Source organism: Corvus cornix, chromosome 5, assembly GCF_000738735.6.
Source record: "Corvus cornix cornix isolate S_Up_H32 chromosome 5, ASM73873v5, whole genome shotgun sequence".
NCBI classification, from domain to species: Eukaryota; Metazoa; Chordata; class Aves; order Passeriformes; family Corvidae; genus Corvus; species Corvus cornix.
In genome coordinates, this window is record NC_046335.1 from 12,113,432 (window position 1) to 12,401,789 (window position 288,358).

The 288,358-nt window shown below is 42.7% G+C and overlaps 3 protein-coding genes across 10 annotated transcripts; 2 read left to right on the top strand and 1 right to left on the bottom strand.

Annotated features, from left to right (window-relative positions):
- Positions 1-23,414: 23,414 nt before the first annotated feature.
- CCDC85C (coiled-coil domain containing 85C) lies at positions 23,415-133,681 on the top strand. Its single transcript, XM_039552630.1, has 6 exons — positions 23,415-24,545; positions 90,662-90,738; positions 106,900-107,004; positions 121,469-121,564; positions 128,207-128,305; positions 129,906-133,681. The coding sequence occupies exons 1-6, from the start codon at positions 23,834-23,836 to the stop codon at positions 129,993-129,995; spliced, it is 1,179 nt and encodes a 392-aa protein (XP_039408564.1). The 5' UTR covers positions 23,415-23,833; the 3' UTR covers positions 129,996-133,681.
- Positions 133,682-133,775: 94 nt separating this feature from the next.
- On the bottom strand, positions 133,776-149,571 carry CCNK (cyclin K). 7 transcript variants are annotated; one of them, XM_039552627.1, is made up of 12 exons: positions 149,454-149,571; positions 148,712-148,816; positions 147,416-147,682; positions 146,356-146,437; positions 145,633-145,764; positions 144,735-144,840; positions 144,532-144,589; positions 142,545-142,714; positions 141,344-141,627; positions 138,345-138,378; positions 137,204-137,278; positions 133,776-135,100 (listed from the first exon to the last, which is right to left on the bottom strand). In XM_039552627.1, the coding sequence occupies exons 3-12, from the start codon at positions 147,610-147,612 to the stop codon at positions 134,478-134,480; spliced, it is 1,761 nt and encodes a 586-aa protein (XP_039408561.1). In that variant the 5' UTR covers positions 147,613-147,682; positions 148,712-148,816; positions 149,454-149,571; the 3' UTR covers positions 133,776-134,477. The 7 variants fall into 7 exon arrangements, with proteins under 7 accessions (XP_039408561.1, XP_039408563.1, XP_039408562.1 ...); XM_039552629.1 differs by lacking the exon at positions 149,454-149,571 and adding an exon at positions 149,237-149,436; XM_039552628.1 differs by lacking the exon at positions 149,454-149,571 and adding an exon at positions 149,183-149,197.
- A 377-nt stretch (positions 149,572-149,948) lies between these two features.
- Positions 149,949-212,335, top strand: SETD3 (SET domain containing 3, actin histidine methyltransferase). Of its 2 annotated transcripts, XM_039552624.1 has the most exons (14): positions 149,961-150,048; positions 157,646-157,751; positions 174,172-174,281; positions 175,878-175,970; positions 178,794-178,942; positions 180,043-180,115; positions 180,622-180,878; positions 197,233-197,291; positions 199,144-199,258; positions 203,474-203,548; positions 206,231-206,397; positions 207,015-207,100; positions 208,843-209,003; positions 209,551-212,335. In XM_039552624.1, the coding sequence occupies exons 2-14, from the start codon at positions 157,711-157,713 to the stop codon at positions 209,992-209,994; spliced, it is 1,830 nt and encodes a 609-aa protein (XP_039408558.1). In that variant the 5' UTR covers positions 149,961-150,048; positions 157,646-157,710; the 3' UTR covers positions 209,995-212,335. The 2 variants fall into 2 exon arrangements, with proteins under 2 accessions (XP_039408559.1, XP_039408558.1); XM_039552625.1 differs by lacking the exon at positions 157,646-157,751 and having other exon boundaries at positions 149,949-150,048; positions 209,551-210,039.
- The last annotated feature ends 76,023 nt before the right edge of the window (positions 212,336-288,358 follow it).

The window sequence follows — 288,358 nt, forward strand, 5'->3', positions numbered from 1 at the left end:
CTGAGCCATCTCTAGAGACTAAACTCAGGAGGGGAACTGTTACCCTTGACCTGACATGCTAAATTTGATGTTGCCCTCCTTGCCACCCGAGGGCAGTACCATGCATCTGTGCAGCAGTTACAGAATGGGGATGAAGCTGGATTTAAGCAGTATTCTCCAAGATCACATGGCATATGGTAGTTTGAGAATTTGGCATTCAGAAATTTTTGTATTAAAATGACTCATTTTTAATTTGGATAATTTGAACAATCGTTCTTGTGCCCAATGCCCTGAATCAATCAATTGAATATTTTGTGCTGTATATCAGCTATTGGAAACACGTCCTTTTTGGTCTTTTTTAGTTTATTTTGGTGGCTTTTTAATTGATTTTGTTTTGTTAATATATTGGATTTCTCCTTTTCCCACCGAAACCCATAGAAGTTCTTGACTTCAATTAAATCTCAAAATCAGCATTTTTATTGATGGATGAATTGAAGAAACCCGGTGTGAAAATGCAGTATTTGCTTGCAAACCACCCAACATCAAGGCACAAACCCACTAAATTTGAAAAATGTTGATCATTTTGAGGTATGAAACCTGAAATCTTTACTGACCATTGAAGCAACTGAGAGTTGTAGATACCCTGCAGCTCAAAAAGACTTCCTTACGTCCCTCAAATGAGCTCCTTGAATGTACAACATCCAGATTTTTTCACTCTTTCTGCATACATCAGAATTTGTTAGTGTTCATGGGACAGAGTGAATGTGGGCACATTGATTAAAAATGCAAACAAATTGCATTTGATCAAAAGACCAGCATTAGACCCTGTGTCTGGAAGTCCATCCTTAAGGGGAATTTGAGGCTCTGAGCTTTAATAGCCAAAGGACACACTGCTCATACCCAAGTCAGCTGAGAACACCGTCCCTAAAAACTTAACAGTCAGGAATTAAATAGAGGGTTACAGCTCTTCACAAAGGAAATGAGGCTTTGCTTTGTCAACACTCTTCTGATCACAAAACCCTTCTGCTCCTCATTTGTCTTCTCGGTGTTTTATTTTCCTTACTGGTAGAGATACTGAGGACAGATTATTATTATTATTATTATGAGAATAAAGTAAAGGAAAATGTGTGTGTGCCTGTACACACAAACCCACAATGCGAATGAGGTAATGCTTGAACAGAACAGGACCCGTGCTAGGCAGTCTGTGATCCACTGGCATGGAGACTGCTCACTCACACAGCTCTTACTATTCTACACAAACAATTGAAAAAATATATTAAGCCTTTGGAAAGATGAACAGTTTTACAGCACAGTCAAAAGCAAATGGGCATCTTCTATTCAAGGTCATTTTCCAGGGAACACAAGTAGCTGAAGTCACACTGGCTGTGACAGGCCTACCAACACATTTTGATATGGAGGAAGTGTTTAACGCGAGGAACCTGGGGAGCCAGCCCAGTGCAGGCAGCATCGTGTGCTATATTGGGAATACTGTCAGAGGATTCGATAAGCGGAAATCCCGCTGCGTCTTGACATGCTGGGATGACTCAGATGTGGAATGAAACAAACTGCTGGAGCATCAAAGTCCTAATTTCTCCTTCTAATGGATCCACGCGAGTCCATCACATCCTTTAATCGTGCTGTGATGAAGCACCTTCAGCAGCAGCCTCTGGTGCACATTTCTGGGCTCTCTGTCATGGCAGATTTTTGTACAAAGCACTGGGGCAACCCTGCAGAGGATGTAAATCAGCAGAGCTCAACCACAGTGTATAATATCCAGGATTCCCATACAGGTGACACATTGCTAAATGCTTTTCCTGTCCTTCTTATGCTCATTTTATACACAGGCAGGATGAAAATGTCACCGTTTTACAGCACTCACATAATTGCTTTCTTGCTTCTCAACTTGCTACCATAGAAATTCTAATGTCAGAGCCCTCAAGAAACCATATGGGCAGTAAACATTCCTTATGTGTTGCATGTGCAGAAAGAACATATTTTCTTATCAGTTCACACAAAAGCAGATCATGCAGAAATGATTTTTTAAAACTACTACTATTTTCCCTGCAGTAACAGCAATAGAACAGTAAGTAACAACCCTTGAATGGGTTCTCTCTCTTTTACAGTACATGGATCTTTTTCCCTTTTTGGTCACAAGAGAAATAAAGACATTAAAATGTATGTTTCTTTTCAGAAAGCATTGTATTGATTTTATGTAACATCTGAATACTTTGTGTTGTAACTTAACATATAACCATATAATTTGTCTGTAACAAGAAATAGACCAAAAGGCTTGCTCAGTGAATTGTACAAATGAGCCTTTCCTCATCAGTGATCCAAGGCATAATGAAATACCCCGCTTTTTCATTTCCCTCTGTGAGGTGAAAAAGCTCACTTACAGAAGCAAGTATATTCCACTGAAAGAAAAGGTGATTAATCATAGCTTGAGCTCATACTCAAAAGGAAAAATCCCATTTGGATCCAGGCCTTTGTCCCAGGATCATTCAGTTCCATCTCTAGTTTGGAGAGAATAAGGTTTTTTTGATTAAGAACCACAAAAATGTTACTTTGTTGGAAGAAAGCTAGCAGCAGCCTGTGCTGCTATTACACTACCCCTGTTGAAGGACAAAAAGCTAATAAACAGGTTGTTCAGATATTTTCTAATAGTTGAAAATACAAGTCATAGCCAATAAAAGCCAGCTGTAACTTGAAAAATTCTTCCCCAAAGTAATCAGGTCATGCAGCAAATAATGGATGCTGGTCTAAAACCAGAGATATTACAAATTCAGTATTTCTGAAATCTTTCTGAGAAATTAGGTGTGTAGCATTGACAGCTCAACCAAGCCCTCAGACATGTATTTCATAAAAAACATACCTAGAGGCCAAACAAATTTCAGAAAGGACAAAATAGGAAGGAAAAAAAAGAAGTTGCAAAAGTCTATGAAGATAATGCAGTGGGCTCTTTTCTGGGGGAACAGGGACTGTGGCTGTGCAGAGCATGCATAGTGCAGGATACCTGGAGAATCCTGAACCAATCTGGCAACCCTGTGGTAGTTACACCCCTTGCATATCTGCCCCAGTACCAGCAGGCATCTGGTAACCACACCACCACTGGTTTCCAATCAAATCCAGACTCTTCATGAAATACACAAGGAACAACTTCCTCTGATAAGGGAATATGCAAATTTTCAGTTTGTTTAGAGTAGTATTGCATTTAAGGGCCAAGGCAACCATGCTCCTCCATCATTGATTTGGTGCCTTTTCTTTCATGTTCTCTGGGCAAGGTCCAGAAGAAACACATGTGATCATTTCCCTCCCCAAAGCTGAGGAGGCTTTGACCCCAGAACTTCTGTGGGGTATCTGCCACTGTGGGGTCTCTTCAAGCACCTTTCTTGGTAACAGCAAACGGTTCCCAACCCAGTGGTCTGGGAACATTGCAACTAAAACCTGCTCTAGGTGCAGTACCTGGAAACTTGGGGGAAATTCTGAGCAGGTTCTGATTGCTTCCCTTTCTGTTGCTGTTCTACCCCACAGAAAAGGCTGTGATGGAGCAACAGTACTGCGAACTATGAAATTCTCTCACAGCCTAATTCTGGTGGAAGTTCATAATGGCCTTTTACAAGTCCAAGTGGGTTAGGTGCCTGCCTGCCACTGGTGTCCACACAGGCTCAGTATCTGACATGCTTCAACATCTTTGGCATTTCCACAGTCTGTATGTGCCTCTAGACTTTGCAAATCCAACTCTAAACTCTTATTGACCTAAATCACGGAATTAGATCCTAAGTTTTGAAAGTATGGCATTTTCAGACACTTAGAGTTATTTTGCCATAAGCAAAATGTCTCATAGTCTGTACATCAGTTATGATTTATGAGTCAACCTGACATAGTTCAAAATGCTCAAAAGCAGATGTGGCACTTAAAAAGCATTGCAGAAACATAGCTGTGAAAGCCAAAAATGCACAACCGCATCAACAGGCACAAACATTAGGTATTGTGCAGAATTCTTATTTTTGCAGAGTTTTCTAAGATCTGCTAGAAATAACTGCAAATTGAGAGCTATATTTATTTCATGTTTAATTTATGAGCAATAGTATCTGTTGCTGTAAGAGTACATGGGTTGAAAGGAGTTTCTACTCTCAGCTCTTCCCTGGCCTCAGCATTGGCTGCAGCATTTTCAGTGGGGACCCGATGGGTGTCAGGAGTTGTCAGATTTGGCTGTTGCAGGCAGGAAGGAGCAAAGCTCAGGAGCAAAGGGGATTTCCCTGGCAGTGACCTGCCACAAGCACTGAACAGGTCATATCTGGGAAATGATGGTCTGATCACCTCCCACAGCCCCAACAGTCGAGCAAGGGGAAGGTCAGGTAAGGAGGTCTTGAACTAACTACATCCAATATATGTCAAAATTAACGGCCTGATTTTCACACAGAGATAACTGGGAGGTCACTGGAGATCACACAGCATTGCTATTTCTGGATGCCCTTGGGGCATGCTGCAGTAATCCAAGCTACACTGAGCAGAGTCCTGCTCACTGTACCAACATCTGGGTCAGGAGCAGAAGGAAATCCCCTGTGAGCAAGCATCAGCAGTGAGAAATGCACCTCTGCTCCTGGTGCTTTGGCTATTCATCAGCTAAGGAGGACCCAGTGCTATTTCTAAACACTGACTCTGTTTTATGCAACCCAGGCAGTGCTCCATGAAATAACCACCATTTATCCCTTGACTGAGAGTAGCTTCTCAGGGCCTCTCTGTTCTTTACTGCTCCTAAATGCTGTGGATTGAGGAGCAGAGATGGTAGCCTTTCAGGATCACTCCAAGCTCAAGGAAGGCATTGAGGTGCCCCAGGATGGATTGCCTCTGGACTCCACCGGAGAAGCTATTGGGATACTGCAAATCTTGTAGCTGCTCTGAGCTTTCATGCATGAAGTTCTGCCAGGGTACAACCTCTTCTGTCAGCAGATTCTCAGTTAAATTGTGGTGTCCAATGCGTAGCCTGCTACCATATGGATATTTCCTGTATCTGACATGGCAGAGATAATAGACGGATTTGGGGAAAGTATTAGTGCTTTTTTCTATTCCTTATGCAACATGTGTCTGGTGGTTTGGTCTCTGCTGAATCTAAACCCAGGTTTTCACCTCAGAGTCTTTGTTTCAGATCTAGTTCAGTAACACTTACAAATACATACAAATAGATGCCATGTGACCTGTATCCAATGGCATCTTTATTAGCCTCTATGAGCTTGCTGCAGGTGGGAAACTGGCTTGTTCACAGCACTGTCCTCACAAGGGAACGCCCACAGTTAGCCTTCTTCCCCCCATGCCTTTTTATCCAAGCATTCAGCATTCCCAGCTTTCCTATCTGTAAGCTCCAAGAGAAGATTTCCTGAATATCTCAACTAAAGGTCCTCTCTGAGGCACAGCTTTGCCTGCACTGATGCTTCATGTGGCACGACTCCATCTCCTGGTAACCAGGGGGAAATAAAGCCATCTGCTGTTTGGGAGTTCCAGGATCATTCTTGGCTCTTTGCTGTTACATGGAGTGTGTGTGTCCCCTGGCTGTGCCAGAGACATCCTGGAGGTGTAAACGGAAGCTCACCACAGGGTCTGGATTCCTCCAGTGTGAGACCCTCCATGGTCAGGTGAACGTGATGTGGCCATTCTCTTTGTTGCAACTGCTGTACATGAATCAGGAGTATTTAGCCTGTAACCGTGCAGATCTCACGTTTGATGCTTTAGGGAGGGTTGACCCCACTCAGCAGTAAGCAGGTGGCCTGGATGCTGTAGATTGGGATTCAATTCCCTTATGATGAGGCCACCATGACCTAAAGGTGTTCATGATACCCGAAGCAGGAGGTTAGAGTACATAGCCTAATTCCACTGCTTAGTCTCTTCTTGCTCCTGTTTCCATCAATAAAAAGGGGAGACAGTTCTTTTCTGCTTCACAGTACTCTAATATTGTACCAGTGCAAGACATAAAAACACACAGAAGTTCTCTTTCCATCTTCTCAAATAAAGATTTTATTCATTTTGGACAAGAGCATCTTATAAGACTTTTAAAAAATATGTAATAGAAACAAATATTGATAATCATAAAAATAGAAGTACTGTAGAGAAGTGGTAACTTATGCGGCAGTTCACTACAACGATGTGAAAGGTTCCTAGAAATGGAAAAATTCCTCCTTCGCAGTGATGACTCTTGCCCTTTAAAAAACAGCCAGATGAGACTCTTTCTACCCACAGGGCTCTCCTGCAGTGACAGCTACATTAACCTTTGCTGACAAGCACTTCTCTTTGCTTGTAAAATCAGCTTAGTGAGTGCAAAATTCTTCCAGACTTTAAAACAGTTACTATCAAATGGAGATACGCTCCATGCAAAACAAAACGTGCTCGTGCCTTACAATTACTCCTATGTTTTTGTTGCTTTGAGATCACTGCGTGGGCTGACACAGGATGATGTCTGGGCATCTGTCTGCTTTGGCTAATATTGCAGAAGAGATGTGAATGTAGGAAAGAGCACTGAGGTTTTTGCTGCATTTCTCTCCCTGGGCATTTTTCCATGCTTATCACCACATTGTCTGGGCAATGAGCACCAAAGCAGAGGAGCAGTAATATATGCTTGGGCTGTTTGTCTGTTGCTATTAGAGAAATGCTTCAAAATTGCAGAAGAAGCCAGCGCGCTCCCTCCTGCGCGCGGGCACTCGCACATGAACGCATGCTCCGTCCCTGACATCCTATTTCCCCCTGCTGATTTCACATCCTTCTGGATTATACATCTGAGCTGTCCTTTATATGTGAGAAACTCCTCCCATGCAACGGGAATTCTTCTTGGCTTGGGCAAAAGGAGGGTCTGCCAGTCTCCTCCCACCCTGTGGCAGCACCAAGCCTTTGAAACTGGGTCACACGAGCTCTGCCACCTCACCAGGGTTAAGCTTTCATATCACCTGGGGCCATTTCAAAGACTTCATAGCCCCATGAATTGAATCTAAACCATGCAACATATACAGTTTTGATGCACTCAGCAGTTCTGGGATATTTCTATGCCATTTTTAATTGCTGACCAGAAATCTCCAGAACCAGGACTTTGGCATAAAACACAAGTCAGGCTCCAAATCTAGCGCCACCTTGTCACAAATATGTCATGTCCTGGACATCAGCAAGGCATGGGAACCCAGTACATCATTGATTAAAAAAGCTTGGAATGGAATAGAATAGAATAGAATAGAATAGAATAGAATAGAATAGAATGAAAATTAAATATATTAGAATAGAAATAGAAATAAAATATAAAGATACTAGAATGGATTAAAAATATATAAAAATGCTTGAAATAATGATTTTTATATGTAGCTAATATTGCAGTGTAAACACAATATATTCTTACACTATCTTTCCTTTAAGTACCAACTTAAAGGAACACTGCCAACCCATGACATTTATTGCAAAACTCCTACTGAGCTGTAAGATGCAAACCTGGATTTCAAGCCCACCTTTTTGCTGTATTTGGTGGGACTGGAATTGCCCAGGCCAAGTAACTGACTGTTAAAACCTTAAAGAAAAATATTACATTAAGTGTCAGAAGGATCAACCTTCTACTGCAAAAGCAGTTGGAAAGTACTTTGCTGCAAACCCAGATGAATATCAATTGAAGCTACTTTCATAAAACTCCCAAATTAAACCATTCGTATTATTTGCATTATTCTAGGATGTTGGACTCGAGATATCTTTGTAAAGATGCAAAATTAACTGGCAGATCAGACCAAGAATGCTGAATTTCTAAGAAGCTCATTGCATGTACTTGGTATTATCAAGTTAAATTTTGGAACTGACCTCATCTGCTACGTGATAAGATTTAATTGCATCATATGGCTCATTACGGAAGAGGTCCACGAACTCTTGCTGAAACTAAACTGAGTGCCTTTGTGGAGTATGTTTATGAAAATTTGTTTCCTGGCTTTTAGAGGGAAAATTATTTTCTGTCTCCTGTATACTCACTTGAAGGACTGCCAACATCTTGTTTAACACAGGTATAATTCCATTATTTTGACACTGAACAAGGAACAAAAGTCCAAAATAAATACAGCTGTGAGAAATCAGACCTGTTTTCTGCAGATCACAATCTTCAGCCATGTAAGTCAATAGCAGCACAGGCTCTGAGTTCACTTTCTTCAGGGTTTTAGCCGGGATGCTTTGTCATCCAAGCTTGCATGTGAGAAGTTTTAAAATAACCCACTAAGAAAAGAAAAGATCATGGATAATGCAGCCAGGGTGCATCACTCAAATGGAGTTTACAGACAGCTCATAAGCCGGAGCTCTAAAACACAGCACAGTTGTTTGGACGGTGTGCTCCTTGGGACTGAAAGCAATTTTTGGCTTCCTTTTTCGGAGCACTGAGATGCTTCTATCATTGATGGACTACTTACAGATGGGAACCCAAATTACTCCAGTGAATGGAATTAGTGAGACATTAAACTTGTGCAAGTTTTTTTCCCACCATCTCTGCCCATTTAGCCACTAGCATTATGGCTGGTGGAGGTCAGCTACAGGCTCTAAGACTTATTCCGAGGCAGTGTATCCCTTTGCTAAGGAAAAGAGATAGTTTAAAAGGCATGTACCACCCGTGTGCCTCCTGGGTACCTGTCCACTTCCCTCAGTCTCAAGTGTTCTGCTGCCACAGGGTCCCAAACCTCCTGGCTGCTCTGTATCCATCTTTTTCAGACTTCTACACCTTCTTTATTTGCACCTAAATTATATAGTTATATATATATTATAATATATACTATATATATATTATTATATTATATATTATTATAATTATTTAAATAATAAAAGAGCAGTTAAATTTCTCAGCTTTAACAGATACATCTGACTTCTGCTTTTGCTTCAGAGTTTTACCTATGAATAAAACTAATCAAGGCACGTGAAGAAGCCACGGGGTCAGAACAGCTCAGAGCAGGGTCACTAATAATCTAAAACTGTGGTCAGAGTGTCTGGATTTTAAAGTCTGAAAGAGCCATGGGAGGGGAAGGCAACTTTTTTCTGCTCTTAAATTCACATGTAGAAATGTTTCCAGTTTAATTTCTACATCTCTTTTCACTTAAACTATCCACAGTTTCTGGAAATAGACTAACAAATCCTGAAATTGGTATTGGGGAAGTGGTGTGATTATTATTCCAGTCTGATCCAAGACCTAAAAGAATTTCTAATTTATCATACCAAGGTTTCCTGATGAGTTGCCATGAGGGAGATTTCAAAGGTCAGGAGAAATGAAATGCAGATTTAAATTCGAATTAATCAGAGGCAGATTCCAGACTGGCTTACACTTACATGGGTAAACATTCACCATGGTCTATATATCATTCCAAAACATGGAAATGTAATCTAGAATTGAATTTCAGAGCACTGAACAAAATGTAAGCCATAGGAAAAAAGCTGTGGCTGAAGGTGAAAATCACACAGCAGAGACTGGGGAGCAACAGAGCAGGGAACTGGGGGCACATGACCCCTGAGTCTGCCTATCACACACTGGGGCAGGGGGAAAGCTGCTCTGATTGATAGTATTGCTAGCCTCAGGATGGTTTCCCATGGTCGGATCCCTGACTTGCTACTTTTTTGGGATTTGTCATTTTTTCAGAGTGGGAAGACATCTTTAAGGACCTATTGCCACAGCTTTAGGAATGGCTGTGCTGTGGCACAGAGACCATAACGCTGACCAGGTCTGAGGTTTAGAGATTTTATATGACAGATGTAGAAAGTCCGAAAGATTTGGTCAAAAGTTTGTCAGGCATATAGAAGCTGTGGTAGATGTGTTTGCTTTATTTAATCCATATATTTGCCCTTTAAATAATTCAGAAGATGTTATATTAAACAGACTTCAGAGAAAAGTGATGGAAGTGCATTTGCTGAAGCAAGAGCTTGTATAATGAGATATTCCATAAAAGAAGCTGGACTTTTAAAGTCAGAATGGATTAAGGGCATGAATTCATGTGTCCCATGAGAACTTATTATAAACTCGAAGGACATTCAGAGACCTTCATCAAGAAGCAGATCTCACACTTGAGTTTAATTTTAGTACCATTGCAGTTGTAAATAAATTGTTTCTGTAATTGTTTCAGTGTGAGTAAGAATTTTATCTGATCACCCAATTAGCAGTATGGGGGTTTTGTAAAGAATGAGAAATGTATTAGGGATTATTTTGTGCACTTCTAAACACAAAAATATTGTATCTATAAAAATCATCCCCTTCTTTTAAGGCTACAAAAAAAAGAGAATTTAAATTATACCAAATGAACCACTTTGAAAAAAGCCAAGTAAGTTTTCCCTATCTGTGCCATTGTTGTAACACAATCAGCTTGGACACTGATAACGACCTCATCATATTCATGGCTGATTTCATATTCTCATACAGCAATAGTAGTATTATGACCACTGCGTTGCCAAGGCTGCAGGGAAACGATAACCTGCCTGAAAGTAGTACCTTCAGAAGAAGTAAAATAAAGAAACCCAAACTGGAAACTTTCCCATTAGTCCCCAGTTGCAGGTGAGGGTCTTTTTCCCCAAACCTGGCTGCAGACACAGCCAGAGCAGTGAGGATGAGGGAGATGGGATCTCCTTCTGCCAGCACCTCAGGCTCACCTATCCTTTAAAATTTCTTTTTCAGATCCTATTTTGCAAAGCAAGCTTCAGTGTAACTCTCACCCTGACACCTCAGGTAACACAGACTCTCTTCTCATCCTGCTCTATTTCCCTTTTCTCCCTCATTTTCACAGATACTTCAGCTTTCTTTTGCGCATCCCAGTTACAGGGAAACCACCCTTCTTATTGGTGATTAAGCATAGTCAGTGACTTAAAAACAAGAGAACAAGAGTCCTGCATTTAACTTTCACTAAGAATTAAAAAAAGAAAAAGGGCTGTATAAATGGTCACTGTTTTCATTCCTCTTTCATTTTTCTGTACCAGATAAATAAGTTGTCTCCCCTATTTATTTTAAAAGTCCTTTTGAGCTGCTCAACGTTATTCCTGCTTTGGACATGAACTACCACTGTTGCAGGTGTGTGCATATTGCGATAGAATAGAATACTTCAGTTTGAAGGGACCTACAGTGATCACTTAGTCCACCTAGGCTGCTGCTATATGATGGACTGCTTTTGCTCAGCTCAGGGGCAGGAGATCTTAAGTCTCACTCATCAGCTGTGCCAGCTGCCAGGGAGACACTTTCCTGTGATTCTTCAGCAAGGTTTGACCTCTGGTATGTGACAGGTGAAAGACAATGACTGATCTGAGGCCCGGATCTCATTTAGTGATTCTGCTAATGAAGTCGCATGTGGACAGGCAACAGCTTTCATTAGCTGTCCATTTTTTTCCTGCAGCAACTGCTGTGTTTTAGGATCACAGCCATAGTTATGCAGGATTGTAGGACAGAGTCTGAAAAGAGGAAATATTAAGCTCTCTCAGGCACCAGGTCACCCTCTCATCACAAGTTTAGTATTAAATAATGATGTAATTAGTTAACATAATGATTTTTATTTTAAAAATATCTGATATAATTTATCAACTGCAAACTAATTTCACCTTTTCTGTCCTATGAATTTAAGATTCATGTAAGACTGATCATGATGTAAATGAAAGCAAGTCCTATTTTTACTTAGCCAGAGGAGTATTTGCAGTGTGCTGAAGCTATAGTTGCATTTCTTATGTTCCAAGCCTTTTGCATTTCAGTTGTCAAATGCAAATACAAATGTTGCACTTCTGAGATTTTTAAACTTCTGGTGTTGCATTGTGTTTCTTTTTTTTTTTTTAATGAAACTATTAGCCTAACATTTAAAGCACTTTAATGATATGATCAAAAAATTTCTCCTTAGTTTGTATTCTCTTTGTTTGTCTGCTGTAGATACAGATCTGCCACCTCTTGCCTTGTACAGGTCTCTGGAAGGGCAGGGACAATTTCCCTAAGATTTAGGAGACTTGAGTATTTTAGCACAATCACAGTAAAGAGCAGGAGTGTGTGAAGTTGTTGAAACAACAAGGCCCGGTATCCCCAAAAGCTTAACCCTTCTGTTTATCCCAGGGGCAGTGAAGGGGCAGTATAGCACAAGACATTTTTCCTCCATCAGCACCCCCCACTCCTGGCTGGGACCATATTTCCAGGCTCATACTGGTGACTTGGTAATTCGTGTCTCCCTGTATCTAGGGAGGGATGAGGCCAATAATTGGTCTCTCTTTGGGGTGCTGAGATGGGGACACCTGTTAATGAGAAAGTTGACCGAGGGCACCAGCCCCGTTGACACCAACTATTTAGCAGTTGTCAGGCAGTAATGACTCCCAGTCTCTCCTACCTCGCCTGGGTTTGAACCAGTAACTCAGAGACAAAGGCCTCGTATCTCATTACTGCCCTCCCTTGGGCCAGCCCACTCCCTCGCAGCAGATGTCTATTGCATTAGTGTCAAAATCATGTGTTATGTGTTTAAGGGAAGAAGTTTGCAAAGGTACATCTGTCCAGCACCTAAAAGCACCCTTCTGCACCCAGAAAGTTCTGTCTCAGGCTGCCAGCTGACAGGGAGGCACTGCAGGGTCTATCCCGTCGTGGGCTCCTGCACTGCCATATCCCTTTGCCTCCCAGTGCCCAGTGTACTTCCAAACTAAAAGTCTCTACTACATTATCATTAAAAGCACTATGTGTGGCCTTTTAAAATAGCTGGGGGACAAAGGAAGGGGCACCAAATTACAGACAGGTATAAAATCCATTCAAGTTAGCTGAGCTGCTCCCACTTACCCTAAGAGAGGATTCAGCTCATCCAGTGAAACTAAAATGAGTAGGCTTACCTGTCTAACATACCTGATAAGTACAAGGGCTGCAAAATAATCTTCCTTTAAGGACATACATGAAAATATCAGCAGCCAAACACATTTTGGCTTTACTTTATCAGGAGTCTGATCCAGATAGTATTCAGTAGTGAGCACTAGCCAAGCTGTGTTTACAAGCTCCAAAACAATATGTTTCTGGGATAGAAATGGCAATAAAATGTTACCTGAAGACACTACATGCAAAAATAGTTCTTACATCTTCCTCTTTCTCTTCCCCCTGCCTTCAACCTGGCAATGCTGAGCTCTGCCTACGGAAATGAACAGCTCCTGCTCTGGTAGGGATGCTGCTTCCAGCAGGGCTGGTGCTCGATAGTGGGCAGGGTCCCCTCCCAAGCCCCACGGCAGCTTTTCCAGTCTGTCAGGTCAGGTAAGTGAAGTGAAGAACAAAAGCGTGGCTGGGTGCAGGAAGGGGAAGGGATGGCAGAAGTGACTTGTGGCTCCCACACCCACCTGGCCCTGCCCCAGCCCCCAGCAGTGAGAAGAGACCTTTGCTCAAGGGTTAAAGCATAGGAAGCACCGCTGATGTTGGTGGTGAGGTGTAAGTAAGAAGAGAGTTGACATGTCTCTCAAATCCTCTGCATACTCTTACTACAATAATAATTATTATTATTGTTATTGTTATTACTATTATTATTATACAGTTCATACAACAGTCACTTCTGTGGTCCCCAGTTGCAGACTCCAGGCCATGCAGGGTAATAGTGACTGCAGAAAGGCTTCCTCTCTGATCAGAAAATCTCTCAAGGACACCAGACTTGCATCTAGGAACTATTTGCTTTGGATAATCTGTGCAAGAGCAGCAATAGCAATCCTTCTGTACAGTAAACCGTGCAAGATGGTGACATGTTCAGTGATCAAGGGGGTAGGAAAGGGAGATGCAGTTCTTTTGCCATCACAGATCTCACACAGATGTGGTTCTGGGAGCAGTGACGGCAGCAGACAGGCTTGAGGGGCTGAACAGATACGAGGTGGCCAAAGGGCCTGTCCCACGTGCAAGAGGATCAGGAGAGACTCTGACCCCGGCTCCCCAGGGAGCAGGCACTGTGATGGCTCCTGGGGGATATTTTTATTGCTCCCCGAGGAGTTAGGTCTAACCTAGACACATGTCCTGGTTAACCTGCCAAAGAAGTTTCCAGCTCTTTTTTTTTTCTTTCTTTTCTTTTTCCCCAGTCCTCTCTCTCTTTTCATTACTTGCACAGGGTTTGCATGGAAATATGCCTCACAGTTCAGGTAGCATGAAAACTTCCTTTCTCCAGCCTCTCTCTTTCACTATTCTCTGCAGATGCCTCAGCTGCAAATGAAACAGAAGTACCATGTATAGCAGTAGCTACTCTTTTTCTTGGCACAGAGAAAGTCACTGCATGGGACCATTTCTAGTCCAAAGACAGACTTATTGAAACAAGCAGAGTTAAGGTAAAGCTTTGGAAGCTTTATTGGCAGACTGGGCACAGCCTTCTGCTGGCGGCAATGTGTGATGCTCCCTTTTTGCACTACACCATTTGCCACCACCCTGCCATATTTTCTACTCTTGAGCCTCCAGCTGAAGGCCAGCCCAGGATCAGAGAGACAGTCCACAGGGCCCAGCTGGAAGCTCCAGGAGGGTTGTTCAGTCCACTGCACATTCTAACAGGCAGGCAACCAGACAAGAGTATCCTCATCAATAGGACTGGTCCTCGTGGGTGATGCTGTTGGTGATCCCAGCAATATGCCTGACCTAAAGGACAGGGGTTAAGCTGCAGGGAACACATGGGCACAATAAATGTGCTTTGATTTGCTCTGTTCAGCAGGAACTTTGGTTTCCAGAGCTGTCAATGCTGGAAACTTTCCTGAGCGTTACATTCACTTCTAAAGAAGGCAAAACAGGGAGTACAACAAATAAACTCAAATGTGCAAGCAGAACTGATCAATTAAGCCTGGTACATCCTGCATGCTAGCAAAATCAATGTACATCATGGCTGAAAAGTATTATCTGCAAAACAAAGCTCGAGTGGTACCCAAAATGTAAACCCTCGAGTTTGTCTGCTCTGGAAATGAATGGACGAATACAAGATTATAAATATGGGGAACCTTGCTGCTCTGGCTGCTCGGTGCTAGAATGGCTCCTGCGTCTGACAGATTATCTCCGCGCCAGTAAAAATGTTCAGCGCCCTAAGGCAATTAATTCCTCACTTTCAGAGTTTTACTTCTGCGGCAACAACGTTTGCCATGGACAATAATGTGGGCCGCAGAAAGGGGCAGGTTTGGAGTGCAGGTAAACAACCCCTGGCAGATAATGAGCAGTGAGTACAAAGGTACGGCAACCTGCTTGCTGGAGGGAAAAGCCCGAGCCAGACCAGCGTTTCTGTGACCCACTGAGCCGAGGGAAAGGCTTCATCACGCTGGTGAGGGGGTGCAGGAAATATAACAACAGCCAGTGCCATGCTGGGAAAAGTACCTCACCTCACATTGGCAATCTGATCACCCCACACCACATGGACATCCCCCGGGCTCCCGTGGGTGGACAGTGGTGTCCTGCCTCCTCTTGATGTTCAGACGGCATCCCCGCTGGTAATGGTGACTCTGTCTGGCAGTGGCGGCAGATGTGGGCAGAATGCAGAGAGGCAACAGAGTCACCTGCCAGCAGGACCTGCTGCAGTCACCCAGGCCAGAAAGAGGATTTCAGCCACCCCAAAAGGTGTGTTGACTGAGATCACCTGTTAGGAGGTCTAAAATGACTCCACCTTCCTGCTTGGTTCACATTTGCAGAGCCCATCACATGGTCCCCAGTCCCCCACCACGGAGCTGGCAAGGTGTCAGTGTTCTCAGGGCATCCCCTGCCCAGCACCCAGCCTGAAATATCAGACCCAGCAAGGGTCACCAGTCCAAACTAAAGGCTGAAAAAAACAGAGTAGAAAACAGATCTGCAAACTCCAGAGGATTTTTTACTTTCACACACACAAGAAGAGACAAGCTGGAAGTGCTACTGTTATAGCAGAAGCGCAAGTGTGATTTCCTGGAGGGCTTTCCCTCACTCAACTCAGTGTGATGGTAAGGGCCCTTTGTAAAACATGAGTCTGGCTTCAATCCAAAACATCCTCAGTATTTCCAGATCCCTGATGAACCAGCAGCATAAACACCTAATCTCCAGCCTTTGCTTTGGACTTAATTGTTTTGAAAGGCAGTCACTATCACAAATAGAAAGTGATCCATAGCCCGGAGACCTGCGACAGCAACCTGGGTTCTGCAACATCTCTGCACTAGAATGAGCACAAGAGGGAAGGGTACTTTTTGTTGCCCCTTTTTCCAATCTGAGCCAAATTCAATTTCATTCCATTTCAAATACACACAAGGCAAAGGTAACGAGTAAAGTGTTGAAGCACAAGGAAATACCCATGTTTTTTGTACCATGATGGATTTTGTGGAAGAAAGAAATATGTGGAGTATTAATTTTTGTGCAGAATGTACTAAAACTGGGTGTTGTCACTTAAGCCACTGCTCCTTTAAGTTGTGCTGCTTGACACTATGAATTATTCAGATATCTCTATGATATATGGAAGTGGTATCAGCATTTTAGGGCATGACTCTCCTATCTTCTATAAAATCCCAGTGGCTTCATTGAGCTATAAAAGGCAAAATAAGGTCCTCAGGAGCACTGCTGTCTTGCAAGCAGAAAATACACTTTACCACTGAGTGAAGGGCACCAACAGGCCTTGCTTATAGTATAAAACCAGATATTTTCTAAGTCCCTGGTGCATCAATACATCTAAAAGGTCATTTATTCATCTGGGAATGAGAAATCAGAGTGCAATGAAGATGGGGGATAGTGTAACATTGCCTACTTTCTCTATTGCAGAATTACTCAGGTTGCACCGACCTCATGCTGCTAATACCAATGGGCTCATCTGCTTGAATAGTGAGGTGTCTGTCCTGCAGCCAGCAGTGCTGAGCCTGAGCACAGAGCTGTGCCAGGGAAAAGGAGGGTGTATGTGGAGTGAAGGAGCCCAGAATAGCCCAGGGGCTGCTGCATCCCCCAGGACACAGACTGTTCAGGGGCAATCTGTCAAGCTCAGAGGCTGACTGGGCTACAACCACGTGCCATGAAACTGAACAGTCCCTGGGAATAGTGCTGATAACTTTTCTATCCTTGCATTGATTTTTTTCTCCTGTTTTTAAACCAATGATGTTAAAGATAATTCAGTTGAAACTGTTATAAATTCATTGTGGAGCATGGAAGAGCACTCAGTCTGCCTCCCCAAAACTGAGGGTTTGTTAGAGCTGTAAGAGAAACAAGGATAGAGGTGTCAAAAGAAAAAAAAAGCACGTGATGTGAATATACTCTTGGCAAAGCCACATTTTAAATCACCAGTGGCTTAAATGATAGAGGTCTAAATCCCTGGAGTTTCCTGTGCTTTGTGGGTGGGTGGGTGCTGCACATTCAAGAAAGATGCAACTGTAAACCAGGGAGTGTTTTGTCTGGCAAAATAACCTCCTGCAAGTCCTTCAGCCTTCAGGAACCAAGTTCTGCCCCCACGTATGCAGAGCCCCATCCCGCTATGAGCTCTGTGTGTAACTCAGGGCAGAATTTGTCCTCAGTGATGCACTCTGAAGTCAGGATAACTGAGGGCTGCAGTTTACTGATCCTAAGGCAGATGTAAACTCTTACCTTCCATTTTTCCCATCTATGTGTTGCAACACTTGTGTAGGTATTTACAAAAGGGGTATTTACAAAAGGCAAAGACATATCAAGCTATCTCTGGCCTTCTTCCCATGTTAGATAGGATAGTAAATATTTTTGGAAGGGATGTAAACCTTAATGCTTCTGGGAAGAAGCCAAGCAGTACCAGATGGCAGAGGAGGAAACTCACCCTATGAGCAGGTTTTTCACAGTATTCTCATCAGCATCTGGTATTTGCCTTTGGCGGAGACAATACAGGGGCTAGCACTCTGATCCTGTCTGTGTGTCTCTCTATTCCTGCTATTGACTTCTTACCTATTCAGAATAACTTTTGTAAAATTTTTTCTTGGCACACACTTGATTCCAAAGTCTCAGTATCTCTCCTCTTTGGGTGGATGATGGTGGAGCATGTGACAGCTCCCCAGGACATGGCCTCAGCTCACAGGCATGTGGCAATCCTGATGATTCAAATCTTGTAAGTGGAGTTCGGACATTTTTCTTAATACTTAAAAAAAAATTGCTCTGATATTGTGTATAGCCTTCTGAGTGCACAATGAAGTTGGATCCCCACTACACACTAAATTAGCAGTGAAATTTTTGCTCCAGTTATTATGTATGTGTTTGAGACATGCCAGTCATCTGCAGCTCCCAGGTAGGAGCAGCATTGCCTACTCCTTCTTAGAGTTTAGCTCCCAGTCCTTTACCAACATACAGATTAGGGATGAGGGAAAAAACCTCCACATCTGGAGTTGCACAAAATGGTTATAAACTTCCATGAAAATGAAGTGGTAGTTAACACTGTGGGTGAGGGGATTTTTATGGGCTTTTTCTTTTTGGCTCAAACATACTGTGTATGCCTACTCTGTAGCTGCCACTGCGACAAGAGATCTGACTTGGTATTGCTCCATCAGCCCTGTGCTGCACCGAGCAGATCTACACCCAACACGTGAATGTGCACCTCTTGGATGAATGCAGGACACTTCAAAACAGGACTGGAAAACAGCATTTGAGGCACATCTTGAGAACACACACCTCCCATGCCTTCCTTCAAGGAACAGCTCTTCATCTCCACTGGCCTCCAGTTTGGATGCTGCTCTTTGTAGCAATGTTTAGAGGCTACTACTTATGCCTTTTGGAGGACCTGTTTTTCTGGCAAGGCAAAGAGTTTGCTGGTTACAATCATAATAATTTTATGAATATCCTGAAATTCTTAAAACAAGTTGGTGCATTGTAGAATTTTACTAGCAGTTTCAGGGCACAAAATAAAAAGGCTTTGTGGACACAAGATGAAATCCTCCACTAAAACATACCATTTTCATAAGGAGAGAGAATGAACTGGATGGCCCAGTTATATTGCCAGAAGCCAGCATTAAGGAGTGCTGCATAATCTTCCAAGAGACTGCGTTTTCCTCATTGCTCAGCCAGATGGGCAAATGGAGGTATGAAATCTTTTCACAGGATGGTTCAGCTGATCTGGGAAAAGAAGGAAGAATGACACAAGATGGTTCTTCAGGTCGTTGCTACCTGGAAAAGTGTTCTGGCTGAAAATACTGCTTAATCAGGCTGGAAGTGAGGTGCCTATCTTGATAGCAGAGTTTGGAGCACTGCACATATTTTGTTATCGCACAGCTTTGTCTCACAAAAGAGAGCTCCCATTGTTGCAATCTGGATGCTCCATTTCAAAACATTAATCAAGTATTAGGCCTTGGTGCTGATTTATGGGAAAACACCAGTGCCACAGATGATTTATACCCCATGTAAATGATTCACAGAGTATGTGTTCTATGAAATGGGTCCCTAGCACACATAAACTGGATCACAGTCTTGATGCACAGGCAGCGGTGTGTATTTCTTAGGCTGCCTCAGAACACCAGGGTCCGGGGGAGTCTCCCTGGGATTAATCCTGCTCCTCTGCCCACTCCCACACCTCTGAGTGGGCTTTGGAAGAGCCACCCCTCTCCGGGGTAGGGAGGAAAGCGGCAGCACAGCTCTGAGCTGCGGTGTCTTCTGTAATACTGACATATCCCTGTAGAGGGAATGCTTTGGTAAGACTTCAATGAAGCGGTGTATCGCTGTGTTCTATCAGGGACCAAATTCATTTTTTGCATCACCTGCTGAGTTCAGGAGTTAACATCAAGAGCATTTTTACCCAGTATGCTGCTGGTAGTTGTTTTGTTGTTTTTTTTTTCTAAAATTCTTATTTTGCTGCACTTCGCTTTAAAATTTCATCCTTGACTGAAGAGGGTGGAAGTGCCCATCTGATTCAATGCAAGGGATAGGCTTTGATGCTGTCTTACATGAGCATCAAAAGCTTAAGATAACATGCATATTAAAAGTTTTTCACTGGCAGCTTGCAGAAGGCCCCATGGCCAGATGTAACAAGAGGGAATCCATAGCGTGTTGTTTACCAACTGCTCCTACACTTCATCTAAATTGGCAGGAGGAAATCACAATGCCTCCTGAACAACACTGGGAAACAGGGTTTTTTCACTAAAACTGAAACTACAAACCCATCAAAAATACCCCAACATTATGTATTATTTGTGTTGATTAAAAATGTGCTTTGCAGCATTGGATTTGTTATTGATCATAAAACTGTGCACTGACCTATTCCTTTCCCTCCAAGCTATCAAAGCATTTAAAATCTTATCCCAACCCAGCCCTTGGTTCCACTGTGCCCATAGATCACCTGGGCCACAGACAGTTTTTGATACCCCTGCTCTAGCACTGCTGCCTTGCCTTTCAAAAATGAAGGGATTTTCCTCTACACTGCACTGCAAGGTCCACCTTGAAGAGAAGATTAAGGAGCAGTACAGGTCATGATGCATAGTGTCCACTTGATTCAGGTCACAGTCACTCACACCAGCTGCCATCTGCACACCTGGCAGCTTCAATGCCACCTCCTGGGCATACAGGCCTCTGGAAGCCCAAGCACAGCAGGTCACCATGCCTCAACAGCCCCCTGGGCACTAGAATGGCAGCACTGACAGCAAACCCCTTGTGGACAGCATCAGGGTGGATCTGTGGTGTTAACATTTCCAAAAGCACAGACATACTCACTGAGTACTGAAAGCAAGTCTTAATCATCACAGGGACATCCTCTGTGGATATTAATAATCTCCTCACTTCCTCTGAGGAGCCCCTGACTGCTGAGCTCAGTTTCTGCATCAATAATGCTCAAACTTTGACAGGTTTCACCTAGGAAAGACAGCTTTTCTTGGGAGAGTGGGGAAGCAAACATCACGCAAGCCCAGCAATAAACTGCCCAGGCCAGGCACTGCCACAGGGTAGCTTCACCTGTGTTTGTGACGCAGCCGCCAGAGGTTTCTCTCTCTTTTCGACTTTGGCCAGTGGCGAACGATTGCTCTGCAATATCCCCCAGCTCTGCTCCTCCTTCCCCCGGCCACTGGCCAGGGACCTGCTAGTCAGATCAGCGCTTGGGAGGGTCTGGGAGAAGCACTTTCCTCTTCCTGTGGGGAAGGATATGATTAAAACCTTGTAAATAAAAGGCTTGGCTCAAAAAACGCCTGGGTGCCTTCTAGATACAATGCAGCCATGAGCTGTGGCTCAGGGTGGTGAGAAGCAGCAGATGGGACACAGCCTGATGCCATGCTATGCTGGCCATGGCCTGTCTGTCCCAGACCCCAGGATCAGTGACCTCTTGGCATGGACACCTACCTGCTGGTTTCCATGTCCTAAGGGCTGACTCTGCTGCTGAGGTGGCAACCTCAGGAAAGCCTGACCTGCCACAGCCAGGACTGCACCTTCTGGAGAGCTGTCACCAAGGTGGAACCCAGGTCAGAGCACAGCTCTTGTCCTGCGTGGCCCCTGGCTCCTTGAAAGGAGCAAACAGGACTCACCACTGGGTGTACAATGGGATTCCCTCCTCTCTAGGGAACTACCCTGGTGTGGGTTTGTGCTAGGGGAGAGCTGTCCTCTTCACATCTTCACGTCTGTGCGGTGTGCTACCAAGAATCCACCTGCAAATCCCACATGAAGTGAACCAGTGCCTGTGCTCTGTCCTAAGCTCCTCTTACCCTTTTGATAATAACGGGATAAACAGCTTCCTCAGGAGAAAAGGGACAACAGCGCCAACGGAGGGGATGAACTCCTCCAGGAGCAGGGAGGGTCTGCTGTTTTGCTGTGGTAGGGAATAGGCAGTTGTCTAGTTTGCTGAGGGTATATCTGGGCTCAGAAACCCAGGATGATAGACTTGTGCAGAAAACCATGAAGAAACTGCAGCTTTACCGAGACTGAGAAAGATAACATCAAAAGGCAGAAGTTGCAATCCTCCATCCCTCTCTGTTCCGATGTTCCCTCCATGCACAGGCCATATGCTCTGCATCCCATGCTCTGGCATCAGATTTGATGTCTTTTATAGCTAGAGGGTGTCTTGACCAGCTTTCCAATGTGGTCAGAAACCTGACGTTGCACTGGATTAACCCTGGAGTCAAACCATTTACTCAGGTTCCTAAGGAACACAAAGCTGGCAATTCCCCACGGCTTTTTAAGGATGTTAGGTGTCCTAGTACACCTTTCATTTTTACAGTGTGATACTGGCCAAAAAGCATTGCACAGACAAATATCATAACACAAGGAAAAGTGCATTAGACTGAAACACAGGGAATGAGATGCAAAGATACAAGAAATCTGCCCACATGTTGCCTAGGAAATTCACTTTATGAACTTTCCATACTCTTTGCTAGGTTCTGTCCGATGTACACAGAAGTTGAGGCTGGCACGCCAGCCTCCTGGCAGTAAGGATGACCAGAACCTGGGAAGATTCTACCGAGGAATAAGCGTTATCTGAGACTTCGGGGCCGTTTCCTCCCGCGCCACTGAGGTCTAAAGGAATATACCGTTCCCAGGAGCGGAGAGGTGGCAGGGATGCTGGAGGCAGCTCTTTCAACCTGCCGAGGCAGGAGGGACCGGGGACAAAGGCGGCCACCCCAGGGGGAGGGTGGGCAGCGGGGCAGGGAGGCGCGGGGCCGGGGCCAGGGCCGGTGACAAAGCCCTTGGCCACGGCGGCAACAGCGGAGATGCTCCGGGAGATCCCGCTCCGCTCCCGGCCCACGGCGGCCACCCGTGGCTCCGGGTCCCTCCCCGCGTCTGGACAGAGCGGGACCGGGGGCCGTTTCGGCGCCGCTTCCCCGGGCCGCCCGGCAGGCGCGTTTTCCTGCCTGTCCAACCCCACCCTTTCCCGGGATGGTGCTCTCTCCGGTAGCTTTTCTTTAGAAAAAGACGGGAAAACCTATTAAAAAAAAAAAAAAACAAAAGAAGAGAAAAAAAAAATAGGCAAAAAGCGGGGTGGAAGCCCCGGGGGGGCAGCGGCGAGCCGGCACGGCCGCGGCGGGCAGGGCACGGCAGGGCACGGCGGGGCGGGCGGAGGGCGGGGGGAGGGAGGGAGCGGCCCCGTCCCTTTGTACCTGCCGTTCGAAGGCGCCAGGCGGCCCCGCATTGGCTGCGGCGGCCGCGGCTCCCGTAACCCGAGCCGGCGGCGGGCGCGGCGCACCGGGCCCGGCCAGCGCCCAGCCCGGCAGGCCAAGGGGCGGCGCGGCGCGGCGCGGCGCGGCTCGGCTCGGCTCGGCGCGGCTCTCTCCACTCCGCCGCCAGCAGCCGGCTCTCCTTCCCCGCCGCTCGGCTCGGCTGGGGCAGGGCCGCGCCGCCCTGCCCGGCAGGAGGTGGGACCAAGCCGCGGCGCTGCCGCCCCCCTCCTCCCTCGCTCTCTCTCTCCCTCCCTCCCGAGGGCTGAGCCATTCCGGGAAGGCGCCGGCTCCCCCACCGCTCCTCGGCAGCGCCGCACCGGCATCGGCCGCCACCGCGCCGGGCTCGGCCCCACGTCTCCCCGGGGCTGCGGGCGAGCAGCGGCGGAGCGGGGCAGCGGCGGCGGTGCGCGGTCCCCGCGGCGGGCAGCGGCGGGCGGCGGGCGGGCGGGAGGACAAGTGGCCGGAGCGACCGGGAACGGTGGGGCGGCCGCCGCGTAGTTGTTTTGCCCGGGGTAAGTTGGCCGATCCCTGCAGAGGCTTCGCCTGGAGAGTGCAGCGCTTGGCTCCCGGCTCCCTGTCGCCCCCAGCCCCCGGGGCAGGGGGGGCGCCTTTTTTTAATTTCATTTCCCCCTCCTCCTTTGGTTTATGTTTTCTTTTTATTATTATGGGGTCTATGGGGGAGCAGAATTTCCAATCCGGCGTTGCTCTTCTTCCTTGTCCAACGCTTAACGGAGAACTATAGTATTTCTTCCCCGAGATGCTGCAGTGAATTTTAGTTCTAGGAAATCAGGCGAACAAAATCATCCGAACAACCCGAACCATTTGTTACCCTGTGAGAGCAAACGCAGCCTAGGCACAGATGATGGCAAAAAATTCCTTGGAAGGGTCTAAAGAAGACCTGAGCAAAATTTCGGAAGAGGAGATGCTGAGATGGAGCAAGGAAGAGCTGGTGAAGAGACTGAGGAAAGTGGAGAATGAAAAGATGAACTTAATGGTGGAACACGGCAACTTGATGAAAGACGTGAACCGGCGGCTGCAGCTCCACCTGCACGAGATCCGCGGGCTGAAGGAGGTGAACCAGAAGTTGCAGGACGACAACCAGGAGCTGCGGGAGCTCTGCTGCTTCTTGGACGACGACCGGCAAAAAGGCAAGAAGCTGTCAAGGGAATGGCAGCGCTTCGGGAGGCACACGGCCAGCGTGATGTGGAAGGAGGTGGGCATGTACCAGCAGAAGCTGAAGGACCTGGAGGCGAGGCAGGAGACCCTCCTGCGGGAGAATGTGGAGCTGAAGGAGATGGTGCTGATGCTGGACGAGGAGCGGAGCGGGCCCGGCTCGCGGAGCTCCATCGACAGTCAGGCCAGCCTGACCAACCTCAACGGCGGCTCGGCCACCAGGGACGTGGGGGACGGGAGCAGCACCTCCAGCACGGGCAGCGCGGGCAGCCCCGACCACCATCACCACCACCTCCACCACCACAAGGCCGGCGACAGCAAGGCCGGGGCCATGCGGAGGTCTATGGATGATCTGTCCGCGCCCCTCCACCACCGGAGCATCCCCAACGGCCTCAATGGTGAGCCCCTGCCCCCTCCCCTGCCCCCCGTCGCTGGCCCCCGCCACCTCCCCCGGCATGTCCGGTCCCTCTTGGCGCTGGGGTGAGGGACTCCGGGGGAGGGGGCTCCTGACCATTCCCAACCCTGTCCATCCTTGGTGACCTCTTTGGCAGTGCAGCCCCGGGGAGCCGGGGAGGGGCACCTGTGTGCGGGCTGTGTGTTATCTGTGTGTTGACTGTGTTATCAACGTCCTGGGCTGCGGGTTGGAGCCTCTTTTATTTCCAGCAGCGTTGGTGTTAGGTTTTGTTTGTTTGTTTGGGTTTCTTTTTTGACAAAAACCAGCCTGAGTTTTCAGGGTTAAATAAACACTGGTTGTGTTCCCACTCTTCCTCTTCTTTCTCTCCCCCTTTAAATATTTTGGTTTATGTTTGGCTTGTTTGTGTGCTAGTTTGATAAGATGGATAAGGATGGGATGAAATCTTGGAAGCATCTGATGAAAGTGCAGGTTTGTCCCACAGAGCATCACCTGTTAGCTCCACAGGACAGGCTGGCTGTGAAGTGCTCAGCAGTTTTTGAGAGGTGCAACTCGGCTTTTCCCTGTCTCTGCTTCAGAAAGAGGAGTTTTGTTTGTAGAGAAGAGATTGCTCTCGAAGGGACGCTGTACTCACAATTTTGTTCAGGCTAGTCATTGAAGTTAGAAACAAGCTCCACAATGAAATTGTGCCAAGCCTCCTCTGGCAGTTCATATTCAAGCAAAGTTTCTCCTGTTGTCTAATAGTGATCAGGCATTAAAATAATATTGGAATGTCTTTAAAATGGAGATTTTTCTTAATCTTTCAAAACCAACAGGACCAAATACGTTACTTCTAGAAGGAGTAGTGTGGTCAAGAGGGTTCAGTAGGAATCAAACCAGGCAGCAATCTAAAAAATTCTTGTATGTAAGACTACTTCTAGTGTTCTTAGTCCTCTTTTCCAACCAGAGAGGACTATTTTCTGATTGGGGTGCCCTTTTCCCTCTTCTAAGCACACAGAGGGGGATGGAGCCCCAGAGATTGGCTCTGATTGATGTCAGCAGTGAATGTCTGTACCTGATAACCATGCTTTCAGCTCCCAGAGCTTTTGGCAGTCCTTTTCTTTTTGGTGATTTGTGGCTAGTCTTTATGTCCCAAGAGACCTGAGGGCATGGAGGGTTGATCAACTCATTTCACAGGTGGTCATCCATGAATGTGCTGTTTGCAGTCCTGTTGCCTCAGATGTGTGTCTCAACTCAGAGCTGGAGAAGTTCTGGCCACCTTGCCCAGTAGTCAGGGATTGCTGGTTTCAAGGGTGATCCAGTCACCAGACAGTGCAGGGTACAGCAAACATCTTTACATATTTGGTGTGGAATTTTTTAGTCTCTCTCTTGTAGAGCTGTGTAAATCAGAAGTATCTGGTTTGTAAATCTGCAGATAGCTTCTTGATGTGACTTGACCTTATTTTCATAAAGCATTGCTCTCCACAGAGGCTTGGAGAGCACATGACAGATACTGAGCGTGCTGTTGTTGTTTTGGGACAGAAGGGCTTCACCGTTCTGGTTTGTGAACCTTAGACCATGTCTCTTTTAGGTATTGGTAACTGAATAGGACAAAAGCAGTTGAATTAATCTGTTAACTCAGGGCTCTTGAGTATACAAAACATCACCAATACCTTAGAGCTGTCCTTTAAATCCGGGGTGAAGGCACACTGGGATACTTCACCTGGGATTCAAAATCGTCCCTGTCAGCAGGAAGAGGAAAGTCTCTGCTTGCAGAGCTCGGTCCTCATTGCCCTCCTCAAGCGCTGTGTGTGGGACTGTGCCCAGCAGCGTCTTTTGGAGGGGACTGAGATCCAAGTCTCATGTCCTACCCTATGTAGGGTAAGAGCAGGGAAGGGTGGCAGAGCCGCTGCACACACGTGTTTCCATGTGTGCCTTTGCACCCCTTCTCATTTGCCGTATCGGAAGGAGGAGTATGGGCTCGAGCATTTCAGACGTGACCTTTAGATTTTAGTGACTTCTGGTTCTGGGGTGCCTGTGGAAGGTGCTCTCTGTGGGAAGTATTGAAGCTCTTTCCTGTGAACCTGAGCGACTTCAATTCTGAGGGTGCAACGGATATAATTAGCACTTTTAAAGCTAATAATCCTGTAAAGATGTAGACAAGCCTGATCTCTCCACTTAGGTAGTGAAGCTGTAAAATGACTTGAATAGTTGTCATTCTCAGATAGCATCGGTATTCAGCAAGGCCATTTCCCTGACTGTGCCTTTGGAAATGCCTCTCAATACATATGCAAATGCAGGGCTTATCAGGCCCCTTATTTGACTGACAGCAAGAAGTCTGGGAGGGGTGTTTGCCTGGGACCAAGCAACAATTCTGTTAAGCCTGTGACGGTGTAGAGGAGCAGGGCAGGAGCAGGTGAACATGAAAAACCACTTCAGTGAGTCAGGTGGATGGTGGAGCTGTCACGGAGCAGCCCCGCAGTGATCATCCTGCCGTGTCTCCTGCCCCTGTCCCTGCCTTCCGTGCGTGCAGCCGAGATCTCAGCCGCTTTGTACTCTTTTCTTGGTGAGTTGTTTTCCTCAGGGATAAAACAGAAGGAAGGCAGAGGAAAGAGAGTGCATGGCCCTTCATTGTTTGGTTGTAAGCTTGGGTCTGCTTTGCTGTTTGTCTCATGTCTTTAAAGCACTGGAGAACTAACCAGTGGGTGAAACAGATACTGCCTGGCCAGCTGAGCTAATACTGAAATGAACAGCCCAGTGTGCTTTCATAGGGAGAGGAAGTGGCTGAAAGGGATGCAGTGCAGAATTTAGCATCTGTAGTAAGAACACAGCAGAAACCTTGGGCAGCTGGTGGGAGCAAGGTTGCTACTTGTGAGCTGCTTGCTAGAGCATTTTTTGCTTACGGAAAAGCTGGAAAGTCCTGAAATTGGGAGCTGGAAAATGCAAAACTATACCGCCCCTGCTAGTGGTATCTATTGAGCTTCACTTGTTAAGTGCTTTTCTAAAGGAGTCAGGAGTATGGTGGCTGTTAAAACACTCATCGGAAGGTAGATTCTTAATAGAATCTTAGCGGGCAAAAGTGGGTGAAATGTTTCTCATTTTCTCTTCAGCAATCCATGGAAGTGAGTTGTTGAACCAGGGCTTGATTTATTTGACCAGTGGCCCACCCCAGTGTGAGGTGATGAACTCTAGATTTGTAAGGTGAATTCAGAATAAATGGTGTAAGTATAAAAAACAACCTCAACCCAACTGGTGGTCCACCTTTGCTTCACTTTTCTGAAGTCTATTTACTTATGCAAGTTGTCTTTTGGAAGCTGATGATTGTTCACTCATGGAAGATAAGATAATAAGTATAACATAGCGTGAAAATGGCTAATATTAGCTGACATGTAATCCTGCTTGTTCTGAAAGTAAGAGGTATGGCCATTCTCTGTGTGCACTGGGACTTGGGCTGTGGGACAGGGGCACCTCCAAGCTGTGTGATGGGAACTGGCCAGTTGCCTCTGTATTGATATGCCACAGTTCTAAGCCTACCCAGATCTAGGACAGAAATTGAGACTCAGCCACTGTGTGTGCTTGGGAGTGCTCTGGCTTTCCTTTTTGTGCATGGTGTGGATCTCTGTGTGCACACAGTCTTTCTGCCCATCCAGATTTAGACAGCCCTGTCGAAGTGGCTGCTTGGCTCCTGACAGAATTAGGTTTAAAAAAAGAGAATAACAAAAAAAAAAAAAAAAAAAAGGCAGGTGCATTTGGTGATGTTGATATTAACATGGCCTGGGGGAAGAAAAAACCCTCAGGTACCACAGGATATGTCCCTGGACTGTGAAGTATGTGGGAACATTGGGAGGAGTGACTCAAAGCTCCCTGAGGCCAGGGCAAGGGCTTCCACTGGTTTTAGCCTTATCTAGATCTGACTGGGACAACTGTTCATCCATCTGCAAGCCTGGAGGCATACAGACTCAGCTAGTGATGTGCCCGGGACAAAATCCTGTGCATACAGGCAAAGCTTTCAGGCTTTAGTTTTATTTCATGCCCATCAACTGAAGTTGTCATTAGAACTTCACCTTCCAGGTGAACCTTCTAGGTTCCCAAAATGGACTGAGTGGTTTCCAGTGTCTCTGACTTTGTTCCAGTTGGGTGAAGTGTTAATTATCTTTTTTTACCTTTTTTAAAAAATGTTTTGTTTTAATAAATTATTGAGAACATCAACAATTAAAAAGTGGTCAGAGAGGCCCAGGAAAAAGCTGTGGGTACAACAGAGAGCCTGTAGTAGCAGAGATGTTAATCTGTGGTGTCTTGTTGCTGTCTTCTCCAGTGAAAGAAGAATGGTCTCTCTGGGTGAGGGGGTGGGAAGATCTCTAGTTCTATTGATTCCCGCTTGTAGATGTCCACATATTTACCTAGAGGGTACAATATATTGCAGTTAAAATGGTGGCAGAGAGAAATGGCTGTTCCCTGTGGGTTGGTATTGATTGGTAATGCAGCTACTCTCTACTTACTTCTCTTCTTTGCACACCCTTTATGCCAAAATACTTTCTTTTATTAGTGTATTAATAATCAATATACTTATTATTTACTATGGCATATTAATGAGGCCTTTGAGATGAGAATATGCAGGGGCAGAAGCAAAAGATGAGGGTGATCCCATTTAATTTATCTCCGATATAGGCTGTAACAGCTGCATTCCCTTGGGCTTCCTTTATCCGTGTGGAGAAAGGCACTTTGGTGTCATGATTTACGTGAACTATGTCTGCTTCGAAGAGAGCAGAATTGTATGCTGGTTGTGCTCCTTCTCTCTGCTGGTGAGGAAGAAGCCTGGTCAGCTCGTTCATATGTAGCCATCTAAAGCCAGATGAGATCAGCCCTGTTCCAGGTGTTGTGATGACCACTGTCCACTTTTCCTGTGCACCTGTCCTAGATCTGGTGAAAGAGAGGAAACCAACTTTCTCAGCAGCACTCAGATGTCACCTCTTTATAGTCCCCATATGGCATGGGCAGCCCAGGTCAGAAAAAGTCCTGTTCTCTGTGCTGGAGGCCTCTCAGAGCTCAGTGGCTCTTGACAAGCTTAAGCACAGGTTTGGTTACTTGACCAATTATTTTCTTTCTTATATCAAGAGCACTTTTCATCCTCTGAAAATGGCTTTAATGTTCTTTTTTTAATACTGCTGTTTTTAATGTGTTGGTATTTTTGGTGCTGTAGGCTGTTACATACAGACTCCTTGTGATTAAGACAGGAAATCAGCTCTGGGGTGGTACACTAGATAGATGTAAGACCTCTGGAGAAACACCGGTTTCCACCTCTGCTCTAAGTTCAATGAGTTCTGCTAATTGGCTTGTCAATGCTGAGGTAAGGTACAGCTTGAGTTTCTTGTAGCCAGTAGTCATTGGCCACTCATTTGAAGGACTGCCATGGAGTGTTTCATTTGAGGCATCTTTGTCATTGCCTACTCCTGCCTTCTTGCTGGGGCACTGTCTGTGTGCCAGCCTGCTTGGCTGCCAAACTTCAGGGTAGCTGGTGTCCCTGAAAACAAGCTTCAGGATGCTTAAATTAAAATTGGGCCATATCGGGAAATATATTCTCCATGGCAATGTGTTCTAATTTTGTTTTCCTCTCTCAATATTCTATAGACATATCTTATTCTCAGCTGTCCTGTTGAAGGAAAAAAAACTTGTATTGATTAAAAGACAATTTTCTATGGGCCGTTGATGGAATTATCCACTTAGTCTTGTTGAAAGCAATCAGAATAAGGGAAGTAAACTGTGTTGGTTACATGTAAATGATTTGGTCCTCTGGAGACATTTCATCAAATAAAGCTGAGGATCGAATCAAATGGTGATCTAATGAAGTGGCAGGCATGAAAACCCAAAATGCAGCCCTGGTAGGTGTTACACTCTGTGTGTGTGGAGATGAGGGGTGTGAATACCAACACTGACAGAAGCATTGCATCTGAAAGATGAAGGGTTAATACTTTGTGGGGACAAGGATGACTGCATCCATGTGACCTTGGGGATACTAGAGGCGTACCCTGGGAGGCATTGGGCTTTTTATCTGTCCCACGGCATGGCTGTGGCCTTGCTTGCATCTCACACAGACATATCCATGGCAGGGTCTGCTGATATTGTCCCAGCAGGCTGCCCTTGCTGCATCCTTCTGTACTGGGGCTGCCCTTCAGAGATGCTCTGGGAGCAGAATGATGGACAATGGCTGATGGTAGGTGAGCTGGAGGTGAGGTGCTTAAACTGGCAAAAATGTCTAGTATACATCAGTGAGGCAAATGGAAAACATCTAAGCCCATTTAAAATACAGCTAAAACGCTTGAACCTGGAAGGCTGATGTTCTTTCCACACTCACACGCTGGCTTTAATGCATCCCACTGCAAAACACACAACATGGCTCGCCTGGAACAGGGAAGGTCTGGGGGCTGCACATCCAGTTTTCCTGCGAATTAGCTGCAGCTGGCTGGGTTTGCTTCTGCATTCTGTATTTTTAACCTGACTTTTTGTCTGCCAGCCAGAATTCATCCTGCCCTGTCGCCAAATGTCATCATCCCCTTGTGGTTAACTTGCTGCAATTCATGAAACACTTGGCTGCCATAAATAGTTATGTGCAGAGGTTCCTCTGCTCGCGGAGTGGGCAGAAATGCACAGGCAGTGCTGCTAGGCACTCACACACGAACATGTCCACCAAGAGAAAGTTGACCCACTTCTGCAAATAGATAACTCCTGGCAGAAAAAGTAACACTGTCTCAGAGAATCTATCTTCCCCTTGCTTGCTGAATTGTGAAGCAAAAAGCAAGCCAGCTTCATCTTCTGAATTAGCAGTGATGTGAGCACAGTACTCCTCATTGAAACCAGGGTGTGTAAATCAGCCCTTGATCTGAGGAGGGCTTAAAATGGCCACAATTTGGTCATGATTTTTTTTTTCCAGCATAATGAAAGCTTTTGTTCGTGAATGAGGTGCATGGAGTTCAGGACTCAGCTGCTCTTAGGCATTAGGAAACATTTATCACCATGGCAATTGAAGGCTGCTGTGCAGGTTATTTCGAACACTTTTCTAGTGATTCATGTCTGGGTCAGGACCGTTTATTCCAGGTTACTTCAGCCCCTGAATATACAGGTATATATATTCTTCCTTCCCTTAAATTGTTTCTTGCCTTGCTATTTTGCCCCTCTCAGGGAACTCATTGCTTGTTCTGACTTATGTCTCCAAGGTGGTGGGTGGTGCCACGTGTTCACCTTGCTCGGAGACTCTTCTGTAAAGGGTCTTTGTGACCTCAAGTCCTTGTGAAGTAGGTTACAGGTTAGTTTTGACTGGGTTTGAGACTTCATGGATCTTGCAGTGAGATTGAAGCAGTCCTAAATCTGATGTGAGTTATCTCATTGTCTTCCTGGGCTCTCCTATGGGCTTGTAGGATGGGATGTCTCCTGTTTGCCTGGGGTGCCTGTGGTGGGAGGGCTGTCTGCAGTAGAGGGAGCACCGTCAGTGAGTGTCGGGCTTATGGCATCAGGGCTTTGGCCAGCTGCACACTGCAGTCACAGGGTGACACGCTAGCTGTCTTCTGTGGTTGTGTCAACGCTGGCTTGCTGGCAGAATTAGTTCAATCAAAGCTGGAGTGCTCTGAAAAGCCCTTCAGACTTTGCTGCATCCCCCGGCTCTGTGCAGTGACACTCAGGACTGCATGCTGCTGCCTTTTCCCCCATTTGATCCCAAACTCCTCTGCTGCTGGGGCTTCATTCATGTATAAGAAGGTCAGTGGCATCTGAATGTCTGTGGGAGATGAATGATGCAGTGTGAGGAACAAATGGGTGGAGTAGGGCTCAGAGTAGGAAGCAAGAGGAGATACTTAGCTGCTCTTTCAAACCATTTCCAGGACAGTAAGATCAAACCATCAAACCGTCTGTGTCTGGGAGTTTGACACCTGTCCCTGCATTCCCAGGACAATGAGAGCCCCCAGGTGTGATGGGGAAGGCTGCAGAGCAGCTGCTTCTCTGTCCTTATGCTGTAGAAGAGCCATGAAGAGGAAAGGAGCGGGCAAAAGGAATACTCAAAGCAGAGCAGCAAAACCAAACCATTGTTTTAAAAAGAAGAAAAAAGATTTACAGCATTTCCAGTCCCCAAAGCGTAATATTTCTATGGAAATAGCAGGAGGAGGCTTGCTGTCAGTCTCTGATCTAGTGGGACTGACTAGATTTTGTTTGTTCTTCTCCACATCTTCCATCCTGGATCATCTGAAGACAGGTTGCTGTGCATCACAAATGCAAGTTTCCTGGTTTCTGACTTTTGATTAAGTGCTAAGCAGTCTCTGGAGGGCTGGCATCTATCTTTCATCTGCAGTTTTTTACTTGCTAAGGTACATTTCTCTCACTCTGTGACACTTACTGATATTGCCTTGTCCTTTCAATGCCACTTCTGTGACACTGTGCTCCCATCATCAGGCTGTGCACTGTTCAGTGGTGTGGTCCATCTCAGTGACCAGTGAAGTTACTGTGGAACACTGTTGGACTTGAATGAAATTGAGACTTGGACTCTTTACACTTGCTTTGGTATTTTTTTCAAAGGAAATCCAGAGTGTCTTTAATCTCCAAGGGAAGTAATCTGTCCTGTTTAGGCAATGTTCTGCTTGATTTTTGTGTTGTCAGAGGACTACTGCTGGTTATATACATGCAGGAATTTACCATTTTCATGTTGATGTTTTCACTGTTCCACCCCCCCAGAATTCTTCTTTTTAGTAGGATCTAATAGAATAGGCTCCAGGACAATCTACTTAAAAGTCTACTGTTTTCTGCCAGAGTAACATCATCAGATGCTAACAGAGTATCAGTAATTAAAAATAACTAATTTTGGTTGATGCTGAATCTTTTCCAGCTCCTAACAAAGGTGTTAAGAAAATCTTATTTTTATGTACAGCCATAAAGGGCTATTGTGATGCACAGTATTCTTTTGTCTTCTTGGTTTCCTTGTCTTATCTCCCTTACTGGGATTTGCAGACTCATATTTATCTATTTCCCAGCAGCTGAATATAACTTTGATCTATGCTTTGGATCTATGGAGCTTTTAATCCCTTTCCACTGAGTTAAAAGCTTGTTTGCTGTTGAATGTGATACATAGTTATAGGTTATATGATCTTCACCAGCGGCTCATGCATTGCACAGTGATGGCACATTGTGAAAAACTCTGATAAAATGTTCCCTTGTTCATTTTCCTAATTGTAGCTGAAACCCAGCATGGGCGTGAGTCAGTCATTCACTCCTGGTCAAACTGCTGATACACCTGTCCTTTGCTGTTACAAATACCTCTGCATTTGCTTGCTTTATTTCAATTATTCATTCATTTCTCCGTGATGTTTATTTTTGAGGCTACAAACCAGTTGAGTATTTCAGTCAGTGCAGCAGCCTTTCCATATTTTGATTCTGATAACATTTAGAGTGTTTTCCTTTTTTGTCATTTAGCACCTTTTAAAAATAGGTATCCATTTTTTAAGCCTATGTGTTTATTCCTCTTTGATGTCCTGAAGCATGATATTATATGCCTTGTTTGTGGAGATCTTCTCTTCTGGAGTGGCTGCAGTTTCCACCTCAGGAGCAATCATGATTTTTGCAGCTCTGTTTTCCAGGCCATGTGGATGCAGCTGTATGTGTGTGACTGTATTCAACCATCTTCTGAAAGTTGTTCTTCTCGAGGTTTTGGTGCAGCTGTTTGCTTCCTGGATTCTGAGCAGTTTATTTGGAAGTCTCCCATGCTTGTCTCCTGACCTCTTGTAACAAAATGCAGTCCTCTTTTTATGATGTCAGTTAAGGCTATATTGTTTTAGATGTAAGCTTTAAAATAACAAAAAGATGGATGGCTCTGCAAGTTAGAGCACTGAACTGGGACTCAGATTTGGAGTGCTGTCACATTGTTACATAGCTTTCTGATGTAGTCTTAGCTAAATTATGTGATTTGTGATTGTCCTTTTATGCAACCAGGATAATATATTTCCTTTGTCTTCTCCAAGTTTTTTGTGGTTTGTTGGGTCATTGATAACATGCTCATAGAGTGCTCAACAGAATTAGACCCTTACCTCAAATGGGGCCTCTGACCATTGCTATGATACCAGTGATAACAAACAGGTTTTGAGTTATACTGAACTAGCAAGGAAGGAGAAGTCTTTATAGTAACTCCACACATTGCTAATTCCCAGTTTTGGAGTTGCTTCAAATCCTGTTTCAGCTTTACTGGGATAAAAGCACTTTACATGTTGGGTCGCTTCCCTCTGTATTGTATATACTTCTTGGAACCACAGGATGATGAAGTGTGGTCAGTCTCCAGCCAACTGTAATAAACCAGAAACTTGTCAAATAATAATTCTCCAAAATGAGAAGATGAGCAAAATTAGATAAAAAGCAGTGTTTGCCTCTCTACAGACACAGACAAGTGCAGAAAGAAGATGCTGCTGCTGTGACAGCAACATGTTACCTTGATATCTTTCAGAGAGTGGGCAGAGCATTTGTTATTTCAGCTCATCCCATCTGTGTTGCCCAGTTGAGTATCATGTTATATATGTGTATTTAAAATGAAGTTTATTGTCAGCCTAGTGCAGTTTTGGCTGAGGTGAAGAATCACAGCTGTGAGGCAGAATGGTCCTTCTTGTCATGTTGCTCCCCATGTCACTGCAAAGCAGTGGTGTCTCTGCTGTAATTGCTGAAGGCACCCTTCCTCTTTCCAGTTAAATTCTTACCTGATCCCTTGGTTGCTTTATTTCTGGTGCTGGTAATTCGGTAACTCCTAAGGAGTCCTGACTGAAAAGTCATCAAAGTCACTCTTGGGTGTGAACTCAGAGTTTCTTAACCACATGGGCTTTTATTTCCATTTGCGTGGTGGAATTGGGAGGGAGGATCTATTTGTTGGCGTATCACTGACACGTTAGGAGGGTGACAAGACCGCAGTAACTCTTCCTAGGCAATTATGTATGAAAGGTTGTCAGTGTCAGTACTATGGGAAGTTAAAAGCCTTAATTTTCATTTGGAATTGAAGCCCTAATGACTTTCCACTCCCACAGCTCATAAAGACCATGTTCCAGCCTCAAGTTGACCAAGAAAAGAAGGGGAGGGGACCTCTTTTATTTCGGACTTTTTTGTGCGAATTTTTTATGAAAAAACAGATTTATGAGTCACTGTTCTTTGTATAAAGATAATTACTGGAGTATGAATCTCAAAAAAGTGACATTTTATGACTTTGCCACTAGCCATGCATCGTGAGCTTCTGCTTTCTCTCTTTTCAATTACTTAAGTTAAACAACGTCTCAGTTTGAAAGGACTAATTTTATTCCTGTTTGTTGTTTGCCTTATACACTAAATATTTTCTCAATGTAAAGCTAAACAGCAGAGAGGGGAAGAGAAAGGATCATCCCGAATGAATGCTCTCTAATCATTCAAAATGGTGGGTGCAGATCCTATGGGGTTAAGTGAAGTGTTGTATTCAGTCACACTCCTCACTTGCAGCGCAGTAAGGGAGAGAAACTGGATCACACAAATCCTTCTGTTAACCCTAGGAACATAATTAAGTTCCTCTGGAAATTTGTTCTTTTAAAATACAGCCCTCTGAACACCTATGTTGTTTAATCTGTGCTTAAAAGTAAAGCTATGTTTTTGTTCACTTTGGTGTGTTTTGTTGTTGTGAGTTTTTTTTTTTCCCAAGAAATAAGGGAGCATTTTGTAACTCAGTAGCATCTGCTGCTTAACACAAGTGAGAGCTGAGGGCAGGAGTGTTGGTAGAGGTGGCATGTGCAGGTCAGAGTCCTGCTTTGGCTCTGTAGCAGCAGGTCAAGAGCTTGCACAGTGGCAAGTGATCCAGAGCATCTGTGTCTTTGTGGGTCCACCAGGGATACTGAAGGGCATCTTCTGTTCAAAGCACAGGTGCTCAGCATTTTCAGAGTATTAAATGTTCTGAGAGTGATGCAGGCTTCACTCTTGGAAATGGCTGAGGGGACTAGCTAATTTTCTTGGCCATGGGGCTGTGTTCTTGAGAAAGCATTGCTCCAGACTGTAAATGCCCTCTATCCATAACAGCATAGGTCCAACAAGTTTTCTGATCCCACATCTGTGGAGACAAGTCTGCTCAGAGACCTGCAAAAAGAGGAATGGATCATGTAAACAGCAGCTGATGCAGTTGTTGGAAAGGCTTCTATTTTTTCTTTCTTCTTGTTACAGCATTTTGGCAAGGTTGGACAGAGAAGGTTTCCAACGGAAGATCTGCTGTCCTGTGCTCCAATCTGTGTTATTTGGATAAAAATTACAGGACTGTCCTTTAAAATTTTTTTTTATTTGGCAGTTCAAAGTGAAGGAAACACAGTATTTTTGGGAAAGCCTTGGAATTGCCCCTGTAGAAGGAATGTTGTCTAAAACGTAAAACTCTCTGACTCTGTTATGTTCAAGGTTGGCGATATTTGAATTTGATCTTCTTTTTTTTTAAAGGAGAGGTTCCATATCTGGATTTAAACCAAAACTGTGTTATGCACAAAGGGACAGGTTTCTTCTGTTGAAAACAACATCTGTAGAGCTGGAGGGAAGGGCTGGGCAGCATGGAGTATGTGTCCTAGCGTGGGGAGCCATGGAGGTGCTGACTTCCTGGAGCTGCTTCAGGAAGGTAGGGAGCAAGGGGGCAGCTGGGGGGAGAACTTCTGTCGAGCTCAGATGAACCTCTAATGCAGCCCTTGGGCTGAGCTGGGGAGAGATAAAAGCACTTTACATGTTGGGTCATGTAACTGGTCTCAGTGTGTGAGGAGTGGGCAGCAAGAGCTGCCTGCCTAGCTCAAGATGGGGTTGAAGACCACTACAAAGGGATGTGGCAGCAGCCGAAGGAGGGAATGGAGTCAATCACTGCAAAGAGGTGGTTTGGGAGCTAGCTGTTATTTTTAACAGCTTATTTCGTTGAACTGGGTTGAACTCCCTCCAGCTCAGCATTGATGATGGTGCCTGGAGCTATAAAGATTGTATTTTGATCAGCAAGTCAAAAGCAAGTGTACCACTAGTTATGAATACATTTTCAGAATTACAAGCAAAGGAGATCTCAGAATAATAATGGGCACAAAAAGTTGCCTGAAGGAACTGGTTTCCTTGATAAATGCTGGAAGAGGTGTAGACCCTAACTGTTGCACTCCTTCCCATATCAGCTTTTTAAAAATGTGCCAACAGATCTAGAATCTGAGTTTTGAACCTGTTAAAATCCTGACTAGACATGATGCAATATGGCAGGAAAACCAATAATGCTGAGGTTTTGAAAATGCAAATGGTTCAGTTGTAGATGTGTGATATGAGGAAAAAAGGGCATGTGTGTCCTGTGCTGTATATTGTTGACCCAGTTGGTTATTCAATGATGAATTCTGATCTGTATGTTTTGAATGACAGATCTGGGTTCTGAAATGCTGATGATTAGATTAAGACAGTGTAGTAAACCCTAATGGTGCATGAAGAGCTACTGCTGGATTTGCAGTAATACGTACTTTTCTGCCTTAGAACAGCATGAATAATACTTTATGGTTGTATAACTCCTTCCAGACAAGGAGTCTAGGAGTGCTTTGTAAACGCTAATGAGTTTGGCCTCATAGCATATTTATAAGCCTGAGAAGTAGCATTATTCCCCTTTTTTTATAGTTTGGATGTTGACTAGCCTAAGCATGCAAAGAGCAGGCAGCAGAGCTTTCATCTTCTGACCCTCAGTCCTGGGCCTTCTCTGCAGGACTCTGTAGGCTTCCTAAGTGTGTCTGAGGCATGCTCAGAAATTTACTGCAGATTCATTCCAGAAAAGGGGTTGGGTTATTTTGCAAACCTCTGGGTGTCCTTTGTAAAGCATAAAGCATTGTAATTATTTGGTGATAATTTCTTGCTTGCCTTTTTGTTCTACAGCAGCAGAGGTTGAAACTAATCCTGTACTGGAATGAAATCAGATTGGGCATTATGATTCCTTGCCCAGAACAAAGAGACTTAGTTAATGTGAATTCAAAATTCTGTTATCTTTACATGGAAGTTGCAGGTGGGTAAGGAATGTGAGGTCAGAAGGATTGGGAGCAGATAATTGCCCGTGTCAAAGGGCAGTGAGAGTGATGCCTGTGAAAAATGCCTTGCAAAGTAGGTGGGATCAAACACTGCAATGGGCACACACAGATTTTTCCTTAGCAGCTTCTTCAGATGTTCATCCCAGAATGTCTGCATTATTTCTACATATTTATGTAGTAGGATGTTCTGCAACATGAGCACCATGTGGATTGTAGATAAATGTTATAAATTTTTTGTGTGTGAGTTCAGTGTTCGGTGACACATGCTTTAAAGACAGCTCTAGAGGGATAAGTCCCTCTTTAGCTGTGGGATAAGTATATGCAAGCACACATTTCACATAATGCTTTCACACCCCTAACCTGAAAAAACTGCTCCCAAATCTCGCTGCTTTTTCATGGACTGGAGACCAGTGAGGATCCCAGCAAAGAGTCTGTAAAGTTCTAGATGTGGAGGTGGTGATCTTCATGATGTGTTTGTTAGAATTAGCAGCATTTCTGGTCTCATAGAATCATAGAATAGTCTGGGTTGGAAGGGACCTTTAGAGGTCATCTAATCCATCCCCTGCAATAAGCAGGGACAACTTCAATCACATCAGGTTGCTCAAAGCTCCATCCAAGCTGACATTTCTAGGGATGGGGCATCCACCACCTCTCTGGGCAACCCGTGGCAGTGTTTTACCACCCTCATTGTAAAAAATGTCTTCCTTAGATCTAACCTAAATCTACCCTCTTTTAATTTAAAACCATTACCATTATCCCTTGTTGTATCCAAAAAGGCCCTAATAAAAATTTTGTCCCGTCTGTCTTATAATCCCCCTTTAAATACTAAAGGCCACAATGAGGTCTCCCAGGAGCCTTTTCTTCTCCAGGCTAAACAACCTCAAGTCTCAGCTTTTCCTCTTGGAGAGATGTTTCAGCCCTCTGATCATTTCTGTGTCTCTCGTCTGCACCTGCTCCAACAGGTCCATGTCTTTCTTTTGTGAAATTGTGTTCAGTGTGTTGCTGCACTTCAGAGCTGAAGTCAGTGTCACTGAATCAAGTGCCATTAAAGCAGTTGCCTGTTCCTTATGACCGGACTGTTTTCATCTGATTCTGGTGTATTAAATGCTATATTGGCATGTGACTTCTTCCTTATCTGGCTACTTCTGGAGCGCAGCTTAGCCTTAGCTCTTCAGCACAACAAAGGCTTTCCTGAAACACTGTTTGCACATGGCTACAGATAGAAACCGCAGGTGATTAGCAAGAGGTTTTGGCAAGTCATGCAGATACACGGGGTATTTCAGCATGTGACGTGGCATCCTTGCAGAGCTGGGGGCAGGAGCATCCTGTAGAGAGGCTCTTAGTTGACTGTACAGTGCTTAATCTTTCTAATACACCCCGTAATGTGTAGTGGAAGATCTAGATAATGCAAGAAAACAGTTATTTATCTGGGATTAACCTACATAAAACATTTCCATTGAGGAGTAACTAGGCCAGAATACCATTCAGTCTGATGAGGAGTAGCTGAGGGACCTGGGGAAGAGGAGGCTCAGGGGAGACCTTATTGCTCTCTACAGCTACCTGAAAGGAGGTTGGAACAAGGTGGAGGCTGGTCACTTCTCCTAGACAACAAGGAATAGGACACGAGGAAATGGACTCAAGTTATACCAGAAGAGGTTGAGTTTGGATATTAGGAAAGATTTCTTCGACAAAAGGGTTGTCAGGCGCTGGAACAGGCTGCCCAAGGAAGTGGTAAAGGTGGCATCCCTGGAGATACTTAAAAGACGTGTAGATGTGGCAGCTGGGAATAAGGTTTAGCGGTGGACTTGGCAGTGCTGGGTTAATGCTTGAACTCAATGATATTTGAGGATCTTTTCCAACTTAAATTATTTAATAATTCTATGATCCTATGAATTGCAGTGTGGTACATCATGTAAAATCAAAGGAGCCTTTGTAGTTCCTTCAGTGAGTGGACATTGGCTCTGAATTTTGTCTTAGTACGGTTTTTTTTTTGGTTTGTACCCCTTGACTTCAGCTTAGTACTACGGTCTATGTGTATTGATGTTCTTGCATTTAAAAAAAAAATGAAGAAAAAAAATCAACTTTATCCTCCCAAGCACCCAAACAAACACACCAAATAAGGAGAGCACAATTAATATCTTTTTGACAAACTCTCAGGTTGGCTGGTTACCAGTACTCCTTATGAAGAATAGCCTGCCTGCTTTTCCAAATTCTTGCTCTGTTAGTGGTGCATAAGGCATTTTCCTGAAGATTTATTATGGTAGGAGCTACAGAGTAATCCTTGGTAAATAGATTTATATATGTGACACTCTACTGAATGGGAGATTTATACTTGGCTATTCCATTGCTGCTCATTACCATATGATGTTTCATTGAATGCAATTATATGTCTGCCTCTACTCTTTGTAGTCCAGAAAGGTTTCACAATATTACTATCTTCCTCTGCTCAGCAGAGCCTCACAAAGAGGCGCTTTGCCATCTGATGGATGGGGTTTGCGGGTGGCTTTGTCCCTGGCAGGCCTGGATGTGTGAGGGAAGGTGGCTTTTGGCTGCTAGCAAGACTCATGGAGCTGTTGTGCTGAAGGTGTTTCAGAAGTTTTGCTTAACTTTGCCTGAACTCTGAGAGATTTGCATTGCAGAACTGACCTGGTCTTGTATGTTGTTAGTTGTGAAGACCCTTGTAACTCCTACACCTCTTAAAGAGGTGTAGGTCTTTCCTCTTGATGAATTTAGTGTAGCATATTCATTACACCAGCTCAAGATCAGAATAGAGTATTTTCTCTGACACTAGAAGGATGATTTAGATTTTTATTAGCTGATATTTTCCACCTAGTTTCTTTGGCCCATATTTTACTGTTTACTGCCATTACCTGCTACATTTTTAATCAGAAAGCATTAAGTCAAAATAATTTTTTTCCTGCTTTGGAAATCAACACAATGTAAAATCTTTTCAAAACTGTGCCCTAAAGCAATGGAATCTGCTAGGTATTTTATTAGTATAGATATTTTGGGAGACACCTTGACTACACTGAGGTCTGTGGCAAAACTTTCCTTGGCTTTGAAAGGACTGGGATTTTACTTCTTATTTTCTGTTTGCCCGTAACTTTTTGTCCCTGGCTATTGCATATTACATCTTTAATGATTTCTCTTCAACGTGGCTTTTATAAACCATGACCTTTTTTGTCCACGGTCAAGCCCTGTGTTGCTGCACCCCTGTGCTCGGAGACCTCATTCATAAACATCCCTCCAAACGCGGCTCTTTATCCCGTGTCCAGGGATGCGAGAGAATCCCAAACAATAGCGAGGCTGAGACAAAAGCCGGCATTGTGGAGAGGGCGCCGGGGCGGGAGGGCTGAGGGGCCCGGGAGCCTTGCTGGGCTGGGACCATTGTGCCCGTAATTGGATTTCTGCTGGTGGTGGCCGGTCGGAGGGAGCGGGACCCACCGGGACCCACCGGGACCCGCTGCAGTAACCCTGGCAGGGATTGGAGGAGGCAGATGACCTTTAAAGTCCGTGTTGTTGAGCGAGACCTAATACAGTACAAATGCACCAGGTTGCAACTTTATTAGTGATTAGACACAGAGATAAGCCTCAGCACATTGCCTAATCTGCAGAGTCTAATTCCAGGCATTGAAGCCAGGGATGCTGATGCAGACCGAGTGCCTGTTCGGGCCGAGTGAGCTGGAGTGACTGCAGAGACAATGAGAGGGAGTTTCTGAGTGACCTGGATCTGGGGCAGGTTCTGATCAGCCCCTGCTGTGGGGGATGCTGGGGCAGGGAGGCAGGCACTGAAAGTATGGAACTGGGGACAGAGTCATGCAACTGGTGACTTCAAACCCAGCTGAACATTTGGAATGGCTGGTCAAGAGTATTCATATTGAGTAAGGATTGCTCCTTTCTGACAAAAATAAAGGTGCAAGCTACAGCTCAAAGTGACTTGTGGAGTATTTAAGAGGGAAACAAGCTCTTCCACGTTTCATTTTTTCCATCTGAGGCTGTTCCTGGCGCTATTCTGAATTTTTGTAGTCTTCTTTTAGATGTGGCCTCCCTTTCCTTTGATCCAGGATAGTGTCTTAGGTGGGTTTGGCCTGTGGTGATTGATCCATGGTGGGTGTATTAGTCTGTGAATCCTAGTAATGTGTCTGCATGAATGGTGGTGGAAAATGTCAGAGGTTGAAGACAAAGACGAGTCACCATAGGCCAAGGGCTAAGACAGCACAGCAAGTATGATGCTGTGGTATGCTCTGTTTTTGGATTTCCTCCAAGGACTGCTCTTTGAGGAGCTTTGGCCTCATGGCATGCTGCAGAGACCTGCTGCTTGGTGCCATCCTGTAAGCACAATGTGGGAACCTCCAGTTGGATCGTACGCAGATCTTGGGCTGTGCTACAAATATATGCATTGAAGTGTTTGGCAGATTCACTCTGCAAATCCAGACAAGCCCATGCAACCTTAACTTTTAAATCCATGGCTTGGAAATCTGCCTCTCAGAGCCACTGCAAACTCCCTTGTCCTGGACTCTCTTGGTTGGCATCTGTCTTGTCTTCAGACCCACCTAGACAAGTACGCAAATAGGATCTGAGAAACCAGCTTGCTAATAGCCAAACCCTCAAAACTTTGTTGTTCAGAGGAGCTGGTTTTGACCTTTATTTGGGCAAACTGGTATTAAACTAATCCCACCCAATCTCTGTAGTGACAGGGTGACCTATTTCTTTTTAATCTTGTAAAATTATGTTGTTAAAGTTACTGCATCTCACTGCTTTTGCCCCTTGCCTCCAGGCAAAACCCATTTGGGATTCCTGCTTCTCTAGTTTTTCCCTTAGCCTTTCCTAACTGTGTTTTGACTTGTATTTTGGAACACCTGGCTCTGCATTTGGGACTGAAAAGGGGTGAGAATCTTCATTTGCTGTAAGGGAAGTATTACTGGGCTAACATTTACCCCCAGGCAGTGGCAGGCCACAGAAATTACCTAGGAGAAACCAAAACCTCATCTTTGCGATGTTAAATTTTTCAGTTTGTTATGGGGGAAGTCAGAGATGTTAAATTCTCTGATTCTCAGAATTGGGAAGTGACCTGGCCAAGGCCTAGCTGTAGGCGAGACCTTGGCAGGTCCCAGGTCAGTGCCCCTGTCCCTGGGAGAGCACTTTGCTGGGCTTCTGTGTCAACTTCCCTGCGGCTTTGCATTGTTTTCCCTTTTATCACCCAGCCAGGGCTTGTTGTCGGACTTTTGGCTCCGGAGTTTTGGAGAGGAGCCACTGACTTCCCCTTCTGTCCAAGGCAGCTCTGCATTAAGTAGTCCTCTCCTCTGGCTAAAAAGGTGTAAATCAGGAGAAGTTTCTGTTGCTTTAAGTAAATGTTGGACTCAACCTCATTTTGTGAAGTCAAAATCTGTGAAGAGCAAACAATACAAACTGCATGTCTGGTGGCAGGTGGCCTGTCCAGGCCATTTGGGCATCTTCCCCTCAGGTGTAAAGTGGATATTGTTCCACCAACCTTGTGTTTCATGCATCACCTTCCCTCAGGACAGGATTACACTTTGTTCTGGAGGTGCTTGGAGAAGGTGAAGCAGGAGCTGAAGTGGAGAGAAGTTGTACAGCCCACAATTCATGGCTTGTCTGTGGTGGTTGATACGTGTGAAGGTTTCCTGGACTGATGCAAATTTTGGCTTTGTATATCTGTTTTTGTTTTCTGCTTGCACGCTTTGCTCCAGAGCAGTGTTACTGCTGCTGTAGACACCTCTATGCCATAGCTTCTGCTGGAGCTGATTAGAGCGGGATTGCACCTAAAGCCTTAAGAGAAGCCTAAAGCCTGCTGCCTCAGAAAAGGGGAACTTCTTGTTTGCTCTGTTGTCTTAGAAGGTGGTGGTGTGACTTCTTCCCACCCACTTCCTTGGTGGTAAGGACAGCAGAAGCGAAAGACACTTGAGATAACAACTTGTATTTTCCCTATGAGCAAGCATTCATGTCCTGGGAGGAGGTTCAGTGAGCAGCAGGCTCCTCACTGCCTGCTGGCAGCTCCTTTCTGGGATCCAGGGGTGCTGCATCCTCTGCTGTCAGCCCTCTGCCACCCGCGGCAGTGGGGGTTCCCCAGCACCGTGGGGTTGGGGGAATACTTTGTTCACTAATCTCCAGACAGTGTGGCCTTAGTTAGATAAATCCATGCTTATAGGCAGCTTTCTGGGGCTCATTATAATACTAATTCAGTTGAATTCCTAATCAGAGACCAGTGATTTCGTGTGGGTATTGGAAGTCGGTGTAACTTTCTTAGGGTGGAGGAATCATCCACTGAAAGCTGCTTTGGGGGCAGAGGCTGAAATGAGATTGGAATCTAAAAAAGGATGTCTATAAAATAAAGCATCCATTTTAAGTGTGTTGTATAGCTGGTGTATTACTTCAGATCAGCCAAGGTTTGGCATGATTATTTTAGTAGACTTTTTTGTGTGGAAAAATGTCCATAGGTGAGGAGATATGTCTACTTTGAAATACTAGGAAGGACAGTTTTCAAGCCCAAATCCAGCCTTTCTCCTTTGGTGTAGGTGAGAGGGCTGCTTCAGATAATTGAATTATGATTAAATAAAAGCAGGTTTCAAGAGACAGAGAGAATCCAAAGCAAGCCTTGCCTGACCTCTCGATAACTGTGGAGAAATCCAAGCAATATCCCTCTTTGACCATTCACAGTTAGATATGTCCAGAACAAGCAGAACAATAATTAATTATAGCCCATGTATTTTAATTTTGTAAATGGGAAGAAGTGATCTGTCCACACTGTACCATGTCCTGGTTAGGTTTATAATCTCTTCTATTTATATTGCCTCTTATGTTTGAAAGGGCTGCGTTGGAAGGGCTTAGTTCAGGGAGTGTTTGTGCATGTGTTTTTATGTTGGTGTTGCACTCTATCATTGCTCTAATGGATCTCTGGGGAATGTGATACAATAGTTAATGCCAGGTATGCTGTTAAATAATAGCTCTTTCAGGAAGGAAGTGAAGAATAATTTATGTACAGGAAAACAGAGCAGGTATACAGAGAACAATAAAAACAGATAAGCTGTGATTTCATTACAACACTTGAGCCAAAAGTTGCTTGGGCTCTATGATGCCTGCTGGTACCCTCCTGCATGCTTCCAGCAGTGACAGCTCCATGAGGATGCTCCATGGATGGCCATTGGCCAGGGCTCCAGGGGCTTGAACACTCAGGATGACGCAGTGGGGAGTGGGCCAAAGCCTGGAGTTGTTCAGCCAGTGCTGAACACCAGCAAAGACATGCATTCAGCAGCCCAAATGCAGTGTCCTTGCCCATGCACTTCCAAAATCCTGCACCAGTAAGGGTTTCAGGAGGGAGAGGGTTTTACCCCTAAGTGCAGTCCTGGTGTGGGGGGCACTGGTGGAGCTTGTTTATACAGAGAATGGATTATGGACTGTGACCTGCCTTTTGATTGTACCAATATGCTCGCTCTTATCTAAATAGATTTGTGCATTAGCCTACTTAATTATCTGCTGGACACTCTCAACTTTTGTTTGGATAGCCTTCCTTTTGTATTTAAAGGTAAATAAATACTGATAGAGTAGATTGAGCTCCATGTGGGCTATGGGGCTGAACAGGAGTCTGTGCTGTGGCTGTGCTCCTGTGAGCTCCTCAAATAAACAGAGACCTTCTCAAGGGCTACTGGGAGAACTCCCCCACCACTAATTTAAAAAGTAACCTATAAATCAAAGCATATCTCTCTCCTCTAGAATTTCATTTTTGAGGGAGGTTTACTTTTGCAGTGCACAGCTGAAATGGCAGCTTTTGATTAGTCCTTGCCTTTAGTCGCAGAGATGTATTATTTAAGTGTAAATACATTCACATGAGAAGTGGTATCCTGTGTCTAAGCTGTTAGGAAGTGATCACTGTTTATCTCGTCATAGACACTTCTTACCCTTTCTGCAGGCTTCACCTGACCACCCCCACCTCCCCTTCCCTGAGCCCCAGCCCCTCTCTCCCCATTTCATGTGTGTGGTGGCCTCTCAAGCAGAGAAGACATGAAAGCAAAGAAATCCCATTTGCATTCTTGTAAGGGAACAGACCACCTATGTGTTGGGGCACCTGGGCACATAGGTGAGCAGTATATTTTGAGAATGTGGATTACCTGTGGTGGGGCTGCAGTTCACATTCCCATATGACAGGGGATGGGATAGTGCTATCTGGTACCTCTGGCTATAGCACCACTATCGCTTTTCTACTAAAGTTAAGATGGTAATTTTAAACCATGGGAAAATATTTTTTCTCTTTGAAGAGTATTGTTAGTCGCTTGAAGTCTCCTCCCTTGTTCCTTTGCTGAGTGCATCAGCCCTCGATCAGATTGTGTGGAGCCCAGGATTCCCCGGGTGGTGTGGGAGGGGACTGCCCACTGCTGGGGTGAATGCAGGGGGCACAGGGGACTGGCATCGCTTTTCTTCTGGGCTTGACTCATGTGAGTGTGCTGGTCTGTGTTTGTGAGGGCAGGAATGCGACAGACACTTTTGGAGTTATTCTTGGATCAAATTAACCAACATTTCAGAAAAGGACTTTTACAAATTCACAAATTACAGTTCGGTCAAGAAAATACTAATTGCCTGCAATTTTCCTTCTACCCTTTCTCACCTCCAAGCATATCTGTGTTCCCTCACTGAATAAAATTCCACCTCTCTGGAAACGTAGTCAAATGCCTGCATGAATTTCAATGGAAGTGTCATTACAGTAAAAATGCTTAGTGTGTTGTGTACTGCCAGGTGTTATTGGCACAGGGGGGAAATCTGCACTTTAACAGATCCTTGGCTTAATAAAGAAGTGAAAATGATGCCTGGTATCTTAGGGTTGGTTGGTTTTTTTTAAATGGAAAAGCTATCCCTGATCTCTTATGAACAATGCACAGTCACTATAAAGTACTGGCATTTCAATAGTACTGTTTTTTTTCTCTCAGTGCTGGGTTGAGGGAGATCTGATAGTGCAATCCAGGGTGGAAAACCTTGAAAACCTGAGCTGTGAAAATAAAACACAACGTACTGTGTTGTATTAAAAGATAAGGCTACAAAGGTGTGGTGCTTATTTTTGTGGGTTCTAGAGGCAAGAGGTGGGTTTGACAAAGTCAGAGCAGGGAGTGGGGTGGAAGCAAATTTGTTGCTGGTGGAATTGTGCTCATGATGAATGCGTGCTACCAGGCCGTAGATCCATTTTTAGATGTTAGAAATATTAGGTCTCTCCTAGAAGATAATGAATGACGGTAGGAAGCAACTTGTGAGATTAATACCTTTTTGAAGCTTTCTGCCTTTATTTCCTGAGCTGTTTCCACCGAATGCCTCTGCAGTCCCAGGGAGGGTGAGGAAATACCCGCCTGCAGCTGGGTGTGTGCCGGGCGTGATGTTGCCCTTACAGTAAAAACAAACCTCCAAAACCCCAACAAAACTAGAGCTTGTGCAGCTTCAAAGGAAAGGCAGGGCTGCAGGCAAGGGTATGCTGAGAATCTGACCCTGGGAGCGCAAAGCCAAAAGGGCAGCGGCGGGAGCGGGTTACGGCCATCCCGGCACAGTGGCTTTCAAGCTGTTTGTTCAGTTGCAGTTTAATTAAAAGCTGGGGTGGTTGCAGCCACATTGTTGTTTATTTATTTGTGCTGGTAGAAGCTCTTCCCTTTAGGAGAGTTTATGTTTCTGGAAGGCAAGTGGCTTGAGTGTTGAAGAAGTCTTTCTAAAGAATTACTTGTGGCATTGCCTGCTCTCCAAGGACCTCAGTCCCGTCTTCTTTGGTGGGCTTGGTCCAGTGATAATCTTGCAGCTACAAAACTGACACTAATGTTGTTTAGCTAGAATTAATTAGCATAGTATCATAGAATCATTTAGGTTGGAAAAGACCCTTAAGATGATTGAGACCAATCCTTAACCTAGCGCTGCCAAGTCCACCACTAACCCATGTCCCTAAGTGCCTCATCTACACCTCTGTTAAATACCTCCAGGGATGGTGACTCAATCACTTCCCTGGGCAGCCTGTTCCAATGCTTGACAGCCCTTTTGGTGAAGAAAGTTTTCCTAATAGCCAGACTAAACCTCCCTTGGAGCAACGTGAGGCCATTTCTTCTTGTTCTTATTAGGAGCATCTCCTTCTACTGGAAAATAGAGACCCAGCAAATGCCCTTTCTTGGTGAGGGATTATTGGTTGATTCAGTTTTCTTTCCCTGGTGCAGATGCCAGGTCAAAGCTCACCCTCTGCCATTTATGCCCCAGCCTTATTACTGCTGTTTCTGCTCCAGAAAGGTGATAGCACCAATCCAGATATCTGTGTGACCCAGTTAGATCTGGGCATGCACAAACATTCCCAAAGATGTGATAAACTGATAGAATTTTTTCAAAGGTATAGAGTGCTGTCAATCCATTCATACCAGAGGATTTTTAGATATATTTTGTTTCCGTGCGCCAAGGCCTGTGATCTTGATGACATTCACGACTTTTTTGTGAGGTTTTCAATTAGAATATTGCATTAAAATTCAATGGCATTCTGCTGTCTTTAATGATACTTATGTGGAAAGTACAGGTAGGTAATTAAACATAATTTTCATGAGGTTTTTTCTGAAATAGACAACAATCTTCACATATACTAAGATGAATGACACAGAACAATCTTTTATCGAGTGTGCCTTAATTAATACAAATGTTAACTACTCTTACAAATAAGTCTCATTTAAATGTCAAACATTTGTTATTCATTGCCTGTGAGTAATTTTTCTTGCTTGCATATGTGTGAATGAAGCATATGTTTTGAAATCATTAAGTATCCGAGGTCACAACTAAAAATAGTGAGTGTACATTGTTTGCCATCAAGGGTAAAAGAAATTCTTGATTGCAGACACTTTCTTGCTGCGTGGTATTCAAGAGAGAGAGAGAAGAAGTGCTCTGAAGCATTTGTGTGGTGCTATGGGACCTTCCTGAATGCCGGAATTCGTAGGTTAGGGAAGAATTTTTTACTTTCCATTACAAATTTCCTTGTTTGTACAGTCTGCACCAGAACCATCACTGTATGGGTGTCATTCCCAGTGGCAGAGCTGTGAATCCAGATATACCACTTTAAAAAGGATGAGTGACAAGGCAGAGTCCTTCTGTTTGCTTTCCCTCTGTATTCACCAATGTATTCATCCTATTGCAAAATGGTCAGCAAAGAGGTAGTTACAAGCCTTTGGTTTAAATAGTCTTTATGTGGAAATGAGTGGCAGCAGCTTGAACCCTGCAAGCCTCTGATGGCTTGAACTCTTTGTTTCCTGGTGGTGGTGCTCCTGTGGGCAGCTCCAGTGTCACAGTGACCAGAGGAGCCTGCTCTGCTGCAGGCTGATACAGGGGGGCCCTTCTGCTGCTGGGGTGTTCAGTCTTAGGTAGGGCAGGCTCCTTGGTGGCCTGCTTCAGCCTGTCACTGCTGGTGGGAGCATTTGGAAGGGTCTCTGTTGGGGATACTTGGAAAAGTCCTTGTTGGGGATTGTCAGAGAAGTCCCCAGTAAGGACGCTTGGAAAAGTCCTGTCGTAACCAATCCTTGAAGCTATTTATCTGGAATGGATGTTGGTTTTATTTCCTTCAGGAATCTCTCACGTGCAGCTTTTGCTGTTCTATGAGGTAGAAAGTGAGATTTTAGTGTGGTGAAGGAGGTGAAAAGGGAAGCCTTTGTAGGAAGCCAAAAGTCAAGTGCCAAGATGCTGCTTTCCAGTAGTGCTTTAAGGCTTTGTGCAGCTGCTGCTGAGATGACTGCTTCATGAAAATGCTGCTGGAGCTGTAATTCTTTCAGAGCAGCCATCTCATAAGCTTGGCCATGGGACTGTAAAAGCACCTGAAGGAAAACCAAGCTTGTTTTGCTAGAAAGTCCATCCAACACAGAAAGTTGATTTGCAGAGCAAGCCAGGGAGTCGGATCTGCAGCATTTGGACCTACAAACCCCCTCATTGCTTCAAGCTCAGCAGAGCTGGCTCTTTCCTGAGCTGGCTTTCCAGGTCCTTTGTGGCCTGGCCATTGAAACTGCTGGATGAGACGGAGGTGCAGGAACCGAGTAAGTGTCACAGTTGGAAACTGGAAGTGATGCTCTGCATCTAGGAATGCTACAGGGAAAAGGTATCCAAATGTTGGCCTCTTCTGCAAAACTTCTCATATCCATTTATACTTCTTACCCATAGCATTTTCTGATTTTGTTCTCTTTGTGGAAGAAACTGAGACAGAATGAGGGAGAGGCTGCAAGGAACAGTGGTCTGTGGAGGAGTGCAGGGGTTTAAAGTATGAAGCAAGGCTGCCAGGAACAAGAGGACTGGGGTAGTTGTTTTGGACCAGAACTGCTCCCCAGACAGCCTGGTCTGGGGGGAGACTGACCTGGCTAACCTCCTCCCCAGTGCCTGACCCTCTGCTTCCTCTGATGCTTGGTGGTGGGACCTGGGAAGAGGCCTCTGATTATTTTATTGCTGAGTTTAGGGCTACTTCTGTAGCTGTCTTGAGCACGATGCCTTTGAGGAGGGTTAGCGTGTGCTTTGATTAGGCAATCTCTATATAATCTGAGCAATAAAGAGCCTTAATTCTTCACTGAGAGTCTTGAAAAGGAGACATGAGGGCTGGAAAAACAGATATTTTAGTCAAGGGGTCCGCCTTGGACTGCTCAGCTCCTTGGCACTGGGTAGGAAAGAAGAATTTCAGTGGTTCTAATCCCTTGCAATATCATGGCCTTAGGTGACAACAGAAAAAAAAAAGATTTTTCTCCCCTGTAATGAAGGAAATGAGGAGTGACCCCTCAGACTGTCCATAACCTCCCAGCTTGTCAGTGATGCTCTTGCAGATTCCCCTGCCAGCCTGGGTTCCTGCCTTGAAACACATCTGATTTATCTAATCTCTGCTAAAGCATCCGAAGAGATAAGGGATGTTTTTATTTCTCCATTCCTCCTTGTGTTCTCTGGGAGGCTGCAGTATTTCATAAAAGCACAAAGCTGCTGTTTTAGGCAGCAGCAGGCTTGTAAGTTACTTGAGTCAGGTGCCCTGTCTTTCTCCATGTTTTGTGCAGGACTGATCCCACTGGCAGCAATATATAGCAGCAGTTCCCTGTTGTGCAGATGGAGGTATTAAATGGTCCTTGCTTGGGGGTAGTGAGACAGCCCTGGGGGTTACCCACGGTTGGGTTTCCAATGGCTGCATTGAAATTTTTGGTGACATGGCCCTGTTTGTATCCCTCAGAGCTTGGTGTATATCAAGGGTGGCTGTCAAACTCTGAATTGCCATCCCTTGAGCTGGGATTGCAAACTGATCACTCTGTGGAGCTGCCAGAATGTGCCCGTGGCCTGCTCTGGGATGGACTTTAGCACCTGCCGGGCTCTGAAGTTGTACTTGTGGGGCCAAACTGGAGCTGCTCCCTCAGCCTGAGCCTTCCCTGGAGCCAAGCCAGCAAAACGGATTCAAACAGGCTGCAGCTGCTAATCTGCTTAATGTCTCGACACGAAATAGCACACGAAGTAGCACATCGTCTGCTGCTGCTGGTGGGAAGCAGGGCTCTTATCAGTGCTGGTTTCAAGTGCCCGGTCATGCTGTTGAAACACATACAATTCAAGTCACAGAGCTGATCCAATCAAATTAAAATTAAAAATTGGGTGCATTTATTTATTTATTTATTTATTTTCTACTTAAAACAAGTCATAATTCCCTCAAAAGAGTTGAAATCCCCCCAAAAAGTCTCCAGCCAATCCTCACCCTTTAGCTGTGTCTCGTTTGATGCTTTTCGGTCTCTTCTTGTGGTGTGTCCCTCTGGTTCCTCTCTGAAAGGAGAGCTGGGAGTGAGTGCAATGCTGGGAAGGAGGAAGAGCACATGGTGCTAGTCCTGCTCTGTTCTCACATGCTTCCAGGACTGGGAGGTGGAGGAGTGGGAGCCTCCCAAGGTGTGTCATCGCTGCAGTACATGCCCTGGTCTGTGGGTTTGGGGCCTGGTTCTGGTGTTTGTTTGCTCTCTCCTGTGTAGTTCCTTCTGTCTGAGGCGTAACTTCGCTGCAGGAACGTGCTGTGCATCACTGTTCTCGGTGGAAGGAGTGTGGTGGAGGTGGTGAACATGAGTATATGCCAGCGTGATGGCATCAGAGCAAAGATGGAAGGGGCTGTTTCTTCCTTGACTGCACTGGCATTGTTGTGGTGATGTGACTTATGTGTGTTCAGAAAAGGCTTTGGGCAGAGAAGTGGCATTTTTGGAGATGGTTGGCCTGGTGGAAGAAGTTGCTGTTCCCCATGGAGTGGGACCAGCTCATTAGTGTCTCCACTGATCTGCCAGTGGAGCACAGGTTGCCTGGATAAACTCTTCACCTTCCTTGGCCAGAGCCAGCAATCAACCTGCTGGGGCAGGAGTCTGTACTTTGTTATAAAGGGAGGAATAGGCATTTGTGATTTTGTTTGTTTAAGTATGTATTCTTGAAGTGAAAGTAAAGCATAAAACAGCAGCAAAAGAAGGCAGAGAAGCACCAAGAAATGAAGATGTGAAGGAGGAAGGACATCAGGAAATTATTCTGGAAGAGAGGAAAATGTAGACAGGATCTAAGAAATAGATGCAAGGCAAAGACATGGTCAGACATGGCTTTTTTTGAGCACAGGGTGTGCAGACCCTCTCTCACAGGTAGCTGTCGCAGCCGTGCCTGCAGGTGCACTGCAGGATCCGTCTGCCTTGCGGGTAGCAGGTGATCTCCCAGGTCAGGGTCCAGCCTCCTAACTCCCCTTGCGTCAGCAGGGATGTAGTCTGAGAAAGGACCACTTGCTGAGTACTAGAAAAGAGACCAGCAATACAACTGTGATCTCTTCAGTGAAAGAGTAAAGACTTCAGTAGATCTTTTTTTATGCTTGCATTTGAAAAAAAAATGGTGATGAGAAGCCTTTTCTGAAGCATCTTGGTCTTTTCAAAGCCTACGTAAGATTTATTTTTGCATGTTCCACCTATTTGAAAAGATGTGGGAAGATAGGTAGTGCTCTGCAGCACTCATCAATGTGTACTTGAGCTCCTGGTACAATAGCTAATGAGATTGCTATCAAAACCTAGTCAGTGATTTTTACGAGGGTGGCTGCTAGCATCAGGCCTATGGGAGTGCTCTGGGATTTGAATAAAAGTTTAAATTTTTATAGGAAATGACTCTCCAAGCCTTAATAAACAGCATTTCATTGTCAGAACTTAAGAATATCCAATTCCTTCATCTGAGGGCAGCATTTGAGCATATCACATCCTTATTTGTCTCTGATGTTCGCATTCACTGCCACTGTCCCACCGCGGGGTGAAAAACTTCAGTACAAAAGCCCAAGGGCCTTAAAAAAGAAATCTCTTGTCATAAAACTATATTGTTTCACACAAATGTGGAACACAAAGCAAACTCTTCCTTAACAGCCACTTAGAACAAGTTTTTAATTGATCAGGGAATCACTTTATTTTCTTTTTATTTTTCTTTTCTTTGAGCAGAAACCATCCTCTCTTATTCAGCTGTGTGGGACGAGTTGTCATCTGCTGCTCTCAGGCTGAGTTAAAGGTTTTCTGGGAGCCACCTGAGGCTTTGGAGACCACTGTGGTTAATGTGTTTAATCTCACCTGTCTCTGTGTTTGGGAGCTGACCTTGGACTCCCTGCTTTTATGGTGCCTGGGGTAATGGGGCTGTAAGCGCTTTAGGAGTCTTTAAGCACTTCCACAGGAGAAATAACAATTAAGTGTTATGCAGGAGAACATAGGCAGATCCCTGGTATGTACATGGAGAAGGTGGGATGGATTATCACAGCCCCAGGTGGGGCTGCTCAACCACAGTGGGCACTGCTGCAGGATCTCATGTGCTTGGTGCAGTTATTCTCTGGGCAGAAACAGGGAGGCAGCCCTTGCATGGCTCCCACAGTCCACTTGTGTGTCCCTGCTTTAGCTGTGATATCTCCAGTCACTTCGAGATGAAAAACTTGACTTTTTTTTTTTTTTTTTGTCTGAACAGCAGCTCAGACAAGACTTGTTGTCTGTCTGTGACTAGGCTTATAATGCAAATAACAACTACATAATAATAATAATATTTAAGAACAAGATTGCTAGCAGGATTAGGATTGCAATCTGTGTTTTTTTCCCAGTTTTTCCTGGGGTTTTGTTGTTAAGTTAAATGCTCATCGGCTCTGTCTGGCTGCTTGTCACGCAGCATTTACAGAGATGGAGTCTTATGCATTAGTAACATCTTTTTATAGAGGTTCGTGAGATGAAACTGTGTAGCTGTTTCACTTTAGAAATGCTCTTTTCAGTACTTCTGGGGTTTTGTTTCCTGCCATTTTTCCCTCCCTGTAGGATTGCCATTTAATATGAATTGGAGCTTCAAAACAAGCCCAAAGATGTCCCTTTCTTACAACCATGCAAGTGATTTTCAGTACTTTGGGATGGAAAGAGGGAGTTTGAACCTTTTAAACTCAACAGATCTATTAATTTATTTTGCTGAAGTCAGACTACCTGCCTCCTTCCAGAAGCAAGGTGCCAGATCTGGAACTGGATTTGAGGAGGGGGATAGGAGGGAGCCTAAGGACCATGGCATTCCCAGTCCCTAGCCATGTCCTTCAGCTGTGGAACAAGGCTTTCTTCTCTCACACACTTCTTTTGCTGAAGAGGTGGCCAAGGGGAGTTGGTGCTAAAGCTGCTCCAGGCCAGGCAAAGGTGAGGTTCTCCCGCTTGGGGAGCACAGTGGAGAGGCTGGTGGCTTATGTTGATGTGGTTTTAGTCCCTTTTGAGAGAATGGGAAAAGCAGAAGTTGCTGGATTCTGGTTGTGCTTCTGCCTTAGCTGAAATGGCCCTTTGTCCTGCTGCTTTCTGATGTTTTCTTACCCCTCTTGTGCAAGTGTGGAAGTACCACGATTTCAGGAGAGTAGGTCTGTAGCCCAAATTCTCAGCAATGCCAAAGTGCCTCATACCTAAATGCTCATTGGTAATGATGTTGATGGCTTTGGTGTTTTGGTGAAGTGTTTGCTCTGTCAGTTGACTGATGTCCAGTTTTAGACATAAAGGAGGGACTGACCCTTGTGGCAGCAAAAATATTGTGACTGCTCCAGAGTGTTTTTATTTAGAGACTGGAGGCAACCAGGACCCATGGTCACTGCGTGTTGTATCACCCAGCCCTTAGCAGCGCTTCTGTAATACGCCTTGGGGGGTGCAACCAGCAATTCTGCACTTGCATTGGGGTTTTATGTTCAGATTTTCCCTAGCAGTTCTCTAAAGTAAGGGATGCAGGAAATTTCAGATCTGGCAATCCCAAGCTTGGGTCCTCTTGACCCTTTCAAAAATGGAACAAACATTGTCTGACGCTTTAAACCTTTCCCCCCGCTGGGCAGTGTAGATGGGAAGCTGAACGTGTTTAGTTCTTGCAGAGCTAAGCTTTTAAATTGATAGTGCCTGTAGTTGCTTGCTACTCTTGTGAAGGAAGAGAAACATCTTAAATCTTTAAACCTCTCAAGCCCATCCTTTGGTGCCATGCTGTGAGAATGTGTAACTGTATGAGAAGAAATCCTACCGGAATGTAGCCATGCCAAGATGTGCTTGCAGATGGCAGCCTTCTCCTACAGGGCATGAACCAGTGCCTGCCACGGTCACTCGTGGGGGTCTTTTGAGGCTGCTGAGGGCTGTTGTTAGTACACCTGGCTTTTACAAGCATTGCACGTTTCAGAAAGCTATGGAGTGATGTTGTAGTTGCTCCATTCACACTATGGAGATCTCAAGGATTATTAGTTTCTGTGCTGAAATATTTTTTTCTAAAGTAACAGTGGATGGCATATATGTCTGACCAGATCTTTTTTGAGCTCTGAGATGAGTGTGCTTTGTGCTTTCATTTTATTCGGATTTGGTTTAACTAATGAGAAGCACAAGTAAATGTTCTTTGTCGCCTAGAGGGAGATCTTGAATGTGGATCATTAAGAAATGGGGTCAGATAAAGAAGAGAAAATACCACTGTCCCCAAACTGGAACTTGCAAATCCATGCATTGTGCAACACCCCACGGAGCTGGAAATCTTCTGTCAATGCTCATATGACTGTGATGGTCTGCAGTGATGATAGCAGTGCCTGGCTCCAGGGTCTGTGCTATCCCTACTTGTCACAATCACTGTGTTTCAGAAGCCTGGATTGCATTTCCTCCCGGAGAGTTTGTCTGATTGATTGCCCACAGCACATAACAATTTGAAAATGAGTTTGTTTTTAGTAATAAACCTTTACGGCTCTTGCAAAGTGGGTCTTTGCAGACTGTTTGGGGAAGAACAGCTCCACCTGACCTCTGGTTTGGGAAGACTGCCAGCCTACAGGGAGGTAAGACAAGGTTATCAGGAAAAGGGGAAGTGCAAGGTTTTTCTTATACTTAACACTTACTGTGAGCTGAAAACTCACAGCTTGGCAAAGTATATGTTTCTCCAAAATTCTGAAAAAAATATTGAATTAATGTAGCTGTAAGTTATGTGAAATGAAATCCAAAGGAATTAATTAGAATTCTGAACCATATGGTCATGTGAATCTAGAGACCCACACAACTGCGTTTTCATATCCGATGTTGACACATTAAAATTCATCAGTTTGCAGGCAGAGTTGTCTTAGTTAATTTAACTAATACCATAACATTCCTGAGATGCATCATTACACCTCATAATGTAAACATAAACCAGGATGATTAGTGGAGAACCACTCGCTTCAAAGAATTAATATAGCTGAAAAACTGCTTACGATTTAGAAGGATTAAAATAAGATGCTAAATATGTCTCCTTATGCCCCTTGTTAAAGCCAGACCTTTATCAGTTGACACAGTACCTGATTTCTGGTGGTGCATGTAAACCAATGTCTTGTTTGCACTTGTTTCTGTGCCATCAAGGTGCTCGTGTGTTTGGGGCTGCTGTGCACATTCTGAAATGAGCTTTAAGGAAGAAGTTGTTCAGTTTGTTGAACTGGATTGGCCTTTTGGCTCCAAAAATGTGTATTCCCCAATGCAAGCTGCCCCTTGCCATGCCTTGGAAGGAAGAAATGATGCTCTCAAGGAGGGGTACCTGGAAGGGAAGCCAGCATTTCAGCTGAAATGCTGACCAGTGGCTTGGCTGCACTGTGGTGGGGAGCAATGCCTGGCCCACCTCTGTTGTCTTTAACCAGGATCCAGGTCAGACCTTCTTGTTAGTATCTGGTTTTTGGCATAGGGAGGTGGAAGAGACTTGAGTCTCTTCTCATGCACAGGTTTAACTGGAGACTTTCTGCTCAGAGTTGAAACTAAGGCAGATGTGTGTCACAGGAGAGCTGGGTTCAGAAGGTTAATACATTCCTGATGTCTGCTTAGACACTGGATTTTTTTCCCCTGGTGGTTACTTGTCATGTTGTGTGTCTTATGTATCTGTGGTGTATGCATGTACCAAGGGACAGAACACACTCCTTGTGATAACAGAAGTCAGCTTGCAGACTTCGGTTGCCGGCAGCAAAAATGTTCATGGGGATTTGAAAATTGTTTTCAAAACCTCTTCATTTGTGTGCACTGGTTGGGGCTGCATTGGTCACAGGCTGACCAAGGGCCACCAGTTCAGGAGAGCAGTGGCTGTGCTTCAGAGTTTTGTGTGATCCTCTGTCAGCTCCACCATCATTTGGAAATCTTGTCTTGTGAGCAAGACCAGCTACTCTGGACCTCCTCCACTGTGTGGAAAACACTGTGCAAAGCAGATATGCTCTTGTGGTTGCCTGCTTTGTTGGTAGGAGTCTGGGACCAGCCTTGTACAGAGCAGTGGTCCTGGGAGGACTGGGCTTAGCACAAAATAGGCAGACATCAATAACAGGCCTCAAATGAACCAATTGATTTGAAAATTGTGATATTGACTTGTGAAGCACTGTTACTAATTGATTAAGCAGCAACAGGATGTGAGTCTTCCAGGGGTCATTTAGCCCATCTCTCTGCCCTAAGGCAAGGCCACCTCATATCTAAATAGGTGTTTTTACAGCCTGGTCTTTAAAACCTCCACAAATGGCAATTCCATAACCTAAGTGGGCAATGGCTTCCAGTGTGGCACTGTCATTCCCAACTGGAAGGCTTTTTCTAACCTCTAACCTAAATCTTTATCACTGCAGTTTAGGTCTGGTTTTGCCATGTCCAGTCTGCTGTGGGAAAGAAGAACAGGTTATTCTTTCCACCTATTTGTCATGTATTTTAGATACAGTTATCATGTCTATCCTCAGTCTTCGCTAGACTAAACAACCTAGTTCCTTCAGTCATCCTTTGTAGGTCATGTTTTCTAGGCTGCAGAGAAGTCTTGTTCCCCAGTGGACTGTCAAATCAATGTGCTTCCTTTTTTGAAGCGTTATGCCCCAAACCAGCTGGCTGTGTGAGGGTGATGCTAAGCAGAAAGGGAGGAGCTGCTACAGGCCGTCTGCTGGTCACCAGGAGCTCAGTGTGTCCATCTCTGTGGGGAATAATAAACTCCTTGAGAAAGGTATCATACCAGCCTGCCTTCAGAGAGGGAGAAACTGCCTTGGCACAGGGGCTGCTGCCTTTGAGGTTCCACATGCCCAAGAGGGTTGTTGGAGCTCCAGCAGAGTTTGCAGCCTGGGCTGAGTTTCTTGGCAGGGCTACTGGGTCCCTGAAGTATCCATCAGCAGGTCCTTGCTTTTGTAGTCCTGACTTCTATTTAGATAGTTGCTATCTTCTGTATCAAGCAGAAATAAATGAAAAAGAGGAGGCTGAGGGAAGGGAGTGGAGTATTTTGTTTCTCCCCTTGGCTCATGCAGTGAGTTACCCAAATTTCCAGAGAGCCACTCAAGATTTGCCTCTTTAAAAACTTGGCAGGTTGCCATTGCTTTAGGAATTATTTTTTTCTTTGCTCCTAGTGCTTCAGCTGATTTCATAAGAAACTGTTGGAGTGGGGGCAGGGGGAATACCTTGTGCAATGAAACCAAACCAAGGGACCATCCTTATTTTCTTAGTGTGACACCAGTTGAGGGACCTCCTCTGCCTTGGAATTGCAGTTTATGCTTGGGCTCAAAATAGACCTCACAGCGTGCCATGGAAGGGTCCAGCTACCCAGCACGTTTCCTTTGGTGGCAAAACTGGTTGCTTACCAGCCTCTCCTTCCTTGCCATCATTCTGCTTGTCCTCGTCCAGGAATTCCAGCATCAAAGTCAAGCCAACTCCTACATTCACACTTAGAATAAAGGATAAAACAAAGCAAGCTTCCAAAACATGGCCAACAGGTACCTTGCAGCCAAGCTGCTTGCCCAAAGCCGGCATCAAGCCCGTGTCCCAACTGGCATTACCTGTGGCAAAGGAATGACTACAGGAGCCCTCCAGCCTTTTTCCCAGAGCTTAGGATCACACCCCTGTGCATTTTTCTCTCTGCTTGTTGATGGATGCCGCTTCCGTGCTTTCCCCTCCCTGAACCAGTGGGCCGGGTGCCAGCCCTGGAGTTGTGCAAGCGCTCAGCCTCGCGAGGCTGCCAGGCACGGCAATGGTGCAAGAGGACACAGGGCTCTTCTTGCAGCATTTGGAGGCGATAATCCTGATTTCCCATTTTTTTCCCCAGTTCTGGCAACAGTTGTAAAAGATGGAAGATAATTACTCTGTGAAACAGATTTGATTTCCTACCAGGTCTTTTGTCTCTGCCAGACACTCTTAAAATTTGAGGGTTTTGAAGGGAGAATTTCATAACACATGACTGATCATTCAGCAGTCCACGTGTGGATTCGACCTTGGAGTGTTTATACAGACTTGGTGGAGCTGCTGAATACAAATATTTTTCTTTTTCCTCTGTATTTGCAAAACATTTGGGTCTCGATCATCTGCTGTGCTGCCATTTGGAGCTGCACACGCTGACATGCAGAAGGCCGTTTGTGGCACTGCCACTCTGCAGGTTAAACAGTAACTCGGTTGGGACACTCATTACTTGCTGAAGCATCTCTTGGAGCTCGAAACCAAGGCTCTGCTGCTATACACTGCAAGATTTATGGCCTGGTAGATAAATTGGATTTAGCAGAGCTACAACAGTAATAAAATGATTGTATCAGATTGCAGTGTGTGAATGTGGGGGTGAGGGTCATATGTGACTCAAATACTTCCTGAAAATACTCACTTTTCTTGTATGTCCTCCCTCTCCTGTAAAACCTTGCTAAAGCACTAAGAAAAAACAAAGCAGATGGGTTTGGAAAGAATCACTTCTGACTGGCTGACTTCAGAAGAATGGGTAATTTTAAAACAACAGCATTTTTTCTTTGAGGTTGAACTGGCTCACAGCATTTCTTCTCCCCCTTCTCCCACCCCGAGGGAGAGATTTTATTTTTTTGCAAGTACAGGTCCAATCTGAGAAAAAAAAAAAGGGTTTTTTTTCTTATTAAAGGTTTTGAGGGGAATTTTCATGGAGAATTCAACCTGTGTGCTAAAATCTTTGAGAAATGGTCTGTACTTTAGTGCATGTTTCTTTCTCTGCTCCTTCACTGTCCCTGCTTGAAACACCTGTTACCTGGAAGAGGGAGAAAGCAGTAAGAAAATTCTGGCAGTAGAAGGAAAGGAGGATGGAAGATCAACACAGTCTTCCTACTCTCTCCAGCATCCCACTGAGATGAATGTTTTGGCCTGTGATTGTTTGTTGGTTTTGGACAGAAGATGAGATGTTACGGATGAAGTGCTGGGTGAAGGCCGACCAAAGCTGTGGGGCAAGCTGGGCCAACAGTGTAGGCACAACTGTTGATGCATTTGGAAAGGACAGGCCTGTACCCGGCTTCAGAACTCGCTCTCAGGTTGTTGCTGTGCCTACCTGAGTATGCCTCTCACTGTCTAAGATGGCTTTTGATCTGTATTTTGGGTTTAACCACCCATTATTAGTGTGCTCTCCCTGGCTGAGCAGGGAAGACCAACACCATATCCATATGGGAAGCTGGTCCTATTTATTTCTGGATCTTCTCAACTCACAATTGATACAGAAAGCTTCTTCGACATGGTTGTGTTTTCCAGAGCTCCCTGGGAAGAGGATGAGAAACAGCCAACCACGCACTATAAAATCATTGGGATTAAGTGATCTCTTCCCCAGAAAAGAGGAAGGAGGAAGAGTAATGTGTTGAGGACATCATGATGAGGAGAGTTGTCTCTTCCCTTTTGGAGCAAAGCAGCTGCCCTTCCATGTACTTCAGAGCCCCACATGGCTTCCACGAGCCTCCAGCCACGCAGGCTAATATGGATTACATTTATATAGTCAATCCAAAGATTAATTTTGTAAAGGCTGCAAAGCGAACTAGATTGGGGGGGGCGGGTTAGCTTTCTGCCTTCAACTAGTTTTCATTAAAATGATTTGGAGGGTGTGCCTGTACCTTGTCATGGAGAGCAACCCAGGGATGGATGGATGCCTGTGGGAATGAAGGCTATAGCAGAGGATCTGGGTGTAATGTAACCTCCTCCAGGGATAGTGGTGTGTCAGGACTTGTTCACTTGGCTGCAGCACTATCCTGCTCTACTCGCTTGAGATCTGCCCAGCACTGCTCTTGGTTCTCCCTGCCACACCTTCTGCAGGCAGCAGATAAGCACTTTTTGGGGATGATGTAAGATTTTCCATGTATGAATGCTACAAAGTTGATTTTGGGGCAACACAGCTAAATTACATGCTACGTAATAATAAGGGGTGCTGCTAGCATAGATTTGACTGAGTTTCAGATTTTGTATAATCTAGAGAAACAGTTGCTGTTCCTGGGAAACAGGCGTTCCCAATACAAATGCAATGCTGAGTGTGTTGACAGCTAGGGTGCACAGGAGATTTTTTTACATTATATACATATACATGTATATATAAATATTTACAGAGATAGTAATAGCAAATCAAGTAATAGCAATAGTGGTTGCAGCCTGAGAGAAGTGTGTCTGGACATTTTGTGGACAGACATTTTCTGGCATTGACGACTGTAGTTGGTAGAAGCCCTGCTCATTCCATTAAAAATAATGTTCGTAATTGGTCGGTTCAAAATTCACCAGTACAGATCATTGCTTTCCAGAAGCAGCATTTTATGATTTTCATTGGACATTGCTTACAGCATCAGTGGACAGTGCAAGGAGAAAATGGGCTCATTAGATATGAACTTAATTGAGAGTGACATGACTGGGTATTAATATTAGTCTTGCCGCAGGCTTTTCCTTTTTTTTTTTTTTTTTTTTTTTTTTATGTTTATAGTCATGCTAGTAGATACTGAGCGTGTTATCCATTTACCAAATAACACAACAGTACCTTCAATAAAAGGCATATTTTCCTTTTTTGTTTCTAAATGGAGATGCAGCATCTGATGTCCATCTCCTCCAGATGCAGGAGCAGCAAAGCAGAAGGGCAGGGCTCTGCCTGGCTCCAAGCACAGGTCACACTTGCTACTGATGTGACCTTTTTGATGGTATTTCTGTTTGCAGGAATCCGCATTTGTGGTGGTTACAGTGGCTTATGGAATTTAACTTGGCATTTATTTTTCTCAGGAATGGTCTGGTGACAAGAAGCTTACACAGATTTCTTTGGGGTCCTGTCCTGGCGCACTCCTACCTGTTTCCTCTCCCCCCTTAAATATGCCTGGGAGAAGAAACAAATTATTAGATGAAATGGAGGGGTCCATTTTCATTGGCAACAGGAGAAAGCACGCAGGGAAGGCGGGTGAACGCGGGGCTCCGATTGGCGCGGAGGGAGGCGCTGGTTTTTATAAATAGCGGGATGCGCTCCTTTGTGCTGGAGAGGTTTCCCGTGTAAGGCAGAGCACAGATGCCGGGTGTGTTGCTGTCACGGCCAATCAACTCTTTTTGGTGCCTAAGCTGTTCTTTTAGGGCCCGGCTCTTTCCCCCAGCTTTCCGTGGCCCTGCGCAGACCGGCGCGGAAGGCAAGGCGCGGGTGCCCCTCGCAGGGTGCTTTGTGGCCGCTCGGTGCTGGCTCCGTGCGCTCTCCTCCCGGCCAGGATGAACAATTACCGGTCTCACAAGTCAGTGCCACCTGTGCAGGGCGCCTTGTTTGCCGAACAAAAGGATTTGGGGGGGCTGAGGGGCTATGGCTTTAAAAAAATTCCCAGTTGAATGGAAGAAAGGATGCTGTCACCTGCTTCTAACTGCACGCGGGAGCATTGTTCCCTCCCGAAACGTTCAGCATCTCTTTTATTACCTGCAGCCATGCCAGTGCCTGGCAGTGCGGTTCTTTATTGGGGGATAGGGTAATCGATTCAGTCATTCTTCCTGCTACTGATATGTTTTGTTTTGTTTTGTTTATAGATATTTTACAGGGTTTGGTCTGACGGTTTTGTCTCCTGGGTAATTAAGCTGAATTATTGAAGGCCCTGAAATTAACACTATTGTTTTTAATAATTAAAATAAAATAAATCTCAGCCTGTTTCTCAAGCTGGGTTATTTCCTCTTTCAGATTTTGAAGGGGTTTGTGAACTTGTTTGGAGAATGTAACCACTCAGGTAGCTTGGTTTTAAAATTTTGTTTAACAAAAATATGGGGAAAAACCCTGGGTCTAGGTAAGGTCTCTTAAAACAGCCAAGCCTTAAAAGAAGAGAGAGCACTAGGTGGGGAAAGTTTGGAGTATGGTAAGCACTACTGGTCAGAGTTTTTCCTGCCCAAATATTAGAGAATAAGATTTGAGAATAAGGTCTCTTGTAGATTATTCTGGAGTAGGGAAGGAGCTTTAGAAATATATTTTCATTTTTTTCATTTAGATTGTAACACTGGCAACAAATTTTTTTCTGGCCTGATTATATGTGTGTATGGTTTAAAATTTTTTTCTTCAAACATTCAAATTTCTTTTGTCATTACATCATTTTTTAGTATTTCTTTATTCAATATTGGAATTTCCTATTTGCTGTGGGTTTCGGAATCCTCCTCCTTTGCTGTCTGGGAAATCCTCAGTGTTGGATTTCCAGGAGCCTGATTTGGTTAACTCCAGTGTTAACACCAAGGTTCTGGCTTTTGTTCCCTAGGTCTGGGTCAGCTGTATCCAGCTTCATGTCTATAAATCACTCAGGCTTCTTTCTCTTGGCAAGGATTTACAAAGTCTGGCTCTTACATTTCTATACCAAGTTCTATCATTTCTTGAGGGACCAAGAGCTGTAAGCGTGGATAGTGACATCCACATGTTTGTGGAGCTGCAGCAAAGAAAGGGGCTGCTCCCCATGGGGGTGGTCAAATGGGGACTGAGACACTCAGATCCCATGAGTGCAGCTGCCGGTTGGGAGTGAGCATTTTGTGCCAGTGAAGGAGCAATTGGAGTCAGAACAATGACCATCAACAGTCAGAGGGTAGTTCAGGCTGGAAAGGGCCTCAGGAAATCTTTTCTCCAAAATGCTGCTCGTAGCAGGGTTGTCCATGAGATCAGAGGAGGTTCTCTTGAGTCTGGAGACCATGCAGCCTCTCAGGTCAGCCTGCTGCAGTCCTGGACTGAAGGAATGAGGAAGCTCCTCAGGCCAGTAAGTCTTTCTGTGTCTCTGCTTGTGCGTGTGCTAATGTCTAAAGCCACAGAGGAGGTCACAGGTGGGTTAGGACAGCTGGAGAACAGGAGGAGTGGCTCCAGGCCCAGCGAATTGAACTGGTTTGTCTGTGCACACCCAGCACCTTTTACTGATAAGCAAATTGTTGTATTTCGTTGGCAACAGTGTTATGGCAACAGCTGACTTCCAGTTTGCAGACTGAAGGTAAAGGAGAGGAGGCGGTGGAGAGCCTGGCATTGGCCAGGGCAAGGGCTGGGGCCTAGGGGCTGTTTTTTCTAAGGGGAGAAATATGAGCCACAATCTCCAGTTGCTGCATGGGGCTTCAGTGCTGCTCTCAAAGCTGCTGGCTGCTGCAGGACGTGTGCCAAGGAAGGGCTCGAGGATGTGGCTTTGCCTTGCGAAACGTCAGCAGCTCTTCAGCTTCTGCCTGGTCACCACATAAAAGAGAGGAGCTGGTGTGTGCTTAAGGCAGTGTATTGGGCCTCATGGGACTGGGATTGGCCACAGACTTCTGGTATGACCTTAGGCAAGTCACTTAGCTTCACTGTGCCTGGGTTGCCATTGGCAAAATGGAGCTAGCAAGGTTTCTTCCATCCAGCATGTACAGCTGAATTATACACCCTTCAGACAGCGTCGGCTTTCCTGGGCACTGCAGAATAGGGCTTCAGGCTCTGCCCTGGGTTGTCTGGGTGCTGCTGTCACAGCCAGCTCCAAGGCTCAGGTAGACCATTGCTTTACAAACAAGGAATATTGCCTTAGGAGCCAGGAGGACACGGTTCCTGAAGATTGCCCCCCACGGGTGGGTTTGGGTGGGCTGAAGTGCAGGATGCCTGGTCCCTAGCACTCAACATGGTATGGGGAATGTTTCTCCTCTAGTCCTGCAGAAGGAGGCCCTGTTCCCTTACCTCTCTGCAGCTCTGCTGTTTGTGTTCTGAGTTCTCAGAGCCTCTGTCCCCCCTGCAGAAGCAGAAACACCAGCTTATCCCATTTGGGTTCCTGCACAGCAATGAGTGGCTCAGACCTGCCTGGAGGGGGTTTCAGCATCTCGCTTGGAGTTCTTTGTCTGACTTTGCCAAGCTCAGGGGAAAAAGGGGCTGGTAGAAGGCACTGGAGGTGCCCATCTCTGAGGCATTTGCAGGCTTCTGTGTCCTTGCTCCATCTTGCTTTTGTTTATTGCCCCTGAGCATTTACAGGAAAATAAGCGGTATTCTCAAATAATGCTGTTTTTAAAGCACATATTTTAAAGGTTTTAATCTTTGTCTTCCTTCTGGTCTACATTTCCTTTCATTCCCTCATAGAGGAATGGGTGAAATAGGGGATCACTTGGCCTGTGTGTGTTTCTGGGGAATATTCACTAGAGCATCTCCCAAATCACTTGCAAAGAAGCACTTTAGCATTCAGATGCCAAGCCGGTACTTCAGAAAGCTCCTTCAAATGAAATATTTGGCAAATCCGTTTTCACATCTCTTAGAAGTGTGGGAAGATTTTTTTAATTGGAAATTCTGGTTTGGGCCCTTCCTAATTTTCAGGAAAGACTGATGGAGGGATTATGACCAACCCTAATTTTGCAAATGAGGTAAGGGAACAAAGCTAGTATAATAAAACAGGATAATGTGCCATCTTGTGCCCTTTTTTCACGCACTCGCTGAATACAGTTTACTTGTAATGATGTGTGAACTTTTCTTCAAGTGAATTCTGGAATATATTTTGCCAAAGGAAAGAAATCTCAGAAGTACCAGATCTCATGATATCTCCCTGCTGTTTGGGGCATGCAAATTATGGGCGAGTTTCTAATGTGTTAAGTTCCCACAAGCCTAAACCAAATCCTTAAGGAGAAGGCAATGGGAAAGACATTTCCCGAGACTGCAGGACCTTTTTTTCTTTTAGCCTTGCAAAGAGTCTTGGATTTGGTTTGTTGGGTTTTTTGTTGTTTTTTATTTTTAATGAGTGGCAATATTAGCTAAGATTCCTGCTCTTAAGAACACAAGGCATGAACTTTGCCATTGCTGTGTGGGCATGTTGTGTGAGCAAGGAGTGGTGGATTCAACTCACTGGGGCTCAGTGCTCCCGCTGTTTTCACATTGATGTCTTTGAACTGAATTTTGGATGCTGAACAGATGAAAGCCTGGGTGACCATGCAGGAGGGGGTGAGGAACTGCCCTGGAGTGAGTGGAGGGCAGCGGGGCTGGGAGGTGCAGGGCACAGGACTGATGTGCAGACAGGTGCTGCAAGAGCAGGTTTGGTGTCTCTCAGGGGCTGTGATGGCAGGGAAAAAGCCCTGCTCTGGCATCACACCTACCAGTGCTGGAGAAGCCTGACTATCTTGTCCTGCCTATCTCCCCAGTGCTCACTTTGAATTGGCCCTCTAATGTCTGTTGTCCTCCCAGAAGGCTGTTTTTCCAAACCGGTGATCCCCGGATCTGGCAGATATCCAGTGCTGTTGTTGTTTTCTTGGATTCCGAGGGCTGCATCCCTTTGCAGTCTGGAAACCAGGCACGAATTGTTTGCCCGATATCTTTTCCTCAGGTAAACATTGCTTTAGATGCTGCAGCTGTGTTATGCAACACAGATAGGTGGGATCTTTTCTTTCTGCCAGCTGTAGAAAGGGAAAGTTGTTTTGCTAAGATAAGCATGGGATGTTCTCCAATAGCTGGGTGCACAATATAACATCCCTTTCTCAACTTTGTTATCCTTGGCAGCTAGAGGTGCCTGGAGCTCTGCTCCTGGGGGGCAGAGGTGGGTGAATCAGACAAGATTTTCAGACTGCAGCATTTTTGACCAGAGTTTTGTACAGATCCCTGTTGTCCAGGGGCAAGGCAGGGCACGAAGTGGGCTCTGCACGTACCTGGGGCAGCATGCAGGGCTGCTCTGGGTGCTGGCTGTGCCTGCCCCCTCCAGCTGCAATCCTGCCCGTGCTTCTGGGCCAGCATTATGCTCCTCCTGCCAGTGCTCTCCCCGCGCCCATCAGCTCAAATGCTGCTCCCGGCTGTGTCCTCGTGCTGTTACCGTCGGCGGATCTCACCAGGGGTTTGCTGTTGTTGGGGCTCTGCCACTGGCTGCCGGCTGCCTGTGTCTGCACGGCAGACCCCTTCCCCAGATGCCAGTAAGGCTGTTAGTGCTAAAATTAGAGCGGCGGGTTGTGGGTCCCCAAAGGCCGATGGTGGCGCGTCCATCGCCGTGGGGCTGCACGTTCCCCACTGCAGCAGTGCCACGGGCAGGGCTGCCTGCAGCCTGGAAGGGCCTGGCAGCTGCCTCTCCCCACAGCCTGGACTCTGCTGCCTCAGTGACACCCCGCACACCGGCGGTCTGAATGAAATAAAACCATCTGTGCCCTTGTGCGACAGACTCACTGGCAATCTGGGGGCCGAGAGGGAAGAGGATGAAGAGTTAAATTTTCTATCTGTTCTTTCTTGTCCTTGGTGATGTTCTTTATGGGCAAAACCATAGACAAGTACGATATGCGTGCATCATTTTAGCATCATTGTTTCTAATTCACAAAAGGTTTTAAAAAGTCAAGGATGACCCAGTAGCTGTGGTAAACTCCCTATGATAAACTTTCCAAGGGCCTTGTATAGTGAAGGCCTCATGGCTTTTCTGGTGATTGCAAATCCATTGAGTAAGTGTATAGTGCTTTAACAAGCTGCCAGTCATTTCATGGAAACATGAGAATATTTGTAAAATATTTGGTTTTTGTGTTTTCTAAGTTGTTGTCACTGAACCTGTGGTTCTGTTGTCCGTCTAGTCAAATATTTAAAATAATACCAGTAAAAGCAAAAAAACCCAAAAAGTGGATTTCTACCCTTTGTCCACTGTCTAAATTAAAAGTAATTACCGAAAGCAAAAGTATTTGCACTTCATTGTATGAGGACTGACTTTTCCAATTGAGGAATCATGAGATTGTGAAGAAAATTCAGTTCAAGGATGAGCCCATCTTGGAGTCTGTTAAGTAGTGTCTGTCATCTTCCCTTCTTCAGTCAAGCTGTATTAATCTGTCTGAAACCTCATATTCCCAAGGGCCACCCAGTGCTTGCTATACTGTGGCAATGACCTGAAGGAAAGTGTGTTACTTGTGTTATTTTGAAGAAAAGCTGAAACTAAATTTTTTGCCTAAGCAAAAACATCACTGAAACCAGCAGTTGAGTGCTAGAGAATCCTAAGCCAAGAGGCACTTTTATCCATTTTCTCCATCCTGGACATGCCCATCTCTGTGTGTGATCATGCTTGTCCAAAAGAGCCGTTAGCCCTTTGTAGGTGCACAGCTCATCTGGTAATAATGAGACATGGGCATTCAAATTGGCCGGATTCATCCCTGAGGTCATTTCAGATGACTCCAGGAGAATTAAACCAGGACTGAATTTGCTCCTGAATCTTTGTGTTTGCAAATTAATTTCTGTGAAATCTATTTTTAATTATGCTGTACCTAATTATACCAGATTTACTATCACAAGGGAGAAATGTTCTAATGTCCAAACCACACAATATTTTCTAATATTCAAAGCACAGTGAGGATGGCCATCCCCTTAGATTAATCTTACACTGATGCTGCGTGTGACATGTGGTGATGGATATATGCAAAATGCACCAGTATTAGGACACAGGAGATCAGAAGGGACATTGGGGTTGGTGAATGTGGTCTTGTGCCATAGTGAGCACTCCCACTTGACACTGCCTGCCTTCTGAAATTTTTGCCCCTGTTGCTTATATTGCAAGGTGCATTATATTCCTGAATCTCACACCTTACTTTCTGTTGTAAATGTCTTCAAATTTAGTCTGTGGTCATATTTTCATCTCTTTCAGTTGCTGAACATTTTGCTTTTCCTGCCATATTATTGCCCAAGGCAAACGCTGCTGAGTCCTGGAGGAACACAAGTCTGTCGGTGTGAATCCTGGGTTCTGCTATCATGATGTCCCTTTCATCCTAATAGCAACATCTCACTTCATGATATATGCTGTGAATGTCATAGGCAGCCTTGCAAAATGAGCCCTTCAGCTCCCACCTGGGAACCTGTGCTAATGCATTACTTTGGAAGAAGACCTATAGGAGCACAGTCAAGGGCACCTTAAAATTCCCAGTTGGTTGGTACATTTATAGAGAAACATATTTGGGGCAGCCTTGGCTCACAAAAAAGGTAATGTAGCTCCTGTGGCGTGCAGCATGCTGCTGTGCCTGGCAGCTCTGTGCTCAGCACTTCTACCTGTGCTGGTGAGCAGGACATGGCCCTACCCTGTGGGCTGCACCAGGCAAGGGAGGAGTGGCAGGGAGAAGAAAACCTGCTGCCTAAGGTGTGGGGCTTGGGGGCAGGCGGGGAAGATGCTGCTCGTGGCTGTGCTGGAGGCTTGTGATGCACAGGTCTGATCCAGAAAAGCATATGGAAGAATGACTGACTCAAGGCAATGGCTTTTTATCATTCCTCAGGTTACTGAGCTGTACAGCCAGGGTTTAACACTTGCTTAGCTCTGCAGGAAGTTTTGCTTAGCTGGCATTAAATTTATTCCCATTTTTTGTCTTGATGGGGAGGTCCAGGTTAGAACTTGGGGTGGGGAAGTCGTACAGCACCACTGGAGCCTGGCAGTGCCAGGCTGGCACTCGTAACTTTATCAAGCTGTGTGGGAGGTGCTGTAAGTACTCTGAAGCATATTGTCAGTCCCAGATTTGTTAATGCTGCAGAGACAGCAGGTCTGCTACCCAGTGTGGCTGGGATGCTATCCTGACTGAATTGTGCTGTAGAACATCACAGTGCACTTTCCATTCTGCTCAGCCGAATCTCCTGCGCTGTGGAGGGGAAAGAGCAGTGGGGAGCCATTAGCTCCAGTTCGACGATGAAGCACCAGGCATGTGGTTTCACAGGCAGCTTCGGCTGACCTCGTGTTGGGCAGCTGCCAAAGGCTGGTGCTGGCTCCCCATGCCCAGCTGCACGTCCCCTCCTGCCTCGTGCCAGCCCCAGACAGGGATGCTCTGCGTCACCAGGTCATCCCGGGATGTCACTGGGAAGCATCTCTCCTTTAGGCAGCTGCCTGTGGTTGGATGGGCACAAAAGCTGAAGTCTTGCCCATTGTTAGTGGAAAGCTTTTAAGCAGAATGTAGACTTTCCAGGTCCTAGGCTTTGGCTCCCTGCCTCCCCCACACTCCAGTTCTTGCCCTTTTTGCAATCACTGTTACAGGATTTCCCAGATCTGAGATCTCTAGCCAGCTCTGGTATCTTCTGTGGCCAAAACCAGCCCTTTCATGCATTGTGGAAGTGATTGCTTTTATTTTTGTGATACCTCTTAATGCATTTTGCTTGAGGAAGTGTTTGTTAAAAGGGTTGAGTAGGTTAGAGACGATAAATTTGAGTCTCTGGGCATACTGTGGCTTGATGGGCATGAACCTCTCTCTGTTTCTGCCTCTGTCAGAGACTTGCAGTGCCATCATGTCGAAGGCTGACACCGGCTACTGCAGCACCATCAGGACTCGCGTTTCTCCTCCTTCTGGCAAGAAATTTGCTGGGAAACCATTTGTATTATTTAACTAATGATGAGTAATACTCAAGAGCGGGTATCTGAGCAATGTAGGAGTGTGCCTGTCTGAGGTCTCAGCACTTACCCTCTGGGTTTTGTACCTAAGAACACAGCCTTACCTAAAAAGATAAAAAAGCCAAAAAATATTTTGCAGGAATCCTTTCATTCCTCCTTTTTGAAAGTGAATCATCCTGAAAATGAGTTCTCTAAAAATTTTCATCTCAGTTTTTGTTGAGGCAAAACTGGGTGATAAGTAGTTTTGGGGGAGAAACAGACAAGTACTGGAGTGCCTTGCCTCTTCTGGGACATGGACTCTTTCGTGTGTGTGTGTGTTTTTTGTCCCAGCTCTGGGTGACAGCCAGCTCTCCAGCATGTTCCTCTTCAGTCCCTTGTGTGTAGATGCAAGTATAGGGTCTAAGGACATGTATCTCCCTGATTCTGAGGCTGTCAGAGGCAGGTCTTGGCTCTTGGCAGCAGCCAAGGATGGCTGGAGAACCCCTGGACTCTGAGGTTGAAGGGCAGACGGGCCTTTGCAAACACAACCCCATGCAGTCCTGTTCTGGTTGCTGCAAGGGGAGCAGTAGCCCACGGCCTGGATACCGTGCACTGGGCAAAGTCCAAACAGCTCCTTGGAGCCTCTCGTGCAGCTCAGGGTGATGGAGTAGCCTGACAAAGAAACCCAAAACGAATTCACTCTGGGACATATGCAGCTGGTTGGGCTGAGCTCACCAGGAATGAAGCTTTTGCCTCATGCATGATATTTTTGAGCATCATGTTATGTCTTGTGTGCTGCTCTGCTTTGGCCTGAGTGTCCTGCTGTTGGGTACTCATGAAGCCTCCAAGATCTGAGAAGTCTCAGAGGTCTCTGCTTAATTTATTTATTTATTTTTAAAAAATTATTTACCCAGTTTACCTCTTTTCTCCACGTCACCTTTCAGGACAGCACCTGCTTCCCTCCTAAAGAAGCCATTAGCTTGCATGCTCCAAACCAAAATGTTAGCTCAGCTGTAACAGATGGATGGATATGGGCATCATGTAGCAACTTAATGAATAATATCGATCACCTAATTTCCCAAAAGTTGGCATGTAATGAGGCTGGTGTCATGATTATTACCTCTGTAAATCATGACTTTAAGATGATGACAATCTCTCTTGCCCCAAGGATACAGGACAGCCAGACAGTGATGTGCATTTAATTGCTGTGTGAGAGAGGCGATGTGTTCAGAGCATGCCACTGCCTCTACATTATCTTCTGCAGCACAGACGTTGGAGGAGATTAGTGCAGATTGGAGGGGAGGGAGCTGCTGGGTGCATGTGTGTGTTTATTCCCTGCAGCCAGCTGGTGGAGGTGGTGTGAGCTGGCCAGTGTGGGGTGGAGGTGTGACTCCCAGGCTGGCCTTTTTGGTCTCTCCTCAGGACCAAAGAAGAAGGGGATGGAGAAGAGGTTGCTCACAACTGTGTAGAGATGCTTACTTTGTTTTTCTGATGAGTGTTTGTGGTGAATACATCTATGGACAGAGGACTTTGACCTCCCAAGCACAACCTTGGCTTCAAGGGTGAAAGCTGCCAAACCTCTGCCCAAACCTCCTCCCACTACGGGAAATCTCTGTCCCTGATTTCTTCCTACCACAAACCACATCTGGCCATAAAGCAGAGCCAGTGCCCATGTTGTGGGCTCTCAGCTTGCTCATGCAGCTGATTCCTAGCCAAGGGAGGCATCACTGCCTGCAGAGCCCTCTCAGACCTTCTCGTTCTTCATCAATTGATTGTAAAATTATTACTCTGATGGGCTTTTAAGGTGTCTTTCATTAAATCCACTGCTACAACAGTTGATAGAGATGTGGATGAATGAGATATTGCAACTGACCCTTGGAAAGCAGCTACTGCCAGTCTGCCTGTACTGCTGATTAAAGCTGCTCTGTTTTGCTGTGTTACCCTCCCTGCTTGGGTACTTCTATGTGTTTGTTTAATTTCTCTTTTCCTTTTAATTCTGCCCCCATCTCATGGTGTGTGGGTCAGCGTGGTTATAGCTGGCTGAGTGTGGGGCAGAGCAATGGACATCCTGATGCTGTGGTCCTCTCCTCCACTGCAGTGCCTCTGAGCCATGTGATGAGCAGAGGTGAAAATGGCCTGAAAACTGACAATGGCTGCTTTGGGTCAGACTGAAGATTCCCATGGCCTGATGTCCTGTCTCTAGAAGGGCTGAGGGAATTAGAACTAGGGCAATGCAGTGATCACATACGATGATGTGTTTCCCTGCAGTACTCTCCCAGCCACCAGAGATTTGCAGCTCAAGGACTTCCCAAGCCAGGAATGGTACCTTTGGGTTTGGTGGTCCCTGTGCAGCCACCATTGGCAGTATCACAGCTGCTCCCAATTCCTGCAGCTCAAAGCTGAAACCCAGATGCTTGCCTGGCTTGTGGGGAGATGGCTGTAAAATCGGCAGTACTGTGAATGTCTGGATGATGTGAGCCATAGGTCGTTTCCAAAGCTACTGAGTGCTCTGAGCTGCATGGGATGGGACTGGTCAGCCATGTGCCAGTGTCTGTGTGTTTCAGGGGGAGCCAGTGAGGTGCTGGAAGAGGAGACCCACAGTGCTGATGGACCGTGTCTTGTGCAGAGGATGGTGTGCCTGAATTAGCCTCTGTTGGCTTGCACAGCGGTGACCAATGTCACCCCAAATGGGTCAACTCCCACAGTGTTGGCCAGTGTGACCCTCATCTGACCCTGTCTTGCAGGGCTCTCAGCTAGAAGGTCGGGCAGGCTCTGCAGAAGGAAGGTGAGGGGCCCCCCCAGAGGGGGCACATACAAATACCACAGCTCTGAGAGCAGATACTCTCAGGCCTTTACAGCCAAAAGATGCCCTGGAGCATTTCCTTGCTTTTCTTTCTTTCCCCAAGTAAGCAAACACCATCCTGCCAATGCTTTGTGGTGTCAGATGTTCCCATACCTGCTGGAAAGTTACTGTCTGTTAAAGCAATGCTGGCCATGCTGATTGATTTCCCAACATAGCACCAGTTTCTTCTCTTTAACTCTCAGCAGTGAATTGGCTGCAGTTGGCCTGAGTCTGTGTTGAGCATTTTTGTCACTAAAGACATTGTAGTGCTTATGGCATTAGTGGTTACATAAGCTGGCTGTCTCCAAGGGGCTTTGCTCTGGCACGATGCTCCTTTAGGGTAAGGGAAGAGCCAGCCTCAGAAGAGGGGGACGTGAAAAAAATACTCATACGTAGTCGACTTATTTGAACTTAACACACCCCGCAGGAAAACCCCGATTTTGGAGTTTTCCTGTATTCTCTCTGGCTCCACAGATTAGAAGGGGACCGTGGGAAAGCTGCCAGGGCTTGGAGATCAATCCAGCCTTTGTAAATCCTTTCATCTGACTGGCGGCTTCATACAATTGAGTATTACCCACTTTATTATTGTTGGTTGATTAAATTCCTGTTGGTCAACACAAATAGTGCTGTGCAGGTTGTGCGTTCATGGGATGGAGATTGGCATTGCAAAGCTCTTCCTAGAGAAAGGCAGGGGCAACCTGTCATTTAAAACCAGATTCAGAGAGTGTTTGGCAGTGATGGGGAGCGGGGGGAAGAACAAATCCTTCCATGCAAGCAGCTTCTCAGGAATTTCTCACATGCCTGTGGAGGTTCAGTTGGCAGTGAGGGAGTGTGAGGGTTGGGCCTCCACTTTTCTGGCAGTGGGAGCAAGCAGCCTTAGCAGGAATGCACTCACCAAGCCCCCATGTCTGCAAGGTGGGGGAGGCATGGTGTGGGGTGACTCCAGCCTGTATAACCAGGATTAATGGGATGAAATTAGGTGAAGGAGAAAGTTGTCAGGAAGTGTTTCCTCAAGGTGAAAGCTATTAGGCTGCAGCAGTTTCTCAAGGGAAGCAATAGGCACTTACCTAGTTGGGCTGTGTTTAAATTACAGCATGAGAAAAATCTGGCTTTGGGGAGGAGATGGATGTTATTAGTGACTTCAGGGGCTCCAGGGAGATATGACTTCTCCCCAGGGACAGTGTGTTTCTGGGAGGGATGGAGGGGACTGCAGGGTCTTCAGCTGAGGTTCAAGCTCTGGGGAGCTGTGGGTGGCTGTCTTCTAAAGCATGATGTTACCAGTAAGCCAGCAGCTGGGACTTGTCCTAGTGTGAGTCAGGGCTCTGGTAGGTCCTGAAGCAGCACCCCCTAAATTTCTTGGCCTTTCAAAATGCTATTTCTGTGTAATGTCTGACTTGTAAGAAGGAGGGAATAGAACATATTTCTCAAGAGTTGGAATAACTGGCAAACAAAACCATTTGGGCGCCTCCGTGCTAGATAACCTGAAACATCTTTATGCTTTTATGAATGGCATTACTTTGACCATCCGTGTATTTTACTTCACTATCCTTGTGCCTGAACAATGAAACACCATTTATCTTTGGCTGAATGATTCGTTTCCCATATCTGTTCAGTGTGCACCCCTAGAAAATGAACCCACCTGATTATCTGGGGGGCTGATAGGGGATATCAGCAGCTTTAGGGCGCCTGTGCTTAGTAGTCTTTTTCTTCTTCTAAGGGTGCAACAAATAGCTATTCTGTGGAAATAAGGCCATCTTCTCTCCCTCTATTAGTTCTCAGATAGTCCTGAGATGTGGACACAGGTGATCCCCAGGTGACCCTCTGCAGTGAGCAGACAGGAAATGCCTAGAGCACCAAGTGGTTGAGAAGGAAGATGTTCATCACAGGGTCCCTTTCCATGTTCCTTCCCTTTGCCCCAACTCTGCCGTGATGTGTAGCCAGAACCTGCTCACAAATGTGACAGGAGGGAGCGAGCAGGGGTTCACATGGCTGAGAGCCTGCCCTTCAAGCCTGAAACACAGAATATGCATTTGAAAGCCAGCATGCAGAGGTGGATCCTCTGGGCTCCTGTGTGCTGCTGGAGCCGTGAGGCTGAGAGTGAGCCATGAAGGCTGCTTTGTAGCCTGGAGAAGCACATGTCAACCTGCCTGGCAGGGAGCCGTCAGCAGCCAGTCCAAAGGGCTTGAGTGAGAGGTAATAAGCCAGTTAATAAATAACAGGGAAAGCTGGCTGTGTTGCATAGTTTTAGTTTCTGCATGTAACCTCAGAGAAACACGGCAAAGGTTTGCACAGCCCTTTGCAAAGCTGTGTGAGCACTTGTTTGGCTTGGGGGGATCAGAGTGTCTTCTCCAACTGCCTGCACTCTGAATCATTTTGGGATTGAATTTATCATCCCTGGGGGCTCTCCTTGGCTACCCCAAGCAAGGTGATGGTGCAGCTTCCTGCTTTGCTGTGATCACCAGGGACTTTTCCTGTGGGGTGCTGCCAGGCCACCTTCCCTCACAGCGAGGGCTGCTCAGCATCCCCTGTAAGGCATCAGTTCTGCCACAGACCAGCTTTGTAGAGCGCTTCTCTAAAACTCCTGGCTCAGGGTGGTAGCATGGACAAGAGTGAATTACAGTTATTAGGGAAACTTATCTGAGGATGGACTTGCTATTTCTAAATGATATCTCCTATTGTAGTAGCACTGTACTATTAACTTGTTTTAAAACAGGTTTTGTTCCCTTGTGTCATTGTTTCAATCCAGCCCAGTGATTCACTGTAATCTGTGCCTCCACCTTGTTGCTACTCTCTTCAGACACTGTGCATTAGGAAATTCTTAGGTTTGTATTGTCTGGCCTTTCTTTCCAGGCATTAATTATACATTTGCTGTATTCAGATTCTTAAGCCATACCCTGTGTCACTTGCGTAGGTATCTGGAGTCCCTGTTCTGCTCAGTTCTGGGTTATAGCATATTTTTGGTTGGCCTATTGCTGTTCCCAGCTGGTCCTGACAAAGCCCATGCTGGTTTGGCATAGCCAACACATTACACTTGACAGCCCTTCTCCTGTTTAATTTCCTCTCTCTGACTCCCACGGCAGGGCAGCGGGTGTGGGCAGGAAAGGGCTGCAGGTAGGAGCAGGGGCATTGCTGTTTTCCAAAACGAGGATTTCCCCCCACCCTCAGGTAGGAACATAGGCAACTGTCTCTGCTCTGTTTGTGTAATTTGATGGCATAAAGGGTCTCCTCTGTGACACAGTTGTTAATGGCTTTTGGGTTGAATTTTTTCTCAGGTAAAAGCTGGCAGGGATTGGATCCGTGCCATCTTCCAGCTTGACACTGAAGTACAGGGAGTTAAGTGCACGTATTTTATCAATTTTTATGTGTGGCTGTTTATCCTGTTTCTACTGAGTCCCTAAAGATGTTTAGGAAGAAGCACACCTTCATCTCATGATCTCACACTGCCACTGGATTGTGTTTATCAAAAGCCAGTTAAATTAGTAGGCAACTGCAGCATGTAGTGTTTAACTACGGTCTGCAATAAGAGAGTGTGAGGCTGAGGAGTTTCTGCTGCTGGATGGAAAGGAGGAACTGGGCAGGGGAAGACAAAATAAATATCTCAGAAAGCCCCGAAATTACAAGGGAGCGGGTGGAGGGGAACAGGGTCTTCTGCTCTGGACAGCAGCAGAGCATTGCTTCCCAAAGCACTGGGTCTCTGGGAGAGTCCAGCACATTGAACCAGCTAACTGCAAAACACACAGGATCCAAAACTGGACTGTAGGTGAACACTGGAGCCTTCACAGGTGCCCATCCTTGCTGGTAGGAATCACTCACTCTACAACTGCAGTTATTTTTGGCAAATAGGACCGGATGTGGGGTTTCTGCCTGCAGTTTAGCAAAGCTCCATATCCCTGGCCATAGAAATTTGACACATGCACATACAATCCCCAACTCCAGAAGAGCTTAGTGTGTAGGGATTTAGACATTTCCTGGTGATTGCCTTAAGCCATGGGCTCACAGCTATTTTAGGCTTTCTCCCCTTCTCTCTCTGAGGGTCTGACCAGAAATTTCATCCAGAGCTAAAAATTGCATGAAACTGAGTGTGTGGAATAAAAAAATGCTCTTTTGATAAAGCAGTGTTTTCCTACCAAAACCTGCTTTACCTAAAACTTCCCAACCAGCCCTCATCCCAAGCAATGTGGCACTGTGAAATCAGGCATCTTCCTCGCCACTTGGCCAAGAGCCCTCCCCTGCCAGCCTCAGTGTGGGAATGAGGTTTGTTGCCATCCTGTGCATAAATGCCAGTTATAGCTGAGTAAATGCTTCTCTGGAAAAAGCATTAGCACCTTTGCTACCTTGCACTTTTTTAGGCCCAGGGAGAGATGGGGACAGACAGTGCAGAGGTTAAAGATGAGATGTAGGGCAGCCTGTGCAGTGTGTGGGGGGATAATGAATTCATGGGCACATGGAGACCATTCAGCAAGCTTTGGGCTCCTGTGGGCCCCTGGGTAGAAGGACTTTGATCTGACTCCAGCCTTTTCCCAACGAGGAATTGCCTTTGAATGCGTTCCTGCTCTCAGCCTTGCTGTGCGCAGCAGACAAAGACGAGGGGAGCAGGGAAGAAGAAGGGGGGCTGTTTACCCTCATCAGGAATGGTCGAGTGGGCCGAGTCAATACAGCCTATTTTTCATTAACTTAATCATTAGTTTTTTCTCACTGCCAATTAAATTTTTCCTGACAGTACTCAGAAGGGCATCATTTGCCTCTATGAGATATGTATATTTTTTTTTAATAGGGAGCTTCCTAGACATTGTGGGGTTATTTGAGGAGTGGAAATGAAAGTTTAATTTCTCTCTGGATGGAAGAGGATTTTTGAGTTTTAATTATCACGCAGCTTGGATTCCTGACGGTTGAGGACCGCATTGGAAAGGCTCGTTTCCATTGTGTGGAGTGGATAATTATTCAGCCCTCTCCCAGGCTCACAGCATTTATTGTCCAGAAGAATCTTCCCAAGCAAAAAGGGGGAGCAGATTTAAAACCCAAAATGCATTTTCAGAGCCTGCAAAAGTTTCAACTTGATGTTTGCAGAGGAAGACTTCTGCAGCTATTTAGGATTCTGTCTACCCTTTTAACAAAAAAAAAAACCCCATCAATTAATCTGGTAATCTGCCTTTCCCCTCACAGGTTGCTTAGGAAATAGTTTTGTAAACTCAAGAGAGCCCTTCTGCAGCTGGACTGCTTTGTGCTATCAGTTTCTAAGCAGAATTCCTTCAAAGGCAGTGGGAATTTCTGCATAAAATCTACTGGCCCATTTGTATGTGTACAGTGTCGAATAGAAGATTTACAGCCATCTGAAACTTGGCAGTGCTTCTTACCTAGGAGGTAATGTTAATCTATCCAGGAGAACGTGTTAAAGGATTCAAACAAACCTAAAATGTCAAAGCAAAGCTCAGTTACAACTGTTCTCTTTCACAAGCCTTTGGATTAACCTTGTGTCTTTCTCACTGGGTTTTGAACCATCGATGGTTAGAAACTGGCCATGAAAATGAAGACATTTCAGCAAAGTTCTTGTCAAATCTGATGAAGCTTTTGCAACTGCAACAATCCCACCAAATCCTTCAAGGATGGGATCAAATCCGCGTGTGTTTGGGTGGGTTCAGATTTGGGGACAAACAGCCTGTGCAACTTTGATTAGTGTGATGAGATGAAAGAGAAAAATGCTTATTGTGGATGCTCACTTTTTGTCTCCTTGCTGAGAAGTGGAGCAGCAACAGTGCAAACTGGGGACCAGGGAGGAGATTCTGGAAGCACTTGTGCTCATTTCAGTGGATTTGTAAGAGAGAATTTAGCAGGGCAGCTGTGCATGCAAACAGTTCGGATCAGCCTTATTTCCAGAGCTTTCTGACTGTGACAGGGTGGCAGAGGACTCTGAACCCAGCTTGACTTTCATTTGCAATTCTTTTTGGTTTAACTGGCATGAGTCCAAGAGCTTTTGGGCTTCTGATCGCTACCTTCCAGTCTCAGAAGACCATGTGGTTGTTTTGGGGAAATTAGTAACTTATGGGGGTTTCTGGACTATTAAAATAGGTTAAAACAGCCCAGTCTCTGTTCCCCCATCCTCAGTTTTCAAATAAACACTTTCACTTGTGCTGCCCAAAGACTCATAGACATGGACTCAGATGTCTCCGTGGCCTTCTCCAGCCCTTTCATCTGACACGGTGCCTACAAGCCTTGGCCACAGTTGGACTGTCAGTGCTTCTGAGGCTGTTTCCTAACCCACGTGGTTTCCTGGCGTTCTCCAGCTTGCCTACATACTCTGAGCATCCTCTTTTTTAAGCTCTTTCGGCTAGAGACCATATGTTGTTACTATAGTCATACCAAGCCTCGTGCGTGTTGGCCTTCTGTGATTTAGGACTGTGAATTTATGTGGAAAAGCTGGATAACTCTTAAAGATAAAAACCCTCTTTTTTTTTGTGAGGAAGTACTAACTTTTGAAATCTCTGTCTGTATTTTACAAAGCCATCTGTTTCTAATATAACCTTTTTATTGCAAACATCCCAGTAGTGTCAGAGAGCTCCACCTCAGCACTTGTTTTTCTCCCCACAGTCTTTCCAGCTCTGTATTCTTCTTTGCCAGCCACTCTGCAATTAGGTGAGACTTTCTGCAGGTGATGGGAAACCAAAAGGCATGGATGGTTTCAGGTTGCTGAATCTGACATGACAACAGAACTTGCTTAGTGATTTTATTTTTGCTTTCAAATAACTTGTGTTTGCTTTCTGGAATTAAAGGGAAACATCCACAGATTTTCTTCATGTGATACTGTACAGGGTAGACATGGAAAACAGGACTGAAGGACTCTCAGTGTCACCTAACCAATCCCTTTGCCCCAAGTCAGACTCAGCTCTACCCAAACTGCTCCTGACAGATACTTGTCTAACCTGCTTGTGAAAGTCATCATCAATGGCAATTCCACTGCCTCCCAAGGCAACCTCTTCTAGTCCTTAAATATTTCTGTTATTAGAGACCTTGTTCTTCCTGGATGGAGATGGAGAACAATTTATTCACTTTTTCTTTTTCTGACAATCATTTACATATTTGAATCCATTATTGCATCTATGTTTGGTCTTTTCTTCCCCAGGCTAAGCAAGCTGGATTCCTTCAGGCGCTCCTGCTAGAGTATACTTTCCACATTCTGATCCTCCTTATTTCTCTCCTGAAGTTTTTCCAACTAGCCCCCATGAGTCCTGAAGCGTGATGCCTAAAACTGGACGCAGATCCCTATTCAAGATCTTTAATAGCACTGGTGAAGGAGGATTATTTCCCCTGTTTACGTACAGATCTCTTGTTTCTGCATTATGATATGATCTTAGATATTGTTTTCAGTCTAACAGCTGGTTCATGCACAGTTTACAAATTGCAATAGTCTCCAAGATCCTTTTTCACAGGACTGCTGTATGCTGAATGAGGAATCAAAGGATGCTGCCACAAAAGGTTGGGTTGACCTTGGCAGAGGCTGTGAGCATCGCATGCGGGCAGTGGGACGGACTGAGCCTTTGGTTGATGCTGTAGAGACAGGAACAGCAGCTACCACAGCAGTATCCAAAGTCAGACAGGAAGGGTTGGGTTTTGGCAAAGGGTGAGAGGAATTAAGTAACCAGATTGATACAAATAGAAATGAGTACAGCCTGTCCCATCGGTTTCAGGGAATTTCCCCTGGGACCATACTCTCTTGCTGACCTCTAGATGCTGCAGTGTTCATCAGTGCCCCCAAAAGGAGGTTGTGGAGAAAAATGGGCCGCTCTTGCTGAAACATCAACACTACCCCAAATGTTGAGTCCTTTGTAGCCGGTGGAAAGACACTAATCGGCTTTGGGGCTTTTTTTGACCTGGTCACATGATCATGTTATCAAGATTAAAGCAGCACGAGGAAGGAAAAGAGGCTTAAACAGCTGAGGGTGCCTGGCAGGTCATTTTAACCTTTTCATAATCATTAAAGCTGCAGAATCCCATTAGCAGTGAGTGACTTGCTGCTTTGCTCCCCAAACGAGCGCTGGTGACACAACTTTCTGTTCACCTCCGTTTTCCCCAGCAGGAGAGTCCAACCCAGCTGGTTGCCAGGACCCAAACTTTGAGCAGAGTCTGGCCATTCCTTCGTGTGGATCAAGGAGCTTGAGTTCGTTGTACCAAGGAGAAACAATCCATGGGTCTATCAAAAGCAGAGGATTTATCTCTCTGTTTCTAAAATTAGACTCTCATGGAAGGTCCTGCTCAGGCCATACTGTGGTAGATCAGCTCTTGCCCATCTGTGGCAATAGTAGAGAAGTACAGGATAAGGAAGATTATGATGATCTCCTAAGTCACTGCTTTGGCAGTGGTCAGTGGGCTACGGCTTTACTTTGCTGGGATTGGCAACAGCAGAAGATTCTGCAGTGGTACAGTGCAGCTCTGACATGGGAAGCAAAGCTTTCTGAATGAAGCTGTGTTAACTAAGGCAGGAGGCCCTCAAAGAGCCTCCAGTTTGTTGGTGTTACTCATCTTTTCCTCTCTTACAAGTTTTCATGAGAGCAATATCACATCCAGTAGTCACTCTGATCTTCCCCGGTCTTTCCTCCAACTTCTATATCTTCTGTTGTCTCTCTTCATATCATCTAGTAGGCTCTGGTATAGAAATGCTTGTCCCACAGTTCCTGGAAGACACGATCACTCTGATCCACCTGAAATCTGAACATTGTCCTACTTTCTTTAGAATTGTCCTTTCTGCATTCATGCAGAAATCATTGAGTACATCTAGTGGTTGCACAGCAAATGGCTTCTTAAAGAGGCCAAGGAAACCCTGAATTTTGCCTGGTGTCACTGAGCTATGATGGGTGTTTCAGGTCTTGCAGCACCTGGGATTGATCTAGAGAGCACCTACTTCCTCAGACAGGGCAGTCTTCCACGTGCAGGGAGCAAGAGCACTGCAGGGGATGTAAATCAGCTTTTCTCTGTTACATGTACACCAGTCAAGACTGTCTGGCTATGTGTGTCTTGGACATTAATATTTCTATTGCTGTGTTTGCTTATTTAATCTAATTACAGTCTATTCACTCTTGACTGAAAGCTTAGCCTGAGGCTGAACCATCAGAAACTCACACTGATTTTTCTCGGGGTGATGCCCAGAGTCAGGCATTAAACACAACTTGTAAAGCAAACGCATTTTTTTCCTTGGTTGTTTACCTTCGAAATTTCTGGGGGAATAGCAGGAAAGATCTCCTCAGTAAACCTGGACAGCCAGCAGTGACCAGTAACCAGTGCTGAGGCAGTCTGTCACACAGGCAGCACATCTGAGCAGCCTGGTGAAGGTGCTGTCCTCTCATGCAGGCTTAGAGGAGGGCTCTGGAGAGCCCTGGAGAGCCACAGCAGCACTGTGGTCCTTGCCCACTCCCATGCAGCAGAAGAGCAGCTACCGGTTGTCCCCCTAGGAGGGCAAAGTGTGGTTTCAGATGACAAGATTGGGAGATGTTTTACCACCTTCCTGCTGGGCAGGTTGCATGGGTTATGTGGGTTAGACATCCTCAGATGCAAATGTTCTCCAGTGGTGCCTGCTGTTCTGTGCTGTGATAGAGGGACAGCCACCACAAAGATTGTCATGTACACATCACCCAGGCAAGGAAGGGGAAACTGGCGGCCACTACGCTGCAGTACCTGGGTACACACACACTCCTCCTTCCCTATTAGCCACCTCCTAGTGAAATCCTCGTATCAGGAGCTCCTGAACTGTTGACAGGCGTTGCGGGCAGATGTTTTGCTGTGCGTAGAGATGATGTCATGGATGGAAGTCACAGTAGTGAGCTGTAACCACCAGTGTCAGGAGAGACCTTACCAGACTCTTACAGACAGCTTGAGGCTGCTAAGCACCCCGACAGGTCTAATGAACTGAAACCGAGTCGGGAACAAACAGTCTTGCAAACCTTCAGAGCTCATAGTTAGAGGCTTGCTATGAAATGTTAATTAAATAGTTGCAGTGACATGTGTTCCATCCTGTCAGAGCAGCACGTTGCAGCAGCACAGCCGTGTTGCCAGTGCATAGCCACTGTCTTGTTAGAGTTAAAAATGTGTGTATTACTCTGAGCATATTTCTTTGTTATTTGTGATTGGACTGGCTACACACTTCTCTGTGTTTTGACTGGTATTTGAATACCTAAGCTATGCCTTAGCTTGTGACTTGAAAATGAGGCCTGATCCTCTACCAGTGTTATTCAGACAGATGTTATCATGGGTGGCTTTGGATGCTACAGATGGGCCTTTTATTTATTTAGTGTAGTCTAAGGCAGTGTCTGTTCAGTAGATGTGCTGCACTTCAGCACCTCAGCTATGGAAATATTTAAGATTTGGCCTTAGTTCTCTTTCTGTAAGTGCATTCCTGTTACCTCTTTAACACTGGCTGGCAGAGTGCAGAGGAAACTTCTCCCTACTCAACCCACAGTGAATGAGGTGGTGGGACAAGAGATAGAGCAGGTTGGTATGGTCTGCTTGCTGGGTATCTTGCAGAGGTACAAAACACTGGGAGCTTCTATTTACCATAGACCTTATTGTTGCGTATTCTGTTATCACATCTCAAGGGAGACCCCAAATTTTGCCTAAGCTGCTACTGGAAAGGCCCGGGATTTGGGATTAGCAGAGTATGGTATTTTGGATCTGATGATCGTGAAGATGATCAGAGGGCTGGAACACCTCTTGTCTGAGGAAAAGCTGAGAGAGTTGTGGTTGTTCAGTGTGGACAAGAGAAGTCTCCAAGGAAACCTTAGAGCAGCTTTTCAGTACATAAAGGGGGCTACAAGAGAGCTGGGGAGAGTCTTTTTACAAGGGTATGTAGTGATAGGAGAGGGGTTAGTGGCTTTGAACTGACAGAGGTTAGGCTTAGATCAGATATAAGGAAGGAAGTTTTTACGATGAGAGTGGTGAAACGCTGGCACAGGTTGCCCAGAGAGGTGGTAGATACCCCATCCCTGGAAACATTCAAGGACAGGTGGATGGGGCTCTGAGCCACCTGATCTAGTTGAAGATGTCTCTGCTTGCTGCAGGAGTTCGACTAGATGACTGTTGCAGATCCCTTCCACCTAGGTTATTCTGAGATTCTATGCCAGGGAAACCAAGGAGCGTTCATTCCCTGAAAGCCCTGGTGGTGCCATAGCAGAGGGCAGCACCTGTGAAACTAAAGTAACTCAGCACTGGCTTTGTGGTGGCCCTGCTCATGTTTGAGCCATCCACTGACTTAAGCCTGTTGTGAAAACTTGCCTTGCATACCAGTCTGAAACAGGACATTGGGAATGGGGTTTGCTGGTAAGAGCAGAAAGATGGGGGCTGATTAGGAAAAAACAAGGATGGTGCATTTGTCCATCTCTTCCAGTAGTTTCCTTTAATGACAATATTTAATATACGTGAGTTTCATCTGCTTCCCAACTGCTCTGAAAGAGTGCTGTTGCTTTAATAAATCAACTTCTTTACAAGATATAACCACTGGCCATGTTTCAGCCTGCTGTCTGTGTCAAGATGCAAGACCAGTAGAGCAATACAAATCTGAAATATGGTGGTGAAGAGCAGAGATGTGATAATGAAACTGCCAACAAACAGCAAAGTGTTTTATTGAGCACAGGTGAAGGCCTTCTTTTGAGATGATCTGTGATGGAAGGAGAGGAAGAGAAAATGTCAGCATTCTATCATACAAACAAGGCAGCTGGCTGCCAGGTGCAAATCTGGCAGAGCATCATTCCTTCATGTGCCTTTCCTCCTTGGTTTGGGAGAATCCCTTTAGGGATGCTGCTTTTTATGAGGACAGGAAGAGCCTTGTTTGCAGGACATTGACAAAATATAGCTATGCTGTCCTGTCTTAAATCATGCTTAGTTAAAGTAGCTTCCTAAGTAAAGGGCAGGTTTTTTCTCATATTCATTTAGGTGCTAACACCTCATTATGAAAAGGTCTTAAATAAAAATGTCTTGATCCCAACCTCATAGCTGCCACACAAACCTCTGCTCTGCATGCTTGTGGTTGTAGAAGTGGCATACGAGGAAATAAACCCCTTTATTTTGCTACTGTCAAAACAAACGTGTAATTTATCATATTTACCCCTCTGACAGATTCCCCTGAAATCTCAGATGAGAATCAGAAAGGCTCCAAGTGTCTTTCCAAATTACACTGTTCTGTGCTCTGCAGGCTGCAAGATTGTTTTGTTTGTTAAAACAATTTCTAATTTATGTTTTTACAAAGCTTGAGGAGCCAGGCAGTTCCCTGCTCGCTGAGAGACCATTGAGTTAAAACAAGGTAGAGTGATTTGTCTTGCCTCCATTTAGCTGTAATGAGTATTAAGTGGTTTATCTACATGGAGAAAAGTTACTCAGCTAGATTAAATCCAAGCTGAATTACATCCCATTCCAGATGGAGTATGTTTTTTAGAACAGTAAATCTTGAGGAAGGTGGATAATAACAGCAATGCTCCTTTCTGAGCTGGAACGCAGCTCTTCTATCTCTCATGGAGATAATGTGGGGAGCTACATCCAATTAGTTTTTCCAAGGCTTTGTAAAGAAACAGGACTTCAGGTTTTACATCTCTGTGAACAATTTAGTTTGCAGCATTTACATTGTGCAAGTGAGCGATGGCTGATGGTGATTACAGTTTTCACCCATTTTGCTGTCGTGGGTAGCAGCCTGGCAGGGCACAGCGCTGCCTCTCTCCCTGACTTCCTCTTCTGTGTGATGGCTGCCACGAGGAGGGTGCCGAGTGGGATGTGAAATGTTTTGATGGGAAATTCCTTCCCTCTGGTGCCATCTGGTCCACTAAGGCATCCACTGCTTGTGCAGCTGGTGCTCGTGGCCCCAAGGGGTAGCTAGAGGAGGACGTTGGCCCCAGTGGCATTCCAGGCATCACTGAGTGCCAGAGAAAGAAAGAATGCCAGAAAGCTTATCCTTGACCATGTGTCCTTGACCACCATACTTGTCTGGTCATCAGCAGGGCACTAGCATACCAGTGCACTCAAAATGAGTGCCATGAGGTGTGGCTGGGTGGGTGTGCCTGGGGTATGCCCCAATACCTGGGTCTCGGAGCTGCTCATGCCGCTGAGAAGAGTGCTTCTGGGCTGGTGAAGGTGGAGCATTGCTCACAGCTGGCAGCAGGCTTTGACACAGCAGTGAGGACCATTTGTTTGATTTCTAATGAAAAGGGATGAGGGGGTCTGATCAGTTAGTGATCCAGCTCTGGTGCCTCTCCTGGGTGGGTCAGTGGAGCTGTCCTTGGCTCCTGGCTCTGGGGGAGGCAGGAGAGGAGGGAAACTTGCTGATAAGAGGAAGGTCAGAGGCAGAAAAATGTTGGGAATGTGCTTCTTGATCTAACATGGGTGAGACCAAGCCTGGGGTTTCACTGCTTAGCCTGGCAGTGTTACTTCCCGCTGTTGTGAGATTTATGAGATTTTTCAAAACTGAGATCAAGATGCAAATGGCTCATCTGGCACCTGCCTCAACACAGGCAGGTCCAGATGATGGAGGTGATTCATCTCTGAGGGCACAGCAAGGACTGGGATGGCTCTGAGCACTGTTTCGCAGCCTTTGCCCAAGATGGAGCATCTTCTGCTGACAAACCAGCTCATTTGTTTTTTGTTTTTCTTTCTTTTCTTTCCTACATGTATTTTATTTTGCCATAGGGCATTTTCTGGCTGAGGTCAGACATCAAACATGGTTTGGGGTTGAACAGTGGTGTCCAAAGAATTCTAGCAGATCTCAGATCAGGCTTTCAGGACTGGTAGTAGTTGTGGTGGGCATTGGCTCCCGAGGATGCAGGGCTTGCCTTCCCATGGAGTACCTTTTTTTTGGTAAGGGGTATGAAACTGCAGAGAGGAAATAATTCTCTATTTCCTTTCCTTTGGCAGTCGTGCTCCATTCTTTCCATCAACCAGTCAGTCAGTCCTTGTAGCATTCAGGGTCTGAACAACAGCTTCTGTGTCACCATATATCCTCTTAACCTAAATTTCTTGTAGCTGCTGGCACAGTGAGGGTACTGGTGAAGCTGGAATGCAGGTGGGAAGGACACCTTATCTGACCAGGTCTACCAGTGGAAGCTCTTGTATTCAGCACACAAGTGGAAGTGGTGTAGTCTTTGTTTGTCTTCAGACAGAGATGGAGACTGGTTTTGGAACTGTTTAGCCAAATGGGTATTACTGTACTGAATTTAGGGGCAAGTTAACCAAGTGTGATGGCCTGGGGGGGGGTCAGACCAAAGGATCCATGGTCCGCCTGGCTTTATATTTAACAATCTCAAACTCCCCTTGCACCCTTACACCTCCCCTTAACACCCCAGACTCCCCTGCTGGAGGACAGGTTTGTTACTAATTCAGCAAGTTCTTCAAGCTGATCCTGAAATCTTGCTGACTCCAGCACCCATCTACTGCAGCATTCTACTCTCCCCCTTTAGGTATGCATGGCTAAAGTTGTGGTGCTGGTGGCATAAGGCCTTCACAGGGAAGGTGCTTTAGATTGATTCTATAACCTGCTTGGTTTGCTCTCTTCTCCTCTGACCTGGAGACTCCCCCCATGTTAGGGTGGTTGTTGGGCCGAGTTTGCTCAAGCCGATGTTGCTGTGAACCTTGTCACCACTTAAGCTGTTCACTGAACTTACACAGCTCCCTACAGTGTCTTCTTAACCTTTCTCATGAGGACTTGTTTGGATTTCCTGGGTTTTGACAAAGCATAATCCAGTCAAGAAACTGAGCATTTTTCCTCTGAGAGTGTGCTTTAGATGGGTACTTGACTCAGATCCATCCTGCTGTTCCTTTATGTGTGGTTTGGCACTGGTCTATGGTAGCACTTTTTTTAGCATATTCCAGTTTTTCCCTTGAGTGGCCAAAGCAGTCTCAGTGATTAGCTGCAGCTTCCCTGCTAGCTTTTCTGCTGAGCTGCCCCCAGAGTGGCCAGGAAGAGCATTCAGGCTTAGTGCTGAGTGTGTCTGGCAGCCACTGGCAAAGGCAGAGAGAAGCTGTTTAGCACAGAGCCAGCCTAAACCTCACACGTGTGCGTGGCTGAGTGTTCGTGTGCCAGAGCTGCAGCCAGAGGTGCCTGCTCACCTTGGGGGGCTGATCCCAAATGGGAAACCCCAAGAGGGGGCTGGCCACTGGCAGCACACACCCACCAGCACCAGGGCCCTTGTGCTAACACCCTGCTCCTCGCCAGTTCTTGCTTGGCAAGGAGTCCTGGGATTGAACAGTGACTTCTGCAGTCATGCCATAATAAATGAGAAGAGGGAAATTATAATTTTGCACTTTGCAGAGCCCTTTCAGAAGTGTGGAAAATGTTTGGGGTTTTTCATATACTTATGTCACAAAACTTTTTCTCCTGCTGTAAAAGCTCATGGCCTCTGCTACTCAAATTACAAGTGGAGGAGAAATTTTGCAAAGATCCAAGTGTACAGGAGGAACTCACCAAGCTATAATGCAAATGGAGAAAAGGTTTTCCCAGGTTCTTTTATTTTCTTCCCTGTGAAATTTTTGAATGTGTTTCTTCAAAGCACAGTTCAAAACAAAAGCCAGATGCTTTGGACAGCAGTAAGCCACCCACAGAGCTCTCCAGCAACTTATCTTCTGTGCCAGGCCACCCTATCTGGTGCTGTTGTCTTACTGCAATGGTAAACCAGCCATTGCATTCCTTCAGGTTGAATATTACCATTTTATGTGAGGGTATTCTGTGTTTTATTGTCCTGGTATTTTTCTGGTTAGTGTCACGTGCTTCCACTAGAAAAAACAGATGTCCTGGGTAGGCACTTTGTGTACTTCAGGCTGTCTGCATGCTGCAGCTCTGTGGCCTTTCTGAATACACTTCTCCCCCTTTTACAGCACTGGGAGCTGTGGCACTGACCTCCTCTTAGAGCTGTGCCAACAGCTTAGTTTTGTGAACTTCTCAGTTGTTTTTGAAAGAAAAAGGCACGTGTGTAGAGGGGTTGTTCATTCAAACCTAAAAGAAAACATCTTGTTCTCTCATGGAGTATTTTGGTGCATTCTAGATGAATGAGAATAGCTTTCAAAACTAGGAAATTACTTTTATAAAAGTACAAAACACAGTGTTTCAACCTCACTTTCCTTCTGTATCACCCACCCCTCAAACTGGCATTGATGCAGATTCACAAAAGATATTGCTGTTGCTGAGTCTCAGCTTTTTAGTGAAAAAACCTTTGACAGAGTCCCTCCTCACCCTATACACTTAGGGTTTTATTCATTAAGTCTTTCCCAAACTGGCCTTCCACAGAGTGGGGAAACTTATTGCTGTCTGACAATACTTGCCTGTAACACAAGAGGCTTAAATATGTTGGTTTTTTTTTTCTCTTTTCTTAAAGATTCGTCTTCCAACTATATCAGGCAACTTGAAACAAAAGTGAAACTGCTGGAGGATGACAACAAGCTTCTTTCCCAGGTAGGTTTTTTTCTCTTAATAGATACTAGCATGGCTCAGTTCTCCTGTTTCCATACGGTTGTGTCTGACTGCCCCATTTGACGGCACAAGGGCTTTTGGTAAACCTCCCAGGAAGAACATAATTCATATTAATCCCACACAGGTAGAATTTGGTCTCCTTTTGTTAAAATAAAAAAAAAAAAAAGGAAAAAAGTGAATCCTCTGTTAGTGTCTGTGTGTGTTCTGGAGATGCATTAATGCCTCCCTGCATAGCTCCTTGATCCACCTCTGCTCCGGGGATGCTGTGAGAGTCCAGCTCTGCCTGTGTCCTTGCTGTAGGAATTTGTCTTGCTTGCCCATTTAGATTGACTTTTATCTTGTTGAAAGAGGAGACTGTTGTCAAAGGACAGCCTTGGGAATAGTTTTGTGTGGTGCAGGCTCCCAGCTTTTATTTGAGATCTTACTTAAATCTGAACAGACTCTCTAAAGTGCCACTTTTTGCTTGCATCTCCCTTTCAAAGTCTACTCCACGTGCCACTGTGCTTTTGATCACTCATGATGCTTACCTGTCTTTATATAGCAATGTCAAGCAGTGGGAAGAAAACAGCCATTCTATCTGGTATGTCCTCTGGATCCCCTGTAAAACACACCAGTTGGTGTAAACAGGGGCAGCTCTGCTGCATTCAATAAGGCACTGTCTATTTAGACCATCAGAAAAGTTACCCTTTGTTTCCTGTTCTTTGCATCCTTTCTCTGTTTTATGTTCTACCTTCATAGCATTTTAAAAGCTTTTTTTCCATACTTTGCTTCTTACTTCAAGCACTACGTTTCACAGTCATTTTATTCCAGATTCTTCCCAGTTATAAGGACTGGAAATAAAAAAGCCCTTGTAACGTTTTTTTAAAATGCCTTTTTTGCCAGTTTATGTTGTGCTGTTCTTTGCATTTCACCAGATTGGAGAATAGACTGTTCCAAGATCACATTTCTAAAATTCTCATTTAAAATTAACAAAAATAATAAAGAGCTCTATGCTTACTGAAATTTCAATAAAATAATTTTGACAAATGTTATTTTTTTCTGAAATACACATTTTGACCTGTCTGTGAGCTTTTTAAAAGATTACTCCTTTTTCCCAGCATGCTCATTGGCATTACTAGCCATGAAACAAAACTCATAGGGCACCAAAGGGTTAAAGCCCAAAAGGGTGCTCAACTCAACAGCTTTGGAGCTGCTTCATGTATTAATTGATTGCTAATTTAATTTTACCTCCCTCTGTCTTTCTCCCAAACTGAGACTGAGCTGGTGTCTGGTGGCGGTCGAAGCCCCGAGACTGTTTAATTGGAGCTATTGATAGGCAGATGGTCTGCATGGGGACAGTTGGGATGTGCATGGATTCGGGGATGGGCTCAATGTGCCCTTGGCCTAGCTTTGTCCTGCCACAGCCAAGCACATCACTCTGTCAGATCTGCCTTAGGAGGTCAAAAAAAAGTTGGTAATTATTGGTGATAATGAGTAGGGGCTGAATAGCTGCATGGGCTTATTGCATTGGGAGGATAAAACCCAGTTAGTTTTGGGGTGTGCAGGGCTGCGTCAGGCTCATGCATCAACCCTTCACCTATGTGCTGCCCTGGGTGTGCAGGCTGGGCCTTTTCCTCCACTGTCCTCAGGTGTCATCACCTTTTGGGCTGTGTTAGTATAAATATTTGAATCCAGGAGGGAGGGAAATTACCTTAAAATAGCTCTGTGTTCTAGAGAAGGCCAGCCACCTCCCCAGCAGCAGCAGGCACTGATGCCAGCCTGGCTGTGATGTGCTGTGCAGCCCCTGTGTGATGTCTCAATGGTCCTCCAAAAAGACCAGGATCCAACCTCTTTTAGATCACATTCAGGAAATAACTTTATTTATTATAAACAGGGAGTCAGCTTTCCTTATGGCAACAGGAGTGTTGAAGCTACCATGGGCTGGGTGAACTCCCTGGGAATACTGAGCTGCATCACCTCCAGTCTGTCATGCTAACACACCTAGATTTGAATTTTTTTCTCTTTTAATGAGAAAGATTAGGAAAATCTGTATAGATACAAACTCACATGCATATGTACATATAGCTCCCAGCACCTTCCCAAAAAGTATAATCCACTTACTGTATTTTTACTTGCTTTGTCTGATTGGAAAGTGTTTAGCTGTTACCATGCAGATCTTGGGATAAGACTCTAGTCAAAATGATCCTAGCAAACTTTCTCCTGTTTTGAAAGTTGCCAGGTGATCCTGGCTGTTTGAACTCTGCAGTGCCAAACTGGCTTGTCAACACCAAGGTCACATTTTAACTCAGCTTGGCTTTCTCCCTGTGAGTATTGACTTTGCAATAATATTTGCAGCCTGGTGTCAAGAAGTTCTATCAGCAGTGTGCTGAGGAGCGATGAAACCTGACGGCCTAAGTAACAAACAGTGCCTGTGCATTAAGGGATTAACAAATCAGGGGTGGTTATGGAAGTCTTCCTGGCTTCCTTCCAAGTGCTAAACACAGAGCTGAAATAGTGCTTCATCCAGAGAAACCCGAGAAGGCTGGTGCTGCAAAGGATATTTGCAAGCTTTATGGCAGGATTTATATTCCAGTGGCCAGTGACACAATACCCCTTTGCTGGCTGGTGCATCCTGAGTGAGATTTGTTGCTTTATCTTCTTCAGCATCTCTGGAGTGAAGGTATGCTGAGAGGTGGTGTCTTTGTAGCCCCTTCTGGAATCAAGTTGTTGCAGGGGATCCCAAGCCTGCAGTTTTTCTCCTGCTTCCTGACATATCCTTTCTCTATAAGCACTTTAGAAGAAAGCCTCAGTGGGACAGGCAAAAGCTCCCCAGCCCGTGCCTGGCAGCTGCTCTGTATTGTGCATGTCACCTGCAGCACAAGTGTGCTGGGATTCACACTTTGAACAGGTTAATGGAGAGAGACCTTTTCTTACTCTTGCAGATCAAGAAATACCATCTCACAAGGCACACTTTGCTGTAGGAGGAAAGTAAATGGAAATAAGGGTGTTATTATGATAACCATGTATGTGGGTTTTTTTTGTTGGTGTTTTGACTTCTTTTGCTTTCTAGGGAAGGAGATGTGTATTTCCAGTTGGGAAATTACATGCTTCTGACTTTGCTAACTCATCAATAATCATCACTCTCCCCATTTTCTTTCTCTGAGGGGGAACTACTCCATCTTTTACTTTTTTGACTCAGTTTATGCTGTGATGGTTTGTTGGCATGGCCATGTCAGCTAGATGGTCATGCTCTTGCGATGGCATTGCTGTGCTGGCAAAATCTCTGGCAGCAGTTCTGGCAACCCACAACTTTTGTTAACCTGGTTTCTATTGTTTGGGGAGAGGTTGTAGCAAATGCCACTACCAGAAAAGACCCCTCAATCCTGCTCTCCAGTGCTGGTAGGTGTCTGTGGTGTAGCCACAGTGGCAAAGATCCCACAGAGCTGGGTGGGGATGGTGTGAGCGTTTCTCACAAGTGTAGCTGGCTTCTGGAAGTTTTAGTTGTAGTGTAAAGAAGATGAATGTAAGCTCTGAGGAATGTTGGGTGTTGGTTTCAGGGAGCTTCATGGGCATCACTTTGTTGTCTCACATTCTCCAGGGAAGAAGTGTGCTGAGTTCTGCTGTGTGCATGCATTTGGTCTGTGCAACATCACATGGGTGAAGTCTTGATTTTCCTCTGTGACACTGTGGGAAATGCCCAGGAGAGCTGGTGTTAACCTTTCCTTAGTGGAGTCTGGCTGACTAGGCGAGGGTACCCTCCATATTGCTGAGATATAGTCCCTGAAGTGGGAGACCATATTTGCTTTCCGTTCCTCTGAACTGGAAGTGTCCAAGCACAGATAGACCCCTTAAGCCTTCTCATGCTGCCTCTTGAACAAAAAGGAATTTTTAATTACACACTTTCCCATTAAGGTTCGAGAGACTGGTATTTACAACATTTAGGAGCTCCAAAGGTCAGTTCTGGATAGTTTCATAACTAAAGCATACATTTAGAGATAATACCAGTAACAAACTTCTGGCCATCCTTTCACATTATTTTGCATTTGCAGCTCATTCTGTACACTCATAAGGATTGAGCACTTTTAACTAAAACTGAAGTTTATAGGCTGTGTGGACTCATCACTCTTCTCTCTCCTTGTAACTAAGTACTGTGCACCATGGGCTGGCTGTCAGGACTCCTTTTGGTTTATAGTCCCTGCTGAGCTATGTCTACCTTTTCCCTTGAGAGTAGGAATGCCAGAGGCATTTTTCTGTTCAGAGATGCCCAGGGCATGTTACACACCTTTGTTTCAAAAAGCCCAGCTTTTAACAAAGCAGATGCATTGGGCAGGTGAGGCTCTAAGTAACTGGATATTTGACAATGAAGCCCTGGTGTCTCTTTCACAGAAAATTTCAAGTCCTCTGGTGCAGAGCAGAAACAAAAAAAATTCTTCTCTAGGGAGTGACAGCCCTTGAGATTTATGAGGAACTTAAGAGTATTTGATTAAAATTGCCAAATAGATTTCAGTAGCACCAGCACTTCACGGCGGTTCAGCCTGCTAGTTGCCTGGGGTTTAGAATATCCTTGGAAGATCTTTAGAGCATCCCTAGAAGTTCTTGAAAACTGTTATTAGTCTTACTTTTAAGAAACTCCATGCTTTTCCTGAATTAAAAGAAGGCTGCAAGCTCTAGGGTTAATAAAATGATAGTAGGGAATGCCTGTAGACACTGCTGTTAAGACAGCTGAGGTGTTTGAGCAAGGAACTTCCATGGTCACAGCATCTGCAGGCTGCCACATTTCTTAGGCAAATGGGATCTTGGCACAACCATGCACTCAGCAGGCAGTTTCTAGCATATTGTTCTCAAAACAAGGGGGAAAATCTGGACCCCAGAGTCAAAAAGAGCCTGACGATCGTTAGTACTGCAAAGAACAAAGATGTAAATGCCATTCAGTGGAGAGCCTGATCTCTTCCCAAGGAGGAGAAAAAGAAATTGCCCACAATGTGCTGGCTGGCTCCAGGAGAGTCAGAGTGCAATTTCCTCTGTTGTTTTATTATCAGTCACTTCTGTGCCAAGTCTGCCATTAACAGTTCCTGCTTGTAGAGTTTCCTCTCGGCTCTCAGAGTTGCTGTAAGGTCTTAGCATTTGGGCCTCTCTGTGAATTGGCTCTGGAGGTTTGTCTGAGGCCATGGCTTGTGCCAGGAGCACTGCACACGCTCACCATGACAGGAACAAAATTACAAACCTGTCTAATTTCCCCAAAGTGTACCTATTGTTTGTGCGTGAGGAGGATAAGTATAATTGCTTTAATTTAAGGTCTCACAAGGGAAATTGGATTTTTTTTTGTAATACAGAGCAACTCAGACATGAAAGCTTTCCAGGCAGTTGGTCTCCATTTAAATTCAGAATACTGAAGGGGATGTGCCCTCAGTTACTCTATTACCAATTTTAGACAGTGTTTAAATGTTTAGCTGCATATTAATTTTAAGTAATAAAAAAGGAGATTCGTATTTGGGGTCACATCCAAATATTCCTTTCAAGTCAATGGTGAGAATTCCTACAGGACTCCATGCATTTTGGAGTATAGCTCTTGAAGAACCGGATTTTCATGAGACCTGCTCTCTTGAGACCAAAACTTTGATATAGCTTTGAGAGAGTGCACTGCATTGCTTACAAGTGTAAATGCAAAAGATGGTAACAGAATCCCTCAAATGTTTCTTCCTTAGCTGTGGCAGCAGAATCTTCAAAAAAACCATAGCATGCAAAACCAATCAATGTCCAAGTGTGTTCCGTTTCACCTCCTTCTTTTATGAATTACAGTGACAAGACTGATCTGACCAATTTGCTATCCAATAAGTTGACTTGAGATGTAAGTAAACAGTATGTACTGATTGAATAAAGTGTTCTTCCTCCCCAAATAAAAAATGTACAGTTTCATAGGAGCAGTTCAAAATACCTTCCAGCCCTTTAAGACAGTGGTGTTCCTTCTGTTTACTTTGGACATCAGGGGCTTGGGCTGCCTCCTACCAAAATAAATATTCTCTCGCATTCATGCACATCTAAAATGCATGATCAGTGACAGAACTGAGCTTTTGCAACTTGTAATGAAATCTGGGTGGTGTACTGTGTGTTCTGGGGGTTGTCACCTGTGGTATCCAGGGATTTTACAAGAATGTAAATAGAGTTCCCTAAAAACCTAGGAAATATAATTCAAAATATCTGGATCCAGAAGTCGACTAACAGATAGAGAGAGACATACTGGGGTAATTGAGTCTTAGAAATTTGAGACCATCATATAATTTCTTGCAATTTAAAATTTTGGAAGGGCTGGAGCTGAATTTCAGTGTTCAAGTGTGTGTGAGAGAGATGCACACACGCAAAGCTCTGCCATGCCCCATTTGTTTCTGTTGTGGGTAAGCAAGAACATTGGGTTTAATGAGGCTCAGTTTAACCTCCAGCTGTGAAATACGGGATTAGTCATATCCTGTGCTTAACCAGCTTTGTAATAATTTCACTAGATTCTACTATTTTTCTCTGTATGAGGACAGGGCCAGGGAAAAAGCTCTTAATTGCAGTTAGATCAGGCTACGAAGAAGCAGCTTTTTGTGTCTTTGAAACATGTGGAGTGGTTCAAAGTACACAGAGTCTCAGTGATCGGTCCATCTGAGGAGTACTGAAAAATGCCTTGAGGGGAAACTAAGCAATAACTGCAGAGGCTTAAAAACAGATTTCTGCAATGAGTAAAATGCCAAATTCAAGCCCAGATCAAGAAAAATTCAGAGTCTGATATCTAAAAACAACTTGGGCAAGAACGGGAAGGATGCTAATCATTCATTGCTTTGAAAAAAAAAAAGCCTCTGTAAGTTTATGACAAGATTTTCAGTTTTGTTTTGTTTTTCATGAAGCCAAAGATGCAAATCTAAATCTTTATAAGAGAGTTCTAAAGAATATTCAGATTATCTCACTAAATTTGAGACTGGCTATAATTGATTCTCCCTGACTGTTTGAGTCCTGGCTCAGCAGAGAGCTTGGAACATCCGAGCGGTCCTCCAGAGGAGAGGGACTTGACTGCTCAGTAGTGCCTCAGTCAGCTGGTACCCAGCACAAGCTAAATTCTGCAAGGGACCTTTTCTGACTTATCAGGAGAAGTTTCAGGTCTTTATTTTTCTCATTCCCAGCAACTCTGTTGTTCTTTGGATGTGGGGAATGCCTTGAAGGTAGCCCAGCAATGTTGCTGTGGCTGAGATTTTGGGAGGAGGTGCGGTGGTTCCCTTTGGCCTCCTTGCCTGGCGTGCAGTTGACAGGAGAAAATGAAACGTGACTCCAGGGGATGGTCCAGACCTGTGCTTGACACTACATCCATATCTACAACTACTTGCCTGAGGAAACTGGGTCAGCATTCCTTAACTTCTCCACTGGCACCCCCAGTAAAGACACTGATTTTGGTTCTAATGAGCCACGATGGGCTCTATTAGTCTGTGACTCTCAAACTCATGGCATGCAAGCCACAGACCAGACTTGGGCTACACCAAAGGCCAGTGGCTAAAGCTCCATTTGGCTTTGTTAACTATTGAGCTGCATTTCTATTTGGGTTATAGGCTGTGATACTTCAATCTCTCAGCCGTGCCAGCTCATATTTCCTCTTGAGCAAAGCCTGCCAGTTGTGTGATTATAATTATATACTGCAATTTGGTTTGAGCTGATTATCTGAGTCTCCTGTGAGTTATGGGCTTGATCTTTCTCTGCAGATCTAAAACAAGAGGACAAAAATACAGACATTCTTGAATATTAACAGTGTACTAAAGTTCCCTACCTCAGTTGCTACAGAGAATGGAGAGGTTTGAAATTTACCCTGCTTTTATTCCCTGTACCTCACTAAGATACTAATAAAAGTCTTTTTCCAAGAGTGATTTTACATGGTCAGATCTGCTAAGCCTCCTACTGACTGTCTCCTGCCTTTCCCAAAGTTGTTAGCTCCCCCAACAACAGAGAATTCCGGCTGTCACCAATGCAACCAGGTGAAATCTGGTTGCCCCTCCAGCTTCTATGAAAACAGATCATGATGTGAGGGGGAAGTCAGAGCAAAGGCAGAAGTGGGGATCCTCATCCCTGTGTTACGTTTGTGAATGGCTGAGATCCAGCCATGGCACCATGCCCAAATGCATTTCCAATTCCACATGAACCACTAAAAATGGATTTACTGATGGAAGTGGCTGAGGCCGTGCTTGTGACCTCCTGGCTGAATACTGAAGAGGGAGTCAGTATCTTGAACAGACCATTATCCTCTAAAGTCTTTGTCACCAATTCAGGAGCGATCTCCAGATGTGCTGCATGTACAACAGGGATATGAACCAGTGTAAAGGAATTTAATCTCTCCTGTTCCAAAAAGCTCATATTATTGCATGACATGGAAGATGCTAAATAGTTTTAATCTCATCCCTTAATTTTTTTCCTTATTTGCAGAGTTCTTTCAAAATCAAATACGTTGATTTTTTTGTTGCACTCTTATATGTGTAATTTCCAACTTGCCTGATAAATGCTGTTGAAGCTAATGGGACTCTTCACATATACTTAAAGTCAGATATGTGCTTTGCTGAGCTTATTTTTGCTTTGATATGTCTTGTAGTGATAACTGCAATTACTGAACCTTAATTCAATTATTTGCTAGCTTCACACAGTGAAATTGCCCATCCCTCAAATTCCTGGTGCATGAGACACTAAAACATGGATTAATGAGATAAGGGGGAAATGTTTGTGCAAGGTCATGTCGTAGGGGATGTTCTCTGGGGCACAAGGCTGCCTGACAGGGCCACTCACTTGTGGTGCTGAGGTCATGAGAAACAGGGGCCATTGCCCTGATGCCCGTGTGAGAGCTGTGCAGGGCAGGTGCTTTGCACCACCTCCTGCACGTTATTTGAGATGTGTTTCTGCTTTGCTTTAGCTCAGCAAAATATCACTGCTCTGCTGTGATACCTAAGGCTAACTTGGGCCAGGTTGTTCTTACAGAGCTGTGTGCTCTGATAGTGCCATTGACCTCTGCAGGTGTGGTAAAATGCCTGTGGCTCTGAAGGTGATCAGGCTTTATCAGCTGTTTGGGGGGGATACCATGCTCTGAATCTGGATAGTAAGATGCTAATGTTTGTGCAGATAATAATGGGTTCTGCAAGATTTCATTCATGAATATAGGAAAAGGGGTTGAAGTTCAAATAATAATATTTTCTTATCAAATGCTGCATATAAGACCATTTGGTCATCTGTGGTAAAGATACAAGTTTTTTTCAAGATGATAAAAAAACTTTTTTTCTGCTAAGTTTCCACATGTATAAGGTTCTTCTGTTCCCTTTTAGCTGGTTGACTGCAACGGCTTGCCATGAAATTTCAGTAAGGTAGAGAGAGCTAATGCATCCACGGCAGCTTCTTGGATCTGGGGCTGCCTCTTAATACTGCTGCTGGTTGTTTAGGGCTCTGATTGCTTATTCTTTCACTTGCTAATGTTGGTGATTTCCATTTTTTAATCATCTGAATGTATTAAATATGCCACTAATTTATTTTCATTTCCCTCCTGTACTTGTGCAAAAGACGTTGGTTAGTAATATCTGTGTTTTGGCCAAGTTCAAATCAATGCCGTTTGCCTACATGAAGAGAAGTGGGCACTTTCAGCTAAATTGCTGCAGAATAACAGGAAAAGATTTTGATCTAAACCTTTCATTTAATTACTCAGTTGCGAACAATGGATTGTTCAGTGTCAAAATTGAGGCAGTTTCAATTACTGGAACAATTATGGTTTAGAGGATTGTTGCTGGTAGGTTTAAGAATTTATATTACAGCGACAGGCAAGTAATCCAGGTAATGGGCAGTGCAAGAGTCCATAAAGATGAAGGCAACCAGACAGAGTGGGCTGAAATAAAACCTTCTGTGTTTTTATTTTTCCTCTTCACAAATGTGTATAATCAAAAAGCCAAGGTCTCAACAGAGTTTTCCATCTAATGTCCAAGATTTATGGGATGAAACTATAATCTGAAGTAAGAATGATTTTTTTTTTTTTAAATGTACACTTTTTTTTTCTCCATATAGAGAATTACCCAAATCATAAACCCAAATCCTTATGATCTTATATGGTCAGGCTGTGATGCCCTTGCCCTATTGCTAAGGACCAGGTTTATTCTGATGTTTAAATGATGGCTGAAGGAAGTCCTGTGCTTTGTAAAAGGAGAGGTAGCCACTAAAAAATGGAAATTTCTTGTCTGTCAGCAGGCTGGGTGATGGTGTGGCATAATAATTTGTCCAAAGAAAACCTTTTGAACTGGTATCAATAAGGGTATGTTCTCTTGTCAGCCTCGAGTTCCTTGCAGTATTCCTTTCCATCTAGTTGCATTTCATGCTGTTACATAATTTCTTCTAAAGTTATGTTGAAAGCAGATACAATATTAATACATTTAAGTGGTGCCCTGGGTAATCTGCTGTCTCTCGAGCTTAGTGCAAGTGGGTCTGCGTTGTAGGAAAAAGGAGGTGATTATTATAAATCCTCGGAAATGACAGCCCTTTGGGAAGTCTGCTGTCAGTGACTCATATACGCTTGATTCTCTGTGTTCTGGTCACATTCTGCCATCCCTTTATAAAGGTACTCCCCAGAAGTAAACAAAAAGGGGCTTTGTAGGACTCCTCACCTTCAAACTGGTGCTTTGTTGTGTGTTTTTTAAAACGACTTGTGGACCAGGAGAGAAAGCTTTCACCATGCAGGAGGTTAGAAGTGAGTTACAAAGGGGTGAAGAGAGCAGCGCCTCAGGTGCTGAGCCGTAGTCCTCGGGTGTCTCCAGGTCCGTCCCTCCTTGCTCCTGCTGTGCAGCAGAAGGATGCAGGTCTCGAGCAGCTCTTTATCCCATCTACCAAGGCTCCACAGGTGCCTTGGATACGCTCAGGCACAGGATGCCCATGTTTAGACACCCAAATTGCTCCCAAATGACCCCATAGCCCATGACGAGAAGGGAAGCTGTGACCCTTTGGGAAGGCTTTAATATTTCCACAGGGCACAGGGTCAAACTGATCATTTATGATAAAATACTTTTTTTAACCTCTTTTCAGCCTTCATCTGTTACAACTTATGCGAAAGGAGAAAAAAGTGTTTTCAATTAAAGGCTACTTATGTAACAACCCTGTTTTGAATGCTAATTCATGAATTACTGGGAGCTGACAGCGCTGCTTTTTAATTTTCCTCGGTCACTTCAGCACATAATTCTAATTGAAATCGTTTTTTGCTAATCTCTTTCATAAATGCTGAGAACTTTCTGTCAAGTAAATTTCTGCCTTTCTGTATTTAATTTATGTTAAGAACAGTCCATTTTGTTGCATCAAAGTATTTAAAAATTAAATATTTGTCTCCTTTTTTCTCCCTTCTAGCAGAAGTACCACTGAAGGGTAACAGAAAAGATAATTTGTCTAACTTGTCTCTAAGTTTTCAACACTTTATCTTCACAGTTGGTACAACATGGCCACAGCACTGATCTGACTTTACTGGATAGAAACGGAGAGGAAAATAAATGTTTCTTTGTAGTACTTTGACCTTAAAATACCACAAACACCATCCATCTTCTTGTGTTATTTGTGTTATTTTTCAATTGAATCACTCAGCACAGAGGGTCAAAAAGTCAGAGGCCACCATTTCTTCTCTTTGCTAGCAGGATAGAAAGCTTTGATAGGAGCAAGTGTTTGCTGTTTTTTCATTGTTTTGTTTTGGGGTTTGTTTTTTTTTTTTTTAATGTAATTTTAGTCTTTGGTAAACACCAAGACTTTAGTTTCTATCTCAAGCGTTTAAAATTATACATTATTGGTTACAGAAAATACCACTTTCCACCCATCAAATTGCTTCTGTAATCAAATTGCTTCTGTTTTCTACACAGAAAAAAAGTCGGGTTTGCAGTCTATTTTTACTAAAAAACTTGATTTGCTGGCCCTATTTTTTTCTCATTGGTAGGAGTAGGCCAAACTCCCCTCCCTGGTGGGAGGGGCATGCCTGTGCCCATTTGCTTCATAGCAGGCTGACAAAGGTCTTGGGCTCTGGTCCAAGAACGGTACCTTCTGGGGTCACTCTTGAGCTCTGCCTAGCTGAAAAATGTATCAGCAGATGTTATGTTGTTATTTCCGAGTATTGAAGAGCGGTTGTGTCGGAATGACCACTGTGGGGTGGCAGTGCTGGCAGTGTGTGGCGCAGGTTTGTGCTGTGGGCAAAGGTGTTGGCTCTGCAGGCTTGTCCCCGTGCTCATGAGCTGGGAAGGTGAGAAGTGCTGAGTTAGACCGAGGGCAGGTCTTGTGCTTCTGTACTGCTGTGAAGGTCAGGACAGGCTTTTTTTGTTTTGTTTTTAGCTATGGATGAAACTAGGGTTTGAAAAACATTTATAGTAAGAGAGCAAGAGCCACTGTGGAGTAGTCAATGGCCAGTTGTTGGTGTTTGCTGGGGACAAGTGTGTGAGTCTCCTGAGGTCTCACTTGGTCTCCTTTGATGTGTCCCTCCTTCTGTCTCTGCTCCTCAGCTTAGGAAACATCTCCAATAAAAGTTCAATTGAGACTGCATGCTCCCACGGAGTTTTAGTTCAGATGAAAGTGATTGTGCTGATAAATTCCTTGAAACTCCAGAAATGTAAAGTGATTTTACCTGAAGGATAATTTATTATAGCTGTGTTGCCCATTAGTTGAGATAATCTCCAGCAATGATGATGAACAGAGATGATCAGGGATTCTACTTTTAAAATGTCTTTCTGACTAGAAAAGCAATTTGGGATCCACTTACATCTCAGTAATGAAAATTGGGTAAGGTAATAAGAGATTTCATTTTGTGAGTGAATTGACAATGCAAATATCAGGATTTTTAATTTAGGTTTAAGTGAAGTAATGGCTACTCATTCTGATGCATCATTAGTTATATTGCTTTTTAATGAGGGATTCACTTTTTTTTCCCTGGTTAGCTCTAACACTGATAGCAAAGCCCAAGGAATGTGCAAATGTTTAGGGAGGTCTGTTGAATATGTGTCACTGCACCATTTCAATTTTAAAAGAGAAGGAAAAGCAGTTTTCTTTCTATGGTGAAAAAATACACATTTGCTTTTAGTGCAAGGAAGATAAATAATGCAGAGATGTGATTGGTAGCCTGTTGTAAAAAAAACCCCCAGGCTATTAGAGTAAGATACATTTCCAAATAACTTCTAGAAAATATAGAAGGAAAATTGCATTGAGTGGAGTGCTCATGAAAGGGGCTGGTTTTATGACAGGCAGTGGGAGGAAAAAGTTTACTCTGCCCATTCCTGACAGGGATGAATATAAATAATGGCAGGTGAAGACTCTTTTTGCCCTAGCAAGCCCACTCTCTGCTCCAAACACCTCATTTCTCCTCTGGATAGATCTCTGCTCAGCATTTTTATTTCGTAGATGTCTTTTCTTTTTCTTGTCCTATTTTTTCCTCTCTTTTTCCTTTCTGTTCTTTAATTAAGAGCTTGTTTTGATGTTGATTGAACTCAGTGGGAATCTTTCCATCAAATTGAATGCATTAGGTCAGATTCATAATCAGCAGTCACTGAAACAATCTAACAATAGTTTTGTCACACACTAGTGCAGTCTTAAATGGGATTTGCTTTAAAAAAGCGAGAGAACTAATCCATTATAAACACTTGTTAGAGCAGAGTTTTGACTGTATCTGTGTATTTACCAACACCATTTCAACCAATTTAAGCCAAATTGAAATTAATGCAGACTTTTGCTCCAGGCAGGAGCACAGGGCAGTTAATTAAATCAATTTAAACTAGCGTATTTTTAGCGACAGCAGTGTGATACTGGGTGTCGTCTGGACTTGGGTTTGGTTGTCTCCCTTCCTTAGGTGGGAAAACATTTTGGCTTTCTGTGAGGACAAGCTGTAATGTAATGAAACACATGGGGAATCCTATGTAGACCAACCCATTCAGATTTGGGGGCAAGAGAGCAAGTTTCTGGGATGCAAACGTTCACCAAATCTCTCTTTCTCAGGCATGTTTCTAGACTTCTGGTCTCCCACAATCATGTGGCATCTTGCAGGTCTCAGTGTGGTTTGCAAAAGTCTGAGTAATCCATGGCCTCTAAACTGCTGAGGCAACAAACACGCTTCTGGAGCAGAGACTTCAAGGAGATCTGCAACCTCTGGGGTCTCCAGCACAAAGATATAACCTCACATTTTGGCTCTGCTGTTTTATTCTACTTTTCCCTTGGCCATGCAAGTGCCCCTCATCATGGATGCCAGGGAAGAGTGCCTGAGCTCCTGAGCTGACAGCCTAAAGGAGTGAGTGGCAGAGTGTCAGGACCCCTCCAGGAGGTTGCCGTGTCCCCACGCACGCACAAGAGTGAAGAAGAGGTTGCACACAGCAGGGCGGTGGAAGCATAACCAGCCAAGGTGAAATCCTTTCAGGATAACCACCAAGAGACATCACATGCCTGGGACACTGCCAGTACGCTAAGAATCCTCTCATCATCTTCCTTTGTGACCTGCTAGCCTTTCTTTGAAATTATATACCTCCCAGGAATAGTGGTGGAAACTCAGTTTTGCAGCAGTCACTTTTCAGCTTCAGAAGGAGTTATCTCCTTCAGATCTCTCTCTCTCTCTGACTCTGTGTTGTGAAATGAGAAAGAAATATAGGCCACATCTTCTCTCTTCGTAAATTCAGGGGAATCCCAGACATCTGATATGCTGAACTCATTCTGTGTCACTTGGATCCATGTGAGACACAACAGTTCCCAGCAGACTGGGTCATACAGGACGAGCATCCATTTCTCATGATGGCTTTCTTCTGAACTGCCCTTCTCTTCATAGCTTGTAAAATGAAAGCTGATAGGGTGAGGGCTCCAGAATGGTTGTTAAAGCACTGGGTCACTATAGAAATTTTAACCTAAGAAAACAACATGTTGAAATAAAACCAAAGCTGAATGTCAACTAAAACAGGCCATGTAGCTACAAGAAAATGTTTTTTGACTGATAGAAAATGATGTATCCACTCAGAGTGCACCAATTCTTCTCTTTGAGCAGGAGATCGAAATGAACTTTCAATATTTCCAGAGATCTGTGCGTGGCAACAGTACCCAAAGTCTCTGTTATGTTCAGGCCTTTGGGTTACTGTGGGGTTTTATATGCAATTGAGCCAATTTATGAGATTTCCTGTTAAATTTTATCGCTCCAATGACTTTTCTTTGGTTCTTTTGAAGTAGAAAACATCATTTCTGTAGCAAATGCAAGTTGAAAGTCATAATGGAGCATAAAAATATGAAAGGTCATGATTTTTTAGCTTTAAAATAGAGGACGGTGCACTGCTTGATACTCTCAAAAATATGAAAAGTTAATGAGGACATTTATTGGTGATAAAGATAGAATCTTTTCCCAGACCTTTGATTTTGGCTGCTTGTGTATTGGCTTTTTGTGGGTGTACTTTTATAAATGAGAAACACTTCTCATTCTTTGCATTTCAAGATCACAGAGAGCTAGTAACACAAGGCAGAAACTTTGTCCCAGGGAGATTATTCGGTACTCCTAACACGCCGTGCTGCTTCTCCCTTTGAGTGCAGACTATTGGTTGCATTTACCTGGTTTTTAGGGTCATATAGACTACCTTCATTTATTTGACTATGTTTAAGACCTGTGGGTGCAAGCAAATTTGTAACCAAATAAGAAACTGTTCCTGTCAACACACGTTTTGCAAGCTTAGGTGAATCATAGTAGCACTGTTCACAGACCCTTAATCTAGAAAATGTCTCCTGGTGTGGGTTTTTTTTGGTGGTTTTTTGTTTGTTTGTTTTGTTTGTTTGCTTTGGATTTGTGGGTTTTTTGCTAATTTTGATTTAATCTGAAGTCTTAAAAATATTTTTTATGTGCATCTTATAAAATGATTTACTGAGCATGTAGGAACTTAAGTAAAACAAAAATGCCTTCCTGCTGTATCACTTTATGTAGCAGACGTTGAACAGTTCACCTCCAACTGCTTGCAGGTGTTTTCTCTAGGACTGGACATGTAAAAAATATTTTATTACAATGTTCGCCATCACTGTTGGTGCAGGGAAAAGTAATGAGAACAGATCAGGGGACAGATATGGTCATGGGAAAAGCCAGGACAGCAGAAGGGGCACAGCTTTCTTTCTCTTCATTAATATGGACTGTCCTGTTTTCTGTTGTCTTTGCAGCAGTCCAGCACGGGGGACCTGAGGACTCTGAGGAAAGGATTGTCCCCGTACCACTCTGAGTCACAGCTCTCATCACTGCCACAGTACCAAGATGCCCTGCAAAATGTAAGAGACGTTTCCTTACCCGTACAGACAGAGCCATGGGTTCCCCTAAAAGTGGGCATGGCTGGAGGGGGCAGGTGAAGATTACAGGGGAGCTCTCCCAAGTGAGTGTTCCCCCTGAAACTGGTGTTGGAAACTTGCAGCTAAAACCTTTAGCTGTTGAGAGGATGGGGAGCCCCTGGAACATTGATCTTTACCTGAATTTAGTTCATCAACTTCCCAGCATGGGTTTTCAGTCAACTGACGGTCACTGTTGTGCATCTTTTAAAGCTAGGGTGAGTCTTGTTACACCTGCAGCTTCTTCTTGGTAAATGCCCTGTGCCTGCAGTAAAAAAGCTGGTTGTGGATGAAGCTTGCCAGGTGTCTGGCAGCACATGGATAGGGTTGTTTAGTGGGTAAGGTCTTAGGTTTTTCTGTATCACAAATGAGGTTTGTGTTTCCTAAGATTTGCCTGCATTGCTTCTCAAACAACAGAACAATCTTGACTAAAGCCTCTTCCAAAGGATGGATACTGTGCTGCTGTGCCAGGACTCCTCTTGCACCCATGTGCCAGGCATGGCTGAGGATCCTGAGCCCTGCCAGGTGATTGCTTTCCAGATGTTTCCCTCACTGCTTGGGCCTCTACGTTTGCTTGGTGATACTGTTTTCCAGATTACAGGAAGAGTCTAGAAGTAGTCAGAAAGTCCTGCTAGGAGTGGGCTGCGAGTGCTATGAATGTGAGCAAAATCCTGATGGCATCACAGCTGGAGAACCTCCCTGCTCCATGTCTGGGACACTGGTCAGCAGAGCTGTAGGTCCTGTAGGACCAGTCATACACTGGCTGCTTGATTGGGAAAAAGTCATTCTGTAGATTTAGTGTACCTCTTACAGTTGTAAAGAAGAGCACAATAATACTTTAATAATAATTTAATAAAGTTTGTATAAATAAACTCCACCTATGGAAGCAGATCCCCTTTTTGTCCCTGCTGAATGGCAGGATGGACGGAGATGCTTCAGGCAAAAAAAAAGGGGGATAAAAGTGTCCAAGTGAATATTCACTTTTCTAGCTTTGTGCCCCCATGTATAAAGACAGGAGACTTTATAGGGAGTGCAGAGAGACTTGAACGTGGAGATGTTTGTCTGGCTGTGCTAGCCTTACAGTTTTGGAGATTTTGCTTTGCTTCCTTGGTGCTTAGGCTTTTGATCCCCAGCTTTGTTCCAGGTGGGCGATGCTCACTCAGTCTGTGCTGGTTGCCCCAAGGAGTGCTGCTATTCATGATTTTACATTTATCTTGTCAGTCAGGCTGGGATACATCCAGCAGCTCTCTGCAGAGGAGCTGTGCTGGGATAGGAGCTGGCAGGAGAGTTTTGTGCTTGAGCATTGACCCTCACAGCTCACTGGGGCTGTGTGAGGGCTGGCGGCAGATGGTCCTGCCTGCTGGAGCCCTTCCTGCCCACTTGTCCCTATTTTCTCTCCTTCCTAAAGGAAGAGATGGCACCTGGCATTTATGGAGAGGCCTGGGTGCTGTGTGACATTCACTTTCATCTGTCTCCCTAGCTGTGTTCTGCCTTCTTTGCAGGAAGTTGATAGAGAAAAAACAAAACCAGCTTTGGATCCAAATCCACGTCATCTCAGATACTTACGTAGCCATTTATTTACTTACTCTTGCCAAATCCCTTTGGTTTGTGGCTTGACATGATGTACTGTTTTTGTGACAAAGGATAATGATCACAAATTCATGCAAATGTCTTTGAATGTCTTGAGCATGCCCAGAAGTGGACATTTAGATGTACCTGAGTTCCTCTGCGGCTTTTTTTTATAGACAGCAGGCATGTGTTTGTGAGAAATCATTTCTCTTTGTGCTGGCACATGCTTCATGTGAGTGAGTGATGGACAATTGGTGTCAGCTTCAAAGCTGTCACATCTGTTCAGGGTTTCATCATCGGCACTGCCTGTGCAACTCTTTGGGGAAGTCCCTCAGCACATCCCTCACTGTCACACAGGTTACAAGCAGGCATCACTCCAGCTCTCCAGGGCCCTGAGGTACCCCAGTTAATGACACAGCTGGGTGTTTCTAATGGGCTCTGGATCAGGGACACAAGTGCACACTCAAGATGCAGAAGCAAAAGACACTCAGAGTTGCAGTCTGTGCATTGTGCATCATGCACATGGGGAATTACAGATTGGCTCTGTAGTCTGCGTTGGTTACCAAATATCCAGCAGTCCTGCGGGTCAGTCTGGCCTACAAGACCCTGGCCTTTGCAAGGGAAGGTGTGATATGTATGTTAGCTTGAACTGAGAGCAGGTCAATCTCCTCAGCTCTGGGAACTGCCACCCAGAGTCATTTCATGGTGTACCAGAGGCTCCCTGTGTTCTTTGGGAGGTGAGGGTGATTTCCTCTGCATCCTCTGCATGAGAGGAGGCAGCAACAAGCTCCTGATGGGACCTGCCATTTCCCTGGGATGAGACTAAGCTAGATAGGCTGGCTCCATTTTTCTCGTTGCCAACAGCCTCATGTAAGCTCGCATTGCTCAGTCTCGTGTAAGTTGATGTCCCAGGCACGAGAGCTGTTTTTGAGGTACCTGTAAGCTGAGGTAACTCTGTGGCCTGCCTGGCATCTGGGTGTCATGGTTTAACTGCAGTTGGCAACTAAACCCCACACAGCTGCTTGCTCACTCCACCCACATCCAGGTGGACATCCAAGAGCCCTGCAGCACAGCTGAGGATGAATGTGGGGGCTGAGGCACGGCCCAGAGCTTTCACCTCTCTCTTTTCTTTGGCCTCTTCATGGGTGCTCTGGCTGCCATGTGGACACATGTTCCTGCAGACCTGTACCTGCCCGCTGCCCTGTGGCTGTGCCACAGGCCCATCTCAGTGCCCAGGCATGAGTAGGTGACCTGAGGGCTGCTTATGTTCCTATGGCTGAAGGTACCATCACCTTGAGAAGCTCATAAACCAGCTGCCTGCAGGAACCATTTATCCACAGTGTTTAAGAACACAAACCAGCTTGTTACTAGCTGTCACAGCTAGCCTGGATGGCCTAGACTTAAAATCTGTGAGCAGTGTTCATGTGATTTATAATGGGAATCCTGCCTTTGGTGGGAGTAACTTCAGAGATTTGTAATGGAAATACTAAGGCTAGTGTGGATGGAGTGGGGGTGGAAAAGTGTGTGTGAAAACACCAGCAGGAATTCTAGAGGAAGGGGTGCTTTGGCCTGTGCTGATGGCCAAAGACATGACTGGCAGCAAACAAATGGGTAAACACCACAGGATGTGTGGTTTGCGTCAGGACTGGGAGGTCTGTGCTGTGATAAGGCCACAGCACAGATGGCTCATCAGCAGAGGACTTGTTCCCTGATAACGGGAGCAATGTCGCACCATGATTTTTCTTCCTGTGGTTCCAAGAGGAAGGATTAGATAAGGTGACCAAAATGATGTAAAGGAGGCAACAGGCAGCAGCTTTCCTAGGGGTTTTTGGAGGGTAAGCAAGATGCTGAGATAAAGATCAGCCTGTAATAACTACTGACTCCTAAGGCATGTGAAAAAAGTGTCCCAGAACCCAGTTCTTTGCTGTCAATGAGGAGGGATGCCAGGGCTGTCATTAGGACTTGCTAGTGGGTGTCCCTTGTCCTCTGTGCCACACACGGTAACCCTGACCACCTTTTGGTGAACATGTCAGTGTGTGTTTGTAGGTGCATGGGTGTGAGTGACATGTTAGGTTAAAATAATCATCACCTTCCCCTTCCTTAAGGTTCTGTACCGAGTTTGTAGCATTCCCTTGCTGAGGAGCAGGAGCTCCTGGAGGTTCCCCATCTGGGTGCAGGAGGATGTGTCTGCTGGTGCCGTGGGTGGTGACTGGAGAAAGGGACTTGTGCTCATCCAGGGTCTGGAACTGGGAATCCCTAGGGAAAGTACCTGCAGATAAACTCTGTGAGAGCTAAGACAAGCTCTCTCTTTTTGAGAAGACAATGCTGATGATGCCAATACTCAGCTTTTATATATTCTCCTGAGGACTACAGTAAGTATCTCCAGAAAAAAGTGATACTTCTGTTAGAGTGTTCAAAACTACTTCTCTCAGGAGTCTGTATAGACTACAGACTAGGCTGGGGAGACACAATTTCTTTTTCACCTCTAAATCTATTCCAAAAGCAACAAGGTCCATAGGAAAATGCAAAGAAGTAGTAGTGTGGTTACGCAGTGGAGAGCACTCAACTTAGAGAGCTGCTGAGTCTCTGGCTTCCTGACACTGTCTCTGATTGTATTTTCTCCAGTGTCCACTTCTTGCAGGATGCAAAGCCTGGGAGATACCTCTGGCTGCAGCACCAGCCCCTTCCCTCGAATCCCACCATGCTGTCACAATGAGTCACGTTTTGTACCTCTGCCTTGCAGAGGCACTCGGGGGAAGTGTATTTCATTTTGCCATATGGCACACGTGCTATTACAAAAACAAGCCCAAATGTTTGTGGTCTGTAGGTGTAAAGAGAAGCCATTAGATGGAGTGGGAAGGGATGATGAGTCCTTGGCTGAAGCGCTGGCTATCTGCTGAGCCTGTGAGTGTGGTGGTGAGGAGAGGTGATGTGAGGGCCCATAGTAGCTAAACCCCAGCCCCAGTGACAGTCCTGTCTCTGCCTTTTGGCCAGAAAGACTGTGGTCTCCATCCTGATCTGTACAAGGGCTAAGGCAGAAGAAAAGCAAGAAGGTAACTCTATATCTCTCCCTCAGCTCCCTGCAGGGGAAGGACCAAGCTGGCCCCTGAACCAACCTGGTGTAGGCAAGGATATGTAGCTGTGGCCCAAGCCTGGTCTTGGGTCTCAGTGGGGAACCCAGAGCAAGTCTTGCAGTCCCTCTTGTGGTCCCTTCTCAGCCTGCATTGGAGGAAATCTGTTCCTCTCAGGGAGAAGAACTGGATCAGCATCTTAAAGCCAACCTGATTTTTAAAATCAAGCTTGAAATAGCAAAAGATCACCACACTGTTCTCATTGTGGTGTCCTGAAGATGTTCCCCTGTCTCCTCTGCACCCAAAGGAGTCAGGGACACTGATGTCCCTGCAGACTCACCTGGTGCACTGGGGACCTTAGCAGGGCCCCAAGGTGTCCCAGCACAGCAACCCCTCCACTGCCAGCAAGGAGCTCCCAGCCCCTCATAGTGCTGCATGAAGTCCCTGGGCAGCGGGATCCCTGGCTGCCTGGTGCCAGTGCCCAGATGCATTTTCAGCATCTCATGGCCTCTCAAAATGCCTTCAGCCCCTTGTGTTGCTCCAGAAGGCCATCCTGTGCAGTGCCCTGATGGTCCCCTGCCTTCTCCTATCCCTGCACCCCATCCCCAGTAGCTGTCAGGTGAGCTGAGCGCAGCTGGTGTTTGTCAGAGGATGACTCTAGGCTGGTTTCTCACCTTCCCACATCAGTGATGGCCATGGTGCCTTTTTAGGCAGGGGGAAGCAATGATTGAGAGAAGCGTGAGAAGCGTGGCAGAAGGCAGCTTCTTCCCACTGGCTTCACCGATACCACCAGGACGTTATTGAGCAGACAAAAAGAGAAGTTCAAGGCAGCTGATCTGCTGCTGCAGCTACAGTAGCTGTAGAAGAGAAAGTAAAATGAAATGTTTGTTGGGATTTATGGCCCTGAGAGTGCTATGATGAAGCTTCAGGGTGTGTTACCAGCAGCTGAGAACAAACCAATCCATTTTTGAAGGCAGCTGTCCTTCATCTGCTGCTATTGCAGAGGCTCTGAGCAGTGGGTGGCTTTTTTCCCCATGGCAGCCAACCAGCACAAAGTTTGGCAATGACTAAGTTTGGGGATTTGATGAGCAAAAGAGGCACTGACAGGCCGTGCCCATAATCTGTCCTTACAGGTAACCACAGGAGGCAAGAAAAATTCATCTGCTTTGAGGATCTGCTGTAGGTTCTCATGCTCATTTTTCATGTACCTTTGTGTCGGGCTGGCAATGGGTTGGGGGAGAGGCAGAAGCACAACAGAGCCTTGCTGTGTCTCAGGACTGGAGGGGCAGCCAGGCTGAAATGGAGACCTGAGGGGCAATACAGATGTGCACAGGTATCCTCCATGCCTGCATGCATCATCTGCCCACACAGAGGCTTTCACCTGCATCATCCCCAAATCAGATTTGCTTCAAAATCATGAAAGTCTTAAAAATGCCCACCGTTTCCTTCTGAAAACAAATGTGCTTGATGTTCCTTTATCAAAAGTAGTAGCACCTCTCAAAATCCTTACGCTGACAGTGCCCCTGTGAGTCAGTCAGAGTTAGTGCACTTGTCTGCTGGTACAACGTGGACTTGCTCTGTCCAGACAGACTTGTTCTGTTTGCTTGTGTCAGGTGGCTGTGGGCTGAAACTCTGCATGTGTCATGTTGGTAAGGGTTTCACAGTCCGAGGGGGCAGCTGAAGCTGTCGCTGGTGCTTTTTACCAGGGTGCAGCCGTCCCAGCTGCCCAGCGCTGTTACCAACCCATAGAGTGATCACTCCCCTCTCCCCCACCGCTGCTGGAGGAGGCTGACTCGCCGGCTCTGCATGCTTCAAGGAGTCTCCCGAGTCTGGAGCTGCGATCAGCTCAGTGCTGAGAAAAGACACCCTTCCTGTTTGTAATGACATCCAGTTGCAAACAATGTCCTGACTTTGTTTTTCTGTTGGGGGCAGTCCCTGAAATCTTCCCTTCAGTGCCCCAACACAACCCGTACAGCCAGTGCTGTGTCATGCCTGCTGGGGAGAGAAGCCATTCTTTTGTTGGGTGTCTGTGATGTTTGCTGAGAAAGCAATGAAACAGTTAAATTGTTTCTTTATTAATCATAAAGTGCCATGTAAGTCCTTTTTATTACTTAAGTAGACATCCATGCATGCTGGGAACATCATGAAGATGCAGGAGGAGGTGGCTGAGACAAACAGACAAGCTCCTGTGTGGACCCAGAAGTTAATTCATGGATTTGAATGTTTACATGACCAGCTGCTCTCTATGATTAAAGGCAGCAAATTAAGTAATGCCAAAGGAGATTATCATCTGCAATAAAGTCCCTTGATTTGATAAGGAAGATGCTAATACAGAGTCCTGATGGCTCTGCACTCACTCCCTGTCAGTGGCCAGGACCTGTGCTGCGCTGGAGAGCCGTGTCTATCTGAGGAATCTTCTGCAGGTTCCTTCTCCTGTGCCTGGTGGCAGGGTGTCAAGCGCTTGCAGCTGTGGGGCAGTTCACATGTGTCTTTGGGAACGTAGGACTGTGCAGCCATTTAAGTGCCCAAGAAGGGAGCTGGTGGTTCAATTTGAGCTGGATGCTGGCAGGCTTTGTGCACGGTAGGCATGGAATAACAACAGCCAAGCACCATCACTGCTCTGGATCGGATGATGATGGAAGCCAGGCAGACAGGACACATAAAGGTGCTCCCTGGCCCTAGTGAGGGTGTCCCATGCTCAGATGTCAGAGGTCTGGCATCATCTGTATCAGGGTGGCAAAAAGGCTGTGCGTTACATGGTGTGGTTCGCAGAGGAGCCGGCACTGGTCGCTTCTTTGTGCCTCCAGGAAATCTTGTTGTAGCCAGCAGGGAACCCCTGGGGCTGCTACCACAGTGCCACCAGGTAGCCTTGTCCCTGCAGGGCCATGAGAGGAGCTGGGCTCCCTTAGGAGCATGAGAAGATGCAGCAGGGAGGGAAGGGACTTGGGAGGAAGGGAGGGTGAAATGTCAGCCTGGAGTCATGTCACGCTTCAGCACTGCGTGGCACCGGCGCTTTGTTTCAGCCATTAACCCCTCTGCAGCTGCGGGGCAGTGGAGCGCGGGAAATGTGGCCTGGGATGCAAAACAATGAGGGGAGCCAGGGAATTTCTCAGGCTGGTGATAACAGGGGTTTTTTTTGTGTGTGTGATCACCCAGGAATGCCACTCATCTTTGTGTGAAGGGAGGTTTCTCATTCTGAATGGACCATGAGTCCATGTGAGCCCAGTGCTTGCCCTTGGTGTTGCCTGTGCTACTCTTCTGATGGGGACACCATGCTTCAGGGTTTTGGTGCATTCCCTGCCTTCCCTTCTCCCATGCCAGAGTGTCCTTGTGCTCTCAGTCCTTGGTTTTCCTGCTGGTCTTCCCCATCTGCCCCCAGCATTGCCTCTCTGGAGCTGCTCCAGGCACTTCCTTAAACTTCTAGCCACCAGTGCCATTCACAAAACCAGTATGTGCTGGGCACCCTGTTCTGTCAATGTGCCAGGACTGGGGTGCCAGACACAGCACCTTTCCATGGTACTACCTGGCTCTGCCACCCACTTTCCATGAGCTGTGGGCACATTACTGCCTCCTGCTTGTCTCTTAACAGTTCCTAATTTGCAGAGTGGCATTGACACCTTTATTTATTTAAAACACCTGGATGGTGACAGGTACTAAGGAAGGGTCCAAGCATAATTCAAACCTGGGTAAGGAGGCTGCAAACAAAACCACTGTGAGATAAATAGATGTGCCTGGGAATTTTATTGTGAGCTGTCTGACAGTGCCTGATGTAATGTAATTTTCTGTGTTCTGTCTCGACAATAAAAACTTCGCAGTGTCTGATATGACTCCATTTAGCTTTAATGTTGTCTGAGGTATGCCATTAGAAAAGTGTGTCTTATTTAATCGGGTTTGAATTCTAAATGCTTGTTTTTTGAAATGGTAGACAAAAATTACTAAAAGGTAAGGGAAGAAGTGAGGTTCAGAAGCATTAATATTTGCTCATATGTTCCGTGTTGGTCTGAAGCATCCTCAGTGCCTAGGCTGTGCCTGCTGGCTGAGGTAAAAACAGCATAATGTTCTCCTCTGGGTTTTGAAACTTAGTCTTTTGCAGTCTTTCTGCAGATCAGGAATAACTCTTGGAGGTGAGGTAGGAAAGGGTGTCATTAAAAGACAGAGTATAATTGAGCAAAAAGAGATTGAAAACTTGGAAGGACCAAGGTCTTATGTCTTTTCAGATCCCTGGAGGAATCAAGGAGAAATTGTTTATCACAATTTCTTTGTCATTTTTTTGAAATTTCTGATCCAAAACCTCTAAAAGAGCAGACACCTGTTGTCCCCAGTTAGGCTCTTTTCTTCTTGGGTTCCAAAGCATTCCCACTGTTATTAAGAGATGTTCGTATTTTAAGCCTTACTTTACCTCTGTGGAGGTGTGTCATTATCAGGATTTCACAGTGTGCTCTATTGCAGAGAGTCTTATTAATTTTGGTCCTCCAAACACACAGGAATGGAGTATCCGTGGCAGTGGTTGTCAGCATCTGTGTGGGACCACATGCCATGCAGCCAGATAGAGCCAGCAAAGACTCATTAGGCAACTTGGTCTTAGGCACTGGTAATGACATCGTGGCGTGACACAGAGCAGCAGATGTTTGCCAGCAGCTGCAAGTTGAGGCCTCTGCTCTTCATTTTTCTGGTGTGAGATTGGAAAGGATCATTGGCAGTATTGTGAGTATTCTCACATTAGCACTATTGCTTTACTGATGGTTTTTGGGTTCTTGGCTGGGGCAGTGGATGGGGCTACTTTGATTTGCTTTGTTTTCTGCTTTGGATTGGAGGGTGTCAGTGTGTCAAGTATCATTTTAGCAACAGACAACTGGGGAGCTTATCCCCTGTGTGTAGCATATTGCTTCAAGGATGCTCTGGCACTAGAGACCACAGAGTTTCTCTCGCTTCTCTTAGTCAATTATACAGCTGGACTGTGAATCTCCATACAGACTTGGAGACAAGCCCTGCAGGCTCCAGAGAGAGGTTTCTGGGAGAGTCTCAGGTAGAATTGAGCTCCTCTGGGGGATTTGTGGTTTGGGCGTGCATGATGTAGGGTGGGTGAGATGGGGAGGGGACTGATGCCATGTGGGAACAGTAAGCTCTGAGAAGTGCATTGGTCCCATCACTGATACCAGCAAATATTCAGCACTGATCTGCTTGAAATGGAGGAGCAGGTGAGGGCTGAAAGGGAAATGTGTCCTTTGGTGCTTCAGTACTGCTGTCTGCACAGAGGAAGCAGAGAAATAGCTCTTGTTGTGGTTTTCCCAGTGGAAAAGCACCTGGGTAGGGGGGTATTTGGCACTGTCCTCCCTTGAGGGATGCAAAGAGCTTCACCAGGACCCTCTCAGGATACTGCAGTCCCAGAACCATCCTGGCAGCAGAGATATGGCTGTTCTTTCCAGGGCTGAACTCGTTAGAGATCCATGCCACAGAGATCTCGAATATTCTGAGCAGCTGCAGTGGTTTGGAGAGAAGCAAAAGCACCAACTTGCTGAGCAAGCATAGGATGGGTCACACACATCTCCACTGCCTCTGGTTTCCTGGGACTTCTGCTTCTTAAGGATGTATCTTGGAGAGCTGTCTTTGGGTCTCAGAGATGCAGTGGTCAATAGACCCTGTGCACAGGGAGGAAAGGTACTTCTTGCAAGCACCTGGGAACTCAGAGACATAACCTAGACCCCCTCTCCTTAATTAGACTGGTAATCTCACTGCTGGGCAGCTCTTCCTTTTGGTGGGGTGACTGCGGCTGTGGATGAAGCCTGAAGTGGTATGCTATTTCTCAACATCTTTACTATAAATTTTAAAGGCATTTTTGGTGACTTCTGAGCTGTCTTGTAGCACCATTCATTCATATAATTATGTGATGCCTCAGCTACATATCTGAGGATGAAGAGTGAACCACCTCTGAGCTACCAAACACTTTGAAAACCTAGCAAGTGGAAAAGCCATATGTCCATTTAATACAAAGACTGCATGCTCAACAAAACCAGACAGGGAGAGGAAACTGAGAGTGATGCATGCCTCAAAACACACCATACTGCTTTTTGCCTATATGGACAATTTCTGCTTCTTAGGATGTATCCAGATTAACCTTGCTATTATTGTCTGCCAGGGCGCTGAGTCAGTTGTGTTCCTATGTCTGTGAAAATGTCAGCTATAGAGAACAGGAAGGGCATGGGTTTCTGCAGTGGTGGAGGTCCTCAGATTAGCTGAGTTAGAGTGCTGGGGTGCAGTTCTGGGAATTCTTGCTTACAGTTTCCGAATGCATCTGTTCTAGGCATGAGGAGTCTCCTCCATCTGTGCAATTTTACTTACTACTTTGACACTGACTACGTGAGATTTTCCCTGCCCTCCTGCCCTCCTTCCAATCTCCTATCTCCAGTCTCTGTTTCCCTCTCCCCTGCATTTCACCTCGATGGGTTTCCTGCTTGGTAAAATACACATCCTCCTCTTCCTTCCCATTCCCTCCCTTCTCCCACTGTTGGCAGTTTTCCAATATAGCAACCTTGACCTTATCTCCAATTCCTTCCATTTCCTCCCCTTCAGCTAACAGTATCGGTGAACTCTGCCCATTTTCCTCTCCTCCATCCTCCAAAGGCTGGCCATGCATCCTGCTGGATATGTTGTCACTTCTTTCCTTGCTGACTGCAGTCATCTCCATTCTGGCCTCCTTTATGTGTGCCTCTGTGCAGGAAGCTGATAGGAGTTTGGCTGAAGCTTTTCTCTTTTGTTGTGAACTGCACTGAAATCAGTGGGTTCACAACAAAAGCGCTGAAATGAAGCACCAACCCCTCTATAAAACGCCGGCTCGGTGTGTGACTGGAAAGAGCCTTCCCTGAGGGTGCAGCTGCCCAAGAAGCACTGAGTGCAGTAATGAATACTGAGCCACCCTTAGCCGTGTGTGTAGTTTACTGGTTGCATCCCATAGCTGCAAAGAGCGGGGGTGTTGGTGAGATCCTTGCTTGCTTCCCTACTTTCTTCACATCTGTGTTTGACCTTTTGTAGCACCAGCCTGGCATGGTGGGGAGGTCTCTGTGGCTTGGGGCAGTGGGCCAGTGGCGTGGCCATGTGGTGCACTCACCATTGCTGATGATGGCACTCAGCAATTTGGACATCTCTTTCTGTTGGCTGGGGCTTTTGGCTTCCAAGCTAAGGATCAAGGATCATGCCTATTTTAGAAATGAAGTAATCTGTCACTTAGACTCTGACTGCAAGTTTTGGGTTTACCTCTTTTGCTGCATTTCTCATTCTTTAAAATTATTTTTCCCTTCTTCAGTCAAATTCTCTACCCGTGTTCAGGGGCCACTCAGTTGATTGCCCTTGTTTGAGAAGGAAGGTGATCCTTTCAATGTTTTTTGTGTGATGTGATATGATATATCCAGTATATCACTGTGTTTGCAAGAATGCTTTTATCTTGTCAGTATGGTGATTGGTTAAGTATGATCAAGCTCTTTAGAAAACATTTCTCTCTAATCATTTTTGTTTCATTTGTATTCTGTAATAATTTTGAGAGTGATTGTGATCGTGGAAGTGCTTTGTAGCTCATTAGTGACTTCAGTTATGTGAGGAGAAGCTGCTGCTGTCTTTCATACAGGAGACCTCGTGATCTACTCTAGTTTGGCCAGGAAACTGTATTTAAAATGTTGTCTGCAGCACCATCCAGCAGAATTCTTTTTAACTTTGTCATATTACTCTCAACTCTAAAAAAATATTGGATGTTAGACCTTTGCTTAGCATTTCCTGTGTTAGTTCTGAAGACGGCCATGGGAGAAGATCCATATCAAGTATGACCAAAAACTCCTAAATATTCTTCTTTCGGTTGTCATGGTCCTGGTCATTTATAGAAAGAAAGCATCTTTCATTATGAAGCCTCAGTAATTGTGCATGCATTGGTGTCTCTGACCTCTGTGGGAAGCTGATCCTGGAAGGATTCTGTTGCATTTACCAGCCCTGTGAGAAATTTGTAACCCCTTTTGCAGTCGTAAGTTGCAGCTGCATACTGGCTGGATCCAGTCCCTAGTGCTCCCTCCCCAGCCTCTGTCTTTTCTGTCTGACATTATGGACGGGGTGGCTGAGGACATGTCCCCAGGTGGCCACAGCTCCAACAAGCTGTAACCCTCTGCCACTAGGTCCAGAACCATGCCCAGCCTGTGAGTGCCTCTGCTTTCTCAGTCTGTTAAATAACCTTGGAGAATTATTGCAGGGTTAGCAAGTCTAACTTTCCTTTTTCTGAGATGCCACCCCCTCTCCAAAGGAAATTTGTGTATCACCTGCAACTCAGTTCATGAAGGTTGCTATTATGGGTAAATGGCTGTTGGTCATGATGTGGGTTTGGCACAGATCAGTGGCCAGGGCTTGAAAGGCTCCATGCCTTTTTGTCTGTAGCCTAATAGATGAGCCCATCTTTTCCTTTAATACAAGCACATGAACACTTTTATTAATAAAAAGGCCCCTACAACTTAAAACATTTGCAAGAATGAGAGCTGAGAAAGTGCCCCTCCATTGGTTCTCCTTTACTGTAAAAGTTGTGAGGCACTGGCACAGGTTGCCCAGAGAAGCTGTGGATGCTCCATCCCTGGAAGCGTTCAAGGCCAGGTTGCATGGAGCTTTAAGCAACCTATCTAGTGGAAGGTTCCCTGCCCATGGCAGGGGGTTGGAACTAGAGGATCTTTAGGGTCCCTTCCAACCCAAGCCATTCTGTGTTTCTATTATTCTATGATTATTCTGGCACAACTAGCTTGCTGGCCTTGGCAAGGAAGGCAAAGTGATGAGACAAAGCATAAAACATGCTGTGTTTTTAAACGCAGAAAAGACGTGGATGGAGTGCCTCGTGTGTTGTGTGTGAAAGCATTCCTGTATGGTGCTACATACAGCTCTGCCATCCTAATTTGCTTTCAGAGGCCCCCAAGTATAATAATTCTTTGTGTTTCCTAAAGGATGTGAAGACTAAATACAAGTTTGGTCAATGATTTCATTGTTGATTTCTCCTGGAGTTAAAAAGCAATGCAAAAATATTAGGGACAGGCAGGGTGCAACTCGCTGAATAAAGATATTGTGTCTCTCATAATTCAGGCTGGATGCCTGTAGGAAAAGGAAAGCCCTATGCTATGAAAAATGCTTACAAGGCTGGGTGGACAGTAGAAATCTTTTGCAAAATGTCATTTTGGCATCTTTCCCAATGGAATCCTTCGTGCAGGAGGACTGGCCAGCATTTTGGAAACGAACCCAGCCAACATTAGGTTTGGACATCTGCTTGTTTTAAGGTTGCTTTCACAATTTTCTCTGTAGCTGAAGATCGGTACTTGATGTCTATGTGAAAATGCTGCCAGAGAAGCAATGAAGTTATGCCAACTGTTTCTTTCATGAACACAGCTTCTTAGAAATGACTGTTTTATGCTGGAAAATCATCTTGTTTGCATTGCTCCCATGTCTAGAAGGATGAGTACTGTTTGATCTTGTCCTTGTACAAAGTTATCCTAAATGAACAAAAAATATTTCTTGAATCAATTTAGCTTTAAACCAGGGTGCTCTTCTGCCTGAATGCATCTAGACTGAGTGATGGTACATTTAAATGGTGTCAAATGAAGTGACTTGTGAGGAAGAGGTAGTGGTGGCTTTTGTCTTTGTAGGTGGCTAAGGGGATTGAATTTGAGACAAGCTAGTGGTCAAATTTTCTGGATATTTTCTTCCTCCTTGCTTAAATCACCCAAAGGGCAATTAACACATATCTTCTCTTATTTCCCCAGGGACCAGCTCGCATGACATCTGATCTTGCATCTTCTCCTGCAGCGGGGTATGTCCCTGTGGGTCAGAAGCCAGAGGCTGTGGTGCATGCTATGAAGGTAAGGCTGTGTGGGGCACTCAGGTGTCCTGTGTTGCACCTGAGTGGCAGAGCTGGGCATTGGCTCTTCTTGTGGAAACAACTGAACACAGAAAGTTAATACTCAGGCAGGATGTTGGTAACCAACACCTGTATCATGATGAATAAGCATTGCTTAAAATAGTTGCAGAGCTAAGCAAGATTATGCACAGCTATTTTTTGGGGGTGGGAAACATCCAGTAAAAGCTGCTGATGCTGAAGGTGTTGGCTACCCTTTGTGTTCACCAGTCCTGCGTAAGCTGGGTCTCAGGGGTGACAGTGGTGACTGAAATGCTGTTTTAAAAAGGGACACAAAACCTGCAGTTCCTACATGTATTTTGTTGTTGAAAATCCTGCAGCAGCCTTCAAAGGACAAAGATTTTATTTTATGAGGATATACAGCACACAGTGGCATCCTACCCACACAGGATGTGCATCATCAGTAGGGATTAAAGTCAGGACTGTTGACAATGGGACCATGGGAGACTGGTAGCTGAGTTAAAGGAGAAAACTTGCACCATGATTTCACAGCACCTCTCAGGTTCTAGTGACCACCCATTAGCAGAAAAAGTGTAATTCCCCAGTGCTACATGTTTAAGTAGTTAAGCAAGAGACTTCTGAGTATCTAAGAGACACAGAAGCACAAATCCTTTACAAGGTGCCATAGGGATGGCTGGAAAGTCTCTTAACTAAATTAGTCTTTGGTTGAAATATAATGATTTATAGATTCGGATTTGCTGAAGCTGAAAAATTTTGTACAGGGTTAAAAAGCTTTCATCACCTCAAAGGAGGATTCCTGGGTGGCTGCTCTGGAGCTCAGATCCCTATGGTCATAGCTGGAAAAAAGGTCCAGCAGTGGCTTCACTAGCTTGGATGATCTTAGACCTGGAGAGAGATGCTTACAAAGCTCTTTGCTTTGTACCTTTCCACATCTGACAGGTAGATAAATGGCACAGATGTTGCTCATAGTTTTGATCTACAAATTCTCTAAATTTTCTAATTTTTAATGTTTCTAGCTTAGTATATCGTGCCTGTCAAGGGTCTCTTGGCTCCAGGACAGATTTTGTGATGGTGGTGGTGATGGTGGTAAAACCAACAAATGTCAGAAGAAGCAGTGGTGTGGCTGGCAAGGATGTTGGTTCAACTGAGCAGTTCCAAGATCCTAGGAGGATATTGAGTGCCACTATTTCTGAAGTAGTTATTAAAGGCAGAGAAGTTTGGTTTGATTTAGGTCTAATTTGAATTTAAATTATAAATGATCCTTCAAATTGAAAATCTTGATTTTTCAGCTTTCTTGAGACTTTATACATCCAGATTGTATAACTCCTATTGATTGATTGTATAACTACCTAAGACAAGGATGTCCAGCATGGTCAAGGATTAAGAAATACCTTTAGTACAGCTTTTGCTTGTTCCCAAAGGAGCTGACCACACAAGTGGCAGTTCACTTGCTGACATGTATTTGTCCTGTGTTTTTCAACAAGTTTCTTCTTTGCATATTGTGAATGGCTCTGTGCTATCAGAAAGCTCCATCCTGTACTATGCTGCAATGTGCTTGTGGGTGACATTTCTCCTGTATGTATATATATATGTATATATACAGATGGATCTGCTAAATGTTGCCTTGCAGAATGTTGCAAACTCATGTGAACCTTTGTTTTTCTGTCACTTTGTACTGACTTGGCTTTGATTGCAATTAATCATCCAAGCCCTGATGCAGTCCAGACTACTGCTGCTGGCTTTTTCTTCCCAAACAGTGGGGTTCATACCTTTCTGCTCCTGCTCTTCATTGCATTTGGCGAGGTGGTGGTGAGGGATAGTATTAAGCAGAGCTGGTAGCATTTTTAAATTACAAGATCAAATACTTATGAATTGATTATGATCATATTCTGGGGAGTAATTAGTTTCCTATTTGCTTTAGGAATTACAGGACTGAATTTTTTACTAAAGGCAAGAAACATAAATGGTTTTAAGATGTGGTTTGATAAGCTTATGAAAAGGATTGAAAATTAATGAGGAAGATTCTTGGAAACTGGAATTAAGTTTGGAAGGTCTGGCGCAATGATTCATTTAAAGGAATTGAAAGGAAGTTGGATGACTGGTTGTTTGCACATATTAGTAATCCTTCTGCTTCAGAGCTTTGTGGATTCCTAGAAAGGGCTAGAAGAAATTCAGAAGAAATTCTCCTCTGTGATTTCATAGTTTGGCTGGTGAGGTGCACTTCTCTGTCTCCAAAACCGTGGAAAGTGTCACGGCTTGAGTGAGGAAGCAGGTGACATAGCAGTCACATCTCATGGGGCGTAAATGATCTCACGTGATGCGTCCTGCTCACTTGCTTGAGGTTAAAAATATTCTCACATTTGAAGTGAGGAGGAAATTCTCCTGTAGGTCAGTGTGGCAGGGAGAGATGAGAAGGTGTTTATTTTTCCATCCTGTGGCCCATTTCCAAGGATCATCGGGAAATTGAAAGATTGAAGAAACTGGTCATGATCTCAATCTCTCCTCCTCTCTTGTGGCACAGTGAAATAGTGGCTATTAGTCTCCAGCCGCAGATGTTTTTTTGGCCACATCATGCTGTAGCATATGGAGTGGGTCTTATTTGCACCCTGCAGAGCTGGGTAGCTTTTCCAGTGCCAGCCCCTGCATGTGGGAAGCTGGATGCAGCTGCTGCCTTAGACCCTCACCTCCTGTGATACACATCATGACTCTCTTGAGAAGAGAGCAGCCTACAAATGGGACTTTGACTATACCACAGCAGATATTGGAAAAAGCCCTTCTTGGTTGAGAAAGGAAGTCCTTATGGCTCTAGCAGGCCAGCTCCTTACTGCAAGGAAAGGCAAGAGAGATGGAAGGGCCATGAAGATGATCAAGGGGGTGGAGCACCTCTCCTATGAAGAAAGGCTGAGGGTGCTGGGGCTGTTCAGCCTGGAGAAGAGAAGGCTCCAGAGGCACCTTATAGCACCTTCCAGTCCTATAAAGGGGGCTTACAAATAAGAGGAAGAGGGACTTTTATGTCACGTAGTGACAGGGCAAGAGGCAATGGTTTCAACTGAAAGAGGGCAGGTTTAGATTAGGTGTTGGGAAGGAATTCCTTACTGTGAGAGTGCTGAGGCGCTGAAACAAGTTGCCCAGAGAAGCTGTGGATGCTCTTTCCCTGGAAGTGTTCAAGGCCAGGCTGGATGGGGCCCTGAGCAACCTGATCCAATGGATGGTATCCATGCCAAACCATTCTATTATTCTATGATTCTGTGCAGTTGGCTCCACTTGTGGAATGCTTGCATGCAAATCTGTGCATCACAAGTGATAAGGCTGCAAGGATGCATCTCTGTGCCCAAGCAAAAGTCACTGAGGGGCTGTCCACTTCATGTGGATCTGCAGGACTTCTGGACTGCCTCTATCTGCACCCACATACGTAAAATCCCAGGCTTTTTCCTTGGGATTTTTCTGCCAGCTAAATTCTATCTATGTGGCTGAAGTGCTGCCTGCAATTTAGAGTAAGTTCTTCCTTGAGTGCATTTAGGATTTTCTTTATTTTTCCTTCTCAAATAGTTTTGTTTGCTTGCACCTACTAAATAAGGAGCAAGATGACAGGTTGGCACTCCTAACAGCTGTTTTTGCTAACAAGAATAAAAGGTACATATGCTACAGCTCAGTATCTCACTGAACATCAAAGCACTTTTCTTAGGAACTGAACAAACCTGCTAAAGACCTGGGAAGGTGATGGGGAGACAAATGTAAGAGAATGACATTTAGCCTATAACCCAGCTGCCCCCACAGCAGGAGCCTGGACCTCTTCCATGCACATAGAGCTATCAAGCAGGTGATCATCACTCCCACTAATTGTGGATAAGACAGGATTTGGCTTTCCAAAACTAGGGAAAAATTCTAGCAGGGCATATGGACTGTTTCCTTGCTGAAGCAGGATGCTGTGTTTCCCAGTGCTGTGTCCAGTTGACTTATGAAGCAACAAAATTAGTGAGGTTTCCACAACTTGGAAAGCATCCCTCAATCCCACAGTGCTTTGTGTTACAGGAAGGAATACCTCAACTTTCAGCTTCCCTTCCAAAGCTTTACTATTGTCATTCAGACTCTTTAGTGATGTTTTTTTTGATTGAATACTTGTTGTTTCTAAAATATGTTTATATCTTGGCCATATGGGGTCAGTACAGCAAGTCAGAAGGGAGGTGGATGTGGTGGACTGGGTGGCTTTGTGGTGACACTGCCTTGCTTACAGACATCAGTGCGGTCTCAAAGAACCCTGGAGGTGTTCCCCAGTTTACTTATCAGTAGGGAGAAAGCCAGACAAGCCAGCAAGCCCACTGAGAGCAAGGTGAAAATTGTTTTCAGGAAGTGGCATCCCTATGCAGAAGAGCAGCATTTCCCAGTCTAGCCCCATCCTCCTGCATGTGGAACAGCCCCATGCCCGAGTGGAGCAGGCTGCTCTCACTGGCTGGCATTTTACCCAGGGAGATAACAAAGGGCTGCTGTGTCAATGGAGGACCAAGTACTGTCAGTGCAGCTTGATGAAAAGCAAAAAGGAGGGGATGGCATGAGCCACTTTGAGCCTGGGGTACATTTGTCTGTTTTCTTTAGGCTCCTGGGTTGGGAGGTGGCAGAAATCACAGAAGGACATACCCCAGTTTCTTAGACCTACACTGAATGCAGTCCTTGAACTTTAGCTGATCCATAGATAGCTGATGTGAAGGCATGTCCCAGTGGTGTAACTGGAGGAACATTAACCTGGTTCTTCTAAATGGCTGAGGAGGTGTCTGGCAGTATCTGAGAATAGCTGGGCCTGGGTCAGCACTAAGAAAAGGCCTTCCTGTCTTGCTTCAAGAGGTTATTTAACTCTTCAGAGTGTATTTTCTTCCAACATGCCTTTCCTGGATAGGCTGTTGCATTTTATCACTATGAATCCCATTTTCCCATGCCCAAGATGCTAACGCATCTTTACAAAGTGCTTAGCCAGACACGGGTTGAGCCTGGGAAGCAGGATGGTTTCCAGAGTAAATGAGATTCAGAAATTAAATACAAACATAACTTCCATCTGATCATCTTTCTGCTCCAGCTCTGCCTGGTTAACTCTATTAAAAGACATTTCCACTGAAAGAAATATGCTGTGACACCTTTTCACACCTCCTGGACTAAGGAATGTGGGTTTAATTTAAGCACAAGTTGCAGAAAAACAGTTTATTTTAGTCCACTGAGAGTCTTGTGCCTGCAAGATGGATGGCTGTTGAAAGCAGAGGCTGGGGCTGATGTGATCTTTAACTAATCTCCCCCATGGTTGTCCTTGACACTTGCCCTGTGGACACAGCCATTGTTTAGCTGCCAGCCAGGCAGCCCTGGTGTTCCACGCCAGGATGTGATCCTGCAGGCTGCTGGCTTTGCAGCCAGCATCGGAAGCACACGGGCTCCAGACAAGCAAGTTCAATGTATGAGTCCAGCTGGATCAATAATTAATTCCCTCCTCTTTAGCAGAAAATAGAAGCTCTCTTTGTCAGCATGTACATGCTTTTTGCATCCCTCTTGCCCTTCCTGTCTTCTTAGAATGGATGTGGATAATTCCTATTGGTGCAAAGACTGGTCCCAAGTAGGCTGTGGGCCCTAGGAGAATGACCTATTTTTGTTTGTAACACAGTTTGAGTACAGCAGGATTGCTGTGCTGAAGCAGACCTGGGGATAATCTTCTCTGCTATCCCATTTCGTGGAGCAGCCAGTGCTGTATATACCTCAGCAAAGGCTGGAACCCATCCTAGCACTGCATCTGGCTCTGTATCTCCCTAGGATGTATGGGAATATTTATTCCTACAACTACGCTTGTACTCCTTCATATGTGTGTGGATGCATCGTGGTGAATGAGACCATGTGCTGTTTGACGGCGTTGGGTGGTTGCAGGAGCTCTGACCCTGCACACTGAGCTGACCACCTGACTCATCAGTGGTGAAGCCCTGGGTGAGGTGTGTGAATCAGCACAGAGGCAAGAGTAAAACCTGGAGGCTCCTGTGCTGTGATATGCCCACCTTGTGTGAGATGCCTGTGTGGAGGAACTGTTGGAATGCATGTGGACGTGACAGAGGGGTATCCTTCAAGTCAGTGTTTCCAGCTGGAAGTGAAGGCTGCCTTTACCCCAGGCAGTCTCCTTTCTGTGAGCAAGGGACCACCTGGCCACAGCTGGGCACTGCCTCCCTGAAGGAGCTCTGTGGGGGTGGCCAGGGCAGTGGGATGTGGCAGGCTAGCGCTGGCTCCCACTTGAGCTGCTCTAGAGGTTTGGGGTGTGGGCAGCACATTGGTGAGGCACAACATCATGCTTGTTGGGGTGCTGCCTGGAAGGTAGGGCTATCAGCAGCCTTCCTGGAAGAGATGCACTTGTGGGCACAAGCAACTTGCTGCCAATGGTCCCCAGGACTGTGGCAGCAGCCACACCATGCAGGTGGTGGGACAGAGGCAGGACATGGCTGGGGAAACAGGAGGACAGAGGTACCCAGCTTGATGTCATGCTTGTCTGCTTGTCTTGAGGCTTTGTGAATCCTGCCAGTTTAAATACTTGTTAATGAATTTTTTAGAGACACAAATAATTATTTGAGGATCATAATGGTTTTGTAATATTGGGGTTTTTTTGTAGGTCCTTGAGGTCCATGAAAATTTGGACAGGCAAATGCAAGACAACTATGAAGAAGACTTAAGTGAAAAGGAGAAGGCAATTGTTCGTGAAATGTGCAATGTAAGAACTCCTCCCAGCAACTCTCGGGGTTCCTTTTGTGGTCTTTTTTTAGAAGTATGAGGGAGCAGGGATCTGCTGTGTGTAAGCCTTGTGAGGTGCACAGGCACAAGGGAAGAGTGCTGACCACTGTTCTGGGTAATCTAAGTGCCTTGTTCACTGCACAGAGCAGCCTTTGCTCAGTTGACAATTCCCACTTCACTGCCTTTCAGGCTGTGGAGTAGCTAGTCTAGCTGAACAGACTAGCTGGACTAGCTGGACTGAGCAAGAGGCTCTCCCTGTCTAGGAGAGTCCTGTTAGCAATTGTCTCCACCTGTACCCTTAAGGACTTGGTTTGGGCTAAGCAGCAATTGGTTGCCATCTTTAAAGCTGTACAGCTTGAATGGGTTTGAGCCTAAGCCACATGGTAATGTCAGAGGGAGAATCTTGTCTGGAGTCATTGAACAGCATCATGATCTGTGGGGTGCTATTAACACTGCTGTCATTTTGGGCAACCACACTGTTAACTGAGCTGGCCACATCCTGTACAGCGAGTGCTCGTAGCCAGCCTCTGCTCTGCGGTGTCTGCTGTCATTGCACTGCCTCCAGCCTCCAAGCACCTTGGCCATGCTCTGGCTTTGAACAAGCTTTGGGATTTCTGCTGGAACACAGCCCGAGCTGCCTGTCACCTGCAGTTGGAGATGTGCTGTTCAATTGCCCAAAGCAGGGAGGAGGATGCTTGTGAGCCTTCTTTTTTCGAAGCCCACATAAGAGGACAGCCCAGGTGGCATCATTTAGTGCCTTCCAGCAGTTGAGAGAGGCCTAATGCTCTGTTTAAATTCCAAAACCCACCTCAACCCTAAAAACAAGGCGTAAAGAACACAAGTGCACCTTGCTGAGCTAAATCACTGTGAGCATCCTTGGCAAGGGCTGAGGCACTTCACTTTGATTGCTGGATCCCTATAAGCAAAGGCAAGACCAGAGTAAACGAGGGCCTGCTTTTTAGGATATTTTGTCTGCTCAAAGTCCCAGTCCCTTGTAGCTATGCTGGGGGAAAGGTAAAATACTGTAACTTTACCCTCCCAAACTGACTCATCTCTATTTGTCTATCATCAGCTGTTTTCTCTTTAAATATTCATTTCATGTAGATTCAAGGCAGCTATAAAGTTTTTTTCAGTTTATTTTTTATTTAAATAGTGGCCCTAGAGTGATAAAATGTATGTTTTTAGAAAGTAATGTATATATAATTTTAATCATTATCTTTTTCATTATCTTTTCTGTTCATGGTAGCATCTTTCCTGTAAGCATGGCAGGGTTGACCTACCATTGAACTTAAGTTCTGAATCTAGTGTATTTGTTTTATACTATTACCCCAGGCAAAAACGGTTCTAATTTCAAGAGAGACTAATTAGAAAAATGCATCAATGGTTTTTTTCCCTTGGAAACTGGTGCACAGATGCCATCCAGTGTCCCTGCTGAGAACTGCAGCCCAGCTCTAGGAAAGGGCTGGTTTTGTCTTTCAGACTGCAATTAAAAAAATATTACCATTCCTCAGTGGCTTTGTTGTTTGGATTTTTTTAAATTCCTGTCTTTCTCTCCCCCAACCCTTTATTTTTTCTTACAGGTTGTCTGGCGAAAGCTGGGTGATGCTGCGAGCTCCAAACCCTCCATCAGGCAACATCTGTCAGGAAACCAGTTCAAGGGGCCCTTGTAGGAACACTGTCCTGGTGACTGGAAGTGATGGATTCTGTGAACACTAAAGAGGCAAAACTCAGTGTTTCTGGCTGCCTGTTCTTTGGGAGTTGGGGTTGAGTTTTTTCAGGGTTTCCTTTTTTCTTTTTTTTTTCAGCTTTTTTTTTTTTTGGTAACAATAGTGTAAATATGGCAGCTAAAGGCCTGATTTCCAGGCTGTGGTGCTCTGGAACTACTGTTCACTGGGTAACCATCCAATAATGCCAGACTTGCATAATTTGTATTGTAGTTCAAACCTGCTTTGTTGTAATGGTCTGTTTGTAGAATTAACTAACTCAAGAGAATTTCTAAGAGGAACAAGAAGAACCCTTAACCTGCGGAGAAGTCACCATTTGTATTGCTCCTGTCCACCCGCTTGTCAGTGATTCATAGCTGGGTTAGTGGCTCCAGGCAGCCAAGGAAAACACAATTCCAATTCATTGGCTTACTGCCTGCCAAATTCATGAGCTGCTAACTCTCTTTTTGGAGGTCCTTATTTTGAAGAATGACATGAAACTGTTTTCACAAGGCTCTGTGTAAAATACTGAGTGGCAAGCTAAAAACACTTTACTGCCCTACATTGTATGGTGGTACTCATCACACAAGTTTACATAAAGGTTCAAGACTCTGTATCAGGTGTTAATGAACAATTTTTCATGATCAAATGACACAAGATTTCTGCAGTCATGATGTGAATGAAGTCACTTAGCCACACACCAGTATTCCCTACAAATGCGGCAACACTTTTCCTGTAAAGCTTTCACTATGAAATAATTCAGCAGAAACTGCTATCCTGACAATGCTTATGGCTTTCACAGGATCTTCAAGAGCAGCTCATCGTTCACATAAGGAAGATTTGGGTGGGTTTTTAAAATGTTCTTGCTGGATCCCTCACCTATACTGGTTCCTGTGTAAGGTAACCAAACAACAACCTTGCAGAGCTGAATAAAATACTCCATGAACACGGGCTGTCGGGTGAGACTACTTCCTGCCATTCAAGCTTTATTTTTGTCAATGAACCAAAACAAGTGGGTTTTTCCTTCTTCAAATGGTTGTATATAAAACAATGGGACTTATATTTTGCTATTGTGGAGTAGCTGCCTGTGTAGTTGTAAGAATTTGACTCCCTCCTTTTCCAAGTTGTCACAGCAGCTGTCCCTGTATTTCATTAGATGTTCTTTCCCAATAGTCCAAGGAAGCGGGGCTTCGTTATTAGAACTCATTGGTGTAAAATAATTTTAAAGACAGACATGTGAAAAGATCAAAGCCTCCTCTTCAAAAGTTGCATCGATTTTAGTGATTAGTTGGAGGATGTAATGACCTCAAACATCATTACTTTTTGTTCTCTGCAAGAATCAGTCACAGATACAGACAACTGTATTAGCTCGACAGGTTCTTCCTCTAAATTAGTTTGTTCTACCAGTTGAGTTCTTGACTTGTGGTATTGTATTAACACAGAGCACTGATACAATACCAAGGAGCCCATGTGGCAACTTATGAAAGGTAATTGGTCCCGTGGTGTACAATAAACTATAGCTGCCTGGCTGAAGAATTTGCAGTGTCAGAGCCGAAACCTGTAACCAGTAAAAAAATAGAGAAGGAATACAACCAAAATACACCGTAACCACTAGGAGTAAGTAAGTATTCATTCAGTATTCATTGCAGAAATGTAAATTTAACAGTTGAGTTGGTTATTTAAAAATAACCAAGAACCACCCACAAAACACAAGTGCATACTCTCACTCACACACCCACCAATAGATTGTTTCTTACTACTGCTCAGTCAGTGAACACTGGGCTAGATAGCTCTCAGTCTAATAGTATTTCCATTCCATGGAGTCTGGAAAAATCCATTCTAGAGTCTGACTGTCTCCTTTAAGATACAGCATCTCTAGAGGACTCTGGATTTCCTCCTCTTTGCTCTTTAACCTCCAGTTTCTAGTCACCATTGGTGATTACTTGTCTTCCTTCTGTACAATTTATACCTTGAGATTCTGTACCAGAAAAGGTGATGTAAAGCAGAGCATCATTATTCCTTAACATTTAATGTCAAACAGAGGGTTACTTTAATCTATCTGCTTAGCCCGTTTTAACTTTGGTGGCATCTGATTGCTGGATTAAGCAGAGTTCAAGTATATTTGGAACAAAGTTGATTTATGCCAGTGAATTTTAACTAAAGCAACACAAATGTTCCCAGCACTTGGAGAGAGTTAACCGTGTTCATGACATGCTTACTATTTAAGGGGTATATGAGGCTATTAGCAGGTCTTCTAGATAAGATAAGATAATTTAGATATCAAGATAAGAGCTATACTAATCAGATTACTAGTCTCACCACTATGTGATTCCCATTCAAATATTCCCTGCTATCAAATCTCTCTCAAAATCTATTCAATGACTTCAAGCAAAGCTTGTTTTGTTCCACCTGCACATCTCACCTACAAGGGAAGCAACTGCAGTTGAAATTAGCCCTGCAAACCCTGAAGAGCCAGTTTACAGGGTAGGCAGCAGTTCAGCTGAACAACCTTCATACTCGTAGGGTACTGCCCTTTTTAAAATTTTATTTGGCAGCATCATTTTCAATGTAAGACATGCATCACTGATTTTGCAGAAGAACATGACAGTGCTGTACCTTGGGGTGTTACTGTTCAGGGGTTTTTAGGCTTGCTACTCTTCATACTTAGCTCCATTTGAGCTATAAAATGTCTTCCTGGGGTAAAATGATGCTCAGTGACTTTACAGGATGACTTGGGTGCTGAATTTTCAGCTGTCTAAAAAGATGTTTTATACACATATTTAAATTCACTTACCTATGCGCTCAGTATTCAGTGAAAACTACCTGAGGAGCTTTGTACATTAAGTTGGAGGGGAGCATCCCTTGAAATAGTGGCCATTAAGTTAATATATTTGGGGCAATAGCCCAAGATAATTTCCTCAAGATTGAAGCCCTGGGTTCTGCAATCCTCTGGCAAAGAAAGCATCTACTGTTTACAAATGGACTTTGCTTGCTTAAGGAAAGTAAAATCACATCCTTGGCTTTTGTTGGAGTGACTGGAGTAAGCAGCATTTCCCTAACAGTTCCTGAAATGCTGCAGTGTAAGCAGCTTCAGTTGGCTCTTTGCACCTTGATAAGACTGCTGAGCACAACCTTGTTTGAGAATGGCACATTTTTATCCAAATATTAGATATTAAATGAAATCAGTGTTAAAGTGACCTTTTATCTTTCTAGAAACTGGGGGGGAAGAGTACTACTGATCTTTTTCAAAGTGCATGACTGTAAAGTGATAAAATTGTATATTTTTCATAATGTGGGGAAAGTCTATTTGTGCTGCTTTAGAAATCAGTTTAAAGTTTGATTTCTGTTAAACCTGTGATCTTACAGCCCTGCTATATTTTCTGTATATGATTTACAAAGAACTGGAAAAGTTAGCACCTGCTGTTGTGTATATAGCAAAATTCTTTAGACCTTAGCACGCGTTTTTACCTATTATTGAACCACTCTGGCTTTTTTGGGGAAGGAAAGTAATAGTACAGTTTTTTTTGATAATGTGTGTAAAACATTCATTTGAAATATTTTAGTAAAAATGAAGTAAGAGATTGATTGTGATAGTGTATACTTCTAGCTGATAAAATAAAATACATTCTTTTTAAATAAACTGATGAATAAGATTTGGGAGACCACTGCTGAACTATCTTGGAGTAAGTATCTTGGAGTAACTATAGTTATGAACTCTGAACTAATATGAAAAACCTGGAAATCCACTAAATTCAGAATCAATTTTATTTGGGTAGAGTGAACAAAGTAGTCCCATTTATAACTATGATGTACACCACAGTAGGCTGTTACATTCAGACTTTCACACTTAGAAAATATATATATTATGTACAGGAATTTGCAAATAGGTGTAAACATACAATATTTTAAGATACCAGTACATTCCAAACCAAAACTATCAGCAAGGCAAACACCTCAAAATTATTCCAGTCAGCTAGCATTCAGAATCTCTCTTAAATAAAGCAGCTTTTATGCTTGACATCGTGTTGTTTTACTTACTATTAAAAATGAAGTTTCTTATTATAGATCAAATATCATAGTATCTGGCTATTTTGATACTCAAAAATAGGCACTGATTTCTAGAAGGAAATTTTCTTCTTACTGATATAATTGAGCCAATATGGCTGGTTTTGCTAGTACAAAGTAATCCAGTGCTGGAATAAGTCAAGACAATTTAAACTTAAGTCAAATGTATAAAGTTAGAATAGATACTGCAAAGCTGATTAAAATCTAGAAGCCTATATAACTCACCATAAACCATACTGCAAACAGATCAGCTAAATTTTCATTTAATCTCATTTCTTCATCTAAATTATACAGATTGCCCTCCTCTTCATCTTTACAATGTAGATTTTGGCTGTCTACTCCTGCCTAGTCAACAGAAAGGTATATCGTGCAAATTACCTCATGCTATCTCATCCATGTAGCACGTCCAAGTCCTGCTACAGGTGGCATACCAGGTGGTGGAATTGGAGGTGGTACAGGTGGCTGTCCACCTGGGGGAACAGTAGGAGGGGGATAACTAGCTGGTGGCATTCCCAGCCCTGGAGGTGGATGAGGTGGTACTGCATGAGTTGGAGGCAGTCTTGGAGGTGGGAAATTAGGGTTGTATGTAGGTGGAGGAGGATATCCAGGAGTAGGAGGTGGAATATTGGGTGGGGGGAAAGAAGCAGGGGGTGGAGGTGGAACTGGTGGTGGAGGGTTGGGAGGGTAGACATGAGGATGATATGGTAGATGAGCTGGTGGTCCATAGGCCGGTGGTAAAGCTCCGTATGTTGGTCCTTCTGTTTTCATCATCGACTGGAGACTTTGATAACCCTCCCCTGACATGTAAGAATTTGTAGTAGACATCCCTGTAATATAACTGGTGGGGGGTGGGGGCGGGGGACGGTGTGGCAGAGGTGGAGGTTGATGTACTGGGGCAGGATGAGCAGGGGGAGGAATCTGGACCTTTGGCATATCTACTGAGTCCACAGTAGTAGATTGCTCTGGCTCTCCCATTGAAACTGCCGTTGTCAAAGGCGGCTTGCGCTCTGGAAAAGAAAATTTTGTTTATTTTTTTGAAGGATAGTGGCAAGAACAGCTTCTGAATACTTCGTATTTTTCTTCCAGTTAAATTAGCAAAAGACAACTCAATTCTCTAAGTCTCTGAATGCCATATGGGATCCAGTCAGACCTCCTCAGGTCACTAAAAACTGACTAAGCTGCCTACCAAAGCTTCAAGGTCAGCTTTTCCCATTCTTAAAGTCATCTTTCCTATTACTATTTCTTTATAATTTAAATATTGTTGTACAATCAGCAGAATTAATAGACTGAATGGATGGAGTCAGAACTAGTGGATTTAAAGTCATGAGATTCATGATACCAAAAATCTTTAGATCAGTGCTTCCATCTTCTTTAGTCCAGGCCTCATTTCTACCTCTTTGGTAATCCAGAAGGTGGCCTGGGATTACCCTCTGCACTTTACCTGCCTCCCAGATTGGGAAATATTATTTGAGAACACAGGCCAAAGTCTCAAGTCTTTAACACTCAGTTCTAAACCTGTTTACCAAAGAAAGAAAAGAAGAAAACCAGAAGGTAAGGAAGAAGGGCATGAAATCTGATCAGCTTTGTCCCACTGATTAATTTCAGTGAACTCAGTACCTGACACTCTGGAGAAGTTCATAAAAAGGTCAGCATTTTACAGAATTATACCTAGCCACTTCTGGAACGAACATGCTTTAAGCTGTCTTCTCTTTAAATAAGAATAGGTTTTTTTTCCCCTCTTAATGCAGACATTATGAAGTAAGTAATACCACTATGATGACTAATCTAATAGCAACCTCTCTGTATCGTCAGAGAGATTATTAAAACAACCAACAAAAAAGACATCTTGACATTCATCTTGCTTGTATATATAAGCATCTAAAACATTGTTAAGAAAGAAAAGCTCCTAAGTTAAGTAAGAGAAAGCTCATACAGGGCAGTCTTTTCTAGTGGCATACTACACTGCCACTGTTAAACAGAATTTGAGATAAATCCTCCTCCTGGGTCACTTGGTCAATATGCATGCTGTTTTCACCTGGTTTTTCCACAGAGCTGCTATTTATTTTGATAAGGTTGCAGTGCTTATACAATTACATCCTTATATAAACAAACTCCAAAGGAAAATTTCAGGTAACAGGGGAAATAAATCCATTACCTGCCTAAGCAGGATTTTAACAGTGAAACTGTGCCCTAGGAAAGCCACATAATTAAATCACACAAGGTGTGCATGCTGGCTGTGGTACCCATGATTTCAGTGACTTCTAGCTCCAAAATTGTAGCAGGCAGTAACTTCCTCATTTGTTCATTTTCAGAACCATTCTGGATGCAAGATGTGCATTCAAGATCTAACAACTGAAGGAATAATGAGCATGGTATTTAGAAAAACTTCGTTCTTAATTAGATTTTAACAAATGAGAAAAACTGTCCTACTATATTTCAGGGCATTGCTTTTCTCTCTCCTAGTTCCCTGTTAGAAGCTGTCATCTTACAGTTACATTATGGACCATGGTCTGTGAAATATTTATGTCATATTTAAGGGTCACTGGAAGGACAGCTAATGCACCAAGGCGCTGGGAAGCACATTTTTACAACAGTACAGTGTATTTTGCAAACGTAAGGCATGTGTGCAGTATTAATGTTCTCTGGCAGAAAAAAAGTCCTCTTTTGAGGTACAGCAATGAAAGTATCCCCCTTACTGTTTGGAAGTTGCACACCTGCAGAATTCCTGTACTACAGATACAACTTCTACAGGACAGCTGAAAGCTCCTCTAGTAATCTAATATGGCATTTACCACCCTTTTGAGATCATGAAGTCCCTTTTAGCCTGCTATTAACAATTAGTTTTAGTCTTTTAGACCTTTAACAGTTGCAACTTTGTTTTGCCTTTATCCACCTAGTATAGTCTTGTTTCCATCCTAAGTTTTTACTTCTGTCTGGAAAGCCTGTGCTACTATGATGAAATTCCCTCTAGAGCTTATCAACCTTTTATTTTTACCTGCCAAGCTGATTAATCAAGGCAACAAACCCCTGCCCCCACACCATTACTACCACCTGAATGAAAAGCAAGTAAGTTAACAAAAATAAATGTGTTTAAGAAAATAAAAGCTTACCTGGAGGTGGATGTGCAGGAGGTATTGGTGGATGTGAAGTTTCAATTTTAGGAATTTTAGATGGTGGCGGTGGTTCTAAAAAACATTTGTCAGTTTGTGATTGGTTATTGCTCTGCAATATTTTCCAAATTCCAACTCTGTTCTCATGCAAATGATTATCACATCACATTACACTATGCCAAAGTACCATGGAAATCCTATTTACTAGGTATGTTTAATAAAGAAAACTAAAATCAACACCTTTGTATAAATAAAGTGGCATCAAGTATCACATCCAAGTCTTCCAAAAGGACGTATGCCTACAAGTTCAAGTGATTTTGTAACTAGAGACAAACTGTCCCAATAACAGTATGTAAGTGAAGATGAGCAAGTATATGTTTTCTAGCCCAAAACTTATAATTAGTTGAAACAGCTCTCAAAAGAAGCTGACCTATGCTCTGCTAGGGAAATGTGTGTCAGAAACCAAACAAAATAGCAGCTGGACAGGAGAGAGGAGGGAGAAGAGACAGCCCACTGGAATACATCTGCAGAGCTACAGGGGAAGAAGTGACAGACTTCCTTAGGAAGTACATCCTAGCTATCCTGAACTACTTTGTTCCAAAACAGCAAAATGAAGAAAAACCCCCATACAAACAAAAGAACCAGATACGGTCACTGCAGTGAGCCTGCATTTCTTAAGATACACTATGTATTGACACAAAATGGCTTTTAGTGGAAGCCATGCCAACAACCAATTACAAACACTGCTGATTACAAATTACAAACACCAACATGCTTACTGTTAGTGCAGCTATTTAATGACATGGTACCTTCAGTCACTTCAAGGCCTCACAGCTGGCTGAGGAACTACTCCCAAATGATGCATGGAGTTATACACTGAAAGATGACTAGTTTAGCAAGACTTCTACTGAACAGACTCTATTAAGGGACTCTTTGGGCACAGTTATACTCAATTTTTTTCAAGTTTTGCAGTTAGGAACATTGTAAAAACAGTTATAGTGTATCTTTAAGGTGCATTATCACAATCAAAATAGTTTTAGAGCTGCCAAGCCTGTAAGCAAACAAAGTGCACGTCAGCAAATTACTTATTCTGGTTTAAGCAGTAAAATAGAAGCATCGTGAATAGAATATTAATATTTACCTGCTGCCTTTGTTTCTTCTTTTGGAGATACAGCCTGTTTGAAAAAAAGAAAAAGAAGATAAAAGTAAGACCACTGCAGTCAGTCTCTTCTCCCAGGTAGTGACAGGACAAGAAGAAATGGCCTCAACTTGTGCCAAGGGAGGTTTAGATTGGGTATCAGGTAAAATTTCTTCACGGAAAGAGTGGTCAGGAATTGGAACAGGCTGCCCGTGGAAGTGGTTCAATCACCATCCCTGCAGGTATTCAAAAGATGTGTAGATGTGGCAGTTGGGGACATGGTTTAGTGGTGGACTTGACTGTGCTGCATTAACGGTTGGAGATGATGATCTTAAAGCTCTTTTCCAACCTAAATACTTCTATAGTCTCTTAACAACAAATGCAAGACAAACACTGAACAAAGTCAAATCACACTGGGAAAGCCCAGCTTAACTGGCAGAATGAAAAGACTGGAAAAATAGCAGGTATTTTATATGCAGCATTTCCTGCTGTTCCCACTGTTGAGTATTACATCTCATTTAATGTATTTATCATCCACTGCTCATATGTCATGGTCCAGTACACTGCTCACTGAGCTGAAACAAGAGGCTTGGCCTCTGTTCCTGATTCTTCTTTGACCTGTCACTCAACCTTTGCCAAAATCCCTTCAGGCTCTTATGCTTTATTTACCAGGACAGGAGGGCAGTGAAAGTGTTGCACAGCATAAAACATTTCAGAAGCCTTCAGATGGAAAGCATTGTATAAAATCTAAATGTTATGCCAGAAAAAAAATGTATGCACACTGAACAAAGCCCACAAACCCTCACATCATCCTTCCAGTCACAAGTTTTTGGCTGGGTTTTTTCTTGTTTTGTTGGTTGCTGTTTTGTTGTAGTCCTTTTAAATAATCACAGATAAGGGAATAAGAAAAATCTTCCCAGATTACACAGTCCCACTGAGATGACTATTCGATGGTTTCTGAGAAAAGCAGAGAATTTAACTGAAATTTAAGTACAACTATATTTAAAATGAATGATGAAGGTCAGAGGGGTACAGTACATAGCTCCTCTGTCTTTTCAGTGAAAAGGTTTTAAGGGACTGTTTTATCTCCAGCAGCTTTACCTTCACAAAATGTTCCTCTGTTTCCTTCACTTTCCACAGCAAGAATGGACACACAGTTCAATCCAACTTGAACAATAACTTTTCCTTAATTCTGATGGATATTCTCAAAAATTTTGCTGTGTAATTTCTGCCTGCTTGAGGCAACCTCATTCTTATATTCCTTTGACAGTCATTTCAATTTTCCAGACACCTTCCAACTGCTTTCCTGATTTTTAAGGACAATCTTTATCTTCCCATTTCAAACACACACACTCTTTCTTTGTGACTCACGGACTCATCTGCTGCCTTCATTTTACTTGGGTGGTCTTTTCTTGACTTTCTAGCACTACATTCCATGCCTGTAAAACTGCATCAATTCTCCCTGCACTTTCAAACAGAAGCAAATAACTACATGTTGGATCTTTTCCAAAAATCACTCATTTTGTGAAGTCAGTTGATTACTTCAGGTGACAAGCAATTCAGTTATTATGTACTTGTTAATATGGAACAATGTCCAAAAAACAACAACAAGGTACATCATTACAACAGAACAAGAAACTGGAGCAAAATAACTCATGACAGAAAAAACAAACATCAATTAAAACTGCATTTATGCTAAAGAAAAAAAAGAATCAAGCAGTAACAATTCTCTAATAATGGCAGCTGCTAAAATAGAGACGAACATTTATTTGGTCATTCTACTGCACTGTAGTTTGCCCTAGCCAGAACACCCACGGGTCATAATAAATAATAATAAATAATCAACATTATTTATTGGCACACTGATGGGTATTTAATACTTTCAGCTGAATCAACACAATGGAACTGCTCCTTTACTGCTGTTCCTGTGAGCAATGAAATTGTTCCCCCTAACAATTTCTAGTTTAATCCAACTGAAAATACTATTTACATCTAATGATTCACCAGTATATTTTTAGTGAAATCAACTGAAAATTCAAGTGCTCTTCACAACTAGAGATGCAGAGGATGTGCAGATGCTTTAGACATCTGGTATGGGTCTGTAAGTCATGGGCCAATGCCTCAGCTGCTTGAAAGCATCTTGGCTCAGTAGAAGGTAATGGAGTTATAAGAGTTCATGTAAATTGAAAATCTGGCCTCCAGGAACAAAGTGTATTTCTGTTCTGCACAAACCAAAGGAGAAGTCATGCAAAGCCCTATTTATAGAAGCAGGAAAGATCTTAAGTAAGGTTTATGGTACATCTAACTCCAGAACATTTTAGAAGCACCAAGTAAATCTTTCAAACACCACACATCTTGTTCTCCCAGACTGCTTTTTAGAAAAGGAACAATTTCAGATCACCACATTTACTTTTCTCAATTTCATGCTGCTTGTGCTGTATTCCTACAAAACTCCTTTGAGTCACCCTTTGCTTTTTATTTGTTGTGGCTGCCTACAGTATATCTGTACTATTTATTTTCTTGATTATTAGGTGATGGACCTCAAACTAATTTCAAGAAAAGGTAAGTTTCACTGATGGCTTGGCCAGAGGTGACCATTCACGATCAACAGATACCAGTCAGGCAAAAGCATCATTTTTTTCCACAAGGTACTTCATTAATATATGGGATGGGGCAAAATCAGTAGTAAAGTAGGTCCTTCACGTGAATAAGCAAGCGTTCATAACATATTTATTGACAGCACAGAACCACGAATACTGAGAGCATGAACAGCTCATGTTGACTTAAAAGCCTCTCCATGGCTTTTGGCTCAAGTGGAGTAAGAATGTCATATGCCAGAACTGTGAAGGCTCTTCTGCATCAACAAAGTTGCCACATAACCAAATCTACTACATAAAATTAATTACAAGGCTCATTCTTAAAGCAAACACAAGTCTGCTGCACATTGTGGCCTTTAAATCAGATCAGCCTGAAAATAAATTGCAAGTTAAAGTTCAACTTACTGCTGGTCTTTTAATCTGTCTAGGAGGACTTGACTGGGGAGAGGGCTTTTTAGATTGCTGTGCTTGTGTTTGCTGCTGCTGCTGCTGTTGTTGTGCTGACGGTTGCGACTCTTTTTGCTGCTGTGTCTGGGATTGCTCTGAACTCTGGGATTGCTGTGACTGCTGTACCGTAGGTGCCTGGGGTGTAGACTGAAGAGATGGTGGCTGCTGCAACTGATGAGGAGTATGATGAGGCATTTGCTGTTTTCCCTGTGAGTATAGATCCAGGATCTGGTGACAGATATCTTAATGACAAAGAAAGGAAAATCCGAAGTATTATAACCATACAATGTACAAGTGTATATTTAACACACTTACCTGATTTTTACTGGACATCAACTTTGGAAAAATTCATTGCAAATATCACTCACCATTATAGTGACCTAAATAACTTTTTAAAAACAGACTAATTTTCAACTTATGCTTGCACTTCTGAGTTTCTTCTGCCTATGCTGAGCAATATGTACATGCATATGCACACCTTTCAGAAGAAGAGCACAGTGTCTTGGTAATAACACACTGTATGTCATTACTGTGTGCCTGGAGAGCCAGGTAACCACAATCACAGGACAGTAAAACAGCAAGAAAGCAAGTAGAAGACGATTATATGTTAAAACATACATGTTGAGTTAAGCCAGTCAAAGAAGTTTTAGGAACTAAGTAAAAGACTAGTACTAAATTCTTCTTCCAACACATTAGGAGCTAAAGGTCCCCTGTAATCTGTCCATCATTCATGGTACATCACAAAAACCCCTCTATCCTAGCATAATTTGGTCAAAAAGATCAATTATTAATGGGAAAACTACTAGAAATTGGGCTCCATTAGTTCCTGCGTTTGTAGAACCACTTATTTAAAATGAGGAGTAGGGTAATCATTAAAAAAATAGAAAACACACCATGACAATTCAGGCTAATTAGATGTGTTATAAACTAAACAAGTTGTAAAGCAAACATTGAACAAAAGACTAATCATGATGATTAAATATGCCTCTAAGATAAGCCAGTTCAATTTAACACCTGATTAAGGGATAGCACATACGACCTGAGTTACATATTTGACACAAGATTATTTTGACTAAAACCTAGATAGAAAGCTATATGCATTTACTTATAACCTAGGCCACACAATTAAAAGAAATTTTGTGGTAAACCATTTTCATACCTTCCAAAACATCAACAGGAACATCTTGAACAAACTGCTCCCACCATCGTCTGTACATTGGTTTTGATGTCCATTCCTGTATTTCAAACTTACACAAACGGCCTGCTAAGTACATAACTGCAACAGCTATGATCTCAGGCTCCCACTGCAGGGACAGTGTAGTGCAGAGACTGCAATAGGAAATAAACCAAAACAAAACACAACCCTGGGGATTACCTGATTGTCCAAGAGCACTTTAATGTACAGCAGCTGTAATTAACAGGGCATAAAATCCCACCACACTTCTAACTTTTCCGGCAATTTTAATTAAGAGCCTTGTTAAACAAAAGAATTTACAAAACTAAACTATTTCTGGACTACCACTGTCATGAAATAAGGTCCCAAATCAGATTTTAGAGCTTCCCAATGTTTGTCAATAAAATGTGAACAAATACTAAAAAAACCCCCGAAAGCCCCACAGAGCAGCCAACATGAACTCGCAAAGCAACTTGTCAAGCACAAGACAAGTTTTAGATCAAGATATAAAAGGTTATCTCTTGAACAGCCTTTGTTAAAGCTGATGCTAAAATAATTGATATTATAGGTATTATTGACATTAACTTTCTGTCATACTTAAAGTTACTATTTCCTGATATCAATTTTAAATTATGAAATATTTTTCTGTTTTCTCCACAGATTCTGTAACAATAATCTGCTTACAGAATGTTAGATCCAGCCAGCCAGCTGAATTTCCGTGAATTCACTGTGGCTGTATAAGAACAGAATGCTCTATTCTAAAGGCCTGTAGTGCAAAGTACAGAATTATTTTGCCAGGATCCTAAAAAAAAAAGTAAATTTCTAATATGGTGCTTATTAAGGAAGCACAATACAGCCTCTTCAGAACAGAGATAACTATTACGCATGGTTTAAAACAAACTCTCCAAATTCATACAAGTGTTTTCCTGAAGTGCATTTTAAGCGTTAGGATTTTTAAAATACTAAATGCTATCTAATTTCAAGTACAATAGTGTCCAAACTTTGATGGATAAATTACAGTAGTTTAACAAACTTAACAGCGATGGTCATGCCATAATTTTGTTCTACCTGCAAGACTGACAGCAGCTGAAGTAAACATCTCTTGAGATCCACATTAATTTTGCTCAAATTAATTTGGAGAGTTTAGGTGGTATCTACAGAATCTGAACCCACACAGGACTAATTCAAATCAGGCATGTGATTAAAAATGCACCTCCTTTTTTATGATGTTCTACTGCTGTAGGCATGACTGAAAGCAATGTATTCACAACTTCTGGACAGTCAGGCCACTTACACATTTTCTTAAGGGTTTGCTATGGAAATAGAAAGTAATATTTAAGTCCTCAGTGAATTAAGGTGCCCAGCTCTGTAGAATCCTCCTGAAGAAGGCTAAAGTGTGTCAAGTTGATTTGATTGAGATTTTCAATACCACATGAGAAATCCTTCTACACACACTCCTGTTAATTGATGTGATTCTTACAAGTTCATTACTCAAGAAGTTGTAAATCTAGTGCTAAAAACTATATTCCTCAGTGAATTTAATGGCTACTTCACTATTACCAAAATATCACATTAAAAATACATTGATGAACGCGATGAAATTAAGAAATGACTTTTTTTTTCCAGAATGAGCCACATATCTCAGATTTGGCAAGAAGCCAGCTTGTATCCTGGAGATCTAGAATTTGGTTTGGTCCTTTCAAACAGTAACTTTCTTTTTAGTGCAGCACTATCAGTACCACAACATTGGAGAGGTCTTACTGATCTACTTCCATACCCATTCCAGATTCCATGCTCAATGGAACTATCATGGTAATGATGGACAGAAAAACTGAGGAACACAACCAAGAAAACATGTAACAAGCAGGGGAAAAAAAAAAATCAAAAATTTGCCAAAGAAATATCCAACCCCAGAACAAAGTAAGCAACAGTAACTATTTCACTTTCAAAATGTTTCCTAGGTGTATCTTACCTGTCATTGACAAATGTCCATGCCATTTGAACCAGTTTTTGAATTTTATTTTTGTCTCCTGAAAAACAATCAGAAAAAAAACCAAAAAGACATAAAATTAGGAGGGACAAACAGTTGGAAATAGAATATTCCTGCACTGATAATATATATTAACTTCTGGAAATCAATAACAGGCATTACTTGCTCACTCTGCAATATTTTACCTTTGAGTTGTTTGGCATACTTGAGAAGAAATTGGTATGGATGTTCCACTTGCAAATCAAACTTTATTGTTTGTAGTAAGATTCTTTCAAGTACCATCACTTCTTCCTATAGAGAGTTATAAAGCAACCACAGTATTATTCCTTCTTTCACTCAAAAATATTTTATGCTAGTATAGAGCATGACTACATAGCACTTCCAGGCAGCCAAGTTTGTCTCCAAGGGGAACAGAAATCTCTCCAACTTGTAACACTATTTTAAACTCAGTTACCTTTTCTTCATATTTATTTTGCTGAGGACAGGGGATGTGGCATTTGAAATCCCTTTTTGTCCACAGAGGAATGAACTGAACCAGACACTGCATAAAAATGCCAGATATACAAAATCACAACAAAAATACAAGTTCTACCATGTTTCTCTCAGAAGTTTCAGGTCCTTCTGCTATTTAAAATAAGGAAATTTTAAGAGAAGCTACTTTTGCTAAGCCAATACTGTAAACAAGAAACTTCTCAATACTTTTGATACTTAGTTCTCTTATTTAAGATTTACTATTAATTACTTCCTAAAATCCCATTCAGATGATTTATGTCTTGGTAACATTTCTTGCTCTGGCTGAAATTACTAAAATTTACTTTAATTTGCAAAATAATATCAGAATTTACACAAGATAAAATGCAAACTTTTTATAAAAACTAATGCTCCGGTAAGCTCCCAAAGCTACTTGTATTAGGAAGAATTACTTTCATAGCTACCTATCACATTACCTGAAAGAGCCATAGATGCATGCTGAACATCTAATTTAATTTAGAGCAACTGAAAATCAGTCAATGCTCTATTGAATGTATGTCACTTTACTACAGTACAACAGGATGAAATCAATTTCAGCATGAATATTTTTACCTTTGGGTCATCTCCAAATTGCCCAAACTGTACATCATTTAGCAAGCTACGAGCTGTTTTAATTATATCTTTACATTTCTTAGGTGTTTCTTCAACCTTTCCTGCTAGGAAGAGACAGCAGGCTCCTGTCACCTAAAAAAAACAAAGTACTTTCAAAAAATGGTCTGCATGTAGATATGCAATACAGTGTAGCATTATAAAAACACTGCCAGTTTCCATTAACAGTTCTGTAGAAGTCTCCCAGGAAAAACTTAATGAACATATTAATTTCTAATTTTAATACAGTGTTAAACTTTTATTTTCTCAGAGGAAAAATCCAGATTTTGGAGGACTGTCCATTTTATACAACTTTGTGTCAAGGCCAGAAACCCAAAGCACAATTTGTCCTGGTTCAATGTTGTCTGTCAAGCAGTTTTAAGACTGTATTACACTTCTTTTTTCCTTTTAGCTAATACAGAAGTGCCAGCACTACAGCTGCTACTCTTTCTAAAAAACAGTATCAGCAAGATAGAACTGCAATGTCAATGTATTTCCAAGCATAAACATAAATGTGTAAACACGCAAGAATAATGAATTTTAAGCTGTAATAATTAAAAGACAAAAGGCTAATTTTCCATCTTTCCATAGTGAACAACAGTAGTACCCAAGTGACTAATCACCATTCTAAATAGTCCATGCCCAGTGCAATCATTAAATTAAGTCATCAATATTCTAAATACTTACATATCTTGGGAACTGTTTGAAGGAATGAAACATATAAAACCGATGGAAATAAATTATTCCGGTTGCTAGAGTGTCATAATGTCTGTGGTGCAGATTAAGGACTTTCAAGCAGCATATAAAACACATTTAAAACCAAACATGCACTACGGATTCTGCTTTATCAAGTACCTCAAGTCATTGGCTGTTCAGTGACCAGTTAAAAAACACTGCAAGTAAAGCAGGAGCTTCAGAACAAAAAAGCCACAAAAGCCCTTAAAGCTGTGTAAATACTATGATCAGGCCCAGATGCAGATGATACCTAAAGCATTTGTTGTAAGTGTGCAAAGTCCTGATCGTATTTACAGAAAGATGCACGTAAGGTCATCCCTGTGTTGCACCATACCTGCTTCAGAGAAGGTCAAAATCAGCAGTAGGGACACGAAGGAACAGAACAATTATCACTTCACATTCAATTGCTGGTGTGGAGGAAAGGTACTATTCACACCTACAAATGCAAATAAAATCTGAACATGCTCCCCACTCTTCACTTTAAGAAAAGTAAAAATTTTGTCTTCACCATGCTTTATTAAAAAAAGACCTAAGGAGATTAAAGGAAGCACAGGAATATAGGAAACAGAAAATTTAAGTGGCTGTCTATGGAAGAATGGGACAGTTGTAAATCCCAAACCAATGAAACAAAAAAACAGCCACCAAAGACCAAGACTGGGGAGGGCAGAGGTTGAAAGCCTCAAAGGCACAATCTAGAAAACTGAGGGAAAAATTCAAAATTTGAGAAGTCATATACCGAAACACTGAGTTTCATAACTCACAGGAGTTACTCTTAATTGGAAAGTTTGTATCATCTTAGCTCCCTATCACCGAATTGGAACCTTGTTAATCCAATGAATGGATAGAACTGTGTAAAAACACATTACATCCAAAGGCATGTAAACACAAAGTAGTTTTGATTAATGACTAAGAAACATTTGAACAGCTGAGCACGTGACATTTCTTGTACATTTTATTTTGAAAACTCACTATTCATAAAGACATTTCAAACCAACAGGAGTTTAAAGGATACAGCCCTAAACGTGTTCCCACATCGAATATGAATCTGGCCCCTTCCCTGCGGTATCGTGCCTCTGTAGCTGGATCAAGCCCTTCAAGCTGTGACGGTGTATGTGCCAAATCTTTCTTATCCCAGTACCAGCATGGCTTTGTATGGTCCAGGTTTGCCAAGTTTACAGAAGGGCTGGAATTTTCTTTATTCTCCTTCATTTATTAAAACAGAATTGTCCTTGCTTTTTAAATTTTCAAAAACGAAGTCTTCAGAGAGTCACTTCAGGACCTTGAAGAAAAGGCAAAAGGAATTTAAAAATAGAGAACTGCCCCCCTCTAGTTCCTGCTCAAAGAGGAGTAAAGAGGAATAGTGTTTAGCCTGGCCTGTTGGAAAGAACTTTTTCCTATGCTCAAAGACAAGCAATAAAGAATTTTCCTTTATCCTCCCCATATATTGCAAATACAATCAAAGAAAAAGCCACCTGTTATCCTTGCTATTACCTGTTTAGTAATAAAACTTCAAGAATACAACTCCAACAATATCTGCTCTTTCTTAGTAGAACAACTTCCATCTACTTTGTCCATAAAAGTAGGAAAAAACAATTCAGAGATGGCTGCAGAAAGATTTGAAAAATTAGGGGGATTAGCTGACTATTGGTAACTAGGAAAGCCATTGGTGAGATGAGCCTAAATGGCCACTTAAATACCTGCCTGCTCTTCGGATACCCGAGCAGCAACCACTTGGCAGAAGCTTTGTAAAGTGATCTGTACTTGTACTACTTAAAGAAAAAATGTAACAAAAGCAGTGTTCTTTCACATACCAAGATTAAGTCAACCGATGTGAGCTTGTAAAGTAAGGTAGCATCTAAAATCATACCCAAAACAAGGCAATTGAATACACTCCAAGAATCTCCTACTTGCCTGTGTTTACCAGCACTTTCTGTACATCGATGCAAATCACAAAGCTCTGCAGGCACCTTTCTGGTGTTTGAATCACGACAGATGCTCAGCCATGCCTCAACAAGAATGAAGACTCACTGCCTTTATTTTTCAGGCACAAAACTACCCTTACTGTAATTCAACTAACTACAGATACCATGCACAGATTACTGCAGTCACCTGCAGAGGTTTGCATAACAAACAGTGATTGATATGATGCAATATATTCGCTCTAAGCAAGCCAGTCACAGCAAGACCCAAAACTTAAAACACTTAAATTTGGCTATTACTTTTCGAGACGTTTCCCTTCCGAAAACGGAAGGAAGATCACGTGAACGGCCAGGAAAACAGCCAGAAAAACAGTCAGCACCTCGCTCACCTTCAAAAAGCTTCTCTTTTTCAGAATAAAGGAAACTGTCTTTGCCTCACGGTGGTTTTGGAATCACCTTCAGAACTCGTGGTATCGGTCAGACAGATCTAAACTCTGTCACAAAAAAAAGTAAACGGCTACTAAAAACTATTTCCAGAATCAAAAAAAGCGCGCCAAGCCACGACCACACATTCCCTTCGTATTTACTAGAAACGTGCTATTTTTTATAGCTGTTATGATTCTCCTTCCTTACAAGCTATTTTGCTTCCTAACTTCTAAGTAGCTTAAAAACTAATTAACACTAAAAGCGCCTGAAGCGACGAGATCTGCTTCTATAAAGGAGCGAAAGCATTTCCGAATACGGAACCAGGAACGAAAATCATCACCCGCAAATATCCTAAATGAACCATCTCAAACGTCCCAATCCAGACCGCAACGCCCGGAAATAATAACGAAAGTTTTCCCTGCCTTTTTACGCACCCAGTAATCCGGAGGAGAGTTCCAGAGCTCGATCCCGGCTTTTTTACACCTTACCTGAGACGAACCCGTCGACCGCGACCGCAGCTCCGCCCCTGCAGCCCCAACCCGGCCGGGGATGCTCAACTCCTCTCAGACCCGCCCGCCTGCCCGCCGTAGACGGGGCTGCCGGTGCCCGGGGAGGCGCTCGCTCCCGGCCTCCCCGCTCCCTTCCCCCCTTCCCCAGACGGCGGCTGTCGCCGGCGGGGGGCCCGGGCGGGCTCCGCGCACTCACAGGGCTCGCGGGGAGCGGGAGCCGCACCGGAGCGCGGGGCCTCTCAGCGACAGCGCGGCCTCCGTGCCCTGTGCGCCGCCATCTTGGGAGCCAGGCCAGGCCGCGCGCTGCGTCATCACGTCGGAAAGGCGCAGCGCGCGAGGACGGAGGCTCCCGCCAATGAGAAGCGGCGCTCCCCCGCCCCCAGCCCAGTCCCCGCTCCGTCAGAGGCTGCCGAGCCCAGGCAGGCGGGCGACGCGCAGCCGTGCCCTGGGAGCGGACCAATCGAAACGCCGAGAGGGAAGATTGCAAGCCTCGGACGCCAATAGAAGCCTGAAGGGGCCAGCAGGGGCTGAATGACAGCCAACGGGAGCGCTGCCGTGCCCTGCTCGGAGGCCGGCCGCGAAGGCGAGCGGGTGCTCATTGGGGATTGGCCGCCACGCGCGCGGGAGGGGCGGGGCCTTCCGGCTGGCGGCAGCTCGGCCAATGGCGGCGGGGGGCGCAGAGAGGGCGGGGCCGGGCGGAGCCGCCGCCTCCCCACCGCGGGCAGTGGCGTCCGGCACGGGCTCGGGTGCGCCGCTCCCTCGGGCGAGGCAGGAGCGGCCGCTGGCGGGAGGTAAGGCGGGGCCTGCCCGGGCCCCCTCCCCTGCCTCAGCCCCCTCGCCCCGGCGCGGCACGGGCCCTTCCCCTCAACCCTCCGGGCGGCGTCGCCTTGCCGCGCTCTGCTGCCTTCTGCCCCGCGGGAGGCGCCGCTCTTTCCGGACACCCCCTCCCGCCACCTCGGGGTGCGCTCCGCGGGCCTGGCCTTCTTCTGCGTGGCCGGTCCGGGCCTCCTTCCCCCGGGAGCTTCAGCCTGCGTTCCGGCTCGCCCTGGCCTTTCCCGCTGCCCGGCCGGAGGGGCCGGCGCGTCCCCCGGGTCCGCCGTGGGCGGGCCGGGTTCGTTCCAGCCCGGCCTGCGCGGGTTTCAAGTGAGCCAGGCGGCGGCATTGGCGTTTTCTCTTGCCTCATTCCTCTTCGAGAGGTTGATAGAAACGATAGTAAAGAAGATGGCTTAAAACTATTTTCCCCATGATGTAATTTTTTTTTTTTTTTAAATATGTGACACGGTTTGAATACGCCCTACTGCTACTTCAGCTTCCCGGAGAGCCTCCCATGCCTCCGGCTCTCGGGGTCTGGCTCAGGGGCGTCTTTGCGGGTGTGTGGCTCCTCAGAGTCCTCCTCTGGCTGTCGAGAAGAGTGCTCTGGTTTCTTTCCTTTCTTATCCCGTCTGCAGCCTGCTTTAGTAAAGGGGTGAAACCTTTGGAGAAAGAAAGGGGGAGGGGTTAAAATTAGAATAAATCGTAAACTGGTTATCGACAGGGGTGTTACTCCTGAAACAGCCTCGGTGTTTCAGCCTTCCCCTATTGCTACAGCAGCTGCCTGTCCCATGATCCTTTCCTCTTCTTCCTTACCCAGCAACACTTGATTAGAGTTGCTTAAGCTGAGGCTGTGCTTTGCCTTTAGTTCTTAGCAAATTCCTAAATTTTGAATTTGGCATAGAGTTTCTTACCCTACATTTATCTATCAGGACAAGCTCGGTTCTTCCTTTTGGAAGTTGTCCCTCACGGCTCAAAGATGTTCTTCCCTAAGCTTGGCATCTGCTCTTCTAGATGGACTTGTCCTTGGAACCTAAGCTTGCTCCTGAGATCAGGCTGAAAGTAGATTGTCTTTGTTCCTTCTAAGAGTATGTAATGTAAGCACCTGTCTATTCAAGTGACAGCTTTGTTCTCTGAAAATTGCTACAACGTTAGTTTAATGTCTCTCAGGTGTTTTCTGCTTTCAGTTGTTGTAAGCTCATAACTGTCATGTGAAACAAGTATTTTGTAGGTGAGTAAACAACTGTGGCATTCTGTATGTCCACTATCAGGTTCCTGCTATAAAATAGTAAGCCAGTGTACAAGTTGTTGGAGGGAAAGGCATGATGGGCTCAAAGGTGGGGGTGGCTTCCTGATATTTTTGCTCAATTAAGTAACTTAATATGGTAGAGACTCAAGTATTCTGACTTGTGCCTTAATAAAGTTTTCAAGTTATGTTTAGCAGGGATTGAAGTATATATTGCAGTATGGTTGAAAACACATTCTTGGCATTGTGTGCCGAGAAATAGATTTAGGGTGTTGGGAGAAGAAATGCCACAAACCCCAAAATTGTTTGTAATCTGCGTATCACTGTTTCCAGAGATGGCCTGATCTGTTGCTGAAATCAGATGTGCCTTGAAATAGAATTCTGGTTTCAGTATGGTACAGAAATTAAAAATAAACCATGTTATGGCTCTCTGCATGGAAAAGTGTATATCTTGATGATGTTTTCATTTTAATAAATCTATCTAGACATGTCTACTGTATCTATGTAATACTTCATCATAGTGGTGCTGATTCTATAGTTAATCTGATAAATTGGGTTGTTCTCAGCAAGTGAGTATTTCAGTGGTTTCTCTTTGAAAATAAAATAGATGCTTTAAGGGTATTGGAAGTCTTGAGGGATCTGTATCTTTTCTACTAGGCTGTCATAGTGCTTGGTGCATGAGACCTCATGATGCCTGTGGCGTAAGCTTTTGGAAGCCTGGGTGGTTCTGTTAAATCTGCCCATGCTGATGGCTGAAGGCAGGGTTGGCTTGCTTTTATTCTCAATTAGGAGCTGTATTTTATAAAGTGAGGTTAATATTTTCTAAGTTAAGAACATTATTTAGGAACATGCAGGTAAAGAGAGTACCTAAAGGTTTTTAATTAATTCTGCTTTAAAGGAATTAGGAAAAAAGAGTTTGTGGGAGTCTTCAGGAGGAGCAAAATTCAAGCGAAGAAATAAATTTACAAAAGTGGGTTGGCAAATTGGTAGAGTTTATCAGCTTATTTTCTTCAAAGTGTAAGTATTTTTTCTGATCAAATAGCTGTCTGAGGATCTGATTCAAGAGAGAGGCAAGGGAGTTAAGAGCTTGTTTCCTGTGGATAGTTAGTAAATTATCTTCCCTAGAAAGATCAGTAAGGTGTTGATAGTAAGAAGCACTCCATCTGCTTAAGAAAGCTTTAATGGGAGGTGAAGGGGTATAAGGACAAACCCATAGTAAATAATGTAATAGTTCTGAATTAGCAAGCTGATAAAAGTGAATTAAGAAACACATAGGGGTTTTTTGAGCTGTTCTCTTGGATATGGACCTTTTTTTTTTGCCCTTCAGCATTTTGTGCTACCTTCAAATTAATTAATAATTTCTTACCAGAAGTTTATATTTAATTCATGAGGCAGTCTTGTGCCTAATATCTAGCTAGGTTCAACTGGGTGTGGGGGGAGATAATGTCAAAATGACAGTACTTACTTTTTTTAGTAGATTAGTACTATGTGAAGCATCTGAAATCAGAATACTGGCAAGACAGTTTTCTTTGATTCTAATTCTAAGAATAAATGTCTTTTGGAATTTGATTCCTAACAATTAGCTAAATTTGTTATAGTTGTTGTTTATTGTAGGTGTATCAAACAAATATTTAGCTAATTTTAGTAGCTTCTTTTGATATTATTTTGTAGATTGGCTTCTTCCCAGTATCACAGTAGTATTTATATACTGTCATTCTTTCCTTAACCTTACACTAAAATGGGATTAGCAAAGTTTTTTCTTTGCAGGGTAGATGTATGCAGTGCATACAGCAGTGGTTCAGTCTTTCTCTTTTCCAGATGCTTTAGGCTTGTGCTCATGTTGGCAAACCTGTGGTGGTACAGCTTTTTTAGTAAAGTGGATTTTTTGATTCTGTCCATCCTTTGTCAGATAATTTTATAGAGACACTTCAGCTTCCTAGGTTTGGTTTTAGATGTCTAATAATGTTTTTAACCTAGACTATTACGTAAAATATGAGAAAGGGCCTCTCAAAGTGAAAAGTACAGCAGGAGTTCTTCATTGCTCCATAAAAATGCCCCATTAGCGTTGTCTGGCCTTAGTCTTGTGTATTTGGAGCTAGACTTTGTAGAGGCTTGTGTTTGTACAAATTAAGAGGTGAGTTCATGCCCAAGTGTGTTTTAACATTGCATTTTTGGTCTTGCCCTTCCTCTGCTTTAACCTTCTTTGCTCCCTTTTTCTGTTTTTAGCTGCTCTGCCCTACATTGCCTCTTGCTTGCATCTCTTCTAACAAATTACTATTCCAATTGCTCCATCTATCCATGTCCTTCCTTTACTACTTCCCATATTGTTCAGGTAGTCAGCTAATCCTTCTTTCTTTGAAATAAGGAAGAATTAGAGCTGTATTCTTTCATTTCAGTTCTGGGTTCTGTGGCCAGGCCAGAGCAGCAGACCTGTCACTGCAGGGAGGATTCCGCCTGTATGTCTAGCCTGGGCTGAATCATGCACAGATGTGAATGACTCCGCTTGAGATCAGTTTTGTCTCCAGTACTGGTGTTTACAGGCTCTGAAGTTGGCCAGATGTAGGTAATACATAAAGCAGAAATGCAGGGAAAGACATGTTTCTGAGAATGTAGCTGCTAATATCCTATTAGGAATTAAAATACAATATAACTTGTAACTTGAGAGATCTTTTTACTCTTCAGAAGGATTTTCTGAGCCCAGTGTTAGAGTCTGTTATAAACTGGGGAATGACAGATTAGTATCCACTTCCTGGCTTATTTTATTCTTGGGTATATTCCCAATATCTCTGAAGGAGTTGACTGCCCTGTCCTGGAAGTGCCTACAGCAGTGTTTGAACATGCTGTTTTCAATTAGTGTTTTAATGTAGGCCAAAATTGTTTTTGTAATTAAAGATGGACTGTAAACTCTGTCAGTTCTATTTAGTTGCTTTTTGATTGTTTCTGTTAAGAGTGTGATAACCTGCACTGAAAGGAGGGGAGTCCATCTCTGGGGCTCTTATGTTAGCTGTCTGATTGTAGCCTTTTGCATGCAGATCAGTTTGCAGGTTGTGCTTTTTATATGTTTGTATATATTTTAGAATATGATAAATAGTGATGAAATTCTCTCAATGAAACTGTCTCTTACGTTGCAAATGCTGCCTGTGTTTCTCAGTTAATATTGCTTTGTCTTTAATGCTTTATAGTACTAGTGCCTAAAGTTTTCAAGTAGTGTTTCAGCAGAGTAGGAAGAGAATGTGATGTGTGGATTTCTCCTTCCATGGAACCTATGTTACTGGTCCAGAGCTTCACGTGTGCTGGGTCTTGCCTAGTATGCCCATTCTCATGCTAAGTTAAGGGAATATGAGTTACTTTGTGGGAAGGGGTTGGTGCCAACCTAGCACGAGGTGCAGGCTGTTTCCTGCCCTTGACAGGTCCTGTGGGGGTTGTCTTTGTGGCCTCTCTTAGAGGTGCTTGGTTATCTTCATTTGATGACTGTTTGTAGATGTAGCCACATAATAACTTCAAGAACTGAGAGAAGAAGATTTTGCATTTAAGAACTTTTTTATTGAAATATTTCTGACAAATATTTCTGAAAGACCTCTTTTTACAGGTTTGCCTCTAGGTAATTCAAATGAACAATGCCTTAGTGTCTGCAATTATATAATTTGTGGAACTGTATGTCTACTTTGTCCCACTGCTCAAGTCATCAGTGAGGATGATAATCAGTGTTAGTCCCAGTACTAATCCTTGGGGTATGCTGGTGTGACCAGCCTCCAGCTGAACTTTGTGCACCACATCCTCTTGAATCCAGCAGTGCAGCCAGTTTTCAGTCCACCTCACTGTCCACTAATTTAGTTGGTAGTTCGTTAGCTTGTCTGAGTATGTGATGGTAGATGTTGTTAAAAGCCTTACTGATGTAGAGATGAACAGCATCCCCTGCTCTCCCATCAAGGTTACTTGCTTCCACGGCTTCCCTCCACTCAGCGCTGGTGAGGCCACATCTGGAGTGTAGTGTCCAGTTCCGAGCTGCCCAGTGTGAGAGGTGGAGTTACTGAAGAGAGGCCAGTGGAGAGCCGCTAAGCTGATTAAGGGACTTTCCTCATATGAAGAAAGGCTGGGAGAGCTGAGACTGTTTGGCCTAGAGAAAAGAAGGCTCAACAGGATCTTCTCAGTGTGTACAAATACCTGAAGGGGAGGGTGCAAAGAAGGCAGAGCCAGGTTTTTTCGGGGGTACACAGTGACAAGAAGTAACAGGCACAAACTGCAGCAGCAGATGTTCTCTCTGAGCATCAGGAAATACTTTTTTACTGTGAAAGTGACTGAGCACTGTTTGGAGACTGAGTCTCCATTCTTTGAAATATTTAAAAGCTGTCTGGACATGGTTCTGGGTGGCTGGCTCTAGGTGACACTGCCTGAGCAGGGGGGTTGAACAAGTCAGTCTCCAATGGTCCCTTTCAGTGTGAGATTTTTTTTTAAAGTTTGTTTAAATGTTTGTATTCCTGATCCTATTTCACTAAAGGTAAGCCTTCCTTACATCAGATCTCAGGGCCTGGGATTCCTGAAGTCAAGTCTTGTCATTGAAGAAGACATGCAGTAGCAGTCTTCTTTTCTGTGTCCTTTGTCACCCGGTTCCCTGTCTCCATTCAGCATCAGGCTCACACCTTGCCTTGTCTTCTCTTCCTTTAGCTCCCAATGCACGCGTAGAAGCCATTCTTACTGTCCTTCTTTTACTTTGTCCCTTGCCGGATTCAACTCAAGTGGGCTTTAGCTTTCCTGTCCCCACCCTTGCATGCTCAAACAGTGCTTTGATTTCTCCTGAGTAACCTGGCCGTGCTTCCACCTCTTCTGTTTGTTTGAGTTTTGTCAGGAGTGTCTTTTCCATTCATGCAGACTTCTGGCCACCTTTGCTCAGGAACATCTTGTCTGCTGATGCAGACCTGCCACCTTCACTTAACATTCTGCAAAAAGGGATGGAGCATTCCTGAGCTTGGAAGAAGTTATCATTGGAAGTCTTACCTCTTAAGATCTTAAAAATGATGGAGTAGTAGCGGAATGGCTTTATTTCCATCCTTCAGTTTTCAATTGTGTAGTCTTAGAAGAAGTGAAAGTAGTAAGCCACTAGAGTGTATTTTGTGAAACCATGCCTGAGACCAGATGCCTGCATTAACAAACACCAAGTTACCCTTGTGCATCAAATCTCTAGTTCCAGACAGTTATATGAGATTTGTTTTAGCATTTGATGTTACTTTTTTCCCCCTAAATACAACAGAATATGATTTATCATTTTCAAAATTTATCATCCAAAAGTAGAAGGTGTTAGGCATATAGGTGATTTTGTTACGTTTTTGATACCTGTTCAGACAGCATTTTAGGGTTTGTCAAAATGGTTCCATTTTACTACTTTGATAGTCACTACACCTTATTCTGGTTTTAACACTGGTTTTTCCAGACTTTTACTGGGATATGATAAATTGTCACCAATATGTGCTTCCATTCTTTTGATATGTATCAGTTTTCTCAGTTCTTCAAAACCAGTGATAAAATGTTCAGATCTTCCAGTCTTAGCTGGTTCCCTGCACCTATTTACAGGTTTATTTATTCAGTTTTGTCAATTGAACCCTTGGTACAAAAGCATTTCTTTAATGCATCTGCATAGTTTCTTTCTTGTTGAATGTGTTACTCAGAAATAGCTACTGGCCTGTATCTAAAAGCCTGTGACCCATTTGTCCAGGGCTTAGTTTTTTACATAAACAAAACTGACTTTTCAAAATAGACTCAGAACCTTCTGGATCTGTCTCCACTGCCTTGCACAGGCTGTGGTGTCTGGGTCGTCTGTGAGCTTCCAGGTGGCATGGTTAGAGCTGCTGGTTTAGGGAAACTGGTGATGGACACATTTCAACAGTCTTGTTGTCGTACTCCATCTCTAACCTCTGTAAACCAGCAGCCATTCTATAATTCTATAACTACTGTTTCTCACTTTGGAGGGTAACTGCCTGTGTCTGGATATTCCTGGAATGTCTTGATGTTTGGATACTGTCATGGAGATACATATATATAGATAGATAGATATATTTAGATGTATCTTGCAACTGGACAATCTTTTCTTTGGAAACTGCCTTTTTCAAATGAAGTGGATCTTAACAGGAAGCTGAACTGTGTGTGGATGAATTTCTTTGCTTCAGGAACTTTGTGTGCTGGGATAGTATTTTTAGACTTGTAGAAGGTAGTAAGGGTTGGCTGGTGAAGAAAGAAATGGCTGGTTACTTTGGATGACCACTTAGTGTTTCATTTTCCCCTTTGCTAACCAGAGTTGCATCAATAGCATATTAATATATTAACTCTCCTTAAAATAGAGAAGCATCCAGTCCCTCTGGAGTATGCTGCACCTGATTCTGTCAGTCAGGAGCAAGTAGAATGGATGTTGTCAGACCAATTTGAGAAGCTCTGTGTGCTGATGCGGTGAGTACGCTGATAGAACTGTAAAACTTAGAGTTGCAGAAAATGACTGTTGGGTTTTCGTGTGGTTGTCAGATTCAGATTGTATCTGTTCTCTGCCCTTATTTCCAAAAGTCAGCATTCAAGCAGTTTTTTGTTCCCAGCTGATGCTTGGGAACAGTGAGCTCTGTAAGGGCTCATGAAATAACAATTTTTGCATTTGTCAATGCCCTATTAGAAAATAGAATTCCTGTTTTCAAGACAATGACAGATAATTATGATTTTCTTCTGTCACTGTAGGATACCTGGCTTCTACAACCTGCTTCTCTGACTTACCAAGTCTTTGAGTCCATGCCTGAATATAAAAAACTGGCCTGTTGCAATTTGAGTTTGGGCACTTAGAAAAAAAAAATGAATAGACTAATACGAAAATTGCTTGCTCTGTTCTGTGATGTCTGAGAGTTGGTCTCTAAGTGTTTTGAAGGTATAGTGTAGAGTTTCATATAATGAGATGAACAGCCAAAAACTTTGCAAACTCTAGTAAACAGTGAGCGTAGTCTTAAAGGCGTGGTTTATGCCTAGTTTGATAGTGGGAAGTTAGTGTAATGATGCTGGTTTTATTTGTTGTACTGTGGTTTTACTGTAGCGCTCCAAGACAGCGAAATTCTGTGCAACTTTGAGGAATATTTTACTGTCTCTAAAGATAAAGTTTTATCTTTCCCAGAAAACTCTTTAACAGCAGATCAGGTTAATAACAAAAAGCTGGTTTGAGCACATTTTTTCAGAATTCTGTCCTGACAGTGTATGACATGTTGGCCTAAGGCCTAGGACACGAGCGGTCTAGTTTTGGAGAGTACTGCTGCTCCCAGAATGCATTTTTCTCTGGTGGATAGAGATTTAGCAGTATGACCTGCAGCAAGATACCAGGAGCAGCTACAATAGCCACGGTGTTTGTATTCTGTTCTCTCAGGAAGAATTACTTGGTCTGAGTGGAAGTCATCTCTATCTATCTACAAATTTGTCAGACTAGTAGATAATGGTTCTATTTGTGGTAGCAGGAAACTTAGCTACAAGAACTGGGAATCATAGTAACACTAACAGCCAGTCTTGTCTGGAGTCATGCTGCTGCTTTTTCCCTCATTTGACATTATATTCAGTAGGAACAAATTTTCTTTTTGGGCTGATGTATATAAGCTTCATCTTGCAAGTGTTGCAGGTGTGACTTGTTGGTTAATGCAAAGTTCAGTTCGTGGTCCTTTATGGCCGAAGGAGACCTGGCGGTGTTGCTGGTGAGGGACATGGGGCTCTCACTGTGGCAGCAGCACCTGAGGCTGCTGCTTGAACTGGATCCTTGCTGCAGTACAGGAAACCATGCAGGTCTTGGATGAGATGGAAGGTGTTGGGTCTCCAGAGGCCTGGGACTGTTGAAAGTCCAAGCTGCTGGAATCTGTGCAAGTGGATTATTTTTGCTGGCTGTGCAGGAATGAGATAAGCCCAGGAAACTAGGAATGAAGGTACTTAGAAATAAGAACATTGAAATCTCAGTTTGGAGGGATCCGAGGCAAGACAAGCTCAGGCTTCCTAGAGTTTCATAGGGAGACTATAGAAATCTTTGCAGCTCTTTATCTGAACATTTTGAAATACTGCTTCTAGGGTCTGGTCAGCTCTACTTTGTGATTCAGTGCATGGCTGGGGGTCAGAGGGATAGGTTGGTGACACGACTAGGGGTGTGCACCAAATTAGGGCAGGAAAACAGATTCTCAGCAGGCATGTTAACAGTTTATTAGTATACTAGAGACAGTTACCTTGTGAAAACATGCTGGTCAATCTTTCTGCCTTAATACAGAGAGGAGAGCTTTGTTCAGAAAGTTATATGGCCTTCCTAGGTGTTTTGGAACTGGAGTGGGCAATGTGCTTACTCTGTAATGTGTGTGCTAAAATAAACGTTTAAAATATTTCTGCTTTGGTCTGTGTTGTCACCTGCAAGCATACCAAAAAAAAAGTGCTGCCTAACAGTTCTCCCATCATTCTTCTGAATTGTGATGATTAAAATTCTGAGAAGCTGATGACAGTTTCAGTACTTTATGGTCTGCATATATTTTGTTTATTACTTTATCAAACATCTGAAAGCTCAGGGATGAAGCCAAGTTACACTTAATACTGCTGTGTCTTTCTTGTTCCTTAGAGCCCAGTAAATGTGTATGTTAAAAGCTTCTTTATTTCAAACCACTGCAGTGTTTGAGTAAACATGGAGGAGACTGTAAGGTCTCAAGTTGCCAACTATGAACGCCAGATATAAAGGGGCTTGAAAGAATATGCTACTTCATTTTCAAGGTCTAGAATAAAACCATCAGAAAACTGCCAGTTTTTCACCTGAAACTTCTAGACACCTTCTAAAATAATCACCATTTTAACCACTAGGTAGGGAGTGGGCTTAAGGCAAGTGGGTTTGGAAGACTTTCTGACAGTTGTTAAGCCCTCAATTACATCACTTATCAGGCATTCACTGCAGAAATTTTTTTTTCAATGTTCATAGCTCTTAAATGTTGCCAGAGGTTCCTCGCCCAACTGTCAAAATAGTACTCTTTTGGGATTTAGAAATGTGGAGTGCTTGGTCTGCCCCGGGTGGTTTCTGAGGACACTAAAATTGCAGTGAATTGAAGTGTAATCTTAACTGGGCTTGAGGGCTGTGATCCCTGCTGTAAGGGTTTGCCAGCAAAAGAAGCAGTTCTGTAATAAATGTATTGGTAAAATGTTTCTTTTAAGCTATTAAGGAGCATCCCCAGAGTATTTCTTATCAATTGCATTGCTATAAATCTGTGCACTGCTACGATTTATACATTGGCAACCATTGTACAACCTTGCTATATAACAAAGCACTCAACTCTCCTGAAATTTCACATGGGTATATATGGAATGAATGACAGTAATGCTCATTCATTATTTCCATGAATGGCCAGCGATAGACTTTTAGATATATGTTTACAATGAGTTGATGTCACTCTGCACCCAGAGCAGGAAGGCAGGCAGGTGTACCCTCTGTGTGGGTAAAGAACAGCATGTTCTCATGGAGGTGCAGTGCCACTCCAAACTTTTTGCCTCCATACAACTATGATTCTATTTCAATACGTGCTGTCAGGTGTCCTTCAGAAGTGTACAAGGTGCACTGTATAATTTAACAGCAAGCCCATTAACTATTCCCACATCTTGGAAAGGTTAAGAAAAGGTACACAAATACCCCCTGGAATTCTCCAAACTTGTCTTTCCCTTGTTCACACTAGTTTGTTCTGTGGTTCTTGGCTGCAGCCTGGAAGCCCTGGGCATTCAATAAATACTTCTGGACCATGTTTTGTTTGTTGTGGTCTGATAGTGATCCTAAGCTCTCCTGGTCAGGGTGAAGTGCCACCAGTACCACCTCTGACTGCATCTTCAAGGAATTCATCTGCTGCAGAAGCTTAATGGAACAGCTGTGCTTCATACTCTTAGCTAGAAAAAAATGCAGCAATTACTTAAAAACTGCTTAGATTCCCTTCTTTAAGGACAGGGTATTCCAGGAAGCAACATGAAACTGTAGCTGCATTCAGATATTTATAATTTCTAGCACAATTTAATTGTGCACACTGGGTAGTGTCAATTCAGTGTCCAAATATAGACACTTAAGTGGTTTTTTGTTTCCAGCAGTGGTATTGAAACACTCAGCCAATTTAGGTTGGTACAAGACATGAATGTATAATGAAACTTTTTGAGGGCAAGAATTGTGCATGTTGCCACATAGCCTAGAACAAGTCTTAAAGCTTGTAGAAACTTGTTTTCTGCACTGGGTATCATCTTTCCTCCCTCCTTTTCATTACCGTGATTTGCAAGAGGTTTTTTGTAATTTTGTGTACATATTGCAAGGACTCTGTGGGTAGTAAGCTCTTTCAGTGAAAGGTATGTGATGTATCTGATGTATGGTTACATCTGCATCACCTGGCTGCTTGGAGGAGTAACTTCAGCATGTGAATTAGTTACATTGGAAGGGCCCAAGGACTGTGGCTGTCCCTTTATAGGACGTGCTGCCTAAGCTGAGACTGGAGATGTGGTTTGTCAGTATGATGGCCCTACATAATTATCTAATTGGAAGGCAGCAGTGTAGGAGGCAATAGTAAATCATATTGGAGTTGCTGTATGTGTGGAAAGCAGAGGGTAGGCAAAGGTGTTAAGGCAAAAACTAAGCTGAACTCAGAGGAGAATTTTTCAGTGCATAGCAATAATTGTGGGCCCAATTGCTACTAGGTTGCTTGAGCATTCCACTTAGGTGGAATTATTGTTGCAATTAAACAGTAGTCCTTGGCATTAAATGTCCTCATCTTTAAATCTCTTCCTTTGAGACAATTCAGTTAATTGGAATATATGTTATTTCCTAGTTATGTGTTACTTACACTATTGACTATAATGCAATTAAAAAAGAACTTTAAGAAGTCTACATAATGATACCCAAGAATTTTTTTTTGCTATTCAGCCAGGCTTTGTTCCTTCTGCTCTAGCTGTTATGTGAAGCAGCTCACAGTAAATATATAGTGATATATATCAATATGCATCCATCTTTTCTGTGCATTCTAGAGAATTTGAAAAAAAAAATGGATGGTACACACGCACTTTTTTTTTTCAGTAACACAAGCGGAGGAATGGGTTAAATTTTTATTATCTTTCCCCTATTTAAAGAGGTGCTGCCTCTTTTTTGGTGGTTAAAATTACTGTGATTCTTGCTGACCAAGACACAGCCATGCGAAATGTACATTTTGGGTTAAAAAACAACTCCCATGGAAATAAATGCTTGGATAGCATAATCCTAAAGTCCTAATTGCATGCAAGGCCTTGCCAAAATCTCAAAGCGTGTTAGCTGTCTTGAACATGGACAGAACTTCTGCTCTTAGCTGTTCACTCTGGAGCAATGTATTGAGTGTTGCAGTGTTCTGTTGCACCTCTGTTAACGTAGTGTTGTTTAATTTTAACTCATGCCTTCATAGTCATCAGCGGTGACTAATTTTTTTTACTTCTGTTACTTAGTCTGACTAAGCAAAATACAGGTGATGGAAGGTCCTAGTTTTTGATCTTGTTAGTCATCACTGATGTTGAGATTTCCATGAAGACACTTGGTAAATGTGCCAGCATGGGCAAGGAGTTGCAGTCTGAAATGATATGCTGAAGTGATTTTGAGCCTTGTTGGCACATTGCAATGGCAAGTAGAACAGGTTGTGTTAAGCCATCACAGGACCTATTTTTGAAATTTGTGGAATATTTAGATCTTTACAAAGCTGCTTAAGTACAGCAAAGGTAACACATAATTACTAGTTCTTGTCTTAGCATACAAACGCTTTTACTTAAGCATTGTGTAGTATGTATGTGCACAGGATTACAGGTAAAATCAAAGTAGCTTTTTAACTGTAAGTCTTGTGTAGCTATGACATACTGGCTAATAAATATTTTGGGCCATATTAACATTTCTGTATTTATGGTTTTACCATTTGGGAAGTTTTCTTATGTGAGCATAAGATCTTGACAACAACTAATCTTATTTGTTTTGTAGACTAAACTTTTTCAAAGTTTCTTCTATATGTTGAGGGTGTTTCTTCTGGGATTACACTGTCATAGCAAACAGCTATTCCAGGATGAAACATGTAAGTAGTGTTCTCACAGGCAATCAAAATGTATTTTACATCTGGATTTGTTGAAGCATTTGTCAATCATGTGACTGTCTTGTGCCTTAGTAAACAGCCCAGATGTAGAATTAAGTAAAAAGATGGTCTAGCTGAAAAACAGATGCATTGCAAGAACTGGATTTTTCTGAATAAGTAAAAAAGCAAAAATGTTATCTGACAATATATATATTTTTAATTCACTTAGTTGATGTTAACTGTTTTTAAAGCAATGCCATGCATATACTGTAATTGTACTCAAACCCATCCTGTAGGAAGAGAAAACATTCATTTGGAGGCATTAAGACTATAGACATACATTTCTAAGGATTTTTTTGCCACTAAGTTCTTTTCATTAGTGAAGACATTTTCTGTATCAGTCTTTATTTTTTTTCCCCATTGGGGGAAAAGTTTATTCCTAATCAGTTATATTTATTTAGATGATTGTACTTTTCATATGGTACTGTGTCTGCTTTAAAGAACAGCAAAGCTTACAACCTCTGGTGTGGTAGATTCCTTGAAGAAAATAGATGCATGTTGGAAGCAAGTATCCCAGAGAGGGGAGACAGAGGTAAATGGTACCTACCTCCTGAAGGGAATAAAATCCATTGGCTAAGTGATTGTGAAAGATGAGAAAAGGTGTGGGAATGAATTAACTGAATCAAAAGACATGAGGCTTTCAAAGACTTTTTCTCAGGAAGACTGTTCTTGTTAAGAAGTGATGGTGACAACTTATTTAATTTGCTTTACTTGAGAGAGGAAATGTTCAGAGTCCTATTGCAAATAGATCATGTGGTTAAATCAGGGCTTTGAAAAGAAAATAAAACTGAGTTTGTGTTTGAAGTAGGCGAAGCTGCCCTGGGTGATTTCACAGGCCTCCTGAAGAAGGGAAGCGTACTACCCTGCAGCTTGGGCCGCAAGAAGCAGCATGAACATATTGGAGAAAATCCCTCTGTCCTGCTTTTCCTGTAGGTCTCTAAGTAGCATTCTCTTGGTTGCTGTCACTGTTACTTTTCCTCTGGTAAATGACAGGCTGAGGAGAGAAGAGAAATAAAGCCTATGGTAAGGATGAAAACTGTAGGCTTTACAAAGAAACAGAGCAGAGCAACTTCTTACTATTAATCCAGGAGATGGTGGATGCTGTTCAGTGCAGTTCTTTATAGATGGGAAGATACAAGGGAATGGAGTAAGTGTTTTTTAATCAACATGACTGTGGAGGAAGACCTGTGACTTTGGGGGGTCTTGAATCCAGGAAGCAGACACTAGAAAAGGAGAGGGCAATGGTAAGCAGAACCTCATAAGATGGAACTGGAAAAAACCTGCAGTGTGTAACCAATATATGTGTGTTCTAGGATCTCCCTCTTCCTGCAGAACATGCGTATCTGCAGCTGTGGGTTGCTACTGGAGATGGCTTTCTTGACTTGATGTTCAAGTGAAAAGCCTAAACATGGTGGCCTATATTTTATATAGAAGAGAGTATACAGATTAACTAGCAAGAAGGGACTGCATTTGAGGGGTGCAAATTGTTTTGGGAGAGCAGAAGATCCTACGGCACTCCGTGTTAGTTGTGCTGTGCATTGGACTCTTTCTGAGTACAGCGTCTTGCCACAAGGAGCATGTGTATCAAAGCTAGCTCTTCAGGGAAATTGTGTGGGTTATGGCTAAGGGAAACATAAATTCATATTGTATTTTAAGTGGAATGCAATCATAAGTGGAAAAAATATGGGCTTTTCTATTATTAATCTTATTAGTGCTTTCTTTAGGTCATTTTTGTCAACATTGTCATCAGTGTTCCAGAAATACTTCAGATCCTGTTTAAAAAAATAGGCTGCCTTGTTATTATTACTCTATATAATCACAGAAGGTCCAACTTCCAAAAGAGCTTGCAACTTAAACAGAAGAACAGAGACATGCTGGAGAAAGAAAATACACAAAGACAGTGAACTGCAATGACATTTGTGTTTAGAACAGCTTTTGGGACAAGTTTGTAGAAGAAGTGGAAGAAAAAGGAAAAGGCAGTCATAGGAGAAGAGAATGTATAGCAAGAAGAGGAGGGGTGGAGTACATCAAAGGTGAGAGAGCTGGGGGGAAAGGGATTGAATCAGTAACTAATTAGTCATTTATTTAGTGGGTACATTTAGATTAATACCTTAGGAGTGATGAGAATGTTAATGTGGTTTCCAAGTGACATGATGTAGGTGGTTTACACAAGAAAACATAGCATTCATTGTAAATGTATAAGCTGAATTTTTCTTAAAGATCACAGATCTCTTCCTCCACCCACACTGTTCTTACACTTCTTGATTTCATCTATTTGCTATAAAATGTATTTATCTTTTTAGCCACAGTCATAAGATTCAAGTTTAGGAGAAAAAGCGGAACTTGATCAGTGGAAGCAAAAGATCACATTCTGCATAAAACTGGTCATAGCAAGTGTAAAATTGTGTTCTCCTACATACAGATTGGAGAACTCCTGTCAGTTTCCTAGAAGCATTAGGCTTGCTTGTCCTTTAAGACCCTGGCTTCTTAACATATGTTGATATAAGAGATGATACACTTCCCTCTCTGAAGCAGAGGGGAAAAGGACTTAGGCTAGGCAATCAAACTAGAAAAAGAAATTGCAAGCCTCATTTGTGTACATCCCACTCATCTGTCCCCCCTTTTGATGCAGCCAAGGAACATATCCCACGGCCACCTACTATACTCACCTCTCCTTGCTCTTTGCATGGCTTGAGAATTCCCTTGTGTTCTTGTCTGCTCTTGTTTACCCGTATGTGTCCTTCTAATACAGATTCTAGATCTGCACCCCTCTGCCATCTGTGCCCATATGTGCCAAGTAGATGCATGGAGTGGTAACTATTATGTAATAATGAGAACATAATATAATTAGCATCTACAAGGATCTGAATTAAAGAAGATACAATGTTAAGATATTGCACTGAAATGTACTGAGTCCTTGAAGCAAAGTTAAACTTGAAGAGGTAACTCTTACTGTGGGAATTCCTAACTTGGTTGGTATTATGAAGGCCTGGCAAATTTTTGGGTAGCTGGTTTAGTACTCTGTAAAGTAAAAGGTAATAGCTGAAGCAAATAAGGCTTGTCAGTTCTCACTGCAGCTCAGTTCATCCTGCTTCACCCATCACCTTATTGGGTGTTTTCATCAGCTTTGATGGAGGGGGAGTATTCTAACAGAACCTGACCTGCTCACTAGAGGAAAAGCTATGTTGAGAATAGTTCACCTTCTTGGCCTGTTGGTTAGTTAGTGACCACGTGTGCTAGTGGTTTTGCCCAACATGCACAGTTATATTGAAATCTGCAAAAGAAGATGCTGCCTGGCTCGTGTGGTCGTGTCGGGAGGGAACAGAAAGCAATGTGGAGTCCTGAAAGAGATGAGGAGGGTGACAGAGCACTGCAGGGGTTTTGAGGCTATTGGGAAAGAAAGCGAGATACTCATCCAGAAGAAATCAGACTCCGTGTAGTCTGCATCATGTAGGATAATTTTTTTAAAACCAGCACAGTTAAAAATTAACATAGTGTTTGCTTAGCGCAGTGATCATTTTCACAGTTTTGTGACAAAGGCTGCAAACTTGTATTTTCACCCAGTCAGAGAGAAGGAGAGGTAGGTGTCTCTACAGTGCTTAAGGATAGATTTTACAATTTTTTTTCCTATCAAACCTGACTGCAGCTCTGTGTAGCACTGCAGTGAACTTCTTGGTTGTCATGTGAATGTGAAAAGCTGGGGGGGTTTGTTAATGATTAAATGGATTTTTTTTCCTGACCTATTATTTGGCAAGATCTATATTTTATCATGCTAGCTTGGCATTGCGTCCATAAGGAAATGTGGTCCTGTGATGAAGTCAAATTCTCTAATACCATAAGTACTTGGTTTCTTAAATAAAATGCTAAAGCAATCATGGGTTTTTTTCTAATAAAACAACAAAAATGCTTTCACTTGTTGGCAGTTCTTTAGTACTTCTGGGGTTTTGTGCAGACTTCTCATGGTTACCTTCTAAAGCTGTGAACATGCTCACTTCTTAAAGATGTAAGTAAAGAGGAGGCATATTTTACAGCTCATTAAAATATTATTTTTGTGTGTGATGTGGAAACCAGTTCAAAGTCTGACCCCACACAACTGCTCTTTGATAGCAGTATTGGAGAGGGGAGATGGATCATTTACACCCCTCACTGCCAGTTTTGGCATGATTCTTTTTGTCAGCCAGCTGATACACTATATTTGGAAATGTGGCTGTGTTCTGTATTACTAAGGTTATTCATCATTGCTGTCAGTGTACTCGCTCTTTGGAGAATGCTTTCAGGAATTTTCAACAGCGTTCATATGAAAGAAAACATGGCATAGTACTTAAAAGCTATTCACCACAATACAGCCAGAAAACCAAACACAAAAAAAACCACCTGAATCACTTTTCCACTGAAATGTGTGCTGCTTCTTCAGATGTTCATAAAGTTTGTGGTTCATCTGAAGGATTTTTTGTTTCTCTCCACTTAGTGCAGCTATATTTTTTATACATATATATATATACACACACACACATATATATATTTTTATATGTATTTATTGCTGGTTCTGTTGTCATGCAGGTACTGGAAAACACCTATTTTTTTCATTGCTATGTCAAAAAGAGGGTTCATACTTTATTTCTTTCTGAACAATAGTTTTAGTCACTTGCAAAAAAAAGATACTTTTTATCTGAAATTTTATTTCAAATGGAAAATATACTGGGTTTTTTTCCTGATGTTACAAATATTTCTTGGAATTCTGGGATTTTTTTTTGAATTGAAATTTAACTCTAAAATCTATTTCATGAACTGAATTACAAAAGGTAGTTTCACAAAGGAAACACTTCCTCCATATTGGGTCTCCTGCTATCGTTACAATTCATCATTTGCTGGTTAAATACAGCAGAGCACTGCTCAACTAAACTCTCTCTTTTTCCAAATGTGAAATTGGATTAAGTTTTCTGTTAGATTTCAAAAGTTTTGAAAAACTTTTCATAAGCTATTTTTATATTATATATTTTATGAAATATAGTGTGTGATTTTTTTAATGGTACAAAGACTTCACTGTGCTGCTATTTGGAATACATTTTCTAGACAGCTATGTATAGCAGCAAATCCTTTCAAATTATGACTTACTAAACAATACAGCTGTCAGATGCATTAGGTTTTAAATAGTTATATATGTTTCATGTAACTGAGCAGTGAATGAAGCTAAGTATGTAGGAAGTAGAAACATGGTTTTTTGATTAGGAATTGGATCAAAAAAGTACAGTTTTGATCAAGGTAGATGATTCCTTAAAAGGAAATACTTCCTTAACCAGATATCTCAAGATATCAGTCTGACGGTTTTGCTTTTTTTGTGAGTGAGAGAGACTCGCTGATTTAATCATGCATGCAGAATATTTTCTCTGTAGAAATTGTGATGACTAAGAAGCAATAGTTAGACAGGATGCATGTATCAAAGGAGAGAGCAGAGATACTTAGCTTATTTCATATTCATATGCTGGTAGCAGTGTACTGAAAAAATGCATTTCTGATTATGGTGCCATCAATCTTAGAGTTGTGTTCAATGAACTTGGTTTTTTTCTATGGTATGTTTGCTGTGCGTTATTTGAACATTAGTAGTAGCTGAGACAGATCTTGTATTAGCCTTGAATTTCTTACTTGTGTAGGCCAGATTTCAGCTAGATTTTTGGGTTTGGCCTCTGAAACAATATTCATCCAGGATAGTAATACAAATACAAAGCATTGTTCAAATTTTCCTTTTCATTGTATTTGGGAAGCTGAAGTTCACATCCTCTGAAATCAGCTTTATCTTTAGACATAATTCTTGGCAATACTTTCATTGGAAAAATGGATTCTTGCTACTAACATGTTTCATAGAAGGAAAAATTCAAAAATTAGTGCTGACTGTGTACCATATTTGAACACCTTCATGTATTGCTGTATTGTTCTGAATCCATGGTGGCACTTTTCATGTCTCCATGTATAATATGTGCACAGGTTTTTTTTTTGGTTTTTTTCTCATAAATTTACTGATGGATGTTTATATTTCAAGCAGATTCTTCCTCTCAATACAACTTACGAAAAAAGTAATGGAAAGAAAAAAGCCTGCAGTATATTAGCAGTTGTTTATACAGAGCATCTGCTAAGATTGTTTTTCCCTAATTTATTGATTGATTAGCTTGCTTATTCTTGGAAATGAGAAACCAAAATCCTTCAAAATATTTTCATTTGTTCAACCTACGTATCTTAATACTTATGAGCATCTTGCTATAAACTATAGGTTATAATTTATAACTTTTATCATGAAATACATACTGTGTGAGTGCTTTTTCTGATGATTCTAAAGATGCAAGGAATTGTGCTTAGAGGGAATGTAGAAAACATTTGTATGAATCAACACAGAACTGTGTTGTTCTTGCTCTTAAGATTTTGGACTCCATCTCCAAACCTGCTGTTAGATCCATTACTGACCCATCTGACTTGATTTTTCTTAAGAGCAGAAGAGTCTAAAATAAATGTACCAGGATGGCTGTGGGGGAGGGAAACACTCAAGTGAATAGGTGATGTGCAGATAAAGTCTTTGTGAAGGATATGTACCATGAGAAAACTACTGAGGGGTAAAGAAAAGCACAAACCAGAAGGAAAGACTGTATAATGGGAAGACCATGAAAATAAACTCTTAAGTTCCTTTTTTGTTGGTATTGTTATTTTTTATCTTTGTCTCACACTGCATTATGGCAGGTTGACCTTTTATATTGATCCTGTTTCCAATTTGTATTATTATAAATTCAGCATGGATTTCATAATGAGCATTACTGCCTCCTTCATCTGAGCTGAAAAATATTAAGAAATCTCATATCGAATGTAACTGTTTGTGGTAGAACAACACCTTTCAAGAGGATGTCCAGTGTTCATTCACAAACATCGAGAGATGTGATCAGACAGTGATTCTCACATTGAATCTGTGGGATTTCTCCTTACCAGCTGCATGTGTGGGCTTTTCATGGTAGAAATTGTATTGGGAAAGTAAATTTTGCAACTCGAGGGGAACTCATAAAATTAAGCAGCACAGGTGGGTTGTTTGAGCCTCTGACATCTATCTGTCAGAGACTGCTAAAATCAGGGGCTGTGGATATGCCCCAGGACTTCCCAGTTTCTGGATACTCAGAGCTAGTCTTGTTCTTGTGCTGTGTTTAATGTCAGAAGATGAAAGACTCAGTTTCTTTGCCTTCCCTTTGGAAAAAACCTTATAGTTTTGCCTTACCTTTTTTCCCCTGTTTTATAAGGTATTGTTTTTCAGTCAATTTTGAGCTCCTTTAATTTTGAGTTAATAAGTTAGCTATGTTAACTTAGCTTGCTTCCTGATCGTTCAAAGTTACTATTTAAAATAAACCTTGGGTTTGGTAGTTTCTTGTTCTCTCTAATCTTAACGGAAAAGGAAAGCAGCCAGATTATGTACCTTTCCGACTAGAATTTTCAGCAGCAATACAGCATTGTGGTATTAATATCAGTTGCCAAAAACTTTTTGGTAGCATTTGAGAGGAAACATTTAATTTTGGGCCAGCTAGCTACACTGGCCAAGGATAAAATGGTTCCTTTTATATATACAGAATCCTCAGAACATTTTTTGTTTGAACATTTTATGGATTTTATTGTGCAATGTGCTGTAACTTAAAGCTGCTATGGCTGTGGTGATCTTGATGACTTAGGCAGATGTTTGAAATCTTTCAGATGTCCAAAGCTGTGGACATGACTGTCCCACTCCCATCTCACTGCAAAGTAACTGGACATAGAATCTTCTATGCTGTACAGGAAGATATTATTTACTGTATAGACTACGTATAGATATGGAAACTTCAGTTGCAATAACATGTGAAATTGTAGGAAAAAAAGTAGATCTGGAGATTGAGAGGCTCCATTTTCTGCTTTAGCTTCAAAGTTAAATCAGGTTGCTTAGGGCCTTGCCAAGTCAAATTTTTTAATTCTCCAAGGTTGCTTGGAGATGCTGTTAAATCTTCATCCTATTCAGTGCTCAACCATCCTCATGGTGAGGAGTTTCCTTATGTCTATGGGGAATTTCCTTTGAGGCATTGTGTGTCTGTTCTCTGTTGAGTTTTTGCTGTGTTTTCCAAGAAGAATCTGCCTCCACCTGTTGTATAATTCCCTGTCACATAGGTGAGGGCAGTAGTGGACTCCTTTTCATCTCCAGACTGAACAAATGATGTCTTTCATCTCACATGTTAGCCTTTTTAGTGGCCTTCCTCTGGATGTGCTCCAGTTAGCCAGTACCTCCTGTGCTGTGTGGCCCAAAGCTGCAGTACTGGAAATGTGGCCTCACCAGTGCAAGCAGAGGGGAATAATTGCTTCCCTTGACCTGCTGTTTGATGCTCTTGCTTATGTAGCTCAAACTGCAGTTAGTTTTCACTGGTTTAGGGGTGCACTGCTGGCTTTTGTTGAACTTGCTGTCTCCTAGAGTCTCCAAATCCTGTTCTGCAGAGCTGCTGCTGGTCCAGTCTGCATGATGCTGTATATGATCTTTTCCTTCCTAAATGCAAGATACTTTACCTTTGTCTTTGTATAACTTAACAAGGTCACTTCTGGCTTCTTCTTACAGTTGGTTGAGATCCTTCTGAATGCTGGTCCTGCCCTCCAGCATGTTGACTGCTTTTCCCATTTTATATCATCTGTAAATGTGCTGAGGATCCTTTCTGTCCTAGCATCCAAATCTGGTGGTGTTGGCCAGTATCGACTACTGAGAAATACTGTACCTAATCAGTTAGCATTAAGGATTGTGGACCAGAACTCTTTGAACTTCATGATTCAAGGATTTTTTTTGCCTGCCTGTTCAGTCCATGTCTCCTCAGTTTGACAACTGGGGTGCTATGGAAGATAGTGTTAAAAACCTTGCATAAGTCAAAGCACTGGCCCATGAAGCCACTTACCCTTCTGCTTAAGGCAGTGCATGGTTTGCCTTTAGAAGTCTGTTTTCTGATCCCAATCACATTTATGTCTGTCATGCATGGAAATAACTTCCTTTTAGAACTCTACGTTTTGTACAGGAAATGAGGTGAGACTCACTACTTCCTAGTTCCCTGCATCCGTTATTCTCTCCTGCTTCCACCTTGCCTTTCAGTTGGATTTTGTTTGATTTTAAGTTACTGGTTTCTTGTCATCAGCAATTGCCATGGCTCTTCAAAGATGGTAGCCAGCAGCCTTCCAGAGACATCAGCTAGCTTTTTCAGTACTTTGGATGTTTTCCATCTGGTCCTATGTACTTGTGTAGGTCCAACTTACCTAGATAGTCTTTTGACTTGATAGCTCCTCTCCCTCAAACTTTGCTGCTAGATGCAGAAACAAGGGAAACCTGGTAGTAGCCCTTGCCAGTAAAGCCCGTGCCCAAAGTGTTGGGTACCTCAACTTTTTCTGTACCTTTCATCACTAGGCTGCTTCCTGATTTAGCTGCTGAATTCCACTTTCCCCAGTATGTCTTCCACTCATGTTAAAAGCTTTTCTTCTTGCCCTTCACATCCATCTTCAATATCAGCTCCAAACAAGCTTTGGCCTCCCTCCTTCAGTCTCTGCTTGCCCAAGACAGTGCATCTATATTCTCCTGCAGATGCCTGTCCCCACTTCCACTTTACATATGTTTCTGTTTCATTTGAGCTCTGTCAGTGAGAAGTCCTGTGTACAGTCAGCTGGCCTCCTGCTGTGCCTTCTGTTTTTCTTTCATGTTGGGAAGGCTTGTTTTGTGCTCAGAGAAGAGAGTTCAGGAAGATGACTGGCTGTCATGGACCCCTTTGTAGCTTCCAGGTCATTCTGCTTACCATTCCCTGATCAAGCCCCAGCTCTGTCTATTGTAGTGAGTCCAGAGTCTTTAGTCTGCTTTTTCCATTCCTTTCTTTTTTCAAGACTTACACTATGATTTCACAATTACTGCATCCAAGGCAGTTGGCTGTCTCATGCATGAGCAGTTCTTCCTTATTCATGAGTACCGTATCCTGCACAGCCGCTCCCCTAGAAGCCTGTTCAGTGCCAGCATCAGAAATTGCTCCCAGTGCATGTGAGAAATTCTCTGGATATTTCACACCTTACTACACTGCTCTTCCAGGGGGCGTTGTGTGATTTAAGTCCTCCATGAGAACAAGGGGCACTGAATATTGGAATACCAGCCTAAGATGATGTTCCATTTACTTTGGGAACTGAAAATAAATTTTCTTTAACTAGTTGTCTTGAATCACAAGAAGCTGCAGCAAAGATATACAGATGGTATTTTGATTTTATTTTGAAATGGAATACTTAATTTTCGATTCATTTTGAATTACTATGTAACATGCAGTCAAAATACTAATTCAGCTGCTGTTGGCCATGCAGCTGATGAGATAAAATAACCTGGTTTTCTATAGCATGAATACTTTAGAATCCATAATATTTGTTCACAACTAATGAATTTGCACGTGATTCGAATCATTTTTCTTTTTGTCTTTAAGATTTCTAGTTTCTAATTACCCTGAAGTAATTAATGTGCAACTATGTGAAATACTGCTTCTATGCTACTATGTGAAATGCTGTATGACTCTTATGTTCAGGCTATGTAAATAATACTTGCATGTATATATGTCCAATAAATAATTTCTCATACTTTTCTTTTTGACGTGACTACTAAAAGAAGATCTTGCTCATTCAAGCCTATCATATTTTGTTTCATAGTAATTGGTGACAGTGTGCTTCTTACTCTGTTTTAGTTGGAAGATGGGGAAGAAGAGCCGAGTAAAAACTCAGAAGTCAGGTACAGGAGCCACAGCGACAGTATCTCCAAAGGAAATGTTTAATCTAATTAGTGAATTATTGCAAAGTAAGTTTCGTTTTTTGACTGTCTGGGAAAAGGGGTGGTGTGCAAACCACTCAAACATATTTTGCTGAAGCCAGTGAGTTACATTTTTTCTGTTAAGTGGCCAAGCTTGCTATTTCAGAGTGCTCAAGATAGATACTCTGAGATACATACTAAACTACCTCTGTTAATATATGCCATCACTGGCTTATTTAAATGTGTATTTATTGGCCAGACCACATTTGTGGCAGCATTTGGCTTTTCATCTGAATACAAGCATAAATGCTGGGTGAGATTAGACTTTTAAACAACTAGATAACTTGACACTGAAGCTTTGTCAAAAATGTTTTTCTTGTAAACTTGAAGAATTACACTGTTTCCATTTATCACTTGAACAGTACTTTGAACTGATACCAGAGTAGAGGAATTAAACAACTCAGTTCAACTTCACAGATATTTTTGTTGCTTAGATAAGTTTTTTATTGTTTTTGCTGTTTGGAAACTTTTCGTAGTGCTTAGATCTTGTGTATAGACCAGAGATTGCTTCACTTGTTGAGGAACTTGGAACTCATCCATTATTTCTAGTAAATATGAAAAGCAGAGCATAATTTCATACAATGATGCTAAAATACTATTGACGCTTTCTACTGTCATTAGTAACTCTGCTGTGATATAGTTATTTTTAAAACACAAGTCCAGATTTTCATATTCTGGACACATCTAAATGTTGGCTTAGAAAAATCAAAATTTTTCTTAGCATTGCTCATGAAGAGGAGACAAGGAGTTGGCTAAGCAGTTTGATGCTTATGCTACAATTGGCCTCTGCTTTGCTACCAGAAATAAAATGTAGATCTAATTTGCTAAGCAAAGACAAGTATCAGCTGTTCTTTTTGTCAAGCTTCCATATTTTATTCAATGCTAAGATTTTTCAAATCAGTTGAGCAAGGTAATCTTCAGCTGTCCACTTGGATTTACATGGCTTAGATCAAGAAATCCACACACTGACATTTAGAATATTGGCAGAGACACTGTGGAGGTAATCTAAAGCTAAAGCATGTCTTTGTGTTCCTTTGCTTGTCCCTCCACTACTCGTGCATTTATGAAAACAGTATTGACTAGGCAGGTCAAATGTATGTACCAGCAAATTTCTCAATTAATTAAGGTATGCTCTGTACTATTATCTGCTTTCATTACAGCAAGAATAGCAAGCAGACTAATGTAAACAGAGTGCTTTGCTTGAGTTATTGAAAACAGACACTTTTTTTGTTGTTTGTCTTATCTGAGATACTGTTTACTTAATGGCCTTGCTGTTTACCTTTTTTTCTTCCAAGCTTTTTAGACATCTGCTATTTCTTATATCTGAAAGAATATTAAAAATAAAATAAGTTATATGATGAAGATTTCAAAAGTCTAAATTAATTACCTGTCATATCATGGGATGTTTATAATAGTGGAGATTGTTTTGTTTGCCATGTAAACATATTTGAAGGACAAGTAGTATTGGGGTTCAGTTAAGTTACTGTGAAGCCATAATTCTGGGGTTAAAATATATATATATATATGTGTGTGTGTGCATATGTATATTATATACTTTATTAAAGAAAACATTTTTATTTCCAGAATGCAGCAGTCCTCCCCCAGGTCCTGGTAAGGAATGGGAAGAATATGTACAGATCCGTTCGCTTGTGGAGAAAATTCGCAAAAAGCAAAAAGGTAAATGTGAAATGCTTGCAAGTGTTTCTGAAATGTTCAGGTGGGCTTCACCACTGGCATTAACCATTTTAATACTCAGAATTCTGAATGATTATCACAGACAGATCCTGTGAGAATTCTGTCTGATAAGTAGAAAAAGGAGCTTGAAATTGTCTTCTCATCACAATCTCAAGGACTAGAAGTAAAAATCCTTAGAGAATAATAGGCTGCCTTGGTTCCTGATTGCATGGTCTGCTGCTCTGCCTCTATAAATCTGGACATTCTGAGTTTAAATTTGTAACTGTTTCACATCAAGACTTTACTGGATGTTGAAACGGTTTCAGCAATACAACATCAGGACATCAAGTGATGATGAAAATATATAAATGCACAAAATAAATACATCAGCTAATGAGTCTATATGCTCTAAATGAAGCACATAATCAAGATAAAGAAATGCTTATTATATAACAGTTAATGAGGAATTTTATTGCCAATTTTCCAAAGTTCAAGGTATGTTTATTTTTCATACTAGACCAGTTTTCCTCTATTATGGTCTGTAACATCTTGCTGTTGATGACACTTTTTTAATATTAATTTTGTTTATATTTGGAGGCATGCTCTAAAAAATGCTTTTCATATAATTTTAATAAAATTAACCTCTTTTATGACTGATGTGTTTTAATGACTGAGAAATAACTTTTTAACTTTGCAATGAGTAGATTTGGGCTGGACATACCTGAAAAAGTCTTAAACAATTTTTTCTTCTCTGGTATTTTTATACCAAGAAAGCCAGACTACATAAAAATGGAGCTTGACTAGTTCATGGCATTACTTGATAAAGCAAATACTTAAGAGGCTTGAAATTTCCCTTTCACACCTGTTTTTAATATCTTTTGACTGATTCATAAAAATATTACTTCATGAAAGGACTTAACAAACCTCTGAACATCAGTTTTTTGGCTGAGGGTATAGGGAAGAATAAATGCTGCTGTTTGGGTGACTTCATTCTGTAGTGATGTAGACATGAACTTGGTTCATTTTTTAACTGTGCCATGACTTCTGTAAACTTATTGTACATGTCCAGGTTTTTATGATGCAATATATGTGTTAAGGTAAGTCATAATTCAGATTGATAAGAGCAGAGTTAGCACTGGGGTTGGCCTCTTCACTGTATCTTTCTTCTGCACCAGAAAGGTCAAACTGTCCACGGGGAAGATGCCGCTGGCAGAGATGGTAGAATTAGTGTGACAGTATTATGTTAATAGAGCATATTGTTTTTCTTTGGAAGATACAAAACCTACTAACCACACTCCTATTGATATACAATTGTCTTTTAATGTAACATTTTTGTGTACATAGTGGGAATAGTATGGCATATTTCAAGATTATTTTTAATGGAACATAGTAGTTAATACTACACAGTTTGCTAACTTAATAAAGGCTTTAGACAGTTAGCAGAGGAAGTTCCTGTTGGGAGCTCTGAGATGTATAAATTAATATATATTGCCAAAAGTGTTACAGTTTGTGCTTCTCTTGACTAGAACACTGGGTTGCAGAATGTGAACTAGAATGGTCTTCAGTATAGAAAACTCTTAATTTGATAACTGAATATTTTTAATTTCTAAAATTGTCCTCATTTGACTCATTAGCAAAATATTAAAGCTAATTTTAAATATAGATTTCATCAGTACAGCTATATTTTGTTCCATATAGAAACAATTTATTCACCAATGGTGCTTATCATTTAAAGGAGCTGGTCTTCTCTTTAATTTGGAAAAGTTTGGGAAGTATTGGACCACAATGTATATGAGGAACAGAAGTAGAATTTCAGAGATGCTTACTTGTCCCAAGTACAAGCTGGATGTTAAAAGCTTCCAGTAGCCTTATAGAGTAGAAAAAGTTGGAAATCAAAAGGGCAAAGTCGTGGACAGTATAAACACCTACCAAGTTCTGTAGAAACTATGCAACTAGTCTTAATAGGTTTGTGAGGTCATTATATTCCAAAAAATACTTTGTAAATACTTAATAAATTTTTATACTGCATCATCAAAAATGATAGTTCTAAATGATACTTGCACTTTTAAGTTAACTATGGATTTGATTGGTTCTGGGTCTTGAAATGCAAAATTTGGAGGCAGGAGTGGGATATTTCAAATAAACTAATGCTACTTCCCTAAAATCATTTTAATCTCAAAAGATATTTTATTCCCTCTGCTTAACCAAATGAGGCTTGTGATTTCACTGGTGGACAACATGCTGTTGGAGAAGCAAAGTGTAAACATTTGGATGAGCTCTGTGATGTCAGGAGGATGATCCTTAGATATTTCAGATCTATCCTTAGATATTTTATTAGATCCGTATGCTACAGGAAAAGGCTAACTGCCTTGTATGTGAAAGAAGGAGCTTGAGATCTGCTTGTCATCAGTTGCAGTGCTGAATTAATGAAATTACAGCTTGCCTCTCAAATTCTTCCTTGTCTGTATCAACATGTTGTAGTGACTGCATTTATCACTGATACTAAGATTGGTAATATTTTGGCTTTTATTAAAAGGGGAAGGAGAGGAGAGTTTCATATTTCATTACTGCTCAGTTTGGGCAGTTGCATTTTTAAGATGACTGGTGAGCCACTTTGGCACAATATTGAATTTGATGAAAATTGGGTTATGACATTTGTATAGTATTGAGTAACACTTAACAGAGACCAGTTCTGACTCAGCTACTTCAAAGTAGCACGGCTGTGAGGTAGTCAATAGCTTTTTACATGGGCTTTTATATTGAACTCCTTCGTCTTTCTGGATCCTCTTATTTCTGCATTTGTTTTTCAATAAATTGTATGTATAGGTTTGTCTGTTGTCTTTGATGGAAAAAGAGATGACTATTTCCCTGAATTGATAAAGTGGGCAACTGAAAATGGAGCATCCACAGAGGGTTTTGAAATAGCTAACTTTGAAGAGGAGGGATTTGGTTTGAAAGCAACAAGAGAGATAAAGGTGAGCATATGAACATGTGACTTAGATTAGAAAATCATGTTTGGAATGTATCTACAGAGCTCTGACATGCTCACCCTTTTCCCCTTTTTAACTGCTTATGCTGTTCTGAAACATTATCAACTTTGTGTACTTGAGAATAACATTATTGATAAAATTGAGTATTATTTCTGATGACTACTGATAGTACTGTGAATTTTTAATCAGTCTTTTTTCCTCTGTGTTGCCTATACTCTTTACCTAATTACTAGAGTACTCTACCCCACTGATATATCCCTTTCTTCCATGTATTCTAACTATTTAGTTTCTTCTCTTCTTTCATGTCCCATTTAAAGAACTGGGTTTTCTGCCTCAAAAAGAGGTATTTGCAATACCTATTTAGTCTCTTCTCCTCTTCATTCATGTCCCTTCTTTTAAAGAATTGGTCTTTTTGTCTCAGATAGAGGTATTTGCAATACCTATTTTTCAGTGAAAATGAAAAACTCCCCAAACTATGATAATTGTAAAGGATTTTTTTTTTAATCATCAGATAAGGAGTATAGACACACACAGTTAGCTAACTGTTAAAAGGTAAGCATTTGTGTCTTCCCATTCCCATTTTGTAGGTGGGAAAAGCATTGAAGACCAATCAGCTGTTGTAGAAAAACTATTGGAAAATGAGTGTAGTTTAATCATTTTAGAGCTTCATTAGCACACAGTTAATGCATTGATAGAAATCCTGAACAGTTCTTCTAGAATAAAACCAGTCAATATTAAAAAACTCTACTGTGAGAAAATACACGATCATGTAATTATTAGCAATATAATGTATCTGGTAGCTTTAAAGTTGTGTTGTACATATTAGCAGCTCCAAAATGGAAGGGCTTTATTTTGTGTCTGTCTGTGTTTAAAGCCTTGTGTAATGGAAATTGGAACATTTGGTTACCACAATATGAAACACAGGTTGTTTGTTGAACTTACAGTGGAAGAGAAGGAAGAATTTTGATTCAGAATGATTTTGATTTTAAAAAAAAAAGTAAACCACTTGTAATTTAAAGTTGGTGTGTATTTGAGACACTTGGCAGATCATATAATTGATCTGTGCATTTCTTTCTTTTCTATAGGCTGAAGAATTGTTTCTGTGGGTTCCTAGAAAACTGTTGATGACGGTTGAGTCAGCTAAAAATTCAGTCTTAGGTAAGAGCTTAAGGAAGTTCTTAAGCAAGAAATGAATATTTATGGAATCATTCAGTAGGAGACTTTCTTTTTTTAGTTGATCTTCTTTATTACAGGGCTTGCTTATCGTGCCAGCCGTCAGGTTTGGAATACTTAGAAACTTGAAGTGTCAGTGGAAAGAATTTAATTTCCCTGTTAGTTTCTGGCTGAGTGCACTGGATATCTTCCACAAGTGTGTGTTATTTTGAACACATATCATGTAGCTTGTATAATGCTTGGAGATAAAATGTTCTGAGGTATTGAGAATATTGTTCTAGTTTCATCATGCAGTTGTACACAAGGCATTTGCTGTGTCAAAAAACTTGCAGTATTGCAGTGTAGGCAGCTAAATATTTTAGAAACCCAAAAAGCTTTTTTTTTTGGTTAAATGCTTACATATTATTTAATCATGTTAATTTAAAGTAAATCTAGGATGAGATTTTCCATGGACAATTAATGCAGTTCCTCACTTTTCTTGGTTAATTTAGGATCTCTGTATTCTCAAGATCGAATTCTGCAAGCCATGGGCAATATAACACTGGCATTCCATCTCCTTTGTGAGAGAGCCAACCCCAACTCTTTCTGGCTGCCCTACATCCAGACTCTCCCCAGTGAATATGATACTCCTCTCTATTTTGAAGAAGATGAAGTACAGTATCTTCAATCAACTCAGGCCATACATGATGTCTTTAGCCAATATAAAAATACAGCTCGACAGTATGCCTATTTCTACAAAGTTATTCAGGTAAGAATCTCAAATATAGTATGTACATGTTGTTCTCGTGATCTTTATTGTGGAAGATGTGAACACAGTGATGCTGAATAATAGCACAAGTATATTGCCCTTAAAAGTCTGAATCATTAAAGCAATTTCCTGCTGGTTTTTTGAACCACTGTTGAAATTTTGCGGTTCAGTAGGCTTATGGATATATAAAAATTTATTGGTTATATTTATATTTAGTTGGTTGAGAGAAGTGATTGCTGCCCTTTGTTTAAAAATGGGTGAGGCTTTATCTGCAATACTGTACAATTTTGGGCCTACCAGTGCAAAAGACGTGTTGACAAACTGGAAATTTGTTGACAAACTGGAATGAGATCAGAGGAGAGCTATTAAGATGTAATTGGCTTCAGCCCTTTATCCATATGGGAGACTAAGGGAGCTGAATTTCTTTGTTCTGGGGAAAAGGAGATAAGGGATGATCCAGTCATTGCTTTCATCTTGCTACTGTTAGCCAGTCTCTAGAATTTTGCTGGGTGGAAGTTTTGCTACATAACCTGCAGACATCTACAACCTATGCCTCTATGATTCTTTGAAAAATGTGTAGTTTGCACTTAACAAAATAAAATGAATAATTGTTAATTGACAGAATAAAACCATTGCATATGTTGTATTTCCAATGAACATGGATTAACTGTTGTTTTCTGTTCTTTTTAGCATAATTATTTTGATTGCTTTCAAATACAAAGATAAACCCATCTGGTAACAGGGTATGGAGAGGCTTGAGATGGGTGAACTTTTCATTGTCTTCTGAAGTAATGATTTAAACCGAGTTTCTAACAGAACTCTGTTATTCTGACTGATACCTTGATATCATGTTGTAAGTGAATGTTGATGTGCTGTTCTCAAGGTAGTGCTCAATATCCAAACATCCAAAGCTTTTTTTGTGGCACAATCTGTGTAAAAAACGTATGGCTCTATGTACTGAATCTCCCCAAATGTGTGATCTAGAGACATTTTGTTTGGCCGTGGGAGAGGTCAGAATACACAAGGCAGTTCTATTCTGCTTTAGTATTATCCAAACTCTTCTATTAACTGTTTTAATTCAACAAAAGTTACATAATTTTGTGTAGCTGTTTGGTGTTTCAAGAACTGAATATGTTTCAAACACATTGTCAGTTTATGGAGTATAAGGAGCCAGAGGGATACATTTTGAAAACTGAAGTAATTGAAAATGATGGGTGAAAACCAAATCAGATGCGCAAGGAATAGGCTGGAAACAATGGCTTTGATATCAGAAGGGAACTGAATTCTTCCTTCTAGGTGTCACAATTCAGGAAACTATAGTTCAACCAACTCTTTTTTTCTTGCCATGTGCTATCCTAGGCTGCCAGTCCACACTTGGCCTTCCAGCCTTCACTTTGTTTCTCAAAGTATACTGCCTGCGCAAGCAGAGCTTCTAAATTTTTGTCTTTAGAACATCTTTTTCACCCTAAAAAAGTCTACTGTTTTTAACGAGTTATTAGCAGAATATTGTGGAACATTATCCAATTTTTCTAGCTGCTGTTCCTGCTCCTGCAGTGGTTAATCAGAACTGAGTCATCTGAATCAGCTGAACTATCACTATGACCAGTTCCATCATTTTCCGTGACTAATCCTGCACTAGTAGTATTACGTGAGAGGTTATGTGACCACAACATCGATTAAGAAAACCTCTGAAATGCAGAATGGTCAGAAAACTAGATCAGTTTTTTTTTTTAATTATCTTTTTTATTTATTGCTTGTCTTGTGTTCTTGTTATATATCTTGTTCTATAGCTGTTGTTTCACATTGTTGAACATGAGCATGAAGGTAGATCAGGTAGGGTTCATTTGCTTTATTTACTTTCCTTTGTAGAATGAGAGGTAATAAATATTAGTTAAATTTTAGGTGGGTTCTGGTTGTTTGGTGCCTTACTTCAGCACTGCCATTTAACCACAATTTCAGCTGAATGTTTCTTTACTCCTATTTGGCAAATACTACTATTCACATTAGAAAGTTAAATAAATTCAGTTGGCTCCAGGAATGCCAACTGTATGTATTGGGTACCTATTATTAATGTTTTTGATGAAAACTTACGGAAAAGTTTACATTTTTGCCTTCTGCTTCTGCTCTCAAAAAATAAGAGCTTGTAATTTATGAAATGGTGGAGGAAAAAAGTTCATAGAGAAAAAATAGAAGTCTCTTTCTTCCCTAAAACAAAGTACCATTTTTCCTTATTCATAGAAGCTGAAATTAATTTTAGTATCAGCTTGCATGTGCTCATATCATTTTGTGAACAAAATTGACCCACAAAATACTAATGCTAAGGGTAATTCATGAGCAGATGGAAAAGGGAAGAAACGGCCAAAGAGAAATTTGTCATATAAATGAAAAAAGCAAAGCAAACCCACTTATCTGTGAAAGGCAGTGTACTCTGCAAGCTCAATGAAATAAGTGTTAGATTTTTGTATACCATAATTTCATTCAGTACTACTACTACTTTAGTAAAAGTGTTTTAATGAAAGCTGTCCTGTGTGACCAGGATTTTGATAATGCTTTCAGTATGCAGACTAATTTTTTTTTAAGTACAAGTACCTTTTGAAGTATATTTTAAGTACAAATACATTCTTTGTAATACAAAAATCTTAAAACTATGTTTACTTTATTGATAGTTGTTCTACTGAAGGAAGTAATGCTAGCAGCATCTCGAAATAAAAGTCATTTTTTTGCTATTTGAAGCTACTAAAAAAGGGACTACTTTGTGCAGGCAAAATATTTTAATTGCAACATTTTTAGTCTACAAAATATTTCTAATGGCAGGGGAAATAAAAGAGTTAACAAGTCGTTTCTTCAAATGCTTCTTTTTCTTTTCCAAATAGGATTGCTAGACTGCTTTTAAAGTAATTTGGCTTCTGATAGGTGTGCAGTTTCAAACATGGTTTGAGAGGTGCTGCTCTATTTCTCTAGCTTATCCGTAGTGGTGACTGCTGGAGTTCTGACTCTCTTCAAGTGCTTAGTCTGGCTACATATGAAGAATGGACAGATTTATGAATTTCACAGCTGTTGCAAGCTAAACTGTAGTCTGGTTTGATAAGCAGAAACAGGTGGGATGTTGAGCAGACAAAAATAAACCCTTGAGCATGTTAGCCAGGCTGTATAAACCGCACTGACACCTCTCTAAACATATGTAATTTGATAACTAAAAAATAGTTAAAAGTTCTTACAGATGTACTTTAACGATGCATTTGGCCTCTGCATTGGTATCAAAATACAGGAATGGTCAAAAGACTACTTTCATTGCAGCAGACTTGTAGTTTGCAAGATTTTTTTTTTATAGTTTGTACCAAACAGAAATTCTGTAATATGCAGGGTTTTCTCTTCTCGGGAAGAGAAAGGAAGGTATGTCTGTAACTTCCTTATGAGCATTTATGAGCATTGCATGCCTGCTGAAGGATGAACAAAGCCCAAATATTTATGGCTTAATGTTAAATTTTTTTTGTCCACTGAAATGTGGTATAATAGACACAAGAGGGAGCCATATAGTTTACAGTCAAGTCAAAGTGAGATTATGTTCCTTAAGAAAATATAGCCAAGTTTGAAGCTTTTTAAAAAGAATATGCAGTGGTCTTTGTGTTTGATTTTCAGGTGCATCTGTATGCCTGTTTGTAGTCAGCTACAGAGAAGTTTTTGTGAATCAAAACAAGATATGAAGACAAGGAGTGCACTTAGAGAAGGTGGAAGTGCCCAAACTATTTACATTTTGAACACGATGGGTTTGAAGCAGTGTTGTATCTTTTCCCCAGTTGTAGTAAAGGCTGTTACTCCCTACCTAAATAAAAGACAACTTTATGATAACTTTAGTTGACTTCTAAAATCTTTGAAGTGGTAAGTCCGAAACCAGCAGAGCCCATTATCTAGCCATAGCTTTTGCTGTGGCTGTATGCATTCAGTGGCACTCTGTAAGTAGTATCTGTATGTAGCTGCCTCTCGTGTCCTGGATAAAACACCAGTTTTGCAGGACTGTCCAGGATGGCAGTTTGGCATTGATTTACATAGTGTTTTCAGCTTGTAGTCTTTGGACCACCGAAGGACCACATTTTTTTTCTGAAGAGCACCAGCAAGCTGTCTGGAAAAAAAAAAACCAACCAACCGAAAAAACCCGAACCTATACCAATATGGTCGACATTGTAGTGGACCTCTGCTATTAGGCTGCGTGATCAGGAGACAAGAAGAAGTGGGTGAGGCCTTCTACAGATAGCTAAAAATAGCTTCACATTTGCAGGGCCTGGTCCTCATGGGGGACTTCACCCCAGTATCTGTTAAAGGAACAACACAGCAGGGCATAAGCAGTCCAGAAGGTTTGTGGAGAGCTTCCTTACCCAAACAATAGAGGGGCCAATGAGGAGAGGTGCTATTTGCATTCACAGACCTCATACATACAAGCAAGGAAGGGTTTGTTGGGATGTAAAGGTTGAAGACAGCCTTGGCTGTAGTGACCATGAGGTGGTAGATTTCAGGATCCTGAGAGGAGGAAGCAGAGCAAACAGCAAAGTCACAGTACTGGACTTCAGGAGAGCAGTAGTGGCTGCTTCATGGATCTGCTTGGAAGAGTGCTATGGCATATGGCTTTGGAGAGAAGAAGAATCCAAAAAAGAAAACATGGTTAGTATTGATAGATCACTTCCTCTAACTTCAGGAACAGTTAATCCCAAAAGCAGGAAGTCAGGCAAAAGTGCCAGAAGGCATTCATGAATCAACAAGGAGCTCCTGGCAAAAACTCAGACACTAAAAGGAAGCCTAGAAAAGATGAAAGCAGGGACAAGTGACCTGGAAGGAATATGGAGATATTGTCCAATCATCCAGGGATGTGGTTAGGAAAGGTAAAGCCCAGCAGTAATTGCATCTTGCAAGGGATATCAAAGGTGACCAAAAGGGTTTCTATATGTACATACACGACAAAAGGAAGACTAGGGGAAATGTGGGCCTGCTGCTGGATAGACAGGGGACATGGTGACACAGAACATGTAAAAGTCTGGGGTACCAAATACCTTTCTTGTCTTAGTCTTTACTAGTAAGACTGGCCTTCAGGAGTCCCAGGTACCAGGATGCCATCCAGAGGTGCCTGGGCATGCTTGAGAAGTGGGGCTTTGCAAACCTCATGAAGTTCAACAGGGCAAAGTGCAAGGTGCTGCACCTGCATTGGGGCAACCCATCCTATCAATATGGCTGTGGGTTGAAGGAATTGAGAAGAGCTCTGCAGAGATGGACTTTGGGGGTGCTGGTGGATGAGAAGCTCAGCATGAGCTAGCAATGTGTGCTTGCAGCTCAGAAAGCTAGTTGTACCCTGGGTTGCATCAAAAGCAGCATGGCCAGCAGGTTGAGAGAGCGGATTCAATCCTTCTGCTCTAGTGAGACCCCACCTGGAATACAGCACCCACCTCTGGGGTCCCCAGCACAGGAAGGACATGGACCTATTGGACTGATTCCAGAGGATGGCCACAGAAATAATCAGAGGGCTGAAGCTCCTCTCCTGTGAGAAAATGCTGAGAGAGCTGGCCTTGTTCATCCTGGAGAAGGCTCCAGGGAGGCCTTATGTCAGCCTTTTCATAGTTAAAAGGGGGTGAGAAAGATGGGGACCAACTTTTTATCAGGGCTTGTTGCAAGAGGGCAAGAGATAATGGTTTTAAACTAAGAGAGGGTTGATTTAGACTAAGGAAGGCATTTTTTACAATAAGAGTGGTGAAACACTGGCATGGGTTGCCCAGAGAGGTTGTAGATGCCCTGTTCCTGGAAACATTCAAGGACAGGTTGGAAGGGGCTCTGAGCAACCTGATCTAGTTGAAGATGTTCCTGTTCATCATAGTTGGACTAGGTGACCCTTAAAGGTCTTTTCCAGTGCAGACTCTGACTCTCAGTGATCTTTGAATGATCATGATGATTGGGAGGCATTCCTGAGGACTGGAGGAAAGCAAATGCCACTCCTATCCTCAGGTTAGAAAGATGACTCAGGGAACTACAAACCTGTCAGCCTCACTTCAGTTTCTGGGAAGGTGCCATCCAGTGGGAGTTTGACAGGCTGGAGAAATGGGCTGCCAGTTGATGTTTAGCAAGAAGTGCAGAGTCCTGCACTTGGAGTGAAATAATCCCATTATTATGTTGGGGTACAAACTGAACATGAGCCAGCAATGTGTCCTTGCAGAAAAAAGGGCTAATGGCATCCTGGCTGCATTAGGATTGTTGGCAGTATTTTGAGAGCTGATCCTTCTCCTCTATTGAGCACTGGTAAGGCCACACCCAGAGTACTGTGTCCAGCGCTGGGCTCCCCAGTACAAGAGAGATCAGTTTAATTCTAAAATTGTTACTGAATGGGGAAAGCAAAGTCACCTATTTAAGTAACATTTTAGCAAGTAAACTTATTTTCTTTGACTCAGTTTTATGTTTCTTTGCAAAGTTAATGAGCAAATACTTGCTAGTGCTTTCTTTGCCTTCTGTCAAGCTACTCTTACTCAAGAAGGCAGAAACTGCCCCATGAGTCACACTCCTTTTAATTTTTTTTAATAGAATCTCTTCAGTAGAAGTGGTTAATAATTTTTAGGTATTATCTGTAGTCTGGTTTATTTCCGGCATTTCACAGGAGCACTGTCATACAGTTTTTTGACTAGTGTTTATTGACATCTGGACACTGTTTGTGAAAGTGTTGTTGTAGTCCCACTGTGAATACAAGCTTTGCAGTAATCTGTCTAAAGATGTTTTGATCTGTTTGTGTGCAGTACTGGACAGAGAACTTAATTTCCTGGAAGCTGTAATCCCTTTTGATCAGATACTAAATTTCATATATTATTCATATAAAATTTGACTAATTGATTTAGCGTGAATGAAATTCTAAAATCCAGTCATTCGCTGTTGGGGACTGGAATATCATTTTAGTTAGGATGTTTAACACATCAAGTTCTAGATTTCAAAATAATATTATAGCATCTTTAAAATCTGGTATCATGTGTGACTCTTCAATATTGGGTATATTCGGTGAGATTTCACATCTCTAGCATAATTTTTACACCAATTTTTGAAGTTGTGATGGTGCTTTCAATATGACTTATGTTGCTCTTACATTATTTTTCTGTGTTGTTTTTAATCTATCCTATTCCAATAAGCATATGATTTTCCAGGTCAGTGTGAAGTACATCATCTGGTGTCTCTGTTCTTGGCTTGAAGACACTGCCATTTAACTTTTGTGTGCTAAATGATATTTGAGTTGAATGCAGACAACTATACTGTCTTTTAAAACATCCTATTCAAATATTCAGAAAGTGTTTATTATTTTTAGGTTGATATAATAGGGAATATTTCAATGCATCTGAAGATTTCAACCAATATGCAGTCAAAAGCAAATGTATTTGAAACAGAATTCAGTTTTGTTTCTGTACAAGGTAGGTCTTTAGGATTCTCAGTTTTCCTCCCTGCTTGATTTATACTCATTGGCATGCCAGTCAAATAGCTTTTTTTCAGAAATTATGTCAGCAACACTGTGAAAAATGGGTGGAAGAAAGATGGCACAGTTGTAAACCCTGTAAAATATTTCCCTTTTGTTTACTTGTCTACTATTCATGTCACCTTAAGGAGAGATTTAAAATTGCATTGTGTGGGCAGTTGCAAAGGTAAAAATAGTGTTGCTATTTAATTTGCTTTGTGTGGATTTCAATGCCCAAGTTCTTCTTGACCAATAAGAAGTCAATAGGCAGTTAATAGTGAAATATATTTATGCTTTTCTGTGTTTTTCCTCTGTGTGAAGGCCAAAATATTGTATTAATCTGTTTTGCTGGCAGCAGATTGAAGATTGACAGTATGCTTGTACTGTACCACTTAGTGTATCTACTGTAAGGTGGTTTAGACTTTGCAAACATGTGCCAAATTCCTGATTTTTATGTCACTTCTGGTATATCCCACCCCCAGCTTTGATGACAGTAGCAGCAGATCCTGGGGCTTTGTTGGGCCATTCCTGTGGCTGCCCCTCTCCATGGCAGAAGCAGCTCCAGGATTTGCTGGGTTGCGTCTGTCCGAGTCAGGCAGATGAAGAGCTCAAGTCCTTGCGTGGGTGGGAGGTTCTGCTGCCTTCTTCTCCCATTCCTTCCTTGCCTTCCACAGGAACACGGCGACAGCTCTGGGCTTTGAGCCAGCCGGACACAGGAGGAGGTGTTTGGCTGTTCAGGCAGCGTTTGCTCCTCAAACAGCTGTTCCCTATCTCCTCCAAGGAAAAGGTGGCAGGCCATATGGAGGCATCCTGTGGTCCAGATTCAGACGATGGGCACCAGTTGGACCGTGCTGGCCTAGATGGAAGTACAGGCACGTCCTACTTGGTGTCTGCTATTTCTTACAGTCAAAATGATTCAAAGTTGGAGGACAGACAAGATAAAACATATCTTTCATTTTGGATATAGATGTTATCTTTCATCGTACAGACTTTGTTAACATCTCCTAATCAGCAGGTTTTAATTTATTTTATATTCTGAATGGATTGGATTCGGCTATAGTAGCCTAAACGCCTGCTTTCCTCTAGAGAAGCAGAGATGTACTTCAAAGCGTATATGCCAGCGCAAAACAAAATTTGTTTCTGCACAGTTTAAACCACATTTGGGAGGAATAATACATTCTCTTGTTAGTAGTATGGGCTTTTAAGACATTTTTTTGAAGATGGGGTTCTCAACCACTCTCCTGGTCGAGAATGCAGATAAGCATCTCTTTTTACAGCCAATAGAGTGGAGACAGTTTTTTGTTTGCTTTTCTGTTAGTTGCCTTTATTTTTATTTTTTAACTGAGTTGCACTTTCTGGGACATTTGAGTCTATCCCCAGAGATGTTGTCTGTGTCTTTTGTGGAAGTCAGTGCCTCAGCAGACATCAGGAGATCATCATGGACTTACAAGTATACTTTCTCATATAAAGTTTGTACTTACTGTGCAGATTTAATATTTTTCCTGATATAACAGCAGTTACAAATGTTCCATAAATTTAAAATATTATAACAAGCTGATGTTTCTTAGAGCGGAATACTCAAAGGATGTATTCTTTAAGCACTGCAAAATTATACAGGGTACTTATCTTTGTTAAAATTAGTAATTTAACTAAATTACAAAGTGGATTATCCTCTTCAGTCAGACCCAATGCTAATACTCCACACAGTAGGACATTGATACGTTGCTAAGTAAACCAAAGTTTATTTTCTTGTACTATTGTTTGAATGAGAGTTGAAGAGGAAATGATAAGTTTTTAGTTTTGGATGCATGTGCCCCTGCAGCCCCAGTACCTCTAGTTACCATGGCCTGTGAAAGCTTGGTTATGAGGTGATCATGATCCAAGCTTCCATCTAAGTGGCTTCTGATACGATTTATTGGGTAACTTAAGTAGTTGATTCACAGGTAACAAAACTTTGGCCACACTGCATTCTATTAATGCTTGTTAGCAAACTCTTTGATTGAGGAGTGAGTGGTTTTGAATAGGAAATACTGTTGCTGTCCTTTCAAAGCAGTTTTTTTCAGGGTTTCCATCACGGCATTTTATTTGTGGCTTGTGATTCACCTAATAGTGGAGTTCACTAATAGCAGAGTTGTGGGATGAGTTTGTGCATGAACATAGTGCCTGTGTGTTGCACTAAACAGAATCATAGAGAGTATCCAGAGTAGGAAGGGACCCACAAAGGTCATCAAAGTCCAGCTCCTGAAATTAACAAGGTAAAATGTTTCCTGAAATGAAAAATGCTCAAGGTAAACTTTGTACCTCTGGAAGAGCCTCTCTGGAAGAGAGTAAATGATATGTTGTGGTATGCAGACATGGACTCTTGCAAGGAAGCTGGCTTTTGTAGCTATCTTACTGTACCTGTGTGAATGAAACACTGCAGACTGAACCTATAAATCTAAGGCTCAACATGAACAATAAACTATTGTTTCGCAAGGAGATTTACCACAGGAGATAATGGAGCTCGTGTGCCTTCTGTTATGTGAACTGCTTCAGGAGGGCCTCCAGAGGCTGTCTCATTGCAAAACACATCTAATCTCAGCCCAGCTTCTCCCACTTCAGCCCTTAATGGGGCTGCACTCAGCTCTAAGTGATTTTGTGAAAGGACAAGAAATGGTATAGAAAACTTGGTACTTATTTAAATGCTGTATCTGAGTGTCTTCTGTTTTGGGAAAGATAATGTTTCAGAATTGTGTATGTATGCATACACATATACAGAGTAAGTAGTATTCTGAAATGGAGCAACCAAGAAGTGGATGTTAAGGAGTTCCTGGCTGTCTTGCCTCTATTAAAAAAAGGAGATGGCACAGGATTGGAGGCAGGGTACTCAGCTGCAGTCAGTTCAGAGTTGTTTCTGTGTACTCAGTCTGCCAAACAGTACTGTCCATGTTGTATGTGAAGTGGGTTGTCAGTCCTTCAGACCCCCTTGAGTTAATAGTTAATGGTTTGAGTTGTCTGTTGTGCCTCTGCTGTCTCATTAACGAAGAACAATTTTTGCAGGTAGAAGGTACAGAAAAAGGGACCGCACAGTTAAATTCCATTGCACCAGAAGGAGTCATTCCACTTTGCTTCCGCTGCATGAATCCCCTAATAGTCTGGAACAGTGCTTTCTTGTGTATATTGGCAGAAAGTAAATAAAAATTGCTGACATAAAGAATTAAGCAAGAATATTACTTAGATTTATTAAGTTTCAATCCTGTAGTACCTTTTTTTAATATTAAGATTCATTCTATTAGATTTTGCAAAGTAGAATTATCTTTCTGTTAGAGAGGTCATATAACAACACAGGTTTGTGGACATTATTCCTAGTGCTTCATGAATTGGGCTGTTTGAATATTCCAGAGCATGCCTCTCTGTAGTTATAAACTGTTGTTACAAAGTAAAATAATCTTTGGCTTTGTCTCCTGTCCTGTACAGTGAACTGGCTTCCCTCATTAGGTTAGGCAGCATATGTCCAATGGAAAAAGTGAATTCTTGTTTCCCTGTAGATCACTAGGATCCTCCATTCTGAATTCTTTATTTTACTTAGCTTTAGGGCAGTTAAAGCCTCAGCAGCTCCACAGAGAGGAGTTTCTCTTCAAGGCTGCTGCTTCAAAGGATTTCCAGAGCTGGGAAAGGGACAGTAACCAGCAAATGCTGACAGATCTTCGTGCTTCTGGCCCTGAATGTATGTGTGTTTGTGTTTTTGTACACCTACACATTGGCCTGAAACCATCAAGTAGCATCCACTAAGGCTCATAACGAAATCTCCCCATGTTAATGAGTACATTGGAAAGAGGGAAGAATCTGCAAAGAAGAGGAGGAAAAAATTGTTTGGTCAAAAGCAACTAACCCTTGGGGTTTATGTTCAAAGGAATGAAAGTTAACAAGGTGGAAGCTTGAAGTGGTTTTGGCTTTAACTGTTTCAAGCACCCTTAGTGTTTTTGGGGGCTGTGAGGGGAGTGGAGCGATGGCCTCAATATAATCTGAACACTAGGGTATGATGGTTTCCTGGGGTAGAAGCGGAGCTGTCTCCATTTCAATGGGAATATAAGAGGTTTCTGAGAATACTGAAATCTGATTTAGTGATATTGATGCAGTGATTGCCCATAACTTTGCCTTGGACTTGTGAGTACTTGAAATAGTCTTCACAGAAGTCCAACCATTTCTTTGTCTACAAATTCAGGAAACCAACAAAAACAAGGATTTTTTTTAAAAAACATTTTTTTAGCTATGAATTACAGTGGAATAGTGGATGGATGTGATGATCAGTGTATCTCAGCTTGGAGGTGGTGTCTTTTTAAAAAAAAACCTAACTTTGATCCCATCTAGTGATTAAAGTAATTTTTTCTTTCTTGGATTATACAAGGGTTAATAGCACAAAGGAATATACTGGTCAATATGACTTCACATAAAAATACATCAGCTCTTTTCAAGGCATCTAGTAGTGTAGATGTGAACACAAATTTAAGACTATGTAAACTTTAATTTTTCCTTCTACTCAGACATTGTGTTGTGTGTTACAGTAATTGGACTTGTTCTTTGCATCACTTGGTAAACAAGCAAATATTAAGCCAATTTTAATGGAAATTCACCATCAAGATTAGGAGCTCTGATAAATGAGCTTTAGCTTTTTGTGATTGAATAGGGAAAAGGGTTACTGTCTCCAGAAGTCTGGCCACTCTTTGATGGGAGGTGAATGCCCCTAGGCTGGAAAGCAGAAGTGAAGGTTGTGATGGCTTTTTAGCTGGAAGGGCACCCACCTATTTTACACTGCAGCCTTCATGCCATTCAAATGAAACAAGCCCTCAAAAATGGGAGTCCTTTAGCATCTACTTTCTGGGACTTGAGAATCATTACCTTGTGATATCCATCTAAAAGTGTGATGGAGAAATTAATAACGCAGAGGCCCCTATGGCACATCAGGAGTGTTGCTTGTTTGTGAGGCATTAAACATGAGACATGAACCCCTGGATATTTTACTGCTTCACTGAAAGAGAAAGAGTGTTTGGAAGTGTCCTTTTATTTTTTTTTTTTTTTTTCTTTTTCTTCTCCCCCCCCACCCCCCCTTCCTGTGATTGCCATACTGAGTAACTGTCTTCTAGTCTGATAGTGTTTTAGGTGACTAGAATAACAGTCTGTCTCTTTCCACAGTGGCTGCAGACAATCTGGCAGCAATCACTGTTACTTTTTAATATTTCTGGTTATTTTGAGATATCCTCCAACTGTCTCAAAGAAGGCTTGGAACACTGAAGGGGAAAAAACCGTTTCTTTATTCATTTTTTTTTTTTTAGGAATAGCAGCATCAGGAGGAAAATGAAATTCAGCATGCCACTATTTGTTTTTGCAGTGGTCATCACCCTGATTGCCAGCTCTGACAATATTTTCACAGAAAGGGTAACGAAATAGATGGTATTTGTTCTTTATAATAACTCTTTCAGTAGAATGTCAGGACCTGCATCTAAATGAATATATTCACATTTTCATGTTCCCATTTTTTATTTAAAGCTTCCCCTCCCAACTTTCTGAAACTACTTCATACAGACTTGGTAAGTTAAAATTAGGGTTCATGTAGTGGATAATGTCACATTTGAAAGCTAATCTGTAGAGACCTAGCTGCGTGAACCTGTAAAAGCTAGATCTGATTTTTTTTACGTATTAAGTGTTTGTTTAGTTTAAATATGTCTGTATCTTTTTTGAGCCGTCTGAGCAATTTGCATGCTACACAGCAGTCATCTTCTATACTTTATTAAATATCTGTCAATTATAAATATCAAGGTTTTACATTAATGTCAAGATAGTACATCAAAAATTCATGGAATATGTGACTTTTTTCAAGGGTATTTAATACTTAATGCATTTGTGTCATTTTTCTTTCTAGATATATTGACAGGTTTTATTAAGTGTTTGTTAGGGAGATTTCATTTTTACCAAGGGACTATAAAGAGAAGCTGCATACTAAATCAAATTTTTAATCAGAATATTGTTCTTTTTTGTGTGTCTTCAGATTCTTGTAATCTATAGGGTTTTTAAGTTACATAGTGAAATAGACCAAGTCAGAAATCTAACATGATCGAATATACTGACGTATCTTAACTTTAAAAGAGCTACTAGAATATTGTACCATGGAATGTTATAAATATGGTAATTACATATGCTGGGATTTTATTCTGCCCTGTGTCTTTTAAAGACCATATATTTTGTCCCTTACTGTAATTTACTATTGGTTTTATGGGAATGACGTCTGGATGGTGTCCACATAGGGGCAATCCCGAAGTTTCACAGATTTACAAATGGGGAGGGTGACAGAGCGTTTGGTGGCATCCAGGATCTTTTCCCCATGGGGTGCGTGTTCAAGTTGTTTATTACAGGGGGAATGAGCCATTGATCTCCCTGCAATTCATTGATCTAATACACGTTTCCTACAGAGAGGACAATGACAACGTGTATATATCTTGCATCCTGTGGTTATTTGCTCCAAGTTCGGGTCGAGGCTGTTGGCTGGTGCTCCCGGAATGGAGTGTGGGCTGGAACTGGGTGCAGCGGCTGTAGCAGTCGCTTTTTGTCTGTTGAGCCCCTGCAATGCATGCGATGGCTGTTTACTTCCAGTGCATTTTGACCATGGTCATTATTACCCTTGGAAAAACAGCATGTTCCGCTAAAAGCTGCTTGCTGTTTGAGGGGCAGGAGGAAAGTAGAAGAGAGCAGAGGCGACAGACAGGGGTGTTAACGTTCCCGGGGCCTTCCTCCTGCGATGAACAGGTCGGACCGCCCTGGGCCGGGGGCGCTTGCTCACCCTGCAGGTGCGCTGTCCCGCACGGGGTTTGGGGCCGCTGCAGGCGGTCGGTTTCGTGCGCCTGCCCCGCGGGCCGGGCGGGAGGAGCGCGGAGCGGGCGCGGCGCTGGCGGCGGAGCGGAGCAGTGCGCGGCGGCGCCGGCAGGGGGCAGTGCTGGCCCGCGCGGCCCGCGGTGTGGGGGCCCGGCCCGGGCTGGAGCGGGGCCGGGAACGGCGGGGTTGGAGCGGGGCTGAGCGCCCGGGCACGGGCATGGGCCGCGGGCAGCGGCACTCACAGGGTCCGGGGGGTAAATGCGAAACGCCGGCTGTAAACTTGAGGCGCACAGTGAGACCCGACTCCTCACACCGATCGCCACGGGCCGGAGGGAAACGCGGTCGTGCTGTAAAGGGAAACGGAGGGGCTGATACTCGCAGTGTTGGTGTTGTCTTTCCCTGCTTAATTATCGAGCTTCTGCAAAATAGATTAATAATAGGAGTAATAAGAGTTGAAATTAGAGTGTCATAAATGAAAACTATAGGGAGGTTTTTGTTCGTAATAATTATTTCCAGCTGAAGGCTGAGTTTCTGCATTCATTTCTGGACTCGGGTCTGGACTGTCCTGCAGGGAAGGTGCCTCCTGAAATGTCTTGGCTCGGGTCTCAGTCCTGGGTTTGTGCTGAATGTTTCTGTGAGAAGAAACAGCTGTACAATGTGTTGCTACAATTAAATTCGAAGGGATTTGTTATACAATGACCGTGTCATCGATGTGAGTGAAAATCATATGGAAACGTAGAGTGCTGTAAAAAAGAAAAAAAGAATTAAAAGTGAGGGGAGGGGCAGGAGCCACTGGAATTGTTAACTTCAGTCGTGTTCCGGAGAAAGCCCATCGCAAGGGTTAACCGGAGGGGCTGAGGCAGAGCAGCCACCTGGGACCTCACACCCAATTGGCAGTCTTTTGTAATATATAATTTGCCTAAAATTGCGCGCTGAGCACAAGCTTTTGTTTTCTAATTGATTTACGGTTTGAGCCACTTTTACCTCATCCCCTACTGTCCTGCACACAGTGCCAGCAAGTACATTACAGTGAGAAATGATAAATTACCACGCACTTGTGATGCTAATGCATCAAGAGTAAAAAACTGCGTACTACATGGAGCTTCATGCATTAAGAGCGTCGCAAAGATAGAGCTATGCAAAAAATCATTTGTATCTTCGGAAATAACCGTTTGATCATTTGCTTCAATTCATCTCAGAGACCTAATTGAACCAGAAGATTAAAATTTATGCTGCTATGGCTTTCCATTTGTGAATTGGAACAAAGTTCTAAAGAAAACGTGTGAATGTGGGTTTAAAGGTACCTGTATTTTCAAGACTTTAAATAAGTTAATTAATCAGAAAAATAACTGTTATCAGAGCTTCTTAAAGCCTTTAGAAATTAAATGTTTGCTTGTTAATGAGAACTGCAGTATGCATTCACAAATGACACGGCTCCACTTTTAGATAGGAGAGTGTGTAGATGGGCTAACGTAGATACTGTCTAATTGGTGTTTGTCACCGAAGCCATTTAAATATTTTATAATCTGTTTTTGTTTCAGAGGTGTAGTGCAACTTTACTGAATAACACTGTTACAGGTAACAAGGAAGAATTGAAAATCTTGTATAATATTCCTTGCATTTGTGAAATATCTCACTGATATCTCAGAGGAGAGGAAAATATGGAAGTTGGTGAAAGCTAATGTACGCTTATTGTCTGATTTCTTTCCCCCACTGTGCATCGAGGGCTGGATTGTGTTTTACCTTCACATACTCAGTCCACCTTAAATTTTATTTTTTTTTTTGTACAATGTCTGTGGGTTCCAGTCTTGAAATATGAAGAAACAGATTTATGGCGGCTGCTGGGCACAACAAATTAAGTTGACAGTGATGTATGAGAGCATAATAGCATGATGATCCCTCTGTAGCGCGGCTGGACGCCTCCTGCTTCATTTGGCTCTTGTTAGGATCTGTTAGGCAGCTAAATAATGAAATTCTGCTGACTGATTTCTGATTTCTCTTTTCTTCCTCTTTTCACCTTTTTATGCAACTTATATTTTGCAGACCCATCCTAATGCCAGCAAACTGCCCTTAAAGGATTCTTTCACTTATGACGACTACAGGTTGGTCTGTCTTTAAATTTTTTTTTTCTTTGTTTCTTTTCTTTTTTTACTATGGTAAACTGTGGGGCCCTGGAATTCTTCATTGTTGGGAAAGCCTTATCGTTACTGAAACGTTAATTGTAAGATTTGATACTAATACACTTTCTTAATGAAGAAGAAAGTGAAATAAATATGCAGATTTTAATTGTTACAAAGGAATAGTCATTCATTATAAGCAGTTAGTTTAGCCAACTGGCACACATAGTCAGATTACTAAGGTAATTCCTTGTTTCTTAAGAAAATAATTCAGTTGATGTGGCAGGACTTTTAGGGTTTGGGGAAATTTTTTTCATTTCTTTTTTTTTTTTCATAAAAAGCTTACCAGCACATACTAGTAAAAGTTAGTATCTAGAGCTGCTGCTGAACAGGAGAGCTGGAGAATGGAAGTTGCACACATGAAACGTGAGTGTCACTTGGAGGTGCTATAAGGGGTGACAGAATTAAGATAAAAAGAATAACAATTAAGATAATGAGAGCTTTAATTCTGTTACATAGTTAAAATAGCACAAATAAAAGACATTCATGAGGGATTTTTTAGCCTAGTTGTACTTGTGGGTAAGTCTATGAAAGTGGGATTTCCAAAGCATGCCTCCTTCATTTAAAGGGTCACTGGGGAGCACACCAACTTACATGTGAAGTGGTCCAAAATTTTAAAGACAAATTACAACAATTAACAAGAAGCATATTGTTACTCTGTTTCAAGCAGTGTTTGTATGTCAGAATTATCCACAATTTAACTTTTTTTTAGAAATTAGGTAGATTTCAGTTTGCCACTGTCTTTGTTAGCAGTCTAGTCCTTCTGAAGAAATCCTTCAGAAAGTCTAATTCTGTATACTAAATGCATGTTAGTAGTAGAGTCTGTGGGAATTCAAATTATTTTGACCTTCTCCTAGTGGCATCATTTTTTCCCCTCAAAAAACTCCACAACACATATATGTATTAAAGCCAGAATATAGTGAAACTAAGATTCTTTTTTCCACTGGTGTTTAGTATTAATTTTTGTCAGGTATAAAATAAAAAATGAAGTTCTAGAGACTACTGAAATTCTAAGCTTTTCTAAAGATTTTTATGTCTGAAAGGGTAGCTTGCATTTCATTTGCTTATCCTGACTTAGAAGGGTTTTGAATGATGTCCATGTGCAAAAGAACTATGTGATACTCTGTTCATGGTTTTTACCTGGATATCTGTTTGGAATGTTGTGGCTTTTTTTTCCCCCTCTCAATTCTGTTAAGCAGAAAATTTAGCAATACTGGCCTAAGCCAAAAGCTTGCAGATTGATGAGAAACACTTACCAAAAGATCATGCATGTGTCAGGTGGTTGCACTGGTTTCCAGTTCATGCAGGACATAAGCTTTTTAGAGAGTGAGAGGGAAAATACATCCTGGGTCTTACAAGAGTTTGCATGAGAGCTCCTGCTGCCCAGCAGGAAAACCTGCAGGAGCAGGTGACCCTGGGTTTGGGATGTGTAGTGTGAGATACATATGCAGGGAAGGGCTGGGGAAGCAGAAGGTTACATAGGGAGTGGATCCTGCTTGAGGAATGGAGCCAATGGACAGTGTGAAGATTCTCTTGCAAAGAGAGGAGGGATCTCAATCCTGGTTTGGGATTTGTTCTGTGTGCATGTCCCGGAAACCTGGGAGCTGCTGCTTCTCCTGGAAGTGGTATTGCCTTCTGCTGTTCCTATAGTCAGTGTGATCTTTAAGGAAACTATGTTTGGAAACTCCCAGTCTAAATGATTGCTTCAGGTGGGACTATGGCCTATCATACTTTAATGCTTTGAACATTGACCATCTTGTGTTTTTAACTTTTGCAGATGGGCAGTTTCCTCTGTTATGACACGGCAGAACCAGATTCCAACAGAAGATGGTTCCAGAGTTACACTGGCTCTAATACCTTTATGGGACATGTGTAATCATACTAATGGATTGGTAAGGATTTATTCAGTGTTGGTGAAAGACTTTAGGGCTTAAGTGTTACACCTTTCAACTACTGTGGAACAGTTTAGTAACACTTTCCATTATGCTTCTTAACACAGGTATGTTATCTTCCCAAGAGACCCTAAAAAACTAATATGTGAAAGAAAGGTTTGTCAGTTTCTCAAATATCTTATGATAGCTTTTCAGGGAGAGCTTTCTTCATCTAGAGAACACTTTACAAGTGATTGGATACTTGTGTAAAGTTATGTCTTATGTGCATATAATGTACTTTTAAAAGTTTTCATTTACATGAAATGTTTTGTCCAGACAAGTCTGAATAGTCTCCTGACATGGAGCTTTGTTTCTCATGGGCTGAAAAAGATGCACAGCACTGGACAGATTTGTTCTGAGAACAGAAAGCGGGCACTGGTGGAGGTTGCCTCTTGTAGCTACCACTAGGGAAAGTGGTTAGAGATTTGCAACTAAGAAATACTGCCTGCTCTCCTAACCGTGCCCAAAGAGCCTTGTTATAGAGACAGCAACAACAAGAACAAAGCCTAGTTCAACAAAAACAGTACATCTGTTACTACATCAAAGAAACAAAATGCAAAAATACTACTTTAGGGCATATTAAACATTTAAAAGGTGACATATGTATATAGAAAGTCAGACCTGCTGACACTTTGGCTTACGTGCGCTCGTTCAGGGGATGATTTCTGATTTCATTAACAGACTAGTTAATGCTGAGATGAGGAAATGGAAACCCAGAGAGGCTGGTTTATCAGTGTTACTTAGTCATACTCATGTATGCTTCAAAAGTCATACCCCTTACTTGTGTTTCCAGTAGATAATATTATTTATTGTCAGCACTGGATATGACCATACTATTCAAGTGATCTGATTCTTTTGTGGGAGGGTTGACCTGAGTGTTAGGACAGCAGTATGTGTTAGTGCTGTTGGAATAAAAAAAGTCTATTTTAAATGAACAAACTGTAAAGCAAGTTGTTTTTCACTTGACATTTAGCTAATTTAGTGTTACTATGACTGTATCAATTACAGCACGGTAGGCTAGGCTATGAAGTTGCAAGTGTTTGGGGTTTATTATTTATTTATTTTTCCTTATTTCAAGGTGATTACGTGTTGTTCTTTAACAGTGATTCTTGCCTTTCCCTATTTGTTATGCAATCTCACAGCTTTGATTTAGCAATAAAGTTCATATGAGAGTCTTCAGTATAAAGAAAATTGCTTAAAATTCAGAAATGTGTATTTTTGTAATATAAGTCATAGCTGCAAGCGTCAGTACTTCCTGTACCCTTTTCCTGCTGGGCATCTCTTTCAGATGCTTTCGCAGAGACTTGTCTGTGTTCATTAGACAACTCTTAATGAATGCCTTCAAAGTTGGGATTAGAGTAAAGAGGAAGAGAATCAAGGTTCTGTGAGGGGAAAATTTAAGTAGCGTATATTAAAAGAGCAGCTATTTATGTTGTTTTACTCATTCAAACTTCTATTTAAATTGATAAAGTAATTTTTATTTTTATTATGCTGTTTAGCAATGGGTTTGATATGGAGCCAACCTCTGGAGCCAAACCTCCTAATGCAGTAGTATATCAGGATTGGAAACACTTTTTTATGCTGAAGTATATCCTAAAGGGCAAAGGCGGTTGTGCTGAACTTAAATATTTTGTATATATGTAAAGGTTTCGGTCATTTATTTCGTATTTCTACAGAAAGTAATTTAAATGGATATAAATTCAGGAAGGATAGAAAACTGTAATATTAGTAATGGGCTAAGAAAAGCTACTATAAAGCTATTTCTGTTGTGTGCTAGTTGCCTTGTACTATTAGAAATGGAGGGGGGGTGACTGCTAAGATAACTGTAAGCTGCCTGTACTGTAGTTTGTATTATTGTAGAGTGAGATCAGGGTGGGTTCTGCTCTAATCATAGCACAATCCCTTTAAAATACATGAAGGGAATTGTTACTCATTGCAGAAAAGTAAGAAACAAAAGATGGCATTGAGTGCACCCCTGTCTAGTTTATTCCAAATGTAGTGCTAAAATACTTCTCAAGTCAGTCAGCTACCATATATATCCCTGTTCTTGCTTTATTCCACAGGACCCCTTTCCATGAGCTAGATAATAAAATGCTCTTTGGATTTTAACTGGAGCTAGGTCCATCCAGCTTTTTCTTGCTTCTGACACTATTAATTAGATCAACCTGCCTCTAAAAACTATTTCAAAATGGTTGTCTTCATGCATTTCTCATTGTTATTCTTTAGTGGGATTGTATTTTGACAGTCAGAGGTTGATTACCAGTTCTGACAGAGCTTTGAATAAGCTACATTCTGCCTGTTGGGCTGGGTCCATCCTTAATCACTGACCAAGCAGACTATTGCATGCTTTATACACAACTTGAAATTCATGTATCAGTCTGCTTCAGAAATAAAACTGAAGGGATGCAATTTGTCAGCTATCATGTGGGAAGAGAAGTAAACACCCTGTTAATTCTCTTATGTGACTGCTATTAAAAGAAAGAGGAAATAGGAGTCTAGCACTCCATTATGCTTTATAGAAAAGTCTTTCAGAAGTGCTGCTCAGTTTTGTGTGTTGTTTTGGGGGTTTTTTTTAAGCAAAAATAAAAAATTAAAAGAAGGATCAGTACTCTAGTGAGGCATGCTTAAGCTGACAGAATCCTCCTCTTAAAATACTGGAATTTCCTCAGTCTGTGAAACCATCCTGTTCCACCAGCTTTTCTAGGGTTTGGTGTGGACTTTTCACATCCAGAACTATTTCATTGAGTTTACACACTAAGAAAATTTCAGGACAGGTCAAGAGTTCCTTTTTTTTGGATGAAAGGTACAATTTTTTAGAAGATGACTCTATTTGAACTAGGAAGGTAGATTTGTCATCCACTAGCATTCAGGGTAGGATAACTTTCTAAACCCAAGATCTTAATTTAAATTGTGTCGTTCACGTTAGAGAATGCAGAGGAATTTCCGTGTTCGAGTACTGCAGCCTGTGTTTCTCAGTAGGCTGTGTTGCATGGCTCTCGTGTTCTTTACTGATCTCTACATGCCACAAACCCGTTAATAGACCTGCAGTGGTGGCATCTGCACAGGGAGGTTTCTGCAAGTGTCTACAGGGCCAGGCTGCCTGTTCTTGGGGCTGACATTTTGGATTTGCTCCATTTGAAAGCACTGTTTCAGCTGTTTTCAACAAATGCACATTTAATGATGCAAGCAGTGCAAAACTATTAATGTATAAGCCGTCAACCAAGCTTTTGAAATAATCTGAGGAATTCTGTCTTTGGACAAGCTGCATCCAAGATGAGAATCAGGGTATACTGCAACTCATGTCAGTCAGCTTACAAAAAAATGTTTTCATTTTCAAAGGCTGAGAGAGAATCTTTGGCTTCTTTTAGGTTTTTCCTTAGGCCCAGAACATGTTTTTCCATAAGTTACCTCTGTCAGTACTGAACTCAGACTACCTCCCATAAAAGTTGCTTTCTGATTTTTCAGCAGCTTATGTTCCATCCTGTGGCTGCATGCTGTTTGTCACTTGGTAAAAATATTACATTTTTAGGATAGCTTTACTTGTTAGTGTGACCCCGTTACAGTTTAGTAATTGTTTTTGGGGAAGTACAGGTTTGTCAAGAGAGTTTATCATCTTCCATTGCCTGCTACCATCACAAAAATCCTTTTAGCATTTTAAGAGTATTACTTAACTTTTAGATAAGGGGATTATTTTCAAGTAAATTATAATTCTCTGAAGATTGTATCCCCTAAAGATCCACAGTTATCTAATCCTTTTTCATTGAGAAATCAAAAATGTGTTGGCAGTTGAAGGATAAAGCACAGCATATAGAGCTGTCAGTGCTGTGCTCCCTTGGGCCTCATGGGAGTGACTGAAAGCTCTAGAACTTTATAACAAATCGCTGGCTTTAGCATGGCACTTTGTCTGTTGTCTATGGAAGGTACTTTTCTCAGAGCCTTCTGTTCCCTTCAGGTAGGTTATTTTCTCTGTTAGATTTCTTTATTGTAAAAATTTTTTTAAAAAGAGATTGCTCAGGAATTGGAGAGCGATCACTATCAGCTATATTCTATTGTGCTGAGAAAGAAATGTATGCAATTCCTATTGTTAATGTTTATTTCCAATAGGAAAATTTGTCAGTGGTGGGAGAGAGAAATATAAAATGCTAAAGGTGCTTTTGTCACTCTTTTCCTGGATAGATCACTACAGGCTACAATTTAGAAGATGACCGGTGTGAATGTGTAGCACTTCAAGATTTCAAGGCTGGAGAACAGGTAGTGTGAAGAGTTATCTACATTATTGTTGTTTCATGAAGTTCTGTGGACTCTTGGTGACTCGCTAGAAAATTTTAATAACAGTGGTGTGGATTAAACCCTGCTACATTTGAATTTTATTACGCTGAGCTAATTTTGAGTGAAAATGCTACCACAAACTAAATACATGTACATTTTTCAGAATATTTTCTATCACTTGGTAGACCCCAACTGGAGGAGAGTTTTATTCCTCATATTGTAGAGAACTAGTTGAAATATTTAATCATTGGTAAGTGTCCATACACAGTCACCAAGTTTGGTATTTTGGAAGAGCTTAGTAAATGGCTATACCCAAAGGACCAAAGATAAATATTTTTTAGTTATGTCTACAGTAGTAGATTGTAGAGTCTTTTTTAACAGTGGTGTTTGTTGGCTTATGTTTCTTGTTAGTCTTCATTCATATAAAAGAGGTGAAATACAGTACAGTTGCCAGTCATTTTAACCCATGCTGCTGTCATTGCAATGTTTAGTGGAAATGAGAAAGGCCCTAAAAACATACTCCCTCCCTTTCACACAGGCATGCATGCTTTTACTTCTTCATCCTGAGACTGCAGGAGAGTCTTGCAAAGATGCATGGAACAGTTCAGAATCCAGTATTTTGATCAGAACTGCTCAAAACCAAAACGGAGTGTCCAAACTAGTGATGCATTGAAGGCAGTGTTTCCAGGAGTGTAGGAATCCCCTGCGCTGTGTCAGCAGCCAGCCTAAACCCTCAAGTGGAGCAGCACTCCTTTACTGACTACTGCCTGTGGAAGTGCAGTCAGCATGGCCAGACAAAGCCTTTGTCTAGGAAACATCCTGAAATGTTTTGTAACTCAGCCTCTGAGTTATTACTTTTACTGTATTATTTTGCCAGTCTTACAATTGATAATATTTTGATTTTAATTTTTCTTACGTATCGTTATCTTTTTTTAACGAAGAAGTGTCTGAAATTTTTTCTTTTTTGAGTACATCTTTCCAGAAGTGTATTTATCCTCATTGCTATGCTGGGGTTTACAGTGATTGTATATTTTTGCTCTCAGAATTTGTTATGGTAGTCAAATATTTTCTGTTTTTTCCAATAGTGGTGTGATGAGTTAAAAGGGGTCCACAGTTTTTCCAGAAGTGATCCAATTTATAATTTTCCACAGCTGGCAATGGATGTGTCATATAGCTGTTCTGGTTGCTCTCTCCATTTCAATTATAGAGGGTTCCTATATTTCAATTTTATTTTAGTAGTTTCACTTTGTCTGCTATTTATCAGGATTTTTAAAAATTTCTGTGCAAACTTTAACTGTTAGTGACATGTTTAAAGCACTGTAATTATATAATGCTTCAGTCCTTTAATATACCATGCAGATGTTATTTCTTACAGTTTCAGCAGGAAGAGTGTATGATCCATGCTTTTACTACTAAAAAGTGTGAGGCAGTGGAAGTCCACAGAGTCTGTCAAACACTGGCCTGAAATAAAGCAATTCTCATTCTGTTTAATTGGATATTTTGTAGAGCAGTCTTGGGGTGTAAGAGCATACTGTGTAATGTACACATGATATGTGACTTTTAGTTTATGAGATCTATCACAGTAGTTTTAAAACTTGAGAGGGTGAGCAACTCTCTTCTTACCCACTGCCTTAATATATGTAGGCAGGTCACCTGTTCATCATGAGAGTGTGATATAGTATGATGTTTACTATAATTCAATATCATACATCATACTTAAGCATTTAGCGCTTAGGATAAATAGTCCTAATATAAAATTGAAAACAAAGAAAGTAAATGGCATCATTGCTGTTACTGAGCCCTTTAGAGAGCACTGTGTCTGTCAGCTAGAGAGGAATGGAAACTTGCAGGCATCCAGAGCACGGCTGTACACTGAGGTTCTGAAGGGAATTCTGTAACTGCTGGAACTTTTTTTTCTGATTGACAATTCTGTTATCAAACACAAATGGGAAAATATCCTCTTGATGTGGGAGAATACAATTGCTACTCTGACCTCTAGTCCCATGCATTTCATACAGCCGAGCCCTGAATTAAATACATTCCGCAGGTTATATTTAGGAACTTCTTTTGAAATGTGAATTAAAGTAACTATATGCTTTATATAAAAGAGTTCAGAGTAAAACAAAAATAAATACTGGCTCAATACAGCTCAGATCTCTCTGTATGATGTACTGTAGTATATCCATATCTTAAGATAACATTAAAATGAAAGCAAAGTTGATCTATCAGCAGTATAGTTTTGAGTGGACATTTGGTTGGGAAAAATGACTCCAGAAACACAATTTCTTTTAATGGGCCCTCCTTGTCTCTATTTTTTTTAGCCTTTAAAAAGCCTTTGAAAGCTTATTTCCATATGCTGGTACTTTATGACAGTGTGAGAAACCAAAATGTTTTTATTTTAAAGTACAGAACAAGAATTTCTTCTCGCCTTTCAAAGTCTCTGTTACATGGATACATTTACATCTACCTCTAAAGTGTAATTGCCACGTTATATACAGCATTTGAGTCAATACCAGAAAACAAAGCATGTTTCTTCATATAACTAAATATACCTTGTACTCAGAATAGTAATTCTTTCGGAAAATAACTTTCAAATTATGTCAGTTTTTTGAGCTGATCTTAAGCTTTTTTCCTGTCCCTTCACTTCTCTTTTCATCCTTCTAGATTTACATTTTTTATGGCACTCGGTCAAACGCTGAATTTGTGATCCACAGTGGTTTTTTCTTTGATAATAATTCACATGACAGAGTGAAAATAAAGCTTGGCGTGAGTAAAAGTGACAGGCTGTATGCTATGAAGGCAGAGGTCTTAGCTCGTGCTGGTATCCCAACGTAAGTAAAACACAATGCCGTGGGTTTTTAAAAATATTTCCAAAGTATACAGTGTCCAGTAGAGCATATATGAAGCTCTTCTGTGATAGTTTTCTAGGTGTAATATTGCTCCTGTTTGTATAGCAAATTAAAGTTATTGTAATAATATTTACAGAAGTTCTCTGAGCTATATTATCATCTAATTTGAACCATATATAAGGAAAAAAGCCTTTGCTTTAATAACCATTTGAACAAAAACAGAGCAAGGATTAATTTGAAGCAATCTGTGGGTTTTCTTTCTTTCCTATCCCTTGCAGACATACTACAATGCTCAGTATGTGAATCACAGCATTTTCCTTTAGTCTTTTCAGTCCAGAGGGTACTATTAGGAGCAGAAGACATGAAACATTGCATTTTCATGAATTTATTATGAAAGCTGTATAAAATAATTTTAAGTGTAAAATTGTACAGATAATTGTTCTTTTCAGATACAGGTTAGGGAAGCTTTTCAGTTTGAGCTAATATTACTTAAGTATTTTAAAGTTACTTTTGTAGCAGTACACTTTTATGTTGAAATAAGTTCAAAGATACAACAATTGAACTTGCATTTACTGTTGTTTGATTGTCTCTTTTATTAGTTCAAGTGTTTTTGCCTTGCACTCCACTGAGCCTGCAATCTCTGCCCAGCTCTTGGCTTTCCTTCGCGTGTTTTGTATGAGTGAAGGTAGGATGTTTTATGAAGATGACCTAATTTATGATTGTCTTGTTGTGGGGATTTTTGATTGGTTTTCTTGTTAATGCAGGAATGTGATAGACATTTTATATAAACATTAAGATAGAAGATCAGAAAAGTTGAGGAATTTAAGTTAAAAAGGAATCTGTAAGCTACTGAGAACCCGAATCTTTGGCCATGTCATCTGAGGGAATATTTCAGTAACTCTGAGAGCATGAGATGATGCAATTTTTTATTTCTTTTAATCTCCCAGACTCTTGTGAGTGAGTGAGCTTTGGAGTTTGACCTGTGGTTCTTAGGTTTCAAAATAGTTTGCAGAACAAGATCATGTAAGACCTAGGGGTTTACATGCTTAAAATCACAGCATTTTAGCTGTCACTGTGGAATTGTTTAAGTATGAAATTGGAATATTCTGTACTGTATACAGAGGAAATATGGAAGAGACATTTCAAAGTTAAGTGTTTTCATTATTTTGGTAATTGGTAATCTAAAAGTTCTGTATTTGCAGACTGTCTTTCTAGTGTTTCTCTTCTGTTATTTTTTTTTGTGGGGCAAAATACCTGTGCATTTAATAAATATTCACCTTATTTGTGCATCTGAAACTTCTCATTAAATGTTCATAATAGCTTCTTGCTGGTTAGATGCAGTTTTGAAGGTTATGGATGTGGCAGTTTGTCATAACAGTGAGAGAATTCCCTTACAGTTAGGAATACTGTGCAGACGATGTGGATTTTTTGTGCCAGTAGGAACACAGAAGTAGTTGAGTTTTTGCATGTGGTCTATTTGCTTTCTTTAATAAAAACAGTGTAACTTAGTGTCATGCCTTCACTTCCTCCTGTCATCCATCTTTTAGCACTTACTAAGAAGTTAGAACATACCAGAATAGTTCAGTTGGAGTGGACCTACAACTACCATCTATTCCAACGGCTTGATACTTCTGGGAAGTAAATTCAAGGGAAGAAAATTTTAGGATGCTGATGAGGGAGTTAATTTTGGCTTGGAGAGGAAAATAGAGCTAGTGAATGTTTTAATTGCACATATCTGGTATATGATTGTGCTCAGTTTATTTATGTCTTAAATACTGTTTAAGAAAACTTTTTTGAGAAACCACATGGAAGCTCTTAGTGAAATTTGTGGTAACTGCTTTGCCGTAGTCAAATTTATTAATTAAAAGTTTAACAAAATATTACGTAATATCAAGGAGCTGATTAAATGCTTTCTGCTCTGTTTCTGCTCAAACTCTGTTTGAGTTTTGATGGATGTCTTTTCTGACCACCTGTAGGAAGTTTCTGCTACTGAAAAAGATTACCAAAACAATAGGAAAAATAATTCCACTGCTATTTGCACACTCTCTGGCCTATTCCTTTTTTTCTCAAAAAGTTCACTGAACTCTTTAAAAATTTACTCCCTTTTGTTTATGAATGATTTTACAAAGCATTCTGTTTCACCGTCACAGATTTACGCTGTGTATGAGAGGCTGTGATATCTAAAGTATCTTTATTTCCAAGTGGTGAGAAGGCCCATTTTCTGCTGACCTCAAGACTTCCAGTTGTCTCTTTCAGGCAAATCCTAGAAATAAGCAGCATATCTGATAATTCTTATTTGAGGAGAGGGTTATTTTTTGCTAGCTGCTCAAAGATATACGATTGAAAATAAATCTTTCTGCAGTTTGTCAACTGACAAAGTGAATGATGAGATTGTTTTTTAACAGATTGGTTTTATACTTATTGCAGAAGAGCTGAAGGAGCACTTGATAGGTGAGCATGCGATTGACAAAATTTTCACTCTGGGGAACACTGAATTTCCTGTTAGCTGGGACAATGAAGTTAAACTTTGGACATTCCTGGAAGCCAGAGCATCCCTTCTTTTGAAAACCTATAAAACAACTGTGGAGGTAATATTATCATTATGTGTAATTTAAATGTCTGAATTCTTCTGTGTGTTGTGATGGTAGCAAAAGATACTTTGTCCTTCATCTTGTCTTTGCAAACTTCAATCTGAATGTTAGTACATAATTCATTCTGTACTTTTTAAGTGCAGAAACAGTTCTGCATTGTCTAAGGAAAATCAAATAAGATTTCAAAAAAGAAAATTTTGTTAATGTAATTTTGTTAATGTATTTTTCCTTTGATTCTCCAAGTAGAGACTACCTGCTTTTTTCTCTGCAAATAAAACGGGGAATCAGTTTCAACTTGTTGTCTATTAGTTGCATTCTCCAGACTGCAAAGAAATGTGCTCCTATTGCAAATGTATAAGTGAACCTACATGCTGCATATATTTGTGAAATAACCTGACTTTGCTTGTCATGCAGACTGATTTATGTGCAGAAATGCTGGGCTTATTTATGATTTCATGACAAATTTCACTGGGACTCCTTGCAGACACCCTCATGTCCATAGTGTTGGGTGTTACTAACAGACTTGCTTTTTCTTTTCTAACAGGTTGATAAGTCCTTCTTGGAGACTCATGACCTCACTCCACATGCGGTCATGGCCATCAAATTGCGCTTAGGTGAAAAAGAGATCCTGGAGAAGGCAGTGAAGAGCGCAGCTGCCAGCAGAGAGTATTATACCAAACAAATAGCAGATGGAGCTCCGCTTCCGAAGTACGAAGAGAACAATATTGCCTTGTTGGAGAACACTGTGGCAGACTCTAAACTCCCTATTGTCTTGAGAAACCTAGAAGATGTGGAAGAGCAAGGGGACTTAAAGATTGATGAAGCCATTGATGCTGAAGTCACAGAGAATGGGTTTGTAAATGGTGAAAACTCTTTATTTAATGGGACCAAATCAGAAAGTGAAAATCTTAGTAAAGAGAAAAGCAACAGAGGGACTGAAGATGCCAAAGAATCTTCTTCAGAAAGTACTGATGAGGTTAAAGAATAGTCCTAAAATTTTACTTTCTTGTGAAACTAAACTAGCTGAAGTTTATGAAGAGTGCATTTATGTTGGTGTGTTTCTTTGTTAACATTTCTCTTTCTGCAGAGAAAAATGGTTTTGCTGCTTTATATAAAAATGAATTTTTAAGTTATTTAAAAGATTTAGCATCCCTTTTCAATTAAGATTGCCATCTTGCTTTCAGGCAAAAACTGGGGAAAGAGGTGCCTTTGGAAGATTTTGCAGCCCTTTGTTGAACCAAATGTATTTTCTTCCTGAGGAAGAATTAAGCTCTTCTATCTGCTGTGCGTTTGTTGTTCTGTCACTCTGACTACCGAAATTAAAAGCTTGCTCTGCCTCCTGCCAAGAAAAGCAGAAGGCAGGACTGACTCGGTATTCAGCATGAAGGTAGGGGAGCAGTACAGCAGAAAACTGAATGAGAGGATAAGAAACTTGGGAGACTGGAGGAAAACCTGTTTAAAATCAGGTGTGCCAGTCCAGAAAAAGGTAAGGTGGCAACCTTATGATTGGTAGTTTTAAATGTCAATGAGAATCCAAATTGTATACACTTAAAGTGATCTCTGAAGATTTCAGTTTACTGTCTTTTGTTTACTGTATAAAATATCTTTCTTCTTCAGTCAGAGTTAGGCTGCTACAATACAACGTTCACGAACTTTTAAAGGCTGACTACTTTTTATTTCCAGGCAGTAGTTTTTATTTACAAGATTGGCAGAGCTACTGGAGATTTTGAAAGCAGATAGGCCAAGCCACAGCTTTAAACTGATCAAAGTGAGGTTGCTTCCCAGCTTTTTCAGGTTTTCACAACTAGCTAAAGATTTTCAAAGCTACACTTTTGACTAAATCATTATTAAAAGGAAAATATTATTAATATTCCTGTCTGCTACTCCTTCATTTCTGTGTTGTTGAATGTAACATTGAATGTCACATGGTTACCTGATCTTACTCAGCTTTGTCTTTTGGTTAAGATATTAATTGATCCTGCTTCGTCAAAGGAAGTGGCAAGCAGGCTTATGTATTCTTGGCCCAAGTCCAAACCACAGCCAAGTCTGCAGTACTTTTTGCCATTTAGATTGTGTCTTCATCTGATGCACATTTCTTGGGGTACCTCCACAAGTTAAGCAGGTCTACTGTCACCAGCAGTTTTGGTCACCCTCATAGTACGTGTTTTAACTTCTAGGTGGAAACAATACAATCCTAGCACTGTGCAATATCAGAGTAAGGGTAATTCCATGGCTTGACCTTGAAATTACCGGGGTATTAGGAGGAGAGGAGGACAGGATATTTTTATTTTGTGGATCAATTGAGAGGAGTATAAAGTGATTTAATTCTGTTCTCAGTATTAAGGACTTTGTCTTTTACTTTTGTATCCTTAAGTTCATGATAATGGATAGAATGGAAAGCTTGGACAGTTGTTTAAAGCTCAGTAGAGGTTGCAAACTGCTCATATAAGATCAGTTGCAGTAAAATGTCTTTTGGCACATTCATAGTTTTATTAGACTTTGCTTCTTTTATACTGCAACCTGGAAAATGTGTTTTTGCATCAATCTTTGGTGCAATACACATTTAAGTAGTGACTTTCAGGTTGTTGTAGAATTCTGGTGTTCAGCTAGTATCAGTGTGGGGAAAATAGAAAAAATAGTTTTTTAAAGAATATTTCACTAAGAATGGCACGTTGCCATTGCACCTTGGATATTGCTTCATCACTAACAAGATGCTGGACCAGTATTTTTGTAACTATATGCTGCCTTTGGTAGAATGTTATGAATTGTTGTCTTGACTATTTAAATGTCATACAAGAGTCATTACATTTTGGGTTTTATTAGGACCAATACTCCATTTCTGTTTCTGCCACTTACATTGCACAACATTGTACTAGATACTATGATGCAATTCTGAAACTAGCCTTCCCTGAAAATTATAACTGTAATTCAGAATTTAAATGCTTGGATTCAATCTGATACACTGTATTTTGTTCCAGTGTTTGCTAATATCTATGGCTTAGCAAAGCCTGTGGTCACCACAGGACAGAATGTGTGGGTTTTCTTGAATAAAATATAGTTCTACCATGTCTTCACTAGTGAGTGTATTATACAAACAAAACCTCTACCTGCTACTGACTGCTGTATCTTTTGGGGTCTGTGGGGAGAGGAATATCTGTCCAGGTGTACAGAAAAAGATCAAAGGACAAATAGCTGGGGAAAAAAAAAAAGGATTCTAGTAAAAGAAAGGGAAAGTGTTCTATTGAGTGCATGGTCAAATTCTTACTCTTCATCTGTTAGAGTTATTTAGAAAAATATGTTACACACAATAAAAATAGTGAGTAATCTAATTTTGTAATTTGCATTTTTCCTCTGTGCATGTAATAGTCCCTTCAGAAGCACTAACCTAAAACTTAAGCTTTTGAAAACTGAGGTGGAAACAAAAAAATTGGCACTGATGAGCCCTTATTACCATCTGTCATGAAAACAGACCTTTCAAAGCATTTTAAAGTTAACTTTCTTCATAATGTTTGGTTAAGAGGCTGTTCACACTAATCCCAGGCTAAATGCCAAATCTTGCTTCTGTTTAGCTATCTAAAGTATTCCTGTAAGAAAGACATCACTTGCATTTCTCGGACTATTCTCCAAAAGCAAAACAGGGGAAAAAAAGCCTTTTGAATTTTACATGAACCTACCTACTGATGAATCATTTCCCTAACAACCTGTAACTAGTTTGGGTCTGTGCCATGAGGTGATGTCCATATTTCCTTGTTGATAAAGTCAAATACACAAAATTGAGCAACAACCACGAGCCTGAGAAATGTTTTTAAAGTGTAAATGCAACAGTAGCTTAAGTGCTGTCATGAGTGAAGGAGAAATGAGAGCCTTCTGACTGGGGAGGGTGAGATGGTTTTTGTTCTTGGCTAGAATAAGTATTCTTTGCCTCATACATCATTATAAGGTGATATGTACAGAAAATCTGTGCAACTCAACAGTAACTGCCTTCTTAAGGCTGATTTGCCTTTAGAGAGGAATGATCATCATGGAGTTATGAAACTCATATGATTCGAAAGTATTCTGGGAGATTTAGGTTACAAAATCTTCTCTAGTTCACATGTTTAAAAACAGTATGTAGTATCTACTGCTGTCCCTTCTATCTCCCTTGTTTTATAGAAAGGCGTGTGAAGTAATTATGAAACATCATTTGAAGTATTTCAGTCAGACAAGAGAAAGGTGCTCCCAAAATCTGCTCCTCTTTCCTGATTTTATGGACTGAAAGTCAGTCCAGCTATTGCTTGTACTCTGTTCCAAACAGGAGTCTTCAGTAAAAACATTGCCCTACCAAATTTATCTGATGAAGCAATACCCATCCCTCTTCCTCTAGAAGATTTTTAACTGATCCTTGTTGAAGTCAGATATGACCACATGATTTTCACGTAATTACCATCTATATTTAATATTCTATTGTGTTTCCTTCTTTGCATGCACTGCATGCTGTGCATAAATTGGTGACTCACGGTTAGAAGAGCTTTCTTAGCATTTTACGGGTTCTACGTCTATTTCCTAACAAATGCTGCAAGTTTGGAAACCATGTGGAGGATTTTTCAGTTAAAATTAAAAAAAAAAAAAAACAACCTCAGTCCATAATTAAGAAAAAAGAAAACCACAAATGGTCCTGGTTTCTGGAGCTGGTGTCATTTTTAATCTTGGAAGATTAAGTTAGATCGGAGCTGGGCAAGTGAACAACAGTTAAGTTTGTCTGGGAGGCAAGGGTTGCTGTTATGAAGAATAGGAAGTTCAGGAATTATTTCAGTGAGTGTTCAAAATCATCTCCAATTAGTTCTGTAATTACTGTGAAATTTTAGAATTAGTCTAGGGCTTCACTATCCCTAGGAACAGGTGAACACAAAGGGATCACAACCTGTTGTAATGTGTTGAACCGGCAGCGAAGAGCAGATGTAAGTGGCTGCTGCCTTGTTGTTGGTGCAGTGCTGGGGTAACCTCAGGGAGCCTGGGTTGGAGTCACAATTGTCCATTAACTGCTCCTCTGCCACTGTGGGGCACCTGCTCAGTACTAGGGATTAAGGAAATGCTTTACAAATCCAGCATGGAAGGACTGGATAAAGCCACAGAGAGCCGTATGGGGATAGGAGAAAGTGTTGTATTCAGATCGGTCACCTGAAACAATGTGTCTAGAATTAGGGACCTGCATCCACATGATTTTTTTGTCTATAGGAGTATTTTATTATTTAGTGTTGATCAAGCACAGAAGAAGCTTTTGAACCTGAGTCTTCTGTCTTCCCAATCTGGAGAAACCAGACAATCATTTTCCAATTAAATCCAATTCAGACATGGCAAAATAGCTGATGCTGACCACCACATCTTGTGCCTTTGAGCACCTTAATGTGAATTAGAGTGAAACAGATCTGTAGCCCTTTGAGACTTGACCTTGCTTTTTCAGAAAGGTGCTTAAAATCTGCATGAGTATAGGGAATAGAATCTTGCACATGTGAGTAATGTTGATTTCCCAACTGAATCACCGTTACTTAAGCACAGATTCAAATGCCAGTGGAACTAGATAATTGAACTTAAACAGTGGTATTTTATTTAAGTTTACTGTTTTTAAAAATGGGCCAACTTGCCAGCTCTGAACACACAAATCATTTGTCCTTTGAATAGGATTAACAGGGGCAAAAAGCAAGTTTCCCTGTAGCATCCCATGCATGGCAAACACCAAGAGTAACTTCATTCCAGCTTGCAGCCTTGTTTCACTTGCACACGTTACTGACCAGGCACCCTCTTGCTTTGTGTTCAGCTGGGGCAACCTACCTGTTCCCTAGATGCATTTCTATCCATGGAGAAGTGTGGGCTGTCCTGTTGGCCAATTCTTCAGTGTTTGACATGGTGCTGTGGGAGTCAGTAGATTTCACATTGTACTGCTACCTTGGACCCATGCAAATGGAGTATTTCTTTCTTTCTTTTAGCTTTCTTTTTGCAAATGCTGTTTGATTTAAATATGCTGTGGTTCGTTGTGTTCACAGAAGTTGCCTGTTCCTCCTATGTAAGGCTGAAATTTGGAAACTGTGTAGGTGTCCTTCATCCAGCAACTGCTTTATGATATGGGTTAAGGGAAATTCCATTCCCTTTGCTTTATTCCACACTGGTTCACCGCTGTCAGTAATGTTAATACCTCAGCCAAGGCTCCTAATTTCAGCACTAGTAAGTGGGCTTGTATACAGATTTGTGGTCCAAAGGTATGAATAATGTGCCTTAAAACTGAATCTCCACGCTGAAGCAAGCATGCACAAACAGCCTCCGATGAACTGCAAAGGAATTTTTAGATTGCCTTGAATATCTGCAAGTCCCACTGCCTTGCAGCAATTAATTCAAGTGATTGGATGCTAGGAATGGTTTATTATAATTGCACACAGGTAGTAATTTATTAGGGTGGCTGTTTCTTTTGGCATATGTCAAGAAGGTCAGAGTTTAGGCTTTTTTGGACATTAACCTAGTCTTCTGAAACTCTGAAGTTCCACTTTTTGGTCATTAATTTTGTACATGCTGAGATTGTGACAATTAACCCACTTAATAAAGGTCAAGTTTCAATTTTTTCCAATTTCTGGAACACTTAACTTTATTCCTTCTTGAAAATGGGCAGATACAGAATGATAAATAGTTATTAAATGAGAGCGAAGATGTAGTTCTGCTGTCAAGATACTATTGAATGGTTAGTAACAAAAGGACCAGAACTGCTATGGATTTGAAATAAGAGGAGTAGCATAGATCAGACTACAGGTAAATTAAATAGAAAAGTGTGCATCACAGTAAGTTGTTTAAAGTAATTTTCACCTATGTCCCTGTTAACTTACTCTACCTAAGGTTCTAAATTAGGCAAATCCAGTATTTGTCCCTTTAATTTTTTTCACGTACAAATGTGATTTTTCCCACAGCTGTAAAGCAGCATCAAACCACAGCTGAAAGGCATAAACAAGCAAAGTGAGTAAGGAAATGGTGGTGGTGTTTTCAGATGACCAAAACCTAGTTATACTGCATTCCTGAATAGTACCTGGATTTAATGAGCCACAAGTTAGGTAAAAATAAACCCTTGTTTCTGTGTAGTGGCATCCTGAAGGCTACATTGGCATGTTGTGTCTCTTAAGCTATCACTTAAAAATTATGTTAACATTTTTGAAATCTCTGAAAAGTATCTGCCAAAAAGCATATTTATTAATTTAAATTGTATCATTCATTGAAGAAGTGTCTGCAGATGAATCAGAAGTAGTCATTTGTTGTGTTAATAAAATCATTGTACCTTTAGCATTATGCCAGCACTGAGTTATGTTTGAAAACCTATTTTGCACATTCATTTTTGAAGTTTTTAGGTATTGACTAAGTGAGTCCTTTTGGAATATTACAGCAGCAGTTTACAGGTCGGTGCTGAACACTTCAATGCAGGAATGACACACAAATCTTTCAAATGACAAGAAGCTGTGGAATGAAAATAATAGTGTTTCCTGTATAATTTTTTCATTAAGTAGTACAAGTACTGCTACGCAAACCTAAGAAATGGTGGTATCATTTTCACAAATTCTCAGTCCTGTGTTGCTGAACAGGCTCACTTCAAGTACAAGGGTACAAACTGTCCAGCACTATTAACATGTGCACCAATGTAATTGCACAACATTCATATTCAAATATCATCGCTCAGGATTAGATGAAATTATTTCCCCCTGGAAAAAACGTGTGGCTTTTGAGTTTAAAATGCAACACAGTTTGGCATGATGTGGCTTATTTTTCACAGGAGAGATCTAGCTGTTGCTTTAAGAACTCTTGCCTCATCTCCAGAGGTTTTTACGCGCACACGCACACTCTTGAGGTACTCCCTGCCCTTTCTCCCTTTGAGAGGAGTTATTAACCTGTGCTAATGCTGGCTAAACGCTCACTAGCTGGTAGCAATACTTGTGGGACAGACGATTTAGAGCCACTTGATTCAAAATATTCTCAGTTAAATCTAAGTAATCATTTCAAGTGATCAAATATCATCTGCTGCGAGAAGCAAATACACAGCACAATGATAGTTATCAAGCTTACTCTCAGCAAAGCATATTAATCTTCTCTTCGGATTTTACTTTTGGGAGTAGTAATATCCTCTGACAGAAAAATTCAGTTATCTTAAGCTGAGTTTCAAGAAGCAGCAGCATTTTTCCTCAGCAAAATGAGGTTCGACAGGTAGAATTTCAGCCTAAAATGAGGTGCAGTCTTGAGGTGGACCTCATGCCTTTGCATCAGGAGAAATTAGCTAGTATTTTCTTTCTCTTTATTAAGAAAGCTATTTTTGTCATCCATATTGGGCAACTGTATAAAAATAGGCAAGTTTTGTATCTTGGCAGGATTAAATGAGAAGTAATGTGTGGTTTTTTTTCATATCCTTGAATATCAAAGCAAGACAAGCCTATTTAGGAAGTAGAATTTTATTGCTTAACATATATTTGCATCCCGCAGTGAAGACATTCACTTTCATGGCACGTTTTCTCCCAATGGTTTCTAAATGCCTTGCAGCACTCACAAAGCTGAATTTTTGCAGTATTTTTCTGAGATGAAGAAGCAGTATTATGTTTTCTGGCATGAAGAAGGGGCTGCAAGAGGGTGGCAGAGCCTGAATCTGTAGTTGTGGTCACAAGACATGGTTACATTTTTAAGTTCATCTGAAATAGTTTTGTGAACAAACTACAAGATTGTTTCTAGAAAGAGGAAAAGAGATGGGCCTGGTACTTGTTTAGAACAAATGTTTACTAAAATAAGCACTTCCTCTTTAGGAATAGAAGATCATTAAGCACTGGGATTTTTTCTCCCTAGCTATGGATTGAGGGGAGAAAGTATTGCTGTAACAGCAGTGCTAAGCCTCCTCCAAGGACAGACTGGGATCCACTGGGTGTAATTGTACCTGCTCTGATCTGTCATCTTCCCTGAGCTTACTCAGTGGTGGCAAATGCAAATAAAGTGTTAACTTGGAAAATACTGAGAAACATCCCATTTCCAAGAAGATGTAAAGAGTCAAATACAGACAATGAAGTCCAGGTGGAACTTCTATGTGAGAGAGCCTTTAATGACTCTTTAAGGTAATGAGTAGTTGTGATACAGATATATGAAGTAAGAAAAGATGTTTAGGGAAAGGCATAGCTGGTTTACTGACAAAAATGTTCTCTCATGGGTGTGTTAGTCTAAACTTCACAAATCTGCAGGAAAGGGTGAGATTTAGCATATCTTCCTCATGTACAAAACTGAAAACATTTGATCTGTCAAAACATCCTATTTTGATGTTTCAAGGCTGATTTGTTAATGAAAAAACCCATGATCTCTGCATTTCCCTACATGTTGTGTAAGCATTTCATATGTTACTTAAGTGTCAGGTGTTAAGAATTTGCTGGTCATCTTCAAATCTGGCAAAATTATAGAAAGCTCAGAGATTGCTGAGTCCCATTAAAATCACCAGCCAGGTAGTGCCCTGCTTTAGGGACAGACCTGCTTCATGTGCTCTTATGTTGCCAATAGAAAATCCATGTGGAGACAGCCCTAATCACAGTTCATGGTTAGTCGTGAGAGTCAGGAGAAATCTATGCCTTGTTCATAAAAGCAACTTAAATTTAAAACCTCTGCTATGGGTTTGAAATTACCTTTTAAGACTATAAGCTTGTATGATTCTATGACTTCAACCCTTTTCTTTGAAATGTTGAAGTCAAAGATTTGAAGAGATCAGTATCTTAATAGCTTTTTGTCCTCTGCTACAAATGGTCAAGAATGAATTTTGTTGCAAATTGAAAAACAAACTTGAAGCTGAATTTGAAAGTTGCTGTTTGGTCCAGCTGCTGTCCCATTCATCCTCCTTTACATAGGAGGACCAAAGGGACTCTGAAAGGCAGAGAGCCCCCAACTGACCCAATGAAACGTAGTTGACCACTGGCACTTCATGCTATGGCAAACAGAACAAGAAACCCACCACTCAGGAGGAGTCTGAAAAGGCTAAGCATTGGTCTCAGTGCTTCAGATTTCTGTTACAGGAAATAGACTAAGGTGACAATTAGCCCTCAGTCCTAAGATTACAAGCATATTTAGATTGAGGGGGGAAGGTAGAAACTTATTCCATGGGCAAATAATTATGTGGTTGTCTAAGGAGCAAGATTTTTGCATTGCTTTTGATGCTTTTTCTATGCATGACAGAATGAAAGTTCAGTGGTCTGGGCTGGATTTCCTACATTCCTCAAAAGACCAGTCAGACCAAGTCTTTGATAACAGACTCATCAGTTTGGCAATATGGAGCTTGAGGAAATGTGCATAAGTTTCCCTCCTATTTTATTTTATTTGACAACCTTTTCTTGAAGATCAGAGAATACTTACAATTTTTATAGAACTCCTAAATCATTTAGCTTACCACATATGCTTATAAATGCTTTTTGTAGTCTGTTCAGTTTTTTCATATGCTGGGTTTATGTCAGGTAAACTGGAATAAATGCAGGCTCCTGACTCCCACCTGATTATTAATATCCCCATGAACACTTGCTGGCAAACTGAGTTAACTCTCTACGATTTGAAGTAGCCACTAAATAAAATCCACTTACTTTTCAGCTTTTGGACCTTTTTGATCTAGTTTCAAGTCAAATGTAAGTGATATATCAGCCTTGGTAGAGGTTGATATGGCTGTCTGTCATCTTCAGCCTTCTTGGGCTCCTAGAGAGTACAGCTGCTTTGGTCAGCTGGAGTTTGGCTATAGGATCTCATCAGTTAAAAAATGAAGGAGGACATGCCTGGAGCAGGTGCCACCAAGATGTTTGAAAGGTTGCTAGGAAATAATACAGACAGAACAATAGTAATGAGTCAGTTAAAACCTCAAACATAGAAATGTTAAACCTAATAAGCCTAAAAATCTGAAGTGTGTCAATTTTCCTGGTTTTTATGTTTGTTGGTTTTTTTAAACATCTTTCGTATTTGCAAGATCTCTAAAGACACCCGTGCCCTTTCTGGTAATGGGATAAATACGGTGCTTACTGGAATGAGATCTCATTTTGTTCCATTTCAAACCAAGTAAGTGTGCTGTAGAGATCATGGAAGTCTGTAAAGGGATTTGCCTCCAAAGCTAATGAGCCAGCCAAGGAACAAAGGGAGAATAGCCCTAGTTTGAAGTCAGCAGTTACCAAAATGCAGTGTGTTGGCACTCTGAGTGTCAGTTTTGCCTTTTATAAAGCATGCTGCAGCATTCTGGAGCAAGTGCCTCATGCTGTGGTGCAGGATCTCTACCTTTGCTCCTCCTTTTTCTCCATTAATTGACATTCAGAGAAAATGGACAACATGGACAGTCTTGGCTGCATCATTCTCCATAGCTGCATACAAGCATTTTCAAATGTTGTGCTGTATCTGTCTGGTTCAGATGGGTCACAGGAGAACATTATTTCATTAGTAAATGCAAGAACTGCAGAAGGACTTGGTGTTAGCTAAATATCAGGCCAGAACCTTGGACTTGGGCTCCAGATTATCCACTGAGCCCACAGCAGGGAGCAGCGGACCAACTGTGTCTCCAGAAGTGCCTCACTTCAGACATGACCCAGCCAGGCTCACACAGAGAATGTGCATCCCCAATTTCAGCACAAGTACTGTCACCCTTTGTTAAAAAAAGGACCTGGCCATTTCCTGTGCTCTCTGAGGGATCTGGGAAAAAAACCAAAAAAGCCCAGCAAAACATAACACCCTAATTCACAAAATGTTCTGTTGTGTTTCTGCCTGAATCTCATCAGGCACTAGCTAGTGCCACTTTCAGAGCACTATTTCTTAATTCTCTCTTCTTCACTTCATACTTATCTCACTTTAGAGAGTGTGAAATTTTTCAGTTCATTATGTTCTGAACTGTTATTTAATTGAAGCCCCTAATGTTCAGTCAGTACACACTGCACACAGTCATTTAAAATATTCCAGCAGTGCACATTTTTTATAAGTGGTTCAATTGGAAGTGATCAACGTTTGAGACTTCCAGCCTATAAAGGCTTCTGCTGTGGAAATGTGAAGTGCTACTCTCAATAATTTCAAACTGCTTCCTAAGCAGGCCTTCTGTTCCGACTCCCTTAAACTGCAGCATAATTTCTCAGCACGGTTTATGCCCAGAACCTTCATTTAATGGCTCGCACAGAGAGGAGCAAGTTGCAGGATTTGATGGAGACCACTAGCAGTGGAGCGTGGTGGGAAACCCTGCTCTCTGAACAGAGAAGCTGGGTGGGAGATTTTTGTTTCACTCACCCCATCTTGTCCAGAACTGCTGGAACAGAGTGACTGCCCCCACTGCCCTTTTTTCTGTATGGTGTATGCCATACTTGCAGCTTTGTCCTCAGCTCCATGGGACCTGGTGTGACTGAAGTGTGAGCACAAAGACTGTCTCTAAATGGATTTTTTTCCAGTAGCACACTCTGAAACTCCAATGTTGTAAGGTGGACAGCACCTAGAAGAAACTAGAATGAACCATGGCATCGAGGAGGGCACATCACAGCCAGCTGCAGTCTCACTGCCCCGGAGTGAAGCTGTGGTGCAAGGAAGGTACTGCCCAAGGATAATGTGCAGTTGTGCAGCTCCTTAAAGTTTTCTCTGCCTATATTTCAGACATGGCTGCTGCCTGTGACAACACAGACTGAAAGCTCACTTTTCTTCCCTTTTCCACAACCTGTGTGTTGACGATAAAAGGCATTGTGCTAGGGATGGTTGTCTTCAGTCTTCCCAAGCCTGATTCTGTGCAGCAAAGGAAAGGCTCTGCTTGTGAGAGACAAAATGAAGCTCAGCACCTTCCTGCTCCTGCTGCTCAGAGCAAATGATAAACAGGGGTCACCAGCTGTCTGCTATGGTGGGACTGGCTAGTGGCAGTGGTAGAGGAAGAGTCTCCACTACTTTTCATTGTTCAAATTTAAGGCTGAAGAGGAGTCAGAGATTCCAGTTTTATTGAAAATGCTTGGTAATCTCTAGTAATGACCTAGTCTAACTAAAGAACAAGCACTTGTTAAAGGTCATTTTCCAAGTGCTGTCATCTTCTACTCTAATTAATATCAGCCCTGTATGATGTTGGCAGTGGCTTCAAATATTTTAGCATGGGAAGACTGGACTTCCAGTGACAATTTTAATGAAAAAATGTAAATCATCTCTCATGAATGCCACAATCAAGGTATTCATTAGCTAACCCTGGGCTGCAGAGGAAGACCTACAGAAACAAGCTGTGAATCTTGGATAATATTGTAGGAGTGAGAAGTCTTCCAGACATAACCCAGTAAGCTGCTATCAGCTAGGGACATGTCTAAAGAAGTAGCCAAAAAGACCATGAAAAAGACAAATTAAGCACGAGGAGGCAGGGTCTACACTACTGATACTTAATGAAAATATAGAACAAGTAGCTCAGGAACCTGCAGATTTAGGAAACTCTTTCCTTGAAGATCCTTATCCTGATCCTTTAAAAAGACTGATGAAAGCCCTGAAGCATGAGCAGATACTATTATATCCTTTCCAGAATGCACTACGAATAGCCACACTGACTCTAGATTTATACCTTGAGGTAGGAAGAGTTCACTAGAACACTGACCCTGAATCCTGTTACCTGGTATAAGTCTGTAATGTGAATTTGTCCAAGACAAAGGCATCTGATGTTGATACAAAGGGGAAAATGGTGATTGTGTTGCTATTCTTGGCAGCTTGTTTCAATATTTGATGACTCTCACTTTCAAAAACAAAATTTTCCTATTGCTTCAGGTCCTAATGGTAGATTTTGTACTGCTTTGTTTTGTTGGATGCAAAAGCGCTCTCTCTAATCCCTGGAAATTTCCCTCTGTGAATATACTTGTATGGAATAGTCAAGTTTACCTCCCAGCTTCTTCTTTTGATGAGAGAGGCACAGAAGGCCTCTTGCTGTAAGTTTCTTCCAGCCTGAAATTCATTTTAGGGTCTCCCCTCTGTGTTCCTCTAATTTTTCAGTACTCCTCAAAGATTCCTCCACTGGAATATATATGGTTGCTCATAACACCAAGGCTGTTTATGGTGGTATTTCTGTCTTTGATTGCCATTTTGCCTGGTCAAATATCAAAGTCCTTTAGTACTCCTTTTTGTCTTAATGTTCCTTGGCACCCCCACTGAGTTCCATGCTTATAGTTTCAATCACTACTGTTGATGATACAGTTTCCACAGTTCACAGGTGGAGCTTGTATTCTGGTTTCTAGACATCTGGCTTTGAGTTCAGGTGCATTAAAAAGTTCTCAGGTTTCATGATCCCATTTAACAAGTATTTTGGACAAGAATGTAAGAGCTTCATGATTGCCTTAACTTATAGTGCCTGCAATTGTTATGTCTTCTTCAATTCTTTTTTCTTTTAAAATGAATTTTCTTATTTTCATAAGTCCGGTGTTGCTTTTTTCTAAAATGTTCTTAAGTTCATGTTCTGCATGCCCTGTTTGTACAAGAAATTCTATAGTCAAGTTTAATGTCTCCTGGAATATTTTTACTTACATAGATAAAAATAGGGACATGTTCTCCAGTACATTTTCTTGGAACAGAGATTGCTAAACTCCACACTTTTCACATTTAGTCATAATTTCAGAAAAACAACAGTACATAACTCCTTGCAAAGTTTGTGAAGTTCAGCTCCAAATTCAGTTTTCCCAATAGTAGGTTGAATCAAAAATTGTCTCTCCAGGTACTTTCTCTTTTTGCTCTACAGGACAAGAACTGCACAGAATGAGTGTTTGTGGCTCTTGTTAAATGTCTTCATGCTCAGGAGGTAGTTTGTACAGCCATTCAGTAAAGAAAAACAGGCATCATCTGCATTAGGCAGTTCTTGAGGTAGGCATCTCCTAAGAATGGTCTGAAAGAAATGCCTCTGCTCAGGCCGTGTCAGGCCAGTGATGTTCACAAACTGTGTCAGAGCTGTAGAGTTCCTTACCAGGGTCTGTCAGAGGCCTTCACAATCATAGAATCATAGAGTGGTTTGGGTTGGAAGGGACCTTAAAGATCATCTTGTTCCGACCAGCTGCCCAGGGCAGGGGCACCTTCCAGTAGACCAGGTTGCTCAAAGACAGACCCATCCAACCTGGCCTTGAACACTTCCTGGGATGGGGCAGCCACAGCTTCTCTGGGTAACCTGTACCAGCGCCTTCCCACCCTCACAGTGAAGAATTTCTTCCTAATATCCAATCTAAACATCCCCTTTTTCAGTCTGAAGCCATTCCCCCTTGTCCTTGTAAGCAGTCTTTCTACAGGTGTCTTGTACCCCTTCAGGTACTGAGTGGCCTCAATAAGGTTTCCCTGGTGCTTTCTCTTCTCCAGGCTAAATATCCCAATTCTCTCATTCTTTCCTCACCAAGGAGGGACTCCATCTCTCCAATCGTCTCCACAGACCTCCTCTGAATTAATTCCAACAGGTCCACAACCTTCCTATATTGTGGCCCCCAAAGCTGGATGCAGCTCTCCAGGTGGGGTCCCACGAGAGCAGAGTCAAGGAGAGTCACATCCCTCCACCTGCTGGTCGTGCTGGTTTTGTTGCAGCCCAGGACTGGTTGGCTCTGTGTGCTGTGTATTGAAGTTCACTTGCAGAAAAGACCACGGCCATGAGTGACCTGAAGTCATGCAAGAAAGAGCAGGATCTGATCTGAGTGATACTGCCAAATGACACACACGAGGAGCAGAGGTGCAGCCCTGCCACCTCTCTCCATCCTGAGCCAAGATTTTCATGTTCTCTGTAGCTCAGATGATTTCTCTCAATTCCTCCTGCATTTTCATCCAGCCACCCCACTGTGTACCTGCCCTCACAGAAGCCGTAGTCTCTGTCCTTCGCATATGTCCTTCACACTTATCCCACACAGAATCCAAACACAAACCCAAGAACTTAGGTGATTCAAAAGTGTGAAGTATTTCCCAGTTTTCATAGACATGTGATACACGTTTTGGTGTGCACACACAGATGCCAGCTTGTAGCAGCTTCTTGCGATGTTGAAAACACATACTGGTAAGTTTTGCAAACAGGTGGGAAAAGAAAATGTAGCACTGGTTGTTTTTATTGCCTGTTTCTGGAGGCCATGGCAAACTGGCAACCAGTCACACTAGAATCAAATTCCAAAGAGCTCATAGCCTGTCAATGCTTTGTGTGAACACTGCATTCCACTGTTCCAAATCCCAATGGCAAGTTGGCTAGTGAGAGGTGTAAAACTCTGGAAGAGAAGATTTCTAAATGAAAGATCACAACTCTTTCCAGTGTATTTACCCCATTAATACCCAAAACCTCTGGTTCATGCTATAAACATAATGAGCTAATAATCTCCATTTCACCATAAGGATGTATTTGTATCAGAAACTTGAGGTATTTCTCTCAATGACAGATTTATTATACAACATTTAAAAAATATATTGGAAGCGGTTTGATCCTTATTTGGTTAGGATCATACAGAATCAATATTGGCACTGTGAGATTAAAATTTCTCCTTATTTTCCTCCAAAGCATAAAAATGACTGGAGTCCATTGTAACTATCTTGTGTCTGAATCATGGAAACCTTCCTATGCAGTTACCTTGGAACAGCTACCCTAATTCCCAAGATGGATGGCATGCTTACTGTACCAGGAACCTCTGGATGAGTAAATCTCTAAAGATTGCTTTTCATATTTATTTATAATCCCATTCATAAACTCATAACCTTGCAGTTTAAAGTCTGCTATGTTTCTTGACCCCACCACCTGTACTCAGGACTTGCTTCCCAAAACCCTGTTGATGTGGATGTGAACAGTCAACTTCTTCTGCTGTTGAAAATGGGGGTCTTTTCCAAAACACCGAGAATGTTTTGAGAGACATCTCTGTCTTGCATGCAACACGTTAAGCCTGAGGCTGGTTTCATAGCAAGAAGGGAAAATATGGTCAAAATGCAGTGAATGAATGCATATATCAGCACACTGTACTTACAGGTGGAATTAAAGGAGAAATGCTCTGTGAATTGTGCCATACCGACACTGCCTTCACTTAAACTCCTTCTGCTTTCACACTGCTTTGAGCATCAGCATTTGAGCTGATTTGTGTGGAGAGAATTCCACTAAAATATACATTTTTACAATGTGACAAGCTTGGGTACTCTTCCCTAGTAGAGACATGCAAAATCCAGTTGAAAGCTGTATTAGGTGGACAGCCCTGTTTGGTATTTTTTAACATGCAGATTTTGGTAGACCTTTTTGGTCATACAACCTTGGGAAGTTTTAACATCTGTAAATGCCTGAGCTGTCCAGGAGCCAAGTGAGCTTGGGAGGTAGTGAGTGATGCTGAAACAGTATTTTGCAGTGGCTCAGCTGATGAAATTACCATGGTGTGTGGAGGTGGTGCTGGCTGAGGGCAGGACCCATAGTGATAACTGAGTTTCTCAGCTCTTCCACTGATCTACCCTGTGACCTTAAAAAAGGTGCTCTGTTTTTCTGTGCTGGCTTCTCCACCTATAAAATGACATTTTGACCTTAATGCTTGGAGAGTGACAGATACTGTCCAAACTGTCCTGGAAGAACTGAGCTAATTTGGTGCCTAGGATGTAGTAGAGTCAAGCCCTGTTTGGTAGTATGGTGGTAGGTCGGCACTGGTAATACTGGGAAAGAAACACTCTTCAAATCTCTGCAGTTTCTCCTTGCGACTGGTGAGTCTTGGCTTAAGGCTACAGTCCCCGTTCATGGAATGAGTAAGAAATGCGTCTGTTGAGATATGGCCTAAACTCCCTCCCACAGGAAAATGGGCAACGATGTTTGTAGCCACTTGTGAGTCATGGTACCGTGTACCACAACAAATCACAGAACCACTGACAGACTGGCACAACACTACTCTGTGCAGAGAAGGCACTGTGGACCTGCATTTCAGGAGTGCTGTCCACTTACACTGCCAGCCCAGTCATGAAGAGCTGTGGGTATTTGAAAACCTTGGTTAAAACCAGGGGTAGAAATGTTGGAACCAGTCACTGTGGGCAGGATGTCTTCTGAGGAGCCCTGGTAGACCTCCAGCCCCAGTAACATCCCAACGAGGGGATGCAAACAAAACTAGTGCTTCTAATCTCAACACTTGCTTTTATCTGAAAATAATTAGCTGAAGATAAATAAAACTCCTTCTGTCCTTGCAAAACTGCGAGGGAAGGGAAGTGCATCTAAGATTGCTTCAAATGAAACAGTGAGGCTCAGAGGAACCAGAGACCTCTGCTTGTATGCTGCATTCCTTACTCTTGAGACAAGTTTATGAAGGAATGGAGGGTCTTTAATCATTTAATTTGGCTAATTTAAAACTACATATGCATAATTTATTTACAGAGAGGTAAAACCCTCTAATTCCTGCATTTATTATTGTAACACACAGTATTAGAGTGATCATTTTTTTTTTGCTATTGCAATCTGCACACTGCCTGAGAGTGTTAGTGTGCTACACATCATGCCTGAGTGAGTGTGTTTGAGGGGGTTTGAGACTCCAATTCACGTATACCACCCTCCATAAATTATGTACTTAACTTCCATTTATATACAAAGGTGTTGCAGAAATTATAATATAAATTAATTTACCGGGCTTTCATTCCCAGCCATTGTTTTATGCCCTTTGTTTTAAAGGAAAAACAACAAAACCAAAAGAGGGTCTTCCCTTTCCCACTCCAGGGGGGGTTCAGTTTTGGTAATAGTGCAGTAGTGCCTTATGATAAAGGTGCATTTGGCTCATTCACAGCAAAACCCAGGGAACCAGCCTTGTTGAAACTACCTCCAAATACAATTTATGCAATCTATTCATGTAAGTGGGACACCTTTTCTAATTCCAGCTCATGGGAATTTAATTGCCAAGTTTGAGCCTTTGTCAGGATATCTATCACTTTTCAAGGACTTCATGGATGGAAAAAGAATTCAGTGAGGTCCAGCTCTTTTACAAGGCTTGACAACTATTCTGACCTTCTCAGAGTGTAAGATGTGAGAGCCCCAAAAGACCTGGCTGTGGCAAAGAGAGAGAATTGATTCCAGAGCTGCCTCATTCACAGGTACCTTTAAATTATATTCCAGCCTGACCCAGAAGGTTTCTGCCATGCAAGTATCACCCCACTCACCTTTAGATAGGTGAATTTCCCCTCATTCCTTTGCTGACCTGGGCTGTACTTTGTGCAGCCAGCTTCACTGAAGGCATTGTGTGTCCACCATAATGCCTCTCATCACTAATTCACAGTCCCTTGGCATGTATGAAAGCTTAAATTATTTCCTGCAGTGTGCATTAACTTGCACATGTCTACACTGAATTTCATCTTCCATCATGCTGTCTGGTCAAGTCTTTCTGGAACGTGTTGTAGTTCCCCATAGTCTTGAGTAACCTAAAAAATTCTGTGTCATCCGGACATTTTGCTAATTCACTATTTACATACCTACTCCCAGGTCACTAAGAAACATCTCTTACTACAAACTTTGGGCTGACAGGCATAAATTCTTAATGCGTATTGAAACCATGAGCCAATCTAGGGCTATTTCTTAGTTTGATATATTTGAAGTAGCTTTTAATGGCTTATCAGTAGGTGTTGAAGGCAGTGAAATCTGTGATAGCATTGCAGGTTGTGTTTTCTTCAGCTGGGATTGCCATCAGAGGCACTGGGGCTGACATTCTGCTCCCCTGGACAAGAAACTACCTCTTTTCTAAATCTGCATGGAATTTGAGTCTCTTGCCTTCACTGTATTTTTCCTGTGCAGGAAGGATGACAACTCCCATAGGCAGCAGCAGCTACTCAAGGTGCAGAAGGAGAAATATATGCCTCTGTTCTAGCAAATTGGGTTGACCTATTCCCCTGGAGCTTGCTGGCACATGAGGGAGAAACAGGAGCTGACAGAGACCAAGACCATGCACAGGGGCAGGAGAAAAGATGTGGGCCACTGCTGGCTGTTGTTGAGCCTCCCACCAAAGTTATCTCCCCCAACTCTGCTTGCGTGGTTACTGATGTGCCCCTCAGAGTGGTTCCCTGTCTGCTCTCCCTAGAAATGCTAAAGGCAATATATGGTGATGGGGCTCTTTTTCCCAAAAATGGGTGATAGGCCATGTTGAACATAGCAGGTACAGTGTCTGACAGTGTCCCTTTGCAAGAAAGTATGGCATGGCCTCATCCTTTTAATGTGAGGTGCACCTCAAGAGAGTAATTTAACCCACCTGGTTCCTTACTTGCTATTTTACTTTGCAAATATTTTCTGTTTCTTCCTAAGCTATAGGAATATAGGACAGTACTCGTAGTGACAAAGAGGGAGGTGCTGTGGGCTACAGGTTGCTTTGGAGGAGAGGGCAGGATCTTGACAAAGAAGGTGATGTAGAGGGAAATGCCGGATTTTGAAATTTTAATAAGTAAATTTTACAGAGAAGGAGGAGGAATCTCCTTTTCTCTCTCCCTTCAAAATAATCTCAAATGATATAAAATACTTGAGGGTTGTTAGCTCTCCTGACAATGCCAGCACCACCCTGAAAATGTTACCACCAGTGCCCAATGTTATGTCCAGCAGCAGCAAAGCGAAAACCTGAGCTGAGCACTCAAGCAATGAATGGTTGCCACTAGCAATGATGCTTTGTTGACAGCAATAGAATGGTATCTATTTCTCAGAGGTATTTGTCATTCCAGGGTATATGCAGGCTCAGGTATATGAGACTGATTTGGATTATGGTCGGCAACACTTAGAAGATTATCTTTGTAATCAGAAGAAAACTTTTAATTACAAGCAGAAGACTTTCAATTACAAGCTCAGTAATATATCAAGCTGGGGCTTAATCCTGTATTACTGCTCTGGAGTTCTGCCTGGTTTGGGTACTTGTCCTCAGCTGTTTCCTCATGAAATCACTTCCTGGACTGGATGTTTTTGGTAGAATCGTTTTTGCAATAAAATGATGGAGGGCAGAGAAATATTTGACTCTCATGCTGAGCACACTTGGGAAACCACTGCTCTGCCGCAGCCCCTACATGAACACAGGGAGAAGGTCACAGAGCTGCGCAGGTGCCTTTGTAAACCATTGCTTGTTCCTACCATGGTAAGGGACCAGGGTCCCTCAGCCACCGGCTCAGACCTCTGGTCTGCTGGGGAAGCCAGCAGCATAATCCCCTCCTGCTGCCCCAGCAGCACACCAGCTATAGAAGGAGATAAAATCTCTTTTTTCAGCTCGTCAACACTCCTGTATGAAGCAATGCTTGTGTGATCTCCTTCCTGTGGTGCCCAGCTTTCCACACGTGGGCTGCACCGATCCCGAGTGCTTTGGCAGGGAGCTGGTAGGTGCTGTGATCCCTGGGTGGGGGCTGTGCTGCAGGTGCAGTGAAGGCACCTGCTTCCCCAGAACATCTTCAGTCACTTGGTTCCCAGCCTGGAGGCTTTGGGCAGCTCTGCCTTAGATTACATCTCCCACATCATCTCATACCTCATTACTCTCTCCACCCTCCTCCTTGTCCTCCAGCCTTTCCTCTCCCCTCCTGCCCTCAGCCACCCTCCAGCTTCCTCCCTGCCCCTCCAGCCATGCCTGTCTGCATTCCTCTTGTCTGCTCTGTTTGCCTCCCACCACAGCATCCCACAGGCTGTGTGCCTTTCTGCAGATGGACTGGGCCAGTCACCCATGGCTCTCCATGGGCCACTGGCTCCCAGCAGGCATCAAGGGCCCTTTTCCTCCTCCTCTCTTTGAGGTGACTTGCAGCTCCTGGGGGTTCCATGAGCACTGGAGCAGTCTTTGGGAGTTGGAGTTCAGCAGTGCATCCCTCCAGCAAGATTTTTTTGGGGGGGGCTAGGCAGACAGGGTAGACAGTCTGGGGGTTGCCTTATTAAAAAGGGGTCTTTGGGGTTTGTGGCGGTGCATGAGGCAGTGGGAAGGGGAACAAGGGACAGGAACCCTGTGGAACAGGATGCACACGAGGCTCGAGGCTGTTCGGGAGCTGTGGTTTCAGGTATGAGCTGAGCCATTAAGCAAAGCTGCCTCCAGCACTGCTCTGTCAGAGCATGGAAATGGGGCCAGCCCCTGCTCAAAGGCAGCATAAAGTCCCTTTTCTTCACATGGTGCCCTGGCCAGGCCTGCCCTTACTTGCTTCACAGAGGGCTGCGAGCCCCGGGAGGAACCCAACCCTGGGGGCTGTGCCATCGCACCAGCCAGGAGCTCTGCTCATCCCCTCTGCCCCTCGGAGCCCGTGAAACCTGGCCGGCTCCCCCAGGCCCCGGAGAGCCCACGGAGTGGTGGGTGCTTGCCTGGAGCTGGGGGTTGTTAGGGGAGGAGGAGTTTCTCCCTTGACATTTTCACAGCTCAGGAAGGAACAGGAGGGATTGATGACTCTGAGCCCAGGAAAGACAAAGAGGTGATACTGCCCTACTGGGCTTTGATAAACCCAGGCAATCAGCCACCACTTGTTCTTACAATCCCTCACTCCCACATATGCATGAGAAACGCTATTGTGGGGCTTTTTCAACATTACTGCATACTTATTAACTGACGTGCCTTTGTTTTCTATCAAAAATCTTGTTTCTAAACCTCTCCTTATAACTCACCACACAGACACATGCACATACTAATTTTTCTGTCAAAGAAATCAGTACTGTAACATTTGAAGGGGAAAGTAAAAGACCATTTTAAACTGTTTTTTTTTTTTTTCTTTTCACCATTTTCTTTCACCAAATGACTCTTCACCTCTTAATTTCACAGACATTGTGCTCAGTTTCAGTAGCCTGGAGAGGTCTGTGGGGGTGTGATTGGGCAAGCTTTTGCTAACAAAACCCTCTTCATTTTTTTCTCATAAGCAGAGTGCTTGCACCTTGCAAACCTGACACTCATACTGAGGCACAGATTTGTAAAGGTATTTTGGCATCTCCCTCCCAGCAAGTCAGACTTGGAGATTTGGCTTTTCCAGTATGATAGTTTGCTCTTTTATTGGTTGAATTTTCCTCCTGTTGAAGGAACGGCAAATCTGATTTGACTTCTCTGGGGGTAAAATCACAGGACCACAAGGCAAAATCTTTTAAAAATATCACTTGATTAATTCTCTCAGATACCCATCAGGAAAAACAGGCACTTTAACTCATTTTCTCCCCACAAAGCAACTGGCTCAGAATATGAGAACCCACTTCTAATTCAGGGTGATGGCTACCTGGCTGGATGCAGCAACATGCAGATGTATTGACGAAAATGTGGCACAGCAGCTTCCTAGCAGGACTTCACAGCTTCCAACCCCTGAGTGCTTTTTAAGCACTAACTCAGTAATTATGCATCATGGACAGGCCTACTTTTTCACCATCACTTCTACATTTCACCGCAACTTTGCAAAATGATCAAATGATTGCGATCTGGAAGGTTCATGCTCTCTGTCCTGCATTCAGGCTATTGCACGACACTATTGTGCCACTGAGGCACTTAGTGAAACTAATTGTCTCTGCTGCTGTCCTGCCTAGGGGGCCACAGGGAACAGGACCCCGTTGTGCTAATTTCTGGATAAGCACATGATGTGAGTCCCCACACTGATGAATATATTACATAAATGGAAAAAGAACTCCAGAGAGAGCAGAGACACACAAAGGAGTGAACAATACAGGAGCAGAGAGTGCCAGGTTGTATCAGTGGGCATATCAGCTACAGGATGTACTGCTCCCACTTGAGGCCAATGATTGGAATACCTTTCACAGGGGTGGAAGTCTGTTGGATGCACAAGCCACAGCTGAGACTGCAGCTCAGCATCGATGTGTATCTGAAGGGATTGTCAGGCTGGAGGTGCTCTGCTTGCTGTCTTCTGTAGGATGCTGCATCTGAATAGCATCTTTTGTGCCGAGCATCTCCATGATGGAACCTGAGACATTATAATTCCAAAACACCCACCAGACCCCAGAAAACTGCTGAAATGCATTTGAAATGGCAGAATTTTGATGTGGTCAATTAACCCCCTGCTATGTAGAACCCTGATATCTCTGTATAAATAAAATAAAAGGCAATAGTGGTGGATTGATAGCATAGCTGAGGAAGAAAGCAGCGATACCATGAGATAGTTCCTTATGAATTATTGATTGGGCGCTGTGATCAGAGCTCTGTTTAGCCTCTGTCCTGCTCTAGGTCATCACAAGCATACACCCCATGCCCTAACTCAGAGCATTAAGCAACCATGCCAAAGACAGGATCTTTGCATGACTGCCTCCAGATCCCAACACATACCCATGTAGCCCCTATAATGGACAAGCACATGTATTATTAAGCAGCAGAAAGCACTTGTACAAGGCTGACGGCACACATGACTTATTTACACTGACCTAAAATAGCAGCACTTTAAATGATACAAACACAGAAGACTTTAAAGTGCTCCATGGAGATTTGTGAATACAGAAGGACCCTTTGGCTAATCCTGAAACATTGTTTTCTTAAAAAGTCATCTGATTCTTTTTTATGAACCTGCCATTACTTTCCCTACCTAGCAGTGACTTCCTTTGGTTTTCCCTATATATTGGATTATTAGCAGCTCAGTTATTAACAATCCTCCCACTTTTGCTGGCAGATGCAGCCTTTCAGAGCTGACAGCTCCTAAGGGCTTAGGAATACTCTCCTGCAGGCTTGCAGAGTGGAGGATTCATGGGGTTTTCCCTTCTTTTAGCTGAGATTCCTGATGGAAAGTGGCTTTAAATGGCCTCGCTTCAGCTATGCCCACTGGCCAGGCTTGGCACATTTTGTCCCCACTATCGCTCCGTGTCTGTTCAGGGACAGGGGCTGTGTGTGCAGATGAGGAGGGAGGTCATTGCCAGAGTGGCTGGGAAAAGCTCCTGGGGGTGTGCCAGGATCATGTGGTGAAGGCCAGAACCAGTGAAACCTTAAAATGTATATATGTGTGGGGGGGATGGGGGGGAACCTTAAAGATTATTTAACAAAAAAAAAACCCTCAGAGTCTGACTTATATGAAATTTAATTTAATTTATTTTTACACCAGCAGCTGTCAGTTCAAAGAACAAAAACAAAGTAGCCATCTGTGCTTAATTTCATAAATCTACTGTAGATTGTCACATGATAGTGGAACTTGGACAAAAACATGTCATGTGATTGGGTCCAGTCCCTTTAAAGTCAGGCTTTCATATATAGTCAGATGTAGTTGCAGCTATAGGCGTGAGGCCCAACCAAGCAGGCAGTGACATGTCATGAACTGAAAGGGGTCAATCTGACAGAAATCCTGATTTCTAGGACTTGTGACATATTCCCTTCTTTTTGTGGCAGAAGGGTTTTGGTCCTTTTTTCATTACATTATGTTTTTAATTATCAATATTGGAGCAAAACTATGAGCTTATTAGATAAAAGCAATGCCTGCAACATGAAATGCAACATGAAATAACTCCCCTCCCATGAGAGCTGCAATGGCATGGAAAAAGCAGAGTGCCAGGGAGCTGTGAAGGACCAAGGGTGCTTGCAGAGTCAAGCAGTCTCACCTTCCATCGGAACCCTTCCCTGATTCTTTACATGTGACAAAAAAGCATTTTCTCTAAACCTCCACCGAACAGAGGTAAATCAGAGAAACATAAGGAAATTAGATTTCTTTATCCATTTTGAGAGGCAGGGCTAATAGAGAAAGTCAGAGTGTGTTTACTCTCCAAAATCGTATTACTAAGAAAGTGCAAGGGAGAGAGATCAGAGGGGGTGTAATTAAAATACAGATCAAAAAGTCACATTTTTCAATTTGCCATGTGAAAAAAAAATAACAATCAGCTTGTCATATTCTCATTAAATACCAGATGGTTGAGCATGAGTAATAGATCTTTGGCTGACAGAAATCTGCAAACTCTTTTCTTTTGAGAGTTTTTAACTTCAGCAATCCTACCATATCGAATAGTCGATAGCACTATCAAGGTGAAAGGATTTATTTAGTATTTACGTGCATGTATTTGTCTGTGCGTGCCTGAGCGTACGTGCGTGTGGGGTGGAAACCAGAGCTGGGCCCCAGAGAAAGTAAAATTGATTCTTAGCAGGTAAGTTTATCTGCCTAACACACTTTTACTCTCACACACACAGACACGAGGGTTTCCCAAGGTTTAATGCTTTCCACCTTCTCATGGATAATTAACTGATGACCACAGCCAGGCTGAAAGGAAAAGGCCACAGTTCCTTTATCTAATGCAGCCACATAACTATAAATCAGGTTGTTGCTCTTGCTCTGAGCCCCACAGATCAATCTCTTTCTTGCACCACTGCTGTTCCCTCCAGTGGAGATCCAGCAGCTGCAGGCAGCCCTGTCCCGCTGCCTTTTCTGGGGCCAGGTCACCCCCAGACTAACTCCAGCAAAAGTTTTACCATCTTCAAATTATTTCTCTGGTTTGTTGTCACTAGTGCTGTAGTACAGTGACAGTGACAGGATCTGGCCATAGATCACCACGGATGACAAATGCAGAGAGAATGAACAAGATGCTTCTTTTCTTCCCCACATGATTTGTTCTCTCAGGGTGCAACAAGATGCAGCACAAGGACGTGGTTGGGTGGGGAAGCTCAGATCTATCAGAGGGTGCTCATGGAGGCAGCACTGTCAGCATTGCTGGTCTGCTGGAGCCAAACCTCCCTGTAGCCAGGCTCCTGTCTTGATCCCAAGTACAAAGATGCATCTGATTACTCCCTCGCTGGACTTCAGCCGTTTGCAGGGCTTGATATCAGTGCAGCCAAATGACTGGGAGCCCTGAAAGGCTGATGTAATAAAGGAAACATTTAAGACTGCCAACAACATGTGGAATTTTGAAGAAATCCTGCATGTGTGCAGAGGGGGCAGCCATGCTCCTCTTGCCTGCTCCAGCCTGTCGTGAAGGTGAACACACACTAGTCTCTCTTAGAGACCTTGCATTTTATTTTAATCCCATCAACACCACCCCCTCCCCCCTTCCTCTTCTTGTTGCTGTTTTCCCTTAACCTAAAAGAAGTAATTTTGAATTAAAGTAGATTATCTGGTCCTTGTATATGGAAAAACATCAATTACTGTCAAAGAACAACAGTTTTTGTGGTAGGAGTGTGGTAACTTTATTCTACAAGTTTGGGCTGGACTGATACTTAGAGTAATAGTTAATGCCAGAAGAGAGCTTGTGAGGTTTCTTGGCCTACTCTTTTTTCCAGTAAGAGATATTTCCCTACAGGATATTGTAACCGAGCTTTAATTAAAAAAATTAGAAGGCATTAAAGCAGCACAAAGTAATAGCCTCCTTCGGTGTACCTCATATTACCAACCAACCTGTTAGTCTCAAACCTTCTTCATTCAACCTACTGACACATCTGTGCTCTTGGCAGATCCAGATCTCACAACACTGTGTTGTTCAGGGGTACCTAGAAGTGGTATAGCTACATGAGCACAATAAATTAGCATGGGTAGAGAACCATGCTAATAAGTCTGGATTGCTTCTCATCCTCAAGCTAGTTCTTTTAGACCTACCCTCATTTAGCACTACAATGTGCAGTGCAGATCTATCCACACACTACACAAGTCTTTGGGAACAATGCTGTTATGTGGAGTTCAGAAAATCCATGGGTGGTGGGAAGAGTGGTGAAGCTGAAAAGCTCAGGTTCTCCCCACTCAAACCTTCTAGTTGGTTGATAGAGTGGTGCTTTCTTTTCCTACAACAAGGTCTTGGTGCCACTGAGATCTGTAGAAGTTTTGATACCAGCTACAGCTGTTCCAAAACTTTATCCTCTGCATATTTTTCTAGTCAGAGTAAAAAGGTTTTCCCAGTGATAATACCTTAATCTCTCAAAACTGTTGATTTTGTCTTAAATTTCGTTCAGGTTTGCCAGTTTCACAACATTTTCCTTATGCATTTTTAATGTTTTTAGTTAATATCAGCATATATTACTGCCTGAATCACCTTTTTTTGGGAATTGCCATCTTATCACACCAGCCTCGTTTTTCAGCTGTTACTTTTTCAGGAGTTCACCCCCCATCTCCTCTTCTTCTCTTGGATTGACAAGGCTGACAGAGGCACCTGTAAGCACTTGCTTTCTTGATCCTGGCTTTAATGATTAGCTAAGGAGTCTCATATGCTCCTGTCAAGCCTATTGCTACCTCTGTCAACTTTCTTTTCAACACAGCAGACTTTGATTGCGCTTAGAGACAAGGTCTGCAGCACCTGCTTGCAAAGGAAATGGAAAGGCAGATATTCTGCTCATGAAGATTGACTTAGTAATGGAGCCAAGGTTAACAAATTCACCTGGAGATTTCCTATGGCTCTTGAGTCTGTGCTTCTCTAGTCTGGAAGGATGTACTGATGATAAGATAACAGTATCCTCACCTGCAGACACTGGCAGTGGTTTTTGGCACCCTCCACGCTGTTTGGCTTCTCTTTGAGATCTGTTCACTCTCTGTTTAGCAGACCATGCCTTGCTTGCCTGCCTTCTGTCTACAGGTAAGGTTTTGGAGGGCTGCTGATGAGACTCTTTCATTGGTTTGCCTATACTGCTTTAATCAAGACAACACGTCCAGCCACCGATACTCCAAGAGACACCTAACATGGCACGAACCTGGAGGAAGTTTCCATGTGGATTTAGCCCACCTGACAGCTGTTTCATCTCTCAGGTCCTCACAACCAAGGTCAGAGACTTGGGCAGAGTTGCTATTTGCTCATCAGAACAAAGGAAGTCTTTAAGCTGGTTTTACCACCCTGTCAAACCTCTGTGGGCGAGGCAGGAGAGAACAAACTAGTTTTCAGGACCACAGAGGTATACAAATCTGAGGGTAAGCAGATATACATATAGGTGTCTGATGACTCGTCTGATATACCTGATTAGTGAGAAAGGGTGCTTTTGAGGTTAAGACACTGGAGAGGATTCAGGAAATCTGGATTTTGTTCCCAGCCCCACCACAGATTGCCCGTGGCATCTTGAGTAAGAGTGTTTGCTTGTACCTCAGCTGTCTGTGTGTGTAAAGGGGGCACAGGGCTATTTACCTCCTTGCTTTTCATCCAGAAAGACAGAACAAGCACATGGGTAAGTGTCCCTAACCCACGTGGGCTCTCATCTCACTGGGATCTCTTGATATCATCAGCATGTGAATCACAGTGCTCAAGGGAGGGAGAGCCACGTATACTTAGCACATGTATGTACAAAGGATGAACGGTTCCCAAAGTATCAGAGAAGTATCAGAAGCTGGCCACTTCTGGGAGCAGTAATCATCTTCTGGCATCTGTCTCTGGCAATCTCAAACTGTTAACGAAAATTTGCATCAAACTGGGACTGAGTATTTTATTTCATGGTTCGACAGGCAGTAAAGTATTTAAACACCTCAATTTACCTTCCTTCATGACAATGCATATCCAGGTCCTGTCTGAAGAACAACGGAATTGAAACAAATGCAGAGCAAGACAAAACTACTAGGACAACACTGAAATTGTGGTCAGCAACACTATTTCTCTTTGTTCATTGGTCATATCAATTACATTTGTTACATGGTCATATCAGTCATATGGGTCACATAACATTAATTTTTTGATGGGCCTCAGGAGGTGGCACTGAACACCAGAAAAGTCTGGTAAAATAATTTGTCCATTCTCCTCTGATCATCCTCCTAGAATTTGATAGGTTCAAATCCTATCTTTGCTGGCTGAATTACAAATACGATCAAACCCAGTCATTCAGGCCTCCACACTCTCCTGCAACCAAAAAATAAGCATTGTTATTGTTATTTGCAATAGCAGTAACACTAATGAGTGAGAATCTCCAGAGATGGCCTATTATGTGTTTTTTTGATTGATTCAGTGGTCTTTCTACCCTTTTAACCCATTCTAGGTTATTATTCAGAGATCCTGCTTTGAGGTCCTGTCTTGCAATATCTTGCTTTAAGTCTGTTGTAAGGCACTCTTTTGAGAGTCCCTTTCTTGGCAAACTCTTGTAGCAGCAGGCTTTGTAGGCAGACTTCTTTCATTACATAACCTTTTCCTCTTGATAGGGCATCTGTAGTACCGGAGGGAGGAGGATGCCTGATGCAGACAGGTTTTATCCTCCCACCTTATTTTCACGTCCATGCATTTTCTTGTCTTTAAGAGAACTCTAATACTTCCCCTTGCTACTGAAAGTAGGTGGAAGAACAGTCAGTTTTTCCTATCCTTGGCAAAATGTTTTCCTGGCACTGTTGCATATTGTGGAGCAAGGAGCACAAGCACCCTCACTGTTGCAGTGATGCAGGAGGAGGAACAGTGCTCCAGCTAGGTTACCTGGGCAGGCATCAGACCTCCACTGACAGCATCAATTGAACTAGTGACATGAGCACCTGTGTTAGATTCTGCAGGTACAGCTGATACTAGAGTGGTGCAGGAAGACACATGGGATCACCTCCTGGCACAATCTGAACATGCACAGTGGAGTGGGAAATGCCATAAGGTCTTCTGGGAAACAATCCTTTCAAACCTCATAGCTGTCTGAGCCCACCCCCTTGGGAGCAGAGATTTAAACTTGAGTCTCTCACATTCTGGGGGTATATCCTCATCCTTTAGCCTTACAGAGAAAGGTGAGAGAGTCAGGTTTGGTTTATAATTGAATGCAGGTGTTTAATGAGCTATGACAAAGTAGATCAGATTCAGCAGGGTATATTAAGAAAGTCCTGTTCCCAAATACCTGAGAAGGTGGTGATGAGGATACTCTCCTCAATGGGAGACCAAGGTTCGAATCTGCCTTCTAATCAGATGTGTGCGTGAGGAGAGAGGAGGAAGACTTGAAAGCAATTTCCTACCTCTTATGTGGCTGAGGGAAAAATATAGGGGAGATAACTGTTAGTTGTTTTTTAGTATTTTTTCTTATCTCTGGGAAAGGATTTACAGCCAGGACTCCCAGAGGAGATAGGTGCCACCTTCTCTCCCAGTGGTAGCTGTAACTGCCTCTGCTTAATTGCTTCCCCACTAAATACTTCACACCACATGGCCTCTTGTAGACATTTCTTATCCGTCAGCTTGGGCAGCTTCTTTTCCTACTCTCCAGCTTCTCTAATCCCATCCTGAGGCATCAGATTTACTTTCTCCCTTACAACAGACCTGGCACCTTGGGATGCCAGTGTCTCTAACCCAGGGCTGAGGATTCCAGTATGCAGTGGGGTAGGTGGAAGTTAGGTATTAAACCAGTGTGGTTTTCCTCTTTTGGTGTGAAATCTCCTTTCACCTCAACTATAAATGTGTTGGACGTGGAGGAAAGCAGTACTTCTGGCTGAAGCATGCGTACAGTTAATCAAGCCTTGTGATCACTCTTTGTCTCAGATCTTCACTAATGAATTCCCTCTGGCTAAAATGACATGTTTAAGGTCCTTGTGCTGTTATACTCAGCCTGCTTTATACTTTCTGCTGTGTGTGTGGCACTTGCAGGGAACTGGTAAGATACAATGCTTATACTCCTACTGGTACATGACTCTGGCTTTATAGATCAAAAAGGATTTCAGATATCAGCCAGGAAAAAATAAATATATTTCTTGAAGGTTTTTTCTTCTAAAGGAACAAGTTTTGTTTGTATGGGATGTTTCTCAAATTCTTTGTTTTGCCATTTATATTCTGCCTACTTACACTTAAATTACATTTACTTCACTGGAAAATGTCCCCATTCCCACACATTTTAACCTCCACTAACTGTCCTATGAGAAAAAGTAGAAGCACGGAGGAATAAAGCAGTGAAAAATAACAGGGTTAGCTTGTTTTTCAGACCTGTGATTCTGACACCAGAGCCTATCTGACAAATAGAATTAGTCACATTTTGTAACATTTTATTTCACTGCTTTTACTACTCTGGTCACTTTTCCTCTAGCCTTGACATCTCAGGAAGAAGAAAGAGGAGAAGGAAAGTGTTAGTCTTTGTTTCAGGATAGAGTCACCCTTTTCCCTTAGCCAACTCAAAAGTTAAAGCAACATGTTCCTGTCACAGATCACCCTATAAATACCCCAGGCGCATCCTTGCTGGCCCCACTGAAGATTCCCCCTTCAGAAGGATGCTAATTTTCATTGATGATTGAACAAGTCTTCAGATTCAAAGTTCTCGGTGTTGCTCCCCACATGCTGATGTCCCTGGACCTGGCACACACAGCATTACATGTGTGCATTTTCTTTGTTTGCTTCCATAGCAAGGTCAGGTTTTCCATCTCTTGAAAAACGTGGAAAAAAGTGATCCACAAGTCTTGTCACATTCTGGTTGGCTTGGCACCATTTTCTGCCACGCTGATCTACAGCTCTATATCATCCACCAAGTAACCTTTTAAGTGACACACTTCTACACTCTCTCCTGGATCCAGTAGCTGGTGTTAGGAAGCTCACCAGAGCTTTACTTCTTGGGTTCCTGTTCTGCAGGTCTGCAGGTTAACGTTTCTAGCTTTAATCAAAAAAGATTATGTCAACAGGAATCATACTGTAGGCTTTCCCCGTGCTAATTGTAACCTTTATTGGTGGTTAATTGATAAAAGTGCTAAAAGTCTGTTTCAGAATTTCTGTTTCATAAAAATGTCTCCTTTGTTGAAGTATCAATTAACCTTCTTGGTTCAAAGTTTATTTCTCTTGTGTGGAGCCATGTATTCTGTAATAATTGTCTAGATTCTGACATTAAATACTGTAATTTCTCCTGCTACATTTAAAACCACTTCCAAAGGCTTCTAAGTTTTATTTCCTTCCCATTTTCTACATAAGTAGCTGGAGTTTGTTCATGCTTGGGGAGATTAATAAAACTGTAGAATAGATTGTGAAATTCATCCCAAACCAAAATACAATGAGCTCCATTCGAAGACCTCCTGCAGGCTCCATTTCTTTAATTAAATATATGCCAAAATTCCTCTCCATGAAGTAAATATATAAAACTGCATATTTGAGAGCAATTATAAGCTACTGTATTTTGACATTTCTTTACTGCAAATCTTTTAACCTTTATTAAGGGAATTCTGGTTGAATGGATTTCTACTTGAGATATATATAGCAAGAAAGCTTAATGTCTGTGTGAAATTATGGACAAACTAAAGAGAAATCATAGGAAATGTGAATAAATGAAACCCTGATTTTGGTCCTGCCAAAGGCTGTGGCCAGGAAATGTTCATTGTTAGCAAGAGCTACACGATTGTACTGAAAGCAGAGAAAGGTATTTTTGCTGGGGAATCTTCACCTTTCTCCATTCACAGTCTGGCTTTGCTGGTGCACAGAACAATGTGTTAGCAAGCCTTGTGGCAGTGGTGTCATAGGAAAGAGATAGGGGTGGTTACAAATGGGGCAGTGTAGTGGCTTGATGCTGACTGGATGCCAGACACCCACCAAAGCCTTGGTATCACTCCCTGCTGCAGCTCGACAGGGGAGACAAAATATAACAAAGAGTTCATGAGTTGAGATAGGGACAGAGAGAGATTACTCACCAAATACCATCACGAGCAAAACAGACTCAAATTGGAGATATTAATTGAATTTATTATGAACAAAATCAGAGCAGGATAATGAGAAGTAAAAAAAAAACCTTAAAAACACCTTCTCCCCACTCCTCCCTCCTTCCCAGCTCTACCTCCTCCCCTCTGGCAGCTCAGGGAGACAGGGAATGGAGGTCAGTTCAGTCAGTTACAGTCAGTTCACCACATGTGGTTTCTCCTGCTGCTCAGGGAGAGTTGTCCTTCCCCTGCTTCGTTCTTCTCTGGCCGCAATTACAACTGTGCAATGTCTTTAATTTTTTTCTTCTTCAATATGTTATCACAGAGGTGTTACCACCATTTGGAATTGGCCCAGCCTTGACCAGCAGCACATCCATCTTTGGACCTGACAGGGTTTGGCTCTGCTGGACGTGGAGGAAGCTTCTGGCAGCTTGTCACAGAAGCCACCTGGGTAGCACCCCCACTACCAAGGCTTGGCCATGCAAACCCAATACAGGCAGATGCCGTGTGTATGAGCCCAGTCAGCCAAGACAAAAGCCCTCTGCTCCTGCACTGTTTTGTTTGAATGGGAGCAGACATCAGTTTCCTCTTTCGATTTGGTCAATCTTTCAGTAGATTCTTCTGACAGTGGGTGGTGTGAAGTGTGAGATACGGGTGTGAGAGGGACCCTGGACAAATAAGCAGGGCAGGATGGCCTGGAAAGAAGAGCACTGAATGGGGAAGCATTGCTCCAAGAGAGGGATATTTGCAGGTGTGTTGACACTAAAGTGGAGGACACAGGAAATTCCAGGAGTGTATGGACCTTCTGCCCTCAGGAGTAGGGGGCTGATGTGCTGTCAATGGCCACATTGTGAGTGGGATGGCCAAGGCAGAAGAGGGGGCAGTGGATGTGCAGGAGAGCCATCAAAGTCCTGGACTGCATCCAGATTTCCACTCCTGGAGGAGGCCAGAGTCCTGCTGACCCTTGTATCTTCATCTCAGATCATCAGGCATAGCAGGTATTCTCCCAAAACATCTCCGGATGTCAGGGAAAAGGGATAGAAAACTTTTCTGGGGAGGACACGAGAGATGAAAGCAGAAGGCATAGGTAGGGTTCTGTTTTAGACGAGGCCTAGAGCAGCAGAAGCTCCTGCAGCCACCACTGCAGACACTGGCATGTAGGTTCATTCGTGTGGGAAACCCCTGTGATGTGGGAAACTTCCTGGCAAAGAAACTGCAACTCCTGCTCGAGCCAGGAGACAGAAGCATGCCCACAGTTTGGGTATCATTTTGAGCAAACCAGCAGTTTTTGGGAGCTGCTTGGAGGCTAGTGGTTCTTCACAAACTCCACATTTTTCTGCCTTGGGTACAACCTTGAACTTTGCTTAAACTGGGGTTCTGTCCTGGAAACACAGACCAACACATGCAGCACTTTATGTACTATTAGATCTGAGCCCACTCAAACCTGCTGACTTGACAGCAGGCTACTAGATGAAAGCAGGCTTAGTTCATGTTCTGTAATCCAGAAACAGAGAGCTCCAGATGAATTTTCTTACGCGGCGTAGTTTTCAACTTTTTTTTACTGGTAATCATCCTGCCATAGGGAAGAAAGACAGCAGAATAAAACTTGAGCTTGCCATTCTTAGCTGGTCAAAACAGAAGTTGTCTCTCCAAAACTCCAAATTTCCCTTCCAATACATGTGTTGAAACTTTGCCATGGATATTTTTCTGCCTCTTAAGAAAAAACATTAGATGATCTATCTATAAGAGGATCTCTGACATCAATTGGTAATGGATACTGCACTTTAAAAAGATTCATTCTGAACAGCTCCTGCCCCACACAAACCCTAAGCCTGTTTGGCCTGACCTTCTGTGGCTTTTCTTGCCTGCAGAATAACTCATGAAATTTTTAGCATTCCTACAATCATAACATCTGGGCCTCATTGTTCTATACATTGGGAAAAAGGGGGGCAGTGACAAACACACTTTGAATTCACATCCTCTTTCATCTGGTTTTCTACAAGTTTTGAATCCAGATGCTCAAGCATAAATTTCTGCTGGTCATTTCTGGCTGCCCTCCTGAGGAGTAGCCAACAGAGTGAAAGAGGGAGATGAGCCAGCAGAGTGATCCTGTGCACACAGAACTGGGGTTCTTCTTTGTGTCGGGCAAGTAAACAGAGTCACTTATTCAAAATATTCTGTGTATTGGGGTTTGTGTGGCAAGCTTTTGGTAGCAAGGATGGCTATAGGGGTGACTTCTCTGAGAAGCTGCTGGAAGCTCCCCCTGTCTAAAGTGGAGACAATGCCAGTCAGCTCCAAGAGGGATCCGATGCTGGCCAAGGCCGAACCCATCTGCTACAGTGGTAATGCCTCTGGGGTAACGTATTTAAGAGAAGGGGAAAAATTGCAGCACTGGAACAATTGCAGCTGAAGAAAGGACTAAGAATGTGTGAGAGGAAAAACTCTGCAGGCACCAAAGTCAGTGCAGAAGGAGGGGGAGGAGGTATTCCAGGCATCAGAGCTGAGAACCTCTACAGTCCATGATAGAGTCCACAGTGAAGCAACTGTGCCCCTGCAGCGCATGGCAGTCCAGAGTGGACCAGAGAATCACCTGCAGCCCTCAGAGGACTCAGTGTCAGAGCAGGAGGATGCCCAAAGGAGGCTGTGACTCCGTGGAAAGCCTGTACTGGAGCAGGACTTACAGACCCGTGGAGAGAGGAGTCCATGCTGCAGCACGTTTGCTGTTAGGACTTGTGACCCATGTAGGTGACCCATGCTGGAGAAGTCTGTTCCTGAAGGACTGTGCCCTGTGGTGGTGATCCACACTGGAGCAGTTCATGAAGAGAGGCCTTGGGAAGTACTCAGATTGGAGAATTTTGTCTCCTGTGGCAGGACATTGTGGAAACAAGGGAAGGAGTCCTCCCTGTGTGGAGGAAGGAATGGCAGAGGCAGAGCGTGGTGAACTGATCACTGCCCCCATTCCCCAGTGCTATTGGTGGGGAGGAACGAGAGGATCTGGGAAGAAGGGAGGTGTGGAGAGGAGGATTTTTTTAAGATTTATTTCTCGTTGTCTTACTCTGACTTTATTAGTGACAAAATAAATTATTTTTTCAAGTCAAATCTGTTCTGCCCATGACCTCTTCCTGTCCTTATCTCTACCCACGAACCTTCCCTTGTATTTTCTATCCCCTGTCCAGATGAGAAGGGAAGTGACAGAGGGGCTTTGGTGGGCACCTGACATCCAGCCAGGGTTAACCCACCACATGCTGGAAGATTTTTTGCAACCTATTAAAAATGCCAAATTAGTGCTGGTATGTGAATTGTATTTCCTCTAGTCCCTTTCACAGACCTGCAGGAGTTTCTCTCTTGCACATCACTAAACTTTGAGCTGTGCACATTAAGAGGTCTTTGGTGATTTGAAGAAAATCATCTTCCTGTACTTGTTGCAAAGAGAAGTTGCATAGTTTTTAAAAAAAAAAAATTATGACCCTTAGTATTTTACTCTTCTCTAATAATTTACTTTTGCATCAGCTGCACTTTGTGGTGTTACACAGTGTGTAGGAAATGTCATCAATAACCTGTAACCTTCCAAAGGTCTGGAGTCACAATGTCCATTCTGATGGGCTAAAGCATTATAGAAGCAGTGCATGCATTTGGAGCTGGAAAGGGTAAGATTTTGGTGCAGCTGTAGGCTCATTAACTATAGGAATACAGTGTTGCTTTGTTGTTATGATTTGATAGAATGCTTGGAAACAAGCAAAAGATCAGTTTGTTTGGGAAGGAATAATTCAGCTTCATGTGGATGCCTTTTATTTTTAGAGAAATGTGTCTCCCTTAGACCCTTGTAAAAATAAATTGTGTGGAGCAGAGGGACATTGCCTGCATGCAGAATCAACTATTTGCCAAATGTTTTCTTTGTTTAAAATATGCACTTGCTAGACTGAAGCCCAAACTGCAAAGTTCAAACCAACACTCAAATTCTAAACAGTGCAGACTTTAAAGTCACTGAAGTCCAACTGGGAATCATGGCACTATAAGCTGTCCTGGAGTTAAATTTTTACAGCAGCCTTTGCTTACAAAATATCAGAAGAGGTGCAAGTGCTACCACCTGTTTCCTTCGTCACCACTCCCAGCTTTTGCAACAGCTCAGTGGTTACTGTGCTCCGCCAGGATGGGAATGCCCCAAGTTCGGTTTTGGGAGAGATGGGAAAGCTTTTGAGCCCATGGACTCTCAGGGGGTGCTCAAGAGGGTCTCCTTCAGACAGTCCTGCAAAAGGACACTGTTTTCATCCAATGCTAGATTAAAAACAAAAGAATTTGAGCATGACTATTTTTTATCGCAGGCAATATTACCTGGAAGAGAGAGACAAGGGTAGCAAGCCTTGCTCCAGCAAAAACTTCTCTGGGGCAGAATACTGGAGCAAAGGTTGAAGCTAAGAGCTGGAACCAATTTTTTTTTTTCCCCTAAGTGAACACCTTCATCCTCACTAAGTTGGTGTCAAGGACGTGCTTTGTGTGCCTGTCTGGCTCCCTTAGCACACAGGAGTACTGTGGGCCGGGCAGGGCAGGACAATAACTGATAGCCTGGATTTGGGAGGGGGTGATGGCGTGGGGGAGCAGGGAAGGGATGTCTCAGCGCGGGAGGGGCCACCCTTTCACATCCCTAGGGAAGTACATCAAGCCATGGGACAGAAGTGCAGGGCAATCAATGGCCTGATATTCCTTACCCACCCCAGTCAGGTACGCGCAATACTAGATACATTGTTGATTGGGGACCAAAATCAATGACAGCCTTTGGGGGAATTTTAGGTGACTAGTAACACATTATTAGATCATTTAGTTTAATAACCTACGAATAACTTTGCAGACGAGGAGTTATTTGGTAAAGCGGAGGCTTTTTCTTTAAATCTAATTTTTATTTTTAGTGAAATATAACACAGGACAACAACTAGTGATAATAGCTCCAGTATATGAAAACAGGAGGTTTATCATTCAACATATCACAGTGCATGGCTTGAACCTTCAGAGCTGCTTCTTAGCAATTTTAAGATGATACCTGTGGGTGTGGGGCACTTGGATGCTTCTAGATCCTTGGCTCAAAGTGTTTCTTCACAAGGCTATTCTGTGAACCAGGTTCAAAGCTTTCAGTGGGGAAATCTCCCGTGAAAGGCTCGTGCTTTCTCTGTGATCCCTGGTAATCTTTCCCTAAGAGAAAAATCTGCATTACTGTGGCCTGATTTAAATATGCAAGCAGAGTTTGACTTCTTCCCTTACTCTGTAATTAATGTATAAAGTACCCATCTCTCGGCAGTATCTCTGGGTGGTGTGTAGCACAGGAGCACTCAGCCCACCTGGGCTGCAGAGCTGGGGTTTGCTCCTGCCACCAAAGCGGACACTACTGCGCAAGGAAAAAGCAAACTGAAGGAAGGCTGCCGTGCTCAGTGACGAGGTGACCTGAAGAGAAAGGCCTGATGTGCCCAGCTGGGATGACAGCCACCGAGAGACCTCAGTGGACATCCTGGGGGAAGAAGCTCCATAGATGGAGTCCCTGCCGAGAAGGTTCAAACAGCAAACCCAAGCGCAGCAAAACTGTACAGCCAAAAAAAAGAAAGAAAAAAAGATAGTTTTCATGTTCCATAAGGCTATGATTATGTGATATACATATTTTTATTCAAGATCAAAGCGTTGTTTTTAATAGTTAAATATTCACATATGCAAATGAGATTTGATTTGCATAAAGTGATAATTATGTTATTCATTAGGACTTGGTAAATGTTGTGTTCAAATTCCATGATCATTTTGCTTTAGGGTTACTGAGAAACAAGTTTATGAGTTTGAGGGAAAACCTATTGTGAAAGTAAATGGCGGAGTTTACTTCCACCAGGCCGGGATGATTTCCCTACCTCCTACGTTCCCAGGGTGGCATGTCCAGTCTAGCCCATTATATCAGCTAATGTCTGTGGGGAGGCCCAGGGCTGCTGTCCCTGCAAGGTCATCTGTCAATGCCAGCCGGGGAGGGGGAGCTGTCAGTCTCCCCGTGTCACTGTCCCTTCCCAGCCGCTCTGCCCGGCCGGCTCGGGGCTGCGGGAGCGCTCCCGCTTCCCTCTCCGCTTCCCTCCCCTCTCACACGCGCCTTCCCCTGGGTCAGGAGGAACAATGGAGCAAGCAGGACAGGGCAAGCCTGTGCCGAGCTGCAGACACTTGATAAATGGGTGGGCAGGCGGCAAGTGACAATATGCAGACAAGTGATATCATTTGCAAATGGATCCGGCAAGGGAAGCAAGAGTACAGAGAGGGGGAAAGACAGAGTCAGGGGCACGGAAAAGGTTTCTCGTTAACCCTTGCAGGAGGATGGGAAATGTGCTAGCTTGGATCTCTGGGAAATAAAAGGTTGGGAATACTGCTTTTTGGTCCCTCGCCTGCCACCTCCGCGGTAGCAGAACACCCCACAAGCAAGGCATATGACATTCATTGCTTTCTTAAAAATGCATTTTTAGTATCTTTTGGCTTCTCTCCTGATGCATAGAGATGGAACCTTGGGAATTACCTGGGATTTACCTTCCTTTACTCCTTCTTTGGAGAGATTCCCATCTCCTTGTTCACAAGCGGAGATCAGTGCCTCAGAATAAGGCCCAGTGCTTGGGCTACAGTGACCTCACCCTTCAGTCACCCCAGTGTCAGCATTACCCCATCACCCTGGTGAGTCAGCATCCCAGGAAGACCCCACATCCCACTGGCAGGCCAGCAGAAACAGGAAGGGATCAGAACAGCTGTGTGTGCAAATGGCTCTTCAGGAGTGGTTTACCAAGCCAGACAAATTAGCAAATAGGAGAGTTGTTATGCATGTTTTAAATATTTGTGTATGTAAATACTTTGTAAAAGTCAGTCATGAGATTAAATCCCCTCCTTTCCCCCAAACCCTTTCTAAACACTGGAATGAGAAGCAATCATCATCCAGTAGATTGAATGCAAAAAGGACTGGACAGTCTACTTAGGCTGTAGGAATAATTTTTTTCATTACATAACTGTTATTTGTCTCTCCTAGTGGCCAACAATCTCCACCTTTCTTTCATGTGTGTATTTTTTCTGGCACCAGTCACACAAGAAGTTTTATATCCATGCTATTTGCTTCCAATGGACATAGGCTGTGTTCACACACCATGGGATTTGCCTTCCTGTCTCATAAGCCCAGCTGTGCCACTGGAGTTGATCCTGCCCTGCTGTGCTCAGGCTGTCATGGTGCATGCCAAGGAAGTCAGACCATCTGCTTGGAGAACGTGATCAGGGATGGCTGCTGGGACAGAGCACTTTGGTATCATGGAGTTACTATAAATCTGCTTGTGGCAGCATCACCTCTGCAAATGAGCCTCATGCAGAATTTTCAAGACCATCGGGATAGGGAGTGTGTCTACAAAAGCTGGGTCACCTACAGTCACAGACTGTGTGTTGAGGCAATGCTGTGGCCAAGGTTTGGGTTTATGTTTTGTTCTTTGTACGGAGGAGGTTTCTGACATGAGCTGAACAGATCTGTAGGACGCTCTCTAGTCGTCACAAATTCTTCTCTGCTTATGATAGAACCACTGTCATGGAGGTTTGAGGAGGTTTCCAGCACAGAGACCACAACTCATCTAAATGAAAACAACCATCAGCCCCCTGTTTCATGACAAGTAGCATTGGCTTGGAGTGAACACTGGCAAAATAACTAGATCAGGATATAATTCTTCCATGGTGAGATTTGCAACCAGGGTTTTGGGGTGACAGAGGTTCTCAGATTGCAGTATTTTGTGTGATACAACCTCTCCACCATCTTTCCTGCCACTCTTAAACATAGTGTAAACTTTGAAGTAATGCTTCCAGCCCTTTTCCCTGCAAAGACATCATATTCCTTTTTCTCTCTCTCTCTTTACTTACTGGATATCAGCTGTAGTTAACATATTTTAGTCATTCTATTTAAATGCACTAAAAATACAGGTCAAATAGCTGGATCATCCATCGACTGCCTCATTTTCCTATTGAATGAGGACTCTTTTTGACTTTTACTGTGGACATGGACAGGATATATTAGAACTTGTCTGTCATTAATAACTTCACGCACACCCATCTAAATGGCCAATTAATGTTCACATCTGCCTTAAAGTTATTTATTAACTTGTGTAACCTGTAACAGCCACTAATACTTTTGGAACTTATTTCTCTTCATTCCTGTCTTTTCTTCTGTTCTTTGGCCCCACATTAATACTATATTTCTTTCAGAACCTCTCTCACTGTAAGAGGATGGACAAGATGACCTGATAGCCTTTCGCATCTCTAATTTCTATATGCACACTTCCCTCATTAGGACACTCCTGCACAATAAAAGGCAGAATACCAGACTTAATATCTGAAAAAAATGTTCTTCTTTTCCCCAGCTGTCTTGCTGTGCTGTCAGGCCTGATTTAGCCTTACCAGCTGCGCATCTGTTGCTCTTCAGGGCACTGAGAGCCCGAAGATGGGAGGAGGTCATTAAGGGTCGTACAGACTCCATCATTAGAAACAAAACTGCACATCTCCTTTCTTATCCGTTGCTAGCTTTCTCCTTTTTTTTTTAGGAGACTTTCACATTGGTCAGAGAAACAAAATGTATGGGTTTTACTCTTCTTAGACCAAGCACTGTCTTTCTGGCCATCAACAGCAGTCTTTCCCTTAACTGGTGCTGTACCAGATCACTCAATTGCCCATGGAAATCCTCACTTCGTATGCACGTGGCTTCAGTGCTGAGGGCATGCATTTTTAGGGTTGCTGCTTCTACATGTCAGTGACTGCAACAGTAAAAAAAAAAAAAAAAAAGAGGAAGTTGGTCTCACAGTGCAGTTTTTTGAATTATATTTCAAATAATTGGTTTTCCGTTGCTGTTTTGTGTGATAGGGGAAAAAAATTGAAGATTCCTCTCTGCCTCATTTTCCTCATCTGACAATGTAGATGGCAAATTTTATGGAATTAAATACCTTTATCTTTGTGAGATATGTGAAAATCACACTTGGCTGCTCCCTGTTTCATATTATCTGCATTAGGGTATGAATTTGGGCTTACTCTGAACCACCCTGGAAATCCTTGTTTTGACAGTTTTGCTTGATCTTGAATGTGACTGGCCTTTCATTTCACCTGAGGTGACTGAAAAGAAACTGAAGAGTGGCTGAACAAACAAAAAACTTTGCTGTAGTCTGAGCAAGTCTCAAAATGTGATATTTGGGAAAATGATAAGTAATAGTAAATTCCTGTTCAGGCTATTTCTTTCTGTACCAACCCTTTGGAGAAACTCCTGGGCTCAGAGGGGCAATGGACACCTTTTTTGGGTGTCACTGAGGACCTGAACTACAAGCCACTAAGCAGTCTTGTACACAGCTCTAGATGTGATCTAGATCTAGATCTAGATCTTGTACACACCTAGAGATGGTTCTAGGTGTTGGTCCAGGGCCCTATTTTGAGGCTTGTCAAGTCCTTTCAATGGGATGACTTTCAGTTACTCTAAAGCCACTTTGAACATAAGGGAAATGTTAAGGTAAGTGCAAAGGAGACTGGTTTTATTGCAATCCAAATTTAACAGCATAGTTACTCAATTTCAAGACAGGTGGATAGAAATAGAAAAACATAATTATAACTATCTGTATGTTAGATCACCCAAGAGGTGTCTCTCTCTCTGTTTCATCCAGCTAGCAAGCTGTCAGATGCTTATGCAATGGCTTGGCATATCCCTTCCTTACATAGAAGTGTAGTCTCAGGCTGAGCTTTCAGATTTAGGAACAGGTTTATCTTTACAACCCCCAAACTTCCCTGAGGACCCATTCTGAATCTGATATCTATGCAGGAGAAATGCTCCCTTCTGCCTTGCAGAGCAGGGGATCAACCCTCAGAATATGCCTTCTTTATACACGGAGACCGACATTTCCTTTAACCACCTATACTTTATTCAGCCTCACTTCTACAAAGAGAGAAATGAGAATAGTGTGCATAGTGTTTTCCAATTTCTCATCAAGATCAGACATGATGATAAGTAACCACCTTGGAGTGATAGCAGGTGTTAGCTGGGGTGAATCAACCTTGGGCTGGGCTCTGAGGCATTCTGGGGCAAGGAATTCCAGTGCTATGGATATTACTGACTAGTGATAAAGAAGCTTACATTCCTGAATCATCTTTTTATTTTGTATCCGTTTAATTTTAATCCTAATTTATTATAAACAGGAGAAAAAAAGCATATTCAAACCTCTACAAAGGCAGAAGATTCTGGTTTTAATATTAAAATATGTCATTTGCAACAACCTTTATGGCTTTGTCATATACTCTCAATAAATGACTTCTAAGATTGATTAAAGACCTTAGCTTCGCTTCACGTGTTAATCAATCTCACCAGCCAATTAGAGCTTTGGTGCTAGAGAGCAGCAGAGATCATCTCTCTGGCAGCATTTATTGTGCAAGCCAAACGTTTATGACCTAATACTGGTAGGAAAACCCATGGCAGTTTATGGAAAAAGAACAGCAAAGAATTGAAATGTTATTCATGCTGATACTTCACAAATAGATATTTAGAAGTTGTATTTCAGAAGTGGTAAAAATTAATGCAGAATTGGCTTTTCTGGACTGAAGCAGAATTGGTGCTTTAGAACAGCAGACTCCTACTTCTAAGCTACCCATGCTCTTCCTTCTTTTTATGACTCGGAATATGTCAATTAAATTTGCTTCAATTTTGCTACCTGTAAAAATGGAATAAAACGACCTGGTTTTCCATCTGGATGAGCTGAGGATGAATTAGCTCATGCTGGAAGTAAATGAAAAGCAAGACACCCGTTCCAGTGATTCTACAGTTTCCCACCTGAACAATTTAACTGAAAATGAATTTGGAGCAACAAGAGCAGAACTACATCAAGCTTGCAGGTCACTGCTTCCTGGTCCTGACTGCACTGAGCATGGCAGGCTGTGGGAAATGAGCAGAAGGGGCTACAGTCCATTTTCTGCCTGTCTCCACAGCTGACCTGCTTAGTAGCTTTTATAACAGTGAGGCCACAAGCTAGACACGGAAAATCAACACTTGTTGTGTCAGTTCAGCTCAGTGCTGAGGCACACTGATGTGCCTGAGTTATACATGAATAAACAGACGATTTCAACCACCAGGGCTACAAGTCCCTGCATTTTTCAGAGGATTTTTAACTCACTCTAAATATAAAGAGAAATTCTGCACTGTGTAGGATGTAGTGATTAAGTGGCCAAGCAAGAACTGCCTTTTTAAGTGTATGTGCCCTGGACCTTTTACAATGGGTTGCTGTGCCCTATTGGAATCTCTGAGTATAATGTAATTTAAATAAAAACGAGTGATAATATATAAAGACATACAGTAAAAATAAAAATTGAAAATAACTGCAAATGTAAATGTCACAAAAAGTCTTTTGTATTTTCCATGGTGAATATTTTTTACAAAATTCTTTGGTATTGTGAGCTATTGCAAAATGCTTTATTTCACAGAATATACATTTGAGAGTGTTGAAAGATCAAATTCCTAGAATTCATCTATTCTTGAGGTGGATGCTAACAACATGTTAGGACTAGACTGAGGGCATTATCTGAGTTCCATGTATAGCCTGAATTCCAGACGAGACTGAAGCCAATTTTATTTATGTTTCATCTTGGTATAATATCTTCCCGTCATTCAATTGTCTCGGTCTAAACACTGCAGGAAAGTTACTTTCAAATGAATGTCTGGGTGTCAGGGGCTAGCAAGCTAATAGTCTAATTACTTTTGTAGTCTTTATTAGTTGAAATGTTTATTAGAAAGGCTACTTTTTATCCAATGAAAGATGACAATCTGGGTTTGATTGAGCTCTGTTTGTTGTTTTAATATTGTTAGCTGTGTGAATGGGTTAACACACTTCTCATCTTCCAGAAGCTGAAGGCTATGAGAAATCCCAGGGGCAGCCACTCCTCAGCCCACATTTGCTGCCTTTGCCAAGGAAAGATCCCATAAGATTTCCCCCCCTCCATCACTTAAGGGTTGTGATGATTTTTAATGTCACTGCCTAGATGGCCTGGAGATTTTTATCTATTGCACTTACAGGTCACCTTAATATTATCTCACTCAGAGAGGGGAAAAAGTTTCTAGTGGGATAATATTAAGTTATACAGCATGACACAAGGTCAGACTGTGAGAGACAGGAATATATGAATAAAGCCAGTGGCCATGAGAGTCACCAGTGTGAAAAAAACCCCAAACAGGAAAAAAAAAGAAAGAAGAGAAAGGAACAAAGACGAAGAGGGGAAAAGTGCTGGTGGAGGAGAGAAGTGAGGAGGGGGCAAAGAAGAAAGATTAAAGGAGAAAAAGAAAAGATCAGGGTCAGAGTGGGTAATGTAAAGTCATCCTTCTTATCCCAATCAGCTGCAGAGTGTGCTCTCAGTGGCCATGTTCATACTGAATTAGCTCCAGACTGTTTCTTTTCTCTGGGACTCCATCTTTTTGAAAATACATCACCAGTACAACTCCATCCTGAAGGCATATTACACTAATGCATCATTATTGCGCTGGCTGACTGATGATGCTCCCGTGTCATACATCACCAGAGCTGCGCCTTGCTCTGATGAAATGTTGGTGTGATACATAATCAGGGAGAGGCACACAGGTCCTGTTTCTAACAACTCCAGAGATGTAAACTATCCAGAATTAAAGCTAAAGCCTTGGAGAAGGGGAGCCAGGAAAAGCAAGCATCCCTAAGAGTCTGGCAGCAACCTGAAACTCCTGAGAAAACCTGCAGTAACTTTGAGTTACATTAGTGGAAGTGCCTGGAAGGCTGCCAAAATCCAGCTGCTGGCCTTGGACGAAAGTCACAAAAACCTTAGCAGCATGGCAGCAATGAGAGGCAGCTACCAGAAGCTGGAAAGGGCATACAGCAACATCCCACTCCAGCCCTGCCTGAGAAGGCAAAATCATGGCTTGACTGATAAGCAGATACACAGGAAGGGAAGGGAAGGAATGGGGAAGGTGAGGACACCTGTCATGGGTGGCTGGCCTTGGTTGCCTTCCAGATAAGCATCTCTCCTCTCCTCCCTAAAACACAGTCATGCTGCCTCTATGGCTTCCTGTGGAAGCCAGTGGCTGCTGTGATGGATGGGCTTGCAGAATCCAGCCCTGGCCAGTGGGAAGTTGCAACACCCTCTTGTTAATCTGTTTTGGGAGAAGGGTGGAAGACGAATGGAAACTTGGCTTAATGGCAGCCTGAAACTTGGCATGAAGCAATAATTTCTTGATCCACACACACATACACTCTTCCTGTCCTGCAAAGGGTTTGCCCAATACCAGGTAAAAGCCCAACCTTGTTTTGTACACACCTACCTTTACCTCAGTGCTTCCTCCCAATACAGCCCATTCACCTGTCTCCAACTCCCAACCAGAGTCAGTTCTCCCTCTGCTTGTGGCCTCCCAGTGCCCTGCAGCAATTTCTGTCTCTGTGCCCCAGTTCCCCAGCAGCCAGAGTGGGACCTGTGGATAAACCTCTGCAAGACACAGCACTGTACTTCTCTGAGCAAGGTCTCTGTTTCAGATTGTTTCCTACAAAACGAGCCTGAAATAAGGCTTTCTTCTCATAGGATATGTCCCTTGCTTCACCAGTTGTAATTCCCCTGTGGATAAACATATGTAATGGTCAAGCCATTGGTAATCATAATTCCATGAGCTGGATTCCTGTCAGTCTTTTTTCATCATGTCACCTATGTAACAGTGGAACTTGAGCACATCTGAAGTATCTCTGCTGTTCAGAATGGAATTACTCCAAATTTACACCCACATTGCTGAGAGTTGAATTTGCTCCAATGGTGCTAACCAAAAAGGATTTTTACCAGATAGGTTGGAAATGTAAACTGTCGAAAATTAGAAAAGGCCTCAACTCAGCATAGCAAGACATCATTTTCTCCCTTAGTCTTATAAAACTACTGTATAGCTGCCATACTCCACATATCTTTTAATGGACTTGATATTCTGCTGTTTCACAAGGGAAATAATCCCATCACAAGGCTGCAACTATATTAAGGAGCATTGGTTTGCAGTGTTCATCATGTTAATACCAAATTTGGCTGCATGCATGGAGTATGATATTTAAGAATGAATGTGCTGCAGGAAGAAGATCTGAGACTTTGCAAGAATGAATGAATTTTAGCACCATTAAACAATAGTTTTGCTTTTAAAGCACGATCCCTTGCAAGCCACTGCTGGCTGTAAGTTCTTGTAATGTATTCCTTTGTAAATTCTCCTCTAATACAGAAGGTCCCAGAGCAGGTCTCTGAAAGATTAATTTCAGATCTTTGAGAGATTCATTGACAACTGGGGTTCATCATCTGTAGGAATGACAGGCAGGGAAAGCCTTCACAGCAAAATCAGAAGTGTGTGTGCAAACACATACTTGGAGAGCTGTCTCTTTGCAAAATAATCATTGTCTCTGAGTCTCCAACCCCTAATTTACAGTTTCTGTATGGCTATAACCAGGAGCCAGAGTTGCTGTCAGCGGGTCAGTGGTAACAGGACTAACAAATAACTGCCACAGGATACCTTGAGGCAAGTCAGTCCCTGACAGGTTCATCCCTTCTGTGGAAGGTTGGAAGACAGACTGGGCCAACAGCTATGTCCCTGCCTTCCCTTCCTAGACCTGACAAAGTTCTGTTCAAAGCTAATGATAAGCCTGAAATAAAATAATAACAGTTCAGTTCAGGTAAGCACTGTGAAACACAGATGGTTATGTGGGCTGTCCAAGTAGCTTTGGCCTGCAACAACAGGGACTGCAAAATTAATCTGAAAATATCCACTTTTTCTACTTTTTGTGTTGTCAGAAGCCCTGTTGTTTCTCAGGTGATTTTCCAGCACTGAGACTCACTCAGTTTATAGCTCTGCCCCTCCAGTGCTGGTCAAGATCAGGAGAGAGACTCTGAGAACAATAGTTAGAAGACAGTTGAAGAATGCCAGGAAAGGAGCGGTGATGCCCTCAGGGAGAGACAAAGTAGGTGGCAGAAGATGGGGCAGACAGGAAAGAGCTGAAAATGTTGATAGTGCACTGCTACATTGGCTTGAATTCAATTCTGATTTTAGACAGTGGTTTGTGTTGCCTGAACACCTGGAGCCATTTGCCTGAGCACCTGGAGCTCCACAACTTTTTGATATTTACTTCATAGCTTGTGTCTGTGTCCAGCCATATAAGAAGACAACACAGAAGTTAGCCTGAAGTTAGCCTCTGAAGAGGTCACAGACTTGTACTGCCTTTGCATCAACCAGAAGCATCTCCAGGGAAATCAGTAATGCAACTTCTTTCCTTTGGATTTAATTAAAGAAACATTTCAGACTACAATTTGAAAGCAAACAAAAAACCCCCACCTTAACCATTGGCTTTCTCTTACAGCTACTCTCTTCCCTGTGCACTGAAAAGTGAGGGAGAGGAATCATTCAATGATAACACGTAGAGGGTAATTTCTAATGTCTTAATTATTTTCCATGTGCATAAAGCATTGTAGTCCTATTGTTTCTGTTCACAATCTGTTTGGGATCATTGGTAAGTAGATCACTTTGCCCACCCAGAGGACTGTGAAACTCTAGGAAAAGCTAGAGAATCGCATGTAAATTGGCAGGTCCAAGGCTATCACTTCTGTTGTTTATAGTATCCCCCCACGTCCTTTGAAAAATCAATTTATAATATACACCTTCAGTGTAGTTAAGTGCCAGTCAGGACAACACAGTTGGTATAAGACCCTACAGCAGTGCACAGATCATCAAAAATACACTGTCTTCCATGATCTTTAGTTTTCTGCTGGACAAACATTGAGGAAAATGTCAAGCCTCAGCTATTTTCTCAAGAAACTGCTCCTCAAAAAATCCAGATTATTATTTCAACCTCCTAGATAAAGAATGGCTGACAGCTCTGAGCCTTGGGCTCCCTGGCTTTTGCTGTTCTAAGACTGAAACTAGGCTGAAAAGAGGCTGACATGGAAGACAGTGTCAAGGCCACCAAGAGCAAGATGATCCTCTCCTGCCAGGGCACCATGCAACTCTTTGCTGTCTTCTTACCAGCATTACAGAGGAAGAAATCCTTGAGTTAAAAAGATGGTTCAATTTATTCTAGAACAAAATGTCCATGAGAAATACTAGTCAGAACTTTAATACTTCTGCTTTCTTCCATGGAAAGTAAGAGTGGGTAAAGCCTGAATTTCTCTGGATTTTAAAGGCAAGAATTAAATTTGACTCAACACACTTCTAACACCAACGCTGTACCATGTAGGTTCAAGCCAGTTCTAGTCAAGTACTTTGTGCTTGAGAGTGTGGAATTCCTTTCTACTTTCCACAGAATTTAATACTCTAATTGAGTGGTAGTCACCAAACCCAAATAATTACAACTAACATTCAGTCTGTTTCTGCTGGACAAGTTATGTTTGAATTTATTTTGAATGTACATTTATTCCAAATGGAGGTAAATAAATGAGTGACACTATGGTGTAGGTGGGATCTGTGAAAAGAGACATCAACTGTGGAATATCTTCTGGAAAAAGAAACACATATTCATCTTTGAGGTCTTTATTTATAGCATATACACACACATATATATATATATATACACACATGCATCACCCAGGGTTATTCAATCACATGTAAGTTAACCTCCCTTTCAGTAAAGGACTTTCTCAGGGAACACAATAAGCAATTGAACATTTTAAAAATTTCCTGCTGTGCTGTGCAATGTCTCCTCATTTTCCAGTTTTACTACTTTGGCAATTCTGAATTAGCATTTATTCATAGCGATCCCTAAAGTGTCACCAAATGAATTCTGCACTAAAAGTATATGCTCTGTCTGTGTTGCCTCCCACCTCTATGTGCAAACACAATGGGGCAAAGAGCTTTCTCTCAGTGAAACTTCTGTCAGTCTGGAGCTGGGTCAGAGAGTTTGTGCAACGGCGCAGCTGTCCCACCCTTCTCACTCTCACTCTTCACTAACAGGACCCTGAGCACCCAGAACAGTCTGAGCACTAAAGTTCAGGACAAGCAGCTTGTAGATAGATGTGGCAGTGACTCTACTGTGTTTGGAAAGCAGCTGCCTCGGGTTAAAGATTAAAGACCAGCCATTTTCCATTCTGAGCAGAGAAAGTAGAAATTTAATTTTTTTTCCTCTGGGTGAACAGGAATGGGAGTTTGATAAGAAGGCACAACAGATGAAGTTGAGAGCTATTTCAATTTTGTTTCCTTCAGTGGGGGAAACAATTTGTCCTTGTATCAGAATTACTCTTGGAGATGAGAACAAGGAAAGCGAAGCTGGGACTTGTAATTGTTAGACATGTCACTGCACTCTCCTTGGCAGCATCTGCTTCTCAACAGCCCCAGTAAGCATGGAAGCTTTTAACACAGGAGGTTGTACACCTATTCTTTACTCTTTACAGGCCAGAGTCTGCATGTTCACAAACAAGGGCTGCAAATCACCAGAAGGTCTTGCCAGCTTTCTTTAGGAAGGCTCAATACATTAATGCAATGGGTGTGATTCAAAACATTTTGCAGGGAGCAGGAACAGTTATGAGGTCGGGAAAAAACCTCCAACTTTTAGCATATTTTCCATCTATATTTTTATTTCTTTCACAGGCAGTGAGGTATCATAAAGGGTAAATTTCTTGGGCAAGCGGAGACAAATTTTCTTGGGGGTCTTAGGGAAATTTAAACTTTCCTCATCAAGCAAGAAGACACTTTCTCAAGCTGTGGAGATGACTGCAGCTGTGCATGTTCCTGGGGAGAATGACAAAAATTTGGATATTCAGTTTAATAGCACAAGAGGAGTAGAGGAATGGGGGAATGGAAAACTGTCACTTTCATCCTTTAGCAGTATCATCTAATAATGCAAAAGTCTCCTCAAGGATTCCTGGGGTTAGGATTTATAACATCATGGAAACATCTTTCCTAACCGAAGGTAGTTTGGAAACCTGTTACAGTATTTGGAAGGTTTTTTTCCAAACAGCAAAGCTGCACAGAAAATCTGCAGACATCCCTAAGACATAAATATATGTCCTGATAGACCTGATATCCCTCCTGGGTACAGGTGTTTCAGGCAGAACTGCCAGTAGTTTAACACAGTAAGCTTAAGACACTAATTTCTTTCGGAACATATAGAAAGGATATGAGTTTACAAAGTATATTTACCCAACCTACAATTTAGCCAGGGGTAAGGAGAGAGTATTTTTGGCAGCCAGGTGTGGTCAGTATTCCAGCCTTATCCCTCTTCCAGGTTGGTGGTGTCTCTGAATGGGTTCTCCTCTCCCTCATCATGTTCTTCCAAGATGAAGTGCTCTCTGCATGGCTTAGCCACGTACGGAGCGCACACATCTCCCATCCCAGCAGCTCCTAGCACACCTGTGCAGCCTGAGGTGACTACATAAAAGAAACTCATAAAGCAGCGCTTACATTTCATTCATTTCATTCACCAGCTCGAGATTTTAGGAATGGAATGGAGCACAGCTGGCCTTTGGATGTCGGATATACTTCATAAGCCAACACTGGTTCAGCACACAGGCAGAAGCCTTCTCGTCTTGTGGCTCTCCACAAGCAATAGAAAGGAAGCATGTTGGCAGTCTCACAGCTGGCAGTGGGGCTGGCACAGGAGAGCTGTAAATACTGTGTAGGCATGAAGGTGCAGGCTGCCAGGGTGAGAGAAGGTCACCAAGCCTCCAGGGGCTCCCAGCCACCCACTCAAAGGCACCGTGGAGGGTGCTTTGCTCTTCTTTAACTGAAGGGCAGAGGGTATGGTGGGTAACAGACACGTTGGATCAGGTCTGGTCTGATGGGGACAGATGCTGCTGGGAGTGGAGATTCATGTCAGGAAGCTTTGGGGCTTTGATATGTCACTGGAGTGAGGAGCTGCTTCTGCTCGTGACGATGGAAAGCTCCACACTCAGAGGAACTCTCTGGCCTAGGGTTTCTCCCTACCCTGACAGAAGTAGCCTTGAGTACCTGCTGTCCTGTACCTCTGGATCCTGGTCTGCCTATCTATTCACATGGCAAAGGGAATCTTCCCTGTCTACCCATCTCACCTGAGAATATGCACCAGGATGGGTATGAGAGTACCACTGAAAGCCATGCTTTCACACATCTCTGTGTGATTTGGGCAGCTGCTGGAGCAGAAAGGAGCACAGGGGAGAGAGATGTGTTATATCCTTTGACTCTTTCTTATTGATTTGCAGATCAGAACATACTTTGTCAACTTGTTCTTTTCCCTCAGAGCCAGGGCAATTAAAGAGGACAGCGGTATGTCCAACAGAGGGAATTAAAGGAAAGATCCCTGACTAGGCAATGTTTGTATCTATGGTTCTTGATGTGTAATATGCTCCTTAGGACTATGGGCAGAGCCCCAGTGAATTTCTGGGTTTATTAAATTATCCACAGCATTTCCCTTCTGGATGTGTGTTGAGCTCCAGGGGAACATCCTTCAGACGGCTCTTTCCTAGAGCAGAATGACTGCTCGCGGAATGTGCTCACCCTGGCTGGGTGCCTCCACTGTCAGGGTGTGATGATGTGATGGTGGAGGCTGTCTGATGGAGCTTCACTTTGTCAGGTACCAAAATCAGTGTACAGACACCCAGACCTATGGGCTGAGTGCAGAAACCTCTCAAAAATAGACTGTAAACATTCAGAATGGCTGGTGCTGAGCACAAGTGAGAGGTAGGAGACAAAAGTGACCTGTCTTGGACTTAAAGTTTCTTTCTCAAACCTGTTTTCTCCCCAGACATATCCACATATTTCTTCCTGAAACATGTGAATAGCCAGTCTTCAGACTCAGCACAAAGCCCCTCTTCAGGCAATGCTACCTGAGTAGCGTCCATAAGGAAGGAGAAGGCAATCCAGAAGAAATTTATATGCCAGGCAGTAGTCACAGTTCACTTAAAGTAGCCCATAATGTCTTTATTTCTCACAATAAACTTAAAAGAATTTCCCTGAATTTCCCTGAGGCTGATAAATGAATAGGATTATATATCCAGCCTCTATGAGCAAACACTGCATCAAGAAAACCTCAAAACAATAACAGCAGAAAGAGCACTGATATTCAAAAGGACTCGAAGTGCAGAATATGACTCCTCATTTCAAATGTCCCCAAGGCTGTGGATGCTCACAACTGAGATTCCGTGTCATGTGAAAAAATCGAAACTGAATTGCTTAAATTCAAGGCTTTTCTCAGCCATACACCTTCTTTTTTTTAGAAAGGGTAAACTATGAGCCTTCCCTTAGAGCTTGCATTGTCAAATAGCATGCTGATCTCAGTATCACCTTCAGCTCGTTAAGTCAAGTCGTGTTTTCACGCCATTTACACATGGACAATGCCCAGTGGTTTAGTAGAGTTGTCCATATTGCTGTAAAGAAGCAAATTAGGGTCTAACTTTGTAAGAAAGAGCATTTTTCAGGCCAAGTGTTTTCATTTGCTTCTCTTCATTGTAATCCACCAATGTATCCAAACTCAAATTTTAGTCTTTCTTTATATGCTTGTTACCTGAAGCAGTTAATCATATTTAAAATTTATTAAAGAAGCTCTGGGAGCCTCCAAGTTGTAACACTGCAAGTATTTTCCCCAGGACACTTGATTAGAGTAGAAATTTTTTTTTTTAGTTTGCAGAACTCAGAAAAGTCAGAAGATGGCAGCAGCTCATTCATGCATTAAACAATCCCTAAATCTCATGAACAGAACAGCTCTTCCTTAAAGTTATCTGAATTATGCAACCACATAAGAATAGAGATTGATAATTTACTAAGCACAATAATTCTGCTTATCCATGCTCTGCAGTCATCAAAGCTATTATTTCTCATATTCTTTTTTTTTTCATTGTCATGAGTGCAGTGGAGAAATTTACAAGGGTGAGGGAAAGCACATTGTTGAGAAAGAGTTGTTAGATGGATACTCCTAATTCCAGACATACGTTTCCAGGATCCCTAAACTTTCGTCCTTATTTTTTTTGTTCTATTTTGCAAATATCATATTACAAAAAAAAGAAATAAGATTATTTTGCTATTTCCAAATAACATGAGATGTGAAGAGGAATTGTTGTTTTTCCCCTGCTTTTACAGTTGAATGTTTTTATCTTACTCTGTGCTAATCTACATACCTCATCATTTTCACACTGCCAGCAGTGGGATCTCTTCCCTCCAAAGATTTAATAGCGTTAATGTTGCAGTAATGACCTATATTACTAAATTTTCTCTACCTTGAGAAAATATATCATAGCACATTTAAAGTATGGCACAAAGGGTTAGCATAAATAATTAAACTAAATTACAGCAATCAAAAACACAAGGCAGGCCAGATCCAAGCTGCCTCAGAAGAAATCTAGTGTAACTCCATTGCTGTCAGTGGGATTATTCCCAAATGACATTGGCTAAAGGGATGTGGCATCGTAGCTTTTGTAACACAACCTCCTTGTCATTGTGTGTTCACTTATTCACTAATTCATAAAATTCAATCAATCGCAATGGGCCACCCAGCCACTGGAGTGAAGAAAAGAAAATCCATTGTAAATGATATTTCTTTGATCAACTACGTCTGAAAGTGCATTTCCCCCTCCCACCCCCCAGCAAAAGAATGCATCAGAGACCGGGGCTGACACTGTGGTGCAGGGAGCTGGTATTTCCCTCCAGCCTCATTTGTATTGCTTTATTGACATGTTAATGACAAAATACATCCCCAGGTCCTATGAAGTACAGAACAAGTCAGAGAAATTAGAATAATACCTAGACCTAATTAGAAGCCAGGTACCTGCCTGACATGCTCTCTTGTTGTATTTAGCTTCAGATACTGGTATGTAGATTGATTGCCTGGTTGTTTGATTGATTGATAGAGAGGCTTCACCAAGCTCAAAGACACACACATGAAGGAAGCTTTTGATGTCAGTATGAACAAAGGTAATGATAGACTTACAAACAATGCCAAATGCTAAGTCTGTGTATTAGGCTTAATGCAAACAGAAAATGTGCCTGCCACTGTTCTAAGAGCAGTGAGACTAGAAGGAAGACGTGTTGTGTATGATTGAACCTCATAGCTACAGGCAAAATTGTACTGTCAGGAAGATTTGCAGGTGATGTTTCTGATTGCCTGAAGATCTCTGCACATAAGCAGGGCAACAGAAATTAATCCAAATCCTTCCTTTGTAACATCACAAACACTGTTTTAGAAGTGGGCTTCTAGAGCTGGTCTGCTCCAGCAGGCAAGGGCTTCTGGAAAGGAATAAGACTGATTTTCTGTATATGAAGATCACAAATGTAGTTCTATGTGGGTGCTAAGGCATTAATGACAAGGCTCAGTGTGCTACAGGCAGAAATGCTCAGCAGCACACAGAACTAGAGGGCTGCAGAGCTCTCTGTGCATCTCCCCCCTCATATGTCCCCAAATAAAAATATTTAACAACAAATAGGAAACCAGAAAAACTTTAAGGGGCACCTTGATCCTCGAATGCTGCTGAGCCCATCTTTCTCTGATGCCTTTGATCTGTACTCCCCTCCTCTGTTCTGCACAGTGACAAATGCACTGCACACAGGGCACAGAGTGCAGCACAGCAGGACAGATCCTTTTAGCTAGAGCTGTGCAAAATGTTCATAGCAGAGCCCCAAATCACAAGAAACTTGCCTGGCTTCAGGTTTCATTGCAAGCTTGGAACTCAGACCACGTTTGTCAAAAGGTTGCTGAGATTTGCTAGCCCTTTGAGAAATTTCTCTTTTTTCCCCTTGTGCTCTCCTTTTCTCTCTTTCCCTCTCTAATCTGCCTGAATTTCTAAAACTATTTCCACACTGTTTAGGAGCTAGGAGGACTCACATGTTTGGACTAAAAAACCTGCCAAAAGTACTGTCTCATGATGTCAATTTAAAACCAGGTGAAAGTAGACATTTCTTTCCAAGAAATACCCAGATCCCAACAACTCAAACCAAAAACACCCCCCCAAAAAACCCCCCAAAATCCCCTGAAACAACCAAACAATAACAACAAAAAAAATTCCAGCAGCCAACACACATTCTCTCCCTTCCCGCAAATTTGGGAGCCACAGACTTGGCTCATCAAAGGTTTTGAATATCTTCAGAAGTGTCTCAGCAATCCTACTGATTGTCTGTATTAGGGCTAACACTGGATTTTTTTGAGCCCCAAAAGTCAAACCAAAACAAGGTTGTGTAATTCCTTTGCAGACCAAATTGAAATGAGTCTTTGTGAAATGAAATCGTGTTTTTGCATACCTCCATTTTTTCATTATTCAGTTAATCAGAGATTAACAAAAGTGTGCATCACCTGGCTCTTACACGATCACTCACTCAAAGGTCTCACATCACTTTGCAAAGATTATCTGAGCAATTAATTGACATGTGGTCAAACAGGAAGTCAGTGCTGAGGTTTGAGCCCAGGTCTCCTTAGAGCCTTTAACTGAAGCTCATCTGCCTTGCTGGCAGAGTGCTGTCTAATTCAGTTTGTGCCAATGACATTTCATGATTCCGCTTGCATATTTAAAGAATAGGTGAGTGATCTCTCTCTGGACATACCTTATGTGCTCTGGTGCACATAATATCAAGTGGCATATGAATTCAGTACAGTGATATGCACTTTTTCAGAGCTTTTTGCACAGTATCTGGAGTATCTACCCTTTCAATACCTAACAATGAGGCTGGAATTTAGCACAGACTTAATGAACATCTTCAGTTCAAATCAGACTTTTAAGCAATGTGTGAAGTTATCACACGGTGGTAGGGGATGCTTTGGGTTTTGATTGGCCAAGACCCATGAATTTCAGAGAACCTAACACTTCCACAGATGCTTCATGGATGAGATCACCATGAAGCTAACAAATCTTTTGTCCTGATACAGATGTCAAGCTGGCTTTATAATCTTGGAAGGACATTTAAAACAAAAGAAGAGAAAATAGAGTCTTAGGCTAGTGCAGGTTCAGTTGAGTCATTATGTTTTAATGCCCAACCTTTGTTTGCTTTCTATTTCTCTTTGGAGATCTTTTGCCATGGAAGGTTAAAGATTACTGAGATAACTAACAATAAATGTGTCTGGCGTTGTGACTTTTGACCAATAATTATAACTTGGATTGACTGAAACAAATCTGTATCCAATTTTATTTTACATTCTATTGCAACAAAATTGACAAGGGTGTGAATTAAAACCTTAGCCCTGGTGATTAACATAAAAATGAGGCTGGACATTTCTCTGAGCTTTGACAACCTGAGCCCTTGTCTTTTATCAGCAGTGTGGACTGCACTGTGCAGTAATTGCTTAACTGCTCCTTTGCCCGTTAGGACTCAAATTGGCTTTGGAGTGGACTTGAGAAATGACTCAGAGTTTCAACAGACACACCCAGTTACTGGCTTTGTACTACACTAAATGCTTTCCAATAGAACATATTTTTTAAAAGAAAGGCTGTATATTGCTCTCTGTAGACCTGAGGGCATATATTCAGTCACAACCTAGGTGCAGGTTGAACTATGTCTGTGCAAACTGGTGTCTCGCACCCTGCCAGACTGCTTCAATCCTGCTCTGAAAGGGTGTCTGGTGTGGGGAGAAGCCCTGTGTAAGCCCCACATGACTGCTGCAGCTACCAGAGTTAGCAGCAGGGATGGCTTACGAAGGAGGCAGTGCCCTCATGCCCCGTGTAGGGTAGAGGCTGGAGCTGCAGGTGGCCATCAGCACATGTCCTGGTGCAGAGACCAAGGTTAGGTGAGATTTGCATAGGTGGTCAGTCGTTAACAGTTGTGGCTTTGATGGTGTACTCTGAAAAGAAGCACCTTACAGCCATTCCAGTTTGTGGAGCTTTAGCTTAAACCAAGCCCAGCGGTGGTCATATCTGAGGTGGCAACTGGCTTATGGAGAGCAACGGTCACAGGTGGGTGGTTACAAACCAGGGCTATGTTGGAACCAGGCACTGAAGCAAAAAACATCAGAAATTCTCATCACCAAAGCATCCTGTTGCCCAAACCACACAATCTTCACTATCCAGCCCAGGAGCCAACACTCTGGTCCTGGTCAGAGGCACACAGCAAAAATAAACATAAATTCTTCAATATGTGCTTTCTCCTATTCACAAATATTGAGTCAAAAGAGCTTGAAAAAATAAATGAACTTATTTTCCAAAGTTCTTCTTGTCTTTTTTCTTTTTAAATACAAATTAAGTGATTTGTCAACCAGAAAAGGTCTAGAAGCTCTGTCTTCCACAATCAAACATGTTTATTAAACAGATTATTATCTTTCCTGCTTTAAGTAGTTTCTAGCATTTTGGTGCCACAGAGGAAGAACAGCAGCAGGTTTAGTTATTAATAATGTGTTGTCATGACAATTTTTCTTGCAATGTTGGAAAAATACTCTCAATAACATTGTAGGTACAGCCAACTTTCAAAGTAGTTGCAAAGGCTGATTTCTTTGGGGAAGGGTGGTAAGGGGTAGGACTTGCCCTCTGTCAAAGTTTGAAAGATTTTTTAGGAGACAAACTCTGATCTTCTTGCTTAAATTTGTAATCGTCCACTCATGCAAGTGGTCACGTGAGAATTTCAAAGATTATTGGATAGGAAGGAGAACACAGAATTTATGATACAGTGAATTTTCTGTTTATTTTCAAGATCACAAATGCCAAGCAATTTCAGAATGATCTTTGAGTACTTCTAAAATTTTCTTCAGTCTTTTACTCAAGAATTCAATGAAAGAAATTCTCAAACAAAACTCTTGAATTCCCCACAAAGAGGTTTGTGTCAGGAAAGAGGCACCATCTAAGCCAAGAGAGATAAGGAGGTGGTTTTGGCTTTGGGTTTTCATCATCCCTAGGCTCCATGCCATTTTTAAGGAAAAAAATTTGATAGACACTGTGACTCCGTCAAGGGAGTAAACTTTACATCAAAGGAAGTCCTTTCAGAGTTACATTTTAAACTATTAGATGCCCTCTGTATTTGGGTTAAGAAGGCTTCTGAGCCATAGAGGCATCTTATTTTACCCCATGGCAACCACACAATTTAAAATGGAAAGCAGAGACCACCCTTCAAACTCTTTGCCTGCTTGCTGCATGTCATTTCAGCACAGTGCACTGGCCCCAGGTAATCAGATACTCTGGTTTTCCAGTTAGTCTACTTTATATGAAAAATAAATATCCATTGAAGTGAAGGAGGAGAGCACCCGTGCGTGATGAGGGGGAGAGAGACTTACTCTGCTGCCAGCGATTAGCACACTAATGTGAAATAAGGAAGAGAGGTCCAAATCTCTGGGCAAATAAATATTTTATTATCTACAACAAGTGGAAGGGCTTCCGCAAGAGAAGTCTTGCTGGTGGAAACGGAGTACGGTGGATTGTGCCTCTTCTCAGGGGAAACCTGGCCTTGAGCTCAGGCAGGATGGTAAAGAGGAATGCAAGCCTCCCCTTCTGTGTTGCATCTCTATCCAGGGGATATGGGAGGAGACTTTTTCTTCTTTCCACATAGTTTTTATGAGGGAATGATGACCTGCTTTAGGCTTCTAAAGCAGCCCCTAGTTTCAAATGGAGATAGATCCTTATCTGCTTTTGTGAGGCAGGACTTAGATCTATTTTCTCTTCCCAGCAGAAATACCTCTGATTTCAGCAAAAATAACTCACCACATCATAAATCACTTCTGGCAACAAAGAGCCGGGTGTGGATGTGGCAAAAAACAGTGGGGGAACCCTCCCGCAGCAAAACTGACCCCAACAGTCAACTTGTGTCCCCACTGCCCAGACAGGGATTTGCAGAAATAGGGGCAGGATCAAGAGGCACTTTTGTGCTTGCTCGGCCACACTCTCATGACAAAACATCTCAAGGCTTACTTGTCCCAACCATCAGCCCATCCAGCCTTTATAGGTATCTGACTACAGCAAGGTACCACAACAGGACACCCTGGGCACACTGAGTTGTTTTTGTTGTTGTCCAGATTGGTATTGAATTTATTTCTAAGTGGAACTGGCAGGTTTAATGTGATCTAAGTGAAGAGCTGATATTAAATGTACATTCAGTATAAACTGTGTGCCACCTCCTTACATCTGAGGACCTTGGAAGGTCCCTTAGGTATCTTAATTTCTCTGTTTGTGTGGGTGGGTACCCCCAGGAGGGACAGCACTGGGCTGCAGCTTCCCTTGAGCCTGAGGGAGACACAGGATCTCTAGGTAGGGGAGAAATACAGTGCCAAACTGCAGCAAAAGGGTTCTGATAACCCACTCAGGGAGGTTTGGTAATGGGTTTAACAGTGGCCTCCATTACACGGCACTGACATGTGACATTGGCAGAAAAGGGCCCTTAACCCTCTGATAATCTCAAAGATGCAGCAGGGAAAGTTCTTAGCATGGGACTTGAAAAAATGTTTCTTTTGGAGAGATAAAAATCTTTTTCTTTATCTTCAGGATGTTTGTGGGGAGAAGAGAATAGGCTCTGTTTGAGGGATGGTTTTTGTATTTTACAGCAGGCCCCTGTGTGTTTGTCCTTTCTGGCTACATGGGAAGGGGAGACAGAAGTCTTGCTTCTATCCTTCATACCAGGAGAACAATGCTCTACTGTCCTGGCAGAAGGGAGGACTACTGTTAAATCTGTGAGCGTAGGGTTTATGAGTACTGATAAGGTAGCCCAATTTACCCTGAGTAGCCTCAAGGTGCTGTATGTTAAGACTCTTTCAGTTTTAGCCGTGAGCTGTATATTTGCAGATGGCCATGAACATTTCCTGGCACCCCAGGATACCAGGCTCATTGTGGCAGCATTGCCCAGATATGCCGAGATGGATAGACTGTCTTACAAAGTCCTTGGACTAGCCCTGAATAGTCTGTTTTACAGGAGTTTGAGGACCTCAGCACCCAGCTGTAGTCACACAACCCATGGCAGCAACAGTATTCACACTGGGATTCCTGGGGCTGCTTTGGAAGGAGAAGGTGATGGCCTTTTCCTGCCAAAAAAATTCTAAGCTGCGAAAAAATTTGTAGACCATAGTTGTAATCCTGGCACGTGTCAGAAGGGCTAGATCTCTCCATCTAGGAAAACCTTGACAAAGACATGCATCCTGTGTCTTTGCCTCTCAAGCCCTGGGAGGAGGAGCATCAACAACGAGGATGCTTTCACATGCAGGTAGCAGATGCCTGAGTAAGGGATGGCTGAGAGAACACGTGGTGGATGGGTGCTATAACACAATGAAATCAGATGTCATATGAGGCACATAAAGCTGTGCTGAGGAGTCCCAGTCTGTGTAGGACACTGTGGGACAGACATTACAACAAGGGGTACTGCAGCTGGGATGTGGTTGCAGGTTCCAGTAGTATCTGGAAACCTAGAACGCCCATGGGGAATGCAGCCCAGGGAGTCTCTCACCTGATTTTTCTGCGGCGATGGTTTCAGGATGGTGGAGGTCCCGTCTGCAGTACTGACAGGCATTTCTGGGGGGAGGATCAGGTTGCAGCACTGCCACAGCTAATGAACACAGAAGGTGGTTGAGGTCAGCCTGTGTTCCCATAACATATGGTTGGGCCATGACGGATTGCAAATGCCATCTCTACTGCACAGAGCAACTGGAGGCATTTAAGCCACTGCTCAGCTTTTATGGCACTGTGTTTTACTGTTTTCCTGAGCCATGCTAGCACCAGGTATGTTTGGCAATTAAAGCATACCTTGGGTACCTGAAAACTACCCATTGTCTTGTGGCTACAGAGTGGAGACATGTCCAGGACATAAGGTTAATATTACTCACAAATAACACTTCAGGCTCTAACACCTATCTGTGCAGTGGCTAAGCATGCATCAGGTGTCATGAGGTTTGCAAGGATGAATTATGTTTTAACTAGGAATGTGGCAGACTTGTATAGAAATGGACAACGTCCCAAGCCCAGGCTCCTCCTTCCTTTAGGCTGAAATGAGAGCAACAAACAATAAACATATCCCCCAAATCCCACCATTTCCTCTAATGAAAGGGTTTAGCTCTCCCTGCACAGCTTTCCCTTCTTATATATTAATCAGGGATACAAAACTAAAAAATCCAGTCTGGTGGTGCCATGGTGTAATGGGACTGCCTTGCAAACACACCAGTAACCCCAAGCAGGAGGTGTTGGTATGTCCCCAAACACACCACTCCTGGTGTCCTCACGGGCAGAGCTTCCTCAGAGAGGCTGTCCATCGCTGAAAGAGTTAAGAACATCTTGTCAAGGATATGCAGTTATCTGGAACTTTTGTTTATACAGAGAGGCAATAAAACATTCAGCGCCTTAGATCAGTGTAAGAAGGGTCAATACAAGCTCCAGCAGTTGTATATAAATTAACCTTTTAAGTATGGCCTAATCCATAATGATTCATTGACAGGAATTATTCCGGGAGGCTGAGCTGCAACAAATTGTAGCAGTTGTAGCCGACTACAGTATCTCACAGCTGCTGAAAGCTCAGCTGCCTCTTAAGATGAGGTATCTAAGCGAACATTTTAAAAGTCTTTGACAATGTATTTCCACAATACTTGCTAGAACTAGGACGTCTCCAATGATCTTATGTTCCTAAAGTGGAACAAAAGTATGAGGAATCTGAATATACACATGAAGGATGTTTTGAAAGATTTTTGCTTTTGCTCTAGCGCTGACAGAATATGAAAAGGATGCTTCACTCCTACACACTGGAGTGGTCACCCAAGAGAGCTCATTTCTTCTCAGTAGGGTTTAGCCAGGATAGTGCACTGAGCGTATGAGCTGAGAAGCCTGCAGCGTATTTGCAATTGTCAGAATTAAAAGTGAAGGAAGACAAAACAACCTCTCCCCTCCCACCCTCTGTCAAACATGCCTAATGAATAGCTCTACATGCACTGTATCAGAAACCCCAAACGTTGACGGCGATGCGAGGCACTAATTTGTTAGTTATCATATCTGACAAATTGTCATCATGGTTCCACTCCTTCAGAGGGTGTTGTGCGTGTGACCCGGGGAAGGGCTCTCAGGCTTGAGCTAATGGGTGTGCGACTTGGAACAGGAGATGATGTGCCAAGATGGGAACCACAGAGTGGGCTGCCAAAAAAGAACAGTATAATTATCTGTGCATAATTCACGGCCGGAGAATAAGCTTTCCTCCAAAGTTGTCTGCAGTAGAGCTGTACCAGATTCATGGCTTTTTCAGTGAGTATTCACAAAGTAGTGACAATCTGTGCAGAAATGTGCACTTCTCCAAACTTTTTTTTTTTAATTGGACTAAAATAGACATTTCCATAGCACTCTTTGCTCTCAGGACTGGTCTGTTAAGATAAGTGATGACTCACAGATGTATATTCTTACTTTCTTGGGTAGTTATCTCTCCCCTCACCCCACCTAATCCCTTCACCAATGGGCTTTGAAGGAAAAAAAACCTCTTCAAGGAAAAGCACTATAAATACGAACTATTACAAGAGTATTGGCTCATTGAATCTTCAGAGTTGCTGCTGTACTGTGAAAACAGTGGCCCTAGTTCTCAGATTCTCAGGACAAATAGTTGGACAACATGAGCCAAAGGAAAATTTCCTTTAATTTTTAGCACTTTTAGGCAAGATGGCTTGCCAGTTCAGGTTCTGTTCAACAGATGGCAAGATATGAATGCATTGGTGAGAGTGTACGTATATAGCCCACTGCTCTTTCAGTTATTATTGGACTGGATGAGGGTTATTTGGTTTCTTTTGCCCCAATCACAGCAACCACCTCTTCATCCATATCGTAGAAGATGGCTATTTCTTCTCAGGAATAAGTAAAAACTCATTTTACAAAACGTGTTCATTTTCTAGAAGGAGATTCAGTTTCCCAAAGAGAAAGCTTGGGAAATTCCTTAGCTAGTAAGTCTGCCTGGAGGAGATCAGGGTGAAGGACTGAAAGTCCTATAAAGTGAATTCTGAATGGGAGGGAGAAGGTTCTTAGAGAAATGCAAAGGAGATGGAAAATGTTCCTGCAATTGCTGGCAAGGAAGATGCAGAGTTTGCTTGGGCACATTTCTTTTTGAAAGCTGATCCTGTTTTGTAAGGGCAGACAAGGAAGAGTTGCCAGATTTGTAGGACAACGAAGTTTGGAAAGCGCTGGCAAAATATGTGGAATTGGATTAAATTTGACAAAATGTCATATGGCTTTAAGGCTCCTCAGGGTGTCCTGAAACAGTTTTGCTCCACGTAGCGCAGATTTCCTGTAAAGCTTTGGCAAGACCACCTCCATCCTGAGCTGCTCAAAAATGTTGCTGTGGCCGTGCTGAAGCTGCAGGGATTCCATATCACCGGAATTTTCCCAAAGAATGGGTGCTGATCTCCCCGTGGTCTATGTGTAGGTAACCCCTCAAGGGAAGTTCTGAGGTTGCAGGGAGCTTGTGGTCATGTGCATGGGAGCTGTGCCATCCAGGAGTGCTTGGGCAAGGCTGACTGGGCCCAGCTGGAGGCCAAGGGGGACAGTTCTAAGTGGACATGAAGGTTTGGATCTGGAAGTAACATAAAGCACAAATGTGCTTTCCAGGCCCCAGCTACCTGTCTCAGGGGCTGGTTGTGTGGGATGATGCTTGTGCACTTGTGTTGCAGCCTACCCTGTGTCACTGCCTTGTCTTCATTTACTTTGATAATTTATAATCACAAAATGAAAAGCCAGGACAGGAGAAAGATGTCCTGCTTCTCACAGAGTGCTTCAGTCACAGGGATAGTTTGTAATTTTAAGCACATGCATAATGGCTTTGCTGGATCAGGGTCCAACTTTCTTGGTAGATACTGCAAGAATTTCTGGGAACACTCTTGGAAGGAAGAAACAAAAATATTTCCTCTATAAATGTTTGTGGAAAATGAATAAAAATGAGTATGCAATGAAAATGAATTCCCACTTCTTTATAGAGAAACCCAACGTAGCAATGAGGATCTAAGCTTTTATGAACAGTGAGGAATGAGCTCTGCAGCCTATTAAGCTGAGTAGGAAAACCTTGGGGTACAGACATGTCCTGCAGTTTGCACTCATGTAAGTAACTTTGTCAGACTGACCAGCTGACCAGAGGGCAGCAGACTGCTGCTACCTGGGGGGTGTCTCCTAGAAACTCTTCAGGAACTGGATGATGCCACACCAGAGTGTGCTCTGATGATAACCAGATGACTTCAGTTTCCAGAGACCTCAACCTGAGAGCTTTCATCAGCATTGCATTCACTGAATTGAAATTAAAAGGAAAAAAAAAAGTACTGGAAAATCAGGTGCATACACGTAACCAGCCCCAGCATTGATCTAACATAAATGATGGCACTTATGAGGCAAATAATCCAGCTTCTCATTGATCTTGGCAGTACTAGTAGGGGGCAATATTTACATTTGATTGAATTGCTCTTGGACAAATTTTCTCCACAGTACTAAATACAAAGAAGACTTCCATTAACACCAGGAGAGCAGAGCTTTTCATTCATCTATTTTTTTCATCTATTTCTAAAAAAAATACACGTTCTAGTTCTCTGTTCTCTTGCTTATACTTATACTGGGTCTTATACTGGGATAGCTGCACTGAGTAAAGTAGCCACTACATCAAAGCAGAGAAGATTTGGATCCTGAACATTTGCTGCAAACAGCAAGTTCTCTCCTTTTCTAAGTACAAAAGAACAAGGAATTATTATCCTTCTCCCAGCAAAACAAAGCAAAATCAATATTCTTCCCTGGGTCATTTCTCTGAGCTTCCTTCTTTCTTAAAACTTTCTCCTCATATTTTCTCCATTTTGGAGATAGCCTGCTCTTTTGATGAAAAAAGGAGGGAAATAAACATTTTATGATTTTTTTTCCTTGTGGAGTAATTCTTTGCATGCATTTTAGGCTAGGTTGAATTGTGCCAGGTCTGTTTCTTTCCATGTGTGATAGAGCTCAAGGCCTACATAGGTGTGTGTGGGACTGCACAAGTCCTGCCCATTGCACATAGTCTCACCACGTCTGTCCAGTTGTATCCTTCTGGCTGCTAGAGGCCTGGACACCTTACTGTGCTCAAGAAGGGACTAAAAGAGCAAATGAGTTGCTGTCCCTGCATATCCCATCTCACCAGGGATGTACACCAGCAGCTGGATGGTGTGATGGCTGGACACTTCTAGCCTACCCCTGGGAACAGGTCAGGGAGATGAGAATTGCAGGACAGAAGCATTTATCAGCACCAGGAAGCAGTGTCTGTGGAATATCAGCATAAAAAAAGAAATTGTCTTAACAGAGAGCCACACCTAGAAGTACTACAATCCTCTCATGGGATCACACAGCATGTGGCACATGAACCCAGGTAGTCGACTCAGAGCAAGCAAGGAAAAGCAAGTTTATAGGGCACAGACAGAAAGAACAAACAAGTAATGTGAAGGTAGACAAAAACCCCCAACCCTGTATAGTAGAAGGGAAGCCAGAACCAAGTCTGTATGCAGAGCTGACCATGAAAGATAAAGATGAGAAAATGGAGGTAAAGATTTTTACTGTCTCATTGGGAATTAAAGGACAAGAAGCAAGTGAGATGCTGTTGCCAGGAATAATGCCTGAAACACTGGAATAGCTGATAAAGGTGTTTGATTAGAATCATGACCCTGCAGACAGAATGAGACTCTGGAGAAATACTGTATTTTTTACCCCACCTCAAGAAGCAGGATCTGAGATAGACACCTGCCTTAGAGAGCTGCAAAATCTATAACTCTGGAGATGTTAAACACTCCCTAAATGGAACCAAGATCATCTGTAGGACATGAGTCCCTCTTACAGAAATGTATAAAAAGAGGAGATCTAGCCCTAGAGAAACACCTCCAGATATCAAGGGAACAGCTAGCTGTCCCAGGAAAAGGTCAAACCAATACAGCAAAGGAAGGCAGCAAGCAGGAGGGAACAGCCTACCAGTAACAGAGGCAGTGGGGGCCAGTGTGGGAGCTCTGTAGTGAAACAACAAGAGAGGCTGGAAAAAAACTACCTGGCAAGGGCAAAGATGCAAGAGAGGTAAAGAAACAAAACATTTGCTTCAATCCTGCAGCTCCCTAAGGAATTAAAAAGCGGAATAGCCTTTTAGACACCCACAGCATGGCTTCGACAGCAAGAGGGACTTTGGGGGTCCACACACCTGACAGAGCACAGCCACCAATCTTCAGGTCCCACATCTGTCCTTACATCAACAGGCAGGCCAGAGACAGCTGGGTCATGAAGCTGTGATGTCGTTGAAAGAAGCGATAAGCAGCAATTCATTCTAACCTGGAGATATGTGACCACAGCATGGTGATGTACAATAAAACCACCTCGAGGTCAATGGGCAACACAGGCTGTTGATAATAAATCTATGAAACAAGAGATGTTATTGCTCAGAGTTTATAACAGTTGACATTCAAGATCACCACCCAGGGCAGAGCACGGGGCAGTGCGCAGCTTTGCTCCGGTCACAGTACAAACCCTCCGTACCCTCTGCTTGTTCAAGGAGACAGACAGGCTCTGTGGGCCACGTCCAGGGCTCAAACAGGACTAAAGGGCGTAGCTCTGTTGCCTGTGCCATGTCAGAAGAGATAACATTGCCCAGAGAATCTGGCCCAGACACAGTCTGCGCTGTGATCAGAGACCTCCTGACTGCATGTTTCTGCACATCGTGTGTAAAGGGTAAAGGGTGGATAAAATATTTTGCCCTGAGCTAGTTGCTTTGGGCACTCATTTTTGGACATGCCTGAATGCCTACACAAGGTACCAGACAGAAATGGATCAGGTCCACAACTTCTAAGCTCCTGTTTCCGAAAGTGCATTATACACTTTACAATAGATCTTATGCCGCTAATTTATATAATCATCAAAAATTATTTCTTCAGCCTGTATTTTTAAGAGCTAGCTAAATTTGTGGTTTGCCTACTGTGCCAAGAACCTGGCATGTGGCCACATGCTTTCACACATCTCCTTGCAGACTATGGGCTTGAAATCTAAAACCACTGGTGCCATCCTACAGCTGAAGTACTTCCATCCACATGAGCTCAAGTGCATTCACAGTGGGACCAACTGCCTCTTTGTTTGGCATCAGGATGTATAAATATCTGACACTTCCTATGCAGGTACCTATATATTTCAAAGCAACTGGCAGGCTAGAATTATCTATAAAAGAAAAATAACTTACACAATAATCATCACTTGCTGACAGCTGAAATTTCAGAGGAATCAGCCATGCCCTTCTTTTAATGAAAATGAGTAACAAAACCTTACCTATGTGAAGTTCGTCTCTCACTATCAAAATAAATCAGCTGACCTGTGTTAAAGACTGTGTGAGAATTTTTGGGGAATAACAAGAGAGGAATAGGCAGAGATTTTAAGCTAGACATTGTATCCAGTAAATATAAGACAGCACCGATGACCGAGCTTTAAAACGTGGGCTCATTGAACATCTGCATTTTTATTCCAATACATAGTAGGTAAAGCATAAAACATGTATTTAAACATGTATTTCTTTTGTAAGTGTAATTTTTGAAGTACAACTTGAGATAAGACATCTGTGCAACAACTGTAGATAAAAATACAGTTGCCTTAATTCTCTTTGAAAACTTATGCTTCACAATATTGTGCGATGGGCAACCGCAGATTTTTTGTGCTGGTAAGGGAGAAGTAAGATCCAAGAAGACAATCCAGTGCAGAAAGTGCTTACACAGCACAAACCAGCTTCTTGTGTACTAGAGACATTACTGCATTCTGTTCTAAGCAATATTTAATCTAGAATCTAAGGGGGGAAAAAAAAGATAAGTTTGTTAAAATGAGTACTGACATCGATAGTGGTTGTAACTAAGTGCATCTGCCTCTCGTGAGTCCCAGCCTCATGCTCTGGCCAGCAGGATTTTGAAAGGTATATGCGTCTCTTAAAAATGTAATTAATACCTCCGAGGAGTCTTCAAAGCACAGAAGTTCCTGGTTGATATCTGTTTCGATGAAAACAAAAAAATACTGGGCATCTCTGGTTTGAAATGGAATGGAGATGACAACCAAAGGAGAGGGAGGACACGGGTAAATATAGTGAAACCAGCAGGATGGGAGACAGCAGTGCTAAGGATGTGAGCGCTCTGCAGAGATGTGGCAATTCCTTTAGCCTGTGGCAGGAATATCTCTCACTGATTAAAACTAATTAGGGAGGAAGAGGTTGAGCCTTTTTATTCCCCTCAGTAAACCTGCCTTTGATGCAGACTGGTTATAGCACAGCTCTGGTTCTGCAATGGATTTTGAAAGCCTTTCCTTCACTGGTCCCTTTAAACAAATACAACAAGCTCTCTAGGTTTCTTATGCACAATAAATCTATTTTGGTTCCTGATGACTGATCTCTTTGGCTCTGCAAGCGAGGTGAGAACACCAGCTTTGTTTCTTTTTAGCACTGTAAAGGAAGTCTTGTGTAATTTTCCGAGAGCTGGGAAAGGCTTAGAAAAGAGGTAAGGAGGTGATTTGGATTCTGAATTCTGCACCTTTTATTGAGGCACCACAACTGATTTGTTGATGACAAAGTTCAGGAATTTTGTGACCAGAAATTGGGAATGATGAGTATTGGGAAAAGGGTTCAGTTCTCTGTCCTAGCACAGATCAGTGGGTTGGAAGATGAAACTGGACAAATTCAGGTTGGCAATAGTTGCATTGGTTTTTAATAAGGGAAGCAATACCTCATTGAAACAATTCACTTAGGGTTGTTTTGGACTTTTCCTTAAGACAGGGTGGCTTTCTACAGTTCAGATGGGAGCTGTGGGTTTGGTTGCTGGAAAGCCTGAGTGAGGTTCTGGTACCTGCATTATGCAAGTGGCCTCTAGCCTTCAAACCAACTAATCCAAGCACTCAAGAGCAACGGGCAGAGTTGAAAGGTTTGAATTGCACATGTCCCAGAGACATGCAATTTGAATACTAAATGTCCCAAATGGCCGTAAAATGAGCCTCTTGGGGAATCCAAACATTTCAACATATTCATCATAAAAATTAAGACCTCAAGCACACAGGAATATGCCTGTGGTGATGTGTGATTACATCCAAGCAGTAGCCAGCAGCACACAAGCACATGTACTCTGTATCAGGGAGCAGCAGACATTTTACACAGCACCAGGCAGCGCAAGTGGCCAGGGAAGCCAAAGCAAGGTCAATGCTGGCCTGAGCCAAGCCAGCATTGGGCCTCCCACCTGGTTGCCTGCACGGAACCTCACCCACTGACCTCTCAAAGGTGAGACAAGCATGGCTGAAGCTTTACCTCTCACACAACCCATAAGACTTTTGCTGTGATCAGAATTGCTGTGCCCCAGAAGGTGAGATTTTGGTCAGCCAGAGACCCCCAGCTCTGCAAATTTATGCCTTGGTGGGTTCTGGCCAACTGGGAATGATTTCAGGGTTCATGCTCTCAAAAGCAGATGAAGCCCAAACTGATAGAGAAGAGCAAGATGGTAACCACAGGCACTCTGGATTCATGAGGTAAGACTGAGTGCTGTGCCTGTGACTGAAGAAACATTTGCTGGTTTAGCTCCTTTTATTGTGTTTAGCCAACTGTCCTTTTTTTTCTTCTGGAATGCTGAGCCTTTTGGTTGGCACAGTTTGGGGTTTTGGATCATTTAAATTTTCTTTTATTTTTTTCCCCACTGCCGTTAGAAAAAACTCTTTTTTTTACTGTAAACTTTTTTCACAAAAAAAAAAATCTAAATCTTAATAAAATCTGAAGGTGGCAGCAACGAAACAGTAGCGAGGCTGTGACTACAACTTCTAGGGCAAGTTTGCATCACACAGTGAAGAGATCCCCAACCCCCTGCTATGCCGAGTTTGTAAGGTCTCACGTTTCGGCAGTTTGTGTCAGGAAGGGTGTGTGGCTGAGCTGGCAAGCCCTGCATCTCTAGCAGGACTGTCCAACCTTGAGACAGGAAGAGCAGTGCTTGCCTACCACGGATGCCAACAGGCAGAAGCTGCATATGCAGAGCCCACAGACATGCCCAGCCTTCCTCAGTGGATTTGAAAGCCCTTCTGCAAACACCACAAAGGTGTATATGCAGGCATGAGCGTATCTGCAGGTTTTGTCTGTAGAAAGCTGATGTGCACAGAGGCTTTTAGGTCCAATGGTTTTGCTGTGTTCATTTTTTATATCCTTATAATATCATCAGAATATATTATGCTGGAACCGTAAATTGATTTGCATGGGTTGGTCACCTCAGAACAATCTCCAGCCTGCAGCAACAGATATGCTGTACTTTGGTACAGAGATAAGGCTTGGTTTGTCAGTGGTAAAAGTATTGTCACGGGTGCTGCTGGCCTGTACCTGTAGTCCAGAGCACCCCATCTGCCCTCCTGCCAGTCCCATGGCTCCTCCTCTGACTTTCCCTGTGGTCAAAGGGAAGTGTGGAGAAGTTCAGCAAAGTACATCCACCCCCACTAGGAATTGCCTGAGCTATGTGGCTCTGATAGAGAATGATAAAGCAACACCCATGGCTATGAGTGACCAGCTCAGGGTTAACCACAGTGAAACAAGCCCTGAAAAGTCAGTCTGTGAGGTTTCATCCTGAAAAAGGCACAGAACAGTTCAATATTGCAGTGAACTGCTTCAAAGGACAGGGGATAGCAGGTCCAAGTGCCTCATGGAGCCTGTTTTGAGATTCCAGATTTCCTGAAGTATTGCAGGTGTGGCAGCAACAACCACCTTGTTGGGGGCTTCGAGTGGACAGAACATCTCTCAGCTGCCTGACACTTGTGTCCTTGAGTGCAGTGGGTCCAGAAGGTGCCTGCGTGACCTGGCTGGGTGCTAGTGCCTGTCTCCCCCAGGTAGTTGTGTGATGTCGGGTGGGGCAGGAGGCTGAGGGGGTGAGCAGGTCTTCCTAGAGGGCACAGTGGGGGATGATTAGGCAGGGACTGGTAGTGTGCTCCTGCTGCTGCTACTGCTACCGTGCAGTGCTTCATGGAGGGGATGCAGAGGCGTAGCAGGCAAGCAGCAGGAGAGTAGGATGCCACATGGCGAGGAGGAGGAAAAGAAAGAGGTGGAGGAGTAGGCAGAAGGGAGATTCAGTTTAACATGGCATGCCAGGCCTCCACTGCTGCTTCCCTCCCTCAGGCCTGCTCATCATGAATTTAATTTGCGCATGGGGTGAGGGGGATTTTGTTGGCATAGTTTTATTCTTATTCGATGTGCTCCTTTGCATGGCAAACACTGGTAGTGTGCTCATCGCAGTGCATTCAGGCAAACACGGCCTTGGGTGTACTTAAGTCTAAGGCCCTGGTTCTGCAAACACATGAATAATCTGAAAAGCAAGACGACTTACTTATATGCTTAAAATGACACCTGCTTTTATCTTCATCTCTTTCCTTTCCCCTATCAGTATACTTCTGTTTCTGGACAGCTACTTTGAGCTCAGTGTCTCAACTAAAATTTGAATACAGAAAAAAGAGTGATTCTTTTTTTTTATCTCAATTGAGAGGCTGATCTCATCTACATATATTCAGTAAAATAAATAAAATCCACTTGTGCCCTGTCCTAGCTAAGATTCAATATATGACACCTTGTCTATCAGGAATGGCTCAGGAGGGGTCATGCTTCCAATGGCAATTGATATGCAAGGGTTTTGCCATTTGGAAAGATTTGCCTTAACCTGACTCAGAAGAATTCAGATATGTACTTTGGTAGATGATTGTTTGCTTTGCTTATAGGCATTAATATACTCTCTTAAAAAATATTCCTTGGGAAAGTATCTATTGAATTCTTGAGCAATTTAGTGGAAGGCAGTGCAATTATCTGTCATTCTGAAGGGGGACCAGAAAATTCACAAAAGATAGAATGAGCATATGTATGTATGTATATATATATATATATGTTTGAAAAATAGATTTCAAAAAACATTCCTGGGCTTTGGTGTGGAGGCTCCGAGCAGCAGCAGAGCTCCCTCTTCTCAGTAGCTGCAACATCATTACACAAAGATACAGAGACACAGGAGCCCCTATTCAAATGCAGCCCCTCAACTTTGTGACCACAAGTGGGTTCTATTTTGGTCCTTGCTTTTGAGGCTGCTTTTGATGAAGGGATCAGAGTTTTTTAGCTCCCTGCCACTACATGTTGCTGTTGACCTCTACCTGCTTCTAGTTTTTAGAACTTTGTTTCCATTTCCATTTCTTTAGTGTGAAGGTTGGGGATGGGATCTGTATTTTTAAAACCTTGGTGCCAACTGCTGTGCGCTGTCGTACGGTGGCTCACTTTTACTTCCCTTACATTTCCTCTTGTGTTTCTAGATCTAAATTGTCCAAATTATCTGCTGGAGTATGGCCTCTGGACCTACATCTTCTGGTGACCTGGGACATAAAGTGTTGTATGACAAATCCTGACTTGATGAAATTGGCAATAGTCTCAAGAATTATTTGCTTACCTAATGACCATTGGTTTCAGTATCAGGCAAGCCCAAATTGAGAATCTGTGCATTGTTTTTCTGTGGTTTGATGTGCCCCTTCAAAATCAGAGTCTTTTCTAGACTTTTCTAGCCTTTTTCCTTCCTCGCCTCTGAGCAGACAATAGTTTTGGTTACCCAGCACTGCTGGTGTAATATCTCCAGACAACATTTCCAGTGGGCTGTCATAAACCTTCAGTCCTCTTGCATTCCATGTTATCTTCAGGCAGCCTTCAGGCAGGGTTACAGCACAGGCCATGGGTAAGGAGCACTCACCCAGCAAATTCAAGGGTGTGCAGGTGCAAACCTTGAGTGTCACCCCTGTATGACATTGGGGGAACTTATTCAAACTGATCCTCTTCTTGTACAGCTCAATTGTAATCACATGACATTTTAATGTTGCTGTTGTTTAAAAAGAGAGATAGAGATGCTATTGGGAGGTGGGTTTTTAGCAGTTAAGAGAACTGTTTTTCAGCCTGGCAATCTTGCATTTTTGCTTCAGTCCCACAGCTAGGCTGGGTGACCTTGCAAGATTATAGGAACACCTTTTATGTCTCCTTTTGCTTATTATAAGGACAAGCATTTCAATCATTACACACCTTTTTAAACTACCTGGAGATGCATGGGAGACATAAATGCAAAAGTAACATTACTGGTATAGTATTATTATTTTTCCTAAGCAATTCACTGTTTTCCTCAAATCCAAGCACATGATTTCTTGTTTATTGTGTAATAACAGCCTTGTGTTGCAATGGTAAGTAGGACACAGATACAGCTTTTCAGTGATGTACAGTACTCTTTCTTATCTTTAATTAAATGCTATTCCCTTGTATTGGAACACATTCTGTGATTACACATGTTTACATTCTCTAAGTAACTTACCACCAAATACACTAATGAAAATCAGTGCCCCAAAGCAACTTGTGCCTTTTGTCCTGTACCATACCCCACCTCTCTCATATTCTTTTTTTAAAAATTTTATTATTACTTCCAGTTTCCATTTTAAAAATTAAAGGGTTGAATTAAGCACTTTTGTATGAATTTCCTCCAACCATCTCTGCTTTTGATCTAGGGACATGTATCTATCTAGCTCTCTGCCCCTCCCCAGAACAGTAACCCCTGGGGATACCATAGAGCATAGAGATTATAAAATTTAATAAAGTCACAATAAAACATCCAAGGCCTTTCATACTTTTTCACTTCCTTTAACTCAATTTATTTTTCATTTCATGGACAGAGATTTAGTCCTGGTATTAGTTTATGATTTTGCTGAAAGAATTACCGAACACATACAAAAAGGAAATATTATTTTTATTATTTATTTTGTGCCATGTATACCATAGGAAAAAAAAAAAAAGAGTTGAAATCACTTCAGTACCGCTGTGTTTTTCATTACAAAGTTATTACATATAGAAATTACTCCAAATTATCTGAAATGAATGGAAATTATGAGGTTTAAATTCCCCAGGTTACTGCAAGCACAGCACTGGAAATTTATTTTGTCATCTTGCTGAACATAATTGCTACAACAAAATTTCTTCCATTTTACAACCACAGCATAACTTATTTATACCAGTGTTGTTGTAATTTTACATCAATAAGTTGCATGGGAAGGAGTACACAGGTGGTAATTGAAAGCAATAATTTGTAGTGGGGTCCAGGTGGAACAGTTGGCTCAGAGAAGACTTCATTTGCTGCTCTGTACATACTCTGCTTCTCGGTGGCCTTTGACTAGGATGCTATCAAACCTCTGGTCCACCCATCACTGAAGTGGCCTGATCACCCTAAATTACCTTTCAAAGCAGCAGTGGAAGTGAGAGAAAGAACTGATCTGTCTTTGTAGCACTGACCCGCAGCTCACGTGCAGAAGCTGGAAGTGAGGTGCATGGGGAGAAGGTGAAATCACAACTGGGAGAGTGGGAAGCACAATCCTGGAGTCAGGAGCAGCGTCCTTGAAGGAACTGAGCTGGAAGGGAACACAATTTAGGGCTGGAGCATGCGCGTGTGCACACGTGTGTGTGCTCTCAGTGTGTTACAGCCGATGCCAGCTGTGGCCCTTGGCTTTGCAGCTCAGCCGTCCTCAGTGAGCGTGGACAGACACTGTCATTTGTCTGTCGAAGAGAATACTGTTATTTGATCATTTTCAATTAAGATGTGAGTAGTTGCCTGAGACATGAGCAATGACGCTAACATTCATATTTTGCTCCACTCTTTATGAACAGGAATGTGTAATTTGGGTGCAATATACAAGCACTCCCCGGCCAGGCATCCACACTTCTGCGATCTGTAATTGTCAACAGGAATAATGAAACTGCAGAGGCTGATACTGAACCTAGAAACTGATGAATTTCCCTGTTTGAGTTCCGTCGTGCAAGTTAAAATAGTAAAAATAATAATAACAACGATGCTAATTTGTTACTATGGATATACCCTATTTAAATAAAATAAGGTAGGAAGAAGGTAGAGGGAAAAAGAACAAGAATGAATGGGTTGCCACTCTCTTCTGATGTTCAGATTCGGATTTTCATGATTCACAAGAGACAGACTGGAATGTTTCTGTCATGAGTTCAAGCTGAAGATTTCATTGCAACATTCAGAGCTTAGAGGCCTTTGTTATTTTAAACAATCTAAAGATTTCAAATCCTCTTAAAATCATCTGAGAAGGGAAAGAGAAGAAATTGGTTGAAACTTGCACTTGAAAGCAGAGGAGAGCTGTATCGATCCCAAATTTCAGCTTGTGTAAGTTTTGAGGAACACCTATGGAGGGAGGAGGGGTTCTTTGTCCCTACCACATGCCAGCCAACTTGCACATGAATCTCCCATGCAAGACCGTGTTATGCATTTCCATAATGGACCAAGTTTTAAAAGTACTTCTTCTGACAAAAATAGCCCTCAATTTCTATGAGGTTTTCAGGGATATATATTTTTTTGGGATGAATTTAGTTCTGGTTCACAAAACTTAGCTTACTGCACCAAGCAATGATGGCATTTGTTTTCCAAAGGCACAAACAATCCTTGGATTGAAGTCGTTAGAAAAGATGTGCCAGCTTTTTTTAAAAAAGCCTCCCCAGCAACAGCGGGTTTTGCCCATCTTCCTTCAAATTTTTTTTCTTGTCCTAAAGCGGGTGCTGTGTGGATGCACAAATGGCATTCATAGTGGGATGGAGTACATGTAGCAGATGGGATGCTTGACTCTTTTTTGTGTTGGATGCTTGTAAAGCATGTTCTCCTCTACCTTTGCCTATTGGCATGTGCACACAGGTGCAGGTGGTCCTTTGCAGGATGAGAGAAGGTGCTGGACAGAATTGTTACCTTTTAGTAGAACTCTCAAGTTACAATTGTAGGGGCAGGTTTGGCTCTCACTGCAATCCCTGAGGTCCTGCAAGTAATTTCAGTGGGGACACAACTGGATCTCTACTGTCAGAGAGTCTGAAGCTTAAAAGAAAGAAAACATGGACCGATCTTGCACTTTATGTGGTTTAAAAAAAGCCCCAAAATAAAAACAGCATTTTTCTTCTGTTCTGGCTTGCTGGTTCCATGAGGGGGGTTTGCCTTTTTTTTTTTTTTTTTTTTTGAGAGGTGGTATTGTTTTGCTTTTATCTAGTTTTATTGAAAATAGGTGTGGGGGAAAACTCAGCCCCAGCATTTTGACTGTTATCTAGTACATTTAACACTTGGAAAGAGTTAGAAAGATGAGGGACTCTGTGTGAATTGAAAAAAATACCACCAAAAAAAGCCAGCAAAAGAACTCACAGACCACTGACTGAGGAAGGGACTCCAAGGAAGGTTTAGAATGTAAATGTTGAGAAAAATCTCATTTTCTAAATTCACTCAGAGAAACATCAGCAAGTCACAGCCACCAAAAATAAGGGGACACCAAATGTCTTGAAAACACAGCAAAATCTTCATCTCTTTTGCCTCACTCCAAAAAGTCTTGGGAATGGTGCAGGGGATAATACATTATCCTCTTAAGCCTTCATTTCAACTGCACTCTCAAATACACCAGTGTCATGGAAGAGAAAATCAAGTGAATAAATGTTGCAATTTATATATATTTGAATAGATAACAAGAACAATTTTACTGTTTGCCATAAATGAAAACCCCACCAAATCATTCCTCTAATTGAGGTTCTGAAGCTCTGTTTATGGTTGCAAAGTGATTTGATACAAAAAAATTACACATTTTGAGTTATTATATCACCCAGAAATTTGATGCCACTTAACTATGTAATTTTCAGAAATGATATAAAACCACTGCAGAAAAATATTCAGGGAAGCCCAAAAGACCTCTTTTTATCTGTTTTTATGGGTCTAAAATGAGAACTCGCAGAGATCCTTGCTCTGTATGTGAAGGCTGAACTGCCACCTCGGGAGCTTTATTAATATGTATGTAAATATGATCTGGTTAGATCCTGTGTTTCTGTGCTGTTTCACAAGGTGGAGCGGCTAACTAAGCCGAACAGATCAACGCCCTGTGTTTATTTTCTTTTTTTTCCCCTCCCAAGCAGCAACATTTAAAGATCCAAAGAGAATGAGGACAGCAGCCTCATTTATGTCAAGATTGTCTCAAACCTCCTTCCTTCCTTCCTTCCTTCCTTCCTTCCTTCCCTCTCTTCTCTCCCCCCACCCTGCCCCAACTCCCAGACCTGTATCAAAACCAATTTACTTCTAACTTAGCATAAGCTTTCACATTAAAGACTTAGGAGAAACCAAAATCACATCACACAGAATCTGCAACTACAATTTTTCTTCCACTGAAAAGTTACTTGACCAAATAGGGAGAAAGTGGAAATGCATTCAAAATATGTCCAAGTGGCACATCAAGATTATCCTCCATGAGAATATTGGGACTTCCTCTTTACGCTGAAGCCGCAGTTGTTTATGCATCTACATCCATGCCAAATTTTACCTAAACACATCAAAAAAAGAAGAAAAGAAAAGAAAAAAAAGAGAGAAACCCAGAAGCTGAGCATGTGTGCTGAGAGTTCTTGACTCAGCATGCCTTGTTGTACATAGGATAAAATGGAATATTTGACATCAGATGAGCTTGTTTTTCCCTACGATAGGGACAGTGTTTCTGTATGAGAACTCCTCAAATCCCTTATACATTATGAAGACAGGAAAGATTATTATCTTAATACAAGATATGTAGCGCAAGAGAGTGCTTTCTCCCCCCTAATTTAAAACAAGGGGCCATAGTACTTCTAAAGCTAGTGAAAAACTTGTTTTCTTCTTGCAGATTATGCTCCCATTTTGCTTGGGCTTTTTTTCTTTCTTTGGTGATATTTTTGTGGCGTTTTTTGGGTGTTTTTTTGTTGTCGTGGGGAGCTGCGGCCGCAAGTTTGCAGGCTGGTGGCAGAGGCCCGGAGCTGATCCGCAGCTCCAGGACAGCGGAGCGTAGACCTGGGGGGGCTCAGCCCCCTTTGCCGGCGGCGAACGCCCAGCACGGCCGCGCAGACCGGGACAAAGCGGGGCGATGCCGGGGCCGCCGTCGCCCGGGCAGCCCCCAGGGACCCAGGGCCCTCTCAAGGGGCTGCTGCGGCGGGTGAGGGAGAGACAGAAACGCGGGGCCAGCTGCAGATGGAGGCAGGGTCGAGGGATAGGTCAAGGTTAGAAAGAGCCTGCTATTGATCTGGCTTTGAACGCGAGACAGGGAGAGCAGAGTGACTAAAGGGGGAGCTGTGAGACAAGACATTAACAGCTTTCAGTGCTAATGATCACAAGTGCCAGACAGGGGAGGAAAGAGAAGAC

What these genes read in the sequence shown, in the direction of transcription:
- CCDC85C (XM_039552630.1), top strand. Translation starts at nt 23,834, where the DNA reads ATGATGGCAAAAAATTCCTTGGAAGGGTCTAAAGAAGACCTGAGCAAA. An exon ending in CTGTGGTGCATGCTATGAAG is followed by an intron (nt 121,565 to 128,206) that starts GTAAGGCTGTGT and finishes GTTTTTTTGTAG; the next exon opens with GTCCTTGAGGTCCATGAAAA. An exon ending in TTGTTCGTGAAATGTGCAAT is followed by an intron (nt 128,306 to 129,905) that starts GTAAGAACTCCT and finishes TTTTTCTTACAG; the next exon opens with GTTGTCTGGCGAAAGCTGGG.
- CCNK (XM_039552626.1), bottom strand. Translation starts at nt 147,612, where the DNA reads ATGAAGGAGAATAAAGAAAATTCCAGCCCTTCTGTAAACTTGGCAAAC. An exon ending in TCAAACAGTTCCCAAGATAT is followed by an intron (nt 145,765 to 146,355) that starts GTAAGTATTTAG and finishes TGTTTTTTTTAG; the next exon opens with GTGACAGGAGCCTGCTGTCT. An exon ending in GACAGATTAAAAGACCAGCA is followed by an intron (nt 138,379 to 141,343) that starts GTAAGTTGAACT and finishes TTTTTCAAACAG; the next exon opens with GCTGTATCTCCAAAAGAAGA.
- SETD3 (XM_039552624.1), top strand. Translation starts at nt 157,711, where the DNA reads ATGTTGTCAGACCAATTTGAGAAGCTCTGTGTGCTGATGCG. An exon ending in AGCTAAAAATTCAGTCTTAG is followed by an intron (nt 180,116 to 180,621) that starts GTAAGAGCTTAA and finishes TGGTTAATTTAG; the next exon opens with GATCTCTGTATTCTCAAGAT. An exon ending in ATTTCTACAAAGTTATTCAG is followed by an intron (nt 180,879 to 197,232) that starts GTAAGAATCTCA and finishes TATATTTTGCAG; the next exon opens with ACCCATCCTAATGCCAGCAA.